The sequence below is a fragment of the Mchenga conophoros genome, linkage group LG6 (genome assembly GCF_057382185.1).
Source record: "Mchenga conophoros isolate Kocher_MC1m ecotype Shallow Benthic linkage group LG6, M_conophoros_male_GT1.1, whole genome shotgun sequence".
Lineage (NCBI taxonomy): Eukaryota > Metazoa > Chordata > Actinopteri > Cichliformes > Cichlidae > Mchenga > Mchenga conophoros.
In genome coordinates this window covers 16,775,331-17,037,522 of record NC_140531.1, presented here as the reverse complement: position 1 = coordinate 17,037,522, position 262,192 = coordinate 16,775,331, and the positions used below count along the sequence as shown (strand labels likewise).

The 262,192-nt window shown below is 40.6% G+C and overlaps 4 protein-coding genes across 15 annotated transcripts; 1 reads left to right on the top strand and 3 right to left on the bottom strand.

Annotated features, from left to right (window-relative positions):
- Window positions 1–74,697: 74,697 nt before the first annotated feature.
- Window positions 74,698–212,887, bottom strand: fbxw7 (F-box and WD repeat domain containing 7). 9 transcript variants are annotated; one of them, XM_085276536.1, is made up of 16 exons: window positions 212,416–212,887; window positions 197,290–197,406; window positions 189,866–189,948; window positions 184,619–184,696; window positions 160,131–160,385; window positions 159,376–159,888; window positions 99,354–99,436; window positions 97,694–97,835; window positions 94,616–94,750; window positions 91,256–91,379; window positions 90,941–91,077; window positions 90,210–90,323; window positions 85,269–85,450; window positions 81,607–81,832; window positions 79,446–79,656; window positions 74,698–77,278 (listed from the first exon to the last, which is right to left on the bottom strand). In XM_085276536.1, the coding sequence occupies exons 5-16, from the start codon at window positions 160,314–160,316 to the stop codon at window positions 77,010–77,012; spliced, it is 2,322 nt and encodes a 773-aa protein (XP_085132662.1). In that variant the 5' UTR covers window positions 160,317–160,385; window positions 184,619–184,696; window positions 189,866–189,948; window positions 197,290–197,406; window positions 212,416–212,887; the 3' UTR covers window positions 74,698–77,009. The 9 variants fall into 9 exon arrangements, with proteins under 9 accessions (XP_085132662.1, XP_085132665.1, XP_085132660.1 ...); XM_085276539.1 differs by having other exon boundaries at window positions 197,340–197,406; XM_085276534.1 differs by lacking the exon at window positions 189,866–189,948.
- Window positions 212,888–224,157: 11,270 nt separating this feature from the next.
- tmem154 (transmembrane protein 154) lies at window positions 224,158–232,708 on the bottom strand. 2 transcript variants are annotated; one of them, XM_085276510.1, is made up of 9 exons: window positions 232,392–232,708; window positions 231,608–231,664; window positions 229,614–229,670; window positions 229,423–229,440; window positions 229,030–229,191; window positions 227,891–227,945; window positions 227,483–227,559; window positions 226,791–226,833; window positions 224,158–225,043 (listed from the first exon to the last, which is right to left on the bottom strand). In XM_085276510.1, the coding sequence occupies exons 1-8, from the start codon at window positions 232,483–232,485 to the stop codon at window positions 226,802–226,804; spliced, it is 552 nt and encodes a 183-aa protein (XP_085132636.1). In that variant the 5' UTR covers window positions 232,486–232,708; the 3' UTR covers window positions 224,158–225,043; window positions 226,791–226,801. The 2 variants fall into 2 exon arrangements, with proteins under 2 accessions (XP_085132636.1, XP_085132635.1); XM_085276509.1 differs by having other exon boundaries at window positions 229,423–229,443; window positions 232,392–232,685.
- Window positions 232,709–240,143: 7,435 nt separating this feature from the next.
- On the top strand, window positions 240,144–244,230 carry tma16 (translation machinery associated 16 homolog). Its single transcript, XM_085276508.1, has 7 exons — window positions 240,144–240,252; window positions 240,338–240,441; window positions 240,728–240,765; window positions 240,865–240,949; window positions 243,025–243,173; window positions 243,274–243,316; window positions 243,520–244,230. The coding sequence occupies exons 1-7, from the start codon at window positions 240,250–240,252 to the stop codon at window positions 243,707–243,709; spliced, it is 612 nt and encodes a 203-aa protein (XP_085132634.1). The 5' UTR covers window positions 240,144–240,249; the 3' UTR covers window positions 243,710–244,230.
- LOC146572401 (uncharacterized) lies at window positions 243,944–258,417 on the bottom strand. 3 transcript variants are annotated; one of them, XM_085276504.1, is made up of 8 exons: window positions 257,910–258,417; window positions 251,719–251,769; window positions 250,557–250,630; window positions 248,723–249,541; window positions 248,389–248,569; window positions 248,132–248,276; window positions 245,796–245,840; window positions 243,944–245,702 (listed from the first exon to the last, which is right to left on the bottom strand). In XM_085276504.1, the coding sequence occupies exons 1-8, from the start codon at window positions 257,994–257,996 to the stop codon at window positions 245,386–245,388; spliced, it is 1,719 nt and encodes a 572-aa protein (XP_085132630.1). In that variant the 5' UTR covers window positions 257,997–258,417; the 3' UTR covers window positions 243,944–245,385. The 3 variants fall into 3 exon arrangements, with proteins under 3 accessions (XP_085132630.1, XP_085132633.1, XP_085132631.1); XM_085276507.1 differs by having other exon boundaries at window positions 257,879–258,415; XM_085276505.1 differs by lacking the exon at window positions 245,796–245,840 and having other exon boundaries at window positions 257,910–258,411.
- Between the last annotated feature and the right edge of the window lie 3,775 nt (window positions 258,418–262,192).

Sequence of the window (262,192 nt, the reverse complement as noted above, 5' to 3'; positions counted from 1 at the left end):
TGGTATTCGAGGGAAAGCTGGTAACTGGTTAAAAAGTTACCTAACAGGTCGGGAACAATATGTTAGCATAGGGCATTACCATTCAGAGAAACTTGGTATTACATGTGGTGTTCCCCAAGGGTCAGTGTTGGGACCAAAACTTTTCAATGTATACATAAATGATATTTTTGATGTTTCTCAAGTACTTAAACTCATACTGTTCGCAGATGACACCAACATATTTTTCAGTAGCGATGATTATACTGATCTTGTAATGACTGTAAACAGGGAGCTAAAATTAATAAAAAAATGGATGGACATAAATAAATTATCATTAAATATAAATAAAACTAAAGCAATGTTTTTTGGTAATTTAAAATATAATATAGAATTACCAATTATCATTGAAGGTGTACCAATTGATAATGTGAGTGAAAACAAATTTTTGGGAGTTATAATTGATAACAAAATTTCATGGAAACCCCACGTCAGACACATAAAAACCAAAATTTCCAGAAGCCTCGCAGTTTTGAACAAAGTGAAACAATTCCTTGATAAAGATGCACTTCGTACTCTGTACTGTACCCTGGTTCTTCCATATCTTACATATTGTGTGGAAGTGTGGGGAAATACATATAAAAATACAACTAATCCATTAGTCACAGTACAGAAACGAGCACTGCGTATTATTCACAAGGCTGGTTATCTAGATCATACTCACAAATTCTTTCTTCAGGCAAAGTTACTTAAATTCCAGGATCTGGTTAATTACAATACATCCATAATTTTTTATAAAGCTTTTACTAAACTTTTACCGGCAAATTTACAAACTAGATTTGAAATTCGAGAAAAGGTTTATAATGTGAGAGGCTTTGGAGAATTCAAATTACCCAGAACTCGAACAACCCGTAAAGGCTTTTGTGTGTCTGTATGTGGTGTGAAAATCTGGAACAGTCTGAGTTTACAATTGAAACAATGCAAAAATATTCATAGATTTAAATTTCTCTACAAACAGTTGGTCTGGTCACAGTATACTCAATGATGGGTTTTAGTGTGCTCTGTAATGTCTGTCCTCTTACCATTGCTGGTATGGATTCCAAAATAAAAAAAAATAAATAAAGTGTGCGTATGTATGTACATATATGTACTTGTGTGTGTAGATATATATGTATGTATATGTATGTGTGTTTGTTACTTGTAGTTATTACTGCCTGTTACCTGTGGTAATGCAATTTATAATTTATATATTCTGTATTCAGTTATGAAGGCTCTAATTGTTGGTTGCGAGCTGCCGCTTAGATGCTTGTATCTGCCCGGGGCTGTTGATGGGTCTGTATGCAATGATGGGCGTAGCTGCGGGAAGTTTATTGTTTTTTTTTGTTGATGAGTGAGTATAGGGGTGGGATTTAATAAGTTTTCTTCGTCCCACTCCTTTTTCAGGCAAGTTTTGTTTTTTGTTTTGTGTGTTTTATGTTCAATATAGGTATTTGTTGTGCCTGAAAATAAATAAATAAATGAAATGAATGAAATGAAAAATTTGAGGACAGTGGTGCAACTCGAGGGGACACAGAAAACTGTTCTTCATGTCATATTCCCCTGAAGGCCAGATACTGTGCCAAATTTGCAGCTCCTTACTTGATGATCTTGTCATGTTTAAATATTGCTATTAGGCAACCTTATATCAAAGCCTTGGCAGATGTGCCATGCCAGAGAAGTTCAACATCCCAAGTTTAAAATGGTTTATTTCACAGTAACAGAGAAGTTGAGATATATTGGAAAGTGGAAAAACATGTTTCTGTCTCTTTCCCGCTGTATATTGCAAACTGCATATCAAATTCACATAAGGTCAGATGATGCCACCCTTTTTCATCCTCTCAGCGATTAAACAAAACCGCTGTTTTTCTCCTGTTTCTCGCTACTAGGTGCCGACTTATTGTTCAGGATGACAGTTTTTTCCCTGGAGGCGAGCAGGTCAGCCGCTGTGCCAAGCCCGAGAGGAAGAAAATGAAGGTGACAGGATGGTGATGAGGAGGCCCGAAGCGTTACCTGCAAACGCTGTGCCCCGGAGTGCTCCACTCTGCCAGCCGGTAATGAACCTGTGAGGCTCAGCTCCTCTCACCTGTCACCCAGTCATTCTTTACCCACTGCATTTTCACCCCAGAGAAAGACAGAAACAGGTGAAAAACACATACGCACACTGTTCAGTATTCAGCATTAACATCAGATGGGCTGTTTGTTTGCAGACAACATATTGTATATGCTCCCCGAGTCGGGCCGGCTGATTACGTGAAGCACACGGATTTAAGACATAAGCAGGAGAAATATGGAAAGAGTCAAAAGTACAAAACAGCCGGGTGGAAGAGAAGTGAAGTGAGAAAGCAGTGGAGGGAACAACAGAAATGGGAAAATATATATTTTTTTTTAAGTGCATGTGTGAGTAGACAGAGGTAGAGGAGATGTGTGTGTGCATACGAGGGAGAGTGTGTCCTCTACAATGCCGCGCAGAAGACCGGGTCTCTCTTTGTGTTCTTCCTCAATCCCTCAAACCCACTGATGGAGAACACAACCTCAATATGTAAGCTGAGAGAGGATTTTCGTTGCCACTCTATCGCTCCAGCTCAATATTCTCTCTCTCGCTCTCTCAGGTCACTTTTTGGGCAGCCATAAAAAAATAAAAAAAAACTTTGAATAATTCCTCAGAGCAGCAAAGAAATGGGAGTTATTTCTGGTGTGCAGGCTTTTGGTAGAAAAGAAAAATATTCTCTTCATTTTCTTGCATAAATAATCTGAAGTGACTTACAGTTGGAGCTTTTCCAGGGCCTGTAAGGACATGAGGTCTCCCTGTTGAGTCATCAGTACTGAAAATGAGCATCTGTGCTAGAAAATATCTGTTTCTTTCATAAAAAGCCAAAGATACAAGCCTGTGCATACAGATATAAAGAGCTATGACTGCCAACCAGCATCTCTCTCTCCCCCAGTCTAATAGCTGAATGAAATAGGTTGGTAGTTGTTGCCTTCAAATCTGACCCCTCTGAACTTTTTCTGATCCTGTGCACCTATTAGTGGTAGTGCAAAGTTTTAAATCGCTTTTATAAAATAATTAATATGACCTTGCACCATTTTATTAGCAATAGCAAGTAGCAGAGGCTGGCTGCAACAGCACCATAGACTCCTGTCACAGAATGGAGAAATATAGAGTTAAAATAAAGCAGATACGGCACAAAAATAATTACGATATGGATGAATGAATTATGATTGGGCTGCTGTTTTGTCGATATATCCACTTCATCTCAGCTAAATGATTAAAATTCCCATGCCCACGATGAGTGTTTGCAAAGCTCTGATCACAGCTGTATACGGGTCTTGACAAAATCTTGACACTAATGCAATCATGACACTGATGGCATTTTAACATAATTTCACTTATTTGTAAAATAATCCCATGTGGCCAATTATAACTCTGCACTATAGCTAATCATTACATAGAGGTCCTGATCTAAAAAGTTTCAAACCGAACTCTCAGTAAATTGTACTCTCTTTGCCAAAAAAAAGTTAAGGAGCAGCACAGAAAATGCCAAAAACGGTAAACAGGTGGCTAATAGAGATTGTGTCGGTGCTTCCCATAGCTAGAGTCGCTCCAATGGGCAGTGTGCCAGCAGCAGGTCTAAGCACCTGCCAGAAAGTTTAACACACAACCAAATATAAGAATAGAAGAGCCACAAATCCTGGTTTGATGATGATAGCTAGGCTGATTTGGCTGAAGGGAAACTAAAAGTTAGTTATTACGATTATCCAGTATTAACAACTTTACAGTGTTATTTTTATGACTTTCAGATTGAACCAAATAAGAGCAGCAGGTGACTGTCCAGCACCTGCAGCAGTGTGATGATGTTGAAATACTTTTGAAAAGTGTCTTTAATTAATCATTCCTACACTCATGACATTACATTTATGAATCTCGATGACAAAACACATACATATCCATAACATACTAAAATTCAAAACTCACTTTACTTTTTTTTTTTTTTCACATTCTTCTGGCAAATCTTGCAAAAAAGTGATCTGTTCATTTAATCACAAATCCAGACATACTAAACAGATTTGATGACATATGATTGTATAAATATGCTTTATAGATTTATATGTTTTATCTATGTTTTCAGACTATGTCACTTTGTATTATGGGGCTTAACAGGTTAACTGCCTTAAATTCATTAAGTAAATCTCTTAAAAAATCTGGTAAACTTTTTAAAAAATTTAAGTAAGAGCATGTCAAGAGGTTTCTGCCTATTTGCATTTCTTTCCTTTTTTTGTTCAGTGCTGTCCTGTTCCCTTCACCACAGCTTGCTGTGCTGCATGGGGTACTACAATCAGTCAAAGAAGCAGTATAAATGTATGATTTTTTTATGTGTTTCAGGGAGGAGAAAAATGGCTGGCTCAAGTGAGCAATCTTACACTGATTTTCTTTTTTAAAAAAAGGTGAAGTAATCATATCAAAACACTACATTTGTGCTTTTCACAAAGATCATAGGAGTGGTAAGATTAATGTTTGATATACTGAAAAAAAAATGCACACGTAGGCTTGGATGAGAAATTGAGGTGCGGTCCTTCTTTCCCAAGTTGCACTGTGGAAGCTTCTACTGCTGTAAATGTTTATTGAATAGGCTCTAACGGTGGCTCGTACTCTGAATGGATAGCTTCATTTCACCACCGACTCTACAGTCACACTGTCCAGTGTTACATTTAACGCCCACCATGGAGCAAAAATTACCATTTAAAGCTTCTCTTCTCTCTGCAACACTGGATACGAGTGCTTTAGGAGAACTAAATGTAAAATCAATAGGCTATTTATGGTTATTGTTGTGTGCTGCTAATAATATCCCAGCCTAATCTGTTAAGCAATATCAGCTTTTAAATGTACTAAAGTCTTAACTTTTAAAGCCATATATTCGGCTGAAACTGTAGCACACTCTAGCACAGCAGTAGCCTAAACGACTAAATGCAGTCAATCCACAAATCGATGGATGATGTCGTTGGCTGCCACCGTCTTTTATATATACGTTTTGGTTTATTGTCAGCGTCTGCACCAAAAGGACTTCACACACTTAGGATTTCAGCCTAAATTTCTCTTGTGTACTGCAAAACCAAATCTTAATAACTTTAAGATTTTGAGCCAACTGTGTTTACATTGTAACTTTTTTATAACATCTTATATATTATATTAATAATGCAGCTAACGCTCAAGAGACAGCAGCATATTGAGGAACACTGACTGTATTAAAAGAAAGCTATACTGTTTGCAGCTTGTTACTTCTTTTTCTTTTCTGTCCTTTTAACCTCGTCTTGTAAATGAGATCTCACCACCTATGAAATAAGTATGTAATAGAATAGAAACTACAGCGTCTGGACCAGATAATCTATTTTTCCACATTTTCCTTCCTTTCATCCTCTTGTATTTTAACACCAGACTCTCATATTTGTTGTTTTAGTATCAATGTCTGCTTGAAGCCACATTATTTTATCAGCATGGTTGCTCCCGGCAGCACTTTCACCCGCAGTGAAGCAATTGATGAAGAAGGACCGTGCACAGAAAGCAACTTTTGGCTCGGCTAGAAATACCCGCCTTTCCATAAAACATTTTGCTCAGACAAAGTAAAATGGAAAATAAATTAGCAAACGCTCTGAGATGCAAAATATGACTGGGGGGTGATTTAGTTTTGTCTGCAGAACAGTCCAGTTCACTGTTGGTGTGATTTAGCACAGCACTATATCTGATATTCCATCAACTCACGTAATTGAAACGTATTCTAATTAAAACATTAGTCATCAATCAAAGGTAATCCACCCAACTGTAAGATTGATGAAATACTATGGTGGTATATTAGTGTCTTTCACTGAGGTTGGGTTTTGTAAATAACGCTACACTGTTATAATAATTTGGATAAAAATGTAATTTAAAGCGGTCCGTCTCTCCCTCGTCGACACTTATGCGTGCTCGTCTCTGCAATGCAAAGGTGCTGTTTATCTGTTGTGACCACTTTATTAACAGCAAACGCAGCATCCATAGCAGTGACATGAACCCCAGCTCAGGGCCTCCGTGTCTTCTCTTGGCATTATGTGGCACTAAAATGGAAAACAATACATGCATTGGGAGCTGGGCCAGGCAGCAGGCTCACTGGAACCAAAGGTCTTTGTCTTTCAATAAATCAGTGGAGGCAATAGCAGGGATGATTGTGTAGGCTGGCAGCCATAGAGGAGCTATTACTTATCCCCCTGTCAGGGTACTGGTTCCAGTCATTGTGCTCAGGCCAGCAGCGGGTCACACAGGACAAGCTTAGATATATATATAAAATATAAGATCCTCCAGCAAATGTGCAAGAGGATGTTATACATGCATCCTTCTACAGAATAAAACTGGCCAGTAACACTATGAACTGGTGTGTGTTTTCTTGAGTGTCACCAGTTTGCTGCAGTTCCTCCTGACCTTATAAGGCCACAGCTAATCTGCAGTCAGGCTTCAGTGTCATTAGTCCTTTCATTTGCCACTCTTCTTGCCGCTCATACGCTCGCTTATCCATCAGCGACTGTCGAACAAATCCGTAGTTGATTTGCAATCATGATGCCATTATGGGACTGTATTGGTGTGATTAAAATTTAATATTCCTCTGCTGCACAAGGCTGCAAGTAGTTTTTTCATTCCCTTGTGCGCTGACAGCAGAAAAGCCTGGAGGCTGCGTAGTTGCACCCTTGGCTGAAAAGAAGTAAAGAAATCACAAGAGAGAGGAAATTAATGATGGGGCAGACTTGGGAAGAATATGGTGTATTAACCTATATGTAGGGCAATTACTTTGCAGTATCGTTGCCTCTTGTGCTCCCTCCATTTGGACTGCACTCAGTGAGAAGCTGCACTGTGAGACTTGGAAGTCAAGGTCATTTCTTCTGTATCACAGTGATTCAAGGCCAATAAATCCAAACACCCAGAGAGTATCAGCTCTGAACAAAGAAGCAGAACAGGATTTGTTTTTCTTCTTACTGATTTTCAAGACATACTCCACTAACATTAACAACTATACTTAAAGTATAGCACTCAGTGGTATTTTTTAAGTATAAGTGGTGTAATATCAGTGTCTGAGTCACCAGTTAAGTATTATTTTATTCTGTACAAGCACAGCACTTGAATTTATAATTATTTCTGTAACAATGTGTGTAACAGTTATTTGCTAAACAAAATTCAAAGTACTTGTGAATGACTATTTGATTTTTTTTAAATCAGTAGTCATCCATTTATTCAAGGTTTTGACATGCATCATGTGTTTATTATATTATTAGATAAGTGAATGGACAGAAGTGACTCAGTAGCACTAGAGTAAGAACAAGACAGACACCTTAAACTCTGAGCAACCACTTTGATGTTAAGTTGACTGCACAAGTCAACTGGTGGCAGGCAACTTGTTTCTAAACAATCACAATCCAACTCAGAGTGATTATGATCGTTCTCAGACAGCTTCACAAATAATAACTAACAGACAGATTGACTCAAACTCATCTTCAACGTGTCACTCTGCAAGTGGGGACTCAACTCAACTGGTTATATTCTGGCTATATTCTAATATATTAGTGAGGTTGCTGAGTGCTTATCATGTCATGTTGCAGGTAAATCACTGCCATGCAGCGACTCTGTCACAAACTCTGAAGGAATTTCTCTTTCAAATCTAGATTCATTGTAGTGAATGTGAGTAGTTAATGTGAATTTCCATTGCACGTGAATGTCTGTGCAAGTACATTTGCAGCAAATGCTAACAGTTAGCAATCAAGTTTTGCTAATTTATCATAGTTAATCGTCAAATTGCAGAAACATTGCACCTGCATCTGCCAACTTGACAGCAACCAACTGCAAGTGCTTGCAGACCTGGTTGCAAAGGTAAGACAATCACAATCATAATTCTGTATCCATAACTATGGCATAAGAGAGACAGTCTGGGATCTTGTTATGATAAATTGAAAATAGAACAAATCAACAAGCAGACTGACTGAATTTATTCCCAATACATGGTAAAAAAAAAAAAAGAAAAAAAAAAGAGCGATTTCAAGAACCCACAAGCATAACTGAACTTGTGGATTAGTGGATTTAAAGTAGAGCTGCAGGGTGCTGCAGAGTTATAAATATGCCAAACACAGATCCAGTAACTCATTTGAAAACTGGGAGTAACTATCCATCATCCAGCAGAGTTACGGTCTTTCAGTTCTAATACTGAGACAACAAAATAAAGTGCAATAAAAAGTTCTTGCAAAGAGTCATCAGTTGCATTGAAGCACCACAATATTACTAAGTAAGAGAACTAAGAATAGGTTCTGTTATCAACTCTTATCATATCCATCAAAACAAAAACAACACTACTCTGGAGGATCTATAACACAATATATTACAAAATTGCTGATCCAGATCAAAATTCACCCTGAGGAGACAAAGTGGGATTTCCTGCAATTCCTCTTCATTACTTCTGGAGCTCAGTTTGTTTTTGTCTGTACTTCAAAAATCCCTGTGTCCCTATAAAAGGTATTAAAAAAAGAAAAAAAAGGAACTAATTTCTTAATATTTTTAGATTTGTTTCTAAGGAGCCAAACCTATTTTTTTATGTTTAATAAAAAGTTGTTTTGTCTTTCTGTGGTTTTCTTTGGACAGTGGCACCTAAAAAGGCACCTAAATCAAAGGATGAATCAGTGCTGTGACTATACATAACAGACAACTTGGAAAACGAACTCATTTAAAATTGTATCTTTAGCCACCTGTTACAAAAACACATTGTTCGTTATCTTTCAGCTAAAGAAATGGGAACAGAGTTTGACAGGCATAAAATAGTGTTTTTGCACCAAGGAGCTAGTAGCCAAAAACGTGGCATATCTCGCCACAGTGTGCAGGATTTCCTGAAATTTCTTTTTGGGAAATTGGACAAGTGGAGGATAAAAGAAGAAGTGGCAGGTGAACAGTATCTGAAAGTCATGAAGAAATAAAAAAAAAAATCACCAAAGACCTGACTCAAAACCCGAGAGATGCACCTGGGACTTCAGTTGATCCATCTACTGTTCACTGAAGCCTCATCAGAAACGGTTCCAGTGTAAGGCTGGGTCTCAAGAAGCTATAAGGAAGAGGACAAAAGGCTGAGGTATACCAAATTACACGCTGAAAATCCGGGGCAACAGATCTGATGGAGTGATGGATCGAAAAATGTGAAATTGTTTGTATGGAGGAGGTCAAGAAAAAGGTAGAATAATGAATGTCTACAGACATCTGTAAAACACCGTGGAGGCTCTCTCGTGATTTAGGGCTGCATTTTAGCCAAGATGTGTTGGGAATCTTGTCATGGATTGATGGAATTATAAAAACAGAAAAGAAGCATCAAGTTTTGATCCACCATGTAATAATATCTAGTTTTTCAGTATGACAGTGATCCTTAACATACTGCCAGTGCAGTAAAAGCATATCTGAATAGAAAACCACATAGTGAAACACTATCAGTCATGGATTGGCCTCCCCAGAGCCCGGACCTCAACATTATTAGAACAGTGTGAGATCATCTTGACCGAGAATGAAACAAAAAGCAGAAACATCCAAAGGAGAGTTTTGATTGTATTTCAGGAAGCCTGGAGAACTATTCCTGAAGACTGCTTAAAGAAATGAGAAGAAGCATACTGTGTTGAAGAATAAAGGTGGTCCCACCAATTATTGATATTAAGAAATGATTTGAGTTGATAAGCCTGATAACAACTGGTAATGGCCTGTATTGTATTGTGCTTTACTTAGTCCCTATGGACCCCAAAGCGCTTTACGCTACATTCAGTCATCCACCCATTCACACACTGGTGATGGCAAGCTACATTGTAGCCACAGCTGCCCTGGGGCGCACTGACAGAGACATGGCTGCCGGACACTGGCGCCACCGGGCCCTGGTCAGTGGTGGTAACAATACCAAAAATTGTGAAAATGCTGGTGTGATGCAAAAGATGTTGGGGACTGCAGTTTGTGCATTTCCTCCATTTTGACCCCCCCCCCCCAAAAAAAAAAAAAAAAAAAACGAAACTGGGATCCAGTCACTGAAATATTATTCCCGTTTGTGCACTACTGATTAAAATACCACAGGGTGGCATTAATAATGTAGAAGAGAAATTATGCTTTTATTTTTGTAGCAAACAATCTTTTTACCCTCCGAATAAGCTCCAAAATGTATAAAAACACTCTTATGTGCAGAAAATTTTTAAATTCTATTTGTTATTAATTCCAATTCAAACTGTTTTCCTGCATCGAGTCTCCGGATATGTGATCAGCACAAAGTTATAAAAGCTTAGCAAGTGTGTCCTGGACACCTACAGTACATGATACCAAAATAAATCAATCAATTACAAACTCATAGAGCCTTGACAGGTCTAATGACTACAAATTAGTCTGATCAGAGCAAATATATCCACATGATATGGATGAACTGAACAAGATTTTATCAGGAAGTTGGATAATATTTTAATTTACTAAATGACAATCACTTTGATCTATTAAGGGGAAAAAACATGTAAGAGATGATACAGTATTGCTGGAAAATCTGGAACACGGTCCTGTTTATCCCATAAACTACAGGCTGACTGTTTCACTTCTGAAATTAAGATTTCAGTAGTGGAGGAAATTTAAAAACGGGGACAGTGCGACTTACTAACTGTGCTCAATGACACGCTCAGATCGCTTCTTTTCTTCTTCAGGTGTTGCATGAATCTTTCACTGCCTCCTCATACTTTCTCAGGGGAACCAGGATTGAAGTGTAAGCCGGCTTTGCTTTACCTCTGCCGTCTGTGGCAGTTTCGAGACGCAGCCTTCGTAATTTGTGGCGTGTTCTCCTCCCACACAACACGCCGAGACTTCACCTTGACTTTTAAAAGGGACGATCAGCTCGGCGAACTGACAGCAGACAGTCGGTCCTTCGCTGCAGTGAGGATGGAGATCAATGGTGAGACTAATGATGCTGTGCGTTAACAAACTTTGGGAATCCAAGAAGGACTGAAGAAATAGATGATAAAAATAAAAGTGTCACAAAAAAGACACACAAAAAGTAAATAGAAAACATGTTACGTAATATAATATATGCACAGGCAGCCTAAATATGTAGACAAACTTACTGCAAGTACTGCTCTCTGTATTGAGGATGTTTTTAATGGTTGTTAAAGCCCAAATTAAGATACATTTTACTGCTGCAGCATACAGTATTTTTTGCTTTGTTTTGGCCGACAGTGTGCTTACAGCTTTGTTATGGCAGTTTAGGGATAGCAGTAATGGAGGGCCATTTCAATGGGAACATGCTTGAAACAAGCCTCATGGTGTCCGCAGTCATTTTCTATCACGCTCCTGTGGCTGATTTGTACCTTATTTGTTCCAAAACCTTATGCAAATGCTTCCCAGAAGAGTGAAGGTTGTTACAGAAACAGTACCACAGTTAGCTGTTGGAACAAAACAAACAAAAATAAGCTTTAATGCTAAAGTCAATTTTTTTAAAAAAATGACAAAGTGCCCCCAAAAATAAAACAAACACAACGTCCAAAAACATAAGGAGGAGAAATACACAGGAACGCAGCAGGAGTTTACACTAAACTTAGCTGACAATAAGCAGACAATGCAACAATGGAGAAATGGAAGACAGGACTATATGCACACACTGAGCACTTTTTGGGAATTGGAAACAGAAGAAGAACAAGTCACAAGTGACAACAATCAAAACAATCACAAAGTAGAAATTAAACACTAAAGCAAGGCACAAGAGACCAATAACTACCAAAGTAACACAGTAAAAAGCAAAAGACGCTGAATGTACATAACATAACAAAAGGAATGAACAGGAGAGTCCAGCATAGAGATGGCTGCCAGTGATAGTGGGAGACGCTCTGAAGGCAGACCAAGTGGTCAGCAGTGGAGGCCAGACTCCACAGGAGAGGGTGCTGGAGGTGACCCTGACAGAACAGGCTATGGCAGAGGTTCCCAAAGTGGGGAGGGCCCCCTGGGGGGGCAGAGAGCCATTGCAGGGGGGTGTGGTATGAATTTAAAAAAAGAATGCTTGGACACTGCTAGCATAATGGACAGGTTTTTGATGGGGCTCCCACACAAAGAAGAAGTGAAGCATCGCCCAATATGTTTCCAAACCAGTTTCCTTCCAAGCCAAGAAAATATAATGAAGCCTATTTTGCCTTTGGCTTCACCTACACAAGTGCCAAGCTAGGTCCCCCCGACAGGATTTGTTTCCCCTGCCTCGGGAGCATGCGCTGGGCTCTCCAAATCACGGACAAACAGCATCCCAAAGTTGAAAAATGTATTGATAGCAATGTTGAATATTATTACAGAGGTAAAAAACAACTACACTTAAAATAATCACACCGTGATGCCTCTGCCTTTCTAAATGGAAGGACAGTAACTGCGTGTGTATATGTAAGCGTGTAAAAACTACAGATAGTCAGGTTAACAGTAAGAGTATTTTGAATCTTTCTGCCATTGTAGAAATTCATCTCATGTAAACAATAACGTGGCGCACAGCGTGACGGGAAAAAGGCACACATCTTTAACGTTGCGTGATGAACACCGTATTCCTCGCCACACGTAAACGCAAAAACTGAGTTTTTGAAAATCTCCAACCTGACAGATTTACATAAATACCCATTTAGGTGTGGACGTAGCGTAAAAGAGTTAGTAGTTTATTTATATTTGACTATTATTAACTGTTATTTACTGATTTATTTGTATTTGTTTAATTGTTTACTAAAGCTTTAAGGTGTGGAATAACTGCAATGAAGTTTGAAAACAAAATATGGGTGCGTGTGGTTGGAGGATGTGTTTGTGTGGGGGCGTAGATTGGGGGGGGGGGGCACAAAGATATGCTTGTAAAACTACGGGAGGCCTAGCAACAAAAGTTTGGTAACGACTGGGTTATGGTGAGACGTCTGGTGATCCTAGGTCAGAAACTGAGGGGGTGGTCAGGAGCAGCACCAGTTGGGATGTCAAGTGGCTGTGGCCTCTGTGGCAGAGACTGCGCTGACCAGAGCTTTTAAGTGGTTTCAATTACTGGGCTAATTAGGAACAGTCTTGTACACTCTTACCTCATTTTTGAAGGTTTGAATGGCAGCGTCTGCTGGGTCTCCTGGTTGGTGTGAATTATTATTGGCACAAGAAACTCCCTAACATATAGGTGTGTCGTTAAACTGTAATGAATATATTAAGATAAAGTTCTTGTCAAATTAGAGCTTTTGGCTTTAATTTGCTTTATTTATTAATTATTCATACGTAATTGAACAAGCACTTTAACCTACAATAGGCCTATAAAATGTATGATTAAAACAAGTTCAGTGAAAATATAACAAAACTGGTGTACTGATAAAACTAAAAATGAAAGACTGGTGAAACCCCTGTTATTGAATTGTCTACTGATGTCACTCGATTCAAGGAGCACGGATGAGGAGGTGAGGAATGACAAGCTTACTTGCTCATACTCACACACTCATAGACATTCGTAGACGGCCCGACAGGTGACGGGTGAGATCAAAGCCTGAGCAGCTGGTGGTCTCCTTCCTCTGGAGACGGACAGATGGCGTGCCATTAATTAAACAGAAACCACTGTGGGCTCAGCCCACCTGAGATTAAGTGTCTCCCTGCTGAACTTAAATAGAGATTTCTGTGGAGAAACTGAGGATCTCTCCCTCTCTTCTCTCTCTTTCTGTCACTTAATCTTAACTCAATTTGACCCTAACTTTGAATCAATTATTCATTCCAAAATGTGATTATTTACTTTACAAGAACTTGCTTTTTGCCCTCAAAATGGACTGGGTTCCTTATAGCATAAATATGTAACCATATACCTTCACAACATGAGTAAATAAAACTAATAAAAGGGCATTAAAGAGCACCAAAGATGTTAAGTGTTTTATCCAGTTGTGAAGCATATTAACCTCTTGCCATTCAGGCAGCATGAGTGAAAAGCTAGAAAATTTAAACAGCTATGCCAAGAATGACTTAACTGATAGCCAAATAAATTTAATGATTTTGTTAATGCTGTATCGCAGTGTTAGTGTGAAATACTAAATACGCTTGAACGCAATCCAAGCCCCAAAGTAATGATTATTTTGGATTCCCAAGAGACATTTTAATATCTATCTTTGAAATTATGTGCTCTTAAAATTTTATAGTCAGCCCCCACAGTGTGTTTGATCATCTGTCTCAGCCAATGAGGTGTGCGTGTGTGCGTGTGGCTTTCAGCTACAAGTAGTAGAACCAATTTTGGGAATACAGGTAATATATTAAAGGGCACAATAAAAACATGCATACAGATGGCTTAGAGTAACATAATGTATGAGCATTCTGCTTTGTAAAGGCCAGGTTGTACTTCACTTTGCTTCTCCTTCATTTTTATTTGCAACAACATTAAAATAATTGGACAGGTAAGTGTCTGACTTGACTTCAACGTTCATTAACTTATGAAGCAAAACTGTGCAGATATTCCCAGCACACTGTGCTCATACGTGACACACACACAGTGCATATGCAGGGGGGAGTAAAAGTAACATGCTCTACACCCGTTACATAAACCACTATAACTGTAATTTCACAGAAATAATCACATTATAGGAAATTCAAACCCAAAATTCAAGTAATGATATTTAATATGAGTGTACCGGGATTCACTAAAAGAAGAGACAAAAAATAGATCCAACTGTGCTGCCCTTTATTACAGATTCAAGCATGAACACTGATCACTTGTTGTTTCTGTTTTCTGTTTCTCCCTGTATCCCAGTAGAAGCACTTAGTGTGCTCAGGATGAAATATTTATCTCTTTAACCAGCACTGCTGGTAAACTCTCCATGCTGCATATCATGAGTCTCACATCTCCCCATAATCCACCTGTAGACTATATTATAAAGGGTAATGCTTTACAGAAGAACACATCAAGTAGGAATTTAAGGTTAGGCATGCAACAGTGTGCCTTGTTCTGGCCACAGCATTTTCTGTGAAGTGCACTGTGCTGTAACACTTTGTGAAAGGAGTCTGATATGGGTCAGTGAGTCAGGATATGCTGGATTTTACCGCCAGTGAGACTGGTGTTTTTGCCACTGTTACTCTCTGTTAGCCGCTGTTACAGCGGTGAATGAATAAGCATGTTTTTGCCAATTTTCCTAGCGGGAGGAAGGGGGCATTGTCTCTTTCCTTTGCATTTTCATTTCTTTGGTCAAGGGGAGTCTTTCTCCTACGATAAAATTAACCTTCATAACTTGAGTCTGAAGGTCCAAGCACCAATTAAAATTTTCCCCCACAGCACACCTCCACAGGACTTCTTTTCTGCTCCATCTTGGGTGGTGTGGCCTTTCTGGGGGTTTTTGTTAAAGAAATCCACACTGCAACTTAAAACAAAATGAAAAAACACAACAGAGGTCTTTCTGGGGAGACAATAACGTGACAGACCAGCTGCGAAAACAACAAGCTAATGGCAAACATGCATCTACATTGTTATATGAATCATATGAATCATGCATATACAAACTCTACATGAATTTCGCACTGTGATCCTTTGTGTGTTTTGGTTTCTGTCACTTCCAAAGCGTTGCAGCGTTTTTCTGGTTGCTGGTATTTTCTTAAGCTGCAGTGCGTTTGACCTCTTGGGGACGTCGTATTATCCTGCAATTCCCTGACAATTAAGAATTAAGACAAATAAGGTTTTCATGCTGATAGATGGAAATAGTGTGGGTAAATAGAAAAAGGACGTATCAGGTTTAGTTACTTTCATTCATTAAATTAATGCTTTGCCACAAGAACCACAATTCTAGCATCTTCTGATATCCATAGGGCATTTTTAACAGGCTGTATATTTTATGTAATATTATAATGAGTTACTACGTTATGTAAATAATTCACCGCCAGCATAGGAAGTTCTTTTAGTTTTATGTAATGGTATCTGAAAGTACCTTTTTAAACCTGGGTCATATTTGTTGAGTCACTGCTATAGTTAGCATCCTGTGACTACCACTTGCCACGCTGTTCTGTCGTGTCAGTAGATGCTACAAACTATCAGCAGCTGCCTTGCTGGAAGAGAAAGCTGCAGTAAGCCCCCACCACCACCACCACCACCTGCCTGGGAGCTCCTGCGGTGGATTCCCCACAGGCTGAGCCGGCTGACGTCGCCCTCGGTTACCTCACGGAGCCTGTCTCCTCGTGTCAGCTCAGAGCTGTGCATCCCGGCTTGAATACTTCACCCCTGGATTTCCAATAAGAGGAAGGCTGTGTGTGTCTGTGTGTGTGTGTCTGTGTGTCAGGTGTCTAGTCTCCTTTCAGGTAGTAAACAGTATTTCAAGTGGTTTTCTCAGTGTGATGTTTTTGTCATTACAAAGAATGTGCCAGGTATATTAATATTTGAAGACATTTATTATATAGCAAGGTAAGTCACTGCTTATATTGTAGCTCAGAGTGAGAAATACCTTTGGTATAATGTTTGAATGTCTGGGAAAGAATCATTTGTTATTTGCCCTAAAATCCCCTGTTGAATCCCATCAAGTCAGTCAGTCAGTGTTTTGAACTGCCTGGATCACGCTGAAAACACTTCAAAATAAAATCATCTCTTTCAGCTGAGCAAAGAGGGAAAGAAAGACAGGCAGAGAACGCACACCAGCAGCGAACCAGCAAGAAATTAACTTTTAAAATGCACAGTAATTAGTTCTGCTGATCTAGACTCCCCGTGGCCTGGGCTTGGCCAGCCGCACACGTCGATTTCTGTCAAAAGATGTGGCCAGAGCTCCCACAGGCCGCGTGGCTGAACGCTTCTGTTCTTGTCATTGCCATCACATCACAAGTGTCCCCTCAGTCCCTGTCCAATTAGAAGCCGCTGTGGACTCAAACTTTGCACAGTCATGTTGCAGAACCTGTGGCAGGACGTGGTGGGGAAGAAGAATGCAACTTAATTTGTTACTGAATTAAAGTTTTCTGACAGATTTGACAGAAAATCCTCCAATGTTTGAGGATGATTATGAATTCTGCCAGCAGAATATTTTCTCTTTTAAAAAGTCACAAATTACCTAGCATAACAGGTATGTTTGAGCAAGCAGTGCACACCTCCTAAAGCTTTTCCAATTAAAATAAAATTTTACATGAATTATTTAAAATGTTTGTCCTGCAGTCTGACCAAATATTAACAAAGAAATCAAACCTAATTGGAGTTAACAGCATATGCTGCATTTACAATTAGTTGTCAGATAAAATAACAAGGTGCTTTTCTTTACTTTAAGCTTCAGTCACACAGCGACGTCCTGGCCTCCCTGCCACAAGGGAAAAATAACCTCTTTGTAATTGCTCTGGTCTCTCACAGATTGCTGCAGTCACCTGTAGTTTACAGTCACCTGCAAGCTACAGGCAAATACCCCTAGTGGTAGTGAAACTTGTAATAGTTGCACCTTTTGAAACACCTTATCACTGAAATCAGTGAAACCAACATGATTCAAAAGGTGCAACTTTTGTTTTCATCTCTCTCCACAGTTTCACGGCCACTTAGCGTGTAGTTAGAAAGGGTTTGCAAACAAATCAGCATCTAGCAATTAAAGGAATGGCAAGAAGGCTTTTGGTGCAGCGCTTTATAACCCTTTTCAACCATTTTTACCTATCAACAGCCAGCAACTACTCACGACTGGTCCAGAAATACTCATGTCATGCCACAAAGGTCTGACAATGAGAGCAGTTATTGCTTCCAGCTACAGCTCTGTCCTCTCTCATGGTTATTTTATAGGGTTTTTCACGTGATCTCAGGATGTTGGTCCAGTCAGTGCTTTGTTGTGTTGACAACGTGGCGTTGCCAGTTTTTGGGTTTTTTCAGTCTAATTTTCCAGGACTGGTTTTGGATTCCGGGAGAAACTTGAATCCGACAGCCCATTCATGGTTGGTTCATAGTCTTCTTCTTCTTTTGTTTGTTTTAGCCGAGGCTCTCATCTCTTTCTGCTTCCTTTCTATATTTCCATTATTAAAAGCTTCTTGAATGGCAGGAGCAGTGTGGCATCTTATATGTTGGGTTTTTCTGAGTCATAAATTTAGGAACTGTAACATATGGTATTAAGTTTTACATTTAACGCTAAATTTTAGAAGAATTTCAGAAGACTTTCCCGGTCCTACTTACAGTCATTTAGAGGTACCTTTTTTGTATTAAAACTGTGAATTAAAAATGTATTTAAGAGAAATGATAAATGTGTATCTGGACAGATATTCTTCAGCTAAAAATGTGTATTTGTATAGTAATTGTATGCTTACTTAAATTTAGAACTATACAGACAAACTATGTGCTGACTTAAAATTGCCAGTTTATTAGATATATCAGCAGACACTAAGGAATAATCGGTTTTATCAGTTCCTTTCAAGATATGTTTTTGAAAACTTGTGCTACTGTAGCCGTTGAAAATAGTGCAGCCACATAGCTACTAAAAGGGCAAAAATCAATCAGACAAGGCAGGAAAGATCTAAAATAATCCTACATTTTGTACATTTTGTGAATAAACACAGAACTGTAGACATAAGTCAGACCTAGAGGGCAAACTCCCTCCAATGGCATGACCTTTCGTGTTATGACTCAGTCATTCACATTCCAGTGCTAAATGTCACCAAATGCCACATCAAGTATTCCAGCTCGTCAAGTCACAGGCTGAGATGTGAAATATGATTAAAGAGCAATAAAGGCCTGATGTGTTATTGCACAATCTTTTTTGGAGTCAGCCTACCTGCTGCAGTCAACGGCATTAAGAGCGAAATTGTCACGTTGCTTGAAACTAAAACTGTGGTTTAGCCAATTAGGGCCCCCGTGATGCTGAGAGCTGTGGGGAGATGTTTAAAGAATCAATAGCTAGTTAATTTCATGCAGGGCACAGAGCGTGGAGCCAAGCCTGGCGATTATGTTTGAGAACACTGAAGTAAATAAGAGTGTTTACCCGTGTATTTATACATCTCAAAAAAACAGATTCCTGGCTGGGAACACAGTGGCATTATACACGCTTAATTGAAAGACTTGACAAATAGGCTGTCCGCATTCACCGGCTTAGCATTGATTCAGAGCGAACGGGAACAGGACCGAAGCTTTACTGCAAAACAGACCATTTTCAAGAGAAAAGTCTTAAGTTGAGAGTGAGAGTCTTGCAGCCTATTCGCAGTCTCCTCAGGCTTGCTGTTGCAGTCTCTTGATGAGACCTTGGCTCAGATGAGCCTCAGATGTTTTCACACTCCGTGATCAGCCAAGAATCTCAAGTGGTCATGAAACACGTTTTGATTGACGTTGTTTTGTCACTCAATCACTTTGCATTTAAACCTCAAAACAAGGAGGAGAGGCTTGTTGGGTAAGCTGAAAAGAACCTGGGTGTTAAAAAGTAGGACGAGAGCATTTAAAGACTACAAATGCTAACCTAGAGTGATAGTGAGGTGGGGGAGTCCGTTTCTTTGTTCTTTGCCCACTTTGTGGCAACTTGTAAGTTTCTTATCAGTATTATTTGATTAGCACAGCTTCCTTTTGTTAATTTGGCTGGTTAGTCAAGGACACGAGCTTCGCTTAATCGTCTAGTAGGAGTCGAATGAAGAAGAGAAAAAGAACTAAATCCCTCTCTAAATCCAGCTAACCAGCCAAATCATCAGCAAAGTTTTCCCCACAGCATTAAAAGTGTCTGCAAATCAAGTTTCAAATGTGAGTTTCTCAGAGAAACTAACACAGCTCCACAGAGACCAAATATGTGGAGTCTGAGCTGCCAGAACATAGATTTCCACATCCTTCATCCATCAAGGAACAAGAAGTTTCAAACTTGAAAAATGTTTCCCCGCTGGAAATAGCTCAGGGGTTTCAAAGCATTATAAGCAGGCGTGTGAAGGTAAAATGTGGCCTTGGTCCTTAATGGGAAATTAAAACATTAAATTGTGTGTTACCTTGAGAGGTCACCCTGAGAGGTCATTTCGCCAGATTTTTAGATGGCAAATGATAAAATGTCACAATGATAAAATGTGGCCAAATAAATAACTTTTAGTTCGATATTTTTTTTATTATTGCAATTAGGTTCAAGAAACAAACCAGCGTTACTCTTTGTGTCTGTCTGAAAATGTGAAACTTTCCTGAATTTAAGAAAAAGATTTATTTCCAAAAGCAGCAGGATGCTAAAGTTTTAACAAATATTAGTGAAGGTGACTAAATGGGACTTTAAACATGAGGAAGAAGAAAAGCAGAAGAGCTTTAAAGCTGCACGGTGGCTAATGCCAGCATGGGGGTGAATCTAAAGTGCTAGAGTCTGAGGCGCCTGGACTTCTTTAAGGTCCGACTCCAACTATCAGCCACATATAATGGGGAATTTCAGTTCAGCTGTAGTAGTGCATAGGCAGTCTGTGGTAGACTTCAGACTGCTCACAGTCAGTGTCAGAACTATGTGGTACAGCTGGTCTGTGGGCCACTCTTGCTTGTGCTGTTGCTGGCCTGACAGCCAGCCGTGGAGAAGGTCAAAGTTCCAACATACAAAGAGCTAAAATGAAACTGAGAGACAAAAATAATGAAAACTGTCCACTGCAGTCTGTGCTTTTTATACTGCTGTCTGTTTTTTGATTGGGTTTTTTGTGCTTCTCCCATTCTAGGTGAACTCCATTGTCGCTCCCTTCCCTGTTTCAGTCAAATATCAACCAACCAGTGATCCACATGAAGCACCATACATTTGAGATTTATGGTGGTTGTAAACCCCTCTCCATAGGCAAATAGCTTCACAAATGGACACAACTGCACTATCATAAATTAAGCATAACATAGCCCTAGGTTGCAGTTTAACCACCATTCACACCTCAGCCCATGTGACCTGGACAACTTTGAAGATGGTAGGGTGGCGAAACAACTCACGAACATGTCTAGACATGTCCTGGTGTGTTGGGATTAATGCAAAGATAGCAGCCCCTACAGCTAAACAGCTGGGAATCTTCATTAGCTTTTCAAACTAAAGAAACCTTTAGGAAGTGAGGTGAAAAGTTTTTTTTTCTGAATGCCTGAGAACCTACACAGACTACTTTATACATGTGGAGGATGTATTTAAAAGTGAATCGATCAGTTAAGCTGTAATGAAGTAACATGCCAAGTGTCTGGGCAAACTGAATCTGTAACATTCGGCCCATGGTCATAGTTCAACCTGGTTTCCAAACAGTTTGTGATTTAGTCCACAAATTTTCAAACATGTTTTTGTGTTCGTCAATAACTTTTCATCAGTCCACTCTCATGCACTAATAAAAAGGAAAAGGTAAACATTTAAAGGCTGGAGGGGCGGCTTTGCACATGTTAATGCATATTTGGTGGCTTCACTGGTAGAGCCATCCACTGAATTGTTAACAAGGAAACAGTGTTTGTTCATACAGGACTGCTCACAGCTAGCAGTCGTAAAGTACTTTGGAGAAAATAACATTTCAAAATCAGATACAAGAATATAAACACACATTCTCTGGTTGACTGGTCCTCACTGGTGGTGTCATGCAGGATGGTTCGTTGGTATCATTTTATCTTTAAATCTATTTGTGGTTGACTCCTCTCTTATTTATCAGAGTACATGTTACACAAACAGTTTAGTCGTTGTCTACGGTCTCAGGATGTCATTACATTCACTGATCTATCGGTTCATACGGAAGCTCGGAAAGAAGGCGTTCTCCTTTTCTGCCCCATCTTTAAGCCCCTCAATTGATTTCACTTGCAGACTTTAAAAGAATTATTTTGTGAAATCATCACTGGGAACAATCCTAGATATTTAGGGATCATTTATAGTTGTAATTTTAATATATTTATCTGAAACAGGCAGCACGGTGGCACGGTGGTTAGCACTGTTGCCGCACAGCAAGAAGGTCCTGAGTTCAATTCCAACATCAGGCCGGGGTCTTTCTGTGTGGAGTTTGCATGTTCTCCCCGTGTTTGCGTGGGTTCCCTCCGGGTACTCCGGCTTCCTCCCACCGTCCAAAGACATGCAGCTTGAGGGGATAGGTTAATTGGAAAATCCAAATTGCCACTAGGTGTGAATGTGCGAGTGAATGTGAGTGCGAATGGTTGTCTGTCCCTGTGTGTTGGCCCTGCGACAGACTGGCGACCTGTCCAGGGTGTACCCCGCCTCTCGCCCTATGACAGCTGGGATAGGCTCCAGCGCCCCCCGCAACCCTGAAAAGGATAAGCGGAAGCGAATGGATGGATGGATGGATTATCTGAAACAGGGTGTTCTTGTGAATGAGCCAGTGTATTTCAAGAGGAGTACCTGCATAGATAAAGGTTCTCCGAACTCTGTAACTCTGCTTCTTGCACCAACCGCCCTCACAGAGCCTGTTGGTGTGTTCTGGGTCACTAACCAATTGAAAAACTAATAATAGTCTCTTTAAGTCAGAAAGGAGACGATGCATCACAGATTTAGGAATAACATTGTTGCACATCCTCCTCCATCCTTCTCCACACATGACTTTTCAGCTTTTGGAACCGAAAAAGTCAAGTTTAGACTTGTCAGGCTAAAGAACAGATTCTTGGTGGTGGGAAATGCCCCAAATGAGAAAGGATGGCGGCTGTGTTTGGCTCTGCTGGTATTGCTGTCTCTTTTGAGTTGCCCTCCTCCCTTTGTTTTATTGATTCAGAGGCGGCTTTTAAAAAACAGCTAAAGACCTCCTATTTAAACAGCCATTAAAGTAATTCTGTGTCTGACCTTGCGTTGTTCATGTTTTGTTGCATTTGTTTTTTTCTCTTGGTATCAGGCGCTTTGTGACCTTGTCTGTGAAAGCTGCTTTATAGATAATCTTTACCTGCCTACTTTTGTATTTCGTGCCACAAGCGTTTCACTTCTTCTCACTGGGAGCATTTTCTTTGCAGCAATTCCCAAGTGTTGACGATGAGAGGGAAGCACTGATTTGGAATGAACAGTTGATAACTCTAATGTATTCATCCCCTGCAGTAGAGGCAACTCTTGGTCTCTTCTTCCTTGAAAGAGTTTTATGGTTTTTACGACTGCTCTTGAAGAAACTTTCAAAGTTCAAAGGACTGACTCATCTCCAAGTCCTGAAGTAATGATGTTTCTCTACATTTATCCAAGCGATCTTTTGTATAAATGACTGCAGTAGTCAAGTAGAGGTCTTTGCTGTGTTTCCACTACCTCGACACAACAGATGATTGCTCCAACAAGTGAAAAGTATTCCAGGTTTCGAACTTTTTGATGTATAGAGAATAACTACTCATTCTACTAATTTCACTTTATTTTTTCCTATGTTCAAACTTTTGATTATAATGAAATATTTTCACCATTCAGAGAAGAAAAGGTCAGTCCACTAACATAGTTAAGTTATTAGCAACAATTCTGGTAACTGGTTAATACTTTTAACTCATAATTTTCCAAATAAAAGTAGAAGAAGACAATAATCGCTGGGTTACGCTCGTCAAATATGAAAGTTTGCTGCTGTTCTTTGCCTTATATGACTTTATTAATGGTGCTCATTTTCTCTCAGGTTCTGTCCTCGGGTCCCTAATGGCTGTGTGTGCATGTGTGCATGCATGTGTGTTCAGAAATGTCAACCAGGAGGCTGTATGAAAATCATATCCGGCTGTAATTATGAAAAATGGCAGCGTGCTCATCCTGAAGTGAGGCATCATTACAGGCTCGAATCTGTGAGACAGAGCGAGATGAGAGACTAAGCAGAAAAGGGACAGACAGGAGGGGGTTGGGGCGGAGGGGGCGGGGGGACCGAGGTAAATGTGCATCCATTATGTGAAGAGCATGGTGTATTAGTCGCTGCGGCTTAGGTGCCGGTCATTATGTTTCCATCCACTCAGAAAATATAGGGCATTAGACGTTGCAATACTCACAATACAAACTGGTGCAGAAAACAAAGAAACTGAATGAAAACATGTTACATTACTCGATGTGTTGATGTCGGGTCTGCTAACAGTGATGACAGGCGTGTGGGTTGGATAATGAAGGGCTGGTACCGTTGCCATTTAAGCCTGTCTTAAAAACAGCCGTGTGCCTGTGTGATCTTTAAAAATAGGTCTTATTAGCTGTAATCGTTCATCCTGTTCATGTTGGCCTTTAAGAGGTCACCTTTTAAAAGTGTTGGGAGACAAGATCTACTATCCTCCATCTTTTTGAGGACAAAATAAAAGAGAATTTCAGTTTTTTGGGAAAAAATATAAAGCCTCATATTATCTCCAGCTTTTCAGATTAGTCAGTCAAATGGACATCTCCCAAAGTTGCAGCCATTCTGCTCTAAAATTCCCTCTTTGTGTTAAAGATCCTCCACAGCAGCTCAGCAGGGACGTGCTATCCGTGGAAAAACAAAGAGGGCCTTTTTTTTTGTTATGTACAAGCGATTTTCTAAAAGTTTTCATAATGTTGAAATTTGCTTTGGGGATCTGTTGGGCGCAAAAGGCAGGCAGGTAGGTGGTTTATTCAGCCGAAGCAGCACAAAGCTTCTTTTTTTTTCTGGGGGGTTTTTTCTGAAGGTTGAAGATGTGTCTCAGATTTTCAGCTGAGATTTATGTCTGCTTCCTTAAACCAAAGCAAACCACATACTCAGAGCAAATGTGCAGAAATGACATGGCAGTGCTTAAAATTTTAATTGAGCATTTTATATAATCACTCCTTCAGCTTCTTTATAATGTAAGAAAATATCATTTAGTTAAAGTTAAAACAGGACATGCTGATCTGAGTGCAGTGTCATTTTTGCAGGCTGACCTGGAAAAATGTGCCTTTATTAATGGACGTGCCACATGCTGCCACAGACACTCTTATTAAGCACAGCACAGGATGGTTATGACTAAGGATTTTACTGCATTGTACTACAATCACTCAGAGCAAATATGTAACTTTGCTCGCTATTATTTGATTTATAAAACTTTAACGTCAGATGAACTTTTCATTATGAATACATTTCTTAGAGGCAAAGAAACAGATTTTGCAGTTTCACTAGAAGCAAATAAAAGTATACAGTGATATTATACATATTATACAGTAAACTACAATACAATAACCCTCCACTATAATTTTGCCTTACAGTTTATGGTTAGTTGTTGAAGTACTGAAAATATGATAGCCTGTTATTTTGTTACTCCCCATTCTTAAGCAAAACAAAGCTATAAGACATACTAATCATATAGTATGAAGCTAAAGGCTGTAGCTAAATTTGGAGCTGAGAACCAGACTGTTTAATCCTCTCCTTACAGATGGACAGGCAGATGCATCAGTTAACATGTTAAATGTTTGTTCATAAGACGACAATGTTTAAAAGAAGACTGAAAAATTATGGCTTGTTTGAGGGGTTTTCAAATAGACAGCCTCTTCGCTCTATAAAAAACATGGTAGCACAGCTTAGGTTAAATAATACCTGAAACTACACGACTTCTGGAACAATGTCCTTTAGAGCTGTTTGTATGTTTCTATTAGAACTATTATTTTTAGATTTTCTAACTTTGTAATGTATTTTATTGTTCAATGTAGTTAGTGTTCTTACAGTGTTTGTATGTGTTTTCACAGAGATTAAAGTATTTTGATCCTGATTTGGACGAAAAAAGACGGAGAAAAAAGTGGAGATTGTTTGGCCATAATGCACATACACATAAAACATCAAGTATCAAACACGGCGGCGGAGGAGTGATGATTTTGGCTTGTTTTGCAGTTACAGGACGTGGTCCAGACCTAAACCTCAGTGAAATCCTGGGACCTTAAATGAGCTGTGCAGAAAAGAGTTGACCAAAAAGTCCTCCACAATGATCTGAGCTACTGATAAAGTCATCCCAAAAGTATTAGTTCTCTTATTGCTGCTAAAAGACAAGCTATTGAAACCGGGGGACTTACTTTCTCTTTCCACATAACTGTAGATAGAAAAAGAAAGAAATCCATCCCCGTCCATCAGAAACATCATTATCTCAAGGTCATTTTCCACTGTTGAAATAAATTGCTTTCATATTATTAGAACATCATCACTTTCTCTATTTGGAAAATTCTTCATAACATATTAATGATCATTTTTCAAATCGCCCATTATTTTCTTAATACCAAATTAGGTTTTATAACTCGCTATTAACTGCAGTGAATGAATTATCCTGGAGAGAACTGTCACATACAGCAAAATTTGTCAGCCAAGGAAAAGCTCCAGAAAAAAACGAGATATTTTCCACCCAAAGTTTGAGATCTTATATGCACGAAAAGCTTGCTTGTACTCGGTGCCCTGGTAGATCTATTTGAATCACAAATAACATCATAAATTTACAGAGCACAAGGAGCCAGGGACACACAATGAACCATTGACTGGGAGCTAAAATCCCTGAGACGACATTTGCATCTCAATAAAAAGCCCTTGCATAGCAGGTTAAGGCCTCCATCTATCTCAGCATGCAAAACATCAAATCATAGGAAATTGTTAACAAATAATGTGTTGACTGGGACAGTAATTATAGAGACATATGCTCATAAACAATACACAGCATGTAGCATATGTGCATTGATATGTGTTTATTTCCTTTCTATGAAATTTCTCACATCTCCGGTTTAAAAAGAAAAGTTTTACTTGCCTAATTGACACTGAATAAATCTAAGAATGCTGAAATAGAAAACAATAAATGCAGTGATGTGAGAGCATGGATTGCTCTCTGCACACTGATAAAACTCTGGTGGAGGCATAAACATTAACAGGAGGTGTTATTCCTGTGTGTCTTCTGGTGTTATGAACACAGTTATATCATCATTGCAAGTTTTTTGGTTTGTGGCCAGTAAGGAGGACATACACGAACAGCATTTAGTCCAAAACAGAGCTGCTAGATGTGTCTGCATCACATTAATACTGACAAAACGTAGCCACAAACCATCCTTGTTCCCTATCTAGACGAAAGCTCGTCCTTGATGGGGAACAAACATCCTCTCTGGTATCGCGGTATTATTTTTAGCCGAGCTTAGATGCAGCAGCCAGATAAAACAGAACTGTACTTGAAATGCTTCCATCACATTATTTGTAGACGTTTACATTTACATGTCTTGTCATCCGTGTTGTGACTGGAGGTTTTTCATCAGCTCGGGTGCTTAAAAGCGGCAGAGCAGCTGCTAACGGACTTTTCCATTCAAGGTTAGGGATGGAGATTAATTCAAAGTCCTCTTTCACTCACAAGGTTGTTGTTTCTCACTGAGTGGAATCGGTTACAAAGACATTGCTGCACTAAGAACTTCCTGATTGCTTTGCTTGAAAGCAGATTGCCACACTTGTCTTTTTCATGTAGTTCTGCAAATACTTGCCAACTATTAGCGGAGCGTAAGTAAAGCTTGAAAAGTGCGACCTTTTGAAAGATGCTGGCCACAGCGCCGAGGCACAACACTGAAAACGGGATTTCTATATTTCTGGTTTGTCGAATAACCAAAAACAGCAGACAACTTAACACCACATGGTAAGAGAGGTCCTGTGTCTGCAAAACCTCAGTAATGTCAAATGCTGTTGTCTGTTAATTTTTTTGTTCAATGGAAAATTTCCCGACAAAAAGGAAGGATTTTCATGTTATTCTTTAGAAGTAAAATGATGGTAATTAATTACAATATTGCAGAACACAGGAGAAACATTTTAATTGACATTATTGTCTATTTCATTGGTTGTATCAAACACAATCAACCACATCTGTTGCATTATAAATTCTATCATCGACTTGTGGGATTTTAACATGCCTGCGCATGTCTCAGCTTTGTTTTTCTGTGTTATAATTTGTTTGTTATTAGAGACATCTGCCAGACTAAGAACTTATGCAAACTACCGCTTTTTACGACTTACGCTCAGAGACGGCCAGCTTTAGTCGATTGAGCTGGTTTCTGTTTAAGAGCACAAGAAGTTAAAAAGCGATGGCCAACTTTAATCTAGGCATTCACAAAAGGATGGGATCAAACAGTTCAATTAGTGGCTGACAATGAAATCCACAAGTAAAAGAAAATATTGTGTTCTTGTCAATCTTATTTGCTGGGTGTCTTTTTCTTCTTGTTTAGGCCATTTTGACCGCCTTTTCAAAGACAAAACTTTTAACTGCATTTTCTCTCACAGCTTGTTTTTGGGCCACAAACATCTCTTTTTCCTCCTGACAGGGTGTTTTCTTCTCAGACAGCAGCCAGCGTTTAGTTTCCCTTCATACAAAAACAGCCTAGCTTTGACATCAAACCAGGTGTTGCACCTCTTGTGTTCTTACGCTTGGTTTTGTGTTCAGCTTTCTGGCAGGTCACTAGTGCTTACACCTGCTGCTGGCACACTGCCCATTGGAGCTACTCTCTCGCTATGGCAAGCACCAACACAATCACTATTAACCTGTTTACTGTTGTTGGCGCTTTCTATTCTGCTTCTTAACTTCTTTTTGGCAGAGAGAAGTAAAATTTGCTAAGAGTTTGGTTTGAGATTGTTTTAGCAGTATTTCTAGTGAGCTTTTAGCTATAGTGCTATAGCATGCATCTTTAATGACTTTAAAAAAACATGTGTTGGTTGCACAAGTTTGGATTTATTTTGGATTTTCTGTAAACCACAGGGTCAAATATATAGATTCACTCACATAAAGCAAGGCCTATTAACTTCTTGCTGCTGATCATTATGGACTACTGCTGTGACTTTCTCTTTGCCAACATTAAAAGGATTTATTTGACAGCACTCACTTGACCAATACTCAGAACAATGGGAAAGTCCAAGGAAGATGGAAGAATACAAGCCGGAAAGGTCTCTTGGACTCATTTCTAAACAACTGCAAGATCAGTTTAAACAATTGTATGCAAGTACAAATTATTTGGACGTGTCACCACTTTGCCACCAGGGCTCAAGCCTTGAAACTGGAAACAGCTGGAGCGCCAATGTTGCTGTTCACAGTGAACCAAGTTTAACATTGCCATGCACTGAGAGGGTGCTGACCAAGAAATAAGACCCTGCACCAAAATCAAAACATTCAAGCTCAACTGAAATGTTCTGCTGCCCACGCAGACAAGCTAAATGCCTTCTGGAGAAAGTTTTATAGTCGGATGAGACAAAGATTGAGCTATTTGGCAACAATGACAAGAGGTGTGTTTAGAGGAGGTTTCCAAACCTGAGAACATTGTACCAGTTGTCAAGCATGGTGGTGGTAGCCTCATGCTGCGAGGCTGGTTTGCTGCTACATTTCACAAAGTCGATAATGAAGAACGAGGACTACCTCCAAATTCTTCGGCTTTACCTCAAATCGATAAGTCGACGGCTGAAACGTGAACATAGTTGGTTGTTTCAACAGGATGACAATCTGAAAGTCATATTAAAACTGAAAGCAGGCTAACATTAAACTTCTGGAAGGGCCTTCCCACAGCTCCGACCTCCTGCTTTAAAGACGTTTCTCTGTCAGGAAACCAACCAGTTTAAATCTACCAGTTCTGCCCGAATGGTCAAATACGGCTACCAATAGTGTCTGCTCGAGGTGCAACTTGAGAAGGTATACTGAAACAAAAATTAGTGGAGGTGTGTGTATATATTTGAGCCTGTATGTACAATTTTGATCCTTTGTGAATTAGTGAAATCAAAATAAAATCAAACCTGTGCACACAAGTCTTATTTTTTAAAGTGATTGAAGATGTATGCTGTTCAATCCTTTCACCCTAGAAACAAACAAATTCAAAGAAATCATTAAGAGCACAAATTCACCATACCAGTCATTCTTGACTAGTATAACACAGTGTATATTATCTTGTGATTCCAACTGTATTTAACATTATAAGGTTGTAAACAAAAGGAAAATAATGCTCGGTGCATATCAACCCAGGCACAGTAAGTCAGAGTCAGACAGGATAATCACAAAGTACCAGAGCAGCATCTCATCATATTCTCCTGAGTGGATGGCTGTGCAGCAATAAGATAATATGTGTGAAGACGTGTAGCCAGCTCCCTCTCTCAAAGGAAACAGTGAGCACATGCTGCAGGGGTTTCATTTCAATGCCTGCCACCAGCATTGATTTAAGGCCCGGCATCAGCAGAAGCCTCATTTAGGGAAGTCATCTGTCTCGCCTGCCTGGGCCTGCTAAAAGGTTATTTAGCTGCCCAGTGCTTAGAAGCAATGGGTAGAGGCTAAAGAAGAGCGCAGTTGTTGTGCGCTCGTTTTGGCTATTGATTGTTATGACCTGTTTGTGCTGACCTGTTTTACGGTGCGTCCACAGCTGGTGTCAGAAGAGAAGCAGGATTGACCCAGGGTGCGAAGGCTTACAGGGCTTAATTTGGACGGTCGCCGTTAAATGGTAAACAAGTTTACCAGCACAGCTAAAGCTCCCAAATGAACACATTATGTGTCATTGTTACAGCTGCTCTGTCCTGTACTTGTGTACATTACCTCTGGCCTCAGACCTGGTTGCAAAATACTGTTAGTGGGCACAGTTTGTGGGTCGGTGACAATGAAATCAAACCTGCCAAGCTCAATGAGATGGCATGTCTTTGGGGAGTGATGCACTGTGTATTATTCATCACAAATTTTTCCAGCTTGTATATCCCCAAAATCAAAAAAGTGATGTTTTTACATATTAGAAATGTTAGTGAGCTTTGGAGGTTGTGGGATAATATTTTTCACTTTTTAGTGAGAGCACAGACAGGAAACTTGTCATTATTGTCTTGAACGGTTTAAAACAAAGCAAGTCAGCATATTTCTGTAGCACAAATCCAAGTCCAAAATGTTGATTTAAGCAGTTACTGCAAGAACAAATTTAATAGAAGCTGATGACTTCATGTGATTACACTGTGAGTGGTATTCTCTTCTATTAGTGGAATAAAAATAATTTTGGTTAGTCACAATATAAAAATGAAGCTGCTTTTTACAGAATTGTCTGGCAGCACGGGTCATAAAGTGAATAATGATGATTGTAGATATGCAAAATAACTGAGGGAAGGCACAACTTTATCTTCAAAGGATACCTTTGCTGGGAGTGCTGGAAGTGTAGACACTTTAAGCTACAGTTTTTTGGAATAATTGGATAGTTTCAGGGGTTCTGATTTATGTTATGTTAAATGACTTGGTGTAGGAAATTCATTACACATAAATAAAGTTAAAAAGCTTCCCACCTGACCAGCACAGAAGCCTGAAAAGAAACATCAGGGAGAAAGATTCACCTTTATGTGAATTATGCAAAATTGACTCTGTCACAAGTTTTCTCAAAAACAGTATTTAGGGGTATTTATAGACACTTTAAAACTGCTCGAGTTAGGCTCTTCAAATATTTTAGGGTAAAAATGTGTGGCTGTGACTCAGGTGATCTAGGTTGCTCCTGATGTAGCCATTACGGGGTAAGTGTGCGTGAAATGTTAGAAAACACTCAGGCATAGATTCAGTTCAGTTGATTAAAGGGGCGATTTATACTGTGAGGTGAAGACCCTACAATAATATAGAGAGAGAATTAGACGACACCCTATAAGCAAGCACTTGGCGACAGCGGGAAGGAAAAACTCCCTTTTAACAGGAAGAAATCTCTGACAAAACCAGGCTGAGGGATGGAGACAGAACATAAGACATACTTTGGAAGAGAGCATAAATAAATGTACAATCCAGGTCTAAAATACATGAGAAGCTGAAAGGTTTGTTTTATTTTGTCAAATCATTATTGTGCAAAGATAAAATTACAGTCGTCTTAAAAATATGTACAGAATTTGCAAATTAATGATGTTTCATCTCATAAATCATGACACAGTCCTCTCACATTCATAAGCTGCCTTTATAGGTTAAAAGTATCAGTATTGGCAATATTGGTCCTGTATTTACTTGGTATCAGATCAATACCAAAAATCACACAGCACTATCTGGTACTATGGCTGTATGAATATGAACTCTCAGGAGTGTTGCTCAAGTTCACATAAAATGATGGATAATTGAAAACATTTGGATGACATAATTTGTCACGTAGGGACTCATACTTTGTTTACATTGTCTCATGTAAAAAGCACATAAAATCATCTTCTCATCTTGATCAGAAAACCCTTCTTGCTGCATCATGCGGTAGCATGAATCTAATTAAAATGTCTTCCGACTCGTACGTAAATGTGAGTTTCCGAAAGTTATATTGGCAAAATGAGAGTGAACGCCATCTAAATTTCAGATTTATTATTAACAGAAACGTCCTCTTTCCACAAAAGCTCATTTGGATTTGGTATATGGTGTCATATCTGGGGAATATCACTCTGAAGATAGATGAAAATGTGTTTTTTTCCCCCTTCATATTCATGCTTTAATATCTGTGAATCCAGGTGTCTGTGGTCAGGTGGCAAGCATTTGATGAACTGACATGGGATGGCCCTTTCTAAATGAATCCTTAAATCAATATTTGAAAGAACGGTACAAAAATGAACCAGGTTATGTACACGGGTTTAACTCGGCATATCTTGGCACATAATTGTGCATAACAAATTTCCCATTAATCAATGAAACTTTGATCTACACATAGAAAACGCCTCACCAACACTAAACATTGACATTACATATCAATGAATATAAAAGAAATGCCAATAATTTGTCTATTTAATCTCTGAGAGGCCACTCACAGAGTACATCCCCCATGACGACTGCCCTGCTGTGCGAATTCAGAGAGGGTGATATGGCTCTGCACCAAGAATTAATGGGTTCTTCTTTCGCCTGCGCTCCTCCTTTCCAAGTTTTATGAAATCCAGCTCGGTAGTTTTTTGTTATCAGGCTGACAGACAAACAGAGAATCCCAGCTATCGTCTTGAAGGAGGAACAATTAGCATGCAGCTGAGTTACAGCTGCTCTCCTGGGATCGCTTGCCACCTCTTTGTGGAACTGAATGATGAGCTTCTGCATAGTTACAGTATTAAAATATTAGTCTGATTGCATTACAGTCAGAATTTGGAACAGGGCATTGTTTTTGGCATAGAAGCTGGCCTTGAAAGCTCCACCTGTTATTTAAGCTACCACAGAGTATTAAGAAGTAAAATGCAAGGCCCCTGTAGAGCTGGTGTGGTTTGTAATTCAAGCAGTTTGTGGTAACGACCCGCTACGCCTTGCCCGAACAGCGATAGATTCTAATCAAAATCTAATCCGTCCCCCAGCATCCTGAAGGAGCAGGTGTACATTAATCTGTTAGTAAAAATTAAGCCTCTTTTTAAAGCTGTGCTGTGTTTATCTTTTAATTAAAACCTGATAAATACTTTACTACATAAATATCACGCATGCAGGGCATATGTGCTTCAATTACTGAACCTGTGTGCCGTTGTTTATCGGGGATAAGAGGTGTCCTGTTATAGTAAGATTCCTGCGAAGAATAGATTGAAGAGGCTTTTCTGATTTAAGAGGCTCTGTGTCTGCATGGGCACTGAATGTGTTTGCACATGCTCGGTGTTTTGATACAGTGGTTTCTTTGTGCTTCTTCTAGGCCAGCAAGTCCATCAATGATGCATGTATACAATGTCAATAGCTTGATGAATACAGTGCCTGTCTGACGATGGGAGGCTTCTTTCGAGCAGCTAATCACTTACTCTTCTGAATATAAAAAGGATAATATGATAGAATACCAAAATGCATGAAGCGTACTAAAAGCACAGCAATGTGCTAGTTTACTTTATTGAGTCTCCTGTTTAATCGTAGCATAGTATATTGATGAACCTGATGTACACATTACTTCATGTGCTTTATTTATTAAAACATTGTTAAAGATAAAAATCTACTTTAAGTTAAATAAAGTACTATATAAGAGGAGAATGAGGTAAATGACATCGTTCAGTTTCTAGTTTTTGTGTAATAAAACACACCTCAGCCTTTTGTCTCTGTTTCCCCTCCTAAAAAATGGCTTTAAGGCAGCCACCCATCCACTGAGACCATTTCTGAGGAGGCTTTATTGAACAGTAGATGGATCAATTGAAGCGCCAGGTGCATCCCTCAGGTCCTGCGTCAGGTCTTTGCTGGATTTCTTTCCCTATTTCTTAAGGACATGACTTTCAGATAATGTCCATCTGTTGCAGATAATTTTTTCAGGTCTGCTGTTACTTCTTTTGTCTACCAACTGTCAAATTTCCTCACATTTTTGAAGGACACACTGCACACCATGTTGTGATATGCCAAGGTATTTGCTAATAGCTCTTTGGGAGCTTAAAGGAGCAAAAATACTATTGTATGCCTGTTAAACTGGGTAATCTTTTGCATTTTTGGTTGTTTCAGTTGCAGAAATGGGAATAAATGAGATGTGCTTTGTTTGATGGGTTGCTAGTAATAAAGTATCTAAAGATACTTTAAAAACCTTGATTTCTGAAGGTCTTTCAATCATTCATTCAAAATGAGCAATAGATTAGTCACGATTTGCAAAGGCAGATTGTGTGGAGATGAGAGAATGAGGACCCAAATGCAGACACAGATGCCAGGGAAGGTTTTAACTGAAAATGAGCCTTTATTTGGTGGCTGTATAGAAACACTTTAAAGCAACAAACGAAAGGAAGTGAAAACACCAACAAAATCTAAACTGGGGAAAAGCTAAACAAATAACACGAGGAACATAGAAAACAACACAAAACCTGACACTGGGAACGAGGAACCTGAGACATAGAAACACAGAGGAAACGCAGGGGATGATGAGGAGAGAAAATGCAGATAAACCGATGAGGAACAGAGGAAAACACACACTTTGTACACATACAAACAAACAGGCAGGCAACACAGCTGAACATAATCAGACCTGACAAGACAAAGGGGAAGCAAAACTCAAAACACTGAACATGGGACGCGAGACTCTCCAAAGTAAAACAGGGAACAACACGAACATCAAAACCAGGAACACTAGACACAACACAAGGAACACAAGGGAGGCACAGAGACAAAACGTAGGGGCTGGAAAATCACAAATACTAAAGAACAACTAAGGAAAGTAGAAATACAAAAGATAAAACCATGAAAAACCACTAAATCACAGAACAATAAGTAAACAAAACATAAACACGCAGTCAAAAGCCTCCGGACCGTGACAAGATTTTTTTTTTAAATTAAACTTTAAAAAAGTGGGTAAAAAAGTAAATAACTAATAACTACTAATCATACTTCTAGTTCTCTGAATTATTACCCTTCTTAAATCTCCACTGCAAATTCATCTTCATCTTCCAGAGTAGTTTCCTCACATTATCATCAAACACACATATACATGTAGCATTCATGGTTAAATCAGTGACTGTGCCGTGGCCAGTCCCCGAGGCAGTCAAACAACATCAAACCAAAACAGTCCCATCACCAAGCTCCACAGGTAGCATGACTTTCTTCTCACATGCAGAATATGTTTACTGTTACTGTGGCCAAACAACTCCATCTTTGATTTTTCTGTCCAGAGGACATTATTTCAAAAGGCCTCATCTTTACTTAGACGGCACTGCAGTTTGGCTGAAACGCTCTTCATCAGACAGCAAAGCCTTTTTCCTGGCATGCCATCAGATCATATTTGCGTAACCTGTGTTTTTACCCCTTGATGGAAATTTGGAAAGTATAACTTCATATCTGTTGCCACACTCAGAGGCATCCAAAACATTTTTTTTGTCTTTGATTTTTCCTGGAGGGCTTTAAAGCCTCTTTAGTTGAAGCATGCATTTCAATACTGGGAACAACGAGCACACATGTGAGAGGTTCCACCTGTCCCTCCCTAAAGAGACTGGGTGCCTGATATCAGACAGGACTGTCAACTCATTAAACTGTGTTTCCATCTTCTGTCTCACATTGATTTCTTTCTGGGAAGGGACTCGATTTCCTCCTAACCAGTCCCCGGAGACCGAAAATCTGGCATTATTTTTAGTTGACGCTGATAAAAATCCATGCAAGGAGGCTGGTTTTGTAGAGACAGTAAAGAAGGACAGACTAAAAATGTTTGCCTGTACATGCCTGTCCTCTACTTTCTTCGGCTTGACAGCACCGTTAGTCCGGCCCATTGCTGACTGGCTATTCATTAGCCCTCCAGCAGCACTCATCGGAGTGAGAGCCTTTTCACTTTAGAAGCCATTGTTTCATGTCAGGGTGAATGCAGTTTGTAAAGTGGGGAAATTCAAAGGTCTGTCTGTTGACAAAATCATCTGCATCTAATCTGGAAGCCGTTATTTCATGGATCTGACAGATGTGATAATTAAGGAGTTTCCATGTGACTGGTCTTTTTTCCTTTTAACTTCACCGAAATGTAAAAAAAAAAAAAAACCTTCAAAATCTTAATTATGCTCTATAAATACACATTCTTTGCAAGCTGTTAACCGGTCAGCAATTTCAAAGTGTCAGACAGAAATGCTTCGCGTGTCATTTACATACCATTAACTGTAACCCTGTTTCATCCTGAAGCCAGCACTGCCGGTAGGGGCTGACTTTTTATTCTATCACAGCCCTGTTTTGGAGGCAGATGTGGCTTGTGGTGACTAAGTCGTAACCTGTGGCTGCCACTGATCGATCTTGGTTTAATGAGTTTAGCGTGGCAGTTGTGGGAGTCAGATGAGAAAAAAGAGGTTGTAACCAAAGCTGTCCGTCTTTATTTGCAAAACTCTTGTTCCAGAAGAAAACTAAAAGCAAAAGAGAAGGTCACTGAAAACAAGAGATAGATTTGTGCATGAAAACCAACAGGAACACTTTGAGTTTGGCTCATTAGCTCTTGTGAGACCAGTGTTTTCCAAACCAACGAACGTTTTATAGTTCCAGCACTTGCTCAGTAAGATAAAGTGTAAGTTGAACAGCCATCATTAAGAATATGTGAGAAAATACTTAGACGGCATGAAGTTTCGAACATTAAACTGTAAAAAGAATTGGAAGCACTCTAACGATATTAGATGGGAAATTTACAGTGGATCTGGAAGTAGTTCACAATTAAAGTACCGGGGGAATAAATGAATTGGGCATGAAATTGTTCTGCAGTATATTAAAAGAATTGCTTTCAACTTGGACGGCACCTTGGGTTTTTTTTTTTGATACACTCTAAGATATGAAGTAATGGTGTGTTACACTTTTGCTGCAGCAGAGAGGAAGTGGAAATGAGCGAGGGAGGAGTAACCGGAAACAAAGAAGGGAAAAATACATCATCTGCTGTGAGAAGGAAACTCATTAAGAAAGGAGGGACGTGTGTCAGGATTAGATGTCAATGGCTCTTATGATTTGTAGTGCTGATTTTCTGTTGCACCAGCTCTGATGGAAAACGTTTAGCTTTTTTCTCACCTCAGTTTGGAGCCTTTGAAAAGACTAAGAATTATGTTTAGCACAATGCTTAGTTTTATTTACTTTATTATTTATTCTAAATCCAAATCATTCTTATCCTGTAAACATATAAACACTAAAAACACCAATTATAATGATATTCTGTGTAATAATAAGTGACTGCCATGAGAAGGAATAGGTCCAGGTGTGACCTAATAAACAAAGTACATCTATATAATGATACAAGACATAAATGCTAACACTTCTGAGAACACATGAGGGCAGGTTAACAGACACTGAGACAAAGGTATTAGGGAAACTGGTGTTTAAAAAAGAAATGTATGAGGTAATCAATGAAAATGAAAACACCAGGGTAACAAGGCACAGCTGAAACTAAGGCTACGTTCACACTGCAGGTCTTAATGCTCAATTTTTTTGATCAAATCCGATTTTTTTTGTCTGCTTGTTCACACTACAAATAAAATGTAACAGCGAACGCGCTCTAGTGTGAACCCGCAAAGTGGCCCGCATGGTACCTAGACCCGGTTCGTAGAGTACGCTTGGGGAGTGTGATCGTGTGTACAGCGTCTCTTTATGTCTGTCTCCACGTTGGTTGAGTGTGGAGTAAGTGCATATGAGAGCATGAGGGTGGGAATGGATGTTTGTATATGTGTGTGCCTGTATGTCTGTGTCTATATGTCAGGTTGGGTGTCAGGCGCCACCTCTCTGGGGACATCTCAGGCCCTCCAAGGTTTGGAGGCCTATCTCCCCCTACCACCACTTCCCCTACCGGTGGTGGACTCCCTCAGACATCGGTGCGTTGGTGGTTCTTTGTGTCCGGGGATGGGCGTCCGGGTACACACCGGCTCACTCCTTGGCGGCCGCTTGTCGGGGCCTGGAGCCTGGGGCTCGCTCGGGCCACTTAGGAGGTGGGGTGCCCCCGGCCTCTCGGCCTGGGGCTCGGTCACTCAGGCACAGCTGGAACTCCCCCCGTCACTGCAACTCCCCCTGGCTTCTGCTCCGCGGCTGCTGAGTGAGCCCTCATCTGGGACTCTCCTCAGCTCTTTCTGGGACAGTGGCGCGGCTGCCCCTCTGTTGGTCTTCCTTGGTCTCTTGTGTTCTGAGGGCCTCTGGATGTCTGGAGTTTTGATCTCCTCCATACCTGCTTCATGCCCTGGAGGACGGGGCTGTGGCCCCCCCACACCCTCTAGCAGATTATTACATGAAGGAACCTTTTAAAAAAACAAGCGCGTCCATGCTCACAGGTGTACACACGGGTGATCACACCCACAAACTACACCCTTTTTGGCTCCTACCTCAAAGCACACTGTGTTCTGTTGATCTTATGTGCTGCACAATAATGTTTAATATTTAGTATTTACTGTCATATTCCCATATATCATTGTGATGCTGTTTATTCTATTACTCTTGTTCTCTTCTGCTTGCTTTCTTTTTTCTTTCTCAGCAGGTGATCCAGGTGATCGATATATGCTTTTTTTTTTCTGCCCGTTCTGTTGGTTTTTGTCTTTTGCCCTTCTCCCCCGTCCCTCTTCTCAGCTGTTTCTCTTTCCCTCTTTCTTTCTCCCCTTCTTTCCCCCAGTCAAGTCTGTCCCGTATTCAGCAAGTGAAAATAAAATAAACAATAAAAGGTGAATCAAATGGACCATTACGGCAAGGCTGGGATGGTCAATTTGGTAAAGTAAATCCGTTGGGCATCTTTCTTTGTCTTTAGACAATAATTCTGATGGCAAAAGAGCCAAACGGGACAGGCAAAAAAAAAGAAAAAGACCAAAAAAACCCCAAAGTGGCCCGCATGCGCAAAAGAAGACGTCACACACAAACGCGCTCTGTTTAAACCCAGAGCAAACAGTATTGTTTGACTGATGGCCCTTAATATAAAGACTTCGGACTTTATGTTTCCCAATTTTTGCTTTAACCTATAAAGTTATTTTGTTATTTACATGTGGCCTAATAATTATCCTTATTGCTGTCAGAATCTGCAGATTATGCAGTATAAATAAAATGTTAACGTTTCTCCAACGTTGTCTTCCCAACAGTTTCACTAACATCTACACTGGATGTCCAGGAAGCGTTCACGATGTCTTCACGGGCGCTTCTTCGGCGCTGATAATTGGCGTTTGTCTTGTGTCGGTGACGTAAAAGATGGATTTAATGCGACATGACCGTTCAAACAGCAGTCGCTTTCTAAAACATCAGATACGTATCGGATTCAGTACCACATATGAAAGTGACCGACAGATCGGATTTGAAAATATCAGATTTATGCTGTTCACACTGTCATACCATGATCGGATATGGGTCGCATAGGGTCAAAAAAGTCAGATTTGATGCGTTTTCGCCTGCAGTGTGAACGTAGCCTAGGATTGGCATCTGTCATTTGTTTACTATTAACTTTATTTTGTGATGTGATGACATAACTCTGTTTTTCTTGTTTTCTTCATTCTTTGTCTTTGTTTATTCCTTCTTGTGCATCTGTCTTTATGTCGCTCTCTTTCTTTTCCACCTATTCAGCCTTTTCTACAGAAGTCAGGGGAGGTGGAGCGTAATGAGGGGTCTGTGGAGTTGCTCTTCCTCTAATCTGTGGAGGGAGGGTCTGCAGAGGAGTCTGCTCCACTGATGAGCGTTATTGACATGTACTGTGAAACTCAAAACCCTCTGCTGACAGGGGTTTTGTTTTCCTGCTAGATATAAAACAAAGAGCATTTTTGTTATAAAAATTGTTAATGTCAAGAACATCCTAAAAATATTCTTTGTTGTTATTGCAGATGTTATAGTGACAAACTGAAATGTTGAGATTTCAATTAAACAAAGATATTGCAAGACTGTGCAAACGTCTTGAGGCACTCCTATTTTTTTTCTAAGGATGGAGACTATTTTATTTTTTTAAATGGTCTTGAGTTCTCCAGACTTTCTTAAGGTCTTTGAGCATTTTTCTTTCGACACTGGCTGCTTTTTCACTCATTTTCAGTCTAGTCCTTGTAGGTGACTATTTTCAGAGGAATTCTTCCCCTTTTTCTTTGAGCCACTTAACACTGACGCAAGCATTTTAAAAAAAAATGCACCCAACGAAAGTGGTGTGTGGACTGCAAATTACGAAAACACCAGCAATAAGAAAAACGGTGCAAAAACACACAAAACACAACAGAAATAGGAAAACCGGAAACATGAAAAAAGAAAACAGAAATAGAACAAACAAAAATGGAAATAGGAAAAAACAGATTTCCAAAAGCACAAGGGAAGTGTGTTTCTGAGTAGACAATAACCCGATGGACCAGTTGCAGGAATCAAAATATGCTAAGAATTATACTGGGAGACACTTAAAAGAAGTGGAGGATCTATTGATTTTGTGGGGAAAGAGAAGATGAGAGGTAAGTGTGTTAGCCTGACTATTAGCCTAAAAATCCATCACCAGTATTAAATGAACCATGAGATTAAAACACACTTACCTAGCATGTTTTGGTTCCTGCAACTGGTCCGTCGGGTTATAGTCTCCCCAGAAACACTTCCCTTGTGCTTTTGGAAATCAGTTTTTTTCCTATTTCCTTTCTCTTTTCATAGAGTCGGCTTCTTTTTTATTATTCGTTTTTTAGCATGGCAATGCAACTGCTAACACACAGCAGAGCACCTACAGTCTGGGGGTGGACTCCTCAGAGTCTGAACTTCTACATTACTGAAAGGATCATCTTTGCAGAGAAGAGAACAAAAAGCAGCCAACATCCAGAGAAGAGCTTTGAATGTCTTTCAAGAAGCCTGGAGAACTATTCCTGAATGCTAACAAAAGAAATGACAAGCTTAGTATTGAATATTAAAGCTGGTCATACCAAATATTGACTTTCAAGCTTGTTAGAACTGCACAAACTCTGTTTTTCCCTTATAAACTATTTCCCATGTATGTTTGTTTCAATAAAATGCTGCATCTATTTCCTATTTTCTTAGAATAGAATATAAAGGGATGAGACTACCTCACAGTACTGTTTAATTAAAAGGAATAGGAAGAGTGTTAAAAAACAAAAACAATAATGTGCCATGTTTCTGGGGGCTAGTGTCCTTATCCTCGCTTTTCTGTTTTTGCTCCTCTAACTCTCTCGCTCTCTACCTCTAGTGCTCTGCTTTTCTCACCACCTACTCTTTCACAGGTCCAGTGGCTGGTTGGAGGTCTTGAGAGGCGTGCCTCCCAGCAGTTGCAGCGGGGGTGTTTGCCCACCTGTTTCCCAGCCTCTCATCACCACCACAGTATTCAGAGCAGGCTTTCCTTCTCCAATGTAGCTGGATTTTTTTTCAGTATGGCACCATGGTGGTAAGCACTGTTGCCTCACAGCGATAAGATCCTGGGTTCAAATCCACTGTCTGTGTCTTTCTGTGTGGATTCTGCATGTTATCCCCTAGTTAGGTTCTCTCCAGGTACTCCAGCTTCCTTCCACGGGTTAATTGATCAACCTGTCCAGAGTGTATACAGCTTCTCACCTTTTGGTACCTGGAGCAGGCTCCAGTACCCCTTATTGAATTTGATAAGTAAATGTTTTGGAAAGCAAAACCTAATACCAATTCAATTCAGTTTTATTTATATAGCTCACAACAACAGTTGCCTCAAGGCACTTTATATTGTAAAGTAGACTCTTCAATAATACATACAGAGAAAAAACCCAACAATCATATGACCCCCTATGAGCAAGCACTTTGGCGACAGTGGGAAAGAAAAACTCCCTTCTAACAGGAAGAAACCTCTGGCAGAACAATTATCTGCTTAGTGATTCGTGGAAATAATAAGTTCAATAGACTGATCCAAATAGTCAGAGATCAGGGAAGTACTTTTTAAAAAGTAATTTAAAAAACATTTTGTGATGCAGTGGGGAGAATATTTTTCCACCCAAAGAGTTTGGGGCATTTTTTCCATTTCTTCCTTTTCTAATCATATTTGTAAGTTTTTCTTTTTCTTCTTAGTTACATTTTTATCAGATAGTTCATCCTGCATATTGACCATTGATGACGCTCACTTCAAAGTCTTTACTGAGGAAAGAAGGTTCAGAAAGAAGCAGAGGGATCGGGCTCAGGCAAAGCCTAAAAACGAAGCAATCAAAACACTAAGAAACTGAGACAGAATTATCAACAATGTGGTTGAGAACTAACACTAAACACACGGCTTAATTACACAGGGGAGTCAAGTAGACGCACACTTTGGGTGGAGCAGGTAATCACACAGGAGGGAGACACAAGATGGTGGTTTTAAAACAGAGGAGAAGAGTAAGTAAAAAAATTACACAAGTGTCTGACGGACCAGAGATTGCTAGGATGGGCTTGGTGGAAGACTCGGATGACGGCTGGCTTCAGAATGTCCCTGTCCTCCCAGTATACAACCCTTCAACGTCAAACAGCCGGGAAACTCTTCGGGCCGCCATCAATAACCCAACCAGGCAGTAGGGGTTTGGAACCACTGGACTTTGAGTGGTTTTACCTCTCCACCTTTCCACATGGAAAGTAGGATGGAGGTGCGTGGAACTGAAGAGCTCAAGCATCACAGGAACAGGATGGATGACTTTGGAGATGGGAACGAGACCCACAAATCGAATCCACCTGAAAAGGCAGATCCTTTGTGCGAGCCAGATCCCGTGGCCACTTTTGTAGGCAGGTGCTTGAATGTACTGAAGGTTCCTTGTGGAGAGTTTCATAAGAAAGATCCCACCAGCATGCAGCCAAGTGCAGTGGCAATGACAAACCAATGCCTGCGTTGAAGGGACACTGACTTTTTCCTCTAGATCTAGGGAGACGGGAGCTTATCTGCTTCCCTGGAAACGTCAGGGGTCTCAATAATACCCTTTTTTTACTCTTCCTAGTTATTGTGAAGTAGAGATAACTTTGTAATACAGCGTGTTTTTCAAAGCTTTCCCTTTCCTGGAAATACAGGTGTTTGGCTTAGTGGCAGGGATGCAATCATAACAATAAGCAGCACAATTGTGGGCCAAGATTTAATCATCATCTGCTACAACAAATGCTTCCTTCTGCAAAACAACACACAGGTGTGTGTTCGGCGTGCAGACACTTGTGCTTTCTTAAACACACAATGAAATTAATGATGCCGGCCCTCTTACCGGGGCCTCATGTGTTTAAATTGACCATCAATGTGGAAGCGGGTTTCCCTCAACAGATGGCTCATGCAGAGGTTCAGACAGATTCATTTGTTCCCCTAAACAAAGTTGTCGCCATCAACCGCCAGACTGCTGACACCAGACCCCTATTAGTGTAGTTTAGTGGTCTGGGCGGGAGACTGAACGTGAACTGACGCAGCAAAACGAGGCGAAAGTACATCCATCTGTTCTGCCCCCCTTGCGCTACAGTGAGCGGCTCCATCTATCCTTTCATCCATCCACCATGCTTTCAATTACTTATGAGACATTAGCTCTGTATGTAATTAATTGGTGCTGTTAATAGTGGATGCATCAAGTTAATGATTGTTAATTAAGGAGATGTTTTGGTGTTGTTGATTAGGCCTACGGGGCACATATCTGTTGTGGTTTATGTAAACCGTCAAGGCCCCTTTTGTCTGCGTTTAATGAGCTAAGTCATGGTTCGGGCTGCCATACTGCAGGTAATACAGCACGAGGGGCTGTTTAATCTGGCAGCAACAGCTCCGATCGGTGTGTATGCTGGAAGTGTTCGATGACGACCAGGACAAAGGAGATAATTCCCTGTCATGCGGCTTCAAAACAAGTGGAACAGACGATTAATTTCATAAACATCTGACAAACCCTGTGATGTCTGCTCGCTGCGGTGAACGTCTCCATTCTTTTTTCTTTTTTTTTTCACCCCAGTCAGCGTGATAGCTCTGAACTTTAATAATGGACGGCCAAACAAAATATTCCACAAACACACAATGATCACTGTATTTCTCTTTCTTGTGTCTCCGGGGACAAATTGTCATTCTCTTGCCACAGATCAAAGACTCCTGTCAAGTACAGTCACTTCCACAGAGGATCTCTTTAACCTTTCTAATCTCGTAGCACAGGGAAGCATAAATCAAGGACCGACTCGTATCCGAGAAGAGGCGAGGCATCAATTAAGCTGGTTTACATGAGATTAATGATTTCACATCCTCAGGTCTGTTTAGCTTAGAGTGTTCTGTTTTCCTTGGGCTCATCGGAGAAGCTGGATCATAGAGTAAGCTGTGGGCTTTTCATCTGTGTCTCTGTGCTGTAGCTCGGTGCTCGCCTGCCTTTTTTTCTTATTTTTTTTCCATCCCAGTGCAGCAACAGCAGTAGAAGTAGCAGCCTGTATGAGGACAGTTGGTGCATATCAATCAGGACGCAGGGCGCTTTCTGATGAAGACTCCATCCTTCTGTGTCTTGCTATTGTTACATGCAGATGCACCACGGGGCTAAATGAGAGAATTTAGAGGCTGGTGTTGCTTTTACAAATAGACCGTAGGGAAGGAAGTGTACTGTAATTTTAGATGATAATAGCACTGTCAGCATGTGTGGGAGTAAAGTATTAGGGTTAGCTGGTGCAAAAGGCACCATCTTGTTGGTAAATGATGGTTTTGGATGGCGGCGTGGTTGTGGCCGGGAACAGTCAGCAGTTTCCAAAATGTTCTGTGGTGTTGGTCTGTGGAAGTGGATGCCTCAACTTCCACCACACCCTCGCGTGTGTGTGTCTGTGTCTGCTGGTCTGTGTGCCTTTTTAGCATCTGAGGAGCATCAATGTTTAACTCAAAGAGTGATGTTTTAAAAGCAAAAGCACATTTCTGTGAGCTCCGCTTTCATGCTTGAATATCTGCTTCTTGAATTATGCACCTGAGCCTCTAAAATGAGAGCTTATTTTGATCTACTTGCTGCGAGGGGACTCGGGGTGCCGTCTGTGCCAGCATGGCGGCGACTGTTTGTGCCCTAAGTGGTGGCCGTGGTGGGAAACCTTTCCACTGCTTTTGTGTCTGCGTGCGTCATTCAGAGCTCTGCATCATTCATGCTGCACCTCAAATGAGAGCCTTCTCTGGCTAAATAAAGGCTACTGAGTCTTATGCAACCAAAGTCCAAGTGTGCAATAACAGTACACTGAGTAGAAAGAAGAGACACAACTTGCTGCCGTCGCTCTGAAAATATCACAAGGGCGTCTCGCTGACAAGTTTCACGTAGTTACAGGGTGATTTAACTCTTGCTTGTTCACAGGCACAGCTGTTTCTAAGTATATATTCATAATGTTCAGAAACTAAAATTAAAATTTCCACACAAGGCCTTTGCTAAACAAGTCCTGAAGCTCTGCTCGTCTTTATCTACAGACGAAAGAGCAGTTTTGTTAGTTGGAATCATCGTCACCAAGCTGGTGCCAGTGTTACTGCTGAGAAGCTAATGCTAAATTAGCGGCTAATGGGTCGTTGAACAACAAATGTAGCTGCAGGATCCTGGTTTAATGTGTTAATTTAGTGAAAGAGATAAATGAGGGGTAGCGGGCAGCAAAACCTGACCAGATCACACAGACAACAATTATAGCGCTTAACAAGATAAAAAGGCCAAGAAACAGAAATTGAGTATAAACAGGCTGCCTGGTAAATCCATGACATTTTGTGTACACGCTGGGAAAATGGGCTTGAGGAAAGAAATGTTATGAGAGAATACTGCCTTGCATATTTTCCTTTTCACGTCAAACTCCATTTAGTTTTGATTCTTAACATTATTTTTGTGGTAAATGTATGATGTTCTTTATGTGTGTTACATGACAGCTCTACTTAGCAAGGTTTTTATGTTAAATATTAAGCTCTCCAATTATTATTTTTTATTTCACAATAAACACCTCTTTTTTTTCTTTTTTGCTAATAAGCATAGAGCAGATGGATAAACTTAGCTACAAGCCGGAGAACACTGCACAGGAGTTTCCATCAGAGCTAAAAAGAGGTTTAACAGGAGTTACATTTATCAATTGCCCAGACAAGTCCACATCTAAGCTCTTTGTCTGCTGAATTTAATGATTTATACTTCTGCAGTGAATCTGCATAGAGCATGTAACGTGGTCAGCATTTGTATTTATGTGGGAAAAGTTTTTAAAGAACCTTTAGTTACATTTCTGGAGAGGGGATTACCGTATACGTTACAATGTAGATTACAGTTTAGGTTGTGGTGTAGATTAGGGTGTTGGTTGCGAAGTAGGTGACAGCGTAGATTACAGTGTATGTTACAAAAATCACTGATGCAAAACCCCAGTTTAACGTGGCTGCGTTTGAATAGTGGATCGCCGTTAACGCGGGTCTCCCCATGCGAGGGGCTGCACGACGTGAACCGTGTTAACTCGCTAATGGAGATTTGCCAAGCTAATGCGGTTATGGCGTTAACGTCATTTTAACGAGTTTAACGCTGACAGCTCTAAATTAATCATATTCCTGTAGCCATGTTTATCCCTGCTGTAAACGGAGACTAAGACTGACTTGCTTTTAGAACCAGTCTCAAGTGGCTAATCAGGAACCTGCAGGTTTGAGCACAATTCATTTTTTAGCCCCTGGAGTTTTTGCGTGAACGTGAACAAATGTATATGTAAATGTTATATTTACAGCTTGCTCAGCTGCCCCGAACAGGTTAAACTAGTAAAATAAATGCCCCTTGAATATAGTTTAGAGTCAAGATTTTGACCAATAAAGTCAGCACAGATCTCACAGAATCGGCTTAGCTACATCACCAGTTAAGTTTTGTGTACTACTTCCAAGCTTTTTCAGTGTTTTTTTACAGTCCAACTACTTTTTGAGCTCCCTCCCTACAAGAAAGATCCCTTCAAAATACCAATTTACTGTGACTTTAAACTGTCACTTTAATCCACTATCTCATTGTTGACAGACTTTTTCTCCAGGCTTTGTTTTCCTCCTGCTTTGCTTTTCCCTTTCCCTCATCCACTTACAGTATTTTTCGACATAACCTCACATGCACTTGAATCAGAGCAATTGCCCGCCTCCTCTGCTGTAATAACAATGGTTAAGACAGAAAACAAGCCCTTTCCCTCTTGCTGTCTTTCAGTTACGGGATCAAAGATAGCTTGAGAAGATGTGGATGGGAGCATATCTGACAACGCCATGCACATAAAGGCTGAACTAACAGCTCTGCATGGTTACCGCTCGCTGTTATCTCATGAGGGGAGAGCAGCTCTAAGAACTTTAGTAGGTCCAGGAAAACTCTGTGCACCAAAAAACAGCCTGATGACCTCTCAACTCTTGGAATGGGTTGCTGTCACCTAGGTGGTAATTACCTGCCAATCAGGGCAGTAGATGGACCTGCAAAGAAGATCGGGTCCAGTCACCGGGATAGAAAGAGGAAGAAAAAAATAGGAGAAAGACAGAGAGGCTCATAATGAGGCCTGTGAAACAGACACAGCTGTCAGAAACAGAGACAGTCGGGCTAGAAACACATACCGTTGTTCCTCATCCATGGATGCCAATTTGGGGGCTTTTATCTGGGGACACCATTGTGTTCCATTTTAGGGCTCTGATACTGTACGTTTGCTATTGTATAAGGCAAACTGCAAAAGGGATACAGCAGTCCTGCCTGCCATCGAGCAGATGATTAGAAAGAAAAGGGGAATACAGGAACAAAGACCGAAAAACTAGGCTATTTCTTGAAATAATGTTTTGCCACCAGAAGACTATTTTGGAAATATTGGAGGATATAATGAACAGCTATAGATAATTCATTGATTTCACAGTTTTATTTTTGCTGTATTTTCAGAAACATTTGCCGCTGCACATTTTGTTCTTCTTTTGAATTCATTATTTAGACCTGACCATCAATATTGCATCGGCCACAGTTCCTGGAGCGCTGATCTCGACTGCACATCAACTTTGACTTTCAGGCACTGTCGCTGAGGTTGTGTGGGCTCATGTAGAGCTTGGAAGCTCTCTCTAGTATATTTTAAAACCAAGTTTGGTGGTACAAATGGTGCATGTAAGTCAGAAAACAAAGGGTCTCAAACCACTTATCAGTGTTGCAAAGTAGTATAATTCATGCTATGTGTTACTTGTAACAAACAATAATTGGAGACTGATTTTTATGCCAGTAGTTATTGTTAACTTGTGCAGGGAACATGGGATCTTGTTGGCTTTGGAACAGAGGGGGGATCTGGACTGTTGGCGTCTTCAAAGCTACATCCAGGGGATAAAAAAACGCAATAAGGTGGAGTCAGTCTGCAGGGTCAAGTTGTTAATTACATAGAATCTACTTGTGATAATACAACAATGAACTATGAAAATCTGTTTCTCATACATAGAAATTCCCGTTAAGCATAAATTCTTACATTCAGACTCCAGCCAGAACTCCATAGATCTGAAAAAGAACTTCACAAATATTGATGTAGCCACTGCAGGAAGGTGATTTCACTGCAAAATGATGTAGGTCTTCAGCAACTTTGGTTTTACATAGGAATATAACCACAATAAAACCAGTTGTATTGACTCAACCAGCTGAGTCCAGTGGAGTTAACAATCCAGGATGCTCAGGATTTGAGAAACAGATCCATGACTGAACAGGATTAAGCAGGACTTTGAAAATGTCCCATTGACGGTTTCCTTAATCTTCTGTGTGTAATATTTTAAGGTAAACTGTGGAAAAAGCCATGCCGCACAACATCCATCAGCAAAAAGGTGCAATGCTGGGGCTGATCTGCCAGACGTTGGCTCTTGAACAAGTTCGATTGGGGATTTTTGTTGATAATGGATTGCACAGAGGCAAAGGTTAAGCCAGGTTTAGCTGCTTTTTGCCAGAGTTTGCTGTATTTAGGCACATCACTCACTTTTGTTCTTCTTTTTTCTTTCCGCTTCTTCTTTTCTAATGGGCTTGTTTTCTTCTCCTTTATTTTTCTGATTTTTGCAAATGTCACCGTGAACTCAGATTCGGTCTACAAGGACTCAAAGCTGTGCCTCTGTGAATTCCCCTCGTGCTCCAGGGCCTGCTGGTTGACTTTTTGGGCCCTTTCACGACACATTCTGTAAGTCAGCGATTCTGCGGGCTTTCCTGTGGGAAGTACTCACAATTAACAGCGCTCTAAAACAGTGACATTTCACTCGGGCACTGATCATGAATGTCACATCAGATTCAGTCAGCGCTTAGGGCTTTGACTGGACACTGGAACGCCTTCACTGAGAATGGAATAAGGGGCGCCATTTTTTCCCCCCCATGACCTCTTATTGTGGTGGAAAGAACTGCCTCATCTCTGCAGCCTTGAAGGAGGGCTTGCAGGTAGCAGGTGGAAGCGTGAGGATCAGTGGCCTGTGACGGACTGTGGCAGAAGTTGCAAGCAAAAGAGACCGAAAGGTTTTGGAGGCACCACACACATCAGACCGAATCCAAAAGAGGAGTAATGACACAAGGGGAACAGGAAGGCTGGAAGCATAAGCACTGATTAAATTTATTTCTGTGCTGCAAATGAATAATTTCTCACCAGTGTTACAATAGCTGAAGGCAATAACACTGGAGAAAATCAGCAACAGCGAGGCTCGTTTCACCTCCCAGTTAATCACTCATCATTGTAAAATCCCCGAGACCGGTGGCCACTAGTTTAAGCAAATATCACATAACAACACGTCAGCAATGTTTTTGATCCTCATCAAATATTCACCAGGGTGGTAAGAGGCCATGTTTAATTCATAGTTTTTGTGAAGTGTTAGAACAGTGCTCCAAATTGCTCCGAACATGGGCAGGCAACATGAGACGATGAAAACCTCACTAATTGTCATTTCCTTTGTTTAAAGTTTATGATTTTCTTGCAGAAGGAAGCCCGGCCTTGTGAGGGATGACAGCACTTCATTTCAGGCTGTTGGGGCTGTTTTGATCTTCTCACTCTGTCACTGCCATTTCTGTCCTCCGCTTTGTTATCGTCTATCTCATTATGACCGCTGTTCCTCCTTCCTTGTTCTGCTTGGCTTGCTGGCTGACAAGCTCAGCGTAATGGAGATGGGTAGGAAAGGCTCCAAACGTCGCCCCCGAGCACAGAGATATGAAAGAAAAAACTGAATGGCTGTTAGAGTTATGGTAATAGATTCATTTGGACTTATGATAGTTTGAGCTGGCTGCTTCCCTCTACTCTCTTTTTCTTGTAGTTTTTTTTTTTCTTATTTCTCATCCTCTCTGGCAGGATGCCAACAGGATATTGGGGATGGAGATGAGCAATGACTCACCGTGATTTGGAAGATGTACAAGAAAACACTGTGAATCCATGTTGCCTCACTTTGGGATCTGTGTCGCTGCTTTTATAAGAAAGAAAAGGTCCAGCGAGCTGATGTGCACTGAAGCAGGAAATAATACTGTAACTATACGACTAAGCTGTGTTCACAGCAATGAGCCATTGAGTTTTTGAAGAGCTCGTACACACAGGAGAGGATCCCGTGCATACAGCAGAATGACTGGTGTGTCTCGTTAGGGCTTTAACATGTGAGTCTGCACCACCCTTGTCCGAGAAAGGTTGTTCTCAGTCAAAAAAAAAAAGCCCACAGTAATCTCCTGCACTTCTTCCCCTTCTTTTCTTGCTTCCCTTCGCTTAACACACAGGGGTGAGGATTTTTTGATGAGCTTTCGCTTGCTGCAGTCCGTCTCATACACACATGTGCAGCTGCTGCAAAGTGTTTACATTATAGATCGGCAGAGGGGGGAAAACAGCAGCGGTAGATACCTGGAGGTGATCATTGGGAAATTAATTTGAGGCGACACAGGCGAGTGGCAATTGATTGTTTACCTCCTGTGTTGCTGTGATGCCCGAAGGAAGGCAGCTCGCCTTCATCTGGAGCACCTCTACAATAAAAAGAAACACAGACACACATATACATACATATATGTATGCACACACACACACCTCAAAGCTACAGCACCAGCATGAGACATGTGAGGAATACCAACAGAGCCTTGCTGGAGCTCGAGGGGAAAATAAAAGAATCCAGGCTGACATACTACTTTCATTACACTGAGGATTGTAGAACTCATGTTTCTGTGCAGGAAGACTAAGTTGACAGCAAAAGAAAAAAGAAAAAAAGAAGTGAACTCTGCCGTTTGTAGTGATTGGTAATTTAACAGGTATCTGGCCTCGGATCTTTCACCATTTTTCTAGGAGGACTGCATAAAATAGACTGCTCATTACATGTGTCCGCGGCTTTGAAAATAAGTGCTGAATTAACATTACGAGCCGTGTTTATGGATCTTTGATTAATGATGCTCCTCCCCGGCCGTCTGCTCCCTAATGCAATATGTATGCATTGTTTTTCCTGCGGTTTCCTCTGTGACTCTGAATGGACTCCAACTAATTACATGTGCAGCAAAATGAAAAACACAAACTGCTTTTGCGCTTTCAATTTGCATCAATTCAGGCTTTAATGTCACTTCATTTGAAGCCTGATAAAAATTAAAAAACCTCCTCATGAAGATCTGTTTCCACGGGGGGAGGTGTGCACGCGTGTGAAGATTCAAATGCCTGCGTCTTCGCTTTGTTCCGGGAGACATGCTCGATGTGGAACCGGAGTCAAGCCGGAGTGCTGCAGCGGAGCTCGGCTGAACCTCATTATAACTTTTCAATTAGAGGTTGATTGAAGTCTGGGGCAACTACAGACTCAGAAACTCTCCAACCAATGGGAGCCTTTTTAATCATTCCCTTTGGTTCAAGGGGAAGCTATAAATGAGAGACAGTAATGAATGGTACTGCATTGCAACAGAAAAGGGGAGTGCTAAATTTGTGTTTTTGTTGAGGAAGTTAATGTTTTTGATCAATAGAAGCTGCCTCGGTTTGAAGCAACCGAAAATGTGAACAATGTCATACGCACGTTAAAAAAAAGAATCTCTTACTGTACAAATGCGAAGATGTGATGAAACATCCTGCTTTTTATTCATTTGGGAGACACGAGCTGCAGCGGCAGCATCATCGTCTATCTATTCCCCTGATGCCATCTGCTCTGCGCCTGCCTCATAACTGTCAGAATAATTCGATAGAGCCTTTCAGAGACGAGGCAAAAAAAAAAGGGTGGCCGTGGGTATCACAGGCTCCTGTCCTAATCTGATTGGCCACCCCCTGGTGCTCCACCACCCATCCTCCTCCACCCAGTCAGCATTCCTTCCTTTCTGCTGCTTTGTAAGGAAGTTATAAAACAAAAATGTTGAGAAACAGTATTTCTTGGATGGGAGGTCAATTTCACCCATCTGTCAAAATGCCTTTGAAGAGCTGGAGTTCAGTCTGACTGAACTCTCTGCAGAGTGCCCAATTTAAACGAAATGGGGAGACTGTGGTCTATAGTCTGCAGGGTTGGCTGGTTGGTTTGTTAATATGTGCTCCTTCAGCCAATAGGATGGGGCACTCTCACTGATGGGACAATTGCCAGTTTGCTTTTGTACGAAATTTGGACTTAGTGGAGATTTCAGCTGTAGGGCTGTGCGATACTGCACACATTGACACCAAGTATCGACACAGGGCCAGTAATGCCAATACTGATATTTTTAACCGATAAAAGCAGCTCGTGTATGGGAGAGCAGTGTGTCATGAGATGAGTCATTTGCAAATTCAGATTTTAAGTTATTTTTAATATAACTTGTTTTTTTTGGAAACCTGGAGTGTAAATGTGCCAGCTTCTGTTGTTTAAATGTGCTACAGGCTATAAATAAAAAAAGATGTGACAGTCAACACAAAAAGATTCAGATATTTTTCACAGTGCATGTTTGGGGTATGTTTTTTAATTAAACAAAGTATTTCATACAGTTCTGTGAGCTACATACTGAACTTAGAAGACAGAAACAAAGTATTGCTCCTATGGCACCAATATCATAATAAGTTATCAATATTTAAATTGATAACTTATTAACTGTCTACCATGGTTTCTCGATTAAAGAAGTTGCCTTTTATCTAATAAAAAAGCAGCAGCTGCAGTTATTTCTTCTTCTCTCATCGAAATGCAAAAATTATATCACTTTTTGTTTATCATTGCTCAGTTCCTGTGCTGAGTCACCATTTGATATGTTTCTGTCTTCCCATGAATATTGGCAAGTGCCCAGCCTGTGGAGCAGTTATGTTATTCCTTTATTTTTGTCTTTATTTGTTTTCACAAAAAAAAAAAAAAAATCATAAGAAGCCAATTCTGGGTCGTGTGCTAGACAGGAGCGAAGATTGTGTTTGTGTGACCAAAAGTGTTGGATGTTCTCCCTCAGATGCTTTGGGACATTAGAGAGGAGCTATGCAGTGAAAGTCTCAAGTTTTTTTTTTAAAAAAAAGGCGGAGCACGCTCCTGGTCTCGCTTCCCACCTGAGGCGCTGCCTGCAGGCTCGGAGTCGGTGTACTCTTCACCTGGAAGCTACTCTGCTGTTGCTCAAAGCTAAAGCTCAGCTCTCACTTTCAACAGTGATCCTTGACACCAAATTTGGGTCAACCTCGAACAGAAGTTCATGTTCGCTCCCTGCATAGGTTCAAGGTCCGTGACGAAATAACTGAATTCACCCAGTGCAAGTGGTCATAATGGGAGCAATCTAAATGTTAGGGGCTGCACTGGAATCTGTCATGGACATACCAGAGATGATGCTGAATGGTTTTCATAGGCTGATTCATCTTTAAAATGCCGAGGGCTCACATTAACCAAAGTAATGAGAGTATGAGCAACAAAAACTCAGGTTTCATGCTGGTTTAAGTCTTGGTTTGACTAGTAGGAGTAGTAGGAGTAACCCTTGAAGCTCTTTTCTGAACCTAGTGGTTTCTGTCATATTTTAGGCCTTTTTGAGTCTTCATTGAGTACAGAGGAGGTCATCAGATGTCATCTTAATGAGGGAAAGAGTTAAACACTTAACTTTTTTTTCTACGTTTGGCTCTGCGTGATGTCAGTGAGAGGGGATATGCTTAATATGGTCATCTCAGGCACACAGAACCCCACCCACCTGCCGTTGTGTTTGTAGGGGGCAGCCAATCAGAAGTAAGCAAGCCTAAAAGGAGACGTGGAGATGAGCTACAACAGTGGACTGAAAATCTGAGAAAATTAATTAAATAAGAATATTATAAACAATGACTCATGCGAGGCCACTGCAGTGGAGCGTCAGATGAGCATAATAGTTCCCTTTTAACATTTCAGTGTCAAATAACTAGGTTAAAAGATTTCATACGCTAGAAAGCATTTTACTTATAATTAATGTAAGGTATGTGACAGACTCAGGTGACCATGGCTGGTTTAGGTCATCTAGAGATAACACTGACAGGTTTTTCCCTGCTATCATTGGGTACAGTTTCAATCAACTAGAATTTTCTTTTACTCACTACAGCCCTAGTGTCAAAGTTTGCAGTGAAGCGAGGGAACTCTTTTTTCGTTGTTGGAGGTAAAGAGACACAAAATTACCAAAAACCAGATTAACAAAACAACAAATTGTTAGCCACCAGATGTGAAATTGTTCCAGAGTGATGCACAACACTACAGTCCTGCACCGAAAAGCTTGTCTGCTTTTTGACAAAAAAACTAAACAAAATTCAAGTAAAACTTATGCGAAACAGCAAAACAGCCGAAATCAGGACACCGTTCTGCTGCTCCTCTGATTCTGACAAGATACAGTATGTTTGGTGATGTCAACTCATCTCGTGTGCTGGCAGATCGTCTCATCCCACTCACCGCCTGACTGACATCCCTCTGTACTGCTTCCTGTCTCTTAGGTAAGTGGCAGGCGACGCTGAGAAATCTAACACGTTTTAAGGACGAATGTTTTGCCATTAGTGTGGGTGTTTTTGTCTTTCCTGTTCCTTTCACACTAATGGGCCTCCTCTGCCTTCCTCCCCGCCCTCCCCTCGTGTGAACGAGTCGTCCTCCGGTGCAGTTGGTGTAAGAGCCGGGCTCAGACAGCACAAGCCTGCCAACAGTCTGCTGCAGATTCCACCAATCCCTCTTCACAGTCGTCTTATCCCAGGCGTCATTATCCCAAGGCTCTGGCAGTCACCAGCTGCACAGAAAACATCCACAGAATCTGCTCTGAACAGGCCCGCAGCATCTATATTGTGTGTTGAGCAAACCAGTCACATACATCTCAGTCCACTGGGGGGAGTCCCTTATGGACTCCTTCGTTCAGTGGGATTTGGAGGAGTCCTCCCTGAGAAAGAAGAGAGCCTATTTCTGTAAAACACCAGCATCGCACTCATGCGCTCATTTGCTGTTTCTATGGTGAAGCCACTTTCTTTATTTCTCTCACCCTCATTTCAAACATTAATCTTCACATTTCATATTTAGGAGCTTTGATCAGTTTTGTGTGCTGCACATCATCATGCAAGTTGTTTCACACAGCCGGGGGCTACCATCATTATTATCAATCAAAGTACAGTGCATTGCATTACAAAGCGCCAGCAACCAGCCGCACTTTTCTTAATTATACATCACATGCAGAGTCCTGCAGGCTTCAAAAGGTGAGAACGAGAGTTTGGACAGTGTACCGTGCGCTCTTTGTAAGTGGACTCGAGCACCAAGGTGTTTCCTTGAAAGTGTTTGAGGGCATCCGGCTTCCGATGAAGTCTTTATATTCTGCTCCCTCAGACGCCCTCGCCCTGCTCTCTGTTCTCACGCTTTACACCCGCCTGTGTGTTTGCCGTCTCTCTCTTTTCTCATTCGCCCCTTTGAAGTCGGGCTTTCTCGACAGTCTGAGCTTTCCAGCACTTGTCATTAGGAGCAATGCTCCCCCTTCCTCCCCTTCGTGCACGTCTCATTTCACCCAGCGGTGGATGGGTGGGGGGGGGGTTATAGTCTCACCTAGCGACAAGCTGGGGGTGGGGTGGTGGGGAAAAAAGTGAAAACAGCACAGTCGTCTTCTTCATTAGTGCCTAATTACATTTCCTGCTTATAGACAGAGACTGCTCCTTTGATGTAAAACTAATTAATTGAGATTTCTAAAAAAAAAAGAAAAGAAAGAAAATACAGTAGAGGGATTAGCAGAAGCACCGTAGTTATTAAGGTTGTGATTATCTGGTCTCTAAAATAGTATTTTAACAATTTAGGTGATTAGACAAAACCAGAACAATGAGAATCAATGGTGATTACAGAGCGTTTCGGGCGATGTCAGCCTCTGAACCTATATAACACTGCTTGAGAGATCCATCACATGCAACAGACTGACAGAAAACCATTTGGTAGCAGAACTAATGTAGCAGATCCCACAAGTACAATGACTGCAGGTCACAGCGAGGTCAGAGAGGGATGAGATAATTTACTGCCCTACCGGTGATCATAAAGTCATCATAACAAACTGTTAAGCTGAGCATTAAGGTTTGACCTTGACCAAATAATTTTTATTCCACATACTACTGAAGTGTATTCTGGCTCTTTTCACCACATCTCGCCCACTTCAACAGCAGTTTCGAGTTTGACCTGAAGTTGGATTTATACAAGGGGGTTCTATAAGGGTTAACAGCAGAGCTTCAAAGCTTGACATCCAAATCACACCCTGTGGTGGCGCCAGTCCATCTTCTTCAGTATTACAGCGTTTCCTCCAATCACACTTTTTACTTTAAAAAATGCACTTTCAGGCTCCCTTTTTCAACTTCAATAAACTGCTGTAGCTGACACCCCGCAGCAGTAATCATACATGTATATTCAGCCTGAAAGAGGGTTGTGCAAGGTTTATGCATTTGGCATGGTGGTGGAAAATAATTTAAATATTTGAACATCCTGACGTATCGTTGTGATCTAATGGTTTTCTTGTTAATCTAAATGCTTTTCTCCTGCAAACGAGCATCTGCTGCACATAATTTTTTTTTTATGTAGTGAAATCATTGGGAGCAAAACAGCTGCACTTGGGAGTCCAGCATCACTGAAAATGTTGCTAAAATAATATTTTTCTCTGTAGCTTAGATTCTTGGAAATAATCAGAAAGCAGGAATTTCAAAAATTCTGGCTATCTGATGATTTGCAGGAAAGACCACTATTATTTCCTGGCGTCCAGCGTACCGATTAGATGGGGTGTTTCATCCACTGGCCATTGTTTGTGGATACATTGTTTTAAAACAAATGGAAAGAGAGAGCCAATGCTTTCAAGACTGCATTTCATCAATTCCTCTTTTGCTCTTCTCAGGGACTGTTTTGCTACATGTTATCTGCCTGCTCAGGACTGACTGGTCAATACTACACTGCAGCATTCACTTCTGTTCAGTTTTATTTATGTAGCACCAGTTCACAACAACAGTCACAAGGTGTCACAAGGTACAGACCTTAAAAACTTTACCTTATTAGAGAGAAAACATCAACACAAACTTGGCTACAGTGGGGAAAGAAGAACTCCTTTTTAACAGGAAGAAACCTTCAGCAGAAACATGATCAAGGAGGTGCAGCCATCTGTTTGAACTAGTTGGGGGTAGAGAGCAAAAAGAAAGACAGAGAAAGAGAAAATAGAGCGACAAAGACAAAAAAAAAAAAGTACGGAAGAGAGAAGACAAAAAGTTAATGATAGGCAATAGTGGCAGTGAAAAGATGTGGGTGGAGAAGAAACACTTGGAAGTTCCTCAGCTGCCTGAACCTAGGAGCACAAGTAAGGCTACATCCACACTAGCCTGGATAGATTTGAAAACTGCGTTTTCGTCAAAAAAAGCTCCGCGTCCACACTAGCGTTTTCAGTCGTTTTCACAGAGTTGAGCGTCCACATTGAAACGGCCGAAAACGCTTACGTTCCAGTACTGCACATGCATGAAACGCAAAAATATTCGACCGACCTCATTTAGTCTGCCGCTTATTTACTTTCTGGCTCTTTGAAACATCGCAGCAAAATGAAAAGCACCGAGTTTTTTAAATGGACTAACAATGAGGTGGAGTTGTTGCTGCGAGTAACACAAAAGTACAAAGTTTCAAAAGAGAGTGAGAATTAAAAAATTTGAAGAAAAGTTATCTGGAACATGTACAGACTGATATTAATCTTTAATAGGGCCATCAAAATTCAGAGCAAACAAAACAAATGCTGTATAATGCCCTCGCTATTGTAGTTTAATTGGTCAAATGACTGCATCACATGACTAACATGCGCCATCGTTTTAGAAAGTCTGCATTTTTGCTGTCCACACTGCGACACTAAAGCACCGTTTCCAAATGTATGCATTTTCAAGAGCATTTTCAAAACGCTGCGTTTTCCATCAGCGAAAACACCGTCTAAGGCTACGTCCACACGTGCACGGGTATTTTTGAAAAAAGAGATTTTCCGTTTTTGCTTTTTTTAAAATCCCGTCCACACTTAAACGGAAAAACGAAGGAAAACGCTGCTAAGAACATGCCAAAGCAAAAGTTGGCGATATATTCCTAACTGTGTAGAAATGTTGGCCAATCAGAAGTCTAGAAGCCTGGGCAGGAAAGAGTAAACAAAGATGGCGCATAGAAGCAGAACTGAGTCCTATGTGTGGCGGGACAGAAACTGTTGTATATGTAAGCAAGTGAACTGCAGAGAGTAAAATTAACAGTAACAGTATTTTGTCTAGGTCCGCCATTGTAGAAATCCATTTCACTGAAACAATAACGTGGCGCACAGTGTGACATCAAAAATGGCGCACACCTTTGACGCTGCGTTTTCTCCGTTTTCCTGGTCCTTGTCGAAAATCTCCACCCTGGCAGGAGTTTTTAAAAAATCTCAGTTTTCAGTGACCGAAAACGCCGAAAGGTGCAAACACATAGAGAAATCTGTGTTTTCAAAAATACCCGTGTACGTGTGGACGTAGCCTCAGTGTGGACGGGAGGCCAAAAGGGAGAGAAAACGATGCGTTTTCAAACAAAAACGCATTAGTGTGGACATAGCCGATGGTTCCAGGTAATGTGATCCAGCACTACCTATCCGGTTGTTAAGTCTGACGTCACTAGCCGTGTCTGGGCCTAAACTCCGCTGCAGGGCCATATATCAAACGATCACTATGGCATTACTGAGAGTTGAAAAACTGTCTAAAGTCTTTCATCTTTAATAAAATGATCAGCGTTCTGCTCTACTAGGTGTAACAATTGAGTTTAACATCCAGGCATCCATGAAAATGGAATTTGTGACATTTAACGGAGTTAGAAGTTAGCAGGAAGTTAGCTCGCTAGCTTCTATCTAAATACAATATAGCATGTCCTGACTGCGGGGTTTTGGAAACAAATTAAAACGTACAGCTGTTTTATCACTTCCAGCATAAATGAAGACAGAAAACTAAACAGCAGTGATGTTTGTAGGGTTACTGAAGTTTGGCTAGCTGGTATATAATGATGTGCTACGTGACCGCTAGCAACACAGCTATGTTAGCATAATATAAACAAGCTAACTTTTTTTCCACTCGATAAAAGTTAACGTGAGTGTTCTCGGTGGTCAGGAACAAATGTAATCGCATGGCAGGATGCTGTAAAAGGACCAAACTTCAGCCAGGAGAACAACTGAGATAATCCATCCACAATACGAGGTTAGTCATTCATATACTGCTGCATGGGCTGGGCTGTAGTTACATCCTAAGGTTTTAAAAACTGAGCTTAAATAAATGATTAGCGGTAATAAAAGCCGAGGGAGGTCAACAGTGATCACTGACTGTTTTAGGAGCTTTTTGAGATCAAATAGAAGAAAATACATAACATTAAACATGTTAACAACACAAAAGCCATATTAAACGCAGACTACTTTAGGCCCGGAAGTAGGATTCGTCACGTCATCACTTAACGACTGGATAAGCTTTATTAAAAGGAGCACTTGAAGCCCTATCTTAAAGGAAAAGAGAGTTTCTTCCTCCTGAATTCAAACAAAGACCTTCTACCATGGTAGAGGGACCTGGAAACTGAAAGCTCTGCCTCCCTTTCTTCTTTTAGAAAGTCTAGGAACCACAAGTGCAGTCTAAGAGCAAATAGCTCTGTTGGGATAATATGGTACAATGAGTGCTTTAGGATGTGACAGGGCCTGATTGTTTAAGACTTTGTATGTGAGGAGAAGGATTTTCAATTCAATTCTGGTATTTAACAGGGAGCCAATGAAGAGAAACTAATACAGGGGAAATATGATCTGTACTTCTATTCACTGGAGGCTTTTTAGGGAACATTCAGAACAACCTGATAATAATGAATTACTTTAGGTATCCTAGAAGACAGGATGTTTCTAATTTTAACAATATTGTGCAGTTGAGAGAAGGGATGTTAAGGACATATCAGTGGCAACCCGCCAGGACAAGCAAGGCAAGCAGTGCTTACTTCTCATAGTCCTCGCTGTCTCTGAAGGCATGTCTATCCACCGTCTCCCCTCAACACTGACTGAAGCTGAGGGGCCAGTAGCTTGTTTTATGTGTCTTCTGGATAAGCCAGTGGTCTGAGACTGTAAACTCATGGGAGAACAATGTGTGAGATAAGCTGCCGCTGGTCTGCTTTCACTGTCTGACAAGCAAGTGAACAAGCTTCAGTGCTTTAGCATCATAAGAGATGAGTTTTGTGTTGTAGCCACCATGGGTCAACATGTGTGACGTGTAGGAGATGGAGTGAAAAAAATAGTGGATAACTTACATTAGCAAGGAAACTGTAACCATGATGGCGAGGGGATAGCAGCTCTGATTATGTCCATAAAACAAGACAACAAATTAATATTGTAATTTTCTCCATAGATATTGACAGTAAATGTCACATGCTGATCAATCTTTTAAACTCAGCAAATTTTTTGGTATTAATATTTTAATACACTGCAAAAATTCAAGATGTAGCCCTGCATTTCTGACCTTAAGAAGAACTGATTTTTTTATTTTTCAAATATCCTAACAGGACAGCTGCTGCAAACATATACTTTACAGAATATGATGCTGGACATTAAGCAGTATATAAAGTTTTTAAAATGAGCTCAGTCTTAAGCATATGCAGCTATCTATTGCATCTATTTAACACTGATAGAGGGTTTTTTTCAGCAGATGAATTATTTTTACTTTTGATACTTAATGCACAATTTTCCATTAATATATTTTTTGGAAACAATGATGATGTTTTCATGGTATTTTATTGGTTCTTACCCTAAAGGTATAGTTTAAAAGTTCCTCCACCGCTAGTCATTTTCAATTAATTGTAAATAATTTTTGGTAATATTTTAATTTTTGAAAGATATTTATTTAACTATAGTAGTAGCAGTAAAATTTTACATAAGAAGATCACTGGTAACCTTCACTGGTGCTCTTTCTGTGCTATGATGAACTCTAAATCCCGATTGGTTTTCTGAATCCTGATTTATAACAACTTGTCCTTTCCATTTGCTACCAGTAGAAGTGACTCAAAGATGCTGCTTCTAGTCCATGAATCTCTTAATTGCCTGGAGCCAGATTACATGTCTGACATGCTTTCAATTTATCAACCCAACAGCTTTCTCAGGTCACTAGACAGATGTCTCCTTCAAATTCCCAGACCTCATTCTAAATCTGGCGATAGAGATCAGTGTTTATGCACCCAAAGCACAGAACAGCCTGCGCGCTTGTTTGAACCTTGCAAAAACACTATCTTTACCTAATTACCGTTTTACATATCTTTTTACTGGGAGTTGTCCATGTCTGTCTATTTATTTGGACACTTTTCATTGTTTTTCTGACACCTCTGAAAGCCCTTTGCACTACTTCTGTATATGATTGCATTTGTCAAATTAACACCAACGTGTGCACAGACTTACTCAAAGCTGCTGTGACCTCTAACGGGATAATTCTCATGTTATTACACTGCAACACCTAACAGCAGCCAAATGCAGGGTTGTATTGGTCCCAAGTTGGATGAAAGCATTTTCTCCTGAGGAAAAGTGTGATCACGATGAAAGCCTAACAACATGGCAGTCTCGGGAATCACTGCTGCGCGATATTTTGCAGATGGTGAGTATAATTAGTGTCCTGGTATTAAAGGCACTTCCAGTAATGGTTCCTTCCTGCTCTCACTTGCTCAGGGTAGCATTTAACCCAGATAAAAGTTTAATTTCTTTCAATTATTTCACTCATAGTTGCAAGATTTGTACATCTTGCTTGGGTACCGGGTGGCACTGTCCACTGAATAATCATGCTGATTTATTGAGACTGGATTTAAATAACTAATGGGCATGCCAGCTGTATCTAAAGTGTGCAGATGTGTGCACTTGTGACAAAAACTTGAAGCTTGTGGTTTGCTACTCAGAAGTCATCCAGCAGTAAAGAGCTGAGAAAGGTTCAGCTTAATGGCAGTTTCCTCTAACAATCTGGTGACACCCATTTGCACCTGTGCTTTAACTTTTCTGGAAAAGAGGCACAGATGTTTTCTGCTGCAGCTCAGCTTAGTTAGTTAAAAAGAAAACTAAAAAAAGACTTTAGGGAACGAAGTACGATCCAGTCTTCAGTCAGTGGTTTCATAATTCACCGATATGACTGTAGCATTAAGCACATGGACATTTGGAGACACTGATGTGGGCTGAAAGTTTGTCCTTTTGCAGTCTGCATGCCAGTGTGTATCTACCAAAAGTAACTTTTCATTAGTGTTTGTGTTTTTAGGTCCTTTTTTTAGGCCTCCATGTACCAGCTTCTCCTGGACCTATTATCCACTGGGAACAGAGGTGCTTCTGCCTTGGTGACTCTTCAGATCCAGATCAAACTTCAACATGTTTGAAAGCCAAACAGTAGTTTGAATAACAGTCGGGGTTATTTCCTTGGGAAAATGAGCACATGGCCCTATCATCTGTAAATGTGTTGTGGTAATCAGCTTTGGTCCAGATGTTTATCACACTGGTGAAAGAGAAATACTACAAATATTACAAAGCTGACAGGAGGTTGAGGATCACATGTGGTGCCAGAGCCCGACTGGTCAGTAGCAGGATCCTTCAATCACGAGTCACATGATTTCACATGTCAGGCTTGTTTGGAAACTAATAATTATGACCCAAAGTGTCTGTCAACATGTCACAGTTTGCATGCTTCAAACAGTACTTCCTGTTCCTGACCTGAATTCTCACTGCAGATGTTCATGCATGTGTTCTGTACAATGAGCGAATTTTACCATAATTTCATGAGCTCATTTATTCCACCTACAAATATTTAGATACCCCGACATAGTAACAGCTGTGATGGACTGCAGTCCCACTTGATTAGCCTGAATGACTTCATACTCAGCACCGGCTCATGGACTGTTAAAAGGAACAGACTTATCTCTGTGGTCCAACTATCCTGCCACTCTGTTATACCTGGCAGCAACCTGTGTTCACTCCCAACTCTGCTGTTGCTCATTCACAAACTGCTCGCCTCACATTGTGATGCACTCCGTACCCTTTAGGTATTCTCCAACATGCCAGTCCGACAGAGGTCAACATGACATATACACAATGTGATTACAGTTAAAAGTGCTCCAGTGGTGGCCACTCTTGTGGAATGTGTAACTGAAGTAACCAAGGACACATTGGTCCAGTTTGACCAAGTCCACATTTGCTTAGGTTCCCTCAGAGACTGGGAACTGTTGGTCTTTGAAGGATCATGGGGGAAATCTCCAAACAGTGTAATAGTAAAATAGCATGGGAGTGATTGTACATGGTATATAAGTAACAGAGGTCATACAGATGCCAGAGCATGCCTTGACATCTCTTTGTGGGCTGTGTATGTTCTTCCTGGGCCTGCGTGGGTCCTCCAGCTTCCTCTCACAATCCAAAGATGTGCTTTTTAGTTGATTGGTGAACCTAAATCGGCCATTTATGTGAGGTAGATAACTTATTTGAAGTATATAGTTAAAGTGCAACTTGTAGTTGAAAGTGCTTTGGGCACCTGAGATGCAATTTCAGTGAGCGTGGGAAAAAGCATGCACACCATTGCTTTGAATGCACAGACTAATATGCAAAGTATTTGTAAGTGTTAAATACTGTTGAATTAATGTTGATAATTATAGTGGTAGAGTTTTTTATGATATGGTGATATCATGATTTGATATGATTGGTCTGGGTCACCATACCGTAAAATATGAACAGTGTCTAAGGGTTAATACATGATGAGAATGGGTGGGAGGGCAGGTGGGACAGTGGCCTCAGTTTTCTGATAAACGAGTGTGAATCCACCCACCCATTATTAACAATTTCTTCAATTACTGGAAATAAAGACTCAGTTCGTGGTAAACTGCACAGGTCCTTAAAACGGTTAAAAATGTTTTCAGCCCGGGACACACGCATTTTCAGAATTGTGCAGGAGGTCAGGGCATCGGGGATTCGAGCTCTGTTGAGTCATAAGCGTGCTCCAGAAGGGTTTGTCATGCCTGAGCTCTGCCTGCGGCACTCTCCTGCTCCGGAGCTGTCAGCAGCAGCGTCTCCCTGCCAAGCCACAGCGGGCAGAGGCAGGCGCATGAAAGCACCCGCTCCAACCTCCACGCACACAAACAGACGCACATAAGTGCTTAAACCGGGAGGGGGAAAAAAAGAGTGTAAATAAAACTCTATTCGTCTGACATCAAAATCCGCTAAATCCTTGAAACTTCTGTTCCATATTCATGCAAACATAATAAATCTATCTCGCCGATGCTCACGCGCTCTGTCCTCTGTTGCAGAAAATTGACCATATAATTAGCACTTGGGGTGAATTTGCTTACTCATCTCCTCTGCAGATAAATGAGAGCACACACCGTTGCACACCTTGTGCTCATCAGTTACCCGAGTGAGACAGGTGGTGCTGGATAGTCAGCGTGTGTGCCCTCTCCATAGCAGTATGTGCTGGCATCCTCCCCTGCCACACTTTCGCCGCCTACGCACACGAGCGTTGCAGATGGGCCCTGGTGTAGCGTGAATGCTCCTTCGCAGTCCTCCGTGCAAGGAAAACACACAGTCACTTGCTCACCTTTAAATCTTACGAAGTCAAGGTCAGTAGCACAGAGGTCATTTGCAGAATCTACTGGTCAGTTAACCCATTAGTGAAATGACGCAAATGTGATTCATGTTTGCTGACCGTTAAGTAATTAAAGTCATTCATCAAATCAACATTTACAGCTTCCTAGATGAGAGGAGTGGCAGGTTTTCCTTTGTATTATTTTGGTATTTTGGGTCCTAACCATTTTAAATATTTTATGAAAGATGCAAAAAATAAAATTTAATTGATTTTGACAGTAATCAGTGACAGCTCTTCATTGTTTAAAAGCATCATTTTAACATGTGTAATTGAGCGATGGCTTGTACTCAAACTAGAGCTACCTGTTATTATAAGAGTGTAACACAAGCGTGTTAAATGTTGGTGACATGCCTCTCAAATTTCCCCTTTTAATAGTTTGGATAGGTTTAACTGCTTTTTTGCCGCAGTACATTTTTTTCAGCGTATTACCACAAATTGTGTTAAATGTTAATTTTTTAAACAAATGTGATTCTCATTTACCTGTAAAGTACAAATGCAGATAGTGTGGATAAACCTTGTCAGGAATGGCCAAGGTATCTTCACGACTAGTGTCGCAAAACGAGCCGTACGGCCATGACAGCTAGGGTCGTGGATGTTGAGGCACATAGTGGGTCTGGAGTCCTGATCTCAACCTGACAAAACACCTTTGGGATAAATTAGAGTGCAATCTGTGAGCCACGCCTTCTCGTCCAAAATCAGTGTCTGACCTCACAATTGCTGGTCATAAATTCTCAGAGCAGCACGGTGGTTAGCACTGTTGCCGCACAGCAAGAAGGTCCTGAGTTCAATTTTCATTCTTGATTACAGAAAACCTTATTTTATAATTGCAGAATATTCTGGCCAGAACTGTTTCTGTAATTTGGTGCTGAGAGATTTCTTCCATCTGCAACAGCATAATTTCTTTATGTAGAAAAGCTGAGATGTACTGTTGAAATTGCACCTTCCTTCTCTTATATGAAGAATAATGAATAGTGAGAATAATGAAAACAGAGGTAAACTAATGAGGACAAGGCAGACAAACAAAGGGAAAGATCAGAGGCCTGCACTACAAAACAGGCAACTTCACTAGACTTCTTCCAGTTTTTGATTGGTCAGAGGCCGCTAACGTTACCGCTGCACGGTAGCTTGATTGATGCACCCCAGGTTAACTTATTGACTTGATAACAACCTTTGCGTGACGGCTTATCCTGCCGTTGTGAGGGCAAATGAAGTCAGATAACTGAAATGTATCCTGGTGCTGAACCTGCTTCGAGCAAGACACACGAGAAAGTAACCTTCAAAGTAAAACTAATAACTAACACTGAGGAAGGAAAACTAAGACAAAACAAGATGACAGAGACAGCAGGACAAAGTAGAAAAGAGAAACTTGGAACAAACCAAATCTAACAGGCAAAACAGAACAAATACATTACAAAATGCCAGGCCAGTGACACACCAAGGTGCCCCGAGGGGATGGCCCTGAACTGCTCTGTGTAGGGGGCTAGAAAAGAAACACTGAATCACTGATAGTGTAATGACATCCTGACATCTCCTTCCTCGGGCAGTTTGCTACCAATTGACACAGTAACTCATGCGGCCTTGAACACTGATGACTGCCATGCCCCCTCATGATTAACACATGACTAACACATGACCTCAGTGACCCTCAGGCAGTGATGGAAGGGGTGGTCGGATCCTTAAGTTAAGCATCAAAAGGAAAAAACAAGAAAACAAAAGTTTAAAGCAGAATTAGGACTACAAATCAGACCACCGTCTATCCACCTGAGAAGGTCATTTTTATCTTCTATCAGAAGCCACAGATATTAGAAAACACCACTGTATAGAGCTTTTGACCTGTAATAATGGATTATAAAGTGGAAGTTGATCATTTGAGTGTGTAAAGACAAAGAAAATACTGACAAAGACCTTTAACAATATACTGTTAACTGGCCAAGAACAAAGTTATGTAACAAGAAGTGTAATGCATTACTTTCTGCAGGGAATAAATAACGCCATGTTTTTTAAGCTAACAGTTATATGTTTGAGAGTAACAAGCCCAAAACTGGTGTGAAATAAGTGTTGCATGTGGTTTTGACTTTGTCATCGGATAAAACAGAAGTTTTTCCATAATTTGAAATAACAATGTGTCGATACGAATGACGCCTGTAGTTTTGCCTCAGACTGACAGGGTCTTGATACTGAATTAGCGGCAGCCAGGCATGAAAACCATCAGGGCAATCAAAGAGCCGCAGCAGATCTGATCTGCCTCGTATTCACCTGGGTCTTATTAACCGTGCCGGATTTTAAAGAGAGAGGAGAAAGCCAAAAAAAAGGTGAGTGAATATTTCTGCTTCCGTCTCTCTCAAACAGGATTTTTGTGCTCAAGAATGCCTCTGACACATCTCATTAAGAAACACAAGATGTGATTTGGTGCACTGCTGAGCTGTGATTAAACACAGGAATCCATTCAAATTGCCAATTTTGCCAATGACAAACCTGGCATTTCAATAGGGCTTTCAAGAACTTACCGCTTCCCCTTCAAAACCGCTAAGTTTTGAAGAAGGTCAGAGGTGTCGAGCTCATACAAAAACCCGCGCTTGGAGCCAGAGTAACAGGGAACGGGTGTACCTGCTGACCTCCCTGCCTTAAACGTACGTGCTTATCCAGAGGGCAAGCATCAAGATTGATGGCAGACATCAGCATCAGCTCCCTTAAGGAGACAAGGGTGTTGCAGATCTACCTATAGGTTTATGGATCATTGGTGAGCTCAAGTACTGTAACTCCATTCAGCATCATCCGCTGACAACAGGTTATGGTGATTAAGTACTCCTTTATCAGTTCTCAGCCTATAACAAAGTTCAAAATAGGATTAAGCACAGAAGTGGAACGCTACCACTGCTCATGCTACGGCCCTTTGAGAATCTGCTGGCAATGAGGAGAGCCACGACGCTGCAGGGCAGGATTACCGAACAAAGAGATGGAGGGATATGGAATGAGGTGCGAGAGCCCCTCTCCACCTCTTCTATCGCAACATCCCGACCCTTAAACGCTCAGCAGGGGAGAATCCTTCGCTCGTTTCCATCTCTCATGTCGGCGGCGTGTTGTTTGTCGTTGGATGAGTTAGTGCTGAGGGCAACGGCAGACGTGCTTCTTTTGAGTGGTGAGAGCACAGAGAGGGGTGTTCATTCATCAAGAGGAAGTGCAGTGCAATCGAGGCAGTAAGTGTAAAGCAGATAAATGGCTAATAACCTCAAGGAACGAGATGATTCATCACTTCCTAAAATTAAGTTCATTAAAGGACTGCCTGTGGAGATACATCAGCGTCTGCTCTTAAAGACAATCTTGTTTGTTACAGTATGTGAACCGTGAAACATTTTCTCCAAGAAAAATACGTTTTTGAAAAGACAGAAAAATCTGCATTGCAACACAGCTGCGACTAATGTTTTCTTATTAAAATATTAATTACTTTGGCAGTAATGTTCTTGACATTTTAGAAATAGATATATTAAATTATTGCCTTTAAAATGCAGCATGGAAATAAGAATCTTAAATAAAAGATGTCGCTGTGCTTTCTGCCAAAATACAAGCTGGATCAGGCTGAGATCAGGTGACTTGAGTCGACCATCGCAGAACATTTCCCCAAAGCTCCCGAGTTCTTTCACAGTGCGTCTCTGGTTCACCTGCCAGAGTCTGAGCAGAAAGTAAGGATCTGTGCACTTCAGAGTTAACCTGACTTTCTCATCAGGATGCCCCAGTAACCTGCTGGCAACCAGACATGCCCATTACATCACGCTGCCTCCTCTGGCTGTTTCAACTGATGATCTGTGCTTTGGATCACGAACCATTACAAGCGTCCTTCATACAGTCTCTTTTAGTCTTCTCGCCTTTCCATTAATGAGATCATCATTTTCCATCTTGTGGTGAAACCTCTCTTTAGGCTAAAATGATGAGTAAGTGTCCTTCCTGGAGATTGTTCTTCACATAGCTGTTTGCTGGGAAGGGTTTTTCAGTAGCACTTTATAATAATGTCACACTACTAAGGTATTAGTAGTCAGTCATTTACAAATACAGTTGTGCTCATCTGTTGCGTTTATACCATGTGCAACTGTCATCTCTACTGTATCACTGATAGTAATAATCATAATCATAATATATCCATTTTTTAAATGGCATAATAAGGTGGAGTAATGGTATAAATGATGAATTAAGGACTTACTAATACTTTAATAATGCTTAATAGTGTAACATAAAGTGCAGCTTTTCCTTACCATGGAAAGGATCCTGTGATCATGCACCAGTTTTTGTTTGATGTTTATGTTGCTGAGCTCATAAGCTACACTTGAAACCAGCTCTGGACTTTTACCTTCCTAAACTTTGAAGAAATAATTAAAGGGGAAAAAATCATCTCTGTTCAATTTCCTTTTGAAAAGTATGGTGCCAAATCTTCCTCAAGATTTCCTCAGATTTGATTTGGTCTTGCTCTTTCCAACAAATTCAATATGTTTTGGTAAGTGACCAAAATAAAAATTTGAAATAGGATCATCTGTCTATAGAAACAGGATGATGTCTCTATTCAAGCAAACCCAGCAAGCCGTTCTTTGAGCCCCCCTCCTATTTCCTTTGCTATGTATTTCTTGATTGTCTCCCAGAAGGCAAACACAAGTATGATAGGCATACAGAAAGGGGCAGGTGCATCTCAGAGCCTCATATCTTCATACCGAGAGTTTTTAATATCATCTTGAAATTTGTGGATGTCAGGAAATAAAATGAATCTTACTGTTCCAGCCTTCATAAAAGAATCATTTTAAGGAGTCTGATAATCTCGTTTCCTCATTTATCTGGAGCAGAACTGTAGCTCGGAGAGACGGAGACAGAAAGAGACACAGCGAGGGAGACGGAAGGTTTTGCTTTAGATTATTTATGTACTTCTATTGGGCTGCTAATATTCAGAAAATAACTTACTGGGTGTTACATTTAGGGGGTGGGAGGAGCTCTAATGCCAGGACTCCAGTCCTTTTACCTGACCAATTTCAGAGGAACATCTTAATGTTTGTTAAACCACTTAACACAGACTGATGAAGTATTCTAGCATTGAAAAAAAGGCTCCTCAAGAGATTATCTAACGTATCATCAGAAATTGTCTCAGTGGAAGGGTTGTTGTCAAGAAGTAAACAGGAACTGGATTGAAAATCTGTGTCAATTTTGTGAATTTGTGAATTATGAACACAGAAAAGTATTCTCAGATTTTGATCCACCTTCTGAAGAGTGTCTGATTGGCAACGACTTCATTTTCAGCAATGATCCCAAATACACTGCCAACAGTCTAGTATATTGTTGGAAAATTATAAGAAAATCCATTAAAATAAAATGTGGATAATGTGAAGTTTTTAACAATTTGTTTGCATTTGGTGCAACCTTGACGAGGTTTTCACCAAAACTAAATGAGCTCGAGCTTTTATTGGCATCTACTGTTACATAAAATTTCAAAAATGATATCCTGAAAACTCTGGACATTAGACTGCTAACAGACACAAACAGAACAGGTTCCTCCCTTTGGAGGGGGAGAATATTTTTTCTAGCAAAACTAAATAAATGAGGGGTGGCTCAAGACTTCTTCACAGTGCAATACCGTTTGAGATATAACAAAATGTAACTAAAGTCTAAAGTTCTCTTTGCTCTACCTAAAATGCCTGGATATAGACTCGATAGAAATTTCTACAGTATGACAAGAAATGGGAATGATTTGGTTTGACTTGTTAAGGGAAGGAATTAAGGGGGGGGGGGGGGGGGGGGGTGCATGATTGGCATTCTGCCATTCATCAATACACTCCTACTTTTTGCATCTCACACCTTTGTAGGCGTGGACTCACTCCAGACTCCATCACTGGCCCAGAACCATTCCTGACAGTGTATCGTTTCCTAACTCAATACCAGCTGTAGCCTGTAGTGCAATAACAATCCTTAAATGGAAATCAACAGCATCCTCATCTCACACACAATGGATCACGGATGTCAGGTCTACCTCAAGCTGAGAAACTTACGCTCGAGTGAACATTGATCTGCCTTTGCTTTACACTGAAAATTTCTAAGCTGCATCAACAAATTCTCCATTATTTTGAGAACTAATTTTTTTCAGATTAATTTTAGAAAGCAATCAAAGAGAACTTTAAGTTCATGATTAGCGTATCGACTCTTACAAATGTAATACAATATCTAGTTGGGGCATCTTGTCCTGTTTATTTGATTGTAAGTACACTCTGAACTCCTTAATAAAAGGCTCAACTCAAAGTTGTAGCAGGACCGTTTTGTTTGTAATCCTTTCTTCAACCTTCAGATTCACAACATGCAATATTAAAGTCAGTTGGCTCTGCTGCGATGACCCTGATATTTCAAACACTTTTTGGTCAAAATGACCTGACTTTCATATCCAGGGTGATCACTGGTAGAGAGATCTGGATCTAAGCCCGGGTCCCAGGAACCAAACAGGAGGTTTCAGTGGAAGTTCAGGGTTTCAAAGCCTGAAAGCGGTGTATCTGGTCAGCTGGTTGAAGCAGAGTTCTCCCATGATTGCCATTTTCCACAAACACGGCACTGCATTGGTGTTTTCGGTCATCGCAACACAATAGTTACTCGCCACATCCCACCTCTGAAACTTTCTCTTCCACAAAATCAAATTAGAATTGAAATGTTGCAAATTTAGCAAAGTGGAAGAGATCCAGCATGCCTTGCAAATGCACAAGCACACGGGACTCTAATGGGACAGACGAGAACTGCACAACCAGACGTCCCTAAAGGCGATCAAATTAAATGTACCCCACCCCGATCCCACTTCTCATATTTGGTGCCCTTCTGCAGGCTTGAAACCCAGCAGGAAGCTACTGGATTTCCTAACCATGTGCCGATTCTGTTGTTTGAAAATGCGTTTTCAGCAGCCGTTTAAAACATAGGTTACCTTCTCCTTTCAATCGTTATTCAGGCTGTGGTTCACCTTGCTGACTATATATTCGACTGTGTGTTTGTATGTACACTTATCTACTGGATGTTTAACCCACACTGTGCATCACTTTGCAGCTGTGTGTTTCAGTTTCAGTTAAAACAAACCTGACAGACTGTTCTCAGTGTAAAGTGCACTCGCTCACTGATACATGAATAACAATAGGCAACAATGTGTCACTCAGGTTGTTTACTGTTCTCCAGAGCAGAGGGGCTGCTTGCACGCCACACAAGTGGATCCTGGAAACAAACTGCGCATAACGTGACCTTTTCAGTCGAAGTGGAAACGCCCCTCATGTCCATTCATGTGAGGATGAACAGCCCTCACTGCTTCCTCACAATGCTGTTTATACTCCGAGTGGACACCGAGCTCTGAGGCCGGGCCAGACACGAACTATTGCTAGGCAACAGGCGGGAGGGAATCTGGAGCACAGCTAGACTGCAACTGCTGCCACACGAGCTGTACGGACTCATGACAGATAACGTTTTTTTTGGGGGGGGGTGGGCATCAAGTGGGTCACGTTTAAATCGCTCCCCAGCCGCCATTCACGGTCTCTTATATAGAGGAGAGAGCAGAGCAGAATGAACGCAACATGCGAAGCTAAACTGCATGAATTATCTTCACAGGCTGAAAAATAATTAAAGACTAAACAGAAAACAAATAGCTCATTAGTATTTTTGAGCTGCAACACAACACTTTGATAAAATTACACTTAGTGGAAGTGTGAATAAGTGTTTTGTCTAACACTTCAGGTTATCTGGATTCAGTTCCTTTTGAATATGTTACATAAAAAGGCTCCTAAAAAAAGGCGACATAACAAAAAGAAATCTGAGTAATCCTGCTGTTTAGAAATGCTCAACGTAAAACTGGATTTACAAGAAATTTAAGGCAGATAATCATGGGACACTTGGGCCACATTTCTACATTTGGGCCCATTGGGTGTTCGGTTGCAGGCTGACTGCAAGCAAACTGCTGCCGATTCATTTTCTGTCAGCTGCTCACCAGTGGGAACTGCAACCAGTGCATATAATACTGATGTACCAAAAGAACAGAACTGGCATTAGTCTTTATAACGCCTGTCAACAAATCCCCAGAGAAAAAAAAAATGATTGTACTACCACTGAGGCCAAAGCCATACAGCTTCCTCCTCTGAGGAGATCCTTCACTGTCCAAAAACTATTTAAAAACACAACAAGAGTTGTCATGTTGTTAAGCTGGCAGGCACGTTGCTTCATCACAGTGAACTGGTTTTTTTTCACCCTCCATATAGTCAAACCCTCTGAGATTTCGCTTCTGCTTGAGTGCTTCTGTCTGAGGAGAATTTCTGTTTTTAAAAATCAAACCATTTTCATTTTCTGTAGGAAAGAGTAGTGATGAGGTCAAGTAGCTCATGGTGCAGAGCTAAAAGGGTGAATGGTAGCACCAAGGGAGGGGGCAGCAGCCACCTCTCAAAATTTGCTGCACCAGGCAACTTGGCATAGTTTTTTCTGTGTTGTGCCACCCCAGTATTTTTAGTGGCCCCCGTTTGAAAAAAAATTCTGCAGGCACTCCTGGGTGAATGGCAAATAAAACATGACAGACAAAAAGTGGAAACGTGTTGGAAATGCAGAATTAAAAGTTTGACTAGTGAATTAAATTGAGGGGCTGTTAGTGCGTTCAGTCATTTCGTGGGATTTCTTGATAATGTGACTTCAACAATAAACAGGACAAATGGGAACTGCTGCTGAGCTGGAGATGCAATCGGATGAGCACCATGCACAATCAGGAAGTTTAGTGACTAAGGTCTAACTTTATATTACTTATTGATACTGCTAAAAATCCTTGAAGGTCATTTCGTTGTCCAGTTCTTCTGGATGGCATGAAGATATCCTGATCGCCCTCTAGAAGTCCTTTTATGAACCTTGAGTGTTTATGATTTTAATACATACCTGAAAATCTTGCTTGACACTGAGAATTATTACTGTTTGGTATAATAGCCAAACACAAAGTTGGGTGCCGAGGAGCATGCTTGTTACACTGACATAACCTTATGGCTTAAACATGACTGTGCACTGGTCCTCTGGAGTGCCTGTGGATGATTTTGAGGACTGTCATCTACATGTCTGTAGCTTCTTGCGATCAAACAACCAGTCAGTGGCCGCCTCCTTCCTCCGTTATTGAAAGAAAAGTACTGGCAGTGTCCTCAGCCTCCTATAGGAGCTGCACCCGTGGTAAAAATGTAAAAACCCTAAGTGATTTTTCATTAAAGCTGAACACTGACCTTGACTTTGAATTCAAAGTCAGAGATTTAAACTCATCTGAGGTTTAGTAGATTCCCCTATTGTTATCAATTTGAAAATAATGTTACGCTAACTTTTCGTGTTCACAAACATGGATCCACACCCCGCGCTCACCTGCCGGAGCGACAAATTATAATGGCGGAATGAAAAATGCCCTTAGCTGCTCTTTTCATCAGCAACTGGACATAAAGTCACTACTGAAAATCTCGCATTAGTCCACAGATTTGTCTGATACTTTGATTTTATTTTCTGGGAAATGGGACAAATTGAAAAGTTATTGTTTGAAAACTGCGCAGGACGTCACATGAAAGCGTGCGCATTTTAAGTGGTCAGAATGGGACTTCCAGGGAGTACACAGGAAGTAGCAGGAGTGCTGGAAATGGTGCAGAGCGACATAAGAAGCCCATCTTGAAGGGGAGACTAAACTGAAGTCAGATATCTGTTTTTGTGAAGGTGCTCTGATCACACCGTCGACAAAACTAGAAGACTAAGACTGCGCTGTGATTAATGTTTAAAATTATTCCCTTGTGGATGTAATTACCAAATAATTTGCTTTATTGAACACATAAGATGCCTTCATACAGGTAACAAAAACAGACAACTGTCAGCTTGAAATGAAAAAAGAAAAACCCACATTTTATTGCACTTAAGTTATAAGAAAATAAAATTCTAAGTGAATCAAACAAATACACAATCCCTTTAAGGTTTTTTCTGTCCGTTTTCTTTTTTGCCAGGCAGTTTACATGAACTGGAAAAAAACAAAGAAATAAAGAAATGAAATCACCTGCAACAAATCTGATTTCTCAAACCAGATCATAAATTAAAATCAGAGGGAGAAAACAACAAGAGGAGATAGAGCAAGATTGTTTTCTTTTTTTTTTTTAATATACAGTGTTATACCACTTTCACAGTTCAGCTTGAGTTGTGACTCTTGGAGATTGGGACGGTTTTTGTTTGGCTACAATGTTTCTGTTCATGTTTTGTTGCCTTTGTGGGATTTTTTTGTTTTGTTAAAATTTCTCCCCCCATGACGACCCGCGAGGCCGTCTGGGTGATTTCGACTGTGACACATGTAACACTAAGACTCCCGGCAGCTCCGCCTGTCAGTTGATGCTTGTGATGGTCTCCTCTGTTGCTTCAGACATCTTTGAACGGAACAACAATCACACGCACGGATATGGACAGTTCTTTCATTCACCTGTTAAAAATCGATACATCTGCTAGGATTTTTTTTTTATTTTTTATATTTTCGCTTTTTTTGTCTTTGCCAGTCTGAACAGCATTTGTACATTTCCCCAAAGAACAGGCCGAAAGAGCTTTGTCCCAAGGAATGTGTTTACAAGTTGCCCATTAACACGCTAAACACACGCACTCATGCACACGCACGCACGCACGCCAACAGTGTACATCCCCTTGTTTCCTCTCTGCGGGCGCTCCCCGCCGGTATCTGTCGGACACGCTCCCTCCTCTCGGCCTCGTAGAGGCACGTTTGGCTCAAGTTTCAGTGGCAAAAACAAAACAGAAAATAAAAAGCTGGATGTTACCTTTTTTTCTCATATTTTGTTTCTGTAAGTCCAAACATAGAGTTCAATTTGGAATTTTGCCTGGGACTAAAACGTCACAGCAAGTAAAAGTTCCATCTCTCTCTTTCTTTTTCCCCATTCATCTAGCAGCATAAATACAGTTTGGCCACTGGGGGGGAAAACGGTAGAGGGGAAGGGAGGGGGACGAGTGGGGTTCAGGGGGGCATTAATCCACAGCGCCTAGAGCAAAGGACCTTTTCTTCTTCTCGTCACAGCACTGGCATTGAGGAAACCACCCCAGCTAGACTCTGGAAAAATCTGGACAGCATTGATGTTCATGTGGAGACGGCGCTCCGAACCCAGGTATGTAGAAAACAGAAAGGAAGAAAACAAATCAAAACAAAATAAACCCTTGTGACAAAGATGGCAAACCTAAACAGGGCAGGTTTCTAATACTGGGATTTGTTGCTGTTGGCAACAGTGAGAAAAGGCGGAAAAAACAAAACCTTTCATATGATAAACCAAAGAGGTGTTGAAATTCACAGTTGTGTTTGTGTGCGTTATTTTAAAGAAATCAGACTACAGAAGGGGAGAAACAAACAGGAACAGAAATGGAGTGACGAGAAACTAGCCTGAACAGGCTACACCGAGCAGCTCTTTAGGTGTGGAAAATCCACCTTTCTCAGCCTTAACCTACGGTCAACGTTTCCCACTTTCCGGTCAGCCTTTTGAGTGTATGTGTGTGTTTGTCTTTTTTTTTTTTTTTTTTTTGGGGGGGGGGGGGGGGGGGCACACTGATGGGAGGGGGTTACAGAGGGTGGGAGGGGCTTTTAAAAAATAATATATCTCTGTACATGTCAAAATCTGTCAGGCTTGAGCGAAACTAAGTCTCTGAGTGAAGCTGCCCCCAAACTGAAAGGATTGAGAGTCACTTCAAAAGAGTTCAGTCATTTTCGGCCGTTCCTCTTTTTTTCCCCTCTTCCTCTTCTTTCTCACAGCCAATCAAGGGACAGACCAGTCGTGCTCCGCCCTCCTCGCCTCGTTTCCAACCCGATCCCCCTTTAGGCTCCACCTTGTGCTGGTGGAAGGGGCTCAAAAGCAGGGGCTGAACAGGTGAGGGTGTGTCTCTTTGTCAGTAACATTTGCCCAAAAAAGCAGGGGGGGGACGTGGGAAGATGATGGTAGAGGACAGGACAGCCCACTGTTGGTGGTTGTGGTTCTAGCATTTGGATGTTGGCTCTCCAGTTTCCAGGTCTCCCATTCCCTCTCTACTCCTTCCTGTGCGGTTCGCTCTCTTCGACCTTCCCCACCGTGCTCCCTCTCACTTCATATCTACGTCAAAGTCCAGGACCAGCAGCTTGGTCTCCTCTGTGCCGTTGCGGCTACCAACCGCGCACACTAGCTTGGTGTTGGAGGCCCGGATGCGCCACACCACACCGCCGCTTCCGCCACTTTCCAGAGTCACCAGGTTACGGATGAACTCACCGGTCTTCAAGTCCCACAGTTTGACCGTGCCATCGTCCGAGCTGGTGATGACAAAGTTCTTGTTGAACTGGAGGCACGTCACGGCGCTCTGGTGCTTGTGAGGACCTGAAGACACAAAGATACTTATATTTAGTGGGACGAGGTAAAGAAAAGTCTTTTTTTTCCATGGCTTAAAACATTTACATTCAGGTTAAAGTTTCCAGTAAATGTGTGTGGATCAGTCAGGTCCTAAAACCTGTAACATGGGGGAATCCCTTTCTACCAAAGCTCATGGAAAATGTTGGTCAAACGTGCTAGTCTACTGGCACATAAAGAATGGGTGAATTTAAAAATAATGAAGAACCCAGATACAGGGAAAGATCTGAAAGCAAGACCTCTGTCAGCCTGTGAGGTGAAAGAAGAGCTCCTACTCCTGACGGTGCTGTGACAATGAGATCTTCGTACAGCTGGCAGGCTTTAGGACGAGCTGCCAGGGCTCATTCCTGTCTGTCACAGACGCTAAGCAGCTTCAGCTACACCTTTGTCTGGTCTGTTTGGTGCCAGTACATACCGGTTAAAGCGTGTAGTGGCTGAAGTGAGTTTATTTGTGACTGTATGCGTGACTCCTTCAGGCTTGAAAATCATACCTTAATTAAATCAATTAAAGCGAAAACAAAAACGAGTGCAGAGTCGAGTGCAGGCAAATGAACTGATTTTGACTGAATTGTGAGCTCAGATGCATTTAACTTGTTTCAGGATACACAACCTTTCACCGACGAAACCTGCTGAAATCTCTGAACAAGCGTTCGCATCTTTTCTGTTTCCGTCTCTGATTAGGTCAAAGGCTGAGTTATTTACCCGGCTACACAATACTGCTCTGCACCAACCCCCAGCTTGCCTGTCTCTCTCCTCCCTCTGCTCTTCCCATTACCACAACAAAGCACTCTGCTCCGTGATTACCTATGCGCTCTCGAGCTGACAGCGACAGCCTTGTTGTTGGCCTATTGTCTTATCAAAACACACTAATGAATGGCAGAAATTGTCTGCTGACCTAATTATATGACCTACAAAGTTCCCGGGCCCTCAGTCTTTTACTGTAGTCACCTCTCTTCACCAGACAGACCCACAGTCTCCCTCCCTGCACGCCGTCCCTCCTGCTCTCTTAAGGCTCTTATACGACCATCCTTTGTTGGGCTGCTGTGTGCGCTGTGGACGCAGCACCCGCATGCGGGTTTGGAGTTTGCTAATGAGGGCGGTTAGGAGTGGGGCACTGCTGGTTGCCACTGCTATTCAGCCAAAGGATTTCCAACATCCTGTGAGGCACCAGTGCTGCTAATGGAGTTAGAACTATTCAGACACAAAGGAAATGAGACTGTAATCAGGACCAGCAGGCTTGCAAGGTGTTGGCTCAGTTCTGCTCCACTTACACACACAAACAGGTAATTTAGATGGATTTTTAATTGGACTGTCAGTATCAAACAGAGTCCCAATCTAACGTGTTTTTTGTTGTTGTTATCCTCCAAGGCTAGCATTGCCACTTTTCTACACTTTAAGTCATTTATTCATGGATCTATAAGTCTACATTTCAGTCAAGTTGTTTTGCAGCCACCTTAGGTGTAGCTGCTTTGAGTACAACATAACCAAGTCTCGTGGTATGAAAACAGTAGCACATCAAGACAGGACAGAAAGTTAAGAGAGAAAGAAAATATAAGAGTTACATCCCCAAAATCTCTGATGTAGCCTGGCTGTCCTCTCACATGAGACCTTTGTACTGATTTTTTACTGTAAGGTCTGCGCATAAGACCACATCTGAAATTATTTTATCAGAATAAAACAGCTAAGAGTCTGATCTCATGACTCCCAGCAAATAAACACAGAAATTTGGAAGTGATAAGCAAACATCCTCCAACAACACCCAAAAACGTTGGAGCCACTAAGGTCAAGCTCTTCTGAGTGGGAGACAATGCACCAGCTGCTGTGTGAGTACTCAGCTGAATGCAGTACAAAGAACACTTATTCTTTTAGGGTTTATCCAAACAGCAGTAAATGTGCAGCAGTTTCGTATGTATCCTACAACGTGTTTTGCCCGTGTGTGGTCCTGGAGACTTCCATTGCAGCAACAACTACCCGCAGCTTTGCCAACATGATGGACTCAGAAAAGTGTGAGATGTAGTCATGAAAAGTTAAACCTGTCATTAAAATGTAATTAGATTTCAATAACAGCTGAGACAGCCTCTGGTTTTCCAGAAGTTTTACAGTAACTCTCACACTGTTCATACTTCACTTTCCTCACCTTGCAGTGTTTGGAGGCACTGGCCAGTCTTGATATCCCAGATCTTGACGGTGGAGTCTGCATTGCCTGAGACCAGGATGTTGTCTTTGAGCTCCATGCCACTGGTGAGGGACTGGTGGCCCGTTAGCGTGTGGATGCAGTTGCCCGTCTCCACGTCCCAGACCCTTATAGACGTATCCAATGAGCCGCTCACGACGTGGATCCCATCGAACTACAGAAACAATGAATACGTTTAAATTGTCTGAAAATCAAACGGCCGCCTCTAGATAACCAAAACTGTCACTTGAAGTTGGAGTTGACGGCAAAAGCACCTCACATTTCAACACTGCGTACTTTGTTTCTATTAACCTTAGACTAAACCCATTTAAAATGGATGCACAGTATTGATCTGTTAAAGCTTTTCTGCTGCTTCCCAAATCTAGTTGGAGAGAACCAACACTTTAAAAGTCTATCAAAGCAGCATGGCACAAAAACCAATCTATCAGTGCAGTAATCAGCCTCCTCTGTGAGGGTTATGGCACCAGCTAAAGTGCTCTGTCATCACACAGAGTGGATGAGAAGAGAGGACATATTAGAGGACAAACGGGTATAAACTTTTTCCCCCCTTCCTCCAAACGAACAAACAGCACACATATATGCTGGGACATAATAAATTAAGAATATAGAATTGCACATGAATATAAGATAAAGGACTAAAAAATTCATGCAAAAAGAGAGATCTGTTGTTTTTGTGCACCACAGGTTTAAAGCAATTGCCTGAGCCTAACAAGCAATATTTCACTCCACAGAAGTCCTTGGAGGACACGCGGCAGTGAACTTCCTACAGTTTAGGACAGTTAAGAGGAAAAGTGTACAGTAAAAAGGCCCGTTTAGAAGGTCTTCATTTAAAATTAACCTGTGTACTCTTAATAGCACAAACCACTCTGGTGACACAAACATATGACAACTGCCATGAGCGTGAAAGCATCTTTATGACTGTTTTCCCTTAAGTGTTACTTGAGTCACCTGTTGTTGCGTCACCAAAGTTTGGGGATCAAAAAAGGAAAAGTTCGAGGTAATCAGTTTGCTGCTAATTGCACTGTTATTTCAACATTTAAAGAACAGAAGGTCAAACCTAGATTTGCATTTGACATAACTAGTTTCAGGATTTTCTCCACTTGTTTTTAAACACAAAAAGGTGTTAAAACATCCACTGTCAAGGCACACGGTTCTTAATTTGCTGGTGTAAATCAAAGACAGCCTGCAACTATCAACTTAAGGAAATTATGCATGCCCACTGTGCCAAAATGTCTTTCAGCCCTTCAGTCTTTTGGCTTGTAGTTCTTTTCAAGAAGTTAAGCAGAGCTTTGATAAACTTTTCCTTTAAAACAGCGGTCTCCAACCTTTTTTGCGCCACGGACCAGTTTATGCCCGACAATATTTTCACGGACCGGCCTTTAAGGTGTCGCGGATAAATACAATAAAATAAAACTAGTACACCTGAGCCACCCACAGAACTTCCACCAATAGTGTAGGAGAGGTGTCACATTTGCAGAAAAGATTGGATATTGTAATTTTGAAATGTTTATTTAAATTTTCTCCCATTCCTCCAGTACATCATTGTTTCTACCACAGAAAACTTCCACCGTCTCTGGCCTATGCTGCCGTGCTGAGAGAGAAATGCATGCATAAAACTAACGACTGTATTATGTTTGACAAATTGTAAGCAACAAGCTGTGTTTTTAGTAGATCACTCAAACCCACATGTGTTTGCTTGCCACCTTAATCTGTCCTACTCTCGTTAAGGCTGAGATGAACTGGTTGCTCATAAATTCTGGTAGAAAGTCACGCACACAACCGGCTTGCTTTATGCTTATTGAAGCCTTGTGCTATTTCTTTTAGATTAGCAAATCCGGCCCTTTGACAATAGTCAAACATGGTTAAAGCCTCTTTTATGCTCACATCAGTCTTACAGACAACCCTTACAATAATGTAGTTAGACGAGTTCTTACATATATGGACCTAAAAACTACCAACTGCATCTGATTCATTGCGTCATAAACGAGAATGTTTTTATAAGAGTTCTCAAAGACTCTAAAACAAAGTAACTCGTACATTTCATTTGGCTCCAAGGTTGATTGGTATACACCAGTCTTTTCTTTAATGCTGTGGGAGGCCTCACCTGTAATGAGTACACTCTGTTTGTGTGGCCTTGCAGCGTGTGGAGGCAGGTCTCCATCTCGGGGTCCCAAACTTTCACCATGAAGTCGTAGGCACCGCTGACCACCCGTCGCCCGTCATACTGGACGCAGCGCACTGCCGCCACGTGGCCCATGAGGACGTGTAAACACTGACCTGAATCAATGTCCCAGACGCGCAGCGTGGCATCACGAGATCCACTGACCACCCTGCATGACACAAACGCAGACAGTGAGAAAGGTAACCGTAGCACAACACAGATATTCAGGAGAGATTCAGGAATGAATGAGAGAGATGATGAGTACGGGTGCAGTAATCAGTTCAAACCACCGTGAATTCAATAGCTGCCTTAATAATGAGGCACGTATGCACGGATCCTCACTACTCTGACAATGAGTAACCCACAGCATCACATTCATGTTCATACATGAATGTAGAAATAAACCCCCACACCTGTCTTTAACAGCCGCCCTGATCTGTGAATTCACCCTGAATGGAAATATATATTACCGGTTACAGGAAGAGAAACTCCTTTTAGAGTGACAGTTACTCAAGTTGAACATTTTTCAGATTATCACACTTAAGGTCAATACTTTCATCAACTTCCATCAGCTTCAAGACACTTCAGTAAGGACTAAGACGGGCATCTCTCCGCATTTGACCTTAAATTTTCTACGGGCTATTTCAATTTAGCCAAAAATAAATAAATACATAAAATAAAACAAAACAAAACATGCTGTAGATACACACAGCCCATACTCTATTTATTAAACGCCTCACGGTGCTACACAGATAGAAATCACCAACATGTTATTCACCATCTACCAGCAGCTCACAGCATTTCCACTGAGTGAGTAATCAAATGCTACACAAAAACCTTGGTGGGCCCTAAGGCGAAAAGAGCACTTGGAGTCTCCAGAGTGTGATACTGAGTGAATAAGTGAGCAGCAGTTCACTTAAGTCGCCTCACAGGGTCCATTTAATCACTATGAAACCACATGCTCTCTTTCATAGATGCTGTCCTCTTTTACTGTTGTACAGTTGCTCTTATTTACCAGATGGGATGGCTGTAAATGTGGGTGTGATGAATCATAAGGAACATTCAAGGATTAATCTATCCTGTGTTTCTTATTTCTGAAAGTTATATGGTTTTTTACACCAATTAAAACGAATATTTATCCCATAGAGTACAGTAGAGCCAAAAAAAAAACATGTGAAACATGAGTTTGTGAGCTTTGGAGATGCTGCTGGACTGCTGTAAATGTTTGAGACAGACAGATTCACTGTTTCTGCCAAGCTATGCTAACTAGATGCTCCCTGTAGCCTTACATCTAATAAACAGACAAAAGAGGCACTGGTGCCTAATATGCTGTACACATGCAAAAAAAAAAAAAAAAAAAAGCTTGTCTCTACCAAGAACTTTCAAAATAAAAGCTTAGACTGTAGTAGATGGACTCTTATTGTTAAGACACTGGGGGAAAAAGACTGAAGTAAAATCTTATCCCTAGTTATACAAATTATGGGGAAAAAAAAAAAGGTTTCATTTAATTCTTATTAGCACTTGAAGCCAATTTTGAAATCCATGAACAAGGTCAGGCAACATGTTTGGACCTTTTTCTACAAAAGGATAAAAATAAATAAGTAAAGTCTATACTCGTGTATAAAACTGAACGACACACACAGACATGACATGAGGTAACCGGTACTCATTTCAGCACTTTGCTCATGTGTGGATCAACTTTGATTTCAGGCACAGATCAGGCAGAGCCAGCGTTCCTACCAGCAAGAAAACAAGAGTATTAACCCTTGGATGCACAACCTACCAATACCTACACTCTTCCACGAGTGGGGTCAAAAATGACCCCAAATAAAATCAATGCCTTTTGCTATAAACTCTGTTGTTATTCTTCAAAATCTTTAAAACGAAGAGTTATATTTTCATATTTGAGGTATTCCTCATAAAACATGTTTGTGACATGAGGCCCTTTGCATTTTTATTTATTTTTTCATTAATTTTAAGATATTGGAGTTTTTGTATCACTCTTGTATGCTTGCTCGGCATATACTGCAGAAGCTGGGCCTTCCCTCTGAAAGGCACAAGTTGTTCATCCACTGTAACTCAATCACTGAGGATGAATTTCTGCCTGCAGTTGACCAGGAACAGGCCCCATATGTAGCGGAAAGCTACCATGTGGTTTGTTTTCAGTCGGTAGGCTCTGGTCCTCTTGGCATCAAAGTGCAAGAAACGGCGAATATCTTTAAATCTTTGAATTGACATAGTGGCCTTGTACAATGGGTTATGCAGAGGACTCCCAAAAAGCACACCACCTGGTACATCCCAGTTCTTCTCACTTCCTGCATGAATGGTCAATCAAATGAAGGCTAGGAGCTTAAGTTTGATTACATTTTTTCAAACCTTTCCCCTGTCTGTGGCTACTCTTCACGGCTCCATGTTTGTGCATGTCAGCACCTCTTCTATTATATTATCAGACATGAGCATCTTCCATGCATCTATTGGGGAGACAGTACTAAACCCAGGTGCAAGCCCTGGCCGTCTAATTCATCCTGTTAGACTCAATATCCATTTCCTCCGATGGGCCTGGATCATTTGTAGGGCCACAGGGATTCTAGCTGGCCTCATGGCAGCCATGTTACTTTAGATATTTAACAAACAAAAAAAATACATCATAAATGGTCCGCAGGTGCGCATTCGCTGTCAAAATAAAAGACACGCACCAGATAACAAGTTGCAACGCGCGTTTGCGTACATAAGATAATCTGGAGGAGGACAGACATTTGTTCAGAACTCTTAAAGATGTCGAAGAAGCAAGCTCCGTAAGCAATTACTTTGGTGTTCCTCCACCGCAAAAGAAGCGCATATTCTCGGAATTTCTTGGAATACTTTTATTTTGACACCGAATGCACACCTGCGGACCACTTATGTGCAGCCCTGACTATAAATCATGTCTGTTACTGTGTAAAAATGAATTCTTGATCCATCAGAAGTGTAAGTGGGACAGTCAGAGTTGCTAAGAATTAAAGTTTCATAGAAGATTCCAGAGGAACTGCTTGGGGTCATTTTTGACCCCACTTATGGAAGAGCGGGGTAGTGATACAAAAACTGCATTCTTTTTTAATTAATGAAAAAATAAATAAAAATAGAAATGGCCTCATGTTACAAACATTTTATGAGGAATACCTGGAATATGAATATATTACAACTTTTAAAGATTTTGAAGAAAAACAACATCTAAGGGTTAAATAAAACATGACAATTTCTTAAACAGGAAGGCACACAGTTTCACACAGCAGTACACAATTGGCAAAGCTCACTACAATACTAAAATTGACCCATTTAAGGATGACACTAACAAAACTATTATTTTCAGAGATTGCTATATCAATAGCACAAAACGCTTTTCTGTTTATCTAAAACGCAAAGAAAATCAGTTTAATATCACACACGAGCGATGAAAGCAACAGTTAGTGGAACCTGGTAGTATTTGATAAGTTTAGCCTGAAAAAAAGGCTAAACATTTTCTACTCATTTCAGCTCAAGACTGATCGGGCAAATCTTCATCTCATCGAAAGCATCATAGAGCCTTCAAGCTTGGGCTTAAAGCACAGCAGTGAGCTGCTCCGTACCTTTTCTCATGTAGGTGCATGCAGCGCACTGTTGAGGTATGCCCATAGAGGGTGTGGATACATTCTCCCGTCTCTGCGTTCCAGACCTTGAGTGTGCGATCAGTCGAGCCGCTGATGATAATGTTGTCTCGCATCTGGGATGACCACACGCCCCCTGTGTGGCCCACCAATGTCCGCAGACACTAAAGAGGAGAAGAAGGAGAGTCTTGATCAGGATTCCTGATGGACAGTACAGACTTCTGATGTTAGAAAAGTTCATTTGAAAGGCATTTGGGGTGATGGCATTCATACATATCAAAGCTCAGCTTAAGAATTCATAAAATCTCATTCGGGATTTTCTCTTCCTGCATGCCCTCTCGCTGCCTTCAGGGGGGAAAAAATTTAATTTGACATTTTACAGTAAGGAAAAACTGAGTCCACACTTGCTGCTGTCGTGCTGGGACAAAACCTCCCAGAGCTCTGCACAAGATTTAACGTAAGTTTCAGAAAGTGGCCAAATCATTTGCAGGAAGGGTTGATGACAGTCTTCACTAAAATGTCTCCATTCATCCTCATTAGGGACAGGAGATTAGTTATTGATTACAGCACTTATGGAAATCTTTCTGATCAACTCAATCTGTGTCCAAGCAGTTTGTCCCATTCGAGCCTCCCAAACTCATTCAATTTAAATTCTTTTAGGGAGGAAAAAACTGTAGAAGTTGCAGTTGCTGTGCTCATGTCAGGTTTAGAGTGGAGTCTGCCACTGAAATGTAACCCCCCAGAAAACTGCGTTGTATCCTGAGGATTACTTTCAGTGTTTGTGCACACATTTTAATTTCCATTAGTGATGAATGAGCGATACTGCTGCGTAACACTCAACTACAGGCCTGCAGTTTATTGCATCACGCTGGGGATACAATAATGCAGGATTTTTCCCATAAATCAAAGCCTCCAAGAACGAGAGTGTGATTAAAGCCTACTCAAACACTACGTGGGAAGAGAGAATATCTGAAATGAAGGGCTTAGGCATCTTTATCTGTCTGTGAAACAAACATAAAATAAGCCGGTTCCAAAGAATGAAAGAAGATTAGCGCTCGTTTAATGAATGTGTGAAGGCCTGCCTTTTTCCCCCCGTTTTAAACACATGAGGGTTTTCATACAATGCTTTACATTTGCTTCAGATCTCGTCTTGGTTTAAAAACTGTGGCGGGGGAGTATCCGCTTTAGCAACCTGAGAGCTGGCCTCATTGAAAGACAAATGCAGGAGATTTCCCTTTGTATTGAACAGCCCACCTTTCAAGACCTCAAATATGAGAAAATGTGGGCCACATGTAGGGCTCAATGTGGGTTCAACTAATGCTTAGCAAAGGTTAAAATAAACTGGCTCAGGTGAAGCCATCAGATAATTATAGCCTGATACCAGATGATTAAGAGATTACTGCGGCTATAGTTTCATTTCCATACTTGACTGTTTGACAGTAGAGGAACGAGAGGTTACAAATGTCTCAAGATAGACTATGAAACGCATAACCAAAGCGGCAGGCGAACAGAGTCTTACTAATGTGTTCTTCCCCTCTCTTACTTGCCTTTTCCTTGTGTTGATGATTTGATGACATGGTTTTGATCTACTGTTTGTCTCCAAGTACTAAGTGGATAATACAGATGTGTCACATAAGTATGGGTAATCACACGGTGCTTCCTCCACAGAAAGAGCGAGAGAGAAAAAAAAAGAGGCTTCATTATGAATGCACAATATTCAATCAGCTGAGGATAAGAATCTTGATACAGGTTGATCTACATGGAGAAATAATCCATACTTTCATTTAATGAATGATTTCAGATGCTCGCTAATCAGTCTGTTAACAGTTCCCAAAGCCACCTCTAATCTGTGGATCTCCCCTTGTTTTCAGTTAAAAACAGGGGACGCGTGTCAATGCGGCTAAAGCGTCTCGCAGAGGACACCTCTCCCTGAATACGACGGTAGTCCGCAGCTCTGCCATCTTAAATCTGCCTGACAGCTGAGGCTGCCTCTGACAGGCACCACCAAGGACACACTCTGCTCTGTTAAGCACAAGGTAGCCACCTTTGAAGCAGCAAGATGTGTTTGTTTGTGTGCTTGGATGGAAGATTGACGTCCCCGGCTGAAGCTGGAGACAAGCAAAGACAAAGGTCCATCCAGCCAAAGACGAAGCCTTCAAGAACCGTCTACGCAACAGTTTCTTCAGCAGGAAAAAGAAGCTTTGAAGATCTGCCAGACCACACGTCTCCAAGATCCAGCAGATAATGTTATATTGTTTAAAATTTAAGCACTGCTTGCTTCTTGCAGTACTTCCACCATAAATAAAACCCACTGTCTAACCTGATTACTAGCTAGCAACCCAGTTTTGTTCCAGGTGTGGAAGTCTTTATATAAAATATTCTCATATAATAATTCCCTGATTACCTCACAGAACGGGTTCAAGTCGCCGTGTTTTACATAACAAGATGAATCGAGGGGCAGGACAAAACTAGCTGCAAAGATGAAAAGGCAAATGCTGGTTGTGGTGTTTGTTAAAGCTCTATTTTTGCTGGAGTAACTGCATCTGATGAATATTTGTTGAGCAATTAAAAATTTAGGCCATGCTCATGCAAATGAGGCTTATTAATCTAATGCACACTTTCTATGCTAAAAAATACCTAATGAGTTTGAAAAATACACAATTCACAAACAAATCTGGGAGAGAAGAGGGTATTGTCAACAGATTCATTAAACAGCCGATGGAAACATCTGATCGGATGCAGTATTTGGTGTAAAGACAACACTGAGAACATTTTGAATGCAGCAGCCTTTGAGTCACCCCACAGTATCCCATCACAGGGGAACTGTACCGATGCCTCTAAAGTGGAGGCAATGTTTCTGAGGCAGAGGAGCACAAACGGGAGGGAAGCGTTAATAGTGGTCTCTCTTTGGCACAAATTGTCTACGCAGTGACCAATTTCTTTTCCCATCCCGACTTTTTAAATCACCCACCTGCAAAGCATGCTGCTGCAGGTGGATCTCTGCACTCTCCTGGAGAAAAGGTAACCACACTGATCTCTGAGCCAATTTACCTTTGTAATCTATAATCAGTCACCAAAGTCATTACTGATTTGAGGGACTACTTCTGACCCCGAATCAAACATACCGTCCTTTCAGAGCATGATTTATATATAAAAAAAAAGTATAACACAATCACAGTTTCTCATCTCAGCTGATCACCATGCTGCAGTCTCTTATTGATCCAGGTCTCAGTAAGAGTTAAGTGGCAGGGCTGTAGAAGTAGAGACTGGGTGACTGTGCTTTGCTGAAGTTGAAAGATTTGTTTACAAAAAGGTGCAGGAAATTAAAATAAATTACTACAAAAAAAATTACAGAGAAAAGATAATGGCTACAATCTTGGGAGACGTGCAATATGACAACCCCCCCCCACCCCACCCCACCAAAAAAAAAAAAAAAAAAAAAAGTACAAGAGAAATGATATTGATATGAACACTGGTAGTTACAGCAGCCATTGTAAGCTGTGTAACACTTCAAGATCACTGACAGCCACTTTACAGACCTGCATCTCAGAGACGGACTAAGAAAAAGTAGCAATCAAGTCTTCAAATAAGCTGGCAAAGACTATAAAGAATTCTGACAGCAGGGAGAAAAAACAAATCCAGGGGCCGGTAATCTCATTGTATTTTTACTTTACAGTTTTACTGGCATCGACAGCCACTTCACCGAAATGGTCGATTCGGCTTAACTGGCCATTCCTCTCCAGTGAGGGATTCACTCTCTGTGGTGCTGAGAGCTAAGGAGGCAAAGAGATGAAATCCACAGAGGGAATGTGTGCTCTGAATACAGCAACCAAACACGGATTTAGGCTCATCTCGCCTTCATGACTAATGTAAACAAACAATCCTGAGGCAGATTAGCATTGTAGAAAGCGCATACAATAACCTCTGTCTGCGATGTCATTCTGAATGCAGGGTGGGTTTGGGGGGGGGGGGGCTTTAGAGCCTGCTGGTGATGTGACTCATCACAGGCTTCCACCACCAATATGGAGCTACTGCAGCTATAATTCAGCAACCTGTCATCCAGATATTAGTCTTTGGGTGTAGGAGAGCCAAACTGTGCTCCATGCCTATCGGATGACCTTGGCGAGATCTGTTCAGATCAGCAAATGTGACTGTGACTGATATGCATGTAATCACCAGTTGGGAGAGAGCCAACTTTACTTTATGTGTTCAGCCGAATCTCCGCAGCAATGAAAAGCAAACTCAACTCTTTTACATGTGAAAGTGAGGCCGAAACGCCCCACTGTGATCATGCAGAACATCTTTTTTTTTTTCCCCTTTGAGAGGTTTTTCTTTGAAAGTTTTCATTTTTAAAGACCAAGTTCAAGCCCAGCCTTATGTCATTTATCTGAGTAAAAAAAGCAAAAGGGATAGACTGGGAAGAGAAATAATGAAGGACTTTTTGTGAAAACTTCTTTTGAGAAAGGAGTCCAGCATTGAGGCATGAAAGTGTTGTGATTTACCACGATCTGTAAAGCGCTCGCCAATATCACAGAGCAACCACTGCCTTTCTTTTTAATACACAGCGTAAAGCTGCAGCACAACGCCTGTGTGTCTGCACCAGCTTCAGCTATGAATACTAACACCGCGTGTGGACATGGGCTGTGTTACAAGTCTGCAAAATAGATAAATATAAGAGAGGAGAGACTGGGACAGAAAGCAGTCTTCCGAGGAAGATTTTTATGTGGTAGTGTAACGCAAAATTATATCAGTGGGAGCACTAAAGATACAGTATTTAAATCAATTCAACACAGTTGTTACCTTCACTTCTAATCAATGAGTGTAAAAAGTAGTATGATTAAGCAAACAGCCCATTATTCATATTAGTGCCTGCCTCCCTTCTCTTCTGCGTACATCCAAAATGTAACAGTATTCAACTCTTACCTTTCCTGTGATAGCTGACCAGACTTTCAGCGTGTTGTCGTCAGAGCCGCTGACGATGCGATTGCCACAGAACTGGAGGCAGGTGATCACATGGTCATCGTGGCCTTTGAGCACCTTTAAATGGGACACATGAAAAGAGATGAAGCGGGAAGGGCACGGAGGAAGATTTGATGTGGAATGACAACGCAAATAATGATGCTGACAGTAACACTTCTTATGCATCAAAGTGAAAATGTCATCAAGTGCTGCAGGTGTACACAGCGCTTTAAGCAGTGCTGCATACATTCAGTCTCAGCTAGTGGGTCACAGGACTGCGAGCTCAGCAACTGACAGGGCACACTGCATATGCAAAGGACTATAACGAGCGTGGGGAACTAATTTATGCCAGTCGCGGCCTAAAATGACCTGCAGCCGTTTCACAAACAGCTACAGCGTACAAGGTCCATTAAGGATGAGCTTCAGCATGCTGGTCATGCTCTATGAGAAGCTTCTGAACAGGTAAAAGAGACGGCGAGTCTTTAATGTGAAGGAGAATAAGATTTTCCTGTGCTCCAGCTCAATTAATATTCCAAACAAATACCTGGGAGCACAAACCTGACTGTTCACTAACTTTCCATCAGTTTAACACTTCAGACTCTTATTGAACCATCTTTCTGTGCCTCAAGGCCATTTGATCAGATCTGTAAAACTCCTCTAACCTGTGGGGAATTTAAGTTCGAAAGAAAAGCTACCTTAGGTGATTTGAGGTCCCCTCTCCTCCAGTTAGTGTCTATTCTGTGCTGCCTGATGTAGGCACTCTTCCAGGGGCTGTGAGTGAAGCCAGGCTTGACAATTTTTCTCTTCTTCAGGGTAAGGGGCTCATCGATACCTGTGAGAAGGTAGAAAAGAAGCCAGTTGGACTAAAATGTCCTTGTTTTTCAATAAAAGTGCATTTTTCCAAACAGGAATAACCACAATTCTAAGCACAGCAGTCGCTTCAGACTGCTCCCGCTGGGCGACCGCATAGTGTCTGTCTGCCTGCATCTGTTGCAAACAGTTAGGCTCACCCTCTTCCCTGCATTTCTCCCTCCACAGCAGGTTGTCTTCTGCAAGGATGCGCCAGTAGCGACACGTCTGTGCTGCTTGGAGGAGGTCCTTCGGTTCCAGGAATGACAGCACGTATAAAGCCAGCTGTTGAAAGACAAGGACGAGCAATGTGAAAGGTGTAAAGCAGTAATGGGGGGAGGAAAAAGAAGCTATAACTTTCTACAGTTGATGTAAACAACAGTTTAAGGTGACATACATAACATATTTTCAATAACCTAATGGTCAATATATGATGTACATTAAATGTACATCATATATTGACCAAGAAGAATAGACTAAGAGTTTACAGCTTGACCAGGAGAGACAGGATTAGAAATGAGTACATTAGAGAGACAGCTCAGGTTCAGCTGTTTGGAGACAAAGAGAGAGGCAAAGCTGAGACGGTTTGGACATGTGCAGAGGAGGGATAGTGAACATACTGGACAAAGGAAGACTGCCAGGTAGGAAGATAAGAGAAAGATCGCAAAAAAGGTTCATGGATGTAGTGAAGAACATGCAGGAGGTGGTGTGAGAGAAGAGGATGCTAGGGATAGGGTGAGATTGAAGCTAATGGGATTAGCCAAAAGCAGAAGATGACAGGTTTACTTTTTTAGTCTTGTGAGATGAAAACCTGGATGATTGTTTCCAGAAGTCCCGTTTCTGTCCATCCAAACTCACATTAATGACTTTTCAAACTAAAACTATCCCCCAAAAGTCATCATCATCATCATCATCATCATCGTTTATTTGTATAGCACTTTAAGAACACACCAGGCAGACCAAAGTGCTGAACAACACAGATCAAAACAACAACCAAATTAAAAATACCATAAAATCATTACAAACAATAAAATAATAAGAAGGTGTCAGTTTCCTACAGAGTTAAAAGCCAGGGAATAAAAATAGGTTTTCAATCTGGACTTAAAGACCTGCACTGATGACGCTTGTCTAATTTGGAGGGGAAGGTTATTCCAGAGCATCGGAGCCGCAATTGAAAAGGCACGGTCTCCTCTGCATTTCAGCCGCGACTTAGGGACCGACAGCAGCAGCTGCTCAGCTGAACGGAGCGAGCGAGGAGGAACATGTGACTTCAGCAAGTCAGTTAAGTACACAGGAGCCAGACCATTTAAAGATTTAAAAACCAATAAAAGGACCTTAAAACGAACCCTAAAATCAATGGGAAGCCAATGCAAGGAAGCCAGAACCGGAGTGATGTGATCGAATTTCCTACTACCGGTTAAAAATCGCGCCGCCGCGTTTTGCACTAACTGCAGGCGTGACAAGGTGCCCGACCCGACCCCTATTAAAAGGGAATTACAATAGTCCAGACGTGAGGTGATAAAAGCATGAATAAGAGTTTCCAAATTGGGTTTGGAAAGGAAAGGCTTAACCTTCGACAGGCGTCTGAGGTGATAAAAAGCTGATTTTACCACCCCACTTACATGACCTTCAAAAGTAAGCGCAGAATCAAGTTTAACACCAAGATTAGTGACTGAACTTTTCAGATGAGAGGTCAAATCACCAAAATCAACATCTGGAGAATCAGTAGAACGATGCGGGCCATATAAAATTGCTTCCGTTTTGCGACCATTAAAATTCAAAAAATTATTTGCCATCCATAATTTAAGTCCATTTCAGGGTTTAAAGTTGTGACATGGTGTGGGTTCTAGGCATAAACGCAGCACACATGATAAAATTAAAGTGTTCTAGTGTGGATGTGCTGAACAAATATAGGAGAATAAAAAGGAATAAGGGGGAGAAAAAAATCTAAGAAAACAAATGCAGGATAATTAGTGTAGCTTGTACAACAGTCGTTGAGATGAGTCGACATGTCTGTAAAAATTTTTACATTGAGCTTCTCAGCGCAGGTACAATGCTACAGCTCATTGAACCAAATGAGCATAAACCAGAAAGATAGTCACCTGCTTTTTTGTTCCACTAACAATCAAATTCAAATACATATATATTTGCACAAAAGCAATGAGCTGGATCACCTGTTAGGTCAAGAGATTGTTGTGCATCTGCATAAAAAAGGATTACGGGTTCATTTGACAGTATGAGGCGTAAGCTGCTGTGTAAATATTGTTCTTTCATTATCCGACAACAATATGAGATGACAGCGACCCCACGACAGAGTAACAAATTCAGGTGTGTTGCCACGAACATCAGCATGGAGTCAAATTACTTAGGATGGTCTCCAGCTGTCAATTATTATTGATCTGAAAAGTTTAGGGAAAAATGTAAAGTCGTCATCATATATAATTTCTGACAGCTCAAAGTAATGTGCTCGTATTGCTTTTCCATCACAGCCAATTAATCAGTTGTCTTCTCCATTTTAATTAATGATGGATCCATAATAGTGACTGAGAATCTGTCTATACTCTATTCAGCTATAGTGAATTAATATGCTAGATTCATCCACACAAAATTAATCAGTCAAAAGTAAGTCTTAATTTGTTCAATCATCTCTTCTCCTTGGTTTAAATGTGTTACACTACACAGTTAGGTCTACTTCAAGTCACCGTTATACCTGAATCACCCCAAAGCCCATCTAAGCCGGCCATCATTACAGGCCAGAGGATATTTTAATAGTTTTACAAATCAATCTCAAATTGCTTTTAAAGTCTGACACTCAGCCTTCTGCAGAATCTGTTCATAGTTTCAATTTCGACTGTATCTCAAGTGTAACCCACAGGGACCGTCCTGCTAAAATTACTTGACAGCCACACCTAATATTTTTCCTGGAGCTGGATCTAAGAGGAGAGGTGGGATTATCAAAAGAAGTCAAAGCCGCTTGTTGTTGTTGTTGTTGTTTGGTTTCTTTGCTCATTTTTCTTTTAAGGAGAAACAGAATGAAAGGAGAGGTCTCATGTACCGGTGCAAACACACATAAAGCTGTTTGTATATTTGGCTTTAGAGCAAGTGACACCAACACCTTGAAATGTTGCATCCTATTGCCTCACTCTCCACGCTACCCCCACCCACCCTCAATCCTGACACCTGCCAGACAAGGTGTGAAGTCTCTGATCTGCTACACAAGCTTCAGCAAATTGAGGCCGATTTGTTAAGAATCCCCTATGTCACATTATCAGCGTGCCACTTTACATTGTTTGTTTTGTCAGTTATGATGTAGAGCAAAAAGCAAGACACCCACTATGGATGCCCTAAAATGATGCGAGGGAAGACCGAAGACCGACGGACGATCAAGGCTGAGACGACTGCCTTGTGTCTTTTTGAGGTGTGTTCATTCGAGAACAAATATAAAAGCTTCTTGTGGGAGTTCAGGTCAGAATACACAGGAAGCCGAGGCAGAGGGGGCGAGGCGCTTGAGGGGAACTCACTTCTTTGGGCAGCAGGGAGATGAAGTCTCGCTGAAACTGCGGCTCGATCACCTGCATCATATGCTTCACTTGTGTGGGCTCACAGCTGTCAATCAACTCATCCAGCGCCAGCAGCTTCTCTGGGCCAGTCCAGCTCTGGAAGACAGACAGAGACACACACACACACACATACACATACACAAACACAAAGAGAGAGAAAATTGAAATTATTCAAATGACTTTACTTTGAAGACGGGAACCATTAAATGCGGCTGTTTCAAAGTCGAAGCCTGGGTCAATGGGAAAAAAAAGGCCAATTTAGTAGAAAACACCAGAGGTGCAATGGTGTCAGTCATGTACAGAACATCACAGCAAAATGTAATGTTATTTTAGATCAAAACTTTCTCCCTCGCCGCTACATTATGTATTATGCTTGGGAAAAAAATGTATGACAAGAAGTTAATTTTAAATCTAGGGTTTACAGAGCTTCTAGCAGGATTTGATGACTTTGCAGCAACATAAAAAAAGAGGAGCTTTATGGAGTTTTCTTGTAATTTACCTTGAAGCCTAATGAATGTGTTGAATGCATTTGGTTTCCCATAAAACAGATGCAAAGCTTTTTCTTCCTTCAATTTAAATACAGGATTGTGTGCATGAGGAAAGAAAACAGTGACCCACTTGTAAAAACATTTCTTTGCAGCCAAAGCTATGAGGCAAGTTAAGAGATTACCCAGAGGAACCGAAGGTTTATGTTAAAATAATATGACTTTAAAGTGATTTTATGAACTTTGCTTTTATTTATCCAACCACAATAACTGTCCCTGCTACTTTTACAAAGATTACAGGTACCTTCCCTGCTTTTATTTCGGTCTGTTCCTCTGAATTGTGTGCCTTTTTCTTTGTCTGGTTGCTCTAAACCACCTGGCAGTGGACTAATTTAACACCATCAGCAGCATATTTCGTATACATCCACAAGTAGCACAAATTGAAAACAGCATTGGGGCATTGTGGGAACAGAATGACGCCTACGTGTTCTTGTGTACGTTTTTCTTCCAAGTCTGAACTTGGATTGGAGCGCCTTGGAAGCATCCTTCCTTGTGCAGGATGCCTGACACCTTAATGTTCCCTACGTGCCCTCCACTGCAGCACCGGATTGCTCGAGGCACCTGCATATTTCCAGCAGTGGAAAATGTGAATACGAGGAACTAGACTCCATCAAGACCATTATTAGTAGTCAGCATGCTTATTTCTTCTGCTTGAACATTCAGTTACTGCTGAGCAGCTCTCTAACCGTATGTTGGACCCCACAGTCATAGTTGTTTTCCCCTCTGTGGAGCACTGAAATCCAGACAATGATTACAGGCTACGAGGCAGGGTGGAAAATCTGGCATACGCAAACCACCTGTAATTTGGCAGCTAAAAGCTTTAGCCAGAGGTGTTGGTTCTAAAGCTAATCAGGCAGTTAAGAGACCCCCTCCCTGACAGAGGGAGGGAGGGGGCTGCGCAACAGCTACTTATGTGTTTTCACAACTGATAATTTGCACTCCCACAGAAACCTGAACACCAGAGCTCCACAGTTCCCAACCAGTGCTGAGAACCTTTTTGTCCAGTAAACTTTCAAACTACAGCCTGCAGTGTTTTTCAAAGATGCTTTTTTCTAATTTAAGCTTGACAAAGTGTCCGTAGACCAGACCTGGGCAATACAAACCCCCGGACGACTCAAAAAACAGTCCAAGCTTCTCATACAGCCCCTCAAACCAAACTTTCTTTAAAAAACAACAACTGTGAACAAAACAGATTACAACAAGGAGGATGTCTACAAGCTATAAAGACTAAAGAGGCAATCATGTGATCTTTTACACCAGTTCTAATGACAATGACAATTAAGACTGAGGCCCATTGTTTTTACACTTCTGCTCGAGTACAAATTAAACAACGGAGATATGCTAATGAATAAGCTTTAGACATTAGGTGGATTTTGTTACCTTTAACACAGTCATCTTAAGAGTTTCCCTTTGTTGCCACTCTTTCTGCAAAGCTAATGTAAGTAGCCACTTGTTGTATCTTTACATTTCATCTAAAGACACGAGTGGCAGCAGATTCCTCATTTAACTCGACAAAAAGGAGAAATAAGCCCATTTCTAAAAATCTCCAACTAATCCTGGGATGTGATATGCGAGGTGTCGGTGATGGTGCACGTATGTAAGAGGTGTTTCTCACTAACGGGAGCTACATGCAGGCTTGGACTGGACTGGGGAATGTACAGAATGTGAACTTGAGGTTTATCCCCCTGTAGCTTCAGCTGTACGATTAAAGAGAGCAGACTGATGTTCTGGCCTGAGGACTAATATATGTAAAACAAACACCAAGGTGTCACGGGTTCACCCTGCTGTTCAAAGATAATAGGTTTAAACTCTCTTAGGTAATGAAATCCATGGCAACCCATTATATAGAAAATCAGAGAGGCAATCCAGGCTAATATGTTTAAATGACATCCTATTTCCTTGAAGTCATTAGCGCTTCAGTTTAACATGAAAGAAATGACTATTAGGTTGTATCCATCAGAGAATGATAACATAGGAAATTTACCATAAATAGGGGGTAAACTATAATATTACATCATGTCTTTGCTAGTCTCTAGAGTAAATGACAGTTAATTACTTAAGTGGCTAAAAAGAGGACAAAAGTTTTTATGCCAACTTTGCTCATGGAAGACATTCACACTGAAGTAACGTCTCCATTTCAGAGGATCGCAGAGGGAAAAAAAAGAAGAAGAAAAGCACAGGCCATGACTTCCTTTAAAAGGATTTTAATCCCAGCGGGAGTTCCTGGTTAAATAAAGGTTAAATAAAAAGTGTAGAGTAGACTAATGTGATCTTATAACTCTGCTTTTCAGTCTGAACAGGTACGGCTAATCCCAATTCCACGCTACAGTGCCCATGGTAATGTGCTGGGCCACAACAACAAGGCAGCAATTATCTCGGAGACTAAGTGAACATTGATTGGACGCAACATCTGCTTTGTGATGAGCTTTTCCTCGAGGGTTCAGAATCGCCCAAGAGTGGGGAAAAAGAAAGAAAAAGACTCCAGAGCGCTCACCTGAAATGTTCGGAGCCATTCCTGGAGACCCGTGGGTGGCTGGATTGAGGTGATACGTCGTCTCTGTTGCCCCTGACCATTGGCTGTTCTGATGTGGCCAAATGTGGTGGGTGTGGCCGGACATGGGACAATTCCCGTCGGGCTGTAATTTTAAAAGGGAGGAAACAAAGCATCTTGAAGACCAATGCTGATATGAGACCTTTAAAGACAAATAGCGTAACTAAATTGCAGTCTAAGTAGGGGTGTGGAGGCTGTAAAAGCACTGCTGTCACTGCAATTAAGAAAAACACATGTAAATATTACACATCCCAGCATATTCTTAATGAGAATAACAGGAAGCCCATTATGAAGGGGCTTTTTAAATAAGCTTTGCTGCAAACTCTGCTAAATCAAATCAGGCATGGACAAAAAAAACAAACAAAACGAAACCTTTTTACATTCAACTTTCATCTTTTGTGTTATCTCTGACAATTATGACAGCAATCAAGCCCAAGCTTTTATTTTGCAGGCAAATTTTAATTTTTTATTTTTTTTTACTTTAGTGCAATTTTCTTAATTAAATCCGTTCTTAGTTATTATTGGGAAGTCATAGGTTAAATCAATTAAACTGACATTTACTTTAAAAATGATTATTATTTTCAAGCTAATCAACAACTCTACAAGTACATCTTTATCACATCGTAATTACTTCCAGAAAAAAATAATTATTTGCAGTAAGAAAAAGTTACTCTTCACAAAAGCATTGCAATTTAAAAAATAAAATAAAATAAATATCCACCTTGTCTGACTGAATTAGTGCCAACTGAATTAGTGCCTCTCTGTATAATGCAATGCAATTCATCACCATTCAGCAGCACAAGCTACAACCTCCAGAATGTGCATTACAATGAATCAACACCTCTTTAAAACCATTTCAACAAAAACTGATCAATACAACCTTCACGGAGACGGGATTTATTGCAGAGGAGCATTTGTTCTCGCTATGTATACTTAATAAAATGGCAAGTGTTATTTCTAACTCAGACTTCAAAGTGTGCACAGTCCCACATATTTCTATTCAGGCCCAGAGTCTCCTGCTGTATCTGGATGCGGAAGGCAGCACAGGACTTCAAAGTGTACCCATGTAGCCTTGTAATGTAAGGGCAGCAGCAGAAGCCATCCACTGGGCACCCTCGATGCCTCACATTCTGCTTGCTGACAGCAAAATGGGAAGCTGGGGGTCGATTTCATTATTGATTCATTTTTAATGGGAGAGGAAGCTGAGACGGAGCGAGTTACATAGCAACATTTACAGTTAAGTGGCTGTGTTCAGTTTGAATTTTAATGGAGCTACATGTGAACACGGGCATTAAATATTCAGGGTAAGAGAAACATCTGGGACCACTGGCTGGCTGGATGGTGCAGACAGAATGGAAGAGGGAGCATCCCTCTGTTTACACATATACAATGCAAACCTTTGTTTATGCCTCCTGGCATTTTTTTACTGCTTGCCTTGGTAGTCCCAATTATAACATGTTCAGCATGAAAACAATGGAGGAAGAATTTTTACTTTATTATTTTCTACCATAATCTTTTTGATCCTAAGATGATAAACAAAAATACAAGGGAAAATGAGTCTGTGGATAGCTGGGGTGCCTTATGAGAGAAAAAGCTCTCTTACCTCGGATACTCTGGACCTTTGCAGGGCTTTTTTCCTGAAGGGAAAGATCGGACCTCGGGACCATGGTCCAACTTTCTCTTCATCTGAGGAAGAACAAGGGGAGAAACAAAAACCTTAGTAACAGTGAAAGCACAAAAGTGGGAAACTTTGTATTTAAAAGCTAGAGGCAACCTTTTGGACATAAATTCAACTCCATTCTGGTAACTTTCTTTTAGAAACAAAATCTAAACCAATTTAGTTCTAAGACATTAGCGCTTGAAAAGAAAATCAAGAAGGGACACGGGTCAGGGAGCTATTTTTTTTTTAAACTGTGCTGGAAGCAGAAAATTATTCCTGCAAGTTACAGACTTTGTTAGTATAACGTCTGAATTTTTGCATATTAAAATACAGACAGCACAGTCTTGCAAAAGTTTAATGCAAATGGAAAAATTAAACTTTTATGCATGGGCTGGAGATTCAATAATTAACATGTGCCATAACAAAGCACAGAGACATGCCCAATCTGTCCGTGACACAGCTCAGCATACACTCTGAGATGGCACATCACAGAAAAGGTGTTTTTCTGTGCTGTGTTTAATTTTGATTGAGAGAACTGAGCAACCAGAAATCCAATAATATGCAATAATAGGTAACCGCACTCACACCCAAACTCAAAGGATAAAGCATGCCTGTACGCACAAAATAACCACAAAGTATAACAAGTTCCTCAAGCAGGTATTAGGGTTTATTCTGCGCCAATAATTCAGAAGGAAAAGGAAAAAAAACAAGCAAGTCAGTTCTTTATTATTCTCCATCACCTCCACGTACGCAACACCACCCAGTCCCTGTTACCACCTACCCTACCGTGCAAACAAAGGAGCCTGTGTAGAGGCCCGGGCAAGCCAATTTTCCTCATCCCATGCCTGCCACTTTCTTTGGCAAGGCTTCTCAACACACATGCAAGTGATCACCATCTCATCTCCAGTCCCTCATGAATAAACAATCTAGCTGAATAAATGAACACTGATTTTTAGTGTCTGGCCAAAACAATATACAATCTAACAGCCTGGCCTTGTTCTTTTTAATATTTAAATATATTTCATATTTCAGTGAAGGCTTTTGGAGATTTAAAAGTAAACCCATGGATTCAAAACCAAATCCTTTTCCGATCCTTATCCTTGTAGCCCAGCTCCTTTGTAATATCAGCAAAAGTATGACGTAAAAAAAAATATATATATATATATATCAAAATGCACTTTAATTATGCATCAAATCTGCAAGAAACAAGTATTTTCATTATCAGTTTATAAGCTTATTATTTTCTCGCCCCGTTGTCATCAGTACGGCTTTCAAATATATTATTGGTGCAAAAGTTATGTTATAAATTTTACCTGACCAGTTGCATTACTGACTAAGACTTGATGCAGTCATACTAGCTCCCATGCAGAAGAGGGTTCTCTGTATCTTCCTGAGAGCCTGCACGCAAAGAGTGGGTGCAGCTCCGTCTCACCCATCCATACACAGACCCTGATCTTTGTGTGGAAGGTGGGGAGAATCAAACACTCAAAAGTGTGGCCGCACTTCGCTGATGGTGCTTGTTGCCACAAATGCAGCAGAACTTTTTCTTGTAAAGGCAGAAACACAAACAGCCTGTCGAAACATTTAGTGAAAATCCATCACATTCAGGCGAGGGGATTCAGTTGGAGGTTAGTGATGTGATCTCTGCCTATACAGCCTACTAGAGCTACCCTTGGAAAACATGTAACACATTGTAATGGTCGTCAAACTACATCTATATTGATATTAACTGGGGCGTCAACTCATCGTCGTTATGGGGGGAAATAGTTATATTATATACTAATGCACAATATCTTGTTCTTAATTTGAGTCATCTCCAATAAAGTATTGACAATTGAAGCACCAGAAAGATAAGCGGAGCAGCTAAGAGTTATAGTACTGTTAAAATCTCAAGGTACAGCTCAGGGTTAGGGGGTCATGTTAGGTCAACACTGGCGAATGGTAATGCTTAAAAAAGGAAGAAAAAAAAAACTAAACAAAAAACTGCAAGGCCAAGCACAAGAGACTTCATTTAAAAGGTCATAAATTCTAACTTCTGAAAAGGTATTTGTTCAGCATGTGGCTGAAACACATCCAAAACCCATCCCTGAATATTTGTCAGGGATCTGATGGGTGTAAAGATGTCGGAGCCAAATGCTAATGTGTGTTTTGTTCACTCAGCCATCCAAAAGTATTAAAAAACAAAACAAACCCTGAAATTGAAACAAATGACAGGTGTGGGGTGATTGTTTTCTTATGAAGTAAAAACGGCAATCCATCTCCTAACCCTACTATTGAACTCATCACTGCAGTTCTAACATCAATGATTTTCTCACAAGATTATAGTACTCGTGGCGCAGCAGTTTAGGGTCAAAGGTATTTGGCAACAGTTTGTTTACAGTTACAGTCCAGCCTGTTGTGCTCCAAACACACAACCTGAAAGTTTGCTCCTTGAACGCTTCTGCGACTGTATAATCGGATGATTATGCGTAGAAGCCAGAAACCAAATGTAAATTTAACTTTTCCCCCCTTTGACACAAACAATGCATTTTTTTTGGTGTATTATTGTAGTTCATATGCGACACAGGAAAACACCACTGGACATTTGACTCCATACTGTCTGGCGCTACAGTGGAATGATTACATGCTTCTCTTCAAAGATGTGTGTTTTTTTGTTTATCACTATAATTTAGAGAGTGTGTGTGTGTGTGTGTGTGTGTGTGTGTGTGTGTGTGTGTGTGTGTGTGTGTGTGTGTGTGTGTGTGTGTGTGTGTGTGTGTGTGTGTGTTTTTTCACTGTGTTTTAAATGTGAGGGTTGCTCATGTGAATGTTGAGAACAGTGACACACACAAAAAAAAAAAGAAAAAAGAAGAAAAGAAAAAAAAAAAGAATGTGGAAGCAACATTTGCCCACGACTAGAGAAATGCTGAATAACGAGCAGCACATCTGCACCGGCAGCACATCTGCACCGGCAGCCATGGACTTCTGATCGATACGGATTCCTACCTTAGTTTTGAATCTTTACAGACTCTGTGCCTTGAAACTTCCGACAGGCAACCAAAGTCTGAGCTTATACAACACATGCGCATGATTAGCACATCAATGTGCACTGCAGGTAAGGTGCCTGCTGGAGACCACACTGTGATCTGACCAATGATTTGTGATTCTTTCCTCACAACTCAGCTCATGCGTGAAGCCGCTGAAAGCTCATAGGGAGGAACCATAAAAACCTGAAGTAATTCATGAGGGGGAGGTACAGAAAAGAAACTCGAAAATTTGGCAACAAGAATGCAAATGTAGTCCAAGCTAGGCAGGTACATAGCTTGTGTTTCCTTTGTCTACATTTTTTGCTTGTGTGATTGCTGAATAATATAAAAAGGGGTTTATAAGATATTCAGGATTGTTAAGACTGGGCTCTTAAAACTGGCTGCCTTGTTCCTAAAGTGGTGATCTCACTGCAATGGCAGTTCAGTAGCCAAGGAGAGCCTGGGTGTGTGAATGCATGCAGAGGGTGTGTATGTGTGTGCGCGCGCGTATGTTTTTTGTGTGTGTGATTCAGAGTGTGAGAGAAGAGAGGGGAGTGCTGGCTGGCTTTGAGTGTGTGCACACACATGTAAGAAAACCTCAAACTAAATGCGGGCATGAAAAAATAATGTGTAACCAGCCTGTTCTGCAGCTTCAGCCTGGGAAAAGGTAACCAGAGAACACAGTGTTTGTAAATCACCACCAATCAGCCGTCCCCCTCCTTCCTCTGGCTTCCCCCCCACCCCCACGTCCCTATCTGGCCAAAAGCACGACAGATGGATATGCAGAGAGTTAATGATATTTTAAAGACAGCGATCATTCTTACATAATGTGTTGATTCATTTTAACGGCGACTACATCCTGCAGCATCAGTCACGAGAAAAGGCTTTTCTCATTTTTCAAATTGTGTTTTCAAGCACTCGTCAAAGAGTTTCTCCTCATTTCAATCAGCATTATTTGAGGCACAGAAACGCTTGGGATCTGAGAGCTAGTTGAAGGAGTTTTTCCAGGACCAAAACTGCAATCAAATCAGAAACACGGGTTTGAATTCATCCTCAAAAATGAGAGTCTGCTACTACGAGCCCCGCAAGCAGCACTAATATATTTGCGCTCTGCAGGATGACTTGAAAATCCTGATACATCTGAGAATGAGTACATCCTTAAAATGGATGGAGAATACAAATGAGCATGAACATTCAAATCAATGAAGCGCTATTCATCTATTAACAAGACTCTCGTGCAATTATTAGGATTAACTGGATAAAAATCCCCCACCCCAAGGGATATTTTGAACCGCGTTTTAAAATTATACACGATTAACGAATTTGTTTACATTGTCTGAATTATAAATTCTCTTTCATGCTTTTTTTTGTTGTTTTCCCGCGTTTGTTTGTACTCTGCATTTTCCAGCTAAGAGAGGACGATTTTTATGGCTGCAATCCAGCATAATACACCCAACATCCTTGAGGATATTCTACCTCATGCTGTCTGACACAGTGACCCATTATCTGTAGTTGGAGCCTGAGGCAAGTGCAGTGTCAGGGAATTGGCTACTCCAACAGGCAAATGCAGGCAGACTGATGCATGCATGCATCTCAAGCAGTTACTTTGGTCAGTGGGAGATAGCCACTGCTGCATAATGTACAATCATAACAACCCTGCAAACTGTGCAGGACTGCAGGGGAACCTGGGCGTCTGAGCTTGAAGCCCTTATTTCTGAATGTACCTAAGCATACATGGTGCTCCATCAGCGCTGTATTACGTAAAATGTGTAATTGCTTAAGCACCTACTAGGGTCTGTGAAAGGGAGGACCCACAGTTGATGTACAGGTGCAGAGCATCTTACCAACACTGATGGGAGGTAAGGGGGGAAATACATTTAAAAAAAATAAAATAAAATGGGGGCTTCGTTCCATTCAGGAGTGTATAACGCCTAATTATAAGCACATTTTTATCGGGGATTGCAGAATTAAGCACCCCCAAAGCAACAACAAATTCACCAACGCGATGAATGTCACCCGGAACCGCGGCGGTGGCGGCGTTTATTTACACAGCCGAAGTTACTATGACGGAAAGGACGTCAAACGGCTTAGTAGCGTATTAAAAGATTTTAACGCAACGCTAACACAACATTACGGCCTGGGCAATTAAAGAGGCATCTCTGGGGGTCTGCTACAATGCTGTCCATCCTCCGCAGTGGCCGTACGATCTGCCGCGAGAGGCGCGTCAAAGATAATGTGGGCGACAGAGCGAGCCAAACACACGGAGAGAAGATGAGGATGTGCCGGAGGTGACACGGCGGATAATACGAGAAGAAATCCTACTCACTTTGTAGAAAATCATCTTTAAAGTGCCGTAGAACCCCATCCTTGTAATCCGGTGTGTTTCCCCCCCTTTTTCCTTTGCTTCTCAGTGACAATCGGTGAAGTCCAAATCTGCGTGCGCGGCGGCGAGATCGCTCTGACAGTGTGAGGGCAGTGTACTCTCAGGTAAATCCGACGCTGGCTCTGATGTGAACATGCTCGGGCACGTCACCGGACTGGCGTGCATGCAGTAGATTCCACCGGTAAAGACATTAGCAGGGGAAAAGAAAAAAAAGAAGTAGTAGAAGAAAGAAAGAGGGGGGAAAGCTCCGTCGTATCACGTCGACTTGAAGGGGCTAGGTCGATGGGTGAACAATGCACTGCGACGATTCCGGAGGCTTGTGCGCCGCCGAGCAGGGAGTGAACAGATGAGGGGGAGAAAGAGGGTGATACTCGGCAGAAAGGGGGAGGAGTGCAGGAAGAGAAGCGTCAGAGCACAGAGCAGTGCCCTCTTCCTCTTCGCAGGCTGCACGACGGCTCCTACGAACGGGATCGGATTACAGCCTCCCCGCTGGAGACGACAGGAATGGTGCAGTCCAGCATTCAACACTGTGCGCAGCGCATCCGTCCGCGAGCGGAGCACCCGGGGACATATGCGTAGCAGGCGACATGCAGCACACACACAGAGACCAGGTGGGATACGGACTTGTCTTCACTCGTCGCATCAAAGGCGGAACCCCCCGCCAAACGCACACACACTTGTTGCAAGCTCCAAAAACACACAGGAGCCATCCTCTGCGTCAAATTATACTGAAGATTACATTTATTACGCACTGATGGAAAGTCAAAGTCCTCTCACTACACCGCTCACTTCTCATCACTAAAAATGGGGATTTTTATTTTATTTTTCATTTTAAATTAAACGTAACAAAATATCTGTTTATTAAATATTAGCGCTGTGAATGATCTGGCTATTTTTAGGTTATTCTAATATTTTAAAATATCAGAAAGTGCAAAAGCTGGCCCGTGACAATTTGCCTTGCTTCCTTTAATCTATCGTTTTATTCCACTCCCAGCACAAATCCAACATGTATTTCACTGTCATGTGAGAAAACCTAAACGTTGAGAGCTTAATTGGCTATTTCTGCCTAGAAAAAGTGACCCAAGTGATTGATATATTAGTAATACCCAAAGGTATACATTATAAAAGACAAACAAATTAGCTAAATATTGGCCAGCAACAGTTCAATTCTCACTAGGCACTCAGACCGCACACCTCTGCCAAAGCCGATGCCCAGTATTGCCATTGAGTAATTTGGATTTTTACAGGAATTTAACATATTCTTTCCACGTGCTTTGGCTCTATATAGGCTTCTGCACCGGACTGCTGCATTAAAATGACTGTCAACAGATCACATGACAGAAAACAGTCAGCCATTAAAACCAATCAGGCAATATGTGAATGGATCTATATCTGCTGCACCTGCTTCCTGCAGGACAGTATTTGCATTTCAGGATGGCAGATAATAGCCAACTGCACCTGTCCAGTTACAAACACTATGTACTGCTGATAGCTTTACAACTATGATTAGAGATGGGAAAATCCACAACCTTAAAATGGGAGCTTTAGTTTGAGCAGGTAAAGATAATCTGTCAAAACACATTCAATGTTCCAGTGAGATTTCTGCTCACTGGAACACCGAACCAAGTAAACAAACCAATGATGCTCCTCTGCTTAGCCGTTCACAATAAACACATTCAAATGCATTTGTTTGAGTAATTTGGACAACATGACTGGTCATACACGACAATCCTTTCTGATTTCTCAACATTTTCTCCTACAAAAAGGTTTTTGACACTCGGTGCAGAGTTTGTACTACACCATTCGTTTCAAGTGGTATCCAACATTTGCAACACTTGACCTCATACGACATCAGCTTCAGATCATCGAAACTGCGGAGACAATGAAGGGCCATGAGATGGGCTCTATTCACAGGTGACTGTGCACTGAGATCTGGCAGCCTTTCAGACTCTCCTGGCTTACACCTGTAATTACAGAGTGACCTAGCACAGGTGGGAATTTTAAAGCTGGCAAAGAAGAGATGCCTGGTAAAAATCTAGCACAATCCGAGTTACATCGTGAGGCTTATTTTGCATTGTAATGTGCCTAAAGGGTACTGTATGACACATGATTTATTGTTTTATACAAGGTATACTGGGACTTGGCTAATCTAAGCATTACAGACACTAGGACACCACAGCAATACCAACACAAAAGATTTCAAATCAGTGGACGTCAGGGTGCATGAGACAAAGCGGTTAGGAGCTGTGTGTGTGTGTGTGTGTGTGTGTGTGTGTGTGTGTGTGTGTGTGTGTGTGTGTGTGTGTGTGTGTGTTTAAGGTGGCTCTCATGAGAAAGGCTCTCTCGATGCTATCGGCCGGCCCAACCTTTACACTGCACATTGGAGTGCTTGGTATGCGAGCAGGGTTGCACGGTGGCCTTTGAATGGTCCGTGGCCTCCTTTGTCACTCTCCTTCTGCCAGTTGGTAAAGCATTAACAGGCCCCCTCCCTGCTGATACCAGTCTCCTGCTTATCAAAACCAAAATCCTGCACAAAGCAGGTGTCGTCTTCTCAAAGCAAACTGCATTTTAAAAATCTTGTTCATTATAATCAACAAATGACAAACAGGTTACAGACCTCCCATCAGCCAGTTGCTGATGGGAGGTCTGGAATATTTAAACAGAGGAAGATGTACAAAAATAGTAATTTCATTTTAGCACAGCATGCTTGTGGATAAATGCAAATGCTGTGTTATTCGACTGTGCATAAACAGACAACTTCGGTGCCAAGCTTTTAGCACATTGCCTCAGATATTGTACAAGTCTGCAGGTAAGATAAGCATCCTCGGATTGGCTACCTAGTCTGATCTTCCCATCAATCTAGTTTTTGATAATCTTTGGATTAGTATATACTTAATATATGCATTAAAATATACAGATTTTAGAAGCAAGGCCATAATACTGACATTTAAAATGATGTCAGACATTGCCTTAAGTCTGAAATAATTACTAGATTAATCATAAATTACAGAATTAAGGAACAGCCATGAAAGCCCTCTAGCTGTGGCCTCTCAAATACAAATACAAAGTTTAGTACATATGTAAATATCTCTGGCTGTTAGGCTGCTGGTGACTCAAACTAAACTTTTCAAACTATCTGCACAACTTGGGCTTAAAAAGGAAATTGAAAATGTACACCAGAAACCAAACAATTAAGCAGAAAATTTGAGAAAAATAATCCTTAATTAGGAAGCTGTCACAATAATTTAATTGCTGCACTTTGTGATAAGTGAAACACTGACTAATTAGAGGTGTAATAAGTAAAGCCTCACAGCTGTTTTGCAGGATTGGTGACTGGAACGATTTCCAATCAACAGATGTTGGTGGGAAAAAAGCTGAACTACAGGAGAAAGGGGCTTTCTTGAGAAAATGTTTAATGTGAGGTGGTGAACTTGAAGGAGGAAAATACTTCTTGGGCAGCGATGCATCACTAAATGGGGTCATGTCATTGTGCGATTGTCTTCTCTGGACAAAAAAAAAAAAAAAAAAAAAAAAAAAAAAAAAAAAAAAAGAAGCAGGGGGTCTGCATTCAGTAGATTTTCCTCAAATGGGTTAAGTGTGATCCCCATGCCAGACTGGACAGATGCAATCTGTGTGGGGGAGGTTTAATGAATAAGGAAATCATGGATCATGGCATTCTGTGGTGGATAATAATGGCATCATCTGCATGGAGTTGAATTAACATATCCTACAGCCACCCACGCGACTGAGACATTCAAGTTTGAAGGGTTCAGGTCAAAAAGAAAAAAACAAAGAAATTAAAGCAAGAGGCTAAGGCATCTCCCCTGTGACATCAATAGGCTTAAATAAAAATAAATGGAGAACAGAGGTCAGTATTTGCAGTTATCGGCAATTATTTAAGAAGTGGAAGTGGATGCAGCATTTTATAATGTATAGAAGTAGAGGAGCCCTGAGAAAATAACAGGCAAAGGTCATCACAATGAACATGAAGACAAATATATATTACAGCTCCAACACTAAAGTGAGAATGATTACAGTCAAAGAGACAGTATCCAGTGTTTGTCCCTCAGAGGCACATGTGTATGCACTATAAAGGCTGAAGACATAAGAGCAAATACTGGCCATAAATAACACTGCATTTTATTTGGGATTCACAAATGAACAGAACCAAAAGAGGAATTTCTCCCTTGTTGATGAAGTTAGCATAACCTGGTCAGCAGAAGACATGTAAAAGTTTCATATTTTTGTACAAAAAGGAAAATAGTTTTCTATGGTGTTTGCAGTAAAAAGTAGATAGAGATAAAGCATGCACCACAAAGGAAGGCTTCCTGAATACAGCGGCCATTCTTTTATTCAATAGAAGTTCAGACTTCCTGTGCACTTCTGCTCTCATTAGGTAACTACAAAGATAAACCTGTAATGGTGCTACATCTCATGCAGAACTGGGATGTCCAGATCTCTGTTCAGCCTCCCTGTTTTGTCATAAAACAATATTACTGGAAACAACAGCCATAATGTCTCCTCCCTTTGTGTACAACTGACACTGACCACAGAAACAATTGCAGGGAAATAGCAGACGCAGCTAATTTCCCCATAGAAAACATTGTGGTCTAGTGTGGGTGCTTAGGTAAAATGACAATGTGGCCTCAATACATACCCAGAATAGATGGAAATCTGCAGACTGAAAGCCAAAATGGGTAACAATTGTTCACACTTTATAAATGAGTTGACCAGTAGCCTTTCTTAATTCACAGCTCCGCAAATCTCTGAAAGAATGGCAACATAACCCAAAATCTGGGGCATAATGACATCTGATAAGAAATAATAAATCTACACATACTGCTTTTCTATTTTCCTCTAAATCCCCCATTCAAACTTCTAAAATTGAGACTTGGCACATTTTAACTATGTGTAAACTGTGGTAATTTTAGTGCCAGAAAAAGCATTATCAGCTAATCTCTTTCATGTATAAAATAAAGCAAAAGTACAGTTCTGAAGTTTGAAAATGACAGACGCAGAAAAATGCACGCCCTGGCAAACTACAGCTTCTATAACTTTAGATGGACTCAGTTTCATTGGTTCTCCCAAAGGGTTCATTTTATAGGAGCACAGGCAATGAAGACAAAGTAATCAATGACTGAAATTGTGTCGCTTTGCCACTTAATGATGCTCTCAGTCATTATGTTGTCCAATCAAAGGCATCATAGCTAAACCCTGAGGCCATCATCAAAGTGCCCAAAGCACGTCAGTACCAATCAGTGAATATCCCAAGCTTCAGCCAGCGGGTGGAGGAATTGGTGATTGCTGACATGGTTTGAGTAGGACGCGAGTCTTTCAGCTTAATTAGAGGCATTTATTTTTAATGATCCTGATTTTTATTACCTCTTTTTGTTGTCTGAAAAATATTATACTCATACTCCATGTTACAGACTATGGCAGAGACTATGGAAAATCCCTGCAAGAGAATAGGGTGACAGAGTCTTTCTTACACGGCACAGTCTCCTCCAACAACCACCAAAACACTGCACATGTGCCGACAGCTCATTCACAGGTGATACTGCCCGTTTCTCTGCCACTCCCTGTACAGAGTGCTGCAGAGAGAAAATGTCTGAGGCAGGAGAGCAAAATCTTGTGGAGTTGTTGCTAGGCAGGTTTTGTTAAAAAAAGTTATTAAAGGGATATGAACAGTCAGTACATCTAGCTACAAAGTTAACAAGGCAACAGTGAGATGAACTGAAGTATATTGAGCAAGATGTCCAGCACCAAAGGTGAGATTGTATACATTTAGAGTTTAAAAAAACACAAAAACAAAAACCAGAATCCCAAAATTAAAAACTAAATGTTAAACCAAAACACCTGAAAATATGGGTATATCTCTAGATGATAATGGTAGCTGGTAAGTGTCAACATTTATTTAGGGACGCTTTAAAAGCTTTAAAGTAGCTTTTGGCTCCATTCATTTGAAGTAATTAAACTTATCCGTCCAATAACTTAATAAATGTGCCCTTAAGTGTGTGTGTGTGCATACCTGTGAAGGCAAACTGTACAGGAAAAAGGTCAGTGTTACTGTTGCCCTCTCTTTGTAATCCTCTTCCCATGATAGGCCTATGTGGGTTTTGCATGTGGATACAGCCTGGACTGTCCTATCTCATTGAGAAATGAAAGAATGTTATGGAAATGTGAGAGATGAGCCAGGTGAAACTTGGCCAGGGCTGGCATCAACATTTACACAGAGTGAATAAACCTCTTTAATCGTCCAGAATGATCACTCTCCTATCTTAGATGAATCAGAGAGTGCCAATTTGTGCCGCCTGTCATCTGAGGATCCCCAAATATGCTTGAGAAGGTGGCGGCAAACTGTGTGGGGGACATTCTCACAGTGGCTCGGTTGCTTGCCTTGACCTGAACTTGCTACACAAACTCGCTCGTCAAGCTGGCTTTGGTACTTCCCCTCTTCTGATACTGATCTCATCTGGAACACAGTCTACACATACTACTCTTTATCTCTTCAACAAAGCAGTAATTTGCTTCTTTGCTGTTCCAAATAAAAGGTTTCAAAAGGAAATGTGCATGAGAAACATCTGAAGTGAGATTTAACCTTTATCTAAGCGGATCAGAGATCAGAGATTAGAGGATGCTATTGAACCGTCTGGTATAACCAGTGAATTAAGCACAAATAATGAACATTTACCCTTCTTTTAAGCTTTAGCATCAAGATTTAGTAGGCAAGGTAGCAGCGTGGCTCTCTGGATGGCAATGCTGATTTTAACAAAATATGGATGGTTACGAGAAGATGAACTTTTCTTCTAGCACATCTAGAATGTAACATGTTACTTAAAAGGTCAAAAGTATCAAATGGATTGAAATTACATTTAGTACATCACATGCACACCAACTCACTGTGGCTCCATAAACATGCCTTTTATTCAGCCACACTGTGTATATTACAGGTGGGCAATATGGCCTTGGAGTTATATGATTTATGATGACATTAAAAGAAAACGACTGAACAATGTTTCATCAGTGGTTACAGTAATAAATACTGCTGCCTGCCAGATGCAAACAAAATGAAGGGCACTTTCCATCCTCCTTTTACAAGGAGCTACTGTCATTGATGACAAGCTACCTATTCGAGTGTGAATGTACTGCTACCAGGTACCAGCAGCATTACAATGCAATAGCAGTGACACAGCATAAGTAAAATATAAGCAAAACAGTAGCCTAGGCTGCACTCTCTTGGGAAATTCTAAGGAAAAAAATAATACAACTGTTTAACACTTTAGCAAAAACTACTGTAACTTCAGTAACTGCAGGAGCTGCACATTAGTGAGACAAACAAATACATTTTCTACCTGGCATGTCAAGTCGTTTAACCAGCTTTTAAATCACTCCTTTACCACCATGTTAATGACATCAACTGCTGTAGAACTCGCAAATCATCATCAAAAGCACCTGTTCTCGCCCTTTATTTTGTATTTTTTTATATATAATATATTTATATTATTTGCATTCATATTTAAAAATATAAAAATAAAAGCTTTTTTACAATCCATTAAAAAAATAAATAAATAAATAAATAAATAAATAAATAAATAAATAAATAAATAAATAAATAAATAAATAAAAAAAAAAAAAAAAAAAGATTGGCCAGCAAAATGCTAAGCCACTGACCTGAAGGTTGTTAGGTTGGACACAGAGTTATCACTATTAATTAACGTCTGCACCATCATAACGTCTTGTTTTCAGCAGCACAAAGACTTTGCATCAAAGCACAGGGCAGTCTTCAGAATGCTGATATGCTCACTTCTCTTCACTGCCGCCACCACATTCTCCAATGCCTTCGAGGAAGACCGTAAACCTACTTTTTTTTTTTTTTTTGGCTTTAGTTTAGACTACATATGTTATTTGACTTTGACCTTTGACCTTTACTTCAGTGTATTTAGATAGTATTTCCTTAAGTGCAAAACTTTGTGTAAAAAATACATACATTAAAAGTACACTTTTATCATGGCAGGTAAATACAATACGTTTGGTTGACAGATGAACACACTGCAGTTTCTAAAATGGAAACCTATGAACAGTTTATTTTGAAAGACATGTTTTCACTTTTGAATATTAATTATTGCTGATTCATGAGACAGTTATTTCTTATCCAATTAATTGATGGAATAATTGATAGATTGCACGATTACTAAAATAATTAAAAGCTGCAGCTCTATTACAGACTGTAACATCTTCATTGTAACAATCAGATAAAAGAACAAAGATTGCATGGCAGCTTTCTCGCACTGCCGAGACACTGTGTGAGTGTCTAAACTTGCTGAATAATGAAGCGCAACAAAGAGTAAACAAATCATCAGCGCAAGCAATTTCGTCTTGAGGACAAGGTGTAGCTCCAGCCTCTGCCTTTTCTGAGAGTCAAACTAAGGCGAGTCCTTCTGGCAGGTGAGCCTGACTGACCAGCTAATCTGGAAAAAATGCGGGCCGAACATCTTTCAAGTTTGCTCAGCTGAAAGTTTCAAACACAGCCTTTGTTTGGTCAGTCTTATTCAACTAGCCGAGGTTAGTGGAGAGGTGAACAAAATAAACACTTGATAGCAGTGAAATACGTGACTCGCATTTTGATGCGCAATACAGTTCGTGATAAGTACATTTGATCTTCTTTAGACATGTCCACCGGCCATGTTGCGAAAGCCAAGGCTCTTGTCTAAAGTGTCTGTTCGGGATTACCGTTATCTGTGGTGGCCCACTAGCAGAGTGGGTGATAGCAACCTTTTTAGTGCTAGACTTGACTGCTATCAACTCTCATGTCTGATGCCACAAAGTGAGATTCAAACGACTTTATTTGGAAAGAGAGAGATCAAACAGGCAGCACATGAACATTTAGACATTCATGGGCCTCTGTTGGTTAATAAGAATGACGCAACATGAAAGCAATGCAGCTGCATGCAGAGTGTGGAGTGGACATGGCCTCAAATATCAATGACTAAAGTAAGCATGTTTTTGTGATTGCTATATTGCTGTAAAAGCAGGTTTTTACAGCACTAGCATGCTAAATGACAAGCATATTACTTTAATTCATGCACAATTTTTAATAAATCTGTTTAAATGTACCCTACCTACCTACCTTATCTAGAGTAGTTCCACAGAAATGTATTCCCTCTCCTATTCTATGTCCTACAAATTATAAACAGGAAAATCGATGAATGATCGAGATCAATTCCTTTAAGGGAATTATTTTCCTCTGTATTAACCTGCTATTGTTTCTGTCAAATTCTACCAAGGGTGTACCGCAACTCAGAAATGATAGTGAAATGTTTCTTGTAATGCTTCACATTAACAAAAACCCACACAAGAATAGTGATCGCAAAGGACATGGGACTATTCCTTAACAAAACAGTCTGAGGCAAACTAAAAAAGTGCTTGAGGATAAAGAATGCACGAGTAGACAATCACAAGGGAAGCAATGGTTCAGGAAGCATACGAGCTATGGGATCATATTCACCATTTAATTTGCCGTACTGGTAGGACTGAGGACTGAGTGACCTTTTTGGCTCAGGCAATGCAAGTTAAGAAAAGAAATGTTGGCTAGATATTTTATACACTAGGGAAACACTGGACCTTACTGTTTTCAAAAAGATCTGGTCATGCTATAATGCATTAAAAAAGGAAACTGATGAATTTTTTTGAGCAAGATGGATAGATGGATGATAGCAAAACAGAGATGTCTCCCAAGATTTGAAAGGCTATACAGAATGACAAGGATCAAGGATCATAAAGGTTTCATTTCAGGAAAGGAAGAGGAGCTGTGAACCATGAAGGGCTTTGCAAGCCTATTTGTATCCCCTTCCCCTATCATGCAAAAGCAGACATATATCAAACTATTATAGTACCTTTAAACAAGAGATGCAATGATTACTGACATATACATTCAGTCAATCCAACAAATAAAGATCACAGGTAGAAAATTATGGTATCTAAACTACTGCAACAAAAAAGACAGAAAACAAACAATTAACACAAACTTGAAGCTTACTGTAAGAGACAAATGTGACAGTTAAAACCTTCTGGGTGAACAGGCACGCAAATTTTTTAGTTTGTTATTAGAAATACTGAATACAATTTTAAGGCCAGTGCTAGAGGTTTTGCCATATACCCAGTAAATGCTGGGATGGAAAAGACTTTTTATACAAGACTGGGGCTCTGAGGAGTTGGAGCTCGTGCTGAACAACACAGAGACAGAGGTGATGAAGAACCGAGCAGCGGATCTTGAGTTGATGGATACGTGTTTCAATTTTTCTATTGGTTAGGGATTTGTGCTAAAAGATTACATTTTGCCACGTCAGTCGGCAAAACATTAGCCAAACTAATTACTGATATTAATGTAAAGCACCTGCTGTAAACACATTACACAACACCAGCTGTACAATAATAACATGTACAGCAGCACCCCTGTCTCTGCGTAACAGGATGTTGTGAACAAGAAAAGTGGCACGACAAAAGAGGGAGAGAGCGGACAGCCCTGTGAGCCAGCGTGATTCTGCAGTATTTTGATCTAGAGAATGAACAGCACCGTCAGAGTAATCTAGCATATAACCAGCTGATCAATATGAAACCACATTTCCCAAAGGCATGCAGACATTAAACGGCAAGAGAACAAGGGTGACGCTAGCCACACTTGGCAGAGTAATCTGAGATTATGTCTGAGAATTCCTTTAATCGTCATTGACATTTGAAACCGCTGAAGAATCTGAGAAACTATTTGCTATATTGCAATATTTGTATGGACACTCACTAGAATGTGCATAATCTTGAGTGTTTTTTCACTTCTAGAAATTCAGTTGTTCCCTTTAATTTAGTCTCTTTCAGGTAGCTAGGAAATTGAATGTATGGAACATCCTTAGTATATTTATGGTATTTGAAAATGCTGAAGCTTGGTATACTTAGTGCTTATCAAATGTGTTTACGTTAAATCCACTATTAAAATGTCCATTTTAATGATGATGTCCTGAGTTACTGGATCTGTAGCCACATGAGCTGCTATCCAGAAAACACATTTAGCACATTTTCATATGCATATTAGGGATGCGTTAATCGCGTTAAAGTGACGTTAACGCAGCATTTCTCCGTTAACGAGTTAACGCGGATCACCCTTTGCGTGGGGCTGGACGCCGTCAACACGATAGCACGGTTAGCTCGATTAACGTGTTGACGCCGTCCAGCCCCACGCAAAGGGTGATCCGCGTTAACTCGTTAACGGAGAAATGCTGCGTTAACGTCACTTTAACGCGATTAACGCTGACAGCCCTATATATATTATATATACAGTGGGGCAAAAAAGTATTTAGTCAGCCACCGATTGTGCAAGTTCCCCCACTTAAAATGATGACAGAGGTCAGTAATTTGCACCAGAGGTACACTTCAACTGTGAGAGACAGAATGTGAAAAAAAAATCCATGAATTCACATGGTAGGATTTGTAAAGAATTTATTCGTAAATTAGGGTGGAAAATAAGTATTTGGTCACCTCAAACATGGAAAATCTCTGGCTCTCACAGACCTGTAACGTCTTCTGTAAGACGCTTTTCTGTCCCCCACTCGTTACCTGTATGAATGGCACCTGTTTGAACTCATCATCTGTATAAAAGACACCTGTCCACAGCCTCAAACAGTCAGACTCCAAACTCCGCCATGGCCAAGACCAAAGAGCTTTTGAAGGACACCAGGAAAAGTATTGTAGACCTGCACCAGACTGGGAAGAGTGAATCTACAATAGGCAAGCAGCTTGGTGTGAAAAAATCAACTGTGGGAGCAATCATCAGAAAATGGAAGACATACAAGACCACTGATAATCTCCCTCGATCTGGGGCTCCATGCAAGATCTCATCCCGTGGGGTCAAAATGATCATGAGAACGGTGAGCAAAGATCCCAGAACCACGCGGGGGGACCTGGTGAATGACCTGCAGAGAGCTGGGACCAAAGTAACAAAGGTCACCATCAGTAACACACTACAACGGCAGGGAATCAAATCCCGCAGTGCCAGACGTGTTCCGCTGCTGAAGCCAGTGCATGTCCAGGCCCGTCTGAAGTTTGCCAGAGAGCACATGGATGATACAGCAGAGGATTGGGAGAATGTCATGTGGTCAGATGAAACCAAAGTAGAACTTTTTGGTATAAACTCAACTCGTCGTGTTTGGAGGAAGAAGAATACTGAGTTGCATCCCAAGAACACCATACCTACTGTGAAGCATGGGGGTGGAAACATCATGCTATGGGGCTGTTTTTCTGCCAAGGGGACAGGACGACTGATCCGTGTTAAGGACAGAATGAATGGGGCCATGTATCGTGAGATTTTGAGCCAAAACCTCCTTCCATCAGTGAGAACTCTGAAGATGAAACGAGGCTGGGTCTTCCAACATGATAATGATCCAAAACACACCGCCCGGGCAACAAAGGAGTGGCTCCGTAAGAAGCATTTGAAAGTCCTGGAGTGGCCTAGCCAGTCCCCAGACCTCAACCCCATAGAAAATCTGTGGCGGGAGTTGAAAGTCTGTGTTGCTCGGCGACAGCCCCAAAACATCACTGCTCTCGAGAAGATCTGCATGGAGGAATGGGCCAAAATACCAGCTACTGTGTGTGCAAACCTGGTAAAGACCTATAGTAAACGTTTGACCTCTGTTATTGCCAACAAAGGTTATGTTACAAAGTATTGAGTTGTATTTTTGTTATTGACCAAATACTTATTTTCCACCCTGATTTACGAATAAATTCTTTACAAATCCTACCATGTGGATTCATGGATTTTTTTTTCACATTCTGTCTCTCACAGTTGAAGTGTACCTCTGGTGCAAATTACTGACCTCCGTCATCATTTTAGGTGGGGGAACTTGCACAATCGGTGGCTGACTAAATACTTTTTTGCCCCACTGTATATTTTTTTTTTTCACATTTCATCTGCACAAATTTCAACAATATAGCTCCAAAGTAAGAGTCCAGATGCTTAACTGTCCTTCCTTTGGCACTTTATGACACAAAATAAAACTAAGGTGACCCCTAGACTGAAATCCATTACCAAGTAAATATTTTGCTTTCAAAATTACAAAAAGGTTGGACACTGGATAAAGCTCACTGATTCGGTTCAGCCTTTGTTGCAGTCTTTTCCCACTGCCGCCTCCAACTCAAACAGCTTCTGACATTTCTTCTAATACTTGTAGATCCCGCCTACACACCAAAACTACACAAGCAACACCACTTTTCTACTTCCTAGTTTGCACAGAATAAATAGGAAAAATGCTGTACAGGTCATCTGGAAAGGCACCTCAAGCAGCTGTAGTACGTGTGGGTTTTTTTTTTTTTGCTGATTTATGTGCTCATGTGTGATGTTCATGCCATACATAATCTTTGAATATCATCAAAGTCCCCAAGAACACCTACAACAGGAAAATATAATGCATACACGCATACGTCAGGCAGCGCAGTGCAAGTTCCAGGTTTGGGTTGATTTAGAAGAGGAAAAAAAAAAAAAGATGCACAGTGACTAAACTACAACACATTTATTATTTATATAGCATTCATTCAGGATTAAACATGTTTCACTTTTTGACTTCACCAGCCATGTACTTTGTAGGCACTTCTTAATATTAACACAGTACATGTTATTAGCATTTTGATAGTATTATATTTGCTGTTCTGAAATATTTGGGCCTAGATTATATGCCCAAACCTTTTGTTGATGAATTCTGTGTAGAGATGCAGATGGCCTGGATTATCAATAGACAACCATCCTGTTAGTAACTGCACTGTAAACACAAGTTGTTAGATTAACTTGAATACTTGAGGTCAAACTACAAACATGCAAAATTTAACCTGCCATGATGGATGTGTATCGTTCATTCAACCTGTCCCACACACTCAAATGTATATGAGATGATATAAAATCATCATCTCACCTGAGAGAAGCAAGTGAAAGCAAAGCAGAATCTGCAGAGCTACTGCAGACACAGAGGCAACAGATGGCATGACAAAAGTAAATATGGCTTCCTGTTTTAATAGTGCAAGCACTCCCGAAGCCAAGAAGCAAGCACAAACAGTTTACATTTTAAAATATTGTTTTTAATTTTGCTATTCATGTCAGGATTGTTAAAACACAGCTAAAAAGCTTGTTTATATCGAAATGGCATAGCAGCAGGCGACCATAATGTGCTTTAGAGACACAATCAGGGGACTTTGGTCTCTGTTGAAGGGGCTTACTCATTACAGATTTCCAGCTGCCATCATTACCACACAATCTTCTACCTCTTATGTTGGGTAGACAGTTGTCACTTCTTTATTTTAGAGGTTAACTTGACATGTCACGCTGTCACTTCTTTTCCTCTACTTTTCCCCACAAAGAGCCGACACTGCCAACGGCCCAGTCAATGAAATGAGCACGAAAGTGGAAACTGGAAGTGAGGTTGGAACAATTTCCCAAAAATAGACTTCTCTGCGCGCACAGCATCATACTCGCACACCGCAAATAGCATGGGTGGCTTTCTTTTTTTCTTTTTTCTCCTCTGCTAAGAAACCACGCCATCTTCTTTAAGGGATGTTGCCCTGCATTTCAAAAATAGAGGCACACAACTGGGGGTTGGGGGGGTCAGTACCACACAGAGAAAAAGTAGAGTAAACTGAACTAGCACAACTAACAGAGTTGGTTATCCAAGCCTCTCAGTCTACATGGTGCCTGAATGTTTCCCAGGACTTAAAAATGAATACAAGATTGCGATCTGAAGTTCATGAACCCTCAGCTAAACTGAGCATCCTAAGCAAAGGATGTTCCAGTCAAAGGGCATTACTATTCCAGTCAATTTCTATTCTGTCTTCCATGTTTCATGACCTTTAAGTAAAATTCAACCTGAAACTCATGACTTCAAATGTCAAGGTAAGGGAGCAGCTGCTTAGAAAATGGTTCCTAAGAAGTGACGGTTGAGCATTTGTTGTGATCCGTGTTACGGCAGTATTTTGTTTGAAACCAAGCAGTCGGGATATATGAGGCTGAAATGAATGTCTTATTCAGAATGTAGACGACAATTTATTTTACATTTTCACTGATGATAACACATTATGCAAAGAGTGCCTTCAAGGTAAACTGACATTTTAGTTCTGAAATAATGTATACTGAAAAGTGCTTTGACCACATTCTTTTTGCATCTCCTTTATCAGTCATTTAATATTATGTTGCCTGCACATTTGTTCTTACCAAACTTCCACTTCAAGGCTTCCCATCAACTATAAAACAAACCTTAGAGGGTTTTAATGATTTTTCCCTTAATGTCAAAACCTCAACTCTCTGTACTTTCCGTCACGTCCAACCTTTCTAATCCTACAGTCAGGCTGGGAAAACAGTGGTTGGAGACCACAGGACGACCAACATTACTGCGACTGTGTGCAATGAACGTGCAACGCACTTTGGCTCCGTCAAAGATGGGGGGACTAGCTCTGCAACCACTCTCATCTTCAACTTTGATGCATCAAGATGTTAATAAAAGAGCAATAAGATGGAGTCTGTCTGCTACGACACAAGTTGGCAGTGACATGCAATTCATTTGTGATGATACTGATAAATTGGCGAAAATCACGAATCTGTTGCCATCTGCATATACACAAATTCACATCAACTACTTTCAGATAGCAGAAAGAACCTGAGACATTAAACAGAAAGCCAGAAATTCCTCCACAAATAGTGATAAAGCACCATCCTACGGAAACTGTAACTGCAAAGTGATATAAGCACTTGGAAACCTTGCTTTCATATAACCACAATACAACAAAAATTGGTCCCCTACTGCAAAAAGACAACGCGGGTGAGTTGTACTCGTTGGCGTAGATCACAACCTGTTGACTGCAGTTATTTGCGAGCCTTTGACATACACGTTGCCTCCCAAAAGATGGCCTGTACAATCGCCTTGCAAATGAAAGTGTTTGCTGCAACTATTATAATTGAAAAAATAAATTCAATGCAACCACCGCACAGCCATCTATTTTTCTGAGTCGCGTGAAGGTTGTTGTCCTACGGTTTACTTAAGTGTGACTGTGCCACAAATACTCCTGTTCATACTTTTCTTTTTAAGGCTGAAATCCTTACAGATCACAAAAATACAGCTTCATTAAATAACACCTCACTAATGTTTTTAAAATACACACCCAGGTAGAATATAGAACTCAGGATAAATCCACAGCTGTTTTAGTAAACTTCAGCGCGAGTTTTTCAAAGAAACATTCAAGCCACTGCAGATGTCTACAGACGAATTAGAAAAATGTCACACACGGTAAGGATAACAAGTATATATTTATTTTTAAATTATTAATTTTTTAAATGTATTTTTATCACGTTAGTTATTATAGTATTAAGTAGTTGTACAATGTAGCTGATGGAGAAAACTAAACTCACTCCTCCTGTGTGTCACCGGCACTCTTGCATCCCATCAGCAAGCAGCACTGATCAATGTTCCTGACAAGCCAAAAAGCGATCATTAGCAAAACCTTCATCAATACAGTTCATTTATAACAGGCGGGGCTCATCACAGCCATTCAGCCTTGACCCTATAGATGACCTTTAACTTTCACAATAGGCAGCTCACAATAGCTGCCATGTGCCGATTGGTTTAATCTCCCCAGCCCATCTGCTACTGCTGCTGGCTGTGACTTGAATCGGGGGAGAGGAGAGGGAGTGCCCAACTTCCCTCTGAAGCTCCTGGGTGTCTCTCACTACATCCTGTGGGACAGCTGTATGTTAATGTGCACAAGAGGCCGGGGACAGCAGCAGTCACTGGGATTGCCAGGCAGACACAGAACAAGGAACCCCTTCTCAGTGGGCAGCCAAAGGCATGAACTTGGCAGATTAGACATTCAGGAAACAAATAAGGCTCCATCACAGAAGGACACCTCAAACAGCCACCACCAAACACACAAGACTACAGACAGCCACCCACTCCTCCCCCCTCCCAAAAAAAAAAAAAAAAAAAAAAAAATCTAAAGTGAGTGATGAGACTGAATACGTCTTCCTGCTGCTTTGTTGTGTTTTCCTTTTGAAAACTAAATACATGCAGTAATTGGCACACAACAGAAATCCCAGTCCCCTTATCCCTTCACGGTATAAGAATACTAAAGTAAGTGAAAATAAGAATCTGTTTTTTTTAAGCCAATAAAACTATGGTAAAGTATTTTCCTCTCTAGTGGACTGTGTTTCTGAAAAAGAAGCAGACAGTGACAGGAGACAGGAGTGTTCAGGTTGGACCAGCACAGTAAAACGTTGATGCCTGGGCGGAATCGAATCAATAATTCAAGGCCAGGCAAGTTGCAGACCCAATCCTGACGTGACGATGACGCAGGGGTTTGAGCAGCCATGGAGGACCCCGGTAATAGCTCCCCCCCTTTGCCTGTAAACTGTTGCCTGGCAACAGGATTCGCTCTGGCTGGCCTTCAGGCTGCAGTGTGCTGCCTCTGGCCTTGTCCAGGAATAAGGCTCTTGTTTGCTATTACAGTCAACCAATTCTGGCAAAGGGCGCAGGGCTCGCTACTCATTTTTGCATTCAGCAGAGGTTCATAATGAGGTTGACAATAAAAGCTTCAATTTCTAAAGAATAAGGTCAGCTTTACAACTTTTATGACAGAAATTTATGAAAGAGCTCAGTAAGCAAGTTTCTTGCATAGATGTGATGACTGTCAGCTAACAATGCCATGACGCACAAGACGTCGCAAAACAATCTTTAAAAAGGAAATGGCCCAACTTCCAGAGTTTCATTTCTTTTATCGGCCATGCCATACGTCTCTGATGTAATTACCGACAGCATTGCTTCCAGCAAAATGGATTGATACTAAGCAGCCAGTCTCTCAAACAGCCATCAGTCATTGTTTTCCCCCCTGTACTATGCTTTAAGGCTTAAAATGTGCATCATGATTAAGATAATGTCACAAAATGGTAAAATGCTTTCAAAAAATTGATGCAAAGATAAAAGTTACTGGAAGATGAGGCAGAAAGAAGGTGGTGTTTAGCAGTATCAGGGAAGACGGCGTGCTCACTGAGGCAGAAAAAGGGAAAAAGAGTTTGAACTTTGGGCCTCGCAGCCTCACGTAAGATGCACCTGAAATAAACCATGTGCGCTTCACCTGCTGGCAAAATACTTTCCGTAAGTAAAAGTAAGTGAACAAGTAAAAGTCATACAGTTTTCCCAAAGCAAAAGCATTCTTGAAGGGTCTGTGAAAATTAGGTGGGCCTGTAAATCTCACATAAATCCCTGTCAGTTAATGGATTCATGCACCAAATTGCACTCTAGAGCCCCATATACAGTCTTTAATATAGTGCAAGTCAACTTATGAGCTTGATTCACCTCATCTTTGAGAGCGAAATCCTTTTTTTTTTTTTTTTTTTTTTTTTTTAAGTAACAAATGGGGAAATCTGTACAATTATAAAAAATTTGAAGATATCTACTTAAAATCTGTCACAATTACTGGTTTTCCTCCTGTCTCCATAAACAAGGACTGGATTCATTTTACAGTTCACATGGGTACTTGACTAATGCAAAATTACTAAAGACAGATTCTGAACCTTTGACCCTGTAGTGATGGGACCCAGGCCCTTCTGTTGTCATGGTTTTAGTCATCTTGTCCCCATTGAGGTAATGGTCACTGCGAGTGAACACCTTTATCCTAATGAAACATTCTCATTCGGAGTGTGGTGAGCTCTTCCAAGAAACAGATGCCCCCATACATAACACAAGGATTCACTCAGTGGTTCTATGACTATAAAAAGGATGTGAATTATGGACTTCAGCTTCAGAGACTTTGGACCAAAGTGTTTAGGCTCCCTCATTACCAAATATAAGAATATGTTTTAGAATAAGAGTGATCGATTACTTTGTAGAATCAATACCAAAGTGCACTGAAGCAGTTCTGGCAGCATGACACATCGTGCTTACCCACTTTATTGCATCCTAAATGACTTTAATTCTTGTTTTCACATCATCTACATAAGAAAACACAACATTTTGGGGCTTTTAGTATTTTTTAAAATGCTAAAACAACTCCAGGGACAAGAAGAAAGACAATTTCCTCGTAATTATAAAGAGTAAAACAAACAGATGCACGCATACTAAAATCTGAAAGATATTACGGCAGTATGTGTGTGCATATGCCTCTTGTGTTTAAAACTTTATCTGAGTATTTATGTTTTTTGGAAGAATTGAATTTTGTATGTGTTCAATAACCTCTTTGATTTTCAGTTATTAGAATATCACTGACTTTTTTGTGATCTTGCCCTCAACTTTCTGCAATCTCTGCAAACTTTTGTAACTCTTTAAAATTTAGGATGAAACTTAAAGGTAAGACCATCTGGACTCTTCTGCCTTCAGTCTGCCATCTTCACGTAATCTTCACATTACTGGATGTTAGCTTTAATGTTTGCTTATGAAAGAAAAATGAGAATTTAAGAAGTACTGAAGACAAACATTGTACTATCTGCCACTGCACAAAAACAAATACTGTGAAATTAAATGTCTTTTGTGATTACCTTGAACAAACCCCAAGGTTTTACAACATAGTTTCCTGTTTCACGGTTTGTTAAAGGTCCATAAATGACAAAATGCTATAAAAGCCTGGCAGCTCTAAAGGTTGTAAAAGCTTGAACTGTAAAACTTAAATTTGTACACTGGCACAAGTTGGGAGCTCAGCTTAAAAGATGAAAAGACAAAGTAATATAGCCTAATAGTAAATAAAGGTCAGCTGATATGCATTCCCTTCACATTAAAGGCTGATTTTACCGGCAGCGCCCAATGAAAACGTCAAATTCATGTCTCTATCACACATAAAAAGGCAAATTCTATTCAAACTGTGCTTCTCTTAGTGGTGGTGAGAACTTTGTAGCTGGCGCTGACTTGGCAGATGCACCTACAGCTGGCTAGGGGGATGGAGTCGCAGCACAACCTGGCCACAAGGAGCTCTGGGCTCCCGGTGGGGTCCTACTCTCCCACACTCATCACAAATTAAAGAGGCCAGTCTGACCAAATCAGCACTTTCTGAGATCCACTGTAGCATGCTGATCTGAGGAGGTGTGGAGAGAGGCCCTGGGAAGATCAGGGGAGATGAAGCGTGAAGCACACAATGTGGGTAGCGAGAGCCTTAAGCGACTCCACTATATCAAACTTCATCTCCACTGACTTTTATATGCATGAAAACTTTGTGGATTTAATATTGTGCATTTTCTGGCTGAAGAATTCAACCTGACATTTTGCATCCTGAATGTTCAGAAAAATGCTCCAGTAGGATTATAATGTAGATGGCCTAATTTCTCAGCTCTGAATACACTTTTCCCCACATTTTGATTGACTACATGTGCCAATGGCAACAGAAATGATCAGCATGTCATGCAAATGATGGTTCCTATATCCATCAGCCTGAGGCGCAGTTCTCGTTCTTGTCTTACGGTTTTAAGAGAGTAATCGGGTTTAATTGTTTTTTTAATTGTGTTCAGGCTGATCAGTTCATGAGAGGGATAATTCCAACCAAGGAATATTTCAGTTTGGGCCTATTTATTCTGATTAAGGTGTAGGTGAATTTAATATTACTCAATCAAGCTTATTAGGTATAAATTTAAAAGGACCCTGGGGGGATTAAAAGTAGCCCAATCAGCAATAAGAAATTTTAGCTATTAAAAACATGATTCAGGTTTTTATTATGGCCTTTGCAAATGTCTTATGAGGGACAGAAAAGAATTCAGTGCGTTTGCAGGATCAAAAGAATCACATTTAAAAATACAGCGTTGTACTCATTTTTATGTCTTGATGCATTCTCAATCATCCAGGAAAGTAAATCTCCAAAAGTTGATTCTGTTCATCTGGACGTAGCGTTTTGTGGGAGAAACCAAAGCAGCTAAAACAGCACAATGGAATACAATTTTGCGTCTTTCTTGTATGATTCTGTAATAGAATGAAACAATAATGCCAGGAATAAATAAAGACAATAAATTGAATGAATTACGAAACACTCATTTTATTTCTATTAGATCTGAAAATGTTGTGTAATACTACAACCTGAAAAGACAAATAGATTGCGTTGGCCTGTACAGGAGATAAAGAAATAAATTAACAACAGCTGTTAAATGGAATAGCCCAAATCACCAAAGTAAACTGGACCTGGGCTTGTTGCAGGGATCTGAAGTTACTAAACATTTTGTGAGCGTATGCACTAAAACTTAGGACCATAATAATAAATATGTGCGTGATGAAAGTTGGGCAGCACGCTAATGTCCTTACTCCACTCTGTATGCTCGTATGGGTCTGACCCTTTCACTCCTTTGATTTTTTTCCTCGTACTTTTTTTCCCCCTTCTCGTCACGTCTGTCTTTGTACGGACCTGCCGTGTTCTCCGTCGTTTTGGACATAACTGTTTTTGAGGCAAATAAAATGCAAGTAGGGATTAAAACCGCAGAATTAATGATTACCGCTGCTGGAAATGCTAGCGCTTGATGCAGTGTTTTGATTTTGTTGCCACGGGTACCCACAAAGCAATGCGCGAAAGTCACGTGGTCTGTCAATCTCTATTCCTGCGCCCCTGAACCAAGTGTAGATGTGCAGAAAGCACTTTGGTGTACAATGAGGCATGTTATACAAAATACTTTCAGTGCTCAAGTAGACTACAAAAGCGCTACATAAGAACCAGTCCATCTACCATTTACCATAATATAATGCTATAAATTCCCAATTCTTTTTTGTTTAACTTCAGAGTAACAAATTTGGATAACCTGGGAGACGGCCGTGTTTTTCCATTTTGTTAATGGTAAACAAAGTGGGAGGGGTAAGAAACAGTAATGACGCAGCACTAATTACATCAGATCTGTTTAAATGAAAGGCCCCGGATGTTGCTGCCCAGTTAGGAAACACAGTTGGAAAATCTAATGTAACCATAGAATCCCCTTCACTGCCATCCATCACAATAATATAGCAGACCGCTAACACAGTTCCAGAGGGTCAGCGCTGTGTGCATTTCTGCATGCGTGGAACCCATCATTGATTTTCCATTTTGTATTAGTAAATTAATCTCTATAACGTGCTCCCTCTATTCTCATCAGAGGAGAGAATATTGATTGGTTTGTTATACTGCCTTAAGGAGGTCTTTAATTGCTAATCAAAATTCACATTCAGCAGGGAACTGCATCAGGATAAATATTCAATTCCTGGCCATGCAAACAAAGAAACAAACTAACAAACTGAGCTAAATTGTTGGGGGACCGAGAAACACAGTACAGTCACAAGTTGTGACTTTGTGTAATTAGTTTTCATTCATTTGAAAAGCCTGTCATGGCAAAGTGTTCTTTTGCAGTTGTAATGTAAACTTTCAAACAAAAGAAAACGTGAACAAACATGATCACTTAAGATCAAAATAGGCTGTATGTGGACCACGATGTAAAATGCATTTGACATCTCTGTCCTAGGGGAACAACCACTGATTACTAGCATGAATTTATAATTTTCAGGATAACACTCCTTTAATTGCTGTTTGTCTAATAAACACTCCAAACCTTTAATCTACTCACTCACTGGCCCACTTGTTTGGCCTTTACAGGTCATATTGACCTAAATACATTTAGTTGCTGCCATGTGATTGGCTCAGACACTTGAGAAGCATTTGAACAGGTAAATGTAGCAAAGCAGCTGTTGCGTTTATATTTTGTTGTCCATTATACAAGACCAAATCAAGAAAACAGCAACTCCTCGTAACAGACGAAGAAAGGGGAAATATTAAATCAGTTTAAAAGTTTAACTAACCTGCAAAAACTAAGTAAATTTAATACCGTCACAAGTTCAAAGGTTTGGTAATACTGCAGTTCATATCAAGAAAGAGGTTTTGCAGTGTTGGTTCAAACAACATGTGCAATAGTTTAGGTTTTCAGTGGCTGAGAATTCTCAATTAAAACTAAACTTTAAAAAAAACAAACACTTTGCAGAACTGTTACGGTCACTGGAAATCTAAACTGTGCTGTAAAATGGGCGAGAAATTCTAATTATAAAAAGAAACTGAACACCATCTTGGTGGAAGAATACATAAAATAATTAATTGTGACATGCTTTTTGGGTCTATGGTCTAATGTCTGAGCAATATGAGAGGGTGATAACATCCGAGAGAATAGTGGAGGGTTTCAAGTAGTGCTTTTACACACCATCATTGTGCCACAGCAGCAAAATAATTTTCTTTCATGCCAAGATAAAGTGTGTATACTCTGGCATATGCCCTCAGGCAGCAGAATATAAGAATCGATATGAGAAGCTGAAATGAGATTCTTACTCTTTTCTACATGGACAATGCTTTTATTAAACTTGTGGTGAAAGCAGTCCTGAGCAGTAAGAATATGTATGGGGGGGGATTGGATTAAGTTTGTGTTTCTCACCTTGTTTAATCAGAAATCACGCGCGCACGCACACACACACAATCAAACAGGGCATTCATGATTTGAGTATTTTTGGTGGTTATGAATATAGAGCTGCATCAAGTGTCAGATGAGGCTATACGGTGCTGTGCAAAAGTCTTGAGCCCTCATATATTGCTAGTAAAATTCGAAAGTAAAATTTCAACAACAACCCCAGTTGTTGTAGTTGTTGGTTACAGTATGCAAGGGAAAACGTTTGTACAACTAAGTCACCTTTCTTTTTCAACACAGCCTGAACTTTGTCAGGCAAATTTTCTTCTAATTTCTTTAAGTCGTCTTCAGGAATAATTCTCCAGGTTTCTTCAAGGACACTCAAAGCTTTTCTTTGGATGTTGGCTGCCTTTCTTCTGTTCTCGGTCAAGGTGATCCCACACAGCTTCAATAATGTTGAAGTCTGGCCTCTGGGGAGTCAAATCCATGACCAATGGTGTTCTGTTGTGTGTTTTTCTATCCAGGTATGCTTTTACTGTAGTGGCAATGTGTCTGAGGTCATTCCTATACTTTGGTACTTCATGGTGGCTCAACATGTGACCTTTTTGCATTTATTTATTGAGTCTGGTCTGGGAGAGAGTCCTGTAACTCTGTCTTCAAAATACAGTATATAATGACCAATGCTGGGCAATTAATTATATAGTTACTTCTTCAAAAAAGTAACTGAGTTTTGCAAACATTAACGTTTTTTGCAGCTGTTTCCCTAAAAATGCAGCCAAGGCGTTTTTTTAAATAAACATTTCATTTTATTTATAGAACAATCAGCTGTTCTGCATCAAATTTGATGCTGCACAAATTGTTTGTGCCACTCCAAAAAATTATTTCTGTCCACTATGAGATAAAGGAGAACAACAGCCTGATAACCTGCAGGCCTGACAACAGCAGATGTATCACTCCTGTAACACCTGTAACATTCAGCAGTCGCCTCATTGTTCTGACACACACAACAAAACTAGTGACTACACAACATGCTAACTACACAAGATTTGCGCCAAACATGGCAAATCTCTCACATCTCAAAACACCGCCGTCACTCCTAAAACTTCCCCCCTTCCTAAACAAATGCCATGTTGTCATATCATTTTTTGATTGGTCGACATGGTGGTGGAGGGGGGGTGTTATTGCTCACAGGCTGAGTGCGCTTTCAAGCATTTTCCTTATAAAACGCCGTTTTTACCGTTTCTTCGCGCAGTAAATATAAACAACAATAGCATTCAGGAAGAAAACCAAACAATGCAGATATTTTTATCATAACTCTGGTTTTTGTGGCCTATCAACACAATTTAAAAACTGGTATAAAGTCCACACTTTTTCCCTCAATTGTTCCGTCTGTGGTTGTACACGTTGTCATTAACGTGGCTTCACTCCACATCAGCCACGCCGCTTTGCTAGCTAAAACACCGGTGTCGGCACATAAGGACGCTGTCATAGCCCGTCGACGTTGATTAGCTGCGTATATACGAATGTGAATCACATCAGTGGCTGGACTATGGGATAAGGTGGCATCGTTCTAATCCCATACTGGAGCAGCCAGTCACTTACTGACTAACACTGCAAAACAGAATTGTTAAAGTATTAATTTTAATTTCAATTAGAGCTGGGCGATATGAGATTTTTTCATATCACGATATGTTTTTTTCATTTCAGTCGATAACGATATCTATCACGATATGAGCCAAATAACTATATTTGTAAGATTTAAATGTGCCGTTGCTCACAAGTAAAATGTGAAATAATCAGCAGCTTGTTTTGATTTAAATATTTATTTCCCATAATAAGTTCAACAGGGTAGATGTACTTAAGGAACATGAGACTTTTTCAGATAAATAAAGGCAAATATTGCAAACTACACAAAAGGCAGCCGCTAAAGCGTTTAAGTTTCAAAATAGAACAAACGAAACAGACTAAATTGTCAATTCCACTTAGAAACAAAATATTAATTCTAAAAATAAATCTTAGTTTGTTTTACAGAAGAACAGACAAAACTAACTTTTGTCAGTATCAAAGAAACTGAGAACTAAAAGGAAATTCTCAATCTCTCCTTGTTGTATAGCTTAGCTTTTCAAACAGTTTTAACAGTTACTTTAGTCTGACAAAAGCCGAATGACGAATTAGCACTTCCAGTCAGAGACTGAGGCTACGTCCACACGTACACGGGTGTTTTTGAAAACGGAGATTTTCCGTTTTCGTTTTAAAAAAAATAATCCCGTCTACACATAAAGGCAGAAATGAAGGAAAACGCTGCTATGAACATGCCAAAGCAGCAGGTGGCGCTAGATTCCTAACCGTGCAGAAATGTTGGCCAATCAGAAGTCTAGAAGCCTCGGTGGGAAAAAGTAAACAAAGCTGGGGCATAGAAGCAGAACCGAGTCGTATGTGTGGAGGGACAGTAACTGTGTGTGTATGTAAGCATTTAAACACTGCAGAGAGTACAATTAACAGTATTGTAGAAATTCATTTCACCGAAACAATAACGTGGCGCACAGTGTGACGCATGCACCAGTTTATTGTATTTCCAGACTTGCTTTCGTGCCGAGTAGCGTGCAATTTACAGTGCACGCTACTCTGTTTTTTGTCAGACTTGAAATAACCGAAATACCGTCACACTACGGAACTTCTATGGCTCTTCCGTTCGACAATCTCTCCGGCATTGGAACCAGCATCTGTTTTCTCTTCGGTCACGCTCGGTTGATTTTTCTAGTCAGCACACTCATTTCCTCCATTACCCGCTGGCTCCATTACCCGCTGCCTGCTTCCCAAACAAACACACGTGCGGCTTGGCACTTGTGCTGTACGTAACAAGTCACGCGACGTGACGCTGCGGCTGTGATTGGTTCGGCTCTGCGCTACTTAGTTTGGATTGGCTGACCTTTTTTTTAAAAAAAAATTTATTTTAAGAGGACAAGAGCGGCGAAGTCTATCGCGATAGCTTAATTTCTCTATCGAGTAAAAGTTATATCGCGATACATATCGTTATCGTTCTATCGCCCAGCTCTAATTTCAATTCAGGTAGATTTTTTTTGTGTGTGCAACGCAGATTTTCTGTGAGCAGAGACCGTGCCAGCAGCGCGCAATTACACGCGCGCGCGCGCAGCTTAGAGCAAACATTGGTCAGCAGTGCCCATGAGCTTAAATGAACCAGTCATTGCCAACAAGATCTAAAATTTAGACAAGCTGTAGTCATGAAAGTGTAGGAATCCTGCATTTTTCCCAGATTAGTCTGAACTATTAACAGAACTATTTGAATAGATTGTTTGCATTTTACTTTTTATTTTGCTGTCAAATGTAAGTCGTTTCTCAAACCAAAACTCTAATGAACACAAATCAACCTTTTAGTACCGACCTTGCTGGGAAACATTTCCCAAGAAATGTTCTGAGGTTTTTTTTGGCCGAATAACCACTGAATTACAGCTACAGCGATGTGCAACACTCAGAACAAGAGCTTCTTTAAACGGTTAATGCAGTATTGAGTGTTGCACTCATAGTCATCATAAAAACCTGAACATTTATTGAAGCCCTTAGCCGGTAATGTCTGCCTGTGGAAAATGAGTGAAGAAGAGAGACAGAATTGGTGCTTGAAAGACAGCGGACGCTACCTTGTGAGGCACATGCACTGCTTCTGCATATTAATTCTCATAAAAGATATGGGTGTAGAAACCAGTCATACAATATTAATGCACAACAGAGGTGACTGACAGTGCCCATGATTTCACAACTAAACCATAACCACAGAGAGCCACTAAGATACAAAACCAACTACAGAAACAACACAGAGGACTCAGAGTTTGCTGCACTCTTTCCACAAAGCACAACCAATACACTCACCAAAGCAAGACAAGGTTAATCCAACAGATGCTAATTAAGCTGCAGCTTTAATGCACAAATTGTCTTAGCGATGTCTGGACATGGGACAGAACTCCTAAAGCTGCCACAGCAACCATTTAACATTTAGTTGATGCTGCCCCCTAGAGGCAGCAGAGCAGCATTCTGAGTTGCTTCAGAACAAAAGCACATTGGGATACTATTACTTAATTTCAGTTGCATGAGATGGAAATAGCAGCACTAATAACCAGACAGAATAAAGAATTTTATTTTATTTTTTAAAAAAGGACTTTTGTCTTACCTGCAAGTTAACAGCAAATAGTGAGGAGGAAGGCAGACATGGAAGAAAAGAAAAAACACAAAACTGTATTAGTGAAAGTGCTTTTTTTTTTTTTTTTTTTTTTTTTTTTTTTTTTTTACAAACAGGCACACAAAATACACATTTTTAGTTTTTAGAGTGTAAAGCCACTGCAGATAAACCAAAATGGGGGGAGAGACACCATACTTCTCAAACTCCTTCTCCAACTCCTGCTCCTACTCCTCTTCTATCTAATAAATGAAAATCAACCCGGCAGCTGTTTGGGCAGGATGTTTGATGTTAACCCAAAAGAGTCCGCTGAGGGGCAGGCAACCTGTCCTGTAACCAACAGGACAGATGAAAATCCACAGCAGTGACCAAATTACGTTTCTAGGGACTCATTAGCGAAATAAATTGCTATGAGGAGTTTTTGGTTAAACTACTTTGTACCGATGCTTTAAAACAAGATAAAATTTGCATCAAAACTTGTGTATCTGCAGCACAGAATCTTAGTTCAACCAGTTCTTAGCACAAGCAGGGCCTTTAAGAAAGTATCTTGGTATTGGTCCAGAAATAAGTCTATTCTGATTTGAGCTGATGAATGCACCAGCAGCCACAATTAAAGTGAAAAAAAGCACATAAAATGTTAGGCTTGTGAACAACATTAATAAAATATATAGAAACACAGATTAATGAAGTCCAGGCCTTATTTAGCCCATAGACAATAAAGAAAATGCCAAAATCTTTACTTTTACACCAACCACTGGTTGGAAATAATATCACATCGGAGTTCTTGTTAGCGTTGTGGATACTGAAGAAGGCAGTTACCCTCAGGTCAGATTTATACTAGTTTGCCGATGCAAATCTTTTTGGAGTCATTCTGAAGGATGCAGGGTTAGTTCGAGCATTGCATTTATGCTCAGAGCCTCGTGCTCATCCTTTGATGACAACATTAAACCACATCGACCTTGCCACACTCCTGGATGCAGAAAGTACCAACACCCACGTCAGACAGTCCCCAGAGCTGTTCAATCTGAAAGCCCCATCAACTCAGAGCCAAGAGCAAGTGAGGCCACAAACAATTGCATTTCTAGATAAGACCGCATGTAATTCAGAATAATTTTTTGTGGGTGGACTGAGACTTATATAGAGTAGGGTTGTTACTAAGATAATTACTACATTACGACATAATTACACAAGTTTTGAGTACAAAAGCTTCTGATCACAGCCATCTAACTCTGTTTATGGTTTGATCTCAACCACACTAAGGTTTTTGGATTGTATGATGTCCACAAATACCCACACAAACGCCTCCCAATGCAATCAAAGACTCCTTTATTATAATAATATGTTACAGACCTAAGGAAATGTTTGTGTGGGTATAAAAAATAAAATAAAAAAGGCCTGCCTGGTCTTTGTGAGGCTGTATTGCAAATACTACAAAATAGTGGGTTTCACACCTCGATTATAAAGGTGTGTGTAGTGGGTGCTGATGCAACATTGTGAAGGTGATGAAGCAATCCTCTTTTGGCTCATCGCAATCGATTTTGGTTTCTTAGTTTCTTCACCAATTGTTCAGAACAGCATCGACAGAAATGGACTCGGCACTGAGCCTTTACTGCACCGACCGCTGAAAGGTAAAAGCAATTTCTGTATTTGGCTTAAAAGCAACAAACCAGAGCTGAAACAATCAAGAACAGTGCTACTGTGGAGTAGTCTGAAAGCAAGCCGTGCAAACTACAACTCCCACGCAGAAGTCATAGAGGTCTGCATGCTGTGAGAAGACCAAGGCATCTAGTCACAGAAATGAAATTGCAATTATTTTTCACTTTCTCCCCCCACACCCAGTTTACGTTTAAATCATTATTTATCTTTTACTTTTGTCACCCCACTGATTCTGTTTAAAGCTCAACTTCTATACTTCGGAAACATTCAAGCTGAAAGATAATATCATAATTACCAAAATATTTTCAATCCAAACACTTTCTCAAAAGCAAATCAAGACTTTTTAATTAACAGAATTCAGACCAAATACTTCACCAACAACTCAGTTTCACTATGACTCAGCCACTCCCTGCTTTGTTAGCGAGTTGCTAATGCTTAATATTTTGTTCAGTGGCTTTACAGTTTTAGCAACTGAGGTCTTATCTGTATTGTAGGCGCATGCTGCATGGCATGTCAGCATTGAAACAACTCCATTTTTAATGCAGTGTAGGTATCCCTCCATCAGAAGCAGAATGAAGTTTTGCTCATGTGTTCTATTAAACAAACACATTTTTTTTAATAATAAGCAGATGCTGAACAATCAACCTTTTTGAAACCAAGATTTGCAATAACAATTTTATTCAAAATGACGCAAAACAACTACAAGCTCATCAGTAAGCTCATGTTTACAGGGACGAGAAGCCAACCACAACTATCACCATCTGGTGGCCTTCAGACAAAATGCAGCTTCGCTTTTCCGACCTGGAAGCAACATCCATATTTAAAACCATCTATGGAATGAGAAATCAAGGATACTGCACAGTCATAGGGTAGCAGCTTGTCAGACACAAAGCATACCCTGTTTTCATGTCTTGTAGTCTAATGGGTGTGTAATTTACAAAACAGCCATTAAGGTTAAAATTAAAAAATTAAAGGAGGGGGAATAAAAAATGTAACAACAACAAAAAAAAAAAAAAAAAAAAAAAAAAAAAAAAAAAATTTAAAAAGTGATTTTTTGGGGGGGTTCACATCACTGTGTGTTTACTACATGCGGGACTATAGAACAACTCCAACAGATTTAGTCCCTAATGTAATGGCAAGCTGAGAATTTCAATCTTAACTGATAAAAATAAACAAAAGTAGTGATTCTGGCCGGTTGCACAGCTGTGTTTCTAATCTACTATTTATCTATAATAGGTAGGTCACCAAACTTTAATATCAGTTATCAATAGCCAAACGTATAGAAGTTAAAATTAAATATCCCCCCCCCCAAAAAAAGGTATGAAGCTACATAGAATAGAATAGAATTCAACTTTATTGTCATTGCACATGCACAGGTACAGGGCAACGAAATGCAGTTTGCATCCATCCAGAAGTGCTTTAGTGATATAGATCTATTACAATATATATTAGCAATAATATAGATATGTGAGTATATTACAGAAATGGGTCTATTATGGTATGTTATAATGTACACGGTATGAAGTATGTTGTGAATATTCTATAACTATAAGTATGTACAGGCTGTAGTGAGTACAAGCTATGTACAGGATATGAACAGGATATAAATATGAAAAACTATACAGAATATGAAATAAATAACTTTACAGAATCTGGGATATACAGCTATACAGAAATGGGAACTATGCAAGTTGTAAACAGTTGTAGGATTAAAGATTATCGAATGTACAGAATGATTATTTACACAGAGCTATACAGTAGTGCAGTTAAGATAAGTGAGGGTGTAGATAGTTTCTACAGAGGCTATATAAAGTGCTAGTGGTTGTGAGTGGTGGTTCAGTCCATGTTATTATTGTGTGTTTGAGGGTACAGTTGTCCATTGTGGGTGTGTGTATGTTCAGTCCATGAGTTTAACGTGGGTCAGATGTCAGGAGGCAGAGTTCAGGAGTCTGACAGCTGTGGGGAAGAAGCTGTTCCGGTACCTGGTGGTCTTAGTCCGGAAGCTCCTGTAGCGCCTCCCAGAGGGCAGGAGGGCGAAGAGTCCATGTGATGGGTGACTGGGGTCTTTGATGATTTTCCCAGCCCTTTTCAGACACCGCTTCCTGTAGATGTCTTTTATGGCAGGAAGTGGTGCTCCGGCGATGCGCTGGGCAGTTTTCACGACCCTCTGCAACCCCTTCCGGTCCGAGGCAGAGCAGTTCCCGTACCAGACTGTTATACAGTTGGTCAGGATGCTCTCGATGGTGCAGCGATAGAAGTTCACCAGGATGTCTGAGGACAGGTGGTTCTTCCTCAGGGTCCTCAAGAAGAAGAGGCGCTGGTGAGCCTTCTTGACCAGCTTGGAGCAGTTGGTCGTCCAGGTGAGATCCTCGGAGATGTGGACTCCCAGGAACTTGAAGCTGCTCACACGCTCCACAGCCGTCCCCTTAATGTGGATGGGTGGATGTGGGTCAGCATTCCTCCTGTAGTCCACGATGAGCTCCTTGGTCTTCTCGGTGTTAAGCAGCAGGTTGTTTCTGTCGCACCACTCAGCCAGACGATCCACCTCCTCCCTGTAGGCGGCCTCATCGTTGTCACTGATGAGGCCAATCACCGTGGTGTCATCTGCAAACTTAATGATGGTGTTGGAACCATCAGCAGGTCTGCAGTCGTGGGTGAAGAGGGAGTAGAGGAAAGGGCTCATCACACAGCCTTGTGGTACACCGGTGTTCATTGTGATGGTAGATGAGCAGTGGTTATCCAGCCGGACATGTTGGGGGCGGTTGGTCAGGAAGTCCAGTAACCATTTGCAGATGAGGGAACTGATGCCCAGATCTGTCAGTTTCCTGATGAGTTGTGAGGGGTGGATTGTATTGAATGCTGAACTGAAGTCTATAAACAGCATTCTGGCGTAGGTGTTGTTGTTGTCCAGGTGTGAGAGGACAGAGTGCATTGCGATGGAGACTGCATCCTCTGTGCTCCTGTTCTGGCGGTATGCGAATTGGTGGGGGTCCAGGGTGGGGGGGAAACAGGATTTGAAGTGTGCTAGGACCAGTCGCTCTAAGCACTTAGTGATGATGGGGGTGAGTGCTACTGGGCGGTAATCATTGAGGCAAGATGGGTTGGAGTTTTTGGGTATCGGGACGATGGAGGTGGATTTGAAGCAGGCCTCCCAGGAATCTGTCTCCTTCCCCATCTTAAACAGAGGATCTTTGGCGTGTTAAGCAAATGTGTCAACCACTACCTCAAAATGTTCAATATTTATACGCCCGTCTGTGCAAGGCTTACACTTGTTGCAATGACACTCTTTGGAGAAATTCTCACTTATAAGAAACTACTTGTAGTGAAATGCCATGACTTCATTTATTTAGAACAATAAGAAGCCCATCCAGTGTAAAGAGTGACGGTCTAGGCTCTGCTGCTCAGAGATAAGGCCAGGCTTCACCTTTCCTGATGGAAGAATAACTGAATGAATGAGAGGAGGGGGAAGACTGCAGCAAGAGAATTATGAAAGTGATATAAGGTAGGCAGAGCGTGAGTAGATGTTTTATGAAGAGCGAAATCAGTACTCTGCCAGGCATGCACTCATCCTCCTTCTGTTCTGTGCCCACAGAGGGCAAACTGAAAAAGGTGCAGTAATTTCCACTTTGCTATAGTGTTAATGACATAAAGGAGAGCTATGTCCTTGGAAGAGTAGAGATGCTTCTCTATAGCACAGGAAGGATTCATATTATCCTCAGTCATGAACATGAAAGTCAAATTAAAGTATGAATGCCACAGTAAGAAGGCCATAAAAATCAAACAAGCCTGATTATGACTGACAGCAACATGTCATAAACAAACTAAGGTCCTCTGCTACAACAGGCTATATTTGTCAGGCCAATACAGACAAGTGCGCTCCTGTGAACTTACTTTGTAACGTCAACTGTGTTAATTCTATTGTTTACCTCGTGAACATTGTGACTGAAGATCAAACGACGACCATCGTGATCACACCGGAGATAGACAATCCTTCCCTGGTGCGGCATTTAGGGATGTGATAAGCCTTCAAACTCACTGATGTTCTCCTGAAACTAAACCTCTTAGATCATATTTCATTTTCTCACTGGTACCTGTAGCAATGTGGTTTTTACAGAATGCTATTTTTGGCCTGAACTTGGCCTTACATGTCAGACCTGAAGGTACAATACATCACAGCGAAGGTCATTTATAAACTGAGCAAATTATAAACATGGATGTCATGGCCGAAACCTGGCAGTCATCCATCATCCCTCACGCTGTACATACTGCTAAATCAATGTCAGATGAGGAATCAAGTCACATGGGCTTAATATGGACACTGCCACAAGCAGCTATTGTATGTCTCAGAGGGTATTGTGTTCATTTCAATTCTGGTGTTATACCTGAACATCACAAAGCATTGTACAGAGATTAGTGCTGCACGGTGGATTAGAGAAAGATTAGGCGTTCTTTTAGGCTCGGAGAAAATTCTACTTCTTTAAGAGGGCTACAAAAAAAGAACATCTTCACTATAGTATAAAATGCAAGATCTTTTATGGATTTATAGTTTGGGTAAAATAAAAGGTTGTTTCTTTATTGTTGTTTTTAACAAGATGTTCACCAGTGTTAGTTTCTGAATTATCTGAAAAAGTCAAAAAAAACCAGGGTGTTGTGAAAAATGACTTCAGCCGAACTGCTCCACTACAGTACCACAAGTTTTATTCATCCGTCTTTCTATCCTATCTTATAAAGGCCGACTGCTCGCCTTGCCCTGCTAGAGACCTTGCGTTCCTCAGAGAGTGTAATCCTCTTGTTGCTGAGCAAATATTCAAATCTCTTCTCAATCTCTGAACAACAGACCCCTCTGGCACCTGTAAGGTATGGACATGCATACCTCACCTTACCTACAATACCATGCCTGCAATTATAAAAGTTGGATCTGATTTATCAACTGTAGGTTCATTTATTTAAAAAAAAAAAAAGAAAAAAAAAAAGACCCAAGTTCAGTGTTATTTGCCCTTACAAATACTCCATATGAAACTCTTCAGGGTGTAAAACAGACCCGACTTTCACTGTCCTTTCTTTGAGTTTTAAAAACCTCTCAAAGAAACCTCACAAAGTAAATGTCAGATTACAGATAACGCTTTACACAGCGTAGCAAAAATAAGGAAAAGCCCACAAAGGTCTGTAATGTCCAGACTGCACTGCAGCACAACACAAGCGCACATTAAAGCAGGGAGACCACACACTGACTCAGACAGCAGGGTTCATACACCGATTAGATAAACTATGCAGACGGTCGCATCAGTTACTGCCAGTCAGTTATCCGTTCACAGTCTGTCTTCACCGATGTCCAGATTACAGCGAGCAGGTCGCTGTGAAAGGCACAGCAGCGGCTCGCTGAAGGTCAGTGATGAGAAATGCTGATACTCAGACAGGGGTAAGACACCAGACAGCTAAGGCCCTGTCATTTCAAAACACTGTTTTAAAATTAAAATTGGGGTTAACACCACTGACGCCAAAAACAAAACAGTCAGCATGGTTACAACCATCATCTGAATTCTATACCTTATACTTTGCCCACTGAAGTCTGACGCTGACTGTAGGTAGTAAGACGGGAAGTCTGTACAGAAAAGGTAACACCAGTTCAATGGCACAAAATAATGTGCACTTATTTATACATCATCAATGATGCAACACTGCAGCAAACATGCCACTGCACACTTGACATGAAATTCAACATGAGCATTAAAAAATACTTTCAATATTTTTTTTGCCACTGTACAATTTTTTAATTAAATGTAGGGTTCACTGATCTGCAAACCACTGTACAGTGCAATGTCAAAGTCTTGAGTCACCCCTCGTTTCTCTGTGTTTCAATTTCAAGGAGAAAAAACACAAATTTTTAAGTGGTCTTGAGCAACAGTCCTCCAAGCTTCCTGAAGGTTATTCCAAGCTTTTCAGTGGACATTGGCTGCTTTTTCACTCAGTTTCAGTCCTCATACTTTACAACGACATTCTTGTTTAATGATACTTTAATACAGTAAAGCATACCTGGATCGAAAAATACACTGGAACAGTATCAGTCATGGATTGGCCTCCCCAGAGACCAGACTTCAACATTATTGTAGTGTGGAATCATCTTGACAGAACATAAAAAACAGCCAACATCCAAAAAAAGACCTTTGAATGTCCTTCACAAACCCTGGACAACTTTCCTGAAGACTGCTTAAAGAAAACAAAAAGAAAGGTGCCTGAGAAAATTCTGATGAAGAAGAGGTGGTCATAACAAAAACTGACTTTGTTTTTACCTTATATACATTGTATTTAAAATGAGGTTTTTCTGTTCAATAACTTTGACTCTCATCTTCCTAGCCAAATATAGTGGAATTAGTAGTGACTAAAGACTTTTGCACAACACTGTATATTTCGTAACATTTTCCAGAGTTACATTTGTAGTGAAAATGTTTGAAAATCAATTAATATATTTCTGTATTTGTATTGAACCTTTATTTTGAACATGTTAAAGTAGTACCATTTATTATATTCACCCAACCTACCAAAGCAGGTTCAATTAGCAATTGTGACAATCCAGGGATTTATAACTTGCTGTTATTCTGATAGTCTTATCGAAGACTACTGCAGAAAGATATTAAAACATGGTGCTCTGAAAAATGATTTAATTCATTTACGTTTCATTTTTTCTCCAATTTAATCCAAACTACACTTCAAAAGGATCAGTGTGAGACGAGTAAACCACTCCGTAGACCACAAAAAATGTTTGATAAGCTCAACACTGGGTAATTGACAGGATAAATGGTTGGGGTGATAAAGAACTTGGTGCAGGGGTTAAAAACAAACTAGAGGCGGGTGGGGTGCCCTCCGCCTGTGGGCCTGGGGCTCGGTCACTCTGGCTGTCGGTGGAGCTCATGGGCACGTCACTGCAACCCCCCCTGGCGTCTGCTCCGCGGCTGCTGAGTGACCACTCATCTGTGACTCTCCTCAGCTCTTTCCCGGAGAGTGGCACGGTTGCCCCTCTGTTGGTCTGCCTTGGCCTCTTGTGCTCTGAGGGTCTCTGATGTCTGGAGCCTGGATCTCCTCCATACCTGCTTCATGCCCTGGAGGACGGGGCTATGGCTCCCTACACCCTCTAGCAGATCATTACATGAAGGAACCTTTTAAATACATGCGCACTCATGCTCACAGGTGTACACACAGGTGCTCCATTTGGTAAAGTAAATCCGTTGGGCATCTTTCTTGGCCTTTAGACAATAATTTTGATGGCAAAAGAACCAAACGGGACAGGCGAGGGAAAACAAACAAACAAACTAGAGTTGGCTCGGATTTAAGGCTATGGCGCATCCAATTGTGCTGAATTATGAAAGAAGAATGTGTTCCATACACCACAACTCAGATGAATTATTTAACCAGTAAAGAGACGTGGGTGTGCATTTGTGTGAAAGAAAGTGTTTGAGGTTTTATTTTGCTTCATGTTTTCAGTTTTAAAAGGCGATGTTTAGGAGCTGGGACACATCTTTTCTCGGCTCCTGTCTAACAGCGTGGGAAATGTCAGAGCCTTCAGGCAGCCCTGTGGCAGGTGGAGGCACATTGCTATGCAGCATGCTCTGTATGTAAAGCACCACAACACTACAACACTGTACACCAGCAGCTTGAACTCGAGAGGTATTTAGTTCAGGCTCAAGTTAACCGATCAGCTAGGTCAACTTGACATTGGAAATTACATGCAAAATAAAATTGAGAAGAACAACATTTTCCTTTTCATTTCATGTTTCCCCCACAAAGTCATAATATTTAAAAAAGCCCAAGCAGACTTAATTTAGTCACAAGCAAACCACATAGGCCGTTTTCTGCCGCAGTGTTGAGTCTGCTTCACACGGGTAAACAAAAGTGTTTGGCTGATGTGAGTAGCTATCCGACTGGATCTGTATACTCCCTGGAATGGGACTCCTTCTCAGAATAGCCAATGGCAGATGCCTTCCCTCTGTTATTTGCAGCGAAGGGCAATAGAATCCACTCTCTTGCAATGCACTGTGGTTTGGACCTTAGTTCAGCAGAGAGCGCTTGAAATTTGGAGCAGAAAAATCAGTCAACATTCAATTATAACTTCATGTGAGAACTCAGTTTTTAAAAAAGTTTTAAAGAAGTCCGACAACTGTGCAGCAAGCAGACTTTAGACATTAACACAGAACAGCAACATGTGCAAATGCATGCTACTGCACAACAGACCATTTAAATTTAGATTGTTAATAGTCTAAATTAACAAATTAATTAACTAAAATTAATTTTGCTTTATTTATTTTTTTAAACAGCTAAACAGCACTTAACTGAAAACCTAAGACCAGACTGTTTGCATCTTTGGTTGCAGAATGACTAAGTCAACATAATAAACAAGATCTCTTGAACATAGCCTTGGTTTTAGAAAAAATGCACAGTTCAGTTTTTTTTCCTGCTTTTCGGGGTTACTGCTGTAAGATGCAAACAAAAAACTCAAATACCTAACATGCCATGAAGTACATATCCATGTAAGTTTGTAAGTGCTCGAGCACTTTCATCAACCAGTTCAACAGCAACACCAAACAAAGAGGGGGCTCTCTCTGGAGCTTCATGCCAACCTCCCTCCAGTATGTTACAACGCATTGCATCAGTAATAGAAAGGAAAGAAGAAGGAACAAAAATAAAGGATGCAAACTTCAAAAGATTAATTAGCTTCTTATCCTGTCAAACACAATATTCTGTATTTGGCTAAACAGGACAAAAATGGTTAAGATGCCCGACTGATGCCGTTTGTAGAACTGAATGATGCTGTCAGGAGGGCTTTAGTTTATTTAAAATGCTTAACCCGTTTCTTGCAGGCAGGCAGTGATAAGGTGAAACACGAGTGCTGCTGAATAAAGAAGAAGTCTGGTAGAACTTTTAAGGTGAAAAAAGATAGTTTAAAATTCAATTATTCCAAATATGCTGGGCACTCAGAATAATTTACCTTACTTAAAGTGGACAGTGCATAATAAAGATCAATTAAATGGTCTTGCTGATCTTGTTAACAAAGTCCATATTTTTAAATCAGGCAATTTCAGTGTTGCTGTAGTCGTGTTTTTGCTGTGGCCATTTCTCATTATAAAGCAGCAGAGAACTGCATTTTGCTCCTGTTACACAGTCTTGTAAATAGTGCATCTAGTGTGTACCGTCAAACATTTAATTGGGAAGCCAAGTTCTGTCCTCCTCTGCTAAAAATAAGCAAGCACAGTCAAAACACTGCAATAAACTGAGGTGAAATCAAGGTTTTCAGAACGGAAAACAGTTGACCAACGACAAATAACACTTGAGCCTCCATCAAATCATCTGACCTCCAAGGAGCAGGATCCGGTGTGTATATCATGTCACCCTAGTTGTCACGTGCCGGTCAGGGACACACGACTCGAATCGAAAGTGAGCGCGGCTTCAGTGTCTCCAGGCACATGTTCTCAAAAATAGACAGGAAACCAGATTTACCGACCTGCGCATGTATGCCATCACCAACTAGTCAAGCGAGAGTATACTTCTATGCATGTCCGCAGTCATAATACACACAGTGAAGAATCTTGTTTATTATGACCAATTCTTTGACTACATATAAAATATGACTACAATCGCACCCGATGTTCCTAAACTATATGCATCATCATAAAACTGATGACACATATAATCTTAAAGTGCCCAAGGGAACTAGGAGAGAAGGCTGTAGAGATACAACCTGAAAAACAAGCATCAGATCTTTGCTGCCATAACCACCATAAAGGTTTTCATAACAGTAGCAGGTTTGTAGTTTTTCTAGAAGAGAGCAGTTAAAATGGCAACAACTGTATCTGACTGGAAAAGTCTCAGTCCAATTAACCACTGGTATAATTAAAATTCACAATCCTAATGAACAGTCTAAAGCAGGCCAATATATAGATCTGTATCACTATTGAACTTACTCATGGACAAACCTACAGGAGACTGAGGTGTGAGAAACTTGCTAAAGAAAGTTGTAGCATGCCCGGAGCACCTGCTCAAACCACAGATGCTTCTTGCTGATAGCCGTTGATGCAGGCATAGCTGCTATGGGCAAGAATAGATTGCCTTACTCAACAGCCCTGCAGTGCAGGGTGTGGTGGCTGAGAAAATTAATACCCCAACTAAAATGTCCTGCTGTTAATGTTCTATATCGTGACTGTGTTTCCGGCAGCCAGAATAGGTATCAAGCTGTTGGAGGAGATGGCAGTGCGGATTCCCCTGGTCACCTTAATACTGGAGTAATTCAAGACTATTTTAATCAGCACAGCAGTAGCTCCAAACTTTAGTGGTTTATATGTTTGCCTCACAAGTGAAAGATCTCAGGTTTGATCCCACGAGGAGACAAAACCCTTTGGGGTGTGTCAGAAAGGGCATCTGGTGTTTTAAAAAAAACAAAACCAACATGTGGAGCTACCCGCTGTGGAGACCTCTTCTTAATAAGGGAGCAACTAAAAGTAGTTTCATTTTTAATCAGCAGAGTATGAGAAGGTTTAGAGCCTGGGTGCAACCCTCTGAGATACTCAGCAGACATATAGATGCAAGAAATAACCTCTTAGTAAAACCTCTTTAACAATTGAAAAAGAAAATAATAATAATTGTAAGAAAACATTTTGTGAGCAACAAAGCAGAAAGTCCAAGCTTAAAATGCGTTCATACTGCCAGGTTATACTAAACCACAGAGACCATAAGAAACCCCTGCTATGCCATTCACTGACAGCTGTCACATATGCAGCATAGTCCACGTGGCATGTGCTCTACATGCAGCAGTGTAAGCAAGAACCGGCCTTGTGGGACCTTTCCATTTAGTTCTTACTCCAAAGTAAACGACATGGAAGCTCAAGATTCTTTTCAGACATACGTGTGTATGTTAAACCAACGAAATAGTAAAACAAAAGCATTCTTAAACAAAGCACATATGCTTTGGTATTTCCATTGCCGAGTCTGCTGCATAAACAGTGATGAAGATAGAAGTTGGGCTGTTCGATATAACGATATATATCGGATGACGATATAAAAAGCCCAAGATAGAAGAGTTTCATCCTTTGACTTTACCTCTTCGATCATTTTTGCAGTTTTCTTGCTTAATGCTTGAAAGCCAAGTGTACCATATTTGAAACACGAGTTCTAGACTTCTACATCTTTGTTATTTTGTTTCTCCTGAAAAACCTAAATAAAACTGCACAATACAATTTTAAACAATAAACTGCAAATAAATGATGATGTGGCAGATATAATTCAGATTTGGAAAAATGGCTAATCAACTTTTCTTTACCTTTATTTTTTATTTATTTTTTTTAGCAGTTTTATTGTATTTTATTTTGTTCCATTTAATTTGCTGAGCTATTTGGATTTTTACACGCTGCTACTATACTACATTCACCATAGAATGGGTTTTATTGTATTGTATTGACATTTTTAGTCAGCATGAAAACTGCAGGCTATATTCATACATAGTAATTAGAGATAATAAAACACTTTGCTGTAAAACAAAGTGCAATGAAGGTTTGAACTCTGCTTTGTTTACCCATCCTGTTCCTGTTTAAACTGAAGAAACTGCCTGTTGTGACATACCACAGTTTATCCTTTTAACCTATGATACAGGCCATTACATAAAAGGCACAAATCTTAACAGACATTTCGTTTTTAAAAAATCGAATCAACAAAGCAGCTTGCTTTGTTCTGGAAGAAAACCCAAGAAGAAGAAAAGGACAAGCCGACCCTCCCCAGTGACTGTCACATCTATTCTCATTTCTATTTCAGTCCATATTTCACAACCTCTCTCCTCACCATCAGAGTCCTCTTCAGACTTTTGTGGCAGATCCAGTGGTGACATTTTTGACTAATCTATCTATAACTCCAATCACAGCACCCAGATAATTGGCGAAAGGTCACCAGGACAATTATGGCTCAATAAAAACATCTGCTGTCACTGCTCTAATATTTAAGTTCCCCACCAAATCAGATTCTTTAAATGGAGCGTGAGTACAATGTTGCTGAGTACAATAAGAAAGCTTTCCAGCTAATGAAGTTGATTTTAAGTAACATTTTAAGGGAAAAAAACAAAACCAACAAAAGAAACCTAACAAACCACACATTCCTTCTTATCGACAATTTAAAAAAAAAAAAAAAAAAGTTTGACAAAATACAATTACTACATTACTGCCTGTATTAGTCGCTTCATTGCAAAATTGTGAAAACGAAACCAACCCTCAACTGTGTTATAGACTTTGAATTGTACTTTTGTGCATTTAATCTGACAATAAGGTGGTCTTAAAGTTTTTTTGTTTTCAGTTGGGAAGCTGATTTCTGGCAATCTGATTTCATTAATTTCCAATCACATTAAATTATCACACCGATTCCAGTGAGCACATGAGTCAAAGTAAAGTTTCAACGCGAGCAGTGTTACCATTACAGGCAACTTAACTAATGCCGTAATTAAGTAGTAACGTAATTTTATGGCTTCAACCAACAATACTGATTTCTACATTAAAATAAAAAAAACTAAAACAAAAAAATGCAAACGTATTTGCCAATTAACAAAAAAGAAAAGAAAAAACAAATGTCATAGAAGGCAGGATCAGTTGCTCTATAGCCTATCATAAGTCAACAGCTGAAGACACTTTTGTTTTAAGGTTTTCCATTTAATCAATACTTTATCCAAAAACTTCCCCTAAAAATAGGCTCGTAGTTTACGGCCTTTTTAAGGCTATAAGCTGGTGTCCGTCCCCTGCCATGGGTGGAGCTGGGGCACGCGAAGCTTGTATCAGTGCATAGTGAGATGACAAAAGGACAAATTTGTATTTACATTTGCCATTTTTAAACTAGTCATATCACTACCAATCAACGTACTGTGGAAAAAGAAAGAAGAAATGTTAAAAAAGGGGAAAAAGGAGTGGGGGGGTTAGGTCAAGATTTTTAATTTATCTGTAGCATGTAACAAAAACAAGTCTATTACGTTTACAATTTGTCAGAAAAACATTCGCTTAACTCAGTTATAACCCTGTCAATGCAAACTATTACTAGAGTAGTAACGAACGAAAGCAACACAGCAGCTTAATTTTTTTGATTTGCCGTTTTCTATAAACAGGCAGCTATAAAAGCAACACCAACCAAGGTGAAAAGGGGTAAGCGTGTTCGATGACCTCTGGCATTTCCGGATCGGCCAAACCCAAACTCTGCGACTGGCTGAATATGTACAACACTCACCCGTCTACGATAGAAAGGCAAACCCTGAGCAATGATGTTGATGCTGAATATCTTGAGTACTTTCTGAGGAGGTAGTGATTCCGTGGCGATGTCTTTAGAATCAGCCGGGTTGAGTGCCTGGCTCTCTGGCGGGACGTGTAGAGTCTTCTCTTTGTTACAGGAAACATTCGGCATCTTTCTCTGAGCGCCGGATGACGAGAAACGGGGAATAGGGCAATGCCGCAGCATTGCAAGAAACAAGAAACAGAAAAGGAAAGAAAGAGATGTCTAACGTATCATTTCCCACTAAGGGGCTCTGAAAACCGACCAACTTGCAAGTAGATACTTTTTCTTACACCACTGCTGGATCTCCCTCGGATCTCTCGAACATTGTGCAGCAGATGTGTTAAAACTGCACTTGTCGAGGTCCTACCTACTCAGAGCTCATGCTGACTGGCACCCTTTAAAATATCTCCGGGGTGTGAGGTCACTGTTGCGCCCAAGCCAGGCAGAGCAGCTGCTGTCGGGGCCTGAAAAGAGGATGGACCCAGCAGCCTCTCCCCCCTCAGACAGGCACCGTGGAATCTGCTCTCATGACCCCTCTGTGGTGGAATGTGTACCAAGAGTCGTCTGTTGCAGCACGTGTATCCAGGGAACTTCCTCATTGTAGTCATTCTCTGAGCCCCTCCTGGTCCTCCTACCTCTGTGGCCTACATCATCATTTAGCCCATTTAACTTGAACACACAAAATTGTCAGCATACGACAAAAAAACATATCTTTATTGGAATCAGATGTCAACATGCCTGTGGAAGGAAGGATTTGTTTTACACCAACCTTCTCTGGTTCATCCCTGAACCGTGATGTTAGGGAATGTCAGTAACTTTGTCAGCAAAGAGGCTGAGGATATTTCAGGAGGCGACACAGCTGTCCAACGTCAGTATGTGTGACACATGCATTTAAACAAGAATTCGCTTAATCAGTGAGGGATGCACTTTGAAGTCTAGTGCATGTGTTTTCACATGAAGCTATGAAAGCGAAGCAGCAGCAGGATGCGATGGTTTTTAATTAAACCGTGCACCACACGAACACAGTGTCAGAGATGTAAAGGAATAGTGATGTGAAGGTCCAAATGGCAGAACGAGAGAAGGGGCAGAGAAAATGGATATGTACATTCTCTACGTACGCTTTTATGCCAACTTACAAAAAAGAAAATTAATATGCAGCAGAAAAAACCTTTCATAATTGGCAGCGAATACAAATGAATCTCCAGTTCGAGTGAGTGGCAAAACACAACTATCCCTCTGTGCATTTAAATGCCCGAGCACATGGTAACAAAAGACCTACAGGGCTTAACCTCCCTTCTATTCTCACATCCACTATTGTTTGAGGAGGATTACAGGGCCTGAGCATCCGACAGTACGCCGAGGACCCCGACACACCACTCTGACAGTCAGCCGCTGGACGCCATTGAGTGTTGTAGGCAGACCAACACCCATGGCTTTTAACAGTATGTTTAGCACAGTTGGAACAAGCAACTGAACCTGCTGGACTAACAATGGCGACCACATTCAATAGATTCAAGGTTTCGTTAATAAATAAAATAAATAAAAAAAAAACGCTATTTTTTTTCTATAGGTCAACTGATCACAACTAGGAACCCCAGGAATAAGACCGATCACCAGCCTCCAGTTGGTGCATCATCCTCCAGCCTGTCACTCACTCCTTAAACACTTGAGGCAAGAAATGGTGCCTGTTGTCAACCAAAAACCATGGTCATCCAACACAAACTTGCATTTCTAGGTGGCGTCAGCTCTGGAGCTACAGCCAAATAGATGTTGGAGAAGGTCTGGACATCAAGAAAAACAAAGCAAGCACTCTATAAAGCTGTGGTGCTTCCTATACACATCTGACAGTGAGATCTGGGCAAGCCTAGAGGACTGAGGTCTTCCACTAACAATCACTCAGGCTGATCATGATCATCAGATGATTGCAACAAGTTTCCAATCAAGAGATCCTGTCCAGAGGATGTATCATCACAGTGGAAACAGGAAATTGTCTAAGCTCTTCGGAACAACTGGTTTTCAGCGAAAAGTATAATGGCTAACAAGGCAGATGAATGACAACCTCCAACACGTCAACAACTGAAAGTACCAGTAGACTGCAAATGGAGACAAATCCCAATAAAATCTGTCTCTTCAGTTATGCAGGTTGCAGCCCGTGCAGAGAAACAAAGACTTGTTTTTTATGTTGTTCTCAAAAGTCAAAGAGAGACTAGGTGAATACTCAAATTGAGGAAATGTGATGTAAAATAAACAACAAAATAAAAATGTAAAAAAACAAAAACAAAAAAAAAAATCTGCTATACTCCAAAACAACTAATGTTGCCTGTTAAAAGCTCAGTCAATTGTTTGTTGGCACAAGGCATCCAAGTTCAGCTTGGTGTGCCAAGACACGGGCGCACCAATCCTCTGAGACAAGAGATGCAGAGTGTCGCCTTACACATATGCACAAAATAAAATTGTCTGATGACTATTGACTACTCTGAAAAGATGGATGCCCCATTCCTCCACTTATCCGAAACGATGAACGGGACCATTTAGTTTTCCCATAGAGAAAATAACCACTACTATTAGTCCACATCCAATGTGTCCTAACCAGTGAGGCACCAGTGAGCGGCCGCTTTTTTCTGATATGGTTCAGGCCTTGTAGGTTACTTGAGCTTTCAGACTAATCTTAGGTCAACAAGCTATGTGAAAGACACGCTATTCCAGTCTGCTACAACATGATCACCCCAAAGTAAGTTGTTAAACTGCAAGTCATGCAGGTGTTGTTTTTTGCTTGTTCTTCTTTCATTATAGAACAATTTCACATAATCCAAAAACCCTGAACGTTATCAATAAATATCAATTTGCTTTGTCCACGGCCAAGAAACCTAAAGATTATCCTTCCAGTGAAAAATGTATTTTAAGTTCCCAGTTTGCTATGGGGTGGAAAGTGGCCTGGGGTTATGCACCATCATAAAAGGGCAAAAAATATCCCTGGCACAAAGTAGACAGGAACATGCATCCCACAAGCTTAAAAATAATCAAGAGTTAGCCAAACAGGAACAATTAAAAGAAACCTCATACCATTCTAATAGATACCGACAATATGTCATGGCCTATTACAAATTTATTGTATTATTACATTTATCTCTCCTTTTTTCTTTTTTTTTTAAATTACTTTGCCTCACTGTTACTAATGGGTCAGAGGGGTTGCAATCCCTGAAAAGACTACTGGAGGCCAGAGGCCAAGAATGTTTGGCTTGGAGTAACTCAACATCATTACACGGGTCACTCCCAGCTTTTCAAAGTGACTGATGTGACGGGATAAAAACTTGGGTTGTGTGTGAGGGGCAAAGAGTGGGAGTGCCAGGTCATTATTTTCTTTATTTTCAACTGCTCCTGGAAAAGGAGCCAAGCAATGACATGGTCCAAGGAACCCCTTCAGATTCATGAGTAGTACTCATTGGTCCGGCTATTAAACTGGTTCGGGCAGAGCATAAATTCTGCTTAAATGCTGCCAAACTACCTTCATAGCCCATCACAGCAGTTTTGGAGAACTTGAGGTGATTGTGAAAAGTAAATCTCTACAGACTCAGATGAAATATAGATGAAATATATTTATACTGTGTGACAATGACAGAAAACCCATCAGCCTTAAATTAGTTAAACGATAATAATATCAAGGTATTCCAAAACTATAATATATAATGAAGTGGAAAAAGGCAGCACTCTGCTATTATCTTTAAACACCTCCATGGTACATATAAATGATTAAAGTGAAAGTTTCTGGAGGGGGGACTACATCACTCTTTCTGCTCCTCTGCATCGGCAATCTGAGCTGAGCCGCCGAAAGCCAACCACCACCTGGATTGTGTATGAACATGACCCCTCACACCACTGCCTCCCTCTGGTGTGAAGGTCTGGGACAAATATGCTGCACTGAAAAAGCTACATCTAAAATCTTTTGTGATACAACGCACTGCTTACATGATCTTCAACTAAGAACTGGATTTTGTAGGTGCTTGTTTCAACCCTGCAGTACACTAGTACACTATACTATACATGATCTGATATTTGCTATGCTGTTTGTACTGCACTGAGTAAGCCACTTCATATTCTGTTTTTCCTTTCTTGATTTTTGATTATTTTATTTTGTCGTTTATTAAAAATTTCCATTACTAGTGATTTTAATATCAGATATTCATTGTTTATTTTATTGAGCTACACAGCAATATATATATTTTGGTTAAGCCGGTTACTTAATATTTGTTTTGTTACTTGAACTTTCAGGAATACCCTTGACTTTGGGATAAACCGTATAAACACCCCTCAATAAGAGGGGTGAATAAAAATGAAAGTTAAATTCTCTTAATGAGCTGCAAGAATGAAAGTGTTAGTTAATGGGAAGCAACTGAGAGTTTTATATTGCTGAAACAGTGACTTGCTGTGGTAGGTTTGGGTATGTTCAAATAGGGGCTCAAGAAAGCCCAGGTTAAAAAACAAAAACAAAACAGAAGTCCAGCTCGCAAAAAGACCTGCATGAAGAAAATGAGAATACATAACCTGGAAGTTATATGCAGAGTAACCCCAAAACAAGAATCAGCTGAAGGTGGCTGTAATGAATGCCAGGAATGCTTCAGAAAGGCGCAACGTGAGAATTGGTTAATTATCAGAGCAGGAGTTAACTACCTTAATTAGCCAAACTAAACTATTTTTGAAATAGAGTTATCTGTGTTATTTGTGTAGACACACACACACACACACACACACAAAAAGAACAATTCAGCAGGCCAGTGGAGGTGTATTAGTTTATAATGAGGGCCTCTGTGAAAGTAAATCGTCATCAATATATATCGGTAATGACTCAAACTAGTTGCTTTCATGTGGGAGGCTGAGAACACTGGTCCTTTGTGGCTCATTCCTGCCTGTGTGATAAGGCCAGTGTGTGGGAGATGCCATCTACATCTGCCTTCTCTTTGGAAATATATTTAATTGGTGGCAGCGAATAGGTGTGTGTGTGTGTGTGTGTGTGTGTTAGTTATAAATTGTGTCCAAGTTTGCTAAGAAGTTATTAGTCATTCCATCTAAGACAATATAAAAACTTTGCTTGTGTACAGAGCCGACTGCAGTTTAATGCACATTATGAATTTAAGCATTCGTCATCGTGTTATTCATAAATACAGATTTAAATACGTTCTTATGGAAACGGGGATACCGTGAGAAATATTTCGACCTGACTGGAGTCAATGCCACCAAAGTCATGAGCAGACGCAGCTCCTAATATGTCCTTTTGTAATTACTCACAAAGATAAAGAAAATCCAATTATGGGGTTTCTGAAAGAGTTTGCTCGACTTTCATTAATCTCTGTATCATCCATTGTAGCTGAGATATTATTCCTTTTTTTCTTCTGATAGCTTCTCAGATTTTCAAACAAGTTCCCCACCCACCTTTATCCTCAGATGTAAATTTATGCAGATTTCATCCAACTTATTACCCAGACAGCTGGACTGTGGTCAGGATAACGTACAGTAGTTTCTTTTTTCTCCCCCCCCCTCCCCTTTTTTATTTTTTTAAGTTAAGGCAAAATTATTTAACGGACCTGCACATAGCGGCACTGACAGTTTATTTCCATCTTCTTTGAATCCAAATAATTCAATACTTTATTCTATCACAGTGGAGGTCGGTACCCTCTCCCCTTATCGCACCTTCCTGTTTTGCCTTATTGTGGCTCTGCAGATCCACTTGCCACCAAAGGTCTCTGATGAGTCATGATGAGACATCTAATCCTGTAAGATCACATAATGCCTTATTCATGAGTGATATATTAAAATTAATTCTAAGACGGACAGGCAGCAGTGTACTGTAGTGAGAACAAAATGGGTATATTATGTTCCTGCTTATTTAAAAACTGTTTAAAAGTGTAATTAAGATGCAATTTAACTGGATTTTGCAATGTGCTTTCCCATTTGAATTGTACTCTTAAAATACCGTAAAACATTTAATGTTTGTTTTTGTGATGCTGATTTGCATCAAAGGGTTTCAAATTCAAGAGTTACAGTAGTAGATATAATAGATCATTCTGCAGAGAAAGGAAACAGTAAAACAAACCATTTTTATTTGCACCTTGACCTTTTACCTGTTAAAAACTATTGTAATAAACCTGTAGTGCCAAATTAAAATATCCTTAAACATTTATTTTTATAAACCGCCTTCCCATCGACTAATTTATATGAGACATTGTACTGAGATACACCTGCTACAGCCAAGCGGGATCATGTTACCCCAACACCATATATTCATTTAAGTTATTTAATACATGAACATATGTTCTGCATGCCCTTTTAGTTCACATACCTTTGAACAGGAAGGAGTGTGTTTAAAATGTAAATCTGAGTTACGTTTTCAGTTGAATCCAGACCATCTTTGCTCTTTAGACCTTCAGCAATCTTAATGCGCAGCCAGTATCTAGATTCATAAGGCTCTTGATGTATTTAGAAGGTCAACTGATGAGCATGACCCGAAGTCTCACCTCGTTCGCACAAGATCACAAGATGGGAGTGTTGAGTAAGAGGAGAGGGTGAAGATTCTCATTTGGGCGACTTGAGCCTACGGCACCTGGGAACACAATCTGTGCACACAGGACATTCCGGGACATGCAGAGTGCGGAATATTTTTCAAGTTTAGAATTTTACAGAGCTGCTTGAACTTTCATACATCTATATATATTATATATTTTTAAGTTTGCAAACTTTAGCAACATGACCCAACCACACACGTGCTGATCTTCCACTGTTGACACACATGTATCATCAGAACTGCACATTTTCTATCCGAACTACAGGAACAAACCATGCTGTCATGTAATATCAGGTTGTCAAGCTCTAATCAAGCACATTAACTCTGGTTCTCCAACGTGGTAAAATAATTCTAAGCTTTAAATGAACGAACATCACAGATTGCAAATATATATTCTCCTATAGTTCGTAAATAGTCCAAATTAACAGATTTATATTTCAAGTGAAATATTTGTCTCCATGGAGTCTTTAAAACCAACCTGAATTATTTTAAGAATGAATGACTCAGTAAATAGACACGGACGGGCTGCTGGTCACTTTAAATAAGAGAATAAATTCAAATATAGCTCAAGCAGCAATGAGGGGGCCGAGTAGTGCATCAGCACAAAGTCGCCATGGTAACTTGATGTGATCAACTTCAAAAAGCGTGGGTGTGAAGACTGAGACGGAAGGAAACATTTTTGCTCGTAGGTGCACCTGCAGCTCTCGAATTTTTGGAGACTAACTCAGAAAGGGGTGAAGTAGTGAGGCAGTTTATGAGAGATAGTATCACTTTGTGTTTGCTGGCTCTACAGCAGAGAGATGGAGAAATGAACACCTAAAAAGCATCTGGTAGATTTGGTCTTTATATCCTAACTTTGGTGACTATTAGGGTAACGTGTAAATTAGCTGCAGTACCCATAGAGATCAAAAGTTCAAGTCAAGATCCAATGCCTTTGTCTACTGACTACTCAACTGCTATCCATCCTCTTTCTCAGCTCCTCATCATATTTAAAGGTTTACAGCTTACCCACATGGCTCAAAATTGTGCTCATGTTTACAACTAATGCCAATCACCAGTTAACTTAGTATGCATGTAAGTGGACTGCAGGACCCCCCCCCCCAAGCCTTTCCGTACACAATCTCTACACAAAAAGACCAGGGTTTGGTCTTCCTGTATGGAAACAGTGGACCACACCAGACGCATAAATTCTGTCTGTGGTTTCTACTCACCTAATCTTAATGCAGTTGTACATAGCAGCTGTGCAATTTCTTAGGCATTTATTTTTCTTCTTTGCTAAACTATGCTCCATTTTACAGCTGCATATAAACGTAACCTAATATAAATACAGTGCCATCGTAGCTCAAACCGCGCTGCAGTACTGACTACATAAATGATAAGTACCATTTTTTCAGCTTTCTGAAATTATTACTCTGACTCTTCAGATGTGGTCCTAACTCTGCACCTCTGACATCCTGAATTATGCTCTAGAACAGCTGTGACACAGCTTCAGCTCCTGGATCAAACCGTGAAACCACCTGCTGCTAACTTCTCATGCTGCTAACTCTCCAGAATCTCAGTCTTCCTATTGTAATTTAGTTCATCATCGCTTTATGTTTGAGTGTCATCACAATTGATGGGAGCAGGAGACAGATGGGCTGGGGCTGCAGCTGTAGTGACGCTGCATCAGTCTACTGCCGTAAACAAAGCCAAGTATAAAAGTGAAGCTCTAGATTTACTGGTCGATATACGTCCCTATCCTCACCTATGGTCCCGACTTCTTTTGTCAGTGTCTAAAAGAACGAGGTCGATACAAGTGGAGGAGGAAATGAGCTTTCTCTAAAAGCAGGGGTGGGGAAGTCCAGGCCTCAAGGACCAGTGTCCTGCATGTTTTAGATATCACCCTGGGTCAACACACCTGAATTAAATGATTAGTTCATAGGAGCTAGGAGCTTCAAGGAGCTTATTTAGCCATTTAAATCAGCTGTGTTGGATCAAAGACGCATCTAAAACCTGCAGGACACCGGCCCTTGAGGCCTGTAAGTCCCCCAGCCCTGCTCTAAAGGGTTGCTGCCTTCTCCCTCAAGAGACAGGGTGAGGAGCTCAGCCATCCGGGCATAGAGTAGTACTGCTGCTACTGCACAATGAAAGAAAGCAAGAATGGCTCCTGGGTAAGGTGTTTAGGGCATATCCCACTGCAGACCCAGGATATGCTGGAGAGATTACATCTCTGGGAATGCCTCTGTGTTCCCCTGGATAAGCTGGAGGAGGTAGGAGGTCTGGGCATCCTTGCTTAGCCTGTTGCCTGCCCCTGCGACCCATGCCCTGGAAAGCAAAATAAATTTTCTGCAGAATCGCAACCCGGGCAATGAGCATTTACATTAGACAACATATTTTCACAATGTGCTCAGTGCGAAACAAAGGTGAATGGACTGGTAGGAATAGTCTTAAAGCACCGGAACCAGTTCTATCCCTGTATCACAGTGGCTCTGCTTTCAAACCTAAGCTAATGTGGTTATTTTTACAACCCAGCTCCTTTCTTTGTGTTCTGCATTTACATCTTTGTTCCTCCTACCCACCTTGTTATTTTACCACATATATCATGACGTGTTTCTATTTTACTCCTCTGATCACATCAGTTTTTTAATATTGTATCCACAGAGTTCTGAAATTAAGTTTTCATGGTTTTTTTGAGGGTGGGGGGTTGCTCCTCGGGTATCAAATAAAACTAAATTCAGCTCAGTAACAATACACGTGTGACTGTGATGAATGACTTACACAAGCTTCTTCTTCTGAGCTTCACCTTCTCACTTGAACTAATGATAAATGTCAAAGTAGTCCTCCTGCACCACCTCCTAATTCCAAGCATACAGCATCCACAGCTGAAATAAATGTGTTCATCAACATCAAAGCCAGCTGGCCCACTACACTGACTGAGACCCTGAAAAACATATCTGACAGCTGTGTCAGATGGTGAGAGGCACAGGGGGAGCAAATTCAGGCTAATGGCTATATTTAAGATAATATAAGCAAGGACAAAATCAGCATCAAAGCCTCTCACACTAAACCTCACACAACACCGACTCTCTGGTATGACACACAGGAAACAATGCCACATGCTCTTCAACATCTATACTAAAACTTCTTGAAAGTATTGCTCAAAGAGATTTTAGAGAGCAAAACAGCAAAGACTGCAGAGCTATTGAAAAATCCATAACTTCAGTCACGGCTGAGATGAGAACTTTCCTCTTAAGTCCTCCACATTGCTCCAAGAGTATATTAAAAAAAGGAAGGAATAATCTGACAAAATAGTAAAAAACGTTGGACAGCCAATGGAAATTATAAGTCAAAGTTAAAACAAACATAAGGGAGATTTGTGGTAGAAGTTTAATTTCCGGGGTGGGGGGATATGTATTTTCATGACCCCGTGATATTAAAGTTAAATTAGATAATGCCTAAAATAAGTGGCCAATGAAGTCTCAGGATGTCTGCCAAAACGGGACTAAGAACTTGACAAATATTGGATTAAGATGCTCAAAATTTAAATATACACAACAAATATGTGCAAAGTGAAAATATGTTGTTAGTATCTGCCATGTACAGAGACTGTTAAACAATGACATTTGGATGGAGACCTAAACACTTACTAAGCCTTTGGTACTAAAAGTTGTCAGCCACAGATTTACTACTTTGCTCGTTCCATCCAAATTGCTAAACAAAAATATGATTGTCACGCTGAGCCTCTCGAAAACTTCCCAACCAGCTCGATTTCTGGCTTTTAAATATAGGTGCTGTGAAGGCCACACTGAAAGACTCATCACTGAAACAAGACACCAGCGTTACTGTTGAAGCACTGGAGCATCAGAGCCTTTTGAATTAGTTTTAGAACATCAAGCGCTGCCTCGCTTCCAGCTACAATCATTACACATCATGTCAGACATCAATCAGTGAGGCATGAAGGTGCTTTTACCAGCTCCTAAAACAGCGCCTGGATATTGCACATATGAATGAAATACTGTCTCCGGGAGCAGGCTGTGGGCGTGTGTAGTACGCGGTTATTATTTTACTGCAAAAGCCAGTACAAAATGTTCCTGGAGTAGAGCTAAAGCAGAGAAAGGAAATTGTGCTTTCTTTTAATATTTATGCTCAGGATTAACCTGTCATGACAAAATTAGTATGCATGTGTGACACAGGGGAGAAAAAAAATACCATGAAAAGTCTCAGTAAAGTATCAAACTGTATCAAGCAAAGACTAGTACACTAGTAAATACGCATCTCCAGTATGAGCATTTTATCTAAGTCACAACAGAAAGAATCAGCGACTTTGCTCTTTTTAAACAGTTCTTCTCCACATATTTCAGGAGAGTCTTCACATCAGTTTCCTCAAGTCGCAACAAGCTTCACAAGCATTAGCAGCCACCTTTACATTGATTGTAATCATGCAGTTCAAGGCAGGACTTGTCACTCAAACTTGCAAGCGCGGAGTAGCCGTTATGAGCTGTTGTGACGAGCATGTCGCCACATGATCTCGCTCTAGTGTTCAGTTGATTTGAACACTGAAGATTCACATTATTTCCAAATATATGGTGAGCTCTGCCACCCCCAAAGAAACAACTTCCAACAGGGTGACAATGTTTGAGAGGCACAAAGCCGTATTCTTTGCAGTAACCTTTAATTTGCACCTGCAGGCGCTGACGTGTCAGGATTTTCATAAAAGTTCAGCAATTGATATGAGTGAGCAGTCACTATAAGGAAAACTCTCAGCACTCTATCATTACTCTGCCAGCACTGAGTGGCAAGGAGGGTCCACTCTACTGTCGAGGATGGCAAAGTTTATGTCATGAGCCACATACAGCTCCCTGTGACCTTATGTGGGCTGGGCCGGTGAAACTTCCTTATGTTTGTGTGTTTACCTTATGTTTGACACCCCTGGTCTATGCTATAGCAAAAGGTGGGGCTATCTGGTGTACTTATGAGTACGGGGAAAACGTGCCTTCAAGTCTTCCAGACACATCAGACCATGAACAGATTTAAACCCAAATCCCAGCTGTTTTCTCTTCTGAATCAACTCAGTCTTGAGCCAAAACTGCCATTAACAAATGCAATTTCAGCACTTACTTAAAACAATGCTTTTATACTTTTCATCTCAGCCATTCAGGTTCATCTTTATAATTTTTCAACAATGTTTACTTGTCCTTCCAAATATATAATGCAGTTCCAGTATCCAATTATTTCCAAGCAGATGGTTCAGCTCCTGCAATAACAAGCGTTTTCCACAAGAGGGTGCTACCATCTTAAATATGGACCACGTAGGCGCAAGTGCAACACATTCAACAGTTTCACACAGAGATGTATAAATGACATAAACAATAAGTTTTTCTGGAGTTGCAGCGACATCCTTAATGATGATGCTCACAGCACCGAAAAATATCCTGCACACATTTAAACAGTTTACACTGGAACTACTTTCGTCACTGGAAAGTAGTTCCAGTGTAAACTGTTCAATACAAATAGCTTTGCTTACCTTTTTGTTGGAAGAGCTTTGGCGTGTACATCCCGAGTCCTCATTATTATTGGGGGCAGACACACTGTTCCTGAGAGAGAGAGAGCCTTCCTCCTCTTCCTCCTCCCTCCCGCTCTCTGCTGAATGTTCAAAGTCATCACTGTCTTGGTCCATCTCTTCCTCATCCTCCTCTTCCTCCTCCTCACCCTCTTCCCGCTCCTCCTCTTCCCTCCCTTGCTCCTCCCCTCCCTCTGTCCTCTCCTCTGCCTCCTCCTCCTCCTCTTGGTGGGTGCTGCTATTGTTGTTCTCCTCCTCTTCCTCTTCCTCCTCTTCAGCAGCAAGCGGCTGGCCTCGCAGTCGTCGCTGCTCTGCCCCCCACATCCATCGGGCTCCTTTGTCACCTCCGTTCACGCCGTTTGGCAGGCCCTCTTCGTCTTCCTCCCCTTCCCCGTCCTCCCGAGGGCCGTCGCTGGCTCCGGACTCGCTCGGCGCCCATGGTTGTTCTCGCTCGCCATCAACCTGCGACGCCTCGGGCTGTGAGGAGCCAGAAAACCAAAATACAATATCAGTGAGGAATGATCTCGTGAGAAACTCAATCTGTTGCATGTGATCTTGCACAGAGACTCTTGCCTGGTCACCAAACTGTGAATCTAACGCAAACTTCGATGTTTAGGTTACATAACTTAAGTCTTCTTACGCAAGTTCATATTTCCACAGACATTTTCTCTGTAATCAACTTTGAAATCACAAATTTCTTAAATGTCAGTTTGCCTCACCCTCTGCGGCAGCTGCTCTTCCTCCTCAACCACCCGGTTCATGTGTTCATCCTCATCGCCCTCCTCTGCCGCCTGCTGGGGTGCCCGAGCCGTGGAGGAGGCGTTACCTCGCACTGCCGGGCCCCCAGGCCCCCGACTCCGCCCGCCGCTGCTGCTGCTGCCCCCCGACAGCAGTTCCTGGTTCATTTCCAAAAGCCAGCTTGCTACCTCCTGGACCTTCGCTAGGCTGTCTGAGGAGGAGAAGGGTTTGACATTCTGCAAAGACAGACACAAAAATATATGTGAGCATTAACCCAGATGAGAAACTGATAAACATTTAGTGATTGTTTTCTACCGTCTTCAGACAGTCGGGCAAAATGCTCATCAGGAGGGAACATGTCTGTGTTATACACGTTCCTTTGTTTTCTCTGAATTAAAATAACTGTTATTAGACATTCGCTCGTTGAGATGCACTGATGCTGCTCAGCAGCAGACAAGGAAAAATGTGGGAGTGATTGTACTTGGCTTCAGATCACACAGCAGTGGATGCTCAAATGCAGATGGATGGGCAGAACAGCCTTGAGTGCTACTAGTGTTCTTACTTCCAACAAAGCCAATGTGAACAAGAAAAGAAAATCCAATCCACTGAGCACAAAAGCCACACCGCATTAATGTTCCTGAAGTCTTTAAAAAACACTCTTCGGTCTACAGAAAAGACAGTTGTGTGTTCCTACAAAGAATTTACTGGGATGTGTCAACATAAACAAGTTGCATTGCTTTGCTTTGAAATATCTGAAAATATATATGGAACTGAAGGACAGTCAGAGTTTTGTCACCACCTCACTCTTCGAGTGACAGAGGCAGCAATACACAAAGCTGAGTGCAGATCAATACTATGTGCAAAATATACATCACCCTACAATAGTTGTATTCATTTAAGTGCAGTGTGTTTATTCTTATTTGTAAATAAAATTAAAGTCAGGCTGTTTGAAATTTGAAAATATAGGACACCATCAATGCAAGGAAAAGCTTGTCCAAGAACTGCACAGTTTTCTCAGACTGAGCTGGGTTCAAAGCAACATGAGTAAGAAATCACTGAACAAATAAAGCAGTATGTGTAAATTCATAAAGCTCAGCAGCTGTTACAGGTACAGGAAAAGACATATTACCAGTGACAAACTCCTCACTCAATCTCGCTTTGAAAAGCATTACTGAGTCACTGAACCATTATCTATGAATACTGGTGTGTCGGTGATGACGAGGAACGCTGGATGAGGTCAGCTTTTACGGACTGTGTTCAAAAAGAACAACATACAAAACAGAAAAAAGAAAAAAATGCAACTTTAAGCTTGACAGGAACAGATCAAGACGTCTGAAGACCATCAGCACCACTTTCTTTGAGCAAATGAAATAAAAATGCATTTGTTTGGATCGTACAGGGTAAACCTGGCCAGAAATACTATTGCGCTTGATGCCTAGAAGTGGGACAAACCATCAGCATTACAATATGTCATAATGCTTTCTGCTATGATGGGACTATTGACAGGCTGGCTCCATGTATTGATGATTTTATTAAAACATGCAAGGACTTAATGCATTTCCCTGCTAGTCTGACCTACCAGACTCACTACCTCATGATACTTCTTGATTGATCCCATCAAATGAAAGATGATAAAGTGACTAAAGTTATTAAAGATGACGTAAGGAAGAAATGCACAGTGGGGAAACAGACTAATAAATTGAACGTTCATGTTAAAACTGAACAATTATAGGACACTGACAAACTGACAGCACCATGAAATTATCACATTCATCATATCTGTATTTTTATACCTTTTTACAGCCATCATCATCTTATCACAGTGTTTCAACTTTTTCCTGTCGTGTCTACACTTTTACTGATCATCCTTCTATGTACTTTCTTCTATTGAGGGCTTGCGGTTCATCTTTGTTTATCTTAGACAACCATTCACCCTCACATTCAAACCCATGTCCAATTTTAAAAAAACCAAAAACAAACAAATAATCTAACCCCACTAACTGCATGTCTTTAGACTGTGGGAGTACCTGATCTGAAACCACCCACGTGCACACAGAGAGAAGGAATATATGCCGTACAGAAAGGTCCCAGGCAGATAGATAGTGGATTCACACCCACTGCACTGCCCTTTTTACTTGATTAACCATTTTAAAAAATAAAAATGGAAAAAAGTCAGTTCAACAACATCACCAAACCTGGTTGTTCATTTTTTTTTTTTTTTTTTTTTTTTTTTTTAAAATAGAAAATATTATTTAAGTTAGTTTCACTTTGTATTTGGTTATCCTTACCAAATACAAAAGTGGCTACTTGCCCTGCCAGTGGGTACTGTTGTGCAGTTTATCTAATACTGCTGAATCATTGCATGAAGAACCATCGCAGGCATCGCATCCATTTGTTTACATCTGGTAATGACTGTGAGAAATAGAGTATAAGTGCAATGTGGATGTTGTGGTAAAAGTGGTGTATGCTACCAGCCAAGGCTTCCCCTTTAAAATGACGTCCTTCTGGGACCTTGTTCTCTCCCCCTGTTGCAAGAGTCTGAGAACCATGAAGCTGCTGTGAAGCACATGCCAGTGACCCTGATCGAATTCCAGGAAGATGTGTAGACAGGTCCAAGATGACAGGACAGTTTAAATTTAAGACAAGATCTGCTTTTTGGCGATATTATACTGACAAAGTCATTAAATAAAAGTTCTGCTATGCGAGTCATTTAAAGGATGACTGATTAAAACAGTTAAAGCAATCGCACATGGCCCTGTGGTAGCCAGTCCCGAAGCTATCCCACCTCTTACCCAGTGACAGCGGTGACAGTCTCCAAATCCTGAACTGGATAAGAGGTTAGGAGGATGTGTAGATAGATAATATACAATTAGGACAACAATTACTGGAAACAATGACTGTGTATTGTGAATGAATAACTTGGTAAACTTGGTAAATGAACAATGAAGAACAGAAAAGCAAGTGCAAAAAAAGGCTCTTGAGATAAACCATTAGTCACTCCGAGCTTTCAAAATTAAACAAAAACAAGATGCAGTAATGGGTGAAATGAGCTTTTAGCGCTTAAACCGAGGTGACAAACCTTCTGCATGGGCCACCAAATGAACACCCACAGCAGAGCCAAATTAAAATTAGATTGTGGATCATGATTACACTCCAAAAGATTAACAACCTTTTGACCAGATTCACCCTACATCATTTCAAAACTTTCAAAACAATGACAGCCTTTTTATTTTGATAAGAACTCCGAGCACTTACATTCAAGTATTCAAGGTAAACTAACCCAACAAACACATTTTACTGTGACCAAGTGTGTGGTAAGAAAGGATTATACAAGTAAAGGTAAGTGGGACGTGCGACTTGTGGATTTGCCTCATGCAAGTGGTAGTAGGTTGAGTATGTAGCATGAAAATCAGCCTCCATCTTTAGACCTTAGTATCAGTGACACATGTGCAGCTCTGAGACAAACTGCAAGTTTATTCTTGCAAACATACAAACTGTGCATGCATTAAAAGGTGGGCGTGAACAAGAAAGCAAAAACAAAGGCAAGTACAAGGTACTCGCAAGTGTATCATGAAGCAGTTAAAATATCATAGCTAAACCAAGCTACTTTCCTGCTACCAATACAGTAGAGCTACATATACGATGCACAACCACAGAGGGAAAACAGGTCAGTTACAAGCTGTGCAGCAGTTTGCTGTCTGACATATGAGGTCCTCTGTTCCCTACTGACACTACACAGTCTAAAGGGAAGTTTTTATTTTGTTAAATGGCACATAAGCTTTGTCAATGTAGCTTAAACCGTCCTTCTATATGCCCACGAGGCCTCTAGCTAATCTTAAGTGTGACAAATTAAGAATCAGTGATGCATACTGCACTTCCAAATCTTCTCGATGCGCAAAACGAGTGATGAGAAGTATTTTGGGGACGCTCACATGCTTTATCTGCTTCAGTTCATACCAACTGCTTTGACCTTGAGGAAAAAGTCACTGGTCCCTTTGTAAGGCTCGTCTTCCTCTTTGCTGCATAGTCCCAACGCTGTGGTGGGAAGCATTAGACCTATCTCAGATTGCACAGCCCACCCCACACACACACACCCCATGGGACTGCCAGTTCATTTCTGTGAGCTCAGAAGAGGAAGGCTATGAATAGCTGAAGTTGTTCCTGCCTTTTACCGGAATGGCCAAGATTCAGCAATTGGTGTCCAACTTGAAATTGGTTATGGAGGTGACAAAGGCTGACAGGAAGACGAGGGAGGGAAATAAAGACAAGATGTGGTAAATATGTGTTTTGTTTTTAACCCTGAAGTTTCAGTTCTTGTTCAAAAGCTTAAATATAGGTAGAAGACATGATCAGACCTGCAGCTTGTACAGTTAAAGTCGGTGAAGTGGTGTTTCAATGCAGGTAACAAAGCAGAGAAAGCAGTAACACTTGTAGTGAGCAAAGACTTGCCAAATGGCCTTTCGTATTCACACACAAGTTTCATTCATCAGTTGCTATTCTTAGTCCAGCAAAAGCTGTGAAGTGGACAAAAATAGCTCTGGAAAACTAGTGAGGGCAGGTGTGAATTTGTGGCTCCTGATAGAAAGCCTCTGAGAGCAAATGCACAGAATTGTATCAAGTAGGGCTGGGCCATATCATACCATTCACGGTAATACCGGTATAATGAAACGGGTGAACCAGAATTGGTTTGTAAAAATGCTGCAACTTCAGTGGTGTGGAACTGGTTTAGCTTTCGTCCGTCAGATACACAACAAAGCACTATTTTTGGTAGAGCATGCTAGCGGGCCGTCGTTATTACCGTGTTTTTTTGGAAAATACGGCACACTTAAAATCAATCCTTTGATTTTTCTGAAAATCGACAGTGTCCCTTATAATCCTGTGTGCCTTATGTATGAATTCTGGTTGTGTTTACTGACCTCGAAACGATTTTATGTCGTACACGGCGCTCGAAAATCTGTCAAATGTTTGAGTACGACTTTGCTAAGCTACGAACCCGCACCACTTGATGGATTGTCGGAGCATTACGGCTATCGTAGGCAGGAGCCTCGCAGAGTGATAAGTACTGTTCTTCAACATAATATTACCGTATTGTTTTTAAGTTTTGTGGATATTATACATGGTTATGCTGAGGATATGTTGTCCAATTTCCACTAGAAATGCCTTTTGGTTAAACTGTCAGCAAGGAATTTGCATTTTCACTGTAAATTTTTTATATAACTTTAATGCACATAATAAACAGCTGCTTGTTTAAATGAAAATACATTGATGGGGGTTTTTTTGCACTAATAAAGTTGTGGAGTTGTAAAGTATTTTGTCTAGTGTCAATTATATCGTCAGTTATATCGTTATCGCAAATTTTCAAATGTATATCATGATAAATATTTTTGGTCATATCGCCCTGCTCTAGTATCAAGATTGTTATGAGATTATGATCACAAAAAACACACACTTGGTTTAGAGACAGATGAACAGCTTTGTTCATGATTTAAAAGCCACCTAACACGCCCCAAACTTTCCTAGAATGAAACATCATTTGGTGCATCAGTCCTGTGACGTCTCAGACCAAAGAGAAAATTAAAGATAATCTTAGGAGTCCCTCTTTCACACAACTCCTTTGAGCTTTAGCCGCAATGATGCAGTTCTATGAGATGCTATGGACCATTTTAGCATCATTTAGTTCACAGTTTGTCCTCCAGCTTTCAAACTTCACTAATCTGACACAGCAGCTAGTTTGTGGAACAACAAAAAAAAAGAGAGGGAGGGAGAGCAAAGATAAGCACACCACTGGCAGATGAACATTTTCCATCCCTCTCTTAATCTGTTAAGACCCAAAAGACAGGTAAGAAGTCAGTATTGTCTGCTGTGTTATTTTGCTACGACTGGAAGTGAACTGTCTGATTACACATAATATGTAGGAAAACAACAACGTTATCTGATGCCCTCAAGTGGAAGAATATCCTGTCTGTATTTACTGCTATTGCCATCTATAGTGTGGTGTGCCACTTAAGACCGCATCTATTTAATTGGGCCCTAAAGCACGTTACTTTAGGGACTGATATTCTTGCATCATTTCCTATTTCAGCCTTACAGATATAAATTACTGTAAATCGTGATGCATTTAAGAAACTTACAGAAGAAAGTTTTAAGGGCCATTTCCTGAGCTAAGATAAATGCTCCGACTGAGACTTTGTAGTCCGACAGACCTTTTGGCCTCATTTTATTTATCTTGTTCCATATTCATGTGAGACTGAGAAACAGTATCGCATTAAAAGTTAAACAAGCAAAGAAACAAATAGGTTTCAGTGTGGTTAGTAAAGGTCCACAAGTATATAGTGAGATATTAAAAAGGAAGTCAAAAATTTCCCACGTGTGGGACTAATAAAAGGTTATCTTATCTTATCTTATCTTAAAAAACAAAATAAAACAATTCCATGTAGACTTATGAAAATAGGCACTTTACTATTGCCAACCGTGTGTTTCTATTTGTTGTATGACATTATAGGCAATCTCAAGAGTGATGAAATGTACTTGGACATAAACAAGATGTATAAAACATCTAAAACTTATTAGTCCAATTTGTTTGAAAAGATGATTATTCCATTTCATGTACACATTTCATAATTTCTCTGACTGCGGTGCAAATAAAGTAAATTACTAAATTTAATTTCAATCCTACTTTTATGGAAAATGATTCATCCATTTGTTATAAGGCTTACAATGTGTGCTCAGCAGTTTGCAGTTCCTTTAAAGGAAAATGTTTATTTGATCACCTGCTGAATTTATAACTTTGGTCACTTTCAAAGAAATTGAGGGTCTAATTTTTATGGTAGTTTCATTTTAATGGAGATAGAATAGAAACAGAAATTTTTAATAAAAATCCAGAAATGAAAAAAAGTTAAAATTTGATTTGCATTTCATTGAGTAAATTAAATATTTGATCTCCAAGCAAATCATGACTCAGTACTTGGAGAAACCCTTGTTGGCAATTCACAGCTGTAAGACGTTTCTTGTAGTTGGTCACCAGGTTTGCACACCTCGCAGGATGTATTCTGGTCCACTCCTCTTTCCAGAAACTCAATCTTTCAGGTTTCTTGGCTGCCACTTAACTCAAAGCTTCACCTCCATCCACAGATTTTCTACAAGACTGAGGTCAGGAGACTGGCACGACCACTCCATGGCCTTAATGTGCTTCTTTAGACACACCTTTGTTGACTTTCTGGTATGTTTTGGGTCATTGTCATGCTGGAGATCTGTCCACCGACTAATCTCCAGTGAGTCGGTGCAGTAAAATCACCCTGTACCCTTAGCAGACAAACAGCCCTGAAGCAAAATGGTTCTACCTCTGTGCTTAACTGTGGGGATGGTGTGTTTTCCTTCCTCCAAACACAGGAGGTCAAGTTACAAGTAGGACTAGGCAACATGACCAGGCAATATGACCCAAACTTCATATCTCGATATTCTTTAGCTGGATGGCGATATACATCTCGATATTTCTTTAAAGCCATAAAGTAAGAACAAAAAGAGTTCTTAGTCAAAGCTGTGTCCCAAATCTCACATAGGCACTTTTATTAAGATACAGTGTAGATATACAAGAAAAAAAACTTACTCAGAAATAAATGATCAGCATTTATTAAATAATAATGATCCATAAATAAAATAAAAATGTTATTTTTGTGCATAACAAAAAGCTCACAATTGTGCAGTCAAAATGTAAACTAAAAGACGCAGAGCATAATAACAAAGACTCTGTTCCCAAGTTCTACTGCGTGACTGGCAGCCTTGAGTTTGAAATCGTCTTTGTAACCATGTCTCTTAACAGGTGCCATTTGTGGTCCTCATACACACACAATACGGTAATATTACGCTGAAGCAGAGTAAGTCTTACTCCGCGAGGCTCCTCGGTAGCCGTAATGCTCCAACAATCCTTTAAGCAGTGCAGCTCCGTAGCTTACCAAAGTCGTACCAAAACATTTTTTGAAAGCGCTGTGTACCACATAAAATCTGTTCGTGGTCAGTAAGCACAACCAGAATTCATACATAAGGCACACTGTCGATTTTTAAGAAAATGAAAGGATTTTAGGCGTCAACGCGTTAGCGCGGTTAGCTTGTTAACGCGCTGACGCCGTCCAGCCCTACGCACGGGGTGATCCGTGGTAACTCGTTAACAGATTTGCCCCGTTAATGCAGTTATGGCGTTAACGTCACAGTGACAACACTAAAATAGTAATCTCCAATTGTTTTCTTTTTACCGACCAGCTCCTCTTTGATAGCTGCCGTGTCCATCTTGTCGTTGCCTACAGGTGAAGTGATGGGGGAGGGGGAGTTGTGTTCAGTGAAGGAGAGAGGCGAGGCAGAGTAACGCAGCGTAGAGACAAAAGTGGACGAAAGAGAGGCAAACTTGCAGCTCCACCAGTATAGTTATAACGTAACGTAGACTATATTAATATAAACGGTATTGTCACATCTCATATCTCGTATAAAAATATATCAATATATTTAAAAACTCGATATATCGCCCAGTCCTAGTTACAAGACTTCACTCCATTACATAGGCATAATCCCAATGGTGTTCTTGGTGACTGCGGGCCCAACTGCCTTCAGATCATTAACAATCCTGTGCAGCTTTGGGCCAATCCACCACCACTCTCATAATCATCCTCATCCCCTGAGGTAAGATCTTGCTTGGAACTTCAGACCAAAGGTGATTGATTATCATTTTATATTTTTCCTAGTACCAAATAATCGAACCAGCAGTTGTCACCTTCTCACCAAGCTTCCTGCTGATGGTCTTGTAACACATTAAAGCCTTGTGCAGGTCTACAATCTTGCCCCTGACATCCTTTGACAGCCCTTTTTGTCTCACCCATGGTGGTGGAGAGGTTGGAATAGAAGAAACTGATTGTGGACAGGTGTGTTTCATACACAAATTGATTGTAATTTGTGTGCCACATGAGCATGGACATCCCTGGTCTCAATCTGTGGGAGCCCAAATTGTGTTTAGGCTGTAGTGAATGTCGCTCAATAACATGCAAATCATTCAAATTAAAACTATTTAATTTTTTTTGTTTGTTTTAATGGGATTTGATCTGTATAGACATCCAGGCAGTCACTGAGTACAGCTACTGGTTGGGGAAGGGTTAGGGATTTTTATTCTGTATGCTGTTCCAAGTTGACACCACATAGATGAAGCTTCAGCTGTGGTACACACAGACATTACTTGAGTCTCAGTGCACAAACTCAACATTTAGACTCAACAGCAAAGGCATGCCATCTTCTCTTGGATGGATTTGGACCATTCTCTAGCTTCTGTGACGGAGTGGACAGGTATGCATCAACTCTGTCAGTGTAGCCAGCCAACACTCCTGCCCCACCACACAGCCTGCATCTAAACTCGTTTCCTCCGGCTATAGAAATAAACCAAGAACACACTGAAACCTTGTGTTTGAGCTACACTATAACAGCCGAGTGTTGTGTGTTAAAACAGCTACAGCATTCAAATGACTGCCGAATCAAACTAAAAACCCCAAAGCAGACTGAGCTGCAGTCCAGTCCCAGTTCTAATATGTGGATGCCAGAAGTAGGAAATTTGAAATTGGCAGGAAATTTGAAATTGGCTGTAAATGTATTTTCTCAATAATTTCTAGGGTAGTCCCGGGCCAATATGCAATGCAAGTTCAATAAATGCATGTTAATTGTTCATCACGACTCATTAGGCCTGAATGCCCTTTGGGCAGTCTTTATTAAATTTAAAAAAAAAAAAAAAAAAAAGGTGTAGGTCTTAAATCATCTTGTCCAGTGTTAAAGAAACATACATTAAATTTCAAAAATACAGTTCATGGTCTTTAAAACTAAATCCTTAGCAGGTATTTAAACTACAAATAGCAGGGTAAGCCTCAAAATGCTACTTAAGCTGTAGAAAAGTATTTTGTTCCACAGTCATTACAAATGTAATGCGTTGAATTTTCAATAACAATGACATAATTCATGTTAACTTGCACAGAGTATATCTGTGTTTGATAAAGGTTTTGAAAACTAAAAAACAGTGAATTATTTCCAGTTTTGATAAAGTGAAAAATCTGTCCTAAGCTGGAGGGGGGGGGGGGGGGGGGAATCATTTCAACGCCAGTGGATTTATCTACGAGACAAACCATGTTGGGAATAAGGAAACAAAATTAGAAGACTGAGCTCAACTTCAAATTGGAGCAATAAATCACACTGAACTGACTTGAACAGTTCCAGTGTCAGGGAAATATTGGTTGTTCAGACAACATCGCAGATGCAGCTGAAGATCTAGCAAAATGTGGCACTGCATAGTGACTTTGCCCAAATTAAACTGCATTAACAGAAGGAGATTAGCAAAGATGGACCAGACCGATATTATAAAAGCTGAAGGACACATTCTGCCTCTAGACTGCAACATGTAACACAAAACCTTGTGAGCCTTAAAAGAGTGACGTTTCCAATTATTAATCCTTTGAGATAAGAAACGCAATATTTGGGATGGTTTCTTGTAATCCTATAAATACACAGCGTTTGTTGAAACATCTTTCCCCTTCAGTTCGATGCAGAAGCAATTAATCAATGTCTCTATTTTGAGCTGGTGCCCTGTGATGTCTGAGGAAAAAGTGAAACTCAAGTCCTTGAGCTGCTAGATTGGAGGGATATCATCTCCCCACATTCATTTCCACAGCAAAATGTTTCATTTTATGTCAGTGCTTTCCTCTGGAAAACAATGACTTCTGTTCAACATAAGGGATATTAAGGCTTTGTCTATAAGCACTGCACGTACTCTAAAATCGTCACTCATTACCTCTCTTTCATTTGAATTGTTGCCATGCAACAGCTCAATAATACCACAACATTTTCCTTTGTGGATTTTTTTTCTTAAATCATTACTCATGAGAGCATAAATCTTCTTGGAAACCAAGAGAATCAATCTCCTCTGCTTGTGAGAATGGCCAACTGCCAGGAAGACTCTGGAAGGGGCTAAAATTCCCATTCAGTACCAGCTTACTACTAAAACAATCGTGTGCACAACAAGCAGGGAAGCAGAGGGAACCCTAGAAGCTACAGCCATGCGACAGAAACCTGCATTAAAGTAAAGTCAAACACTCGTCACACAGCCGAATGTGAAAGGGCACTCAGACGTGTGCACAGTCTTGTTTGGCTTTTATTTGTTCCATTAGAAAAAGCTTTTTCTCCAACAGGGAGGGGGGTAGCAGCAATCACTGTAAACCACATGCAGACTGAAGGCATCCATTTAAGTGACTGTGCACCCTGCTAGCAAGTCTACTGTTGTCAAGGCAGCAAGACATCCATTAAATCACCTGGTTCCATTAGAGAATCAATTACTGTGCCGCTTTCCTTGGTTGCACAGTTCTTATACCTGAAAAATCATTTCAGACAACCAAAGCAGATACACAAGGACACTACGCTTCACCACCCTCATATGCTGCCAGGACCTATATGGTTCTTGAATTGCTCACAAAGAGCACAATTCCAGTGTCTCCGGACACATGACGTGGCTGTGTCAATGGAAGCTGGCACACTATTACCTTTGGTCGAGGTGGGCAGGCAGTGGCCAGTCGCTGCAGCTGTTCTGAAGTGTGGCTGCAGGAGAGGAGATCTGAGCAGCAAGCTGTGCGGCCCAGTCTCTTCATCAGAGAGGAGATGATGCTGCAGCCACAGCCACACATCGACTTGCTCATTAGTAGCCTGGCTGTTCTGGGGTGTGGAGAAAAGAGACTAGCTGTGAGCCGCAGCCACTTCCTGGTCCTTTCTGAATCCCCTCAGTTGTCCTCAAAGCTGATGCCTTTGCTGTACTGTGTTCCACATGGCACTAATCCACAGGTACTCCCGCCAGAGATAAAGCTGGTTTTAGTAAAAATACAGATGCTGCGGCTCACCTTAATCCACAGTGAAGGTACTTGAGTTGGGAAGTACAGTTTGTCGGTCCATTTCCCTTGTGATTGCTTCCCACTTACTCCACTCCCTCTGCTGTACTTCTATCTCTGAACAACACGCCTCCTGCTCTAGTCTCCCTCCCCCTTTTTTTTTTTTTTTTTTTTTGGCCAAACTCACTTCCATCCACAGAACACCTTATTTTGGCTGCAAATAATACACCGGACGCAGTGTCTGACACTACTCCCCTCTGTCTCTCACAATTTCCATCCGTTTCTTTCCATTCCCTTCACTGCCTTCGACTGCTGTGCAATGAGGATGCTATCCCCGACAAGGCTGTTGCCACCACTGTGCACCCCACCACCTCCTCCTCCTCCAACGGTAAGCCACTCAGACTGAGCTCCTCCAACTTGCCGATTAAAATGTTTTTCCTCATATGACATTCGAGCTCCGAGTTGCTCCATTAATTGAGGAAGCAGTGGACTGAATATTATAAGAAATCCAAGCCACTCAGCAAGCACCAGGAGGACTGATAAGCAGGATACAGTCAGGATGCGGTGGGGGAGGGGTCCAGCGTTTAGGAGACAATAACGGTGGAGGCAGGATTATTATGGTGGGTGATAAACTGTAACTGTGGTCAGCTTGCTGCTGATGATCACTGTAACAATGAAGGAAATAAAGAGCTGAAAATCTTCAGTGTGACAGTTACTTTAACTGATGAAGAAAAACTAAAGAGGAACTCTGCAATCTGTTGTTATTTTGCTCCACTGCAGTAATTTAGTTATTAAGCTTGTAATGGAGCAACTAATAGAGCACAGTTTTACATGGCACATGCCACCTGCACACACCTAGTTTAAACACCTGCAGCATATTCAATATACATCCTTTTTAATTCCCTTGTGTCTCATGTCCCAGCTTTGTTGAACCCACACATTCCCCGCTCACCTCATCACAGATGCTCAACCTGTGGAATCTGTGCTCAGGGACAACCTGCACATTATTCAGCACTCAAGCTAATAGTTATCAGAGCTCATAAAGCCTGAGCTCCTTGAAAGTGGGAAAAACAACGAATGGGAGGGGCGGGATGAACAGCAAGACAAAGACAGATGCACAATAAAATGAGACTGGGCCCCTTTTGAAGGACCAACAATAGCTTTCTATTAATGGCACACAGTGTTATACAACTAGAAATCACCAACATCAAAGACAGTGAAAGAGGGAGAAATTTGTCAAGCCAAGAATATGCTAATAATGACCACCAAGAGTAGTTATGCTTAATTAAGTGCCAACATATGTCAACACAGGCTACTGCAGCCCATAGCTGTCCAAGCTTCACATCAGCTAATTAGAGGAACTGAACTGGACCTCTCAAACGTTTATATATTGGTGGGGATTTTTGAATCTGAATATTTTATGACTCCCAGGAGTAAACAGCTTTGCTACATAAGATAGGAAGTTTCAAAATTTAAAAAAAGCGAAAAAGAAAGAAAGACAAAAACATTTTTTTAAGTTGTCAAACATGTTAGGGATGGACCAGGCCATGCCCTTGGCATGTGACTCAGCACATGAAGTACTTCCTGATATTCAAAGCTTTCCAACACCACCACCAGAGAATCAAGTTCTACACCTACAATGTTACAGGTGATCCTGGTGAGTTCGTAAAGCAGGTTTCTCTTTGCTATTCTCAGTCTACTGCCCCATAACACTACACCATAGAGCAGGGGTGTCGAACTCCAGGCCTCGAGGGCCGGTGTCCTGCAGGTTTTAGATTTCACCCTGGGTCAACACACCTGAGTCAAGTGATCAGGTCATTACCAGGCTTCTGGAGAACTTAAAGATATGTTGAAGAGGTAATTTAGTCAGTTAAATCAGCTGTGTTGGATCAAGGACGCATCTAAACCCTGCAGGACACCGGCCCTAGAGGCCTGGAGTTCAACACCTGTGCCATAGAGGATGGCACTGATGCCCAGCACAGACTCAGAACAGATATTAAAGGGCCTCAGCCATGTCCGAAAACAGAGAGAGCTGTGACCCTTGTTGTCGGAGGGCTTCTGTGTTTTTAGCTTAGTAAAAGCAAAAAGAGACAGCTATTGTTCATATTTACCAGCAGATCTCAGCTCTGTCTCATAACCAACACCTAACATTTGGTACAATCACTAGCAGGAAACTGTAATGAAAGAAAGTGAAAAAATATGTAGCCATAAAAATTACATTTCATATTCAGTAACGACAAATAATATGCAAAGGCTGCACTCTTGGAAGAAATGAGAATGGGTTTTATGAGTTTCATATTAAAACCCAGCAGGAAGAAAATACAAATTCATGACACTCGATCTCCCCAGCCAACCTCAGTTATAACCAATGACTACTAATGCTTTTGTTGAGTTTTGGTGTCATTTCAATTTTAATCCGATGTAAATGTGCTTGTGTGGTCAATATCCTCAAGTGGAGGTTTTCTTCTCTCAAATCATCATCATCATCATCGTTAACACAACAACCAGCAAAGCTGTAACCAAAAGATTGCGCCATTTTTGGTGCCTTGGTCAAAGCAGTCACACATGTATTAGATCACCATAAGCATGCTGTGGACCATTCCTGTATTCATTCCCCTACCTGCCTTCTTGTGGTTGATTAGTGAAATCGAAACAAGTATGGCAGCATCAGCAGACTCTCGTTTGTTATATAAAACGCACACAGCTACGCACTGAACAGACTTTACTTCAATATTTAGCAGGAGGTGACGCTTCGCCTTCGTGTCCAATGTCAACTCTCAGTTTGTGCACTGAGCAGTTTTATTTTACGTGTAAGCAGAACAATTCTGTCCTTCATTTTGTATTGCATTTCAACACACCTTGAAGTAGTACAAACTAGACTTCACCACAGAGCCCTTAATTTAGCGATGTACAGATCCACTCTACAAATGACTGTTAGTCTCATTTTGTGGGAATACTGCAAAAATGTAAAAACTGTTCCATCTGTTTATTCAATGAGGTGCATCACATTTGATGTACAGCTGTGACCAAGTACGAGCTGTGCCTAACATGAAAAGTTGCTGCAAAGAGAAATGATGAAGCACTTAAAGCTGTTATCAGTGCTCACTGGCACATCTCTGGGCTGTTGATGGGAATGATACTACATAAGACAGCTCACTGTGATTCAATGGCGTAGCTTTCCTCAATCACCGGGTTGCCATCTATCCAAAAACAAACGGCCCATCAGGAGAGAAATGAAACACTCCAAACACAAAAGGCTTTATCTGCAATCATCAGAGACAATCTGTACCAAAAGGTATAACACCATCAGCCCGGAACAAGGAAGCAGGCAAGCGTGCCAACACGTAATGCAGTCACCAACACTGAGGCAGTGTCTGGCAAAATGTAAGCTAAATACATGTGTTTATACTTTTGTTCTCTTCTTGCCCAGGAGTGACAGACAGGGCAGGGTGAAAGGGTGCTCTGTTCATTATTTATGAATATTGCTTTTCACTGTGTCAGCTCACTGCCTCAGTATTGATCTATAAAAGGAGGGTGGCTGCACCACAGCCCAGAATCTCAGACGAAGAAATAACGACAAAGCTTACACACTGCAGCTTTATAGAGCATCTAACTGGCACGTCGGCAGCTCACGGAGCTTTGCATATAACATAGGAAAAATATAACCATGACATGCATGCTAAGAATAAGTGAATATAGTAATTACCAAACAAAGTCTATACTGTACAGAGTTCCATCACGTCCTGCATTGGTGAATCTCCATTCATTTATCTCAAGCCAAACCAATCTACACTCTTAAAAAGTCCCATACAATGAAGTGGTATGAGTTTTTTATACTTTGAGGTAGGGCTGTGCGATATGACCAAAAGCTAATATCCCGATATAAGACATGTATCGTCGTTATCGTCCCGATAATGATATAAATCACGAAAATTTAACATTTTCTGTAAATTCTGTGAATCTCGGGCAGCTCGACTTGCATGAAGTGTTTCCAGCTGGGCGTCGAGTACCTGGAGTCGAATGTTTTAACCGATGCATGAAACATGATTACACGGCGTGCTGCGGGTGAAGCTTGTTCTAACGTTTGAATCTAAGATTTATTTTTTAGCACCTGACGGCTCTTTTTTTTTTGCTTATCATCCGTAAACTCTCTACATACTCTTTCACGTGATTCAGTTTATTTTGAAGTCTCAACGGGATCTTGAGCTTTATTGTGAAAGGTTTATGTGGAAAATAAACAAGCAGACACGCAGTGGCATAAAAACAGGCACTTGTCTGTCCATAGTGTGGTTATATTAACTATAAGAGAAAGAGAGAACGTTAACTAATATAGCCACTACAGTGACCATCAAAATGATGAAAAAAATATTGCCGTAAACAGTTTATTTTGCGACACCACAAAACAAATTATAGCGTAAAATGAAACGATAGACGTTTTTATATTGTCATCCGATATATATCGTTATTTGAGCAGCCCCACTTTGAGGTGTGAAGCATGAGCTACGAAAATCTGAAGTAGCTTACAGCCAGCAGTCTTCCAACCCATGGCAACAAGGTCGCTTCCCCACTTGACAAACCCATTACAGCTCCTCTCTCTTTTCCACAAAGAAACTGGGCAACCAGCAGGAGTTGCACCTGAACTATGCTTCAGTGGGAAATCTACATTGTAACCTGATGTGCCCCTTCCATTGAAATGCAACTACAAGCCAGTCAACACAACAACTGGCCTGTTCAGCACCACCACAGCACTTCCTCTGCATTCCCGGCTACTTTTTTGGACACATCTTTTAAATTTATCAGACACATCTTATTACATTTATTGTTTAAAGAAGTGGAAAAATTAGAGGGACAAACGCTTGCAGTCACCAGTGCTACCTCTCAGCTTCCCAGTAGATAAACGTATGATATCAATTTGAAAATCTTAAATGCCAGGTCAGCCAGGAATGCTGTAGGTCTTTAAACAAAAAAAAAGTGATAAATCTACCTTTCTAGGGAGACGCATGTTAGGTTACGGTGTAGACTAAGGTGTAGGGTTTCAGGGGGGTAGCTAAAGTAACTACACATTGCATCAACACAGTTCACAATTACTGTGGTCTGATCATCTCATAATTCACATTTGTCAAATACAACAACTGTGCTGAGAATTTGGCATTTGAAAGTAAAGTGAGAGCTCAGAGAGAAGGATAGCTGCTCCCACTCTTGCTGTAGCTCACCGACCTCTACCTGAAAGTAACGGGTCTGAATTAAAACTCCAAACTCTGAAAGAGTCAATTAGAAGTGTTGCATAAAACCAAGGGTATGCAGACAGGTCCAAAAAAAAAAAAAAAAAAAACGAGTGATGTGATGTTTTTGTTGAAACTCAGCTGTTCATGGAGCGTACGTAAGAGACATTATGTATGTAAACTAAAGTCTTTTAAAAGCCAATTAATGTATTCTTTTTTCTCCAATTCAGCTTCAACATTTTTACAAAATGCTGCCTTCTGTGAGGTCAAGCACACTAGCGCAGTCTGACCGTTAAATGTAAACACTCTAATGTGGTGTAGACGTTAATGAAGAAACCTAAAGGGCAAAACAAAGACTCCAAAATAACAAAAAACTGAACATTACTCAAGCATTCATGCAACATTATTCATAATACTCAGTGACCAGTCTGAATGATTTAAATCTCTAGGAGTGTACACACACACACGCCCTTTAAAAAGATCAAATTTGTTGACTAATTATTTCATTGGTTAATCAAGTGGCAAATATGTGATAATTAACATGCTGCCATTAATCTCTTCAAAGCAATTAGTGAAACATTTAAGTGGGCTTGCAAATGATGTCCTTAATTATCCTGCAGTATCCAAATGTTGGCACGCTGAGAAAAAAATTACACTGAAGTCAATCTGTACAATGAAGAACCGACACTCATGCTGAGTTTAGACAGCCACACATCTGTGTGTGTCTCTATAGGTAATGTGATAATACCATACAACAAGCATATCTGACTAAGGATGCAGGCAATCCTTTTTCCTCTGAGTAGGCTGCACTCTAGTGGGCAAAGCCGAAAATATCCAACAGCTGCTGATAAAAAACCTAATTTAGGATCATTTCTCACTACTTAAGGCTGTGCAAACGCAAACACACAAACCCACACCCCATTAATAACATTCATTCACTCTAGGACAATGAAAACAGACACAGAAAAGTTACAACTTCCTGTCTCCAACACAGGGACATAGGACTTCCTGTTTTGAACAAGGAGTCAAAAGCATGAATAACTGATCAAGAGTTAACCACGCCCTTCAACAGTTAACAGACCCTTACATCAACACCTACTGGTGTTACACGTTTCTACGCAGCTTTACAAGACAAAACAGCACACCAGCAGCTGATTTGTTCATGAACAAACAGGTTTGAGGTATAAGCTTAATCGGTTACTTAAGTTTTATAAATACTTTTATTACAGTTTTCCCATGTCTTGATGGAAATGAATAAATCATTTAAAACTAATAATCCCCATACAGAACTAATTTAAACAACTGGCAAGATAATCACCTCTAACTAAAATCATCTCCAAATTACAAGAAAAGATGAGGCATTAGTCATGTTACAAGAGGTTAGCTAAATGGATCAATATACGTCTAATTCAACAGACTGCATGGACAAATGTATCAGGACAACTTTAGGGCGTCCATTTTTTTTAAACTGGTTTCATGAAAACAAACATCATCATCATCATCATCACGTAAGAAAAGTAGCATATAGCTCTTATTTTAATCTCAAGATTTTGTTGCAGATGAGAGATTAAACTTTGGTGTTTTAGGCAATGTTAGTTTTAGTCAAATATTGGGTGTGAAAATAAACAGTGAGTCTGGCCTCATAAAATAGTGACCTATATTACTGTAACACCAAGTTTATCATATTTGATTCACGACGTTTTGAGACCAATGATCATTTTGGGACAATGATAAATTGCCCCCAAATGCTGGATTTAGCAACACTGATTCAAATTCAAACTAATCTGTCAGAAGGTTCAATAAACACTTCAGCTTCAAAAACTCTCATGGTTCAGCCTTTACAGGGTTTAACATATTAGAGAGTCCCGTTAAATAACTTCCCTTCTTTAATGTGAAAAATGAGAGCATTTATTTAAAGATCCAATTGAATCCTTTCTGCTACACTTTCACTCGTGTTTTATTGGACCTGTGTGACTATCCACAGATACGCACAAAGCCAATTACCAGCAGTGGGTCCCGATTTAAAATGTCACAGCCATTTAAACTTTCTGCATTTCTGAAATGTGCATTAGCAGCAATTTTTACCATCCCTGGCCATCCCTCATCATCATTGTGAGAATGCTCTTCTCTGAAGTAGGCAAAAGGCTGTTCTGAATTATTTACAGAGAACGAGTGGGTGAGAGGTGTGGGACTGATTAGGGAGAGACACACAGGATAGTGAAATCTCAGTCCTTCAGTCTGCTTAGGAAGCAGTTTTGCATTTAAATTTAAAGAACCTTTTCAGAAAATGACAGCAGTGTACCTCCTACAGATATTCAGCCGCATAAGGTCAGCTTTTGACGGGAGGCTATTCTTTAATATGCTCAACATAAAAGGCAAAAACTCCTCCTAGCAGGCAAATGCACAGCTCAGTGACTGTTCTACCATCAGAAATAACGATACATCTTTCTTCTGTAGAAATATTTGTCATTTCAGAGTCAAGTTCCTCCTTGATAACAATTCCATCATTCATGAAAAGAGGAAGAGTGTCACATTATTGCACCCATGCACTGATATTTATACAATAAGCCATCTCGTTACCATCACTCAGGCAATCACCACATATTAAATATGCATATGCTTGTTTTATTGTTTTTGTAAAGGTCACCATAGCAAGCATTCACGTCTGGAACAAAAAGCACCAAGTGGCAATACAAACGACAAAGTTAAACTTGAAAGAAAATCCAATCCCAGACCATCAACCTGAATTATTCAAACTCCCTATCAAATGTCCTTTATCCGGTCCATGAGAGCAGAGCAACAGTTTTAGGAGGAAAGACAACGTTAACATTTGGACATTTGAGTGCCAATCCACACTTTAAAAATGCAGCAGTGAGCCAAGCAAGCCTCAGCTATGTGCTATCACTTTACCTTTAATTCACCAGCGCGTGCATGGGATGAATAATTCATGCCTTGCACCACACTCTTGGCTTTATGGAAGAGTCACCCGTACAGCTCAACGCAGAAAACACATTCACATTAACTGGGAGCAATGTGCTAAACACTTCTTTTTTTTTTATTAAGTAAAAAAGGTCACACTTGAATGGAGATCAAGGTAAAAAATGATCAATATTTGCATATCTAAAGTATTGTTTACTATGACTCAAAAAAGGAGGTCTCACAAAAAATACATTTTTCTGATCATCTGACAAGTTTGCCAATGCTGTTTCTTTTGATTGGGAAAGTTTCCGATAGCCAGAAAGGTTTGACGTGCCGAGCAAACATCAAGTTACTCTGAATTTAAAGATTTTTTATATGAAAGTTAGAGCAGGGCGATATGGCCAAAAACATTTATCACGATATATATTTGAAAATTTGCGATAACGATATAACTGACGATATAATTGATGCGAGACAAAATACAACTCCACAACATTACTAGCGCAAAAAGACAACCTTCCATTTATTTTCACTTAAACAAGAAGCTGGTTTTTATGTACATTAAAGCTTTATAAAAAATGTAACAGTGCAAATGCAAATTCCTTGCTGAAAGTTTAACCAAAAGGCATTTCCAGTAGAAATGGGCTGACATATCCTGAGCATAACCATGTATAATATCCACTGAAGTTAAAAAGAGGTGCTTTGCAACATTAAACTGCAGTGTGCAGTACGTATTTTTCGGACCATAAGGTGCACGGGATTATAAGGCACATTAAGCGAAACAAAGCAGTCAGATAAATCAAACTTTATTAAACTCATTCTTCTTGCTTCCTCCACTTCTGTACCATTGATTCATTAATGTTGAATTCTCTGGCAGCGGCTCTATTCCCATGTTGTTGCAGTATACTAATGACTAACCTCGTATTGTGGACGGATTATCTCAGTTGTTCTCCTGACTGAAGATTGGTCCTTTTACAGCATCCTGCCATGCGATTGCATTTGTCTCTAACCATGAGGAACCTTAACGTTAACTTTTATAAGTGGAAAAGTGTTAGTGTTCATCCTCCAGCTTCACTGTTTATGTTATGCTAACATAGCTGTGTCGCTAGCGATCACGTAGCACATCATTATATACCAGCTAGCCCAACTTCAGTAACCCTACAAACGTCACTGCTGTTTAGTTTTCTGTCTTCATTTATGTTGGAAGTGATAGCAGAGCTGTACATTTGATTTTTTTCAGAAATCTCTCAGTCAGAACATGCTATATCATGCTTAGGTAACTAGCGAAACTAGCGAGCTAACTTCCGCTAGCTTCCTGCTAGCTTCTAACTCCGTTAAATGTAATACATTTTGTTTTCATGGATGTCTGGAAGTTAAACTTCATAGTTACACCTGGTAAAGCAGCAATGCTGATCGTTTTATTAAAGATGAAAGAATTTAGACAGTTTTTAACTCTTAGTGATGCTGCAGTGTTCGTTTGACCTGAAGTATACGGAGTTTAGGACCCAGATTACTCCCAGATTTAAGGGCATCTTAGTCCGACAAATACGACAATAACGACGGCCGCTTGCATGTTCTGCAAAAAAATGTGCTTTGTTGTGTATCTGACGGACAAACACCAAACCAGTTCCACATCACGGAAGTTGCACCATTTTTACAAACCAATTCTGGTTCATCTGTTTCACTCAACAATCGGCCATGTGCGTATGAAAACAAAGGCACTGCGCATGCGCGTTTTACTCATATTCTATCGCGATATTTCATTTTCCTATCGTTGCCTAACATTATACCGGTATTACCGTGAACGGTATAATATGGCCCAGCCCTAATGAAAGTTTAAGTTATAATACTTGATCATTTAAAAACCAGAAAACGCTGACCACCAGATGCTTGGCCTCGGGGACCCTCCACGGGCCGGGCTCCAGGGCGGTGCCCCGGTAACCCCATCCCAGGTAGTGGGAACTGTTCCCTTGATCGTGCACTCACGGGAGTCTTCTGAATGGCTTTTTGTCTGGTCCCTCACCCAGGACCAATTTGTCATGGGAGACCCTACCAGGGGGCAAAAGCCCACGGACAACATAGCCCCTAGGATCCCTGAGACACACAAACCCCTCCACCATGATAAGGTAACAATTCGCGGAGGGCCCTTGTGTCCAGGGGTCTTGTTCTAGAGTGATGGGAGAATGTAGCAGGAGATCAACAGAGGGATTAGTGCAGCGGCTGCAGTGATGCGGACGCTGTACCGGTCCATCGTGGTGAAGAGAGCAGAGTGTAAAAGCGAAGCTCTCAATTTCACGAGCTGTGGGTAGTGACCAAAAGAACGAGATTGCGGATAGAAGCGGCGAAAATGAACTTCCTCCAAAGGGTAGCTGGCCTCTCCCTTAGAGAGAGGGTGAGAAGTTCAGCTACCCGGGAAGGGCTCAGTGTAGAGCTGCTGCTCCTCCACATTGAAAGGAGCCAGTTGAGGGGATTCAGGCATTTGATAAGGATGCCACCTGGGCACCTCCTAGGTGAGGTGTTCCGGGCATATCCCCACTGGGAAGCGGCCCTGAGGCAGACCCAGGACACGCTGGAGAAATTAAATCTCTCGGCTGGCCTGGGAACACCTTGGTGTTCCCCCGGACAAGCTGGAGGAGATGGAGGTCTGGGCTTCTCTGCTTAGGCTGCTGCCCCCACGACCCGGCCTCAGATAAGCGGAAGAAAAGGGATGGATGGATAGCAAATGCAATATAACGGCAGATTTATTTTCCCCTTTCAAACACAAGAAACAATTTGATTTCTCTAAAATTAGTTATGCATGGAAAAAGGTTTTGTTTTATTGTCAACAAAAGTCAATACACAATAAGTGGTGGATTAGCCATTTAAGCTCCGTGCAACTGTTCACATAGCTGGTTCTTGTGTTTGTGGCCTTTCAAACATGCACTGTCAATAGGGAAGTTGCAAAGTGCCCTTTGATTAACACCACCACCATCTATGCTATAGGGGGAGAATATGCAAATATCAGAATTTGCATAGTTCCCTTTGCCTATCAATTATCATTCCCTCGGTGATCACCTCCAGCCCCCTTCGAACACAAAGTCCTCAGTAATGCTAATCGCTGCTGCACCTGCGCTAATCACAATCTTCCATATGTAGTTTTTCCTGTGCTTGTGGGTTTCTTTCTTCAATATGTAAGAATAGAACAGAACAAATGTTACCCGCCTATATTGCTGCCTCAGCACATACACTGCCTAAGGTACCAAAGAAAAATACTGGTGGAAGCCAGTGATACTGCTCAGTTTCCTAGCCTAGTAGCTACCACTATGGTATCAATTTCAAAGTCCTTCATCGCTTTGTTCTCAAGTTTTTGCATTTACAAGATTTAGAAAAAACCTGACCTCTGTCCCAGCTTCAAACTCATCCGAGATTTTAGTAGATACAACAATGGTATCAAATTGAAACTACTCCTATGCTTAGGAGTTATTCCATTCACAGACTTGTTTGACGTCCCTTCCCATCAGCCTTTTACAGCTGAAGGGTAAAAACTGATTACTGTGTATTTTGGTAACAAATGGTAGCGTTAATATTGGTTCAGAACTTATAAGCAGACAGACTGAGCAATTTGACTTGTTAACTTGAGCTCTGACCAACTGTAACTTGGACATTTTCACTACCTCAAATATATGTTTAAATATAACACATACATTTTATAATTGAATTTAAATTTTGAGCACTTAAGGTAGAGATGTGACAGTATTCACATCATATCCATAAAGTCTCTTATAGATTCAAAAAGAGAGCCATCTCTAAATCTCAACATTATCCAAGCTTGTAGTCAATAATTTATCCTTCATATTTTCAAATCATTAAATTGTGTTTCCTATAGGCTGAGAACTTATTTATGGTATTTGATAACACCGTGAAGTAGGAATGAACTCACTTGATAACAGACACTTTCATGGGAAATCTGTTGCTAGGAAACAACTGGGCTCAAGCTTACATCCCATCAGCTGCCGACAACAACAAACAGCATAAACTTGAGCCCATTTATAATGTTTGTGGATGTGATTTGCAGCATTTCTGAAAATAAGAAACTGCAAAATGGTCTATACATAAGCAGAGAGCCGACCATAGGCACAGCAGATTTCATAATGTGCTTGTTTATGTTGTTCAGTTTGTCAATGCTGTAACACGCGGCACACGCCATAATTCAGCATTACATATATTTCTGTAACAGTAATTTGTTTTGTTTCTCCTTTGTTACACATCTGCAGTAATGTGTGTTTCTATATGTTGATACAAAAAAATAATTGCATATCAAGATTCAGATTTACTAGAACACACACACACACACACACACACACACACACACACTTACTTCTTGTCCCCCCCCCCAAAAAAAAAAAAAACAAACAAACAAAAAAAATAAAAAATAAAAAAGCAGCATTTACTTACAGTTCTCTCTGTGTCTCTTAGTTTAGGCCACAACTGGTCTTCTACCCCTCCAAATCTGACTCCAAGAGCTGATTCTTTCTGTGGACAAAGAGTGAGCAGTCAGTACAGCAATCTGAGGGATTACAGAGTTCACAAGCTACGGGGCTGTCTGGAATATGAGAGGAGAAAACAAGAGTAGTGAGGTAAGAATGATGGGATTTCAATTTCTCCTGCAAACCCCAGACAAAGCACGACAACTCTTCAACAAGGTTTGCCAAAGAACAATTCAACCACCTGGCACAACATACAACACCTGCATCAGCATGTACCGGTGAGTCACCATCATAGATGCGTCAGTTCCTCCCGTCTCGTCCGATGGGAAGTGAACAGAGCTTCTGGCAGCTCCCACAAAAACATGTTACTTTAAAGCTGAACTGAAATTAAAAATGTCTTCAGGAAATCATAGATGTATTGATGCTACAATTACATGGCATGTTTTTTCCCCCCTCATTTCAAAAAGAAGCTAAAAATATTTTGGGGGGAAACTGCATCTTGGTTTGAAGCCTGTGGTTGGGTGTTTCCTTTGGCCAACATCTGAGAACCAGCATTACCGACACAATCTCTACATGGCACATGTTAGCAAAGTAGCAGCAACAGCTGTTGCTTCAGCCTTCCATCTGTGTGCACACAAGATGAGCTCAGCCACAATACTGACTGTAGGTCACCTGCAGCTTTGCAGTAATCAGAGTACTACAGTCACTGTAGTTGTACATTAAGAAAAGAAGAATAGATTTAGTTTTAGGTTAAAGAGTGAGTAAAAGGTTAGTCATTACCTGACTAAATTAATCTGATGAAATAAAACAAAGAGGTAACTGATCCTTCAGACAACTTTTAAAGGAGGCAGCTTAAACGCCTACTGCCCAGACAAGTTGGTCAGCCTCTTTGATGAATGGTAACTGACTTTTTCCTTCCGCTTAGGACCTGCTATGGCAATATCACGGGTCCTAAAAAGACAGACTTTAACTTTAATATTTCATACTGCCCCAGAAATAACACTGCACCATAATAAGTGTTCATAAAGTATATAGGGTAGGGGAGCTTAGCTCTAGGCACAGGTTTGAGGATAGCAAGTAATCACATGGTCAAAACTTAAGTCAGCAAGTATTCTTGCAACCCAAGTACTCAAGACATTACACCATGAGTCAAAGTATGACATGGGGAGAGGGTTGGGCAACAGGATGAATGTGTCAGCTATCAAAATTTAATTTAATTTGTTTAACAAGCCAAAACGAAACAAGAGAGGCGTTTCAATCTGAGAAATTGTTCCTGCTACACTCCCCAGCACACTCCCAGGCTGAGAGCGAAAATGATAGTTCATGTAAATAAAACGAGATATTGACACTGAGTTGTGGGAAATGAACAGCTGCCAAGAGAGGGTTTCCAGCTGTTTGACACTTGATAACTGTGAGACAGAAAGGTTGCAGAGAGACCAGCTTCACGATTCAGGAATCTCACAGCCTTTATCTGTAATGACGTGCAGCATCGAAGTTGCACAGAAGGAAATCATTCACCGTGTAATCATGTCACAGACAGCTACTGTTGGACCTGTTCAGATATGAGAGGTTTTGAGCAACAAAATTCCTATAAATATCAATTTTACACAAAAAGTGATTTCTCCTTCAGGAAAGTGGATTTTGTGAGGAATGCTAAAGGAGAGAGGAGATAATGACATGTGCTCTCTCCCTCTCATGTTTGTTGCACATTACAAAGCAAAGTATGAATATCTGACTGTACGACTATTCTTTGTTTAAAGTGCTAATTTATGAATGATGAAAGTTTATTGCAGACAATGCACTTCTGTTTTTAAGCAGAGCAGCATTTGCAACCATTTATCCACTTTGTGACAGTCAGGAACTTCTGGTAAAGAGGGTCTTACTCTAGAAATCCCTTTGCGATGGTCTCAGTCGCCCATAGGTTGCATGGGAGACCCCAACTTGTGAATAAACATATGTCAACTGCTCATTGAGCTGTAGTAAAACATGGAAGTGCAACTCAAACTGGAAACACAGAACATTCACCTTCAAGGTTTAAAAGGTGCAACTTATTTTCGTGTTTGCAGACAGGTCAGTCGCTTCCATGCAAACTGTGGGCAACAGAAATTTCCCAGCAACCAGCTGGGAAATGGACTTCCCTAGACAGTCTCTAGGTCTGTGTTCAAAGGCATCACCCATACATGCACACAAACAAATAATCAAATATTGTTTAGGGTACAGTTGAGAAAACCACACTTGTAATTTTATTTGTGAGCCAACAAAGTTTGAATGCTCCGTCAAAGGCGCAGTCATGATCTGAACTTCAAAACAAATACCCATTAAATAATGTAAGGTGATCAGACAACAGTTAGTCTACTATTGACAAGAGTGAGGGTGAGTAACAATTTGCACAAAGGTCTGCTACTTCTGTGTAGCCCACGATACAGGTTGCATGTTAGCAAACTCTTGTATTCAGAAACAAATTAAGTTAACCTTTGACTCCATTTAAAAGGGAGTCAGTCCAGAGCTTTCTAGGAAACATTCTGAAAGTTTCTCAGAGTCAATTGAACACAGAGGTCATGGGTGCCTGCAACTTCAAGGCTGTCATACGCATCTAGATGCCAAAGAATATGAGCTCACATGTAAGAATGCAACTGCTGTGTTTCCTGGCCTTCATTCACTCTGACTAACTCTGGTCAAAGTTTGAGACAGACGCACGAGTTATGCAACAGTCTTAAATTGACCAAAACCTCTGAAATACTTCAAAAAATAAATAAATAAAAAGGAAAATGTCCTCACTGAAAATATAAGAAATCATGTTCCAAGTACTTCAATTTGTATGATATAAATTTAAAGGAAACGTCACATCGTCAGTCTCTCTTACATGTTTATGAACTCCACAACTCCTTCATATTACAATGTTATGTTACAAATTAGGAAACGTTACAACCACAGCAGCTCCGCGTTCTTACACAAATTTAGATAACTGCATTAGAGGACTCTTCAGAACAGCCTTCCTTACTTTTGGATAATCTTCGTAAATTTATGCCACATCAGATTTTGGGAACAAAAACAAAAAACCCAAAAAAAAGTAGATTAAAAACAGCCAAAGTGGGAAAAAAGGAGGCTTAGTTTGTCAGGATGGGCACTTATGACAGTCTGAACTCTTGACTTCATTATGAAACACTGTTGAGACCAAGCAAGGAAATTTAATGAACAATCACTGCTCCACCTTTAAAATCTTAATATAACTTACAGAAATCAACCACCATTACCTGCATGTAACTACTGGCAAATCCAACTTCATACTGCAAACTTAATGCAACTCCTTCCACTCCAATCGATTTCATTTACTGATACTGTACAAAGTCTTCAGTGCACTGACAGGTGTTGAAGGAAAGTCTTTAATTCCTGTTGTGAACTTTGAGCCTAGTGTGATTAACATGTTCTCACACAGCAGCGTGCTACAGACGCACAGAGATTATTAATAAAACGGGTCTAATCTAGTCATACTGGTCCAGGCTTAAGACGTGAATCATTGTGTAGTTGTTCTGCATTTAGTTTCAGTTCCAAGCTTTGTGGTCTACACCAGAGCTTCATTTGGGATATTTATTTAGTGAATGAAAGCCACAGATGATGTCTTAGTGAAAAGCAAAAAGGAAGGAGGTTAAAATAAAAAGGAAAAAAGTCAAACCTACGGGAGGATCTTTAACTTTGCCACATTTACTTCCTCAAACCACATTGGCTTTGGTTATGTGGCAACATATGACTGGCTTTGAACATGTAAGCTGAGATGGATACAGCTCTACTGAAGTCAGTGACAGCATCTGGAGCAGCTGCAAAGTAGCCACTAGTACAAAGAGAATAAAGACAGTTCATAAATCATGGCTGGAATGCAGCCTCATTTCCTATCTGACCCCACCTCCAACAGCAATAGTTTTTTTCCTTCAACTCTAGGAGCTCTCTACACCAAGTAGCTGAGACCTGAACATCCCAATCATGACTTGGCTTATAACTCTAATTGTCTGTAGTTTGCCCCACACAAAGAAACCCCATTCAGAGCAGATGCTGGAAAAAGCAGAACTAATGAGTGGGTAAGATCACGTATGTCTGACCTGACAGTTGATGCAGAGCTGATTAATGCTATAACAAAGATAGATGAGTCTGTATGAACCTCGATTTTGGAATTACAGTTTAGTATCTTGCCAGTGCTGCAGAGAAATTGGCCGGAAAGTGGCCATAGATCTTTCTGTAACAGTTAAAGCACTAAAAGCACTCCATGCTGTCAAGAAGAAATGTTTACTCAAGTATAAAATTAAATAAAAACATGCATTAGGATGAGTGCAATAGCTTCATTTGTAATTTGAACAATTAAAGTCAGTGTACAAATGCCACTTTTAAGATGGCACAGAGCACACTGGACAAAACCAACCGGGAGCTGTGCGTCTAAATCTGGCAGGCAGCAGAGAAGTTGCTGATTCACTCAGGAATGCTGGTTCCAGTCACACAGACCTAGAGACTGGTCAGCAATCATATGGCAACCAGTGGGGATCATGTTCTGTAACTGGTTGGTGAGCAGTTGCTGGTTGTTTCTTTCAGTCAATGGATGAAATCACAAAAAGGGTGCTGCACCACAAACCACCTTGCATTTGCTTTGGTTGACAGTTTACATGGAAGATGCCGATTTGTCTGCAAACACCAACTACTTTGAAGGTGAAGAGTGTCAGTTTCCCGTTTGACTTCACTTTTCTCCAAGTTTCACTAATAGCTCAGAAACACACAGTGCCCAGAGCATGTGGTACAACTGGTCTGTGGGCTACTCTTACTTAGTTCTTCACCGCAAATACTCATGGACACAACCATAAACCAAGAGAGAGAGAACATATGCAATGCTACAACCTTTCCATTGAGTATCAAGAGCATATTCAAACATGAATAAGACACAATTCCCTAACTAAATTTGCTAGATTACCATTATAGGAGGAAACACCATTTTCATCCTCCAGTTCAACATTAAAAAATATTGGCTGTCGCCAGTGCTACCACTCAGCCTCCTAGTAGACACACGTATGGTATAAATTTGAGAATCCTAGGTGACTTTCTTCTTCAGTCATCGCATTTGGTCATTTTGCAAAAACTTGACTTCTGACCTCAAGATACAGATTGCTGAAATTTGAACACATCTAAGATTTTTAATAGATATACTCTTGTTATCAATTTAAAAATACTACGTCACCTCTTTACTGAGTTATCGTATTCAGAAACTTGTCCACGCTGCCTGCCAGCCTGCTAGGAGGGGTGGTGCCAATACCCCATCAGCTGTGGGGAGAAAAAATAAAAAATAAAAATCACAAAAGTGAATGGAATACAGCTTGTGTCATTCCAAGGTGCATTACATCAGTATTCACCCTGTACTGAGGAAAATATGTTGCGGTAAGTTTACTCTGAATTTCTTTTTAGCTGTGGTTAGGTGGATGTCAGTCTATGTTACAGCAGCTATGTCAAGCTCAATTCCTTGAGGGTCAACTTTTTGATATGTCCATAGTCCAACATGAATTAAATGGCTAAACTGCCACCTCAGCATGCAGTCAAGTACTACAGAGTCTTGCTAATGACCTAATGATTTTATTCTGGTGTGTTGCGGTGAAGACGCGGTTAATAGTTTCAGGACACTGGGCGTCGAGGATTGGAGCGGTTTTCCTCCTGCCCCCAGTTTGATTAAACTAGAATCACATCATATTTTCGGCACTACATTGTAGTGAGACAAGTTTGTGGGTGTTGTGTCCGCAGCTTTGGCTGTCCTTTTAACCTCTTGCTGGTTAGCTAGCGTGAGCTATAAGCTAACAGCTAGCCTGGTTAATGAAGCTAGAGTTCCATGCACATGTAAAGACAGCTCATCTCTACTGCTTTAACTGTTAAATCGGAAGGCAATACTGCAGTTGACAGGGTTTATTATGTGAAACAGCAGCTTGTTTAGTTTAAACATCCTGCGTTAGGAGGCTAGCTTCATCCGTCTCCCCTCCCTTGTGGTTGGAAGGGACAGGGTTTCATCTTTTGGCAGCCATGCAGACTGAGCTGTTTGCGTTCTCAGGACAGCCATGCAGAGATTAGTGGCTACATTGCAGCCCCAGTCACAGCTTTCATCACCGTCTTTCTCGTCTTTCCCCGGAGTAACAGCCAAACAGTGCGAGGAGGACCTATTGGCTAGCACTGCAATAGAACGTATGTGCAATAGAAATAAGAATATACGTTCTTATTTTAAACTTAATCTGGAATTCATTGCAAACTGTTTGCGTGGGATATGAATGATAAGATTGTTTTTCCAATAAGAGTTAGTAAAAACATCTCCAGTGTGATCAAATTTTCATGCCAAACATCTGCAGCTTGGGAGTCTATACAGCACTATGATGCCCAGACTTAATTCTTTTGAAAACCATACATCTTTCCACAGGTCTGAACTTCATCAGACGCCAACTAGGCACAGAGCTGGATGAGGCCAGCTATCTGATCAAGATGACTTCTTTAGATCCATGGGGTCAGGAAAGCCAGAAGCATTGGAGCTGGAGAGCTACCATTCATGTCCAATTGCTGGAGGTGTGGATCTATTGCATAGCTTTCCTCACATCAAGAAGCTGTCAATCAAAATCAATACAGTTCTTGCTGCATCTAGAGCTTGTGAAGGACTCTTTAGTCAGGCAGGACTCCTCGTTCACTGCTAAACAGTTACAGCTTCACAGCAAGAACCTTTAGAGCAAACTGCTGCTGAAGCGTAACCATCATTTTACTGAGTGAAGAAATGGCACGTTTTTGCTAAATATACAGAAAAAGATGCACAACCACACAATTTATGGTGAAAGTGAGCTGCCTTGTATATACACATATGTTGAAGTTGTGTCGTTCTAATGTTTTCTGAGGCTGCTGTACCATTTAGAGTAAAAGTGAATATAAGTATACAGTATATCTTGTCACTGGAAATGGTTTGCACTGTTCATATATTTATATTATTTACTGTATGTATTGGTTAAAAAAGCTTTGTTGTGGAAAAACTTAATCTGGAAATTAGAATTGTTGTGCCTTAATTTTTTTACATATGTTCTTTTTGGTCTATAAAGCTCTGAATGGTTTAGGACCAAAATACATCAGTGACCTCCTGACCCAGTATGAACCTTCCAGATCCCTCAGGTCACCTGGATCCGGTTTTTTATCAGTTCCCAGAGTCAGAACCAGACATGGAGAAGATGCATTCAGCTTTTATGCTCCATATATCTGGAACAAACTCTCAGAACTATTGATTTTATCTACTGTTCCTTTCTTTTTTTCTTTCATTTTAAATCATGCTTTTTATTTGTTTTTATTTTTTAGTGTCTCTGTACAGCACTTTGAACCACATTGTTGTTGAATTGTGCTATATAAATAAACTTGCCTTTTTGAAAATACTACAGTGCATATTTATTCATTTGTTTGTCTAATAGCATTTATTTAAAAAATAAATCAGACATTACAAATAGTTACTCGCTACTTGAGTAGTCTTTTCACCAACTACTTTTTTACTCCTACTTAAGTAACTTTTTGGACGACTACTTTTCACTTTTACTTGAGTAAAAATATTTTAAAGTAATGCTACTCTTGAGTAATTTTTGGATACTGGACCCACCTGTTACCCTGTAGATAAAAGTCATCCACCAACAAACTAGACAGAAAAGAAATGATCCTAGGTAAAACTTGGAAAAGACCACTTTTTTTTTTCTTAAGTGAATTTTGGTCAATTTTGATCCACAGCACAGTGTTACATTGACCTAAAATGATAGTTCAGCTTCAGCTGTATTGTAAATACTTAAGTGTAAATGAGCTTCCAATAGCTAAAAATAATGAGCAATCATTTAAACTTACAAACAGCAAGCATGTAAATGTCAGTGAGAGAACTGGCAGGTTATCAAGTTATTCCTGTGGTTATCATCGTATAATTTAAAGGATGAATTTAGAGGATGATCAATTTTCATGGAACCAAAAAACATATGCCAGAGTAAAATGTCACAACAGCAGCAGAAGCTGCTGCTATTTCCCTGCACCACCTGCCCCTTTTGCTGTGAATGCAGATACAACCTTTAATTTACAGTAGATCTCATTAGAGGTTAGACTAGAATTTAAATGTATTCCTCTCTCCATCCTTCTCCCCACCAGTGCCATAATGTTACATGCTTTTCATATACTTGGTAGGATTTCATCTGGCTCCTGATTACATAAATGCATGCTTGTATAACAGTCTTGTATCTGCAAAGGCCATGTGTATCAGAGCAATCAACAAGCTGACAGAGATGTTCTTGGAGTGAGAGGTGTTTCATCCCAGAGGAAATCATGAGAAACCTGAACAGCACTGTGCCGCTACCATGGAAACATTGATAGGCCAACAGATGCCATGACTAAGTATTAGCATACACTAACACTGAGTGGTCAACCATATTCTTATATGTGCGGCGCTTTATATATTAGGGGTGCAACGATACACAAAATTCACGGTTCGGTTCAATACTTTGGTGTCACGGTTCGATATTTTTTTTCGATACAAAAAAAAAATGTTCATGCCTTTTTAATTTGTCATTTATTAAAATTATAAATATATATTTTAACTCAAAAGTACAGTGTTTAAATTTAATGTTGCTGAAACAACAAAGTAATAAAAAAAATAAATCTGATGGAGAAATCACTCATCTTTGGAAAAGAGTTTATCACAGAGAAATGGCTCTTTCCAAAATAAAAGCTATACTATACGCTTCTTCTGGGCTATATTCTCAGCAGCATAAGGAGAATCATGTGCTAACAGCTGTCTAAATGACTCGGCTAAAGTTTGTAGCATGCGTGCTTGTTGTTTTTGTCTGCTTCCACTTGTCTTTGCACTAGGATGATGTGCAGTCATATTCGTTGTGTGTCAGCGTAAATCTCGTTGAAATGACGTTAACGCCACAACACGGCAAATCTCCGTTAACGAGCTACCGCGGATCGCCCCGTGCATGGGGCTGGACGGCCAACACGTTAACGGCTAACTGCGCTAACACACTAGTTCCCACCCATGTAACTGAGCATTGCGTGGCACATCCAACATACTGTTTTACTTTAGTCCATGACGCGCTTACCTTCAGGGTCATACGTCACATGAAAACCAAAATAGTTCCAAACGCCAGATCTGAATGAGGGTGGGGGAGGTTCAATTTGCCATGTTGCAAGGAGAGCTTAACTTCTGTGTCGCTAGCTTGCCCTGCGCTCAGTGAATCTGCGTTCGACTACTCCGCCTAGGCTGCACTGTCGAGCGCAGATCCACTGAGCGTTCAACACAGAAAGCATCGTCGGAAGAAAAGTTGATAAAATAAATTTAAAATTTTGTATTGTTCGATACATATGCGTACCGAACCGAAAGCACTGTATCGAACGGTTCAATATCGATACGAGTATCGTTGCACCCCTAATAAATATGTAGAACGGGATGCCGCAGTAGTTAAATGAAGTGAAGTGTCTAAAACACCATCCCTCACTCCTCACCTATTTTAACTGTGAGCTTGACTAGCAATCACTTTAAGGAAAGATGAGATGGGAGTTTAATTTAAACAGCTACAATCTAATTAATTGACGTTAAGCGGTACACCCGCAAGTACTGAAAGCAACTAGCTGGCTTTTGTACTCTACCTGTAACAGGTGATTAGCTGGAAGCCCGTGTGCATCTGTCAGTGATGCTGCTGGTGGAGCCCAAAGTATTTATATAAATAGAACACAAAGAATATTTACATAAATATAAACTCCTCCTACTATATAAATAAATTCAACACCACAGATGCTCAGGATGATTATGCAAACCACTATTTTCAGGTAGACGAACTTCCAGTCCCCACTAAAGTATACCTTTACTTTAACCCCTGTAGCTAATTTTAAAACTATTATATAGCATTTACACAGCTCAGCCCAAAAGAGACAAAAATGTAAAAATAAAAAATAAAAATAAAAATCAGGGGGGAAAAAAATATATATATATGTATCAGAGAAAAGGGAAAGACAAAAACAAATGTCAACCACTGAATCATACGTTGAACTGTTGCAACAAGTAGTTAATTGACAGGTCAATTAATGAGAAATACAGCTGTGATAATTTTGTGAGGCCATTTCATTATTAACGAATAGCTTTCAAACAAAGAAAACATGTAAAGACTGGGCTTTTGGAAACGCTAGTCCACATATTTACTTTTTTCCTATATTTGCAATAAATGGATAAGAAAATGACCTGGAGATGAACAGATACTGAAAACTACTCAAAGCCATAAAGGAATGCTAAAATAGTTTCGTAGGGTGGCTTATAATACAGTGATCATGTTTCAGTATAAAAAGATTTGGTTGGATTTGTCAGTTTCTTTCTCAGGGAAAAAAAAAAAAAACTTGACTGTGGGCCAAGGGTGAACAAAATACATTATTTAAATACAGGTGTCAACAGCAAAACAATCTCTCTCTCAAAGTATTCAAAACCATGTTACACTTACGAACCCCATTACATAAGTGCACATAGGGCTGCTCAATTAATCGAATTTTAATCACGATTACGATCTGGGCTTTCAACGATCATTAAAAATGACTGAGCCGATTATTAGCCCCTCCCTCATGCTTTACTCTCGCGCTGCTCCGTGTGGCAAATCAAGCGCACTGCTCTGCATTTCGAATACTTAAGAGGACCCGAAGGAAGCTCAGAAAGCTAAGCAGAAGTTATTTGGAGAGGAGAGTGACTGCCGTTGGTTGAAAAGAGAGGTAAAAAAAAAAAACCTTCAGTGGTGTGGAAACATTATGGGTTCGCGGAGTCAGACGTGGATCAAGTAGACACAGTGTGTAAACTTTGCTACGGTGTAGTAGCTGCACCACAGAGCAACACTGCAAAGTTCACTAAACATAGATGTTTACATTTTTCATTTATTTCTTATATTGCAAACATTTGCACTGTTATCAGTATTTGCACACTATTTTATATTATTCAATACATTGTTATTGTTAACCCTTTAAAGCCGGTCAGAGCAGCATGCTCGTTTTGTGTAACTATTTTTAAATCCCTGTAGAACCTGAACCGCTAAGCTAGCACAATAAATTTTTCTCCATATGAAACCAGAGGAGTTGTACTTACATCTTATGCCATCAGCTTGTCCTCGGTCACGGTTTCCTTCCACATATAGCTTTGCAAAAAGTGCATAAAAAGCGCTTGCAGGAACAAAAACATAATATTCCAGAAACAGGCTTTGCCGATCTGATCAGCTGTTCCTAACACTTCCCACATTGAAAAAGACGTCAACACGAACTATGGCAAGTGACGTCATTTTCGTGGAAAATGTAGTTTTTTACTTGTAGGCCTTAGAACTCGAATTGCACTGCTGGAAATAGTTTATTTTGATGCACATGCACATTCTTTGCAAATTTGCATCATAGGATTGTTTTTTTTGTTTTTCCTGCAGTGTATATAAAAATTGCTGTATCTCCAAAAATAAAACTATGAAGACACTCAAAATAAATTTCCTGTGGTGGGAAACTATTTTTTGCAACTTTTTTGTATTTAAAGTTTTGAGGGATAAACCTCTTAAATTTCTCCAAGTAGAAATATATGTAAACAAAACCAAAACGATTTTCAATTTTTTTGTAGTTTATTGCACTTTTTTGCAATTAATGTAGTTACTATGGACTTAATACATACACATTTTTAAAATATAGGCTATAACAGTTGTATTGATGTATAGCAACTTGAAATGCTCCCAAAAATGGCACTACAGCATGTAAAAAAAAAATAATATAAGCTCTGGCGGACTTGGTTCTATGGTAGATCTTAAAGGGTTAAATAAATATCGTCAAATAATCGTGATCTCAATTTCAGTGAAAATAATCGTGATTATCATTTTTGCCATAATCGAGCAGCCCTAAGTGCACATATGACCAGATATTCACCTGCCATTTACCTATCGGCTAATACGGCCAGGATTACAGTCTCTTGGAAACAGACAACTGCTACCACCATGGATACCTAGTTTTTCTTATTGTACTCCCTAATCTAGTAGAACAACACATGCCAACATGTCTCATGCACATTCACTGGCGACCCTAGTGGGTCCAACTCAGGGGTGCTGAGATAATGAAAGCCATTATGTCCCTGTTAACTCCAGTTTAATTTTTGTTTATTCGGTGACACTGATGAACTGAGAAAAAAAAGGAGAAAAAAAGAAAAGGAAAAAAAAAAAACTCCTTTCCCCTCCCCAGAACAAAAATGAGGGGGAAAAAAAAAAATTATCTCTATATCTATCTCTCTATCTATATCTATATATATATAAAAATAAAAATTGGCCAAATACCGTCAATAGTCTAGCGCATTTACAGGAATATATTTGACTACAACTCCTCTATATTAACAACATATCTTCTCCTTTTAAAGTTTCATCACTGCATGAATATGTTTCAAGCCAACAATGCATTTCAAATAGAAGTGGGCATTTAAACCTTATGCTCTGCACAACAGTTAAAAATTTAAATCATTCATACTGGAGAGGAGGACAAAAAACATAAAAGTCAGTAAAGAAGTAAAAAACAACAGTTTTCTAAAGAAAAGAAAATCTGTCAGTCAATGGACTGCGTAGTAGCTCTGGAAAAGCTTGCCTGTGCTTGAGGGGCAGGGGGTACAATGTGTTATCTGCAGCGCCACAGACCTTCCTCCTTTGAAGTGTTGCTGAACCACCGACTGCGCCAGGGACAGTGAAGGTGGAAGGCAGGAGGCTGGAAGGGGGGGTATAGAAACCAACAAAGTGAGGTACAGAAAACATCAGATGCACAAACAGTTTAACTTGTGATGTACTACATGCACCTCAGAGACTATTTACACTGTTATTTCTGAAGCAGAGCAAAGGAAATTCACATGATTATTTTTCCTCTCCTTTTTCAAGGTCCTGTTTGGGGCAGCCGTGTTTCCTTTGGCGAGTAATGAAGAAAGCATTTGGTGGCCATGTGTTGAACGATTGGCTGCGAGGTTGGAGAGGGGAAGTACATGGGACGAGCTGGATGGCAAGGAAAGTGAATCGACTGACTGTTCTGCCTGTTCCCTCTGTTCACCGAAACTCTCCCTCAAGGATTATCCTCTCTAATAGACTTAAAGGCACTTTAACTGAGCTGCCAGCTGCCTGCGTCCCTGGTGGAAAGCAACCCAGGTCAAGTCTGAGGGAGGATATCCTACCATGACAATGCAACACATTCCTAGAGTGCCTCAAACTTGCATCAAAGTAAAATAAATGTAACCACTCGTACCAAATACTGAAAGTAAATTAAATATTTAGTAGAACAGAAAAACAGCCTTACTTCACATTCAACGCAAACACATACAAGAGCTTGAACACTAACAGCTGCAACGACAATGCCACTCACGACCATCATGAGATGTGAACCTTGGGCAATGTTACAATATGTATTCTTAAAATATGTGTATAGAAGAAGAAAAAATTCACACTGTTAAAGTATTACAGAGCTACAGTAAGTGTGACCAGAGCTTAAGCAGCTACACACTCCACACCTACTTTTTTGATAAACAGTAAATAATTCATCCATGAGGAGAAAAATGTGGGCCAGAGAGCTGTAATCTGCATAACTCTGAATTTCACTGCAGAGTTTTAAGGAAATTTCTGTGTCACACACTGCCATGGAAAAAGAAACGACTTTGATTAAATGTATTGAAATCACACACACAAAATAACTTAAAACCGCAGATTGTTATGTTGTGTTGGTGTCATGTAGAACCCACATCATATAGAAACGCCAACAATAAACACCACATTTATGGCGAAACTAAGATTTACTGTTCTCAGCCAATGTGGGAAACTGCAAGATGTGAGGTCTGTGCCAAGTGAAGACAGCAGCAAAAGACAAGCGCAGGATTCTGCAATAAACTCAGCTCTTTTGTTAGGAAAAAGAAAATGAATAATTAGGTCAAGGCTTCTCTGTTGTGGTCCACAGGGAATAGAGACCTGTTGATTTTCTTTCATGACATCTAATCATGGACTAATTTAGACACAACCTGCATTCCTTTGTTGAGTTTATTCATTCTGACCTCTTTTTGGGCTGATGAAATGCCAGCTTATTATGAAACAGTAGCTATTCAACAGTTGTAGGCCTACGGCAATATGAGGATGCTCAATGTCTGAAACATTTCATTTTTGTCTAGAACGTCAAAACAATTGTAATAAAAAGGTCAGTATATCTACCTTTTAACTAATAGGTCATTAACCTACAGGGAAGCCTGCCAAACTGTTCCACAAACAAATCACTCAGTATGACCAATTAATCTTTAAAATACTGTATTATGTATTTAAAAACAAAAACCCAGCTGTGATGCTCAGGATATTATCCTATTTCAGTAATGTGTAAAATGCTCATTTTGCTGAGGGATAGATGCTCAATTAATTAACCAATAGCTCTAACCAATGAACTTCAGTCTCTGAGCAGGAAGATAAAATATTCTTTTCACGCTACATTTTATAAATATTAGCAGAGAGCCACTAATCACAGAAGTTTAGCCAGATTTCTGAACCCGTTCCAAAGTGAAGTGCTGTGAAACTAGTTCAAACAAATCCAGGACTTTGCACAAACTACTCCCTCCCAAATTTTATTGTAAAGTTCTCTAAATTTTAGTTTTCAGTTACTACAGCAGGACATGATTGAGAGCACTCTAGTTCATGTAAGTCAAGTCGAGACTTGCAGTAACACAATGTGAACAAGGAACAGACACAAACTACGTGAGCAGAAGTGCCTGACTTCATGACTTCAACACAGGCTTGGTGATGTGGCACAGAGGTCTGGCCAGGTCCTCTTGGACCATGAGACATCGGGAGACCTCTGACCAGGCATGTAAGGGAAGCCTCCATTCACAAAGGCAGACGTTTCCATGCCAACAGCAAAGAGGCCTTTCAAACAGGTTTTGTGCTGCACCTCTGCTGCAGTCTCAGAGAAGGACCGGTGGGCATTTGAGAGGAAATGGGTTGTGGGAGGCAGTGAAGAGATGCAATTGTGTTAAGGTGAGATGGAAAAGGACTGAACAAAATGACCCACAGCCTGAAGGCATTTTGTGATGGGAAATTACAAAAGAAAAGGCTAGACGGCTCAAATCACTTTTGTCCCTTTTAAACGTATGAAGACATAGGAACATCGGTGGCTTTATCAATCTGTCAAAGTGACGGCATTCTGTCAGTCCGACAGCAGACCCACAATATTGCCAGAACAAGCCGCAGTACCCAAATCAATGTGTGGTATGAGTGAAATTTGACAATACAAGTGCTGTATAATCCATTACTGGGTTTAGGCTGTATATTCCAGCCCCAGCAGCCTGCCTAACTTTAGTTGACTCCCATAACAGGCTCAAGCATAGTGGGAGGTTTAGACACAATAGAAACAAAAAGGTTCAACAGCCAAGTAAGCTAATGTTTATTATTAGCATGCTGCCATGAATATTTTCCCCATATTTTTCAAATGAAAAACAAATATTTAAAAAAAATAATAACTATACACAACACTAAAACCATTTTATCTGGTCAAATGACAGCCATCCACGTATGTCTACTAATTACCATCTTTCCCCATTTCCCCAGTGTTGACAGGGTTAATATATCCTAAAGTTCTTATAATATCATATTACCCTAACAGAGCACTTCACTCTCATACTTCAGGCTTACTTGTGGTTTCTAAAAGTAGAATGGGTGGCAGAGCCTTCAGGCCCTTCACCTCAGGAAACAGCTCCCAGTTTGGATTCCTCTTTGATAAAGACTATAGTTGATGCTCATTTAGGTGACCCTGAACTATCCCTTAATTATGCTGCTACAGACACAGCCTGCAGGATTTCATGTGACGCACTAAGCACTACTATTCCACTCACCTCTTTTCATTCATCATACATTTATATCCTCCTGAGAACTGAGGAAAAGAGATTCTTCCGATTGAACGTTTTGATTTCCTTCCTCTTTGGAGCTAAAAGAGGCCACCCAAACGCATGAGATATCAATGGAAAGGATGTTCTCTATTTAGCACAACAAGACTTATTAAGGTAGCTCAAATAAGTCAAAATATATAGACCAAAAAACATCCAAAAATGTCCATTGCACAGGCCACAAATGAAAAGGCTGGTTCTCAGGAGGATATACCATTGCAGCATGTCATTATATTTGTGTCTTGTCTCTCCCTTAGTCTAGTCTCCTGTTCACCTGCCCCTGCCCCTCCAAGAGCCTGGTTCTTCTGGAGATTTCTTCCTTTTAAAAAGGGAGCTTTTCCTTCCAACTATCATAAAGTCCTTGCTCACAGGGGATTGATTGTTTGATTGTAGGGTCTTTACCTTTTAGTATAAAAATTTGGTCCTATATAAATGAGCTGAACTGAAAAAGTTTCCTGGCAGAAACTGCATTGTAGCAGACTTTTCATACCATGGAGGCTCTATGTTTCGCTAGTAACTCTGATTATGAAAACTACTTCTATGTGTAGTGAGGCATTATAGATCCACATTTAGTAAAAGTTACTTATTGAAAGTTCAGGTCTTCAATAGGGACTTATAAACTGTGACTATGTGGTGCCTTGTGTGCCTGAAGTGACATACACACGCCACGTCAATGGAAAAAAATATATTTATTTATTTATTTATTTATTTTTATATATATATATATATATATATATATATATATATATATATATATATATATATATATATATATATATATATATATATATATATATATATATATATAATTACTATGTATTAACTACATAGTGATTATGTAGTTACTATGGACTTAATGCATACATATTAGGGCTGGGCCATATTATACCGTTCACAGTAATACCGGTATAATGTTAGGCTACGATAGGAAAATGAAATATCGCGATAGAATATGAGTAAAACACGCATGCGCAGTGCCTTTGTTTTCATACGCACATGGCCGATTGTTGAGTGAAACAGATGAACCAGAATTGGTTTGTAAAAATGGTGCAACTTCAGTGATGTGGAACTGGTTTGGTGTTTGTCCGTCAGATACACGACAAAGCACATTTTTTTTGCAGAACATGCAAGCGGCCGTCGGACTAAGATGCCCTTAAATCTGGGAGTAATCTGGGTCCTAAACTCCGTATACTTCAGGTCAAACGAACACTGCAGCATCACTAAGAGTTAAAAACTGTCTAAATTCTTTCATCTTTAATAAAACGATCAGCATTGCTGCTTTACCAGGTGTAACTATGAAGTTTAACTTCCAGGCATCCATGAAAACAAAATGTATTACATTTAACGGAGTTAGAAGCTAGCAGGAAGCTAGCGGAAGTTAGCTCGCTAGTTTCGCTAGTTACCTAAGCATGATATAGCATGTTCTGACTGAGAGATTTCTGAAAAAAAAAATCAAACGTACAGCTCTGCTATCACTTCCAACATAAATGAAGACAGGAAACTAAACAGCAGTGACGTTTGTAGGGTTACTGAAGTTGGGCTAGCTGGTATATAATTATGTGCTACGTGATCGCTAGCGACACAGCTATGTTAGCATAACATAAACAGTGAAGCTGGAGGACAAACACTAACACTTTTCCACTTATAAAAGTTAACGTGAAGGTTCTTCATGGTTAGAGACAAATGCAATCGCATGGCAGGATGCTGTAAAAGGACCAATCTTCAGTCAGGAGAACAACTGAGATAATCCATCCACAATACGAGGTTAGTCATTAATATACTGCAACAACATGGGAATAGAGCCGCTGCCAGAGAATTCAACATTAATGAATCAATGGTACAGAAGTGGAGGAAGCAAGAAGAATGAGTTTAATAAAGTTTGATTTATCTGACTGCTTTGTTTCGCTTAATGTGCCTTATAATCCCGTGCAGCTTACGGTCCGAAAAATACGTACTGCACACTGCAGTTTAATGTTGCAAAGCACCTCTTTTTAACTTCAGTGGATATTATACATGGTTATGCTCAGGATATGTCAGCCCATTTCTACTGGAAATGCCTTTTGGTTAAACTTTCAGCAAGGAATTTGCATTTGCACTGTTACATTTTTATAAAGCTTTAATGTACATAAAAACCAGCTTCTTGTTTAAGTGAAAATAAATGATAGGTTGTCTTTTTGCGCTAGTAATGTTGTGGAGTTGTATTTTGTCTCGCATCAATTATATCGTCAGTTATATCGTTATCGCAAATTTTCAAATATATATCGTGATAAATATTTTTGGCCATATCGCCCTGCTCTAATACATATTATTAAAATATGGGCTATAGCAGTTATATAGCAACTTGAAATGCTCCCACAAATGGCACTACAGCATGTAAAAATATAATATAAGCTCTGGCGGACTTGGTTCTATAGTAGGTCTTAAAGGGTTAAATAAATATCGTCAAATAATCGAGATCTCAATTTCAGTGAAAATAATCGTGATTATCATTTTTGCCATAATCAAGCAGCCCATTTATTTATATATATATATATATATATATATATATATATATATATATATATATATATATTTATTTGATGTGGAGATAATTTTTAAGATTATAACAAATCTGTAAAGTTACAACTGTTACAATTATGTAAATCTGAGCGACTCACTTTCAAAAAGCTCGTGAAGAGATACTGCTGTAAATTCTCACCTGTGCACAAGCATACACGTGCACTTTGTTCCAGGGTGCTGGCAAAGTCTGATCTGGCTGCCTCTAACACTTTCTTTTCACATGCACTTTCATCAAAACGTTTAAGGGGGTATAGTGCATGTGTGAAAAGTGCTCATTTGTGTTTATGTAAAACTTGCTCCTCTAGTTTCAGCTCCAGCACGTAACCAGTACATAGATATTTAGTACGTAGCCATCAATTGGGTGTGAAAGCAGCTCACTGTTCGAGTTGTGCCTGATCAACACTTCAAAGAAGAAATAAAGTATTCCTTCTCAGAGGACAAAGACAAAGAGATGCTATTTGTACTTTCATATCTTTGGCTGTTGATAATATGCTCTGCTGCAGTATAATTGTGGACCCTAATATATCCACTCTTGACTTTTGTCCCAGACTGCCACTTTCTTCTGTCCCTGCACTGTGTCACCTAGTGTTCAAAACACAGCCCACATCAAAGCAAAATGCCTGGGAGATTTCTCCCCATGTTCATTACCCAGCTCAGAGCTACATGGCACAGCACTGAATTATTAACATACTCCTTGCGCCTCACAGATACTGAGCAAACGGGCCGTTTACAAGCACAGAATAAACCCATACTTTGCTCTTAAGGCTCCAGTAAATCCTCAGAGTAACTCAAACTGACAAAGCAAGCATTTAGAAGAGAGCATTTTTAAAAGGCACAAAACAGAGGATGGTATCACACTGCTAACGACAAAGTTACAGATGATGGAGGTATGCAATAAGCCGAGAAAGAGAATTCAAATATTATAAATATTACATTCTTCATGAGTATAGGAGGAAGAGAAAATGTGCGTCTGATAGCGTAAGATAAGATAGCTAGGGAAGGCCTGAAGCTGTGAATTAGATAGGTTTCATAGATATCATGCGGGGATGTCGTGGCATTGACATCATGGTCATATTACTATAATGATCGTATCATATATACACATACATAGGGCTGGGCGATATGACCCAAAATTCATATCTCGATATTTTTTTTTTTAAAGCCATAAAGTAAGAACAAAAAGAGAGTTCTTAGTCCAAGCTGTGTCCCAGATGTCACACAGGCATTTCTATTAACATAGAGCATAGATGTACATAAGATTTACTCAAAAATAAATTATGAGCATTTATTAAATAATAATGCTCCATAAATAAAAGAAAACAATGTTGTTTTTGTGCATAACAAAAAGCTCACAATTGTGCAGTCAAAATGTAAACTAAAAGACGCTGAGCATAATAACAAAGACAGATTTCACAGCTGCTCTGTTCCTAACTTCTACTGTGTGACTGACAGCATTGAGTTTGAAATCCTCTTCGTAACCACGTCTCTTAACAGGTGCCATTTATAGTCCTTATACACAGTAAGGTAATATTACGTTGAAGCACAGTACGTATCACTCCACGAAGGCTCCTCGGTAGCCGTAATGCTCTGACAATCCATCAAGCGGTGCAGCACCGTAGCTTACCAACGTCATACTAAAACATTTTTTTTGACAGATTGCTGAGCGCCGTGTTCCACATAAAAATCGGTTCGCGGCCATCAAGCACAAACAGAATTCATACATAAGGCGCGCTGTCAACTTTTGAGAAAATGCAAGGATTTTAGGCTGTGCAGCGCCTCTGGGCTGCATGGCGTTAGCGTGGTTAGCTCGTTAGCGTGGTTAGCTAGCTAACACGTTGACGGCGTCCAGTCCCACGCACGGGGCGAAGTGCAGTAACTCGGACACGGCAAATCTCCGTTAACATCTTGTCGCTTCCTGCAGGTGAAGCGATGGGGGAGGAGGGGGAGCTGTGTTCAGTGAAGGAGGGGCGAGGCCGAGTAACGTTGCGTAAAGACAAAAGTGGACGAAAGAGAGGCAAACTTGCGGCTCCACAAGTATAATTATAACGTAGACTATATCGATATAAAGGATATTGTCACACCTTATATCTCGTATAAAAATATATCGATATTTTTTAAAAACTCGATATATCGCCCAGCCCTACACATACATATAAATCAAACCAGGTAACTTTAAGCAAATTAACTTTAAGCAAATTCTTAATAAAACCCTTTGTCGTCATTGTCCCCACCCCACCCCTATACTCCACCTGTGGGAGTCACCCACTGTTTAAGAACCACTCCTCTAATGTGTCGATGTGACTAACTGCAGCTGCATCAGGAAAGGCCTTGCCCAGGCAGCAGACACGTATACAGAATTCTTCATATCAGGCCACAGAATTAAAATCACCAGAAATAACTAAACAGCTATTTTACTTTTCTGGTTTCATGTCTACTCACAACTCCCAGTAACGCCCCCAACAACAATGCTAATTTTAAAACAAGGTAAGCCATCATTACAAAGAATTGCAGGTTCTCAAGCTGAGGAGAGGCAGCAGTGGAGATAAAGGCTCTAGTGTGTGTTGTAATGTCTGACCCTAATAACAATAATTGTGCCCTTTTTTCTTTATGTTGCTGTACTTTGTTGCCACAAAGGACCACTTGATGACTTTAAGTTACTCTTCAAGAGATTTCCTTGAGACTGGAGATCCTCTTGGAACTCCCCACGGAAAAGCCCCTTTAATGTCCTTCCCATGCTTATGAAGACAGTTTCATTTCCCTCCTCATTTCCCAGTTTACATACACAGCTGAATAAGTCTTTAAGTATGCAAACTACACAGCACCTCTCTACACATTTGCTGCTGTCACCCCTTTCCCGTTTCCCTCTGTGGATTGCACCATTTAAACCTAATGTCTTTCAACCATCTGTCCCCTCTGCTCCAAAGCTGTCCATCTGTAGAAATCCCATTACCCTCTCAATTTGGTATATTAGACACAACTCAAAGATTCAAGCAACACTTCCCACTTTTAAGCTTTCCTCCAAACATAAACAGTGGCTTGAACATCCGTTTACCACTTGAAAACACAACCCCCACAGAGTAACTGACTTGTACTATCTCTCTCCATATGTAAGGAGTCTTAAAACTAGACAAGCAACCCTGAGTAGTAGCTTTGTTAGGAATAGCCAGCATCTGGAAAGCAGACTGATTCACTCACTGGTTACAAAATATGCATATATGTTTTCCTCAGTTGAAGATTTCAGACTGAGTGTGGATTTACTAAGGCCAGTCTCCCCATATGCAACGTAAACAATGTCCACCATCTTCATGCTTTGCCAACACAAGTTTCAAAGACAGGAAATCTCACCGTCCATGAGAACAGTATTAGGAAAGCCCTGATGTCAGTAACACAGCAACAGTAAGGAGTGTGGGAATGTGAAGCTTTACGCAAACAACGTCCAGGATACCCTGTCATAATCTTTAAGGGCTTGCAGCAATCCATAAACTAAACTTCCAAGTAATTTTTTTAACCTAATTTTGTGTACCAGTTTCATTTCACTGCAATATGAGAGGCTTTACCTTGTTTCTGTCATTTACCCTGTACTCATAACAGGTTACAGATTTCCAGCTTTAAAGAAGCTAAGCTTTTGTCTTCTCCCCCCCACTCTCTCTCCCTCTCTTCAACAACCTTGAATCTTGTTTAAAGCTAGAAGCTCTGCTGCTGCTGGTGGCAGAAAAGTTGCTAGTCCTGACCAGGGCAGTAGCAGCTCTCCGACACACACCAACAACCAAATCTGAGGGGAGAAAAACAAAGAAAAAGAAAAAAAGAAAATAAAAAGAGAGATGCACAGAGGGGGGGGAAAACATACAGTTGGCAGTGAAGGCAGGTGGGAAGATTGCTTGTATCTCTCCCTCTCCCCAAACACAAGAAAAACAGGAATCACAACAAAGATCAAGTATTTGACCTTTGGAAACAATCGATAATGGAATAACTAAAATCCTATCAATACTGATCCATATTTTTGTGTAAAAATAAATTGAAAATATGCAGTTCGTCTTAAACACTTTCAGCCTATCCTTGAATGTGAATTCTCTGATCTTCATTAGCATACACTGCCCTGCTGGAGGAGAGAGGAGAAGATAGAGTACATCCCCCCCCCCAAAAAAAACCCAAAACAAAAAACCCAGCATACATTTAACTGAAGGGTTTAATAATGTTAATAATGTTCTTGTTGCAACCATTTTCAAAGGGGGTACATAATGGGCTGGCTATGAAAAACAAACCCCAGAGAGCAGCTTAGTTTGTACATATTAACCCTTTACAGCCGATCGGAGCGGGCACGCTCTGTTTTGCGTAACTATTTTTAAATCCCGGTAGCTCTGCAACCACGTAAGCTAGCGCAATAATTTTTTTTGCATATGAAACTGGAGGAGTTGTACTTACATCTTATGCCATCAGCTTGTCCTAGGTCACAGTTTCCTTCCACATATAGCTTTGCAAAAACTGCATAAAAATCACTTGCAGCAACAAAAACATGATATTCCAGAAACACGCTTCGCCGATCCAATCAGCTGTTTGTAACACTTCCTACGTCCATCAGCGTGAACTATCACATGACCGCATGACCTGCCCGAAACCGGAAGTGATGTCATTTTGCGGAAATGTAGTTTTTTTACCATCGTACCTCATGAGCTTATACTTGTGTTTTTAAAAGTTATGTTTGATTTCATGACTTTCTGTGTCGTTTCTGGGATGCTTAGGACTCATATTCCACTGCTGGAAATAGTTTATTGTGATGCATATGCTGTTATTTTGCAAATTTGCACTATAATATTTATTTTCGTTTTTCCTGCAGTATATAAAAATTGGTGTATTTCAAAAATAAAACTATGAAGACACTTAAAATAAATTTCCTGTGGTGGGAAACTAGTTTCTGCAACTTTTTTGTATTTACAGTTTTGAGGGATAAGCCTCTTAAATTTCTCTAACTAGAAATATATGTTAAAAAAACAAAAACGATTTTCAATTTTTTGTAGTTTATTACACTTTTTTGCAATTTATGTAATTACTATGCACCTAATGCAGACATATTATTAAAGTTTGGGCTATAATGGTTGTATTGATGTATAGCAACTTGAAATGCTCCCAAAAATGGCTCCACAGCATGTAAAAATATAATATAAGCTCTGGCGGACTTGGTTCTATGGTAGGTCTTAAAGGGTTAAAACAGCCTCTTCCAACACAGTTTCAGAAGTGCTGCCAAACAACAACCTGTTCAACGCAGTAAAAGACCAAATTAAAACCGTCCTCTCAAAACAACTACATCTGCCATTCCTATTCATCTGCTCCGCCGCCTGGCTTTTTACAGACGGCAGAGAGACGCGCTGCAGAAAAAGCCATAAAAATCTGAAATAATCTTGGAAAAATCTGAACATTCATCACATGAGAATGCAGAGCATCACACACTGGTATGATCAGGCACACAGCATCAAGTAAAGTGGTTGTACATGTCATAGGTGTTGAAAATAATTTTAAACTGCAATGACTGCTCACCTGACAGAAATGATCATGTTAGCGTTTTATTGCAATTAACTTTTTGCAGTGCACAATAACAAACTGCAATTTATCACCTTTTTCAAACTGCTAATTATGTTAAACTTAGGCAATATCTGTTTTATCAAAACATAGTTATCCCACTTCTTTTTTTTTTTGCTGCAAAAATCAACCCTGTCACTAAAACCTGCTATAAATGTTGCCATAAGACGGAGTCAGTCTGAGACTGAATAGGGGCTGTTGAAAAACCACATATCTGTTGCTGTCTACATAGACAGAAATCCAACTATCACATCTGCATTCTGCAACTGTTCTACAGGAATAAAGCCAGAATACAACCAGCTGGCAGCCAGTCAAATCAAGTCTCTTCAAGTTGTGCTCATTGACAAAGACTCAGATTTAAGGCAACGTGCTTGCAATCTGTCTGCATTTATAAGTCAGATAGTAATTATTTGCAAACCTTCAACATCTCTCAGAGTACAGTCAGTCCAAGTCAGACTGCAACTGTTTGCCGACCTGTGCAATCCCCTTACGATCAAAAGTGGCTTTGAATGTGCAAACCCTGAAGGCGTGGGCAACCATTTAGTTACCACAAATTGCCATCACTTGCGGAATGTGAAAAATTCAATACAGTCGCCAGACACCCACCACTTCTTCTGGTAAATGTAAGGAGGTTGCCGTCCTGTCCTATTCCTACTAGTGTGACTGAGCTTGCTCGGAATTAGGAAATAACTTTGTCAAGCTAAATGCATCCAGTGTTGGATGGTTTATTAAATTTAAATTTGTTCTGATAACCTTATTTCAGGATGCTGGTGCAGGAGATTCCCATATTATTTTAATTTATTTAATAAAATATCGATATTTGGTGTTCTTGTATTGATACTATATCGGCACAAAAAAATATCGCAATACTATGCTGCATTGAGCCCCCCCCCTACTATTTAGGAGATCTATTAACTGTCAGTGATTTTACAAACTCAAGTGTTAAACATTGGTTGGCTTCATCTTCTAAATATGAGGATTTGCTGGGTTTTGGGTTGGATTTTTTCCCCCTCTTCAGGATTATGCAACAGTAAATGACCTTATCTTTGTGTTTTGGACAGTTGATCGGACAACAGGACACAGCAAGAGCAATTCTCAGAAACAGATTGGCTAATCAAGAAAATAACATCCAGATTTGTTCATAATGACAATACAGGCTATTTGCAGTCTGATCATAATTAGTAATACTATGGGTTCAGAAAGCCTTCGTCTTCTATACAATAAATGTTTGCAGGCACTTAAAGGAAACTGAACAGGTACAAAAAATGTAATAAAATATTGTCCTTAACAGATCTCTGATCGTCAATCTTGGGCATGCATACATAGGTCACTTCAATATGACACAAAGTTAAGCCAGTACTAACAAATGAGACCCATTTTATCCTTCCATTTCTAATGATTAATAAACACCAGTGCTGAGAAAAAGAACATCATCAATTTTTGATCAAACAGAGGCAGATTTCCAGCTCCTGGCTGATCGGACCGTTTCATCTGTTATGTGCAACCCAAAGCACATTTTTAACCAGCAATCAATACAACAGCACTGAAATAAATGCTCCCTTTATGAAGCTTCTGGTGCTCAGCTTTTGTTGACACTCTTCCAGAGAAATGTTGTATCTCCTTTTTTTTTTTTTTTTTTTTTTTTTTTTAAAGAAAGCTGTAAATTATGTAATTTGGCAACTGAATGATATCCTATCAGCAGTGTGTCCACACTTCTGCAGTCAAACTCAGTATGGCAAAAGATATGCAACAGTGCTGCTGCACTTTTGTAATCAATGTGGTGCTTTATACTGCACAGATTACACAAGTATGTGTGTGCAAAGCATCACTCTTAGAATAGCAGCGTAACAAATATAGAAGGGAAGTGACAGAAGATTCATTCAAATGGACTGGCTGACATCTGTGCATCTTAACCAAAGTTGGTCATCTGACCTGACCTCACGACTCCCTCCCAAACTGAAATTAACATGAGCTGCACAATTTGATCCAAACTGACAAAACAGCACAAGAGAAAGATGCAGCATGGTTAAATAAGAGAGAATTGAATCTGAAACCGTTTAATGGTGCGCTTCAGTACTGCACTTCTGTTGTTTAAGAGAAATATGTAATGAATGCACACCCATTTGGGTTTGGCTATCGCTGCATATGAGGGGTTGTGGTCAAGTTTGAGTTTAAACTTGATGCACTCCAGTTTTACACAGCGGAGTAGAAATCTGGGTAGTTCCAAGTTCATGTTTGACTCGAGTTACATTGCATTTAATCAACAATACAAAACAAAAAAAACTATGGTAAAAACAATGTAATTAAGGCTTACACGATGAAACACAAGCTAAGGTCTCACAAGCATAATGAAGAACTGAAAATAATACGTATTGTTGGGCTGGTTTGTACTCTGCTGTTGCGACTCTGTTAGAACTGAAACAATTGGATGTCAGGGACACAAAGACAAGCCTGTCCACCACAGGAGAGTAAACATTAAGGCACCAGTAAAAAGAAATGGCCATACAGTTTTAGATCAACAACTTTCTAAAAATGTCTGGACAAAAGAGGAACATAATATTCATAACGGCTTGCAAGACTGTTGCATTAGGCTGCATTTACAGCATGTTAGGCGACTAACTGAATAAGGGATGTGGACTGTGCATCAAGCTGTCAGCTCAGTGTTGGTTTAACTAAAGCTGCCTCCTGTGACAAAACAATTTCAAGTCCTGTGATTTGCAAGAAATCAGAGCACAGCCACAATAACCTTAAAAGTCTTAAATCTCTCAGCTGTCAACATCCCATGAATTTAGTCCTCTGTTCCCCAAGATAAAGTCTGGATTTGGATAACTTTATAAAATTAACAGAAGTGACCTTTGCAGTGGCGCTATAAACATTTTTTAAACAGAAACCCTTGAACAGATGAAGAAATAGGAGCTGCCATACTAAACAGCATTTTTCTACTACACTTCGTGCTTTTGTGCTCCTTTCCTTTCTCCTTTATATGTGAATAGTGAAGCAAAGTTGCCTCTGGTGTGTTTAAGCTGCCTGGCAGCTGCCCAGGAGGAGTGGAGTCTGTGCAGCTATGCGTTTCATGGCATGTCTCAAACTGTTCATACAGGTTTGCAATCTATAATTTGACCATCCTGACGTCCATACTTTAGATTCATCGTTTGCTCTGCACACAGACATCAACTTGCTCTTCCTGTGGCTTCTTCCCAGTACATTGCTTTCTTTAGGACGTTTCCTTTTTCTGATCGAGGGTTTAAGAACAGAAAGTTGTATGCTGTACATTACCTCAAAACCTCGAGGCAAATCAGTGACTTTTTAAAGATGTAGACTGACTGAGTTAAAGTCAAGTTAAAGACCCACGGTTATCGGGTTAATGCGTGCACGGGCATTAAAGTCCTCGCACTCTGCAGCTGTTGACTCGGTTTGTTTAAAAAGCCCAGCGCTGGCCGGAGAGGCAGCCGAAGTAGGCAACAAACTTCATCCCGTGCAGCACATTCAGCTAAATCTGCTAACTTAAACTTCAACTCTGAGCGCTACCAAGCTCCACATCAACACAAGCTGGCTAACGTTAGCACTGCTAATAGCTAGCGACTGCGTTAGCAGGCTAATGCTAGGCCCTTTTCCCCACCGGTCCACCGCTGCAATATCCCCGAGCTGCGGTGCTGTACTTTGTAATTCGCATTGTTTTTATTTACCTGGGAAATGTGGCGATGGACACAAGTAGCAGGACTTTCCAGCGCTTCCTCCCGGTCGGGTATCCACAGCGAGGTATCCTTTGAGGCTTGAAGAAGCTAACGCTTGGAGGTAAACGCTCCTTCTTGGGTCTCCCAGCAGCAGCAGTCACTGCACCTGACCAACCTAGGCTAGCACGCTAGCACGACCTGCTAACTAGCCTCCACAAGCCAAGTTCGTATACTGTTAACTGGCTAGTCAAACACTGCTAACGCTAGCTGCTCTGCCAAACTGACCAGTGCACTGCTCGACCCGTTGACTCTGTGCTCTTACACGGTGATTTACGATCATTACAAGAGGCAGAAGAAACCCACGGAGCCCATATAGCGCGTCAGTAGTAAAAGACTTGCCGTCCGCAAGCTCCTCAACAGGGGCCAGGTCTGCTCCTCTCCTGGCTCTCCACCGACTGGAGAGAAGGGCTGTCGCAACTTGATGATGGCACGTTTTTGTTTGCTCCTGTGCGCGCTTACGTGAGATATACGTCCATGTGAAAAATAAATAAAGTAGGTTAATTTTTATAAATGCAACCAATGGCGGATCAAGTCTTACGAATTGATTCGTGTTAAATGTTAAAATTCCACTTTTTAAAAAAAAAATCACAAAAATAACTGACAAATTTATGGAAACATTTATAGAGACATTTATTTATGGAGACAAATGAGTTGTTTTTTTTTGTTTTTTAAAGTAGAAATTAAAGATAGTAGTTGATTGGGATTTTATTTCGAAATATTCCAAACATATTCCCCTGGAGTTTATTTCTCCCTCTCTGCAGTACTTTTATTATTACGTTATTATTTTTATTTTGACAAGGCTTCAAAGAGGGGTTTGTGAAAGCATTTATATCATGGCCTTAAACCCGACTTTAGCAACTTTAGAGCCAATGCAACATGCATAGGTCCGGAGAAAACATAGATACACATGTGACGTGCGTGATGTGCCTACCTTCCTGGGGTGGGGGGTGTCCTGTAAGGCTCAAGCAGTAGTTCTTCCTTTTATGACCTTTTCCTGTGCGGAGCTGGGTCCCTGGTGAATGTAAGACACTCTAGATAAGCCATCAGATTAACTTCACCTCGTTTTTCTTTTCTTTGTCTTGTCATCTTCTCCTTATTATTTATATGACAATTAATATTAGAATTATCATTTTTGTTGTTAATGGTCGTGATGACCATTCCCAGGTCTAAGCCTATGGCTACAATATAGAAACGTATTTGCCCCATTCCTGATTACTTGGTTTTTTTTTTATATTTGTCACGTTTCAGATCATCAAAAAAATTTTAATATTAGACAGAGATAACCAGAGTAAATACAAAATGCAGTTTTTAAACGATGATTTCATTTATTAAAGGAAAAGGCTATCCAAAGCAACCTGGAGCTGTGTGAAAAAGTAATTGTCCTCTTCTTGTTAAATCATGAATGAACTGTGATTCACCATTTATTTATTTGAAAAGTTGATTTCAGTTTCAGTAGCCACACTCAGGTGTGATTACTGCCAGACCTGTTAAATTAAGAAGTCACTTAAATAGCACTTCGCTCTCGCACTGCTGGCTTACTTGTTGTTCCTAGAGTATTTAAAAGTAGAATGGGAGGGAGAGGCTTCAGTTTTCAGACCCCTCTTCGGTGGAACCAGCTTCCGTTTTGGATTCGGGAGACAGACACTATCTCTACTTTTAAGATTAGGCTTAAAACTTTCCTTTTTGCTAGGTGACCCTGAATCCTCCCTTAGTTATGATGCAATAGACGTAGGCTGCCGGGGGATTTCCATGATGCATTGAGTTTTTCCTTTCCAGTCACCTTTCTCACTCACTATGTGTTAACAGACCTCTCTGCATTGAATCATATCTGTTATTAACCTCTGTCTCTCTTCCACAGCATGTCTTTTATCCTGTTTTCCTTCTCCCACCCCAACCGGTCGTAGCAGATGGCCGCCCCTCCCTGAGCCTGGTTCTCCCGGAGGTTTCTTCCTGTTAAAAGGGAGTTTTTCCTTCCCACTGTCGCCAAAGTGCTTGCTCATAGGGGGTCATATGATTGTTGGGTTTTCTCTGAATATATTATTGTATGATCTACTGTACAATATAAAGCGCCTTGAGGGGATTGTTGTTGTGATTTGGCACTATATAAATAAAATTGAATTGAATTGAAATCAAGCCTGTTAGACAAAATGAAGCAGGCTAAAAAAACCTCAAAAAGCAACACATCATACCACAATCTAAAGAAACTCAAGAACAGCTAAGAAACAAAATCATTGATATCTGTCCATCTGGAAATGGGAACAAAGTTGTTTATAAGGCTTTGGGATTCCAGTGAAGCACAGTGAGCCATCACCACAAACGTAGAAAACTTGAAACAGTGGTGAACCTTCCTAGGAGTGACCAGCCTACCAAAATAACTCCAAAACATGTTGATGACTCATCCAGGAGGTCACAGAAGAACCCAGAACAACATTTAAAGGACTGCATGCCTCACTTGTCTCTGTTAAGGTTAGAGGTCATGAAAAATAGCATCCATGGGTCAAGGAGAAAACCAGTGCTGACTAAATGCATCTTGATGATCCCCAAGACTTCTGGGAAAATATTCTGTGGACTAATGAGACAAAAGTTTATTTTTGGAAGGTGAGTCCCATTACATCTGCATAAAGCTCAGCACAGTATTTCATAAAAAAAAAAAACCACCATAGCAACAGTAAAACATGGTGGTGGTAGTGCAATGGTCTAGGGATGCTTTGCTGCTTTAGGACCTGAAAGGCTTGCTATTATTGATTGAATCATTCTGCTCTCTACCAGAAACTCCTGAAGGAAAGTGTCTGGCCATCAGTTCATGCCCCCTCAAGAGGACAATGATCAGAAACACAACAATCCGGTCGTTAAGTCTGACGTCACTAGCCATGTCTGGGCCTAAACTTCGCTGCAGGTCCATATATCAAACGATCACTATGGCATTACTGAGAGTTGAAAAACTGTCTAAAGTCTTTCATCTTTAATACCAGGTGTAACAATCGAGTTTAACATCCAGGCATCCATGAAAACGGAATTTATGACATTTAACGGAGTTAGAAGTTAGCAGGAAGTTAGCTCGCTAGCTTCTATCTAAATACAATATAGCATGTCCTGACTGCGGGGTTTTGGAAACAAATTAAAACGTACAGCTCTGTTATCACTTCCAACATAAATGAAGACAGAAAACTAAACAGCAGTGATGTTTGTAGGGTTACTGAAGTTGGGCTAGCTGGTATATAATTATGTGCTACGTGACCGCTAGCGACACAGCTATGTTAGCATAATATAAACAAGCTCAATTTTTTTCCACTCGATAAAAGTTAATGTGAGTGGTCAGGAACAAATGTAATCGCATGCCAGGATGCTGTTAAAAGACCAAACTTCAGCCAGGAGAACAACTGAGATAATCCATCCACAATACGAGGTTAGTCATTCATATACTGCTGCATGGGCTGGGCTGTAGTTACATCCTAAGGTTTTAAAAACTGAGCTTAAATAAATGATTAGCGGTAATAAAAGCCGAGGGAGGTCAACAGTGATCACTGACTGTTTTAGGAGCTTTTTTTAGGAGCTTTTTGAGATTAAATAGAAGAAAATACATAACATTAACAATGTTAACAACACAAAAGCCATATTAAACGCAGACTACTTTAGGCCCGGAAGTAGGATTCGTCATGTCATCACTTAACGACCGGATAAACCTACCTCTGAATGGCTAAAAAAAACAATGGGGTTTGCGAGTGACCTAGTTAAAGTTGATACCTTAAAAAGTCTATGTTGGAAAACCCCTCAATGTGGTGAAAATACTTGATGTGAATGACTCATTGGCAGTTAGCACAAACATTTGATTGCAGCTCTTATTTTTTTCACACAGGTCAAGGAAGGTTTAGGTAATTCTTTCACTTAATAAATTAATTCATCATTCTTTTTTATATGAATAAATGAATGATTTAATTAGGTATCCCTCTGCTCTGTTTCCTCCTCATTCACTGTAGCTGGAGTGCTGTGATCTGGTTCAATCTGGGTGACCTTTGGGAGGGGGCTGCAGGAGTGGGGGCTCCAGATCACTGCTCCCATCCTTTGAACCTCTGAGTTACACAAGACATCAAAGTTACTTAACTGCTTATAAACAGGCTCCCTCTTCTGGGTCTGGGGGCTGTTTTGAAGGAGCTCACACTCCCAGTTGGCTGCCTCTAATCAAATCCAGGGGCGACTCAGAGCTGTATACTGATCTAAACATGAGAATGATCCAAATCATAGTAACCAGTAAAACAGAGGAAAAGTTCTGCTTACTAACCACAGAAGAACATCACTGCTGATCAGTAAAACCTCTAGGTTTGGTTTTGTATAAGTTTTTTCAGTTTTATGATGTATAAAAGTCATGAACAAAGCATCTTACCCTCATACAACACTTACTTGCGATCAAAGCATTTGTTTATCATTATATGAAGAATTTTTACAGTACAAAAGTCTTGATCGACCCCTTGTTTCTTCCAAAGAGCCAGACTTTCTTGTAGTTGTTTTTTTGTTTTTTGTTTAATTTTTTTGTTAAGCTCTAACAATGACCTAAGACTCACTCAAGGATAAAAAGGGCACCTAAACCAAGAGATGAGCGAGTGTTGTGTCTACACATAATAGACAACTTAGCAAAGATCTAATTTTAAAGTGTATCTTTAGGCAATTTACATGTATTACATTGTACATTGTATCTTTACAATTAACATGCAGTCACAAATAAATAAAAGTTGAGGAAACAGGACAAGAGGAGGACAAAAGGACCAGTGGAAAGCCTAAAAAACAATCCACCGCAGATGAACAGTATTTGGAAGTCATCTCCTTATGAAATAGGAAAAAAATCTAGCAAAGACCTGACGCGGCTGATCTACTGTTCACTGAAGCGTCATCACAAATGGTCTCAGTGGAAGCGTGGCTTTCAATAAGTGATTCTTAAGAAAAGGAAACAGGGAGAAAAGGCTGTGATATGCCAAATTACACAAGAACTGGACTGAAACTCAGTGGCAACAGGTCTGATCATTGTCAGTGAATGGGTGTCTACAACCATCTGTAAAACACGATGGAGACTCTGTCATGGTTTGGGGCTGCATTTCGCAGAAAAGTGCAGTCCGGTTTTGATCCGCTATGTAATACCATCTAGTAAGAATGTAAAATATGTAAAATCAGATCTGGATAGAAAAACAAACAACTGAACACCATCAGTCATGGATCAGCCTCCTCAGAGCCCGGAGCTCAACATTATTGAAGCAGTCTGTGATCATCTTGACAGACAACAGAATAAAAGGCAGCAAACGTCCAAAGAAGAGCTTTAAAAACCCAGATAGATAGATAGATAGATAGATAGATAGATAGATAGATAGATAGATAGATAGATAGATAGATAGATAGATAGATAGATAGATAGATAGATAGATAGATAGATAGACACCTTTTATGAAAAGAGGCAAAACCAATGCTTAGGTGAAGATCAGCAACAATAATACATGTAATAATATTTTTATATATACTAATAAAACATTTTTTGTATTCATGACTGGAAACTGAAAATATATATTTTCTAATCATTAAAGTTTGAGTAATAACACAGGAAGTGAGAGGCTATAAATGGAAATTTACACAGCACGTCAGAAATCATGTAGGCTGCCCTAATTCTTCCCAGAATATTGAGCCGCATTTATTCAAAGGCAAAAAAAAAAAGAAGAGAGTTATTGTGGATTAGTGTGAGGCTGCTCCTGCTCAAGTTAGCCATGTGGTGCCAGCTGTGGTTAGCTTTGGCTCATGGTCATTTTCATGGCCTGTATCTGGATCCTGCAGGGAGAGTCTGAAACCCTGAGATATCACTAAGCACCAAACATGTGATCATGAGAAGTGTGGAATTGAGGCTGGCATCCGGTCAATGAAAGCACACCCTGGAAACAAAGAATGACTGTAAATATCCACACTTTCTAGCTAAATTTTCTCTCAAATAGGGTTTGAAAGCTGCTGTAGCTGGGCTTTATGGAAAGAGGTCCTGTAAGTGAGTTCTCAAAGAAATCTGAACCACAGCTTGAAATTTTTGTGTCAGGGGGATTTCTCTGCCTGCTGTTGTGGTCATCACCACACCTAAACATGGAACTTTCCCTAGAGCTTCCTAATGATTGTTTAAAACAGTGATTTCCAGGCCTTTTTGCCTTGTTTTTGACTCCTCGTCACAGGTTAAGGCCTTTAGAGGTAACATATATTATTAGAAGCAAGGAAGCATTTTTCCTCTTGAATTGTCTTAATAAAAACATTTTTAGAGGTCTAAAGAAGTAGATATACACAAAAAATAAAGCATAGCAAATAGTTTATGCACTGCAAACACTCACAAACTAGAAAGCTAGAGAGGCATTTACAGCCCTGGCAGATGTCTCTGAAGCAACCTTTAATGGGACGCAGAGGAAATAATGTGCATTAAATTGTGCATCACGACTCCAACGTATCGAAATCAGACCTGAAAGTCTTCTTTTAATGACGCTCGCAGACTTCCTCGTCCCTGTTTTCCACTCAAACGTTGCCCAAGAATGGCTGAACGCGGCGACTGCGACAGACAGATGACGCTCTGTGACATCGCACACAGTTTGTCAACTCTCGAAGGCAAACAAACACGGATGCTGGTGCGTCTGTGAAAATCGAGCTGATAGAGTGTGACAGGCAGCAACAGTGCCTGCTGGGTAGACACTGATTCAGTCAACAAAGCCTGTAAATTTGGAGAAGACGGGGGCTTTGGAAATATGATGTTATGAGTGAATCCTGGAGGGGATTACATCATATGTCTGCTCACCGTGACAGACATGCCTTTAAGCAAAGTTATAAATGCACCTGTCCACCCACATATCTGCGAATATACACACCTTTGTGAGAGATTCCTTTGCCACAAGTAGAAGATGAAAGCGCTCGGGTCATGTTTGATTTGAATCACTTTGCTGTTTTATTCAAACCAGTTTAACCATAATCTGATCCTCTGATCCCACCAGTAAATTAAATTCCACACCTGCTGCTGGAGCACATCGACCTGAAAGCCAGAGTCTGAAGTGCATCTTCACTTTGTCATCAAGCTTTCACTGGATCACAGTGTAATTATAGCATAATGATCAACTTCATTTGTGCTGCAGCTTTCAGCAATGATGATTAAAAGTGCAAATAACTATTTGTACTTTCTACTCATTTCAAAAGAGGATCATCACTTCATATAATGGAAGTTTTTTATTTCAAATATCAAACTGATTTGGGCCTAAATCACAAGCCTATAGAATTTGGACAGAATTTTTGGTGCCGATATCAACAAGATTCGGTGGGCAGAATCAAGCTAGTGCCAGCATAAAGGTAGGGATGATTTTTAAGTGTCTGATCATTTCAAATGCAATATTTCTCACTGTATTTTTAGTTGTGGAAGCAAAGTGAAAGAAAAAACAAAAATGTTTGTATTTCTATGCTCTAATATCCTTTTATTAGCACATGAATATAGCATGAGGTTCTTAGCTTTGCACAAAAAGCTAACTGGCAAAAACGCCCTTCAAAGACGATTTACTTTCTTACTTTGAGTACATGCTTTTCACTTTTACTTGAATTGTTGAAACAGTATTTAAATTCTAACTAAAGTATTTTTTTGGAACACGCATTTGTACTTTTACTTACCTAAATAATTTGTGTACTTTTAACCCCTCTGAAGACAAGGACGAACAAGAAATCCTTACTTCTGAGAAGGTTAGGTCTGGGAATATTTTCCTAAATGATACATTTTCCAATTAAAAAACAAAAACACTACTTCAATTTTTCAATTGAAGAAAGAGAGCCAGAGATTAATAATAACTAATGATTAAATGCAGACTGGTGTATAAACACATGAAAAAAGGTGAGTGAAGAAGAACAGCAGCCTAGGCCTATCGCAGCATAACTAAGGGATGACTCAGGGTCACCTGATCCAGTTCTAATAAAAAGCTTTATCAAAAAGGAAAGTTTTAAGCCTAATGTTAAAAACAGAGAAGGCGTCTGTGTCCTGAATCCAAACTGTTCCACACAAGAGGGGCTGGAAGTTCAAGGCTCTGTCTTTCATTCTATTTTTAAATATACTAGCAAGTCAACTAAGAAGGACCAATTGGAGAGAAAGCGTAAACAAACATAAGTAGTAGTGAAACTAGCTTAATCTAATGATATGTCTGTAAGAAAGTCATGAATTACCCTTAAGTGATTTAAACCCTGCAGCAAACAAACAATATGAGGGTCAGAAAGAATGAAGGTTTCATAAGACTAAAGTGTCAGAAATATAGCAAAGAGGCAAGCCATGGAGAGCATATTCTAGCTCTGCAGCAAAGTCAGAGCAACCAAAGGTCAAAAATAGCAGAATTATTAACGTTTAGTACCCAATAGTGAAGTTTCAAAAGCAGCCCAAGTGCCTTATAACAAACACTCAGTTGAAATGTGTCGTTTGGTTTCTCAAGCTCTCGAAACACTTATGAGTGATATCATTTTGACATTTATCAAACCTCGTCCTGAGAATTTTTTTGCAAACTGAAAGACCTCTTTAATGACTGTCTAGGAGTCAGTGTACAGAAGCTTATTTGGATTTCTTTAGAAGATTTCTGTAGCACATTGTTTAGGATAAGTGAAGAAGCTGTAATAAAGGTGTGAGGCAACAAAACTCAAAATCCTGCTGCTGAGCTTTTAACACCTAGCTAAAGGAGTGACCCCCATTTGTTCTTACAGCCCTTCAGAGGCCACCTGTTAGTTTTAGAATACATTTTAAGGTTTTATTGCTGTTTTTTAAAACTCCTGCCTACGTGTACCAGCTGCTGCGTCTGTATGTGCTCGCCCTATGCCTGAGACCTTGTGGCAGGGCCTCGTCAGTGGTCCCAGCCACATGTTTGATCATTAAAGGTGATTGAGCCTTTGCAGTTCAGCCTCCATGACTGAGGATCTCAAAATTGTTGTGTTAATTATTGTTTAGCACTTCCCTCTACAGGGTAGCGCTTACACATTCACCTAATGAGCAAAATCTCGCCATTCTGATCACAGGAGGACACACAAACCTCTTTGGGATGGTGCCATTAATCTGGCATCCAGCATTAAAAAAAATCTAACAAATATGTAGAGCTACTTGCTGTGACGAACCCTTGTGAATGAGGGAGCAGTGGAAAGCTTCTGTTCTGTTTTGAAGAGTGCTATTTAACTACATATAAGGTAAACTAAAAGCTTCTTTTTCTGCAGGTCTTAAAAACGTAACCTCGGTGCGATGCCCCAAACTGAAACCCTATCAAATTACAGCCAGAGAACGGCTACTTGATAATGTTGATACCAAGTAAGTTTGATACATGCATGTAAAGAGTAATTTTCTACTCTGTTAGCTGTTGATTGTCAAAATCTCGGTGTTAAGTCAGCGCTGACACTATGCGTGCGGTGACAGACAGAACTGCTGTCTGGAAATTTAATGGGAAAGAGGGAGAACAGGAGGGGGAAAAGTGCTGTGAGAGACTTCTTTCTCATTTGTATTCATTGCTTTGCATGGATCGTCTGGCCTCGCTCCCTCAGACCTTCCTGTGGTATAAATCCCATCAGCTTTTCACAAGTGTCCATCAGACAAACAGAGCTTGTAGATGGAAACAGGAGAGGTTCATCAGTGGATTCAAGGCAGTATGAGCTAAAGCGGAGTGTAGGCCCACAGTGACAGAAACACGTGTCTTATTGTGCTTTAATCTGCTGTTATATACAGTTAGATCCATAGGTATTTGGACCATGGCATTTTTTTCTAACTTTGCCTCTGTAAACCACCAGAGAAGATTTTAAATCAAACAAATAGCATGTGATTAAAGCACAGACTTTCAGCATTTAATTCAAGCTGTTTAACCAAAGAGGATCAAAAGTAATTGGAAAACCAGCCATCAGTTTCACACCCAGGTGATTCCAAGTGTTGAATGCCTATTTGGTAGTTTTCCACTGTCCAAAGAAATATTATTGCATGTGAAGTGAAGGAGGCCATCCATGGCTGAAAAACCAAAATAAACCTATGAAAGAGACAAAAGGCTGAATCAGAGAAGCTGTGTCAAATACTTATGGGCCTGAATGAACACAAATGTCACCACTTTAAAGTGGTGCAATGAATGAAAATGTAACTTCAACCACTCTGAGTTTCACTAACATGAAGCTGAAAATAGGAAATCATGTAATGTGGTCTTGAATGTGCAATTTTTAGGTAAGTGGTGCTACTTTGGTGTTCTTTAACCTGACTTTCTTCAATATAAACAGTGTGTGGATATGGGCGTAACAGGTGTTGGTGTTTACGAGCAGCAAACAATGATAAAGCAGCAACCATGCTCCTGGTGGTACCACACAATCTCAGCTTGTTACAAACCTTACTGCACTGACTAATGCCAGTGGTCAGGGGAGGGGATGCTGTAAGTGTTGTGCAAAGAAGCAGAACTGTGAAAAGAGGTACTCGCTTAAAAAAACACAACCCCCGAGCAAGCCAGCTCTCCAGTGGTTGCTTTAAAAGAGCTTTAGCCATTGTTGCATCGAGCTACAGTTTCATTTATGACTTCACGGGCTGCATATTTTTCAGCACAATGGCTAAAACATTAGAATCACACACAGTATAAAAAGAAAAGCAGCTTTCTGTGCAGCGCTACATGTTTAGTGTGTTAGAAAAAGAGGCGCTAATTAGCCAAAACCACAGGCTTCAGCTGGGTTTGTTTTTACAGGTACTTAGTTATAAAAATGAAATGATTGCATCTTACTGTGTGTGTGTGTGTGTGTGTGTGTGTGTGTGTGTGAGAAAGAGAGAGATTGCGTTTATTTGTTTCTTTGTCCGCCAACTCCTCCTAGAACATCAGAAGTTGAGCAACCAAACTTGGCACACAGGTTCATCTCCCTTTAGGCTTCTGAAGGTTCTTATCTATATCAGATAATTGCATCATGCTGCCTAGCAACGGCCTCACAATGAGTTAAGACGGCCTGTTTATGGATTCGTGCACTGACAACATCTTATGAAAACATCCTATAGTCTTAATTTAATCACAGTAAAATCTGCTTTATATCCAAAGTGTTGAACTGTGCATGATATATTATGACATCACCACATTGCTTGGCAACCACCTAGCAACGGGTTAAAATGATCTATTTTTAGCACCATATGAAAACATCCTGTTGTTTTAGTTTCACACCTTCGCAAGATTTCATCTATAGCCATAAAACCTGATTTATACATGCCTAGCAACCACCTAGCAACAGCTTAAATCAACCCACGTTTAACATATAAGACCTCCTTCTTTTCTTTTTTCACATCTATAAATGTGAATACCAGTAATATTAGCATGCTAACACTCCAGAAAGGTTCAAGGACTACTCTAACATGGGCAAGCACTAGTTTAGACGAAACACACACACACACAGACCAGATCCACAAATTGTAATTTCATGGGTACACAACAAGAGGAAAAAACCAAAATCACTAGGATACAAAATTTTACTGGGTGAAGTAAAAGGTTTGAGCTGCTGATATTCCTACAGTCAAATTTCAAGACAATCAAAAATCCGAACTGAACAGTGGCACTCAAGGAAACGTAAGCACCACCATAACCGGTACAGGATTCATCATCAGTTGACTGTGATGTCTAAATTTCAAGGGGATCCATCTTCATGGAAAACAAAGACACACACACACACACACACACAAAGAGAGACGAATTTTATGGCAAGGTTTTATTTATTGAAATTTTACTTAAAGCACCATCAGCAAATCAATGACACAAGTGCCTTTATGAAATATTTACAAATATCTTTTGGTATACTGTATTCTCATATTTACAGTGCAGGATCCCGCACAATACTGACTGACACTATAAGAAAGTAGAGCTCACATTTGGATCAATGTTACAACTGCTTTGATTCAACACTTTCAAAGACAAAGGAAAGAATATAAAGTGTTCAGTCAACGAGTTATTTGTTATCTGTGGAGAGATAAAAATCTTATCGGGTGCAGCTTTCTGAGAGCTGCTTCGATGACGGGAAATAATTTATCCAAAGCTTTAGAAACAGGCTTTGAGATTTCAAACAAAACACTTAAAAAAGTTGCTTCTCTGTCATGCATTCAGCTGGATATCTCCCCTTTAAAACCTCCAGCTGGAGGGACTCATAGTGTAATGCAACAAAATGGCTTTGAGCTTAGGAAAAAGCCATAAGCAGAAACAAAGAACAGTGCAATCTATGATGGAGAGGAGAGAGATATTGACCTAATTGTAACATCATCAGTTACTACATTATGAATCTGAGCCATAAAATACTGTACATGTACCTGGCAGCATATTAAAGCAGAACACCATGTGGTGTGAAACGGATCACAGAGAGACGGTTTTGGTTCAGTTGTTATATGCTGCTGTTCACTAACGGCTATCAGAGGTGTTGCATTAGAAAAAATTTGAGGTTGAATTTTTGTTGCTGTTTTCCAGCAAAATTGTAAAAATGAGTGTTAAGTGTTGTTGTTTCCAGACAGTCACATGGCTGGATCATTGCTGGTGGAGGAGGTTCAAACATCAGTGCTGGCTTGCGTTGTGTTGACAGTGTCTCCTTTAACCTGCAGACAGGGAATCATGGGAAAGAGAAAGAGGTAGACATGTCAGACTTAAAGGTCAACCTTCTAAAATGTAACTCCAGTGTCCTGTGTTTGCAGCTGATGTGGTAAAACTGACACATTCGGGTAGTTTTTCAGCTGATATTTGGGATCAAAAGGGTTTAAATTACAGCATAATTCAGCCCAACTCCATCTCTAGTGTGCCACATTCACTGACTCACAGTGCCGTACAGTCCATCACAGCCTCGCTGCACACATGGTAAGCACTGGTTCACGCAGCGTCAAAGAAGGATCACTAATCACAAACCTCAGACTCTGGCAGCAACAAAACAATAAAACCTTCACTTCACAGCTCCTCTGCTACCCGTGAGCTGAGCTGGAAAGGTGATGATCCCACACACGACTAAAAAAAACATAAGTGTGAAAAGTCAGAGCGGAGGTGCTTAACTTGAAAGCAACGTTTGCAGTGGCCGATATTCATCCTGTTTTCCTGAGCATATTTGGCAATGAATCTATTCTTGTGTAGAATAAAGGTTTCACACGCTTTAGAACCAAGCATCTGCATTTTGGTGTTTTTCAGCTCATTGTTTTGCTTCACAAACATCAGAAACTTCCTGTTTAGCTCTGCTCTCAATGCCTTTCACAGCCTCCGTTCTTGCTACACACTAACCAGAGCTTCATATTTGAGTGGTAAATAAGCTGATGAAGAGGTCTGGTATGAAGCTGTAGTTGACTGAAGCACCTAAAAGCATCTACATTCATGGGCAACATAAATGAAGCCTGCAGGATCCTCGAATTAATCACTAGGTTAAAACTGGTCATGAGACTGGTTTTCGTCTGAATGTCACAAAGGTTAAACTTATTCTAGGTTATTTTAACAAACTTGCTTTCAGCAACACTGCATATGCTTTCTTTTCTTACTCCCAGCCACCATTGTGCCCGAGTCACCGTGGAAATTCACAGGTCTGACAAACAGGGCACAGCTGCCACGCTAGATGGCATCGCATTGAGCAACCGCAGCAACACCAACATCACATTTACTTCTGTTTTGAGATCTCTTGTGTAACCTCGTGTGTACAAAGTGCCTCCTAGTTGAATGCAAGTAACCTCTAGCCCTTGTACAGCTTTGGAAATAAAACCCTGGGAAAAAGCAATGTGTAAATGACGTTGGTCAACAGTTCGCGGAGCGGACCTTGACCTCGCCTTCCCGGCTCTTCCAGTAAAGGAGACTATTCCAGGGTTGAGTTGCACCACACTTCCACGCATGCCTGTTGTAATCACTAACAGATGTTAGTGGTGTTTGCGCTTTCAAACATGTGCAGTGACGAAAGGGTCACAGTTCATCAGTCACAGCTCTGCTGAAAACCAGCTGGTGCATCACAACAAACAGAGGCTGGCAGCAGAGAGGAAACGGCTTGGAAACACTTTTTATTGCCCGAGTCAGCTGTTGATCTGTGTTGTGTTAGCATTGTTGTGCAACATGCTATAAGTAATTTGTTTGCGCAACGCTCTGTGTTTGTACTATGAGAAAATCAATATTAAGTGAAGTTTTGTTAGTAGGCAGCAGGGAAATGTCACTCAAAACTCTACACTTCTTCATGCTTGATCATCATTTGGTTTAAAAACACATTTTGGAGATCTAATGATCTAATATATAAACAAATCCTAAGTGAGGTTGCAATTGAGAGAAATTATTCTCAAAATAGTCTGTAAATGTTAATAACTTGATAATATGCACAGGTATGCTCACCTTAAATTCAGTTACAGACATTTAGAGTCCTCTGCAGTTTCACCTATGCAAAGAATTCAAAGAAAAGTCATGAGATCAGTCAGTGTGGAATAAAGCAACTTCAGCGTAAGAAGCTCTGCTGGAGATTACTTGATGTAAACAACAGCGACATCTGCTGGATAAACTGTGGCACCTCCTTCACGCCTCTCTCAAACCAGCTGGGTCTTTCCCTGTGCGGGTGGCTCTCCACGTTGGTGGAGTGGTTGCAAAAGTCTGAGCACCTGTCACTGCACTACACTATGATGCTCAGCTTGCGTTTTATCTTTCGGTTGAACCAGTTTTTGTCTGAGAGCATTACTGGCACTTTAGCTCCAGTGACAGTGGCAAGACTTTTTTTCCACACCCTAACTCATGTCATGACTCACATACGATTAATGGCATGTCAGTGACCTTCAGGACAACCTCCAAGGGCACAGCCTCCCTCGCTGGGGCTTAAATACCTGTGACGCTTGGCCAGTTGTTTCAGAACTGACAGAGTCTCTTGGTTAAGAGACAAAAAGAAGACCTGGTGCCTTCTTTTTAGTCACTCGACACCACCAAAACCTGGATGTCAGTGAACTTCGACGTATTTCTTTTGTGATCTGTATTTCTATCAGATTCCTAGCCACAGTATTTTTGTTTCCAAATTCTCTTCTTCATCCAGTGAAACCTACCATCCTTTTTCATCCACTCGTCCAACTCTTCCATTTCGAGCTCGAGTACAGAGGGCACGTCCTCTTCAAACATCGGCCTGAAAGACGCAAAGAAGGACTGAGAGTCATATTTTTTTTCTTTCTTTTGTATCATCACATCAAATATAATTTCAAAGGACTTCAGAGCCACATTTTTTAATCTTTAATAAGTCGGACTTAAATAAAAAAGAAAGACGTGTTTGTAGTATTATAGTAAAAGATTGCACAGAAGCCAGGGGGTAGTATATGTTTTCTTTACAGCTCACAGTATCATTCAGCTGCAGCCACAAGCAGGAAGTTATTCTCACAAAGCGCTGAACATCGAGATGATATCAGTTCTTTAACAGGTTCAATAAGCAGTTGTAGCAAAATGACATGGGTGACACTTACATCGGCACCTTCTCTGTACTGGATCCATCCAAATATGGATCTTCCTTACTCAGGTCTACAAGCAGAGAATATGCAGCAGTCAAGGCCGCAGTCATAAAAAAACAAAAAAACAAATCAGATAATCTGTACATTGAATAATAATAATAATACATTTTATTTATGAGCGCCTTTCAAGTCACCCAAGGACACTTTACAATAGGATAAAACACTTAGTAAAACAATGGCAGAATAAGAACAATAAAATACAAGCACAAGATAAAATGAACAAACAGTGGATTCACAGTGAATATGCAGATTTGAACAGATGAGTTTTGAGTTGGGATTTAAACTGGGGGAGAGAACCAATATTTCTTATTTCTGGGGGCAGAGAGTTCCACAGCCTGGGAGCAGAGCAGCTGAAAGCTCTGCTTCCCATGGTGGTGAGGCGGAAGGAAGGTACAGTAAGCTGGATAGAAGAAGAAGAACGAAGTGAACGGGCAGAACAAGTGGTGGTTAACAGGTCAGAAAGGTAAGAAGGAGCGAGGTTATGAATGGCCTTGAAGGTGAGCAGAAGAAGTTTGAAAATTATCCGCAATTTCACAGGGAGCCAGTGAAGTTCCTGAAGAACAGGGGTGATGTGCTGGTAGGAGGGGGTTCTGGTGATAATTCGAGCAGCAGAGTTCTGAACCAGTTGAAGCTTATGGAGGGATTTTTGGGGGAGACCATGCAGAAGAGAATTGCAGTAGTCATTAAAAACCACCAAACACTAAATTATTTCAGATACTTCAGTCTATCACCCCCAGTCCTTCACTTTTTGTTTGTTTTTGGACTTTTTGTTTTTCTCTGTGTACAGGCCTTCTAGATTCCCTGCACGTCTTCCCTGCCGTCTGGATTTCTGTGGATGTGTGTGAGTGAGCATGAGCATTTTGGAGTGGACTTTCTGAGTGAGTTGTGGATTAAGTTGAAGCTCCATCCCCTGTGTTATCTGTCTCACTGTATATATGTATATATCCTCACTTGGTGTCACATTGTAAATAAACCCTCACCTTCTCTCTAAACTTCAGAGTCCTGCGAGTGAGTCCTCTGTCTAATAATCTGTGACACCAGGATTAAGTGAGAGAAGTGAAACTTTAAAATATTCCCTCCTCTGATTGACATACCTGGATTTCTCTTTTGTTTGTTCCACCTGCGGTTGATGAAAATGCCACAAACTATCATGCAGATGATTAAGACCACCAGCACTGCAGGGATAATGATAATGATGGGGTCCAGGCCTGATGATTCAGTTTCATCCATGGAGTTTTCATCTATTGATGTGGCAACTGTGGAAGGAAGACAGCAGTTTAATCATTCGTTTCACCCAGGCCTCATAACGGTCTTAAAATTTGTTCACTGGCATAAAAATATGCAAAGAGGGGATTTTCACAGGAATTAAAACCATGGGGCATTACTGACATTACATTCAATTCAGCCCAGTGACTACTACAGTTGCACAGGTGATAATTAATGCAATCATTACTCATGTGGTAAAAGAAGCAGTCAGTTATACATACCACTACCGGAGGCACTGCCTTCTGCATGAACCCCGAGTAGAAACAACCAGAAATTGTGAGATGGTTTCATCCAAAATGAAAAGGGAGCAAAAACAGAACAAATGATGATAAAAAACAAAGCAAAGCATCATTCACATGTAATGATGGGGGGAAAATGATTTCATGTAAAATAAAAGCTGCTGTGGACCCACCGTACAGAGTCCCATTTGAACTGGTCTGATTGATGACTATACTGGTGTCAGTAACAACTGGGAACAACAGAAAGAGCAGATGTGTTCATACTCCTGGACAAAAGTATGTAGATATCCAAAAAGTGTGGTTGCTAAGCATCTAAATTGAAAACCAAATACAAAAAAGATGCTGTAGTAACATCATAACAGTTTTTTTTTATTGTAATATGAAAGAAACAGAGCAACAAAGAAAAACCTAATATCGTAAAGCTAAAAATATCCAATATCCAGATTACTGCTTAAGTAAAAGCAACACAATTACCCCAATACGAGGCCCGCTTTCATTTTTAGCAACAAAACGTAAGTAAAATTTCTCTCTTTGCAGAAACCCGAGGATGTGTTAAAAAAAATAATAGTGTTATTGTTGTCGTCGCTAGAGTTGAACTAGGGTTCAGGCATCGTTCAAAGGGTCACAAGATAAATGCGAGGCGACTGCGGGGAGAGGAAAGAAGAAGAACGAGGTTTCATACCATTTCCTGAAGCTGTTTTTTATGATGTGACACATTCACTTGGAGGTTTGTGATGATTTTAAGTTTATATTGGGCAGGAAATTTAAAAAAAAAATTGTTCCATAAGCTCCCTTACAAAATTAACATTGATGAAGTCCAAAGATGCTTAAATTCTTAGTAATTTTAGTTAATGTGTAGGCAACGCCTGCACAAGTAACTGAAAAGCACTCTCAAAGTAAAAACAAATATATTTAAATTAGGCAGACTCCCAGAGAAAATACATTTATCAGAGCTAAAACCATAAACAGCAGAAATAAATTTTAAAAAAGAAACGAAATGAAAAGAAAAAGAATACAATTCTGTGTTAATTTGAAAAGCATAAGCCCCTCTCCTTCCTCCTTTACAGTCACTGAATGATTCATGTCATGCTTTCGATTAGTGTTGTACATTCTGAAATGATTCAGAGTATTTGAGGGCAGGGACGCTAATACTCTGAAATTTTGTAAGAATCGCTGGCTGCATGGGTCATGAGACATTAAAGCGTGTTGTGTTGTCTCTTTCGTGGGAAACGCTGATCTAAAAATTAGTCACTACAGCTTTAAAATAAGTACAGGAAAGTAAAAGCTACTTTAATACACCTTAGTGGCAGAAAAAAGCAATAAAATGGCTGTATTGATAAGTAGAGGCACGCATGAGTCTCTGAGTGAACATCGCAGAAAAAACAAAACACTTGTAACACATTAGAGGAAAAAGTCATAAATACTCGCGATTTTTAAAAGAAATCATATTTTGCAGACGTTCGCCACAGTGTTGGAGACTCTGGGATTTTCCCCCATTCAGCGAGGTGGGCACCTGACGTTTGGTGGTGAAGTCATGCTCACTGTTGGATGTTTATCCAAGAGAACGTGTTGAAGTGGGTGACAGCGTCTGCAGAACTGCAGCTGAGTGGGCTGATTAATACTGAAACACCGTCACATGGTGGGATTTCTTTCCCCTCTTTGCAAGTTCAGACTTGTAAATGCTTAATTTACAGCCCAGCCCACAGGCTCAGTGCAGACCTGAGGAGAAGTGATTCTTTAAGGATCTGGGGGAGAGGGGAGGGCTCTCCTCTCCAAAATTTCAGTGTAAGTGCACTCAGGAACTCCAGTACGACAGAAAAAAAGATTAAAATCCACACCAATGTATATAAATACATTGGTGTTAAGTTCTGCTGTAAACTGATGCATCAAATAAATGCTTAAAAGACACATAAATTGAAGTAAATTTTAATTATATTATTATAAGATATTGTTTCAATAAAGGGAATTCAAGGCAAAGGTTATACATATATGCGCGCAGGTTACTCTCTATGGTGATCTTATGAGCAAGTATCTCTTTTTTAACTTCAGGCCTTCAGTTAGAGATATCAAGATATCAAGATTGAGACAAACTAAGACATCTGTTTCTCAGAGCACTGACAGAAAAAACATGTCCACATACTTTTGCAGCATATTATTTACACCTCACCTGTGGTTACTGTGTCATTCCCTGACCCGCTTTGTTCCATTTCTTCTTGGCCAAACCCTGTATTTGGACACAGCTCGTTACTTTGTGTTGGGGAGCTGTTATGTCATTGAAATTGGACGGCGAACACTTGAAAGTAAAGCATCTGCAGCATTTCATAGCAAAAGTGAAACACACCTGGGGCTGAAGACTGTTACTTCTGCTTGAGTTCATTGGCAACATTGTGAAAAACAGCGAACCCGAGTCAGATCGCACAGGAACTCAGCACTTCCGTCTAGTTTAGTCCAAATGATTGCAAAAAAAATCTAAACTGTTGCAAAACCGAGGACTAGGAGGTGATGATGTTGAGCAACTGGTTTAAAGCAAGTTTGCCACTCAGTAAAAAACAATAATGTTGTGTTGAAACTGTCCTTTTCAGAGTGTACTAACTGTAGACTGTGACGCCTGTAAGAGGCAGCTTTGGCTGACCTTGTTATAGACTTATAAAACTATAAAGACAGGTAACTGATTTCTACACATGGCGCTCATCTCACAGTCAAACCTGTGACTCTTCTAGCCCTATACTGTCAATTTCTGCTTGTTACATTTTAACTATAGGAGAAGTTTTTTTGATTTTGAAAGCGTGAGCAATAGGAGCCTTTGATTTTCAGTCAAAAAGACGTTCTCAGAGTGCCCCAAAAGAAAAACTGAAGCGCACAAACGGCAAAAGCGGGGAGGAGGCAGGAAAGCGGAGAGCACTGCTTTGTTTGAATTCACTGAGTAAAGAAACTAATGTCCCCGGTCCTACCTGTCCCAGGCAGCACAGTGGTCAGCAGCAGCAGCAGGAGCAGGGGGACCTTCACCCTCGGGGTGCTCATGTTACCAATCCAAGAGACAGACATAGTGCCATTGTGCGCCCGCTTCCTTCTTTACTGTCACAGCATCGCACTTCCTGATATGACTTAACGTTAAATAGAAGAAGAAGAAAAACGATTCTCTGTCTCACTCGCACACCCTCAGACGCTCTGAGATGTGATGCAATCAGCTGTGTGCTTGTAGCCACACGCCTCATGGCATTCTTGGTGGTTAGGTATGCAGCTCAACAGAGTGAAGGGGGAAGCTGAACAAACTTTAAGGAAGGAAAAAAGGAAGAAAAGAAAAAAAAACAGGTGGCGTGAGCTCTGCCAAGAGAAGAAAGCTGTCACCGAGCTACCGCATTAAATGATCCAAGTGTGAAACTGCTGCGTGTCTGCTGTGTCCACTATAGCTGGAGCTTGAGCCACTGTTTGTGGTGAAACACTGATCATGAACCTCAGGGTCATGCTGCCTTGGTTATCAGTCAGCTGCTGTGGGTTCTTGGCCTACTTTAAAAAGACCACAGTTTCTCTTCTCATCGTTAGAAATGCGACGGTGATGTGTTTCAACATGACGGCCGGGCTTTGCGATTTCCATCAGCTTTATCTGTTCAGATCACCTCAAGAGTCACGTGGGGATAAAATGTATACCACAGAATTACTGTTCGATTCCCATGAAAAGAAGAAGAATGAGACTCTGTTAGCACAAACAAGAATAAATGAAATGATAGAAAATGAATATCTGATTGAATATAAATGGACATAGAGAAGTTGGGCTGCATGTTTTGAGCGTTCTGATATAAATGTTCAGTAAAATTTTCATAATTATGGTTTGACATGATATGAAGTTAGCACAGGTTTTCTATTTGAGCCTGACTGAAGAAAAGTAAATGTCTTATCAGATTTTACAGCCACGAGTCAAGAATCAAACCCCTGCAAACCTCATGGTGCTGCTGAGAAGGCTTCATCCTTATGGGGACAAGAAAGTCTGCATTGCACCCACTTGCTTCCCAATACACACAACAGTGCATACACCCACCACATCACCACCTAGTAGAGTTTTCAGCATTGAATTGGGGAAATGGGTTGTGTTTTGGGGTTAAAATAGATGTGCTCAACCGTGTGAGCCTCGTGTTTGAGACTGTTTGGCCCAAAAACCTTGAAGACCAACAGGTGTAGCTGTGGCTAAAAACCATCGGTGTCTTCAATAAATAAGTCTTTTTAAAATTCCTTACAAAACAAAAAGCATCTGTCAATTTCGTCAGTAGTCGCTAAAAAATATTTTTCATGTATCATTTTAGCCAGCCAGAAGGCTCAATCGGGCCCCTGCATAGAACTTTTGCAGAAGTCTTCTTCTTCGTCTTACTTATTTCTTAATAAAATACAAAACCAGAACTGTTTGGGTAATATGGTGGTGCAGTTGTTAGTGCTGTTGCCTCACAGCAACAAAGAGTTCAACTGGGACCATTCTGGGCAAATTTCCCTGTTTTATTTTTTTTTTGTGGTTTCCCTCTGGGTACTCTGGCATCCTCCCAAGTCCAAGGACAGGCAGTTAGTGGCGTTGGGTTAACTGGTGATTCTAAATTGTCAGTGTGAATTGTTGTCTGTCTCTCTGTGTTAGCCCTGCGTCAGATCAGTGATCTGTCCATGGTGTACCCGCTTTGGACCCTATGGTAGAGAGGCAGAGAATGAATGGAAATGTGCAGGAAAATTATTTTTATATCTCAGGAGGTTGTTTGAAAAACCTACCTTCAGCTGGTTTCTTGCCTCCGCAGCAGGTAGCTTTGCATGTTTGATGTGGCAGAGTTTGACCCTTCCTGACACAACACAAAAGATACAGGTGGTTTGAATCAACAAGAAGCAAAATGCTGATGTTTCACACCCCTGATTTAAGACTTTACCAGAAGCAGTGCTTAAAAGGCGTGCATTAATGTGTTTAACAGTGAGCGTCTTTTCTTGTTTTGTTTTGCTCTTCAGGCCAAACCGATTTCTCATTAAATGCTTATTATTATTATTATTATTATTATTATTTATAAATCAGTACTAAAACTTTTGGAAGCTTTTCATTCTTGCAGATATAGACAGCTCTATTATCTGCAGTTCTGGGTTATCCAGTCTTGCGCTGTGATTTGCTTTTACAGCATTGGCAGTGAGTTTGGGATCATTGTCATACTCAAAAACAACACTTTGGCCACCTAGATGCTTTTCAGATGGCATTGTATGATAGATAAAAAAAATCTGACTGCTCTTGGCTGTAGATACTCACTGTTGTACCTCTCTCCTCACCTCCTCCATACATACTGACGAACCAAAAATCCCACGTTAATTCACAACTGATTTCAATCCAGTTCTTGTGTAATCTGGAATACCTCAGCCTTAAGATACCTTAAGAATCTTGTTTTGACTGCTATACACTTCACTGAGATCATTTCTGATGAGTTACCATTGAACAACAGGTCAACTGTTTCAGGTCAGATAGATCTTTTTAGATGAAGATGACTTTCAGACACTGCTTATCTGCTGTGGGGATTTTAGGCATGCTACTTGAAAATAGTCAGGTACAACTGGACTGAAAATGAGTGAAAAGGCAGCCAGTGTCAAAATAAAGACCTTCAGAAAGCCTGGAGAACTAATGCTCAAGAACACTTTAAAAATGACAAGGAAGTTTGGCTACTTGGAAATAAAATATATACAGATATTAGGGTTGGCACAAGATCTTTGCACAGTACCTCAAATGGTACAAAAACAGGAAAACTTATGATCTCTATTTGTTTCACACAATCAATACAAGGACTTTACTGAGAATAGCCCGCAAGCTTCTGGCACTGAGCAAACTGAAGCTAAATAATGTTTCTGCTGAAGAATCGTTGTTTTGTGATCCTTTTCTGTGAGAAAGGAGCCATCGTGTTCACATGTGTCTAATCATCCGTGACTAGCGTCTCTTCCACAGAAGCGTTTACGTATACCATGAGTCATACCATCAGTGCCACTCTGTTTTTCACTTCAGTATTTCTGTTTCTGTTAATAATTCTATTTCACTATTTTATAGAAATAAGATTGCATGTGTTGTTACTTTTTCTAAAAGAAAAATCTCTGGTGGAGACTGAATGTGTTTTGTAACGTCTATAAGCAATCTGTGGTTCCACCCAAGAGTCCATTTGACTTCAAAATATTTCACAATAGGCCACATAAGCAGAAAAACAAAACTCCACCTCAGGGATCTACGACAGCTGCGTCCATAATTTGTTGGACAAACGTTTTTGTAGTTTCGCCTCTGGGGCGAGTTGAGACCAGTTAGGTTTGCCTGAAAAGATCAGATATGATGATGGGGAACAAGACTCTGTGTGCCTGCAATGCATTCATTTTCAAAATATATTTCAGTCCATAGGTTTTTGGATAAACATAGTTTTGGTTGTTTTGTCTCAGCTCAACAACACCACGATGAAAAAAAACAACTTCAACATATCTAACCAAATAAAAAAAAACACTGTCAAAGAGGAGGGCATATCACTGTCAAAGTATAACCAGGCTTTCTGATACAAACATTTGGATTAGCAGAAAACAGTGAAATCATGCACAAATGCTTTTTCTACCATAATAGCCCCATGAGTGGGAGGCTCAGAAAAACTGCCCTGGGGACCCTCAAGAGGGAAATCCAGCCATGATGATGACTGTGGATGAGTGAACAGTGAACTAAGTAATTCACAACATGTAAAAGTCTGAACAAAAAGTGCAGTAGTACTATCAGAAAAAGTACACTTTAAAATCTGATTGTGTGATATAACAAATTAAGAACTAGTGATTATATGTACATGCAGACATTTAATGATAGCTGCAATAGTTGATAGTTTTGTGTATTCATTGGTTTGAATGTTTTTACATTTTTCAGTTTGGTTTCAATTAGTTTACAAATACAACACATTTAAAGGTTGTTGAATTTTTAATAAAATCAATATAATATTTACATTTGATACTGATTTTAACTGGTAAGTCACACAATAGTTGTCCTGGGTTTAGTTGTGTATTATGTAAGGTGTCAGTCTCTGTCTAACAGAATCAAAACCTCCTATGTATGTGTGCCACAGGATCCCAGACAGAATCAGTGTCTTTCTTCTGGCCGAGTTCAAATAAAAAACGCCACATAAGCCCTGTGTCACGAAAATGGACACCAGGTATGAAATACAACAGCAAACACCCAACCCTCCACCTCCTCCTCCTGTTCCTGCTGGACCATCCGCCTCCCCTCAGCTAGCAGCAATGAATCATACTGGAGAATCTTTCCTGGGATCAGCTCCATCTCTGTTTCAGGAGCAAGCTCCATTGATGGTCACTCCCATTATCCCGGTGGAAGCTCACCTCCTCACTCAGCCAGGAACTGATGGCCAGGTGAGACAGCCAGAGGTGGTGGCAGGTGTTTACTGATAAAGGTGCTTAAAACTGTCAGATACTTCAGGTCAGATGAAAGAAAAATTGTTTTTCTGCTGCCACCTTCCTTGTATTTTACCTTTGTATAACTGTGGTGTGAAGCTTTGCTGATCAGTAAACTTAATCACTGCCTGTAATTATAATTCCAAAAATAAGTGAGGAGCGCAAAGTGAAGCTATGTATAAATGTAGTTTTATGCACATGTTCTCCTCCCACTGATCACTTTGTGTTGTTCATGCAATCTTCTTTGAATCTGGTGAAGATTAAATTACCAAAGTTTGAATTTGTCCACACGTACATGTTTCTGTGGCGCTTATCATTATTAGCCTCTGAAGTGCTGGACTAAGTGTCAGTATCGTGGGGTTTTAACCTTCTCCCTCCCTCCACAGAAGCTACTGTATCAGTGGCCTGTAAATGTGATCCCCAAAGCACCACCAGACACTGTTCTTGCTCCTCCACCCACCAGGTCCACTCCAAGGTAAGTTTGCTGTGCTGCTTTTTCTCACCGTCCTGCAGGTTTCTCACAGTGTTGACATGTGCTCTTACTCTGTGTTTTATCCCTGTAGAAAACGACCGCGTCAATCCCATCAGGATGACGGACGCCCTTCTATTAAGAAGCCACCAAATGCCTCAATGGTCTATCTGAAAGAGCAGAGGCCAAAGGTGGTGGCTGAATTGAACATGAGTGGGAGTGCAGCTGTGAATGCAGTTGCGGGAGCGAGAGTAAGTGTGTAACTAACTCTACATACATTTATGGATCTGTTCGTGTTTTGTGCTCGTTACATCTGTTTTTCTCTGTTTGTTTGTTTTTTTGTTTTTTTTTTTGTTTTTTAAAGTGGATTTATGCAATACTTGTAATCTTGTTCATATCAGTCAAGGAGATGGATAGAAAACAACATTCAAAACCCAACTTGCTCATTTTGAATACTTAGTAATGCCATTCTGACGCACCAACAACTCTGATATTGGTAAATGACATCATCTGAGACTTTCTGAACTAGTTTGTGTTTACCTTTCTTGAAAAGATCTGGATCTTTTCCAGGAACCTCTCTGAGAGTCAGTCTGTCATTCGTCAGGTTTTCCATCACTTACTGGAGAACAAATTGTATGTGAAAAGTGAGAAGTTTAAATTTTAATCCTTACTCTATCTTGTCCCTTGGCTGTGTCGTCAAATGATCAAATTAGCACAGACCCCAGCCAGAGTCCAGGGAGTTATGGACTTGCCCTGAACCAGCTACCAGAAAACATTTTCAGTGTTTCCTTGGCCTTGCCAATTTCTACCGTAAGCTCATCCGTAAACACAATAAGATTGTACTGCCACTAATGTCAGGGCTCAGTTGCCAGCAATGAGAAAACGGACTTGGCAGAGAAACTGTGGCTCAAGAGTTGGCTGACTGGGGCACTGAAACAGAGCGAAAAGAGAGTCAAGGTGGTTCTGAGAAGTGCGAGCAAAGTCCAGGTGAAATGTCTAAAGTCTTACCTATTTGCAGGTAGAGTGAGCTGGAGGGGAAGGTCTTGGTTGGAGTGGTTGTGGTCTTGGTGGGTCCAGTGAGGATTGATCCTGAGGTTCCAAGCAGTGAAAGGGGGGCAGGCAGGTGTGGATGGATATCATTCAGTGAGATATTACTGGCTTTGATGGAGCAGAAGTGACCAGCATCCAGGTTGGAGAAATTATGGTAAGATGGAGAGAGTATGTCCATAAACTGACAGAGAAGACAAGAGAAGGTACTATGGCACTATGATTAACACAGGATACAAGTAGCTGCAAACTAACATAGGTTAGCAGACATTCTGGCAAGGGTTAGTTGTAAGCGCTGGTCTTAAGTACTGCCGGTCTAATCAGCTCCAGCTGGAAGCCCTGGGAGGAGTGATGATGACCCAGAGGAGCAGCGCCAGGCACTACGGAAAAACACTAACTCACCCAGACCAAGCAGGAAACCACTCTCACCTCTCCAAAGTTTCCAATCAGCTGGCATGAATCTGCTCAGAAGGCTTTCAAGAGACTTAAGGAACTGTTTTATCACATCTGTGTGTGTGTAATAAATCTGCAAGCGTAGGAGATATTAATGGTTGAAAAGTCTTGACGTCTTGCTCAAATCACTGAATTTACACACAAGTCATCAGTTTCACATCACTCAGCTTTTAAATTGGCTGTTTCTTTACACCCGACTTTTGCAATACTTCTCCCACAGCAGATCTGTGCAGCAGTTTGTACTTGTGTGGAGAGAGTAGTCTATAATTGAGAGCTCATTAACCCAAGTCAGACTCAATGCTCAGCAAGTACCACCAGGTGTCTTACTCTTAATGGAGTATTATCCTAGTATATTATTATTTTATATAAGTAAATGAATTCTCCCGTCACTACTGACAGAGAAAAAAGACTGTGGCAGAAAGGCATCCCACCTTATTAACTGTGACTAGGCTTGGGAGACAGAGCTATTCATACATGGTTAGTCTGCTTACTCACATTTCATAAATGCTTTAGTGTGATAAAACTTACATCGACCATATTTTTCTATTCTATAAAAATCCACGAATGCAGATGCAAAATTACAAAAACAAACACACACAAAAAGTATAACTGTCCAAAAACTTATGGGCCTGCCTGTAGCTCCAAAATGAGTGCATTTCAGGCAGACGGAGGCTCGCTCCTCTCCTCATATCCAATCTTTTCAATGAAGCCTGCAGTGCAGGGGGAGTCCGACTGGTCTCAACTGGTCCCACTAATGCCGCTGCATTCATTCAGCACCCGTGTGGACATGAATGTTGATATTATAATTTCCTCTTCTCTACAGATACTTATTCCTGAGTCAAGGAGTAGCACCTAAATCTTGCCAAACACAGATATAGATCAAATCAAGTACACTTGTTTTCTCAACAATAAACGCAATATCAGTATTGGAGTGAAGCAGATCCAAATGTCTGGGTTTTACTTAAAAAATGGATAAGAAGGAGAATAAAGCACCATTCTTTATCATTTTAATTTTATTCATGGAGTGATTACTTTGTGTAATTTAGCTACAGAATTTGTAATGTATCCATATTTATTGTGCAGTCTGTTTCAGTGTTTACATTTCTTTAATTATAAAAACATGAAGAGGAAAAATTCATTAATTTTCATTAATTTCTTATTATATATACGTGTGTGTGTGTGTGTGTGTGTGTGTGTGTGTGTGTGTGTGTGTGTGTGTGTATAAATTTCTCAATTTATTTTTGATCGCATCTTAAAATTGTATTATTATTAGTAGCAGTAGTAGTAGAGGTATCTCATTAAGTTGGAGGAACCTCTCTAGTTTCCCCGCACGACGTCCGGATTTAATTTGAAGACGGACCACTTCCGGTCCAGCTGTCAACAGACCCCGCAGCACACGTGTTTCCACAGTTAAAATGGTGAGTATGTTGAACTGTGGGGTTTTCTGTTTGTGTAGCGTTAATAAAAGGCCTCTAAATGATCGGAGCTCGTCGTGTTTTTTAGCCGAAGATTCAGAGGGGAAAACCTGCGGAGAAAGTGGTTCATCCGTACAGCCGGAAGGCAGCTTATATGGCCCGAGAGGAGTGCAGACTTAGGAGGAAAGAGAGGTTTGTAGATGGCCGCAGAGATCAGCTCACCTTAACGAATCAATACCATGTTGTTAGCCTCACATTTGAGCATTGTGTTAAACTCTTGCCATGTCTCCGCCTCCGCGCTGCGAGTCTGCAGATGCAAATACGAGCGTGGCTCCAGGGACATGTTATTAAATGTAACTTGGGCTGATTGAGACACTTCATCCTGCCTTGACAGTTTTCTTTAACCTCTTGTGTGAAGTAAACAGCGTCTGTGTGATGATTTAAAGGAGGTTTAACTGGTTTCTTTCTGATGCTGCAGGCAAAAGACTGAGAAAGCTACTCGTCTAAGCAACATTGGTGAGAGCAAGCTTTTCGTTCATGTTATTGCAAGAGCAAAAAAGAAAAAGGTGTTTATTGATGTTTTCTTTCCTTTTTTTCTTGTATCTCCAATCACAGGTGAGAAGCTCTTGTGGTTTCAGAGTGAGCTGGATCCAGCTAAGGCGACTTACACAAAAAAAGACGCCTGCGACATCATTGAGAGGTTTGGCTCTGGGCTTATGTTCATTTTGAATTTGGAGTACATTATTTTTCATTTGGAAGTGCACAAACAAAAAGAGAGAGAGAGCCCGTACATGCATTAAACTGTGAGCCCATCAGCCAGTCTGTGAGCTGCCCCAGTCTCTGGTGAGAGTGGTTCATGTTTTCAGGGCTGAGACTTCATCATCCATCAGCTGGCCATTGTTTACAAAACGCTACATGTCATCAGACAGCAGGTGATGATTTCATTTGGGCAAATAGAGCCTAGGGCTGCCACAAACGATTATTTTGATAGTCGACTAGTCACCGATTATTTTTGTGATTAGTCGACTAATCAGATCATCATCCATTGGACGTAAAACTACAGCTTATTGCACCAGCAGCATCTGCTCTTATATAACTATCATTAGCTTACAGCTTTAAGTGTTTAAGGTATGTGCTAACTAAAAATAAAGACAAGATGATAGTTTATTAAATTTTAATGAAATTTGCAGATTGTCTCGGTGAAGTTTAATAAACTCCTTTCTATCTAAAATATAACAGGACACTGGAGTAAATTCTGGAGCATCTCACACTTCTGATGATCAGCTGTCTGCTTGACGTTTATTCAGCTGTGTAAAAACTATAACTTTAATCTCAGCCAAACCGATTTACTCAGGAACAAATAAAATACTAAAAAAAGCCAAACAATAACATTTTTAAGTTATCTCAGTGACTTATATATGTTTAACCTGAGTAGCGAAAGACGGCGGTGGGTTTGAAAACGATTTCGGTGTTCTCACAGGCTCTAGTGAGCCTTGCCCCCGGCTAGCTATCCAGCTATTCGCTAACAGACGTCTCCGAAAATGTCGGCGCGCTTTTGAAAATATGTGGTGTCCTGATAAACTGAGCAGATATTTGAGGTTTCCACAGCTACATTCTCGCCTGAAAATATGTTAAACGTTTATTTTGTGACCCAGAAAGAGTAATATTAAAACTAATTAGCTGCCACCATTGTTGGAAACTGAGCTGGGCTGTGCTATGAATTCTGGGACAGAGCTACTTCTTCTTCGGGGTGTAACGGCAGCTGGCATCCTTGTACATGCAGCGGTGCCATCTTCTGTTTCAGTCCGTTATTACACTCTTAAATCTTACTAATTATTCCTGCGTCTTTTGTGATCTTACAAAGCTTCAAACGACGCGTCGACTATTAAATCAGTCGTCGACAATTTTGATAGTCGACGTAATCGTGGCAGCCCTAATACAGCCCTCGTTTTATTCTCCAGCCTGCATGAACCCAACCCCCTCTACCATGATTGGTCGGTTCCACTCCGACTATAAACAGAAACCATCACCTTCAACAATCACAACCAAAAGTTTGAGCCGTGGCGTTAATTTTGTGCAGTTTTTATTCGAATGTATTCCTTTTTATGTGAAACGAAGATACAGATCAATCATATGTGTGTTTTATGAGTTTCAGAGTCTTTTGTGGTCACATAAATAACAGTTTAAGCAAGGAATTTACAGCACTGACTTTTCTTCATAACTTCTGCAGTTCTCTATGGTGTGCTGGATATCCATGTCAGGGGAAAATCCTGATTGTGTTCCCAAGTCGATCAGTTTGTCGCCAATAAAAACATCTTAAAAGACCAGCTTCTTTTATCGCTCCCAGAACAGTTTGGTGACAATCTTTGCATTTTCCAGCACAAAGGAGCACCGTGTCCCGAGGAAAAAATGGTAATTAAGCGGCCTGAAGATCATCAAATTAACTACCTAGATCCTAATGCCACCATAATCTAGTTACAGTCCTTGAACGTGAACAAGCAGAACCCCAGAACCTGTGATGAACCTGGAGCACTGATGAGCCAGGAATGAATCGCAATCAGTCAGGATTTTGCCCGGACACTGATATCCAGCACACCACAAAGAACTGCAGATCTCATGAAGAAGAAGGTTAAATACTGTAAACATTGACTTTATGCATAAATTATATTTTTCCCCCAATGAAAGTGTTTTAAACTCATGAAATACTTGTATATGTATCCTAAAATAAAATGAAGCAACAAAGTGTATGAACAGTAGTATGTTTTCTGTCTTCAGATACCTCCACAGATTTGACTCTGAACTTGAGCAGATTGAACTCATGAATGGGATCAAAGGTCGGCAGGGTCGTCTCCATGGCGCCAGAGAGGCCATAATCAAACAGACCATCGAGCGAGAGCGGGCACAGTTTGAGGGTGTCGGTTTCGGTGAGTCCTCGTTTTTAAAAAAAAGAAATAAAAAAGAAACGAGTAATTTATAGACACCTCTGGCTGTAAAACTGTCTGATCCTCTGCTGCGGTGTTTCAGAAATCCCCGACATCATCAACGGAAAACATCTGAAGACCTTTAGGTGAGTGGACGAGCTTTAATGAGCTAAACTCAACCTCTTGTTTCTCTTTGTTTGAGAAGATGTTATAATTATTCAGCTTCCATCATTTCACGGATTGGCTGATCAGCTGATAAAAGTGCATACATGGACTCTTAAGTCTGAACTTGAAATGATTCGATTTTGAAGACTGGTCATTAGTATTGTTGCATTTTTAAATTTTGCAGAGAGTGGACTGGGGACCTGAAGAAACTTCCGAATATTAAACTGCGCAAGGTCTCGAACAAAAGTTTAGAGTCAAAGAAGGAAGGAGAGGAGAAACACGAGGGCGAGGAGAATCAGGAGAATGATGATAATGAGGAAGATGGAAGTGATTTGGACAGTGAGCAAATGGATGAGATTTCAGACTCCCACTGAGACTCTTCATGTTGGACCTGCTGGAGTATTAAGACTTTCAGCACACTTAATGTGATGTGTGAGAAAATGCTGCTGCTATTCCTGGACCGTCCACGAGATGGTGCTACAGCCTCAAATAGCAAAGTCAGATTTTTTTTTTCCCAGTCTGAACTCCTGCTAAAAGTTTCTCAGTGACTTCACACCAGCCTTTCAGAGGTTTCTACATTCATCATTTATTGCACAAACAAATATGCGTTTCATGTAACCAGAATGCTCTGTTTTATTTAGAAAATAGCGGTTGCGGTGGGTTTAAGACACAGAGGAAACTGTATTTTCTGTGAGGTGAGAAACCAAATCGAGACTATAAAAGTGGTCATGTGTGAGTAACAGTCGCTTTGAGTAGGCCGACTTTGTGTTGGTTCGAATCAAGAGAAATGCTCATAATCTAATGTAAAAACATGAATGGGGGGAAACCACGAAAGCTCTAGTTACATCGACATATAAATAAAGGTTGTCCAGCTCAGGACCTCCGAAGCTGCAAACGACTGGGCTACTGTAGACTTTCTATTTTAACAAATAATCTGACGATAACTTTCAGACTATTACGTTTTTAGATCTCCGACTGAGCTAAAGGTTCAGTTTACGGTCTGTTTCTCTACTTATAACATCTGACTCTTTGGTGTCTGAAGACCTGATTGTCCAAAAGGAGAGAGTAAAGGTCTCAGTATGCTTCAGAGCTTGTCACACAGGCCCGATCAGGCAGGTTTAAAACAAACTCAAGCTATTGTATTTTTTTATCCTGCCTCACTCTCACTTTTGACAACTTTTCCAAATTCATTAAAAACTTTTGAGTAGTGTGTCTGCGGGTCATAGATCTGCACTTCATGTAAAGTGATTGGTCCATATGTTTTTTTCAAAAATACGACAGCAGCTCAACTTCTAAATGGAGAAGTCTCAGTGAACACCAGGGGCACAGATGTGTTACAGATCTCAGAGTCAGCACCGTGGCTGCAGTGACTGAATCTGGAGCGTTTCAGAGTAGCCCTTATCTGCTACAATGTTGCATCTCTGATTCTACAATTCATGCGAGGCTTCAGCTGGGCCAATCGGGACTGTGTAGGCTCTCTTCTGGGACTTCCCAGCTCTCAGCAAGAGCAGCAGCAAGTCCCCCTCACAGAACAGTGGCAGCATCAGTGAAAGCAGGTCAGAGAAGCTGGGTGGTAAAAGCTGAAGCAGCTTATTAATTGTCCCGCCTTGTGGATGTGTGACAGTGTCAGCTGATGTGGGGACTGATTACGAGTCATATGCGTGATTCATTTGAAACATACTGAGACCTTTGATGAGCATCTGCAGAGTGTTCACATCTTTAACTCATATCAGTGCAGGTTGAGAAAGTGCATACTGGGATAAAATAGTGTCGGTAAACCACAAAACACGGTCTTTACGAGCATTCTGTGCCGATGGCTTTGTTTCTGTCCTCTCTCCACACTCTGCCCCTCTTCTTTTCTTCGTGAAGCCCTTCTGACCCCAACTTTTCTGGATCACCGAAGGACTGGATCAGTTCGTTTGTCCAACAGCACCCACTGGAGTTGAGAACAACATTACAACACTGCACAAGTCCAAATCTCACTGTGCTCATTGACATTACCATGAGCAGAGTGGGATTAGGGACTGTTCTCGGAGCAGGAGGAGATAAGTCAAACAGGGTTTTGCGCCGGCGCCACGGCAGCCTCCACTGACGTGTCAGAGTCCATCGGAGCTGCCGGAGCTGGGGCCTGGCTGACCGGCACCTCCACGGTTTCATGCCTGCCATTGGCGATGGTGCTTTGCCGGGCCTGGGGGTTGTGCAGGTCCTTCTCGGGACAGTTCTGCACAGTGATGATGCGATTGAAGGCCTTGAGGCGGCGCCACAGCTGCAGGTAGACTTTACACTGGATGTACATAAAGATGAGGCCACCCGTGAAGCCAATGGCCACCACAATCAGCTTAGTCCAGAAGGGCCACTCCAGCACACCTGAAAGGACACCGACACACACACAGCAGCTGTTAGTGCCCCTCGCAGACGTGTGAGGGGTCAAGATGGTGGCATGTGCAGAGCTGTGCTTACCCTGCGGCGTATAGTACTTCAGAAGAGAAACTCTCCATAATTCGGCTGCAATCAAGAGCGATTTCTCTTTTTAATCTCTGGAGAAAATATTCTATTGTGCAAACACTGTAGAAATACTCTAAATATTAATGCTTATGATTTTATAGGTCATATGTATTTTTCTGCATCTACTCTTACGTCCTACATCGTAAACACAACACGACACACACCACCACTGAACACAACCATGAATGTAGAAGAGCACTGAGGGGTGTTAACTGTGACTTGAAGGATAACTCGTGGATCAGAGGATACTGATCAACAATCGCATCATCTTCACATTCCTGAGAGTGTTCATCTCACAGATTTCAGGTATAAGTAGTGTACCATGCAAATTACTTTTGCATTAGTTTCCAAGTGGTTTTCTCCATCCGGCTGTTTTAAAAAAATTATTATTATTATGTTGTTGAGATTATACTCCGAGGCTGCAGTGGGAACCTTCCTGTCTTTGAAGTATAACATCTGAAACCTTATTGTTGCAGACAGTTGGTCTTTGGGTTTCACTTTCCAATAAATTTGGTAGGTGTTTCTCTTAGAATTACCAAAAAATGTGTCACCTTTGTCAAAATAACTTCCTGTAAACTTGAAAATTGAAACATTTTCAGTAAATGTTAATTTCCCCAGAAACACAAAAATGACACATTAAACTAAAAGCTCTTTTATATTCGTTAACAGTGACTTTCAACTTCATTAGGTACCGCTGCCTTGATTCTTCGTTGCACAGATTCAACAAGGTGCCGGAAACACATTTTGGTCCATATTGACACAACAACATCACACAGTAGCTGCAGATTTGTCAGCTGCACAGTCGTGATGTGAATCTCTCGTTCCACCACATCACAAAGCTGCTCTTTTGGACCGAGGTCTGGTGACTGTGGAGGCCATTTGTGTACAGTTAATACATTGATTTGAACATTGTGTGACATGGTGCGTTATCAGGAGATGTGCATACTGTTCTCATAAGGGGACAAAATCAGTCTGGCCCATCTCCTCTGATCTGTGGCATTAGCAAGGAATTTTGTTCCATAGAACCGCTGCACACTGGTTGTGTGGGAAAATCTTAGTCCATCAACAGTTTCTGAACTACCCAGATGAGCCCATTTGGCACCAACAACCATGACGGCGTCCCGTCACTTAAATGGCCCTACTTCTTCATTCTGATGCTCAGTTTGAACATCAGCAGATGATCTTGACCATATCTAACCAGCCAATGTGATTGGCTGATTAGATATTTCTTTTAATTGGCAGTTGAACACATGTACCTAATAAAGTGGCCTGTGAATATGGCAAGCGCGATGTAGTTACTTGGCCACATACCACAAGTATTGCTAAACATGCTCAGTTCAGCAGCTTCACACATTTATTTTGAGACTTTCAAATGTTATAAACTGTCTGAGAAACTGAAAGTTAACTCTTCAGAGGATGTCTAAAAGCAAAGTCCGTCTTCCACACTAGAGCAGGACGCCTAATGTGTCTAATGTTTAGGGACGACTATCACAGTAAAACACCTAATGTATAATGTACCTAATATACCCAAACAGGCGAAACTTTTTAAAATCACTTAACCAGAGTCAGGCATACCTGCAGGTTAAAGGTACCCTGTGGGGTGCTGTGGGGGCATGTTGGGAGTGGATTATGCACACTGTATTCTTTGACATATTGTACCAGTAGAGTTGAAGCTAATACACTTTGCATGGTTACAATCCTGTATAAATCCATTCCACCCACATCAATACCGGCCATAAGTAACTGACTACACCAGAAAAGAAACATTAAAGAAGTTAAACCTACTCTGTGTGAGTGAGTGGAAACTCCTTTCCACTCACTCATGCCATCTGTATGAATGAATCAATGAAAAGGAAAACAACACCCACACATTAATGCACCCATTTTAGGAGTTCTTACTAATTCTGTGTATTTGTCGGTTATTCTATAAGAGAAGAGGTGAATATGAAATCTGAGGGATTTTATGGCTCATAGGGTGCATTAACAAACGCTACGCACACCCAGAAAAAGAAAGTGAAGTAAGTGGGTGAAAGGTGACATTCAATTATAATTCTCATTTAAAAAAGACAAACTATCAGCAGACAATTTAATTATAATTATAAATATAGATCCACACATTGATCATAGTAGGCTTTTTGTTTATGTTACATGTGGTGAGAAATAGTATCCAACATGTAACTATGGACACACGTGTTGACATGCAAACAGTGAAGGAGACACCACAGGGACCGTACTGCATGCTGCCTGACTCTGGCGTGTGAGCGGCGGGGAGGCGAAGGGAAAGCACTGACCGTTCTTTCCGAGTCGGATCTCTTCAGCAGTTCTCCTCACCAGAATGTAGACCGACCACAATATACACACTATCGCTATCAGGTGAAACAGCACTGAACAGAAGATCTTCCTCCTCTCGCTCTTCGACATGTGTAGCTTCTCCCACTGGAAGAAAGAGGCGCGAACACAGGAGGGAGACAGAGAAACACGCTCAGAACTGCCCTGCATATCTCAGCGCTTAACGCTTTTCAGGAAGACCTAAGTGTGTGCGGCGTACCTTGCTTAAAGGTTTGAGCTTCGTCTCCATGATGAAGTCAAATTTGCAGAGTTCACAGCAGCGAGTGTCGGAGGATTTGATCCACTGGTTGAGACAGGCCTGATGAACAAAACTGAGGCTTCCCGTGCAGCGACAGGGCATTATCAACGGACACTCGTCGTCCCCCTCACAGTGGCAGATCCTGCACACAGACAGAAGGAGGAGAAATGACCTGCAGTCTCTGCACTGTTTTATTTTAGTGCCTCTCTTTGTCTTTGTTTGTTTGGCCTCATCTGGGCAATGAAGATAAACTTGGGGTCAGTACATGATCAGTTTTCACACTTATGTAACTAACCTGCAGACCTCCAGCTCAGAGTCGTCAGAGCAGGGATGCGGTGTGTTCCCATTCGCACCACAGTGTTTCTGGAGTGTGGGCACTGACATATCCCCGCCCCCTGAACCCTTCTCCTGGTATCTCTTGGTGATGAGCTCCTCGCCGTCGTCGGCCAATGAGGAGCTGCCTCTTGGGCTCTGTGACTTGTAGCTCTTCGTATCCTTATCTCTGCCCTGCGATCGATCCCTCTGCGATGCATGGCCGTCTCTCTTCACTGAGCTCCCGTGGTTGTGGCGCTTCTTAAGGCCGCTGCTGTCCTCCATCAGAGGTTGACTCTCTTTCCCTTCATCTGAGCCCACAGATTGCAGCTCCATGATCTCGGCTTTGTCTTCTCCTCCTTTGTGTGGGTTTATCACCTCCCTGTCCCGGCTGCTCCCGCTGCGGCGGCGCGCTCTTCTGGCTTTCTCTTTGCTCCAGCTGCGGCTCTCGCGGCACGCCTCATCCTCAGAGGAGTCTGAATGCGGCGCACCTGTGCACCGGAAGCGAGGCGGGAGATCCCTCCGGTTCCTGAAGGAGTGCTCCCTCTTCTCGCCCAGCTCACTACGGTCAGAGCTGAGGCTCCGGTCGCTGTGGTCGTGCTTGCCATTGGTTTCCACGCAGTCGATGGCCGTGCAGCTGCTTCTCTTGCGGCGGTGACGTCGCTTCACCTGCTTTTTCTGTGCCTGAGCCGATGAGCCCAGAGTGGTGCCAGTGACCGTCATTGCAGAGGAGTTGTGCGTGTGCTTTTTGTGTTTGCGTGACTCAGACACATCCTCCTCTAAGCGGGTCAGCTGTCCAGAACTAAACACACACACACACATTCACACACAGATGGAGATGAAATAAAGTGAAACAAGATGGAAAAACATAAATCTGTCATAACTAAAGCAATGGGCTGAAACATAGCTGCATGATTTTAAAGATTAAGTTTAGTCAATTTACTAGTAACAATTTATGCTACCATTTTTGATTTTGATTACTTAACAAGTAACTGGACTTTACACCATTGCAACACTGATTCTTTTCTTTTTCAGGCTTTCTGGTGTATTTACGGTAAAATGACACTTCTCTTTATATATTCTCTGCTGTCATTCAGATTAATTTCTAAGTGACAGAATTAGGGCTGCCTATGATTTCTCTCTTATACTTGGAAACACGTTATGATCACAGAATATCTCATTCTTCTTTAATTAATGTAGATAACAAAGAGTTATTTGCTATTAGAGGTTGCTAACACAGCTTCTGTTTCATTTGAAGCTGAGAGTAGTTGGACAGAAGCTGCCGCTGCAAAACAGGAAATGGATAATAGGAAACAGAATGGAAACTACAGCTTATGATCAGACTAAATAATCAAACAAGCAGGCAGTGGACATGGACTGAACTTAGGACAGCAAATTAAGGTGCTAACACACACACACACACACACACACACACACACACACACACACACACACACACACACACAGGCTTGTTTCGACCATGAAGCCAAAGGACTGAGCCTGTCAGTGTGGCCAACACGGCACCAGTGGGTATAACAAGCTGAAGGTTTCCATTTCTGCAATCAGTCATCTCCCCCCCATTGATTGCACTATGGGAGCGCCACAGCACACATTTTAAGTTTGTTATGCCCTTGGGGTGCAGCCGACCATGCTAATTCAGTCTCCCACTCAGAAGAGAAGTGTGCATGTTAATATCACAGAGAGAAGGCTGGCTGCTCCTGGCTTTAAAAGAGATGTCTGAACAGATATTTGCAGATAGTCAAGGAATGGAGTCTCTCTTCCCAGGTAACTGTAACTGCAAGAGAAGCCAATCTTACCTGCATATGTCCTGAGCGGATGGTGTTATGGATGTCCTTGAGGCTGTAGTGAGCCCTGCAGTCGAGTTGCTAGCCTGCAACCACCAACATCCTCTATTTAGTGCATTCTACAATTACTTATGAGTTACTAAACAACCAATCACACATTGTTTTATGAATCAGGTGCCAGTAAATGTTTACTGGTGCTCAAATGTGGTTGCATTTTAATTTTTTTATTCATTTATTTTTTGTAGAAGGTACTCCCTGAAATACCCAAAACCCTAAGATTTGAGTATCAAACATACTCCTTAATGTACTATCATTTGTCATGTGGGTGACCCTTTACTGTAACTCTTACTGTAGGTACTGACAATTTAACTTACCTAATGCATAAAATATAGACAGTAGATATATATAAAATACTACAATAAGATTGAAGGTGAATCATTAATTTCTGAGGGAAAACAGCTTTTAGATTCTCTCCTACACACTGCAAAAAGTTTTCTTCCACTGTGCTTGCATTCAATAATCAGTGACACTGAGTAGGTTGCACCTCATTTATGCACCCATACTATACTGTAAATCGCTGCTGCTTTTTGAAGCTCTTTTAGCTAATATGTGAACAAAAAACTGCTTATTTCCGCCTCTGGCAAAAGTAGAGTAACTAGAGCTATTTGAGCTGCATTTCTGGTCATGTAAAAAACTTAACTTCCGTGTTATGATTTCTACTTTCAAATCGGGTTTAGTCTCAGATGATTCATCGGAATACACTGAAGACAGTCTTCAGCCGGTGATGTTGTTTTTGTTAAAAACAGCTGCCTAGTGCTGCTAAAAACCAGCGTGAGGGTAGCGAGCCTTATTTATTTGAAGGCCGTGCGAAAAAAAAAATAGAAAAGACTTATAGATGTGATAAAAAAAAAGTGATCTGTAGCTTTTCAAATGATGATTGATGTTTATATGAGAAATATGAACTAATGGACCTTAAATGAAAATTGAGTACTCTGTGTGAGTCATGCATCAGTGTGCACTTGGTGTTTTGTGAACATCCATCTCTACTCTAAGTGTGACACACACCCTAACCACATTCTCGTACATCAAACTGTGCTTTCCCATGCAATGCTACCGTACACTATGAACTGTGACCTTAATTTTAATGCTTTAAGCACCGATATTTAACAGTTACCTTGGAGATGTTGCTGGATCGACTCCCTGAGCGCCCAGGTGCCTTCCTCCCCTGCAGGGGAGATGGAGAGACAGAAAATCATTAGAGCCCAATAAACACGCTGAAGGATGTGATGCTTTAATAGTGCGCAGCAGCTGTGGAGCCTGAGGCTTTTAAACCAATGATTTCTTTGGCACACAACACCAGACAGAACCATAAAATCATATTGGAACAATATTTTACAGCCCTTGTGTCGACTTCAGCTAATGGCTGATTCACCCGAATATGTGTTAGTGCAATCTGCTGCAGAGCTGCTGCTGCTTTTTTTTTTTTTTCTGTGTATGATAATGATAGATAAAGTCTTTTAAACTACTCAAATATGCCCATGTCAAGTTCAGGAAGGTGAATATTAATGCACAGAAAAGCAGCAAAAGGGTTTTTTTTTTTCATTTATATTTGTTTGTTTCTTTTCTTTTCTTTTTGAGAAATGAATGCCGCATAATAGCTTTAGCAATAACTTCTAAATCACCTGGCGGCTTCACCTTCAAACTGCAATCATTATAATTTAAATCAAATGATTACACACATCAGGCATGCTGTTAACGTTCAAACTAAAGTTTAAATCTTCCCCGTGCCCCCACCCACCCAACACCAAGACCTCCAAAAATAGGCGAGGTGAGAAATGTGTCTGTTTTTGTAGAAAAGACACTAAAGTTTAAATCTGCAATAAAAACAAAACTCCAATAATCAAACTAAGCTGCTTTTAACACCAGCAGGTATTCAGCGCTGATCAGTCCTACTGTGTTTACCGATGAAAATCCAGCATCAAGAGTCGTGCACAGCCTCATGTCCTTGCTGCTTCATTGTGACCTGAGCTAAAGCCAGCCAATCCTATTACCTGGTTGTCCTGCTAAGAGCACAAGATGCTGCTCTGCAATGTGTCTCTATTTAAAGGCAACTTAAGGCACTTTTTCTAGAATCTGCCCTGAGCGCTGATTGTCTGAACTCACCTATTAGACCTTGGGCTTCGCCAGCAGACATCTGTGGCCTGCAGCAGCTTTACTTACCAATGAGATGGTGGCGAGTGGGAGCTACCAAGTGACGACCAGCTGGTAAACCACCAAGAAGGAAAATATCTTCTCCATAATAATTTGGTGCCAAATTATTTTCCAGACACTTTCGATCTGTCCTGATCCCAAAATTCTTACCATCATATCACTGAAACCTAGCTTCTAGTTTACGTATGAACCACATCAACAACATGGCTCAATTCAAATGAAATCAGCTGGTTGTGAGTTGGGAAAGCTACAGATTGCTGAATAAGTAATGCAGATGAACCGAAGCAGTCACAGCGAGCAATTATTTTTCTGGTTCGCTTTCATCCTCAGCCACATGGACCTTTGCACCTGCATTATGGGATTAAATCTGGCTTTGTTGCAGATATTTGTTGGATACTGTTTTAAGTATCATACATGCAATGAGCTCAAGCTAATAACCTACCAACTGTCTGCTACTGCTGTGGGTGGGCAGTGGAGAATGAACTGGCAGGAGTTAAAAGGACAATGGACATCATGGATAAAGCTGGCTGTATTTTCCTTTCTGTCAATAAATCCTAAAACCAAAGATGTAACTGCAACTTTTCCCAAAACCAGTACCCATCTGATCCTAATGTCATATATTATAGAGTATCTATAACACCTGTCAGTATGAAAGTGGACACTTTAAAGGGCTGAGATTTGTTAAGTTTTATGTATCTTACAGGATGTTTGTGGAGTTCAAAGTTGGAATGTTAAATGTGCGTGGTTTTTCCATAGATCTATTTTTTTAAATACTTGACATAAAATAGGAAAACCTGAGCTTGCATCAGCCCATACACAGCCACAGTTGTAGGTACACTCTGTGAAAATCACTGAAATAAATAAGAGACACTGACAAGCAGAGAACTGCATCATCTAAGCTGATCAAGGGATTTTCTGATGGCCACTTTTAAATCAGTGCAGCCCTGCTTGGAGTCAAAGCAAACACTCCTCTGCCTTTTAGAGGAGATGGACACGTGTTCACATGTATGTGACCAGTTATAATTACTCACATCATCTTTCCAAAGTTTCATAATAAAAAGGGTATTTCTAAGAAGATACAACTACTGATGCCTGGGAGTCGGGTAATTCCTTCCAGTCAGGTTGGTTTCCGTGTTGTGGTAAACCTCTAATGCGTCAAAAAAACAAACAAAAAACCCCCCCAGAAGTGGGTGATCAAAGACTACAGCTATGAAAGGAAATAATGAGATCTTGATTTTGTTTGGAGTTTTTTCCATTAACATTAATGCTTACCCCCAAAACACAACCAACATCAGCTACACAACCAGTGGGCTAAAGCAGACATTCTCCAACAAAACTGATTTATTTTACCAAACTAGAATATCTTTTGGAAAAGACGTGCATGGACATGTATGTGCTGTTTTATTATTTTAAAAAAGTAATAGATGGGGCGATTAATACCATTTTCCTTCTTGCATTCTGTTGCTCTAAATAGTGTTTAACATTGCTTAAAACAACAAAAAAGAAATCAACAGGAAACAGACTTGAGCCTGCCAGGCCAACTGTTTCCTCCTGCTTCTAGTCTTTGTGCTATGCTAGGCTAAACACATCTGGGACCAACCTTAACTCATAGATAAAGTTCCAAAACACGTCATGTGTGAGTTGCTACAACTTATCGATACCCTGCAACTGAGTCTTTCACCCTTCTAAGGCCAACAAAGCCCAAACAATTCAAGCACACTTCCTTTGATGGAGCATACGTACAAATAAAGAAGAAGCACCTCTCAGGTAAGAAAAGAGGCCAAAAACAAGGGAGGCAGCACAAGTTTGTCCTACACCTAAAAATAAATACTGCACAGACCCAGTCAGATAGTTAACCTGTCTTTTATAAAGCACGTGTGCACAATATGCTTTACATGATAAAGGGGTGAGATGTGTCTAACTGCACAACAGCAGTCTAGCAGACAAAATCACACTTTGTGTATTTATAGACGTTTTCTAGCTTGCTCATTGTGTGAATATGTAAAACAGTTTCTTGCCTTTCTAAACGAAAGGACATTACATCAATTCGAAATACATCTATGTGACAACAAAGGTTAATCAAGAGAAAAGCAAAAAGAAGCTTTACCCTTAGCAGACGAGCATAAAGCACCATAATACCATAATAATGACTGCGTTCATAGCACTGGTACAGTACTGACACTTCAATTCTTTGGCTGGCACATAACAGAGATTAAAAAATACTATTCAAAGATATAAGAGCAAATGCTATTCTACAATTCCTAATATCAGGGCTAAACACTCACAAAAATACTTTGGTCATGAATTCTTAGAGAAAATACACGACATCAAATTTTTTAAGTGCATCAACTTTTAAATGCCACAGCAAAAGAGGGCAATAAGAAACTGACCATCATAAGACTCCAGCAAAACACATAATTCCTCTAGATTTAGCTTCTATAAGCTATAACTGATAGCTCTCCAGTAATGAAGTGAAGTTTCAGAGGTAGCGTACTGCTGTCGCTCACCTGAACCTCGAATCCTCTGTTGGCACTCTGGCTCTGATGCACAGCAGAAACTCTGGCGAGTCTGTGTGTGGACATGTGCATGTTTCTTCAGAGGGGATTAAGTGATGTAGCATGGACTGAGGGATGTATTTTGGTTCTGTAGTTTGGCATACGATCAAACACACCTACAGCCACATTTAGACAACCAACCGTGACACTGCAGCTGCACACTTTATATTTGAAAGCGGTGCATTTGACAAAATTCCAGCTTTAAACAATCTCAGAGCATTTGTGTCTTTATAACACAAAGTGTTCACTGAGCCACAGTGAAAGTTCAGGTGAAAACAACAGATACAATTCCATAAGAAACCCAGAGTCACAGACCAAACTGACCAACAACTGTCAGCAAATCCTGACTTTATTATCAAGTTCTGATTGTTCCAACAATATATTTTTTTGTTTGTTTTTTGTTGAAACTTCAGCCGAATATCAACCATAAACAGATCGTCTTAAGATGCAGATCAAAACGGTAGAAAGGAACAGTGTTTCAGTGCTTTACAAGCACAAGCCGTAGCATTTAAAAACGTGGTTATACTAAATTCTGACGTACAAGCTTGCCAAAATTGTACAAACTCTGTTTTTACTTCATATACTGTATTTCCATTTATTCCATGTAGTACTGCAAATCCATCAGTTCTGACAAGATCTCCAACACCACCGGCTGAAATGCAGCCCAAAACCATACAGAGCCTCCACCTCCACATTACAAAAGGCCCTAGACTCTCCTGACCTCCTCCTTATGTAATGGTAATTTGAACCAAAAATGTAACATTTGGATTCATCACTCCATGAGACCTGTTGCCCCTGATTTTCAGCGCAGTTGTTTTGCAATTTGACATACCTCAACCTTTTCTTCCCGTTTCCCTTCCTAAAGAATGACTTCTTGACAGCCACCCTTCCAACAGTAGATGGATCTGCTGAAGGTCCGGATGCATCTCTCAGGTTTTGTGTCAGGTATTTGCTGGATTTTTTTTTCCCATTTCTTCAGTACATGACTCTCAGATAGTGTTCATCTGCTGCAGATAGTTTTTAGGCCTGCCACTTCTTCATCTGCTATTTTCTTATCCATTTTCCTCAAACTTTTAAGGACACTCTGCACACCATGCCAAGAAGTTTTTGGCTAAGAGCTCACTAACAAGGAATCACACTGATGGTGCAAAAATAATATTCTATCCCTGTGGTAAAAGTAGAATACATTTTTAAACAAGATCAGAACAGCTTACTGTACAAACACCAATGTTTAGATATTACAGTTATTGCAGGTGTTTCTGCAATAGAAGCAGGATAAGGTTCCTCTGGTGGAAGTACCCCACAAATCCAGCCTTAAACCACTGGTGTAACCAAACAGTAATGGTACACATGATGTATCATGGTTGATTTATTCAGATTAACTTTGAGTCCATTAACTGTATTTTCTTCACTGGATTGTTCTCAGCTGCAACTGAAAAAAAGAGGAAAATTGCAACAAAAAAACCCAAAACAAAACAAAAAAAAAACCCCACAATGTAATGAAATGATGAACATTTCCAAAAGTCTGTATACTTTTGGGACTGCTCTACAAGATTAAGAAGAAAACACAACACTGCACCAACCTGAGGAAGCTGGCACAGCTATTTCAGCAATTTCTCGCTTCATAAGCAGATTTGTAATGATTAGGGGGATATCAAAAACAAAGAAACTAGCCTGGGAAGACTTATTCAACAAATTATGTATGAGTATTATTTGTTAGATAATGTATGGGCATTATACTCATCCTGTTCTTTATCAGTACTGTCAGAGAAATACAGCACTATGCTATGCATCTGACTTTATCACCTGTGACAGATGTGTAGCAGTTTTTGTACCACAGCATACCATGAAGTGAAGTGAGGTCAAGTTTAGGCCCATTCCTGACATTATGAAACCATTGCTCTGATGGTGGAAAACTTTAATCAGCAACTGAAGAACTGCAGATATCAAGGAGTATTTTAAGATGGAATGTTATTTTGGATAAGTTGATGCTATATTAAAATTGTATACAGCTTAAATATCAAGATGATAAATTTGACCATTCAATTTGTTTAGCGAGCTCTCCTGCATGAAAAATGCTTACGTATATGAGCTATGCTCCATCAGCTCCTACAGCTGTGTGTGTGCCATGATGTGTCACTGTGGGATATTTTACTTGCTGTGAACTGATGTGATGTAATTTAATCCTTCAGTCTGTGATATGATAGCTATGATGTCAGGCTCTACCTCAAAGCACCAAACCCCAAGTGAAGGATCTGTGATACATCTATACTGTACATGTGTGTTGTTTAGTGAGTGAGCTGAAAAGCCTGGGAACTGAAACTGAAGGCTGATAAAAACACGCACAGAAGCGCGCGCGCGCGCGCGCACACACACACACACACACACACACACACACACACACACACACACACAATGTCCACAAGATTAATACTGAATCGATTTACCTCAGCCTTCTGACAGCAGAAACAACTTTTTTGCAATCTTAAATCACCAACTTTATGCTACTTTTAAGCCTTAACCAAAAAAACAACAACAACACAACGGTCACACAAAGCCTTTACTCACCCTTAGTGAAATTTCGAGGTCAGAGACTCACCTCGGTCTTGTCTTTGGAGCGAAGAGCACTTTTGCCATTGTTGGCTATGTCCCTGGACGGAACCACAGTTATCTGTTGTACTGGCATGCTGCTGTTTCCAGGCAACGCTCCGGAGTTACTCCCACAGCATTCCCAGTCCTGTCCTCCAATCTGCGTCCCTGCGTGGGATCTGTTCTCGCGTCCGCAAGCTCGTTCCTGAAATAAGAAGAGGCACTCCCGGATCGCACTTATTTATCGAGCCAATCCGGATCATCAAGAAGAGCGGAGATGAAACGGGATCAGGTCACCGTGGTAACAAGAAGATAGCAGGATGGTGGGGTGTGAGGTCGTCATGACGACTGGGAAACTACTCCACAGTGCCCACCACCTCCTCCTCTTCCTCCCCTTTTTTCGCTTTCCTCCTGAGAGCGAGACAAGAGAGGAAGAGTTGAGATGGAGCTGAGCAGTAAACAAGGAGGCAGGGAAACTGTGTTGTTGTGACGCACGTGTGTGTGAGTGTGTGAGAGTATGTGTGTGTTCTTGTGTGTCTTTGCAAAAGGGGTGGAGCCAGGATTTTGTCGCTGTATAACAAGCATAAGGTCCACGAGGATTAGGGCTTAGACTAACCTCAATCTCCTCCTCAGACCAGTGGCGCTGCTAATAAGCTTACACAACTTGTGCACATGGACAGCACTCACTCATACACACACCTCATTCCTTCAGTCATGTTAGGCAATTAAACGAACATTAATATCTGACTCGCTATGAAAGGACAAATCTCCAGCCATATCAGTCTTCACTTCAAAGAGTGCGTTTGTGTGTGGGAGGGTTGTGTGTGTGTGGGTGGCAAGGATGTAATCCTATTTCACATGGTCTCGGGTCACGAGGATTATGATTGATATAACCGGAAAATGTGTGACTGAAAGTGATTACTGAAAAGCAGGGGCATCTTCACAGACATGCTCAGGTAGTATTAGAGAAACTAGAGCCAGGAGTTAAACTAGGAGCAACTAAAGATGCTTTTAAAAAGTAGCTCAAACTACTTTGTGAGACAAAGAGTTACAAAATACATGTGACACATTTAAAAAATGAACAAAGCACCCCAATATTCACAGGTTACACATAAACTAGGGCTGTGCGATATGACCAAAATCTCATATCCCGATATAAGAATTCTATCGTCCGATAACGATATAAATCACAAAAATGTAACATTTTCTGTAAATTCTGTGAATCTCGGGCAGCTCGTCTTGCTGGAAGTGTTTCCAGCTGCGCGTCATGTAGCTGGAGTCGAGTGTTTTAACCGATGCATGAAACTATACATTTTTAGACATAAGTTGTAACAGCCGCCGTTTTCTTTGTATTTATTACACGGCGTGCTGCGGGGAAAAGCCTGTTCTAACGTTTGAGTCTAAGGTTTATTTTTTAGCACCTGGCGGCTCTTTTTTACTTGTCATCCGTAAACAATCTGCTATTTCACGTGATTCAGTTTATTTTGAAAAGTCTCAACAGGATCTTGAGCTTTATTGTGAAAGGTTTATGTGGAAAATAAACAAGCGGACACGCGATGGTGTTACCATCGTTGTTGCTAACCACAACGCATAAAAACAGGTGCTTGTCTGTCCATAGTGTGGTTATATAAAATATAAGAGAAAGAGAGAACTTTACGAAATTAATATAGGCACTACAGTGACCATCAAAATGGTGAAAAAATATTGCCGTAAATAGTTTATTTTGCGACATCATGAAACAAACGACAGCGTAAAATGAAACTATAGACGTTTTTATATCCTCATCCGATATATATCGTTATATCGAACAGCCCTAACATAAACCCTCAAAAGTGTAGTATCAGGTAAATGTTAAGTGGTAGGAACGTTTCTGCTGGGTTGTTGTTGTGGGGGGGGGATGGAAAAATAATAAAGGACACTCATAGGAGTAATGGGGCGTCTCGTGTGTCTGTGTGTTATGCCTCCAGTCAAATAACATCCATAACCTCAAATAACGGAACATGGTGTCAGAAGACAACTGGAAACGTTAGTTGGGCATAAGTGAAAGGTTTCGGCGTCGGTGCCAGGTTAAAGGTCGGCCATAGAGGAGCTGCGCGAAAAGAGACGTGGCGTCATGAGTCAGTTTCAAGTCACCCCGCCGGAGAAGTTCACTTTTAGGTCCGACGACTGGACCAAATGGATAAAGCGTTTTGACAGATTTCGCATCGCGTCTGGATTGGAGACGCAAGCGGACGAAAATCAAGTGAACGCCCTTATCTACACTATGGGCGAGGAGGCAGAGGACATATTGGTATCCCTGCACCTGACTCCCGAAGAGGCGAGCGATTATGAGACCGTTAAAAGGAGGTTGGATGCTCACTTCGTAGCCCGAAGAAACATCATATTTGAGCGAGCGAAGTTTAACCAGCGCCAACAAGAGACGGGTGAGTCAGTTGACAACTTCCATACTGCACTGCATTGTCTGGCAGAACATTGTGGATACGGGACTTTGCATGACGAAATGGTGCGAGACAGATTTGTCGTGGGTCTGAAAGACAAACGATTGTCAGAACAGCTACAAATGGATCCAGAACTAACGCTAGAGAAAGCGCTTAACAGAGCCCGACAAAGTGAGCTTGTAAAGAAGCAACAAGAGATGCTAAGCACTAACTTTAAAATGGATATTACCAACTCACAACTGAACCGCGTCCATGCTAAACGGCAAGAAGGGGCACGTCCCAAGCAGCTGACACCGCTACATAAACAAACCGCCAAAACACAGAAAGAAAAAAAGACACAATGCAGAAGATGTGGAGACATAAAAGGTCACAATCTTCAACAATGCCCTGCGAGGGAAGCCGCATGTAATTACTGTAAGAAAAAAGGACATTTTGCCAGGATGTGCAGAAACAAAAAACTGTGTGAAGTCAATGCTGCAACAGTTTCAGAGAACAGCGATACAGATGATGAGGTCGCTTTCTTGGGTTCCCTCTCTGCGGACACCAAAGAGAGTCCATGGGTAACAGAGATACATGTGGACAAATGCAACACATTCTTTAAAATCGACACCGGAGCGGATGTCACAGCAGTCCCAGAGACTTTCTACACACAGCATCAGTTGGGGAGATTGGATAAGCCCAAAAGGGTTCTGCAGGGCCCAGGAGGAACACGTCTGAAGGTAAAAGGCATGTTCACAGCCACTCTCAGCAAGAACAACCACAAAACCAAAGAAGACATTTATGTCGTAAAGGGTTTATGCACACCGCTGCTGAGCGGGCATGCTGCAGTGGCACTACAGCTGGTTGCTAGAGTTAATCATATTAGCTTAGACTCTATTGACGCTGTCAAACAAGAATTCCCCAAGCTTTTCAATGGCTTAGGCAAAATGGAGGGGGAGTACAGTATTGTTCTGAAACCAGAGGCACAGCCGTTTTCCCTCTCGACCCCTAGGCGAATCTCTCTTCCACTCTTACCAAAGGTTAAAGAAGAGCTGAACAGGATGGAGCAGCAGGGTGTCATTTCCAAGGTGGAGGAGCCCACTGATTGGTGCGCGCCTATGGTGGTGGTTCCTAAGCGCACAGGCAAAGTGAGAATATGCAGCGATCTCACTGAACTAAACAAATATGTCATGAGAGAGAAGCATCCACTCCCTTCAGTAGAACACACACTAGGACAGCTTGCAGGAGCAAAAGTGTTTTCAAAGCTGGATGCCAATGCAGGATTTTGGCAGATTGCCTTATCCAGGGACTCTTCTTTGCTCACGACCTTTATTACACCTTTTGGTCGGTATTGTTACAATCGTCTGTGCTTTGGAATCTCATCAGCCCCAGAACACTTCCAGAAACGGATGGCACGCATTCTTGAGGGTTTAGAAGGAGTCCTCTGCCAGATGGATGATGTGCTCATCTGGGGGACGTCACAAGCAGAGCATGATGAGAGACTTCGAAAAGCACTGGTTCGACTGCAGGAGGCTGGAGTAACATTGAACGACAAGTGTGAGTTCTCCAAGAACAGGATAAAGTTCCTGGGGCAGGTCATTGAGGCATCGGGGGTTAGCGCAGATCCTGACAAGGCGCATGCCGTGAGTTCCATGGATGAGCCCAGCAACGTAAGTGAGGTGAGACGCTTCCTGGGCATGGTGAATCACCTAGGAAAGTTTCTTCCTCACCTGGCGGAAAAAATGCGCCCCCTAAGAGATCTACTGAAGAAGTCCAACCTGTGGTCATGGGGGCCACAGCAGCAGCAGCAGGCTTTCGACGGCATCAAAAAAGAACTGACAACACCCCCAGGGCTTGCTCTGTATGATCCAAATGC

Bases quoted from the DNA above. Each gene is read 5' to 3' on its own strand.
- fbxw7 (XM_085276543.1), bottom strand. From the start codon at position 171,857: ATGAGCAAGTCGATGTGTGGCTGTGGCTGCAGCATCATCTCCTCTCTG. The intron at 160,386-171,704 runs GTAATAGTGTGC...CTGTCTTTGCAG, and splicing joins CCTGCCCACCTCGACCAAAG to AATGTCAAACCCTTCTCCTC. The intron at 79,657-81,606 runs GTGAGGCCTCCC...TTGTTTCTGTAG, and splicing joins ACAGAGTGTACTCATTACAG to TTCGATGGGATCCACGTCGT.
- tmem154 (XM_085276509.1), bottom strand. From the start codon at position 232,485: ATGTCTGTCTCTTGGATTGGTAACATGAGCACCCCGAGGGTGAAGGTC. The intron at 229,444-229,613 runs GTGGGTCCACAG...GGGTTCATGCAG, and splicing joins TTCAAATGGGACTCTGTACG to AAGGCAGTGCCTCCGGTAGT. The intron at 226,834-227,482 runs GTAGGTTTCACT...TTCTTTGCATAG, and splicing joins CGAGTGGATGAAAAAGGATG to GTGAAACTGCAGAGGACTCT.
- tma16 (XM_085276508.1), top strand. The intron at 240,950-243,024 runs GTTTGGCTCTGG...TTCTGTCTTCAG, and splicing joins GCCTGCGACATCATTGAGAG to ATACCTCCACAGATTTGACT. The intron at 243,317-243,519 runs GTGAGTGGACGA...TAAATTTTGCAG, and splicing joins AAACATCTGAAGACCTTTAG to AGAGTGGACTGGGGACCTGA.
- LOC146572401 (XM_085276504.1), bottom strand. From the start codon at position 257,996: ATGCCAGTACAACAGATAACTGTGGTTCCGTCCAGGGACATAGCCAAC. The intron at 249,542-250,556 runs GTAAGATTGGCT...GTGTGTGTTTAG, and splicing joins TCCGCTCAGGACATATGCAG to TTCTGGACAGCTGACCCGCT. The intron at 248,277-248,388 runs GTACGCCGCACA...TCTTTCTTCCAG, and splicing joins AGCTCAAACCTTTAAGCAAG to TGGGAGAAGCTACACATGTC.